General features: G+C 44.8%; 4 protein-coding genes across 11 annotated transcripts; 1 reads left to right on the plus strand and 3 right to left on the minus strand.

Moving 5' to 3' along the window:
* Positions 1 to 21,766: 21,766 nt before the first annotated feature.
* On the minus strand, positions 21,767 to 95,953 carry CENPC (centromere protein C). Of its 2 annotated transcripts, none has more exons than XM_045019615.1 (19): positions 95,714 to 95,953; positions 92,919 to 92,965; positions 91,317 to 91,381; positions 90,889 to 90,986; positions 84,720 to 84,810; positions 84,328 to 84,610; positions 83,707 to 83,895; positions 77,621 to 78,030; positions 75,876 to 76,755; positions 74,576 to 74,614; positions 72,317 to 72,399; positions 71,895 to 71,963; positions 69,446 to 69,550; positions 60,536 to 60,622; positions 56,261 to 56,353; positions 55,728 to 55,882; positions 55,016 to 55,106; positions 48,784 to 48,856; positions 21,767 to 22,031 (listed from the first exon to the last, which is right to left on the minus strand). In XM_045019615.1, exons 1-19 carry the CDS (start codon positions 95,726 to 95,728, stop codon positions 21,989 to 21,991), a joined length of 2,916 nt encoding a protein of 971 aa, XP_044875550.1. In that variant the 5' UTR covers positions 95,729 to 95,953; the 3' UTR covers positions 21,767 to 21,988. The 2 variants fall into 2 exon arrangements, with proteins under 2 accessions (XP_044875550.1, XP_044875549.1); XM_045019614.1 differs by having other exon boundaries at positions 75,876 to 76,758; positions 95,714 to 95,947.
* A 299-nt stretch (positions 95,954 to 96,252) lies between these two features.
* STAP1 (signal transducing adaptor family member 1) lies at positions 96,253 to 138,408 on the plus strand. Of its 7 annotated transcripts, none has more exons than XM_045019617.1 (12): positions 97,032 to 97,074; positions 100,391 to 100,478; positions 100,713 to 100,911; positions 109,845 to 109,916; positions 117,791 to 117,904; positions 119,433 to 119,489; positions 127,434 to 127,603; positions 130,754 to 130,882; positions 132,402 to 132,471; positions 134,883 to 135,003; positions 135,441 to 135,581; positions 137,742 to 138,408. In XM_045019617.1, the coding sequence occupies exons 3-12, from the start codon at positions 100,789 to 100,791 to the stop codon at positions 137,816 to 137,818; spliced, it is 1,074 nt and encodes a 357-aa protein (XP_044875552.1). In that variant the 5' UTR covers positions 97,032 to 97,074; positions 100,391 to 100,478; positions 100,713 to 100,788; the 3' UTR covers positions 137,819 to 138,408. The 7 variants fall into 7 exon arrangements, with proteins under 7 accessions (XP_044875556.1, XP_044875559.1, XP_044875552.1 ...); XM_045019620.1 differs by having other exon boundaries at positions 97,034 to 97,074; positions 134,883 to 134,982; XM_045019624.1 differs by lacking the exon at positions 100,713 to 100,911 and having other exon boundaries at positions 96,254 to 97,074.
* A 2,405-nt stretch (positions 138,409 to 140,813) lies between these two features.
* Positions 140,814 to 196,713, minus strand: UBA6 (ubiquitin like modifier activating enzyme 6). The gene is made up of 34 exons (XM_045018640.1): positions 196,578 to 196,713; positions 195,444 to 195,557; positions 191,238 to 191,300; positions 188,502 to 188,596; positions 187,382 to 187,410; positions 186,054 to 186,148; positions 185,364 to 185,475; positions 184,311 to 184,391; positions 183,130 to 183,252; positions 181,203 to 181,326; positions 179,284 to 179,387; positions 177,984 to 178,046; positions 176,721 to 176,797; positions 174,827 to 174,893; positions 173,327 to 173,470; positions 172,672 to 172,739; positions 172,187 to 172,265; positions 171,008 to 171,088; positions 170,398 to 170,475; positions 168,070 to 168,251; positions 166,545 to 166,650; positions 165,800 to 165,889; positions 165,590 to 165,670; positions 164,092 to 164,220; positions 162,199 to 162,250; positions 162,021 to 162,084; positions 160,767 to 160,836; positions 159,588 to 159,659; positions 158,474 to 158,591; positions 148,904 to 149,097; positions 146,482 to 146,609; positions 145,476 to 145,563; positions 145,059 to 145,153; positions 140,814 to 142,941 (listed from the first exon to the last, which is right to left on the minus strand). Exons 3-34 carry the CDS (start codon positions 191,276 to 191,278, stop codon positions 142,806 to 142,808), a joined length of 3,066 nt encoding a protein of 1,021 aa, XP_044874575.1. The 5' UTR covers positions 191,279 to 191,300; positions 195,444 to 195,557; positions 196,578 to 196,713; the 3' UTR covers positions 140,814 to 142,805.
* Positions 196,714 to 214,340: 17,627 nt separating this feature from the next.
* LOC123371583 (transmembrane protease serine 11C-like) lies at positions 214,341 to 238,227 on the minus strand. The gene is made up of 7 exons (XM_045019335.1): positions 238,114 to 238,227; positions 236,393 to 236,556; positions 224,012 to 224,050; positions 219,483 to 219,678; positions 218,244 to 218,503; positions 217,240 to 217,382; positions 214,341 to 214,502 (listed from the first exon to the last, which is right to left on the minus strand). Exons 1-7 carry the CDS (start codon positions 238,116 to 238,118, stop codon positions 214,341 to 214,343), a joined length of 969 nt encoding a protein of 322 aa, XP_044875270.1. The 5' UTR covers positions 238,119 to 238,227.
* Between the last annotated feature and the right edge of the window lie 50,131 nt (positions 238,228 to 288,358).

The following is a 288,358-nucleotide window of genomic DNA, read 5'->3' on the forward strand; positions in this document are numbered from 1 at the left end:
ATCCCTTACGCATACAATAGAAGGAAACCCTGGTAAGATCCATATGTTTCCAACCTGAACATTTTCTAAATCCAAGACATTAAAAATGTCCAGACTAACTGGTACTTAAACGTAGATGAGCCATCCCATAATAAGAATGTAACCATGTCAGGGATGGTCTTCTAGGTGACACAGCAGGTCCCTGGCAGAGCTGGGACTAGAACCGGGCCTGATTTCCATTTCTAGTCTAGTGAGATCGTGCACGCAGGCAGTCGGCACTAGGAAAAACTGGAACGTACATTATATACTTCCAAAAAGCTGTCTTGGGGAAAACATCTAACTCAACTAGTCTCAAACACTGAAAATAGCCCACTCCCTTCCCCTCTGTCTAACTCACCATCCCAATTTAATATTTCTGATGTGGCGACCAATATCAGAAGAAGGATGCGCTTGTTGTTAAGGCACTAGGCTAGGACTCAGGAGACCTGACACGTCAGCCCCTCCTCTGCCTCAGGCTGTCTGAGCCCTGGTCTACACTAGGACTTTAATTCGAATTTATCAGCGTTAATTCGAACTAACCGCTCAACCGTCCACACCAGGAAGCCATTTAATTCGAACTAGAGGGCTCTTTAGTTCGAATTTGGTACTCCACCCCGGCAGGTGGAGTAACGCTAAATTCGCACTTGCTAGCTCGAATTAGGCTTGGTGTGGATGCTAATCGAACTTAGCAGCTCCGGGAGCTATCCCACAGTTCACCACTCTGTTGACGCTCTGGACAGCATTCCGAGCTTGGATTCTCTGGCCAGCCACACAGGAAATGACCCGCGAAAATTTGAATTCATTTTCCTGTCTGGGCGGTTTGAATCTGACGTTCTGGTTGCACATCGGGGCGAGCTCCGCAGCACCTGCAACGATGCAGAGCTCTCCAGCAGAGGAGTCCGGGCAATCCCAGAATAGAAAGAGGTCCCCAGCATGGACTGACCGGGAAGTCCAGGATCTGATCGCTGTGTGGGGCGAGGAGTCTGTGCTCTCGGAGCTGCGCTCCAACAAGCGGAACGCGAAGACCTTCGAGAAGGTCTCTAAAGCCATGAAAGACAAAGGATACAGCCGGGATGCGATGCAGTGCCGCGTGAAAGTGAAGGACCTAAGACAAGGGTATCAAAAAGTCAGAGCGGCAAACGGACGCTCCGGAGCCCAGCCCCAGACATGCCGCTTCTACGAGGCACTGCATGCCATTCTAGGTGGGTCTGCCACCAGTGCCCCACCAGTGACGGTGGACTCCGAGGACGGAATAGTGTACCGGGACAGTTCCCCCTCCCTGTTCGCCGATGGGGAAGATGAGGAAGGGTCTGTTGAGGACGGCGCAGGCGACATCGAACCCACTCCCGCTTTCCCTGACAGCCAGGATCTCTTCATCACCCTCACAGAGATCCCCTACCAACCGTCCCCGCCCGTTAACCCGGACTCGGAATCAGGGGAAGGATCAGGCGGTAAGTGCTACAAACAGGGATACATTTATTTTTTTAAGAAACAGGGATATATATAAAAAATAGAAATACTATATAACAATTTTTAAATATGAAACTAGACAAACAGCAGGTCTACACAAACAGCAATGGAGCAATAGTCCTCTGGGGATAGTTCAAAAAAGCTCTCAGAGAGCAGCTGGAAAAGCCTCAGCAAGAGGTTTCTTGGGAGAGGTGCTTTATTGGGTGCTCCGTTGAAGCACACTCTTCCGCGCCAGGCCATCCTCAGGTACAGGGGGACCATCGCCTCGACGAGCATGGCAGCGTATGGTCCTGGTCTGTGCAGGGCTTCTGTTAGCATCCGCTCTCTCTGTGTGCGCCTGACACGCCTCAGGGTGATGTCGTTGTGGAAGTGCTGCATCTAATTAGTGGAATTAGTGTACTGTTACTATTGTGCATGGTAGACTTTTACTTTGCATAAGAATGACCCTCGCTTAACAGAGTTTTACTTTGCATAAGAATGACCCTCGCTTAACAGCCACGTGTTGCAGGCCACAGAGGAAACGCATACAGGGGTCTTTCCCGTTCACTGGCGGGAGGTGCCGCATAACGCTCATCTTTTCTGCTTTGCACATTGCCTCCAGCAGGAGAGCACAGCTAAGCAGTAACTGATAAGCACTCTGTACTGTAAGGCTTACCAGGACTTTGTGCAAGAGGGATGCAGCTGTCTCTCCTCGCTTGTGCGCTATCCAGTGCAATCGCGCCGCCAATGAGAGCGTATTCCGAAATCTCGGACTAGTTCCGAGATCTCCTGAGACTTGGTTCCCTGTTTGGTCTTCTTAACTGAAACTGACTAGACTGTGTTTACTGTTGGAAAACATGTATTTGTTCAAGGAAATCACCTACTTTTTCGCATCACACAGCTTCGGGTCCTTCCCGGACTGCCCCGCCATCCCTCTCGCAGAGGCTGGCTCAGATTAGACGCCGAAAGAAAAAGACAAGGGACGACATGTTCCAGGAACTGATGGCCAGCTCCAGAGCGGAGGCGGCAGAGCAGAGACAGTCGAGGGAGAGCCTGTGTCAGCAGCATCGCACACACATGGAACGGGAGGATAGGTGGCGGCAGGAAGACCAGCAGGCGACTCAAACGCTGCTTGGTCTAATGAGGGAGCAAACGGACACGCTCCGGCGCCTTGTAGATGTTCTGCAAGACCGCAGTCAGGAGGAGAGAGCCCCCCTGCAGTGCATCTGCAACCGCCCTCCAACGCCAAGAAGTCCTGTCCCCCCCTCACCCAAAGTGACAAGACGGAGGGGCGGTAGGGGCCGTGAGAACTGTCCCTGCACCGCAGCACACCGATAATGTTCGAGACAACTCTCGCGCTGTAAATTTGTACAAGCTCTTTCCTTAAAGCATCAACCAGTCCCAACTCCAAGTTTAAACCCCCCACTGTGTACTACATTATTAAAAGCGGTTTTGTGTTACTGACTGTTTCCGTCATGTTTCTGGTGTCAGAAGACTTTCTGTTGTTCTGTAGGGGGGGGGGGTTGTAATTTCACTGCATAGCCCACAGTGCCATGCTACAGACTTGGCTGCAGGGTCAACTGCAGGGCACACACAGACTGCAGTCACTAGGCACCAGGGACAGTCTGTGTGGTGTATGCTGCCCCGGGTCTTTCCTTGATGTGTATGCTTGTGCAGGGTCCTGGTGCCTGACATCCCAGAATGTAAAGGCAGGCTTCCCTTCACATGCACTTGGACCGTAGTCACGATCCTCCCCGGTGCCCTGAGCCCCAAAAGAGACCTCATCCAGGGGCAGATACTCACCCTTCCCCCACACCCCTCACCCCTTCCAACGCCCAAACCCACAGCCGTCATGTTAACCCCTATCCAAAGACGGCACCCCTCGCCCCTTCCTGCAAACCCACCCATCAGTGCACACCTTAACCAGCACAGAGTGCTTCCATGTTTCAACGAAGAAAGAGAAATGCAAAGTCAACGAAAGATTTATTATTAATTACTAAAACATGTCCTTAGTTTTAAAACGTCCTTCGGAACTGGGGGAAACTTGGTTTATGATCAGGCTCTCTTAAAATCAAGTGGACAGTCACAGGTTACCCTGCTCTGCGAGGAAACTCGCTTTCAAAGCCTCCCTGATGCATATCGCTTCCCGCTGGGATATTCTCTCAGCACGGGTGTCTGGCTGATCGTAAACAGCAGCCAGGCGATTTGCCTCAACCTCCCAAGCGGCCAAAAAGGTCTCGCCCTTGCTCTCACAGAGATTGTGGAGCACACAGCAAGCAGCAATCACTACGGGGATATTCTTTTCGCTGATGTCCGAGCGAGTCAGTAAGGTCCGCCATCTCCCCTTGAGACGTCCGAAAGCACACTCCACCACCATTCTGCACTTGCTCAGCCGGTAGTTGAAGAGTTCCTTGTCTCTGTCCAAGGCGCCTGTATAGGGCTTCATGAGCCAGGGCATTAGCGGGTAGGCCGGGTCCCCGAGGATCACTGTAGGCATCTGCACATCCCCAACCGTTATTTTGTGGTCCGGGAAGAAAGTGCCTGCCTGGAGGCGTCTAAACAGACCAGAGTTCCTGAACACACGCGCGTCATGAACCTTGCCCGCCCACCCGACGTTGATGTTGGTAAAACGTCCCCTATGGTCCACCACAGCTTGCAGCACCATTGAAAAGTAGCCCTTTCGGTTAATGTACTCGCTGGCCTGGTGGGCTGGTGCCAGGATAGGGATGTGAGTCCCATCTATAGCCCCACCGCAGTTTGGGAATCCATCGCGGCGAAGCCATCTATGATGACCTGGACATTTCCGAGAGTCACTACCTTTGAGAACAGTTGCTCAACGATTGCGTGGGCTACTTGAATGACAGCAATCCCCACGGTAGATTTGCCCACGCCAAAGTGGTTCGCTACTGACCGGTAGCTGTCTGGCGTGGCAAGTTTCCAGAGGGCTATGGCCACTCGCTTCTGCACACTCAGGGCTGCTCGCATCCTTGTGTCCTGGCGCTTCAGGGCAGGGGACAGCAAGTCACACAGTTCAAGGAAAGTGCCCTTACGCATCCTGAAGTTTCGCAGCCACTCTGTGTCATCCCAGACCTGCAGCACTATGCGGTCCCACCAGTCTGTGCTTGTTTCCCGGCCCAGAATCGCCGTTCCACACCATGAACGTGACCCATTGCCACCATGATCTCCACTGCCCGGCGTACCCTGCTTTCTGAGAGGTCTGCGCCACTCTCCTCACCGCGCTGCCGGAGCCTCCTCGCCCGGTTTCTCTCAGCATCTGACTGTGGAAGAGGTGGACGATAACGTGCGAGGAGTTGACAACGGCCATAAGTGCAGCGATGATCGCAGCGGGCTCCATGCTCGCAGTGCTGTGGCGTCCGCGCTGTAACCGACCAGACAAGGGCGCGAACAGATTTCCCGCCGGCGCTTTCAAGGAAGACAGGGAGGGCGGGATTGACGGTTCAATGACGACACATTTTTTCCCCCAGCATGCATTGGGGGGAAATCCCACAATTCCAATGGGCAGCGGGGAGTGCGGGAACTGTGGGATAGCTTCCCACAGTGCACCGCTTCCAAAGTCGAAGCTGGCCCCGTGAATGTGGACTCAGAAGTTCGAATTTGTGTATTTAGTATGGATACACAAATTCGACTTCATAAGGTCGAATCCACAAATTCGACTTAAGTAGATTCGAAATAGTCCTGTAGTGTAGACAAGCCCTGAGAGACCTTGGGCAAGTCACTTGACCTCCCTGTTCCTCACATCCCCATCTGCACAACAAGGGTCATATAGTTATTTTGCAATAGTGCCCTATTGTGCCAGGCACTGTATAAACACACAACGAAAAGACAACAATACTTTACTGCCCCTACCCATTTAGAGTGAAAGCACTTCAGGGAGGGAGTATTTCTCACCATGTTCGTACAGTACCTTGCACCATGATGTCCTGATCTCAGCTGGGGCCTCTACATGCAGCTAGAACACAAACAATAATAAAAATGGGAAAGAATAAGGAGAGTCTCAGAACTAGCAGAATTTGCACTTTACTATCTATATATATAGAGAGAGAGGGAGAGAGTTAAATAGACCAACCTAAGTTAAAGAAATGGAAAAAACAAAATTACAATATCAATCCTCTGCCTATGCAAAGGGGTACTCAGGTATTTTCTCAAACAAAACAAAATATTTTATTTACTTTTTGCATTATTTTCCTTTTTTATTTTTCTTTTATTTCATTTTCTACATTAAGATTAAAGATTCATTATTTCTAAAAACACTCCGTTAAGATTCCCTCTCCTGCCTCTCTATTTTCTTCAGTCTCGGTCATCAGATACCTGCATCCGCACTTAAAGGGCTCGATAAATGTAACATTATTATATTACATACATATCAGCCATTGATAGTGTTATATAAGTGCTTGAGAGCAGTTATGGTTTCACATACACAGAGCCAGATTCTGCTATCAGTATACTCCAAATTTACACTGGTGTAAATGTGATCGTTATTTTCTTCTATTTACAAAAAAACATTCAAATTTCGCTGCAGTTAGAGACAGCGAAGGAAAGATTTCCAGGGAGCATTTGCCGCATCCCCCAGTTGGTCAATGTTCAGTCCAGCAATTTACATATTCTTGCCTTAAAGATTCAGAGCATCACACCGTGCCGGTTGTTGAGGTGATGACATCATTTCCAGGTGGCACTCCTGAGAATGGTTTAATAGGGAGCCCAGCACATTTCTGAGTCACTTCTAACCTAATCGTTGCCGTGTATTTGAGGGAGACAGGAGACTTTCCAAGCTCTTGGTAAGGCCAGTTTCGTTGTATTTAGTGTATATAGTTAGTTAAAATAGTTAGTTAAGTTAGTTTATTAAGTAGATTAAGGGGAATTAGGGGGGTTTAACCCCTCTTTTCCCGACCGGTGCGGGCTTATGCCCAAGGCACCTGTGCGGCTTGCCAGCGGCACATGTCGATTGGGGACCCTCACGACTCCTGCCTGCGCTGCTTAGGAGAGGCCCATCGCGCAGATAAGTGCCCAATTTGCAAATCGTTTAAACGAAGAAAGAGCGGGACATTAGATTGAAGCAGCTCTTAATGGAGTCAGCACTTACCCCTGCGGTGCCGACACCATCAGCCCCACAGTCCTCTTCGGCGCGGAGCGCCCCAGCGGTTCCCGACCGGTCCGGTACCGAGACTCTTAAAAAGAAGCAGCCGGCACCGATGCCTCGGCACCGTTCCCTCTCGCCATCGGGGAAACGCAGGCCGCAGCAGAAGTCTACCAAGACACCTGCATCGGGACCGCTCGTCCAGCCGCCGGCATCGGCTCCCTCGGCACCGGCTACGACAGCGCATAGACCATGCGCAGTACCGTCGACTCTGGCACCGACAGGGCCGTTGAGTCCGGTACCTCCGTGCTCCCCGGTGCAAACCGTGGTCGAGCTGCCTCTCCCGTCGACGCCCGAGACTTTCTCGACGGCGAGAGAGCTCATAGAGCTCACAGAGGCACCGAGCCTCCGGCCCCCCGCACAACCAGTGCGGGCTGTGCAGTCAGTGGGCAAACCGGCCATCATGAGGCCGCCTTCCCCTGACAGACGGGATAGAAGGCGTTCCAGGTCACGCTCCCGATCCCGGAGACGGTCGCCTTCACGCCAATCTAGATCCCGGCACTGGTCACCATCCCGGTACCGTTCTCCTTCTCGGCGCCGGTCGCAGTCCCGGTACTGCTCCACATCGCGGTACTGGTCGCACTCCTGGAGACGATCCCGGTCCCGGTCACCCGACCGTCGGTACCGAAGGAGGTCCGGATCCCGGTACCGTTCCCGGCACCGCGACTCGCGAAGCCGCTCCCACCGACATGGTCGAGATCGCGGTCGACCTCCCGGCACCGGCACGGTCGATGGTCCCGCTCTCGCTCCCGGCACCGTGACGACCGGCAACCGATCCCCGGCACCATCCAGGGACAGACCGGCGGCATCGACGGCACAGTCCCTGAGCGCCTCTGCCCCCGCATGGCCTTCTCGCCAACCCTCGGTCGCCTCTCAGGCGGACAGCGGTGGAGATCTCCGGGCCGACCCACAAGGGCAAGACCACGGACCGCAGCAGTGGGGCTTTTGGGCCCCCTGGGCCTACCACGAGGCTCAAGGGCTCCCCTTCCCTCAGCGACCCAGGGGCTCCGAATACAGGGTGCCGGAAGCCACGGTCAGCAGGCCTCCTCCATCACCACCGGTTGAGGCTCCACCGCCACCTGTAGCGGCAGAGCATCCCGTAACTGTGGTGGCTTCCCACCCCCTGGAAGAACCACCTCCAGAGGCCATGGTCCAGGGCCTGTCCTCGTCTTCGTCGCCGGATGAGGCGGTGGCAGGGGCATCTACATCGGACCCCCCACCGATTGACTTGCGGGCTCACCAGGACCTCCTTTGCCGGGAGGCACAGGCTATTGACCTCCCCGTTGAAGAGGTCGCTGAGGATGACGACCCAGTGACCAGGGTGCTTGGAGCTGAGGCCCCGCTACGGGTGGCCCTATCCTTTATTCGGACCATCCAGAAAAATGCCACTACCATCTGGCAGTCGCCGGCGTCCATCCCTCCCACCGCTCGAGGGGTGGAACGCAAGTACTCGGTTCCTCCCAGCGGGTACGAGTACCTTTACACGCACCCAACTCCGGACTCCCTCGTAGTGCAGTCCGTGAATGACCGGGAGAGACAGGGGCAACCCGCTCCAGCGCCAAAATCCAAGGACGCACGGAGAATGGATCTGTTGGGCCGGAAGGTCTATTTGGCCGGTGGTCTCCAGCTCCGGATTGCCAATCAGCTGGCTCTCCTTGGTTGCTACACCTATGACACTTTGGTGTCCCTTTCCAAATTTACGGAGCTGATCCCAACAGCCTCCCGACAGGAATTCTCAGCCCTCCTTGAGGAGGGCAAGAAAGCCTCCCGGTCCTCCCTCCAGGCCGCTCTGGACTCGGCAGACTCAGGAGCCAGAACTCTGGCCTCGGGAGTGACCATGAGACGAATCTCCTGGTTGCAGTCCTCCACCTTGCCGCCAGAGGTCCAGTACACCCTGCAAGACCTCCCTTTTGACACTAAGGGTCTCTTTTCCGAGAAAACAGACTCGAGGATTCAGACCCTCAAAGATGGTAGAATCGCCATCCACACCCTGGGTATGCACACACCGGCTACTCAGCGGAGGTCGTTCCGGCAGCAGCCGTACCGGCCATTTAATCAGGCCAGGGCACGGCCTGATAATGGGCGCAGAGGCCGCCTAAACCGCCGTAGACCATCCGTCTACAGATAGGGAACTGAGGCACAGAGTGACTAAGTGACTTGCCCAGGCTCCCACAAAAAGCCTGTGGCACCGCAGGGAATTGAACCCTGGTTTCCTAAGTGCCAGGCAACCATCCTTCCTTTCCGGATAGGCCTCTGTGAATGGGGATGGTAATGCCTGCACACTGAGCCCTATAAAGGGTCATTAAGTACTAACTATTAATATTGAACAACAATCAAGATTTACACACACAATCCCACCTTTTCACCACCCAAACCATTTTCAGCTCAAGAAATCCAGACAGCTTGGCCGCTCCATGATGTTGCTCAGCAGCAGCAATGATGCAGGATGAGTCATCCCCAGAGAAGCTTGCCCAGCACCGAGCTGAAGGCAGCATGATCACGTCTCTTTCCTAAGCCCTAAATTCCCACACCATTTTGCCAAAAGACTAAAATCTGGCCGACAACGGAGAACCCGTGGATTGTCCTCACACCTGGAAACCAACCCCCCTTTCTTCATAACAATGGACCATTGTGCATATCGAGATGCACGACTGTGAACAGAGAATGTGAAGCAAGGAAAATTACACCCAAACCACTGCTGCTTTGCTTACATTACGCTTATAACATTCTCCTGAATGTATGGAGATTATTCTAAGATGGCATTTATACCTAGTTATTACAAACAATGGGGATTTGGGAGGAAACCATGCATCGCCCCCTGAGCAACTGGAGAAGAGATTCTTTAGTTCATCAGAACTTGTTGCCCTAGGAAATCCTGAATGGGAGCATTGGCAATTGAATTGCACTTCATTGAAGTGTGAGGCATTTCCAAAGGAATAAAGAAACTCTTTCACTACCAAGGTGGAAATTGAACGTGTAAGCAACAGGTCTAGGAGGAAAGAAAGGACTTTTCTGCAGAAAGACCTCATTAGTTCCCTTACATCTTACTGTCCTCTAGTGGTGATTTAGCAGATGGAAAATATACTTCTATATACACAAAAAGAACAGGAGTACTTGTGGCACCTTAGAGACTAACACGGCTGCTATTCTGAATTCTACATACACAGTATATGCATGAGTGTACGCACACAAGGAATATGGGTCCAATATTCTGTATTAGACACGTGAGGAGTTTATCCACTACTGCCAATGGACAAGCCACGCTTGTAGGCAAGGTGGGGACTTGCCACTTATAGTGAAGAGGAGATTTTTGCCCTTCCTGGTAATAGAAGAAACAGCACCATCTCTCTGTCTGTACCCTTGACATTGAGACGCACTCATGAGGAGCGGAAACAGTATAAAAAGCCAACACGTTCTTCCAAAAAACAAAACTGCAATCTCGTCTGGGAAGGAGTTTGCAGCTGACATTCAGAGCCGCCTTTCATAGAATCATAGAATATCAGGGTTGGAAGGGACCTCAGGAAGTCATCTAGTCCTAAAATGCTCTTTTCTATCCACGTATCCCTTTGTTCCCATATACGTTTTCTTACTAACTGCTCTCCACAGAGGGGAGAGAGAAACTTTCCCTGTAAGGCGACCCCCTGGGTTTGATTATATTTGTATTGCTGACTGCATAGCCACTGGAGCTGTGTGCTCTAAATGCTAATGCCTTCACTGCTTGGGTCCCAGCAGCTTAGCTACTCACACGGCGAGTTAGCGTGTGGCAATGGCAAGCGAGTGTGAATCTACAGCACATTAGTATGCCGTGCATCAGCTTGACATGTGGACCCTGCTCCTGTGCATTAAAGGTTCTGCAGTGTACTTTGACGTACTCCGGTTTCGAACAGCAGTACGTCAAAACGCACTATAGAACTTTTGGCGCCCAGTATCAGGGTCAACACAGCGAGTTAGTGTGTGGCGACCTAGTGCACTGTAGATTCATGCTGGTTTTCTGTGCACTAATTGCTGTGTTGACAAGCCCTGAAAGGACACCAAAATCAAGACATTAGTGTCTATCTGGTATCAACGCTCACCTAGTATCTAGAATTGGCAAACAGATGGGATAGAGATATATTTTTAAAACACTACACTCAGGGGCTGATGCGCGCGTCAGGCCAGCTTTACACAGTGTAGCATCGCTGACTTCAATGCAATTACTCCTGTTTGTACTGGTGGAGGTGAGTAAAGAATCAGGTCCAACTGATTAACTATTGGAAATAAGGGAGAACAAAACAGCACCTTAACAGTAACTAAGGAAGTGACCCCCAGAAAGAGAACCACGAAGTCAACCTGAGGAAGTCAGTCCAAGGCTTACAGGGGGTTTGAGAGATGTCAGGTTAAAATGAAATGAGCAGACCACGCATGGCTTTTTGGATAGAAAAGCTCTCTCTCAAATGGAATTGGTTCAAGTAAAGACCCTATCCATCAGAACTCAGCCAGCCTCTGACACGTTGTCAGAAGATATAGCAGGAACTACATGATATTGCCAGCTGTCCTAAAACAACGTTTGGTTTCATTGCCTCCTGTAAATCCTGGTGTACCAGAGTTAAAGCACGTTGTCTCTAGCCCTGCTGAGGTTTTTGCTTTGCTTAGCACCCCTAAGGTGGGCAAAGTAATCCTCACTTATAGCCCCAAATGGTGGAAGATGGGACATGTGCTCTGCAGATTCTGGCTTTGTTCTGTGCAACTGAAGTGCGAGACCCTTCCCCAGGCCACAGAAAGAGCTGGAAGGAAGGACGTCATACCCTATGCCATCCGTAGAAACATCTCACGGGGTGGACTCATACACCTGGTAACCAGAACAAGAAGGAAATGGCAGATGGTACGTTGTTCACATGAACACCGAGAGAAAAATAGCATTGCAAAGCATCACAAAATGGCAATACACATTGTGGAACCAGCAAGCTATTTCCTGACTATTACTTTGTTCTGTTGCATCTCTTTTCCACCCTTTGTGTGTTGTTGATTTAGCCCTGGGTGCAGGGACCTGTCAATACAAGCTTGTGAAGAGCCCAGTGCACCAATGAGAGCTGAAGAATAATAGTTGCCAACATGATGCACAGCTACTAATTAATTACACATCAGGTTAATGGACTTGCCTGGCAGGCACGGAGACCTAGGGGGTTAGGCTTAGGCCTGGGTGCCAGGTGACTTGGTGTCAAGTCCTGGATCTGACTTATTTGCTGTGATCTTGGTCAAATCACTTACCTTCCCTCTCTGCGCCATGGGGATTTCAGCACTCGCATACTTATTTCACAGGGATGCTGTTAGGATTCATTAGGAATATTTGTAGCCAGATTTTCTGAAGCACTAAGCAGTTCCCATTGTTTTCAAACATATTCCCTGCCAGATGGTTGTGTTCGCAACTGGTGGGTGCAGGGCACTTTCCAAAATCTGTTAGATGCCCAAATGGGAGCAGAGCTGTTTTGAAAACCTGGCCCCCAAACTCTCTGTTTATTTATTAGTTTCTGCCCCTTGCCTCGGTCCTGAGCCTGGAGATTTTCAGGCCATAGAAGGTAAGGAATGGAAAGGATAATATGGAGCAATGTTTGGCACAAACCATCCCCTCTGGTGAGAGAAGCCGATTTAAAAGGAAAATGAGAAAGTTCCTTGAGCGGCAATTAAGCATTTTGAACTGTATTGAGGGGAGGGAACAACAGCAAAAGGAATAAACAATAAGGCCAATCAATCTCCACCCACATTACCCAGCAAGAAAGACAATCGTTTCCTGGTACCTCTCACAATTCTTCCCAGCCACCCTGAGGCCTCAAGTCAGGACACCAGAGTTTCTGCTAAATGGGTGCACAGCTAGCAATTTTAGGCATTCCCTGTGAAAATCTCCAGCCCTGGATGGTTCCATAACCAAAAACGCAGCTGCTGTGACAGTAACAGAAATATTTACCACACAAGACTGGGCACAAAGGTAAAGTCTGCCTGAGATGGACCAGACACACCACAGGTATCGGGCGCTGTCTGTGGCAATGGAGAAAGTACTGAGGCACCGGGGTGCGGGGAAGATTTACATACCCTGCAGCACCAAACATTCAACAGGGCGCGAGGAGATGCTTGTTCACCCCAATGGACATGGCTTTAAAGAGGGTTTCATGAGCTTAACACCAGGGGTGCCTCACAAGTGGGAATCCCTACAGGACCTTGTAAAGATTCAGACTGATCACCAAATCAAGTCAATGGCCGCAGCAAGCAGAGTCCCACCTCCTAGGGCTCATCTCCTGAGGTAACAAACTAGCTACTAACCTAAACTACACTTGCAATGAGCTCCTGAACGCAGCGATCTGGCAGTGGGTGTCCCAGCCTGGTGTCTTCCTCATTGCTGGTGGGACAGGCTAGGACACAACTCAGCTTACAGAATGCTCCAGCTGCAAGTAACCACTCTCACACCAGGGCTCTCTTGAGTTCCTCATGGAAATCAGCTCCTCAGTTTTAAGCCATCCAAGGGCAGACAGCTGGGAGCAGCAGCCCTGCTCTCTTCCTTTTTCCTGGAGAGAGACTGCTGGGCTGTGGGGTCTATTGCTCTTCTTTGCCCTCCCAGGTGAGGAAAGTGTTGGAGCAATGATCTGCTCAAAGGCCAGCCGAGGGACCCAGGAGCCCTGCGGGCGCTCATGCTCTCTGGGTCTTACTGGTGTTTGTTCTCCATCCTCTTTTTGTGGGGAGTCTCTGAAACCTGCAGTTAACAGCCCTGAGTCTCTGCATTATAAATACCAGGCTGTCTGTCCCTCACAACTTGATTTCCTTAGGCTCTGTATTGGTCCAAGACCACCTTCTACTGGAATAATGTTAAATGTGCTGAGAAGAGGCTAAAAGACACTTATTTTCATGTCATAAGTTTGCCAATAGTCAACCACGGGAGCTCCTGACCCGTTGTTACAAAGTGCTTGCCATACCGCCACCTGCAGATCTTATGCACTAAGTTATAGTATGTTTGTTTCTCTCATACAGGGCAAGCAAGAAAGACAGCAAGGAGGAGCAGAATCTGAGATCACTACACTGAGCAGGGACAACTCTCCTGCAAGACCAGTATAAATGCAATGCTCCTCAGACAATATTATAAGCTGTCTCCCTGGTCACGCTGTCAAACCAGAGCTGGGCTCTGTTTGGGCCCCTGTAAGGATGTTAGCTGTCAGAGGACGATCGCTCTTGGGTACAAGGCGAAGTCTGGCCCATACGCCCTGCCTGCCAGTTTTGGCACGGCTCTACTGTCCCATTGTCAGCTGCAGCTTGTTAGGTTATCAAAGAGGAAGACTAGCGGGGAGAGAGTGCCCCTCAAATACAGGTGTGTGTGTGTATTCCAGCACATGCTTCATTACCAACAGCACAGGCAGTTGAAAGGCCTGGAGTCAGAATGGAGGATAAGGGAAAGTCTGACACAATACCAAAGGAGAAAGCCATCAAACTGTAATTGTGTCCACCTAGTCCTATCACTCTGCCTACACACAATAAAAAAACTCCCCCATCCTCTCAATTCCTCACATTATCAAGCCTGTGGTCTTGGTGTCCTGTGCATTCCAGCTAGGTGTGTCACACACAGACAGGGTACAAAAGCCAATTCAGAATAGTTAGCCAAGGAATATCTTTCACATGATACCCAATAATTATTTCATTAAAACTGCTTATTATCCATGAAACACGAATCTTGTTTTTGCGAGAGCTGAGTCCCAAGAGAAAGCAATCAGACCATAGCGCTCCAATGTACTTCAATCCAGTAAAAACGATATAGTGGCCTACGGGAGTGGGCAGATCTGATTTAAAACCAGATTAGACAACAGCCCTGGAAAAAACATACTGTACTGGCCAATCCCGAACTGCAAGGTGCATGGTTAAATGTGATCTCAAGTAATAAATCTCTTCCTTCTCTATCGGACAACAGAGCAGTCCCGAAGTCTTGCCTAGTGTGCTAAAAGGAGTGAAGTGTTTATCACACTGCAGCGTGCCTCAGAGAAGTGCAGTTTCTCCAACAAACATGTTCTGATGGCTCCTCTAGGGATGGCCAATGGCTATTATAGCCCTGTACTATAATTAAGTCTCCTGTGTGCACATGTACAAAGCAAGGTAAAGCGTTGGTCATAGTCTTGTTTAAACTAAGGCCCTTTTACTCTACTCTGCCAGTGTAAAGGGGCATTTGTGTGAATCAGAATCAGGCCCATTGTCTTTTCTGTGTAATATTACTCAAGAAAATATGCAATGCTTTTAACAAGGGGAAGAATTTCTCTCACTCTGCTAAACACTGCTAAATCTGAAACCAATTCAGCCTTCTACCCTTTTGAGCCCTGTGAAGAGCATTCCTTTGGGCTCCTTACCACTTCTCAATCCCTGCTCGGTCTAGTGGTTTCCGACCTTTCCATGGGTGACAAGAAAAACATGAAGCAACAGGATTGTGATCACTTGAACAACGCTGGAACCAGATACTGGAGGAAGGGCCAAGATGGGCTCCCTGCTTCCTAAATGAAGCAGCCATACCCTGTACTTTAGTTCAATGCATTGATTTGCCCCAAGTAATAGAGAATCTGTTTTCTCTTTTAAGAGTTGCTATCCATGGAAGAGATTTTCAAAAGTGCCTAAGGGATTCAGAAGCACAAGTCCCATTGACTTTCAATGGCCTAAGCCCATAAATACCACTGAAAGAGCCTTACGCTCTTTGGAAAATCTTCTCCTAAAATGTACAGAAATGTAGAAAACCCTTGTCTATTGTACTTAGAAAAACGTTTAGATATTTGTGTTTGCAGTTCCTTAGTGCGAGCACAGTCATGACGAGGATAGACAGAAGGCAGGCATTCCTGCTGCTTGGCTCCTTTGGATCTGCCATCAGAGAAGAATGGTCAGGACAACGCCTCATTCTGTCAGCAATTAAGTGCATAGTCCGCACCAGTTCTGAGATCTCTAGTCAGCTACCAAGGAAAGGGCACTGGGCTATATCCATGCCACTGCTCAACTAGTAGTTCCTTTTCAGCCGAAAAAGAAGAAAAACCTAATTGCTTTCTGCACTGCAACAGGACTAAGAATATCACATTGCAATGAACAGCAAAGCCCATTAATAAACATGCAATGCTGGGGGGAAATTCCACTGAACCTCCTCCAGCTCATTAAATCCATAGTTGTTTGATGGGCATTAAACAAAAGTGGGAGGCCGAGTGCAGTGCTGGTGTGGCTGGCAAACAAACAGACAGACCTCACAGCATCCACCAAGGAAAAGAAAAGCAATTACATATGACATTTAAAAAATAGATCATTAAAATATTTCATGAATAATTGGTTCGGAATAAAACAAAGGGAACACAGCATTCACTTCTTCACAGAATGGAACTAAGAGGAACATTTTTATCAGTGAGGGTAATTAAACACTGGAACAGATTACCAAGAGATGGGACAGGTTCTTCATCATTTGGAGTCTTTAAATCAAAAATAGATGGTCTTGCTCAAAAACATGCTCTAGTTCAACCACAAGTTATGAGCCCCACACAGGAATCACTGACTGAAAATCCATAGCCTACATTATGCAGGAAGTCAGATTAGATCAAGTGTTCACCACCAGGGGGTTGGGACCAAACAGGTGTCAAGGGAGGCAAGCACTCTGCCCTTCCCATACTGCTAAGTTGGAGGTGGTACCATAATACAGTGTCCATAGTGGGACAGCCAAAGGTTGAAAACCCCTCTACTAGATAATCATAAGCTTTAAAAAAGGAAATAGTTACTAACCTTTCCATAACTGTTGTTCTTCGAGTTGTGTTGTACATGTCCATTCCATTGTAGGTGTGCGCGCTCCAGTGCACCGTTGTCGGAGAGTTTTTCCCTTAGGGGTACCCGTCAGGGCATCACAAGCACATTCGGCTGCCTCACACACCATGCAAAGGCATAAAGGGGAGAGCTGCTCCTGACCCCCTCAGTTCCTTCCTACCAGCAAGACCCCGATAGATAGGGGAAGGAAGGGGGTCATGGAATGGGCATGCACAACACACCTCGAAGAACAACCATTACGGAAAGGTTAATAACAGTTTCTTCTTCAAGTGATTGCACACGTCCGTTCCACTGTGACTCTCAAACAGTCCCAGCCGGAGCAGGGGCTCGGAATCTATTTGAACAGGGACGACAAGTCCATCAGTCCAAATTTAGCATTGTCTCTAGCTTATTAGGAGATAGAGTAGTGAAAAGTAAACGTATGACACGATGACAAGGTCGCCACTTTGCAAACATTTAATATGGGAACATGACCCAGACAGGACACAGAGGCTGCTTGGGACCTAGTCAAATGACCCCATGCTCCATCCAGAGACTTCACATTAGCCAACTGGTAACATAGCTGAATACAACTGGATATCTAAGACAAACTCCTTTAAGTGGATACAGAACAGCCCTTCATTCTGTCTGCAAATGCAATGAACAATTGAGTCAAAGATCTGAAAGGTTTAATACGGTCTAAATAAAAGCTAAAGTTCTTCTAATATATTACGTATGCAGCCTCTCCTCACCTTTATGAGCATGAGGCCTTGGGAAGAAGGTCAGCAAGATTGTTCGATTAATATGAAAACTGGAAAACACCTTGGTAAGAAACTTTGGGTGACGACGAAGGTAAACTTGGTCTGTGTAGAAAACGGTGTATGGAGGATTTGATACTAATGACCTCAATTTCCTCACTCTCCTGGCCAATATACTGGCCACCACAAATGCCACTTTCATAGAAAGGTGCACCAGAGAGCAAGTCACTAGAGGCTCAAAGGAGGGGGGGAGAGAGGAGAGAATGGCGGCGGGGGAGCGGGACCCACCAACATCATCAGGACTAGATTCAGGCTCCATGGGGGAATAGGATTCTGCACCTGTGGAAATAGTCTGTCCAGGCCTCTTGGAACAGCAAGGCCAGAGAAGCCCTGTTAACTGATGCTGCAGCACTCAGGACCTGGGCCAAGGAGGACAGTTTTGATGGATGTAGGAGTGCAGATTCCAGACGCAGATATTTAAGCCTGGCTGCCCTGTCCTCCTTCGAATGGGGCTTAAAGCCCTTACAGAAGCTGCATCTGTCATTTACCTGAGCCTGCCCCAAGAACTTGAGGCAGCTGGGATGCAGGTCACTAATAGGCATTGCCTTAACACAAGAGTGGCAGGGCTTGAAGCCTGGAGAGCACGGCGTATCTCCAGTACCAAGACTGGATGCACAATTTTTTTTTAAAAAAAACTAAGCTGTACTAACTAAACTACTCTAACTACACAGAATCTTTTACAGCACTAGAAGAGAATTGCAGAAGCAAGAATGGGAGCTCCAACCACCATCCCAGGAGACAGAAAGAAACTAAGAGAGCTCAGGAGCAGCTTGACTCTTTATGCCTGCACATGGTGTACAAGGCAGCAGAGGGTGCTTGTGCCACCCAACAGGCAGGGGCGGCTCCAGGCCCCAGCACGCCAAGCGCGTGCTTGGGGCGGCATGCCGCGGGGGGGCGCTCTGCCGGTCGCCAGGAGGATGGCAAGCGGCTCCGGTGGACCTCCCGCAGGCGTCCCTGCGGAGGGTCCGCTGGTCCCGCGGCTCCGGTGGAGCATCCGCAGGCACGCCTGCGGGAGGTCCACCGGAGCCGCGGGACCAACGGACCCTCTGCAGGCATGTCTGCGGGAGGTCCACCAGAGCCGCGGGACCGGCAACTGGCACAGCGCCCCCCGCGGCGTGCCGCCGTGCTTGGGGCAGCGAAATGGCTAGAGCCGCCCCTGCCAACAGGTACTGCTAAGGGAAAAACTCTCCAACAACTGGCATTGGAGCACAAACACCTACAGTGGAATGGATATGTGCAATCACTCAAAGAAGAATCTATGCATCTAGATCCCAGATAGCTTTTAGTAAACCTGATTAACTCTGCTCTCTAATTAGAAACCACTACACCAAGGAACTATCGTGCAGATTTGAAAGGGACAAATTGAGCAGTTAAGTTCCATGTTAGCAGAACATTGCAAGCGCCTTGATTTTGCTGAGTGATCAGTGCTATTTTAGTTAGTTTGTTGCTTTTAATAAAATGCTATTTAGGAAAGTTGGATCTGCTTGTATGCCCACTGTATTATGACAAGAATATCTGCTTCCAGTAACTAAGCACACACAGCACTGATGTAGAATGATCATAAAATGTGAGAACATACGTCTTTGCAAAGGTTAATCCTCAATAGTATCTAAAAGGGAGGGAGGGGAGATGAAACCAAATGCAGAAAGATGCTAGACAGGGGAAGAGTCAGACCAAGGTTATAATATTCTGTTAAGGCAGCTGATCCATATCTGAGATGGATGTCTGAAAAAACGTGAGAAGTACAGGAGATCAGCATGCACAATACTGGATCACAAGATCAATTTTGTTGGACTGGAGTCGTACTGTGAGATTTATGACTGGATCTAATCAGCATAGGAAATGCATGTTCAGATTTTTCAGATCATAGTAGAGAGCAGAGATCTGCATATGAGATCTTGTAGTCCATCCTCCTACAGTGCAGGACTGTTCCCTGGAGTATATTTCCCAGTGCTTTGAACAAGCCTTGATAATTAGACACTAGGATAATGGACAAAATTTTCAAACATGCCTATATGACATTCCATTTTCAGATATGATTTAGGGGTCGTCTTCAGGGCAGTGTCAGTTTGAGCTATAAGTAAAATTTTGCCCTTAACCTGACTCCTGTTCACACACAAAAGTCTCTAGCTCAAGTTAAGTGATGCTTTAAGCTCAAGCTAGCTATCTCATCCAAGGGGATTCAGCAGGGATTGGATGGAGCTCCAATGCTGCGGAAGCTTGAGCTAGTAATGCAGTGTGGATGTTATAATAATTCACCAGCTGCTAATCCAATCACTGTGTCGTTCCACTGTTGTTTTGCAGTGTAGTTACTGACTCCCCTATCACTTGAGCTTGGTTAGATCCAGTGGAGTAACTTGAGTGCACTAACTGAACTGCTGCGGTGAATTGCAATATGATTTAGGGAGACAAGGTGGGTGAGGTAACATCTTTTGGTTTCCCTGACCTGAAAAAGATCTCTGTGTAAGCATGAAAGTTTGTCTCTCTCACCAACAGAAACTGATCCAATAAAAGATATTACCTCCCCTACCTTGTCTCTCTAATATCCTGGGATTAACAGGGCTACAACAACATTGCATTCAAGGAGACTTAGGCTAATTTTGGAACTGGGAATTAAACGCTTTTGAAAATGCTACCCTATGGGAGTAAGTTAACCCCTTAGTGAACAGACTGATTTATTGTGATTTGATTTAGTCAGCTTTGAAAACACCATCACCTATCCTTATTTTACTTTCCATAATTCCTTGGTTTTTAATTCTATTTTGATCAAAAAACATCGGAATTCTTGATTCTGTACGTTGGATAAGCAACCCAAAATTCAACGAATTCATCAGAACACAGTACTTGTAACTGGTCTATTAAAATTACTTCAGCTCATGGGTGCTGTATATTTTCACACGAGGAAATCACTCCAGCTCTTTCTCCAATTTTCTATAAGGTGTATACTTACTTTAAGCAAGGAGCCAATTCTCCACCTGTGAGAGAGATCCATAGCACAAAGCTAGGCTTTAAGAAATAAAGCACATCCTCAAGTAGGCGTGATTCTTCACCACTGGCAATTACTTCAGTGGGCATGAGATCAGGATCTAACAGCACTGGAACAGCCTTAGCCAGAATTATGAATTGAGATTCTAGCTGGCAGGGTGCCAACACAGATTTTCCTGCGCAGTGTGAATGGGGGTGATCTGGGTACTAAACTAGTTAGAAAACCTTGCCAAAGGCCACAAGCTTCTCTACATCAGTTTTATATAGTGGTGTGTAGCAGAGATCACCCTGTTCAGGGAAACTTTCCTCTCTTTTCCCCCCATTCCAAAAGCTCTAAGGTTTCTCTCTCTCTCCCCCCCATCCCCACGGTACATCTACACTGCAATCCTGGGCTGTGACTGCAGCTCGCACAGACATGGATTAAGTTAGAGCAAGTACCAAAGCAGTGAAGCTGCGGCAGTACCGGCTTCAGCACAGGCTGTACAAGCCCACGCAGAATCCTATGTCATTATTTCAGTGACTAGTATGCCCTGAATGCTGCTGTGGTACCTGAGCTCGCGCAATAAAAGCTAACTCAGGTATAGCCACACGAGCTGCAATCACATTCCTGACTGCAGTGTACAGACCCCTAGTTTGTCAGTGCTGTTCTAGACTCCCAGCTCAAATCACCTGACAACACTGCCTCAGCCAAGAGCACCCTCTTCTTATAAACTCAGAACTGTAAGGATGTTTTGTTTAAAAAACACAGCAGTATTCACAGTTTACCTGAATCCAATTCCGATTTTAAATGGCTCTGGGGAGACCTACTTTTATGACCTATAGTAAAGAGTTCTGAGAAGCTGAGCTTCTTGCTGTGGTATTAATAATAGATCTATGCAGATTGATATTCCTAGGAGATAAAAGGAAAGGAAAAATATTAAAAACTGATGCTTCTGGCAAATGAAAAACTAATGGACCATATTTTCCTGAGGGGATGGGAGGTGCTTTCATTTTATTTCACTCTGATAACTGTCGGAGACCTGCCATAGTGGGTAATGCTCAGAGATCACTGTCTCCAGCTAACAGAGAATGTCTTGAAAACAAAAGGATGCTGAAGGAGATGCAAGTGACCTGTCAGATATTTCAAGATGAGAGTAGCTAATGCATGGGATTATGCAGCAGGCTCTAACTAAATTTGTAACCCAGCTCAGCAATGGGAAGAATCCTATAAAGCTCACCTTTCTGTGTGGGACTCTGGGCTGCTTGTAAAACACACACGACCACCTGGATTTCAATGGCAATTCAGCTCAAAACTAAAATCACAACAATTACAGGTAGGATTTTCGAAAGCTCTCTCACTGAAGTCAACAATCAAACTCCCTTTGGCTTCAACGGGAGCAGATAGACCAGCGATGAGCACTTTTGATGAAACCCCTGAAAAGTTTCACCGTTGTTGCTCATATTTTAATGAATGTTACAAGTGAGACACTGCCTGTTGTCATACAAACATCTGTATTTTTCTGAAGAAACCCCATAAAGTGCCAGAAAACACATTCTTAAACGTGCTATAAGAGTGAAGAATTTAAGGCTCTGATTTACACTATTTACTCTTTATTGATACAAAACCAGAAATGACTTGTGTGACCACAAATGGTTACCTAAATTTACAACTTACAGCTGACAAAGAGATCTGTTTCAATGTCCATGAAACAATATATTCCCAGACCTGAAGAGAATTCCAGCTGAAAAGTAACTATGGACTTCTTTAGAATCCCCCAATATCCAACGTAAGATGATCTCCAATTTACTGGACAGGCTATGGTGAAGAGGACTCATTTAATGAATGTTCTATAATTGGCCTGAAATACAAAAAAGGATGGAAGTTAGTTTATTCAAACTAGCAGATAAATCTTACAGCAAAAATTTACTGCTCACCCACTTGACCCATACCATGACCTAAAAACAGCCAGTGGACAGTAAGGCAAATTTTATTCATAACAGCAAGGAAATATATTGTCCAGATCAGGGGTCAGCAACCTTTCAGAAGTGGTGTGCCGAGTCTAAATTTATTCACTCTAATTTAAGGTTTCACGTGCCAGTAATATATTTGAACGTTTTTAGAAGGTCTCTTTCTATAAGTCTATATTATATAACTAAACTATTGTTGTATGTAAAGTAAATAAGGTTTTTAAAATGTTTAAGAAGCTTCATTTAAAATTAAAATGCAGAGCCCCCTGGACTGGTGGCCAGGACCCAGGTAGTGAGAGTGCCACTGAATATCAGCTCGTGTGCCATCTTCGGCACGCGTGCCATAGGTTGCCTACCCCGAATCCAGATACAACAGTGATTTTCACAAAAAGCAACAACCCCATTTACACTAAAAAAGCAGATTAGCCTCTACCAGATTAGTGAAATCTGTTAAACCTATTCGATTTGACAGCTCCAAGATTTTATGGTTCCCTCAACCACTATGTCAGTTGTCAGTATAAAATCACTCCTTGCTATGACATTGCATTTTATCTATAAATGTTGTTCATTTTATGCTTTATTTTGTTGATTATTGTGACTATATATTTTGTTTAGTCACAACAAAAATTATTTGAAGTGCAGAAATTACTGTTAGAACTTTTAGTACACATTTTAATGCACACAGTATTCACTCTAGATGTACCATGTTATGTGGGAGTTGCAATGGGGTGCTGAATTTTCAAACTGCTCTAAAATCCACATATATAATCAGACTGAAAACTGCTATACTAGTTCTAGGCCTGGGGTAGAGTTTGTGGAGCAAGTTTGGAGGCATTTAATCAAAGCGTTCCTAAGATAAAATGACTTAAACATTTTAATTTTCTGCTAGAGCTTTTTCGCATAGAGATCAGGGGAGGGATTTACAGGCATTAGCCACAAAACATTTAATTGAACTTCCCCTGCTGAGATCTTGAGTCCAGGACCAAGAACCAGCACCAAAACATAACAACCTAAAATGTATTAGATTTTCTTTTTAGTTCTGCAAAGTTGCACTGGGTTTCTATGGGATAGTATGAGCTCTGTTCACCACCATGGTTTCATATGCCTACTGTAGCGGGAGGCAACATACATTTAGCTTGCTTTGCAAACGGGAGTTGCAGAGTCACTTCTAAAGCAGCTGGGATTAGAATCCAGGACTCTAATATGAAAGACCCAAGACACTTCAAAAAAATTATGGCTGAATGTGCCAGAGCTGAATTACCCTATAGCAATAGTCAGAGGATGTGAGTCTGTGTATTAAAGAATTCAGGATGTTCAAGAAATTAAATATGGCCCATGTCCCTGTGGCTGAAACAATGGAGTGAGTGTGGGGACAGAGGATTCTGTTCAGTGGTCTACTCCAGACTTTGTTTGTGATGTCAGGAAGTCACCTGAACCAGAATATTTAAGAGGTGGTGGAAATCTCCCTCTGAGGTCTGTATGGAAAACACCACTCCGCACCCCATGAGAGGCAGGAAAGACAGTCTTGTGTTTAACACACTGGACTGGGACTCAGGACTTGTCAATTCAGTTCCTGGCTTAGCTTTAGTCAATTCACAGTCTCAGTGCCTCAGTTTCCAAACCAGAAGGCTATTTTGGCTCTTCAGGGGACTGACCATTTTGGCTCATTTGGTACAAGGAGCCTTCCAAAGCTGTACAGAGCTTCTACATTGGGAATCACCCCCTACTCTAAGGCCTGGTCTACACTAAGGGGGGGGTGTCAAACTAGGGTACGCAAGTTCAGCTACGCAAATAGCGTAGCTGAACTCGAAGTACCCTAGTTCGACTGACTTACCCGTCCAGACGCGGCGGGGTGGAACTCCACGGTTCCAAGGTCGACTCCACCACCGCCATTCACAGTGGTGGAGTTCCAGAGTCAACCGGAGCGCGAGGGGAGTTCGAACTATCGCGTCTTGATTAGACGCGATAGTTCGAACTCCGAGAAGTCGAACTCACCGCGTCGACCCGGACAGTGAGTATAGACCTACCTTAAGTGAGGAGCACTCTTTAGAGGTCCTGGAGGGCACCAGGAAGACATAGGAGGGCACCAAGCCAGTGCTGTGCTTGGTGTAACATTTTTAGATTAGCAGTGGTTACTAGGATCTGTCTTTTGATGAAATGGTGGCAAGCTCTTTGCAAGCTCTCCTCAGCATGGGCGCCGTTTAAAGCTGATTCTGCAACTTCTCTAAAATCCATAGAGGTCTGGCTAACTGTCCCCTCTTCCTCCCCTTCAGTACTGCATTTCATTTCCAATTCCCCTTCCCACAAATTCCTCCCTCCAGGCACAGCCTCCTCACATGCCCTCCTGAAGTTCACTGTTACTAGCAGGAACAGACCTACTAATTGCGACAGGTGGAGAAGAGACTCAGGACTTCCATTTCCTTTAGGAACAGGGAAGGGGGGAGCCATACCGCCCTGTCCCTCTATCAGGAAACCCCTGAGGTATGCAGCTGCACAGTTCCCAATGAGAAGGGATTCCAGGGCTCCTCTCTTCTGCCACTACTGGGGAAAGGAGAGTGCAGACGACCCATCCCCAGCTCAACTGGGATGTGAAGTAGGCACGGCACAGCTCCTCTCTCTCCCAGTGTTGTATCCAGCTTGTAACTGAACTCCTTGCAGCTTCTCCACCACTAGCTTCCTTTCTCCTATTGGTCACTCAATCCCACCGGGTGGGCATGGAGAGGCCAGGAGAAGAGGAGGTGGTGACAGATGAAGAGAACTAGGGAAGCACCTTCTCCTCAGCAGTCATGCCCTCCCTCACTATCTCTGCTTTCTGGAGGGGCAGAGGGAGGAACAGAGGGAGGATGTAAATTCGCTTGCTAAAATGCTTGTTGACATGGAGTTACAATTGCAGGGACAAAACAGGGCACTGTGCTCTTCCAGAATGTCAGAGTTTGGGTCCCAGAACCCAAACAACCTAGAAAAGCTGCAAGGAAATGCAGACTTAAGGTGACACAACACAATCACATAACTTAACTCATAGGAATACAAAGAGAAATTGGGAAATTGGGAAGGTCACAGGCTGGCTAACCTAGTGAGGAGGGCTTTAAACTAGGTTCACCGGGGGAAGGAGACCAAAGCCCCGAGGTAAGTGGAGAAGTGGGATATCGGGAGAAAGCACAAGTAGGTGAGTGCAAGAGGGGAGGGCTCCTGCCCCATACTGGGACAGCAGGACGATCAGGGAGTTATCTTACATGTCTATACACAAATGCAAGAAGCCTGGGGAACAAGCAGGGAGAACTAGAAGTCCTGGCACAGTCAAGGAATTATGATGTAATTGGAATAACAGAGACTTGGTGGGATAACTCACATGATTGGAGTACTGTCATGGATGGATATAAACTGTTCAGGAAGGATAGGCAGGGCAGAAAAGGAGGGGGAGTTGCGTTGTATGTAAGGGAGCAGTATGACTGCTCAGAGCTCCAGTATGAAACTGCAGAAAAACCTGAGAGTCTCTGGATTAAATTTAGAACTATGAACAACAAGGGTAATGTCGTGGTGGGAGTCTGCTACAGACCACCAGACCAGAGGGATGAGGTGGACGAGGCTTTCTTCCAGCAACTAACAGAAGTTGCTAGATCACAGGCCCTGGTTCTCATGGGTGACTTTAATCACCTCGATATCTGTTGGGAGAGCAATACAGCAGTGCACAGACAATCCAGGAAGTTTCTGGAAAGTGTAGGGGACAATTTCCTGGTGCAAGTGCTGGAGGAACCAACTAGGGGAAAAGCTCTTCTTGACCTGCTGCTCACAAACAGGGAAGAAATAGTAGAGGAAGCAATAGTGGATGGGAACCTGGGAGGCAGTGACCATGAGATGGTCGAGTTCAGGATCCTGACACAAGGAAGAAAGGAGAGCAGTAGAACAGAGACCCTGGACTTCAGAAAAGCAGACTTCGACTCCCTCAGGGAACTGATGGGCAAGGTCCCCTGGGAGAATAAAATGATGGGGAAAGGAGTCGAGGAAAGCTGGCTGTATTTTAAAGAATCCTTATTGAGGTTGCAGGAACAAACCATCCCGATGTGTAGGAAGAAAAGTAAATATGGCAGGCGACCAGCTTGGCTTAACAGTGAAATCCTTGCTCGTCTTAAACACAAAAAAACAGCTTACAAGAAGTGGAAGATTGGACAAATAACCAGGGAGGAGTATAAAAGTATTGTTCAGGCATGCAGGAGTGAAATTAGGAAGGCCAAATCACACTTGGAGTTGCAGCTAGCCGGAGATGTTAGGAGTAACAAGAAGGGTTTCTTCAGGTATGTTAGCAACAAGAAGAAAGTCAAGGAAAGTGTGGGCCCCTTGCTGAATGAGGGAGGGAACCTAGTGACAGAAGATGTGGAGAAAGCTAGTGTACTCAATGCTTTTTTTGCCTCTGTCTTCACAGACAAGGTCAGCTCCCAGACAGCTGCACTCTGCAGCACGGTATGGGGAGGAGGTGATCAGCTCTCTGTGGAGAAAGAAGTAGTTCAGGACTATTTAGAAAAGCTGGACGAGCACAAGTCCATGGGGCCAGATGCGCTGCATCCGAGGGTGCTAAAGGAGTTGGCCGATGAGATTGCAGAGCCATTGGCCATTATCTTTGAAAAATCATGGCGATCGGGGGAGGTCCCGGATGATTTAGTTGGGTTTGGTCCTGTTTTGAGCAGGGGGTTGGACTAGATGACCTCCTGAGGTCCCTTCCAACCCTGAGATTCTATGATTCTATGATACTTTACTGTCCCTGCACACAACCCCAAACCAAGACAATTATTCATAGTCCAATTGATTCTCAAAGTGCTCTGTGCATCAACAATCTGAGAAGTATTTGCTGCTTATTGGCAGAGACAACACAAATGGGCAAAAGATGCTAAAGGAAACATAAGATGCTGTGACCTTCTTAAGGACACCTCAGGGCAGGGACCACAGGGGTCAGAGCTAAGGTTGTGTGAGAACTGTCACCTTGGCACTGCATTTCTTGATTTTTCTAAGGTTTGTGTTCTGATTTTATAATGTTAACACTGTTGGTAAGGCATAGGTAGAGACCATATCTTTGCATTCTCTTGTTTTCTAACTTTTGGCACATGATGTTCTGGAAAGGCATAATTTATTCAAATTCTGCATATGAATATTTATAATAAACAAACTGCATATTCACTTGATTATATTACTTAGAAAAATACTCTAAAAATATATTATATCTAGATATGTCAGAATGACAGTCTTTGGAGAGGGTTTTTTTTTTACCCCAAAAATGCCTATATATGATTTAGGAGCTGGCCTGTGCCCAAATCCCACAAATTTCTGCACAAGCTTAACTTTGCACAAGTGAAGAAGTTTAATGCCATCAATGGAACTATTTATGTATGTAATACTAAGCATATATTTACGTGTCTGTAGGACGAGGGCCCCTAGTTTGTTGTTGTAAAACAGAATATAACAAATTACAAATTAGACTAAGCAAATCCAAGAGATTTAAAATCAAGTTTGGCACTTTGTCGTACACTTACTTAAAATACAGAAAGGTAATGACATTGAGTCAGTAATTCTGATCCCCCCCAAGTGGATAAATTACAAAACCAGAATTGGATTGTTTTGAGGAAAACTGAGATGCAAACTGCAAATTGCTATAGTACAAATTTAATTGTATTTTTTTCTTCATTTTCTGTCAGGTTCAGAAAGCAAAACAGGTTCTTCATTTTGTATCTGGAGAGTGTGGTTAGTCTGGCCATTCAATGACCAAGTCATTTTACTGAAGCAGAAGACTAAATTAATGAGAGTAAAATGACATCTAGCCTAGACTGTGATTGGATGAGACTGATCCACCTACACTTTTCATTTGGTTTATTTGGTTTAACCAGGACGCATCAGACTAGATCACAATGGTCCATTCCTGGCCTTGGAATCTATGAGCTCTAAGGAGATCCTGAGCCAAAAAAACAAAAACAAAATAGGAACAAATAGTAAAACATAAAAGTAAATATTAAACATGATCAAAACTTTTAACCCTTAAAATATACTGAGCCTCATTCATAAGTTAAAATATTTGTTCAGCTATGACAGATAGGTATTAACTTATTCCTACAACAGCCACTGCGCCTTAGCTATGAATTTTCATAAAAGTGTACAACAAATTCTAGTTACTCAAAAAGCAAGTGTTTGCATTTACCAATATTAGTCAAAGCAGCTACACTAATAATGAGGGTACATTTGCTGGGCGCAGCATGACCTCTGCAATTATCACTTAATTGTACTTTATGGGCCAATACCGGGAGCCTCAGACTTTCTTCTCAAGGTTTGTCCTTCCTTCAGCACTTTTTACCTGCCAGGCTATATAATTAGTCCTATTTCATAAGCTTAATTGTAAATTTGTTTTGATTAATTAGCCCCAGAGCTCACTTGGCACTTACTGAGACATAAGGGAGGGTTCTTGGTTTATTCAATATACAGACTACTGCACCCTAGGGGAGTCTCCCCATCAGCAATAAAATTTCACAAATTGTGTTTGAAAAACTTTTCTATATTTAATTAACTTTAATTTCTTTAAATTGCCCATTTTGTGCTATAATGAAGGTGAGGTTAGCAAAAAGGAAGGATACAATGTATCAAGTTCAGGTATCGCATTCTGTTGCTTTTATGGAATAATCACCAGTTGAACACTGCCTTTTGGGTTGTTGATGAAAAAACTCAGTGCTCCTACATGAGTAATATAAGAAACCCAGGATAGGGATTTAAGTTACCATGGTGGCTATGTTCTGTTGAAAATGGCAAAGGAAATATTGCACTTGCACAATCAAACTGTGTTCTGCTCTTCCATTTCAATAGACAAAGTTCCATTCAATGGCATATTTGACTTTGAAGCATCTAAAGAAACTGCTTTTCTGCAATCTTACCATAAAACCTTCTACCACGTTACTTAACTCTCGATGGGGTGACCAGATGTCCCGATTTTATACGGACAGTCCGGATTTTGGGGTCTTTTTCTAATATAGGCTTCCATTACCCCCCACCCCGGTCCCGATTTTTCACACCTGCTGTCTGGTCATCCTAACTCTTGACAATGTTTGTACTTTAACAAAAAAAACACCACACCCTATTTGTGACCTTGGCCCATTCAACTGCTTCTTTTCTATCACTCCCTTTGATTTTAAGCATGTTGGTTTAGGTAGGTTCATATACTGATAGCTGATAATCCCTAAACTCTCTTCATACAATTGCAGTATTGAACAGGAGCTTTCATGTTTACTACAGTTAGAACAAGAAACCACCAACTTCTGAATTCCCAAACTTTCTTTATTCAGACACCACCTTCTTAAAAAAACTGTTGTGAAGTCAACAGAACATTCAGAGGACATACAACCAATGGTATATGTGCCATAAAAATACTTTTATAACTTGTCTCCTATTAGGCAGAAAGAACTGTGATGTTATCACCTCCATTTTAATTTTTTACAGTTAAAGTTTTCATTTCATTTGAAATTAAAACCTAATGTTTCTAGTATCAAAAGCTCTCAGATGTGTCATATTTCTGTAAATATTTCAGAGTAACATGTTCAAAATAAAAATAAAATTGGGCATGGTTATAGTAGAAGACTGTATTAAGACTATCAGAAAATACTGCGTAAATCTAAAGAAAAGTGACCAAGAATTAAGCCAAAGAGTTAAGTCAGATGTTAAGATGCCTTTCCGTGTTTTAAAGTATTTTAGAATTCCATTTAAATCATTCTAATGTTCCTTCATCTGACTCCTTCCAACTTGCAGAATCTGTATAGACCCAACATTGCACAAGGTCATGAGAGTAACATGGAGTCTTACAGGAGATGTATCTTTTAAATAAAAACCTACTCAGAAGAAAATCTTCAACTTTATAGTAGAAATTTTGTTGTGGAGTATTTGGCCATATAAATGAGGCTCAGGCAGATCAGAGAGCATTTCAGTTGGCTGCTCTCAGACCTAACAAAGGACCACCACACCAGATGAAGGGCACACACACAAGAGATTTTACTCAGTGTACTTTTACAATCAACCAACAAAGTGTCTTTGACAACAGGCAAGTGTCTGGTTCAATGGATCAGGAACGAACAAGGATCAATCTCTGTTGCCACACTAGTCCATAAACTGGGCCGTACTTTACTTCAGGGAGTAACAGAGACTTTCGATCCTTGATCTCTCTGCTAAGCCTACCAGAAGTATGGTAACTATGATATGCATGTGCCCAGGAAAAAGTAAAGTGATATCACTATTTTATCTCATACCTCAAAAAGTACAACTAACAGAAAAACATTGATCTTGTTCAATACTAACCTGGCTCAGATCTGAACAAGTAACTTACTAGATAAAATGCTCTGTATTCTATTATCTAACTAATCATCCAACCTCACTTTTATATAGCATTATACAATAGGTATCATTATGGTCTATCAAGTAAATAAAATGACAGGTTGTGCTATTTCCCTGGATAAAGTTATTGTATCATGTAAATGATGTGCATTATACAAACCTCCTAAAATAGCCAAATACAGATGCTGAACTAAAAAATAACTGTGCTTAGAGTTCCACCTAGTGGAGTATATCGGAAACATTTCTAGTAATAGACTAGACAAGATTTATAAATGTAGGACTACATTTTTAAAAAAGAGTTTGATTTTCACAATAACACCTCTACCTCGATATAATGCTGTCCTTGGGAGCCAAAAAATCTCACCGCGTTATCAGTGAAACCGCATTATATTGAACTTGCTCTGATCCACCAGAATGCGCAGCCCCGTCCTCCCGGAGCACTGCTTTACCGCATTATATCCAAATTCGTGTTATATCAGGTGGCATTATATCAGGGTAGCGGTGTACCAGTATGTTTTTCTCTTCTGCCTTTTCTTCTCCCCGAGCGAAAATTTTCAATAGACTCTATGTCCTTAGAGCCAGTTTTATGTGCATTGCACTTCCTGTTTTAGGAAATCAGACTCCCTTTTCATGGCATACAGCGGGACCAAGGAAAAGCCTACTGCTCTACTATCATCAGTTGGTTTAATAATGTATTCTATTATTTATCTCAGAATGAAGTCTGTCCAAAGAAGATTAAATTAAGTCTGTGGGCAGAACAAGAACGTACAAATATCCACTGAAGAGGCAAGGCACCTATTAGGAGATCTCTGCACACCTTCTCCAAACTCTACACACTAGCCATAGCAGCTTTGGCTGGGGCTGCATTTGAATATAATAGCTAGCACCAGGATCATAAGCAGGCACTGCTATTTAAACAAATAAAAACCAGAGCTTCTAAGACCTAACTTAGCTCAGATTTTTTTTCTTTACAAGCTTAAATGCCTTTGTTGCTTATATTATCTCAAGAACATTTGGGCTTTCTTGTTAAGGAAGCTACCAGAAAGAAGCTACCAACTTCTCCACTCCAAACCCCCTCTTTCAAAGGAATGATATTGTTGGAACATCCAAGCACTTTTGCAGATAGCTGCTAACTAAATTCAAAGCTAACGAACCAAATACAAGGTACTGCGAAGCCAATTCATCTTCACTATTTTCATGTGTGCCAGAAGTTTAGCATAACAATCACTACCAAGACTTTCTACGAAGGGATTCACAGGTAGTGGATCATCAAACAGCTTTCAACTCCTATTCAGCTTTTTCTACTTCCTCCTTTTCCTGTGCAATGGCAGAGGTAATTCAGAGAAGGGGGCCTATTCGAATAGTTGTGGTTTATCCTCATCTTAGGCCATAATGAAATTTGACTAGCCTGGGAGGCTAACGTTATCCACACCATCTGCTGTCTAGACACTTGGCTTCAGGAGTACACTGTAAGTTCATGATTTTCCCAGAGGTCCTCATTACTATCCAGGAATTCATGGAGCATAGCAGAGGTAAACGTTAACAATTCTAATGCAGCTGGCAGTTGCCATACTAACAAGGTAAAAGGTGCAAAGTAAAATAAAATACCCACATATTCAGAACTAACCATACATTCATTCCGTAGTTTTCATATTGTCAGGGAAAAGTGACCCCCCGCCCCCAAGGCCTTAGGCCTACTTGGCTAAGCTGTAAAATTCTAGAGTAACAGCTAAGCTTGTTTTTCTGTATAAAGGGCATGTGGGGGCAGAAAGATGTGGTTGGGGCCCCAAAAAGAGGAACTGAAACTGGGAAAACGGGGAACCCAGGGATAGAACAGAAGGCCCCAGAACATGCCAAATTGCAACAGAAGCCCTTGCATAGAATCATAGAATCATAGAATCTCAGGGTTGGAAGGGACCTCAGGAGGTCATCTAGTCCAACCCCCTGCTCAAAGCAGGACCAAACCCAACTAAATCATCCCAGCCAGGACTTTGTCAAGCCTGACCTTAAAAACCTCTAAGGAAGGAGATTCCACCCCCTCCCTAGGTAACCCATTCCAGTTCTTCACCACCCTACTAGTGAAAAAGTTTTTCCTAATATCCAACCTAAACCTCCCCCTCTGCAACTTGAGACCATTACTCCTTGTTCTGTCATCTTCTACCACTGAGAACAGTCTAGATCCATCCTCTTTGGAACCCCCTTTCAGGTAGTTGAAAGCAGCTATCAAATCCCCCCTCATTCTTCTCTTCTGCAGACTAAACAATCCCAGTTCCCTCAGACTCTCCTCATAAGTCATGTGCTCCAGCCCCCTAATCATTTTGGTTGCCCTCCGCTGGACTCTCTCCAATTTATCCACATCCTTCTTGTAGTGTGGGGCCCAAAACTGGACACAGTACTCCAAATGAGGCCTCACCAGTGCTGAGTAGAGGGGAATGATCACATCCCTTGATCTGCTGGAAATGCCCCTACTTATACAACCCAAAATGCCATTAGCCTTCTTGGCAACAAGGGCACACTGTTGACTCATATTCAGCTTTTCGTCCACCGTAACCCCTAGGTCCTTTTCTGCAGAACTGCTGCCCAGCCATTCGGTCCCTAGTCTGTAGCAGTGCATGGGATTCTTCCGTCCTAAGTGCAGGACTCTGCACTTGTCCTTGTTGAACCTCATCATATTTCTTTTGGCCCAATCCTCTAATTTGTCATAACCAGACCGCAAGAACAGGGTGTTAGAACAGTCAAACCACCAACTTGACAATAACAGGAAAAACCCTAAATGGAAAAAGCAATTGATCAGCTTGCTTATGATTAGCATTGTATCCCAAATAAGGTAATTATAGTGTGTAACGAGCGTGCTACGTTTTGCGGTTTTAACCTTTATAAGCTTGGTAAAATTTGTTGAGAGCAGAGCAGCTTGCTCTTGCATGGGGCCATGCTGTCTCTCCCTGCATATATGCCTGTATGAAATAAAGGAGCCTCAGGCTGTCTGAACTAAAATCAATCGTGTGGTCAATTTTCCACAACAATATATATCTAAATGCATAGGATGAACTGGGGACACTGACAACCAGTCCAGCAGTTCAACTATCTTTGGTTTATTTAAGATGACAGCACATTCTCTGAAGGGTACGCAGCAAGGCTACACATTTAAATAGAGATTTTGAGAACCTTGCTTGGTATCAGGTTAATAAATATTCTACATTCTACGAAGTATTTTATTTGAAGATCTCAAAACACTTTTCAGATATTAAACTTCACAATTCTCCTGTGAGGTAGTTAAGTATTTTACCCATTGTATAAGTGAGAAAGCTGATATGCTGGCAGTGGGTGGGAAGGGGGAGGAGAAGAGTGATTTGCCCAAGGTTTCACAGCAAGAAAATGGTAGAGGCAGGAATAAAAACCTGGAGCCCTGATTCCCAGTTCTCTTCTCAAGACACTAAAAAATATCCCCCTGTATACTTGGGAAATAGTTCTGGTGCTGAAAACATGGAAGTCTCTCCTCAAGAAATTGCTGACATTTTATACTGCCCTTGTCAAACAGGGTGATGTGCCTATGGAAAAGATCAGATATCCAGAGTGTGAAACAAGGACTTCCACAATCCTTTGGAAGCCAACTGTATTAGTAAAAACGTATATTCAAAAAAATATATAGCACATTCGGACACAAGACTTAATATTGCACAGGAAGTGATATGCTCTACTTATGGCTCAAAGAAAATATTCCAGCTACTTGAATGGCAAGAAGTATGGTCAAAGAACTAGTGAAATCATTATTTTTGATTGAAAATCATGGGACCATTAAACACGCTCCAACATCTGACCCAAGACAGAGTTCCAAACCTATGGAACTCATTACCAGATAAGAATGACTGCTAACCTCGCAGCATTCAGAAGCAAATGCAAAAATCCACCTTTCTATTCAAGCTTTCATGCAATATTATCTTTAATCATACCACCATTCTACGATAAAAGCCAAGCCTGCCCTCCTATCAACAGGAAAGGAAGAGACATGTCATTTGTAGTCTTTGGAGATGCTCCAACTACGCTGATCAGCATTAGCATAGGGGAGGAGAGATTTATTTTACTTTAAAAACAGACTGACTTTTGTGGTTAAACTGTGTTTTTTAGTACGGCTGCTGAACTATTCTAATTTATGAACGGGTAGCTGTACTTTAAATGCAGGCTGTTCCCTTACCATGCCTTCTGCTTTGTCAAAGTGAGTCTCTGTGCCAGTCCCAAACCAGGCACATCTCTTCCTTCCTAAGCATCTGTCTTTGCTTTCAACCCCGCTCTTTCCCTGGGTTCAGCTCTAGCCCCTCAGGGGCTCTGCTCAGTCTCTCTGTCTGCCCATTCTTCACCCCTTGCCTCAGCCTGCCCTATTTCTCCTTCCCAGGGCCTCTTCCTACGCTCCCTCAGACTTTCTGGCTGCTCTCCTACTCCTTTATAGAGCACTGACTCCCATGGATGTTCTCCCTGGAATTCCTCCCTGCTGTCTCTCCCACAGGCTGGTCTCAGTCCCCACCCCAAGCAGGCCTGGTTTAGTCACATGACCCACCTGTGACCTGACTTCACTCTTTTCTGCCACACAGGGAGGCAAGTCAAGTGTGGCACAGGTGCAGCTGAACCCCAACACTCAAAGGGCCAGCTCGCCCTGTGACACCAATGCAGCTGTGTCTGTCCCAGTCAGCAGACAGCCTGAAATGCTAGCTCTGAGAAGCGTGAACTACTCCTACCATCTCAACCACACCACCACTGAAACAACTTACAAGGTCAATACTTAACCGTTTCACTACTGATTGAGGCCCGCAAAAAAGGGGAAGGATGATCGCTTCATGACTATATGAACAGTCTACTGCAAATGGCATCCCTATTAAGGGAGCAAGTCTTGAGAGTCCATGAAGTCCAGCAGAGGCATCTCATTACAGCACCACAGGTGGGAACAACTCCGAAGAATATGACGTCCTTTTCCAGTTTAATTCTTGGATGCCATGGATCTAAAAAAGGATGCCTCTAGAAGTAAACTGTAAAGCACAGCCGATCCTTAAAGTCACTAGAACCTCTCAGTCAAACCTGAACGCTGCTGCTTCTACAGAAATCACTCAGGGACAGCATTACAACACCTTTCATAAGAAAGAAATGTTTTTAAACAAATGTATAGCTTGGGTAAATGATGAATAAGATGCAATAGGTATGTTAACTTTCTACTACAAGTTTCTGAAACCTGTAAACTCCAAGGATTAGGTTAATTAAGTGTAAATGAAGTTAATGGAAAACATATGCTTAATATTAGAACACTTCAGAGATGTGAAGGCTGAAGAGAAGGAAGGTAGAGCATGCCCTTTGCTTGTCTCATCAACAGGGTTGAAAGCTAGGACCTTTAGATCCACAACGTGAACTTCTTATCAGTTGAGCTAATGGAGTAGCTGGTAACAATAGTAGGCTGTTACTGTCTCTGTGGACCAACCACAAGAGGGAGACAGTGACTTATCCAACTAGTTGCTATATAGTGGAGCAGGGGTCGGCAGCCTTTCAGAAGTGTGTGCCGAGTCTTCATTTATTCACTCTAATTTAAGGTTTCGCGCGCCGGTAATACATTTTAACGTTTTTAGAAGGTATCTTTCTATAAGTCTATAATATATAACTAAACTATTGTTGTATGTAAAGTAAATAAGGTTTTAAAAATGTTTAAGAAGCTTCATTTAAAATTAAATTAAAATGCAGAGCCCCCTGGACCAGTGGCCAGGACCCGGGCAGTGTGAGTGCCACTGAAAATCAGTTTGTGTGCCACCTTTGGCACGTGTGCCATAGGCTGCCTACCCCTGTAGTAGAGGAAAGGTGGGAATCCAAACGCCTGAGTTCTATTTCTGGCTCAGAAAGGGAGTGTGTTTTAGTGATTAGAAACACAGATTTGTCACATTCATTCTGAAAATCAGCATGGCAAAGTGGAAGGGTAGGGTTTGTCACATTAGAGAGCTGCTACCTATTCCTAGCTCTGTCAGTTGTGTGAAAGTAGAATGAATTATAGTGTAAAAATAAGAATGGATTAAAGAAATGTATGTACCTTTAAGCAGAAATAAGAAATGTTGAAATACAGGTGCCAGGAAAAGAAACATTAGGCATAAACAAGGGTGCTAATGGCAAAACATTAACTGAAGATCGGGAATAGTAAGGAAATAAGCTATGCATGTCTAGCCCAGGTAAATTTACCAGACTCTGCTTCCTTTGTTATCTTGTTAAGTGCTCACCCTTTTATCTGTATAAATGAGATAGTTTGTGTCTTGCATGGTGCTCACATTATCTGGGTGCTATTAGCAGAGCGCTGTGCTAATAAAACAGAGTGGTCTGACAAACAGAGTCCTGAGTCTAACTTTGACAATTTGGAGGTCCCACCGAGATGGCAACCGTCTTCACTGGGGCTGTGTGATTCCTGACCATTTCTGTAGGACGACCGTGGCAGCCGGCACCTGGGCATTTGGCCCGAGCAGTCCTCCACCAGAACAGAAAGGCACACGACCACAGTGAAGTCTACGCCATCGAACCTGTTGGTTCCCACTCTGTTCTGGTAGGGATCCCGGGATCCGACATCAGGAATCTGGTCAGGTAATTATTTCTGTGTTTTGTCCGGACTGAGGACTGTCCTGTCTCTTTGTCTATCCGTTCTCCTGTGGAGTGTTTGAGTCTGGGTGCCATCTCCGTCCGGGGATTGGCCGACCAAGGGGTTCCTGTCCCCACGGTCTGAGTGAGTGGAATCTGCACAATCGCAGCCACACCGCACTTTGGGTAAAACCCTTGGTGTGAAAGCAAGGGCGATTGAGGCAGTAGCCTGTGGGCTCCTTTTGTGTGTTGCACCGGGCATCGCTCTGACAAACCCGAATTTCCTTCTTGTGCAATTGGTGTGTGAAGTCCTCCTGTATGGGTAACCAGACGTCTAAGTCGGGAGAGTTCCCTAAATGAATGCCGGCTCATTTATGTATTTTAGGATGGGTCCGGACTCTTGTAAAAAGGGTCTGGACTCCTGTAAATTTCTGGAAAAATGGCCTAGGCTAACTCAGGGGGATCCCAAAACTCAGTGGCCACTGTTAAAATCTTGGAACAAAGACCGAGTGGACGTCTTAAAAGACAAACTCGGCCAACCTAAAACTAAATTGGCTAAAGGAGAGGTTAATTGTTTCATGCAGTGGTGGGAAGAGGCAAATCGTAGGTGGACAAAATCAAAACTCGCCTCTCTCAAGTATTCAAATAATTTAAAAGCTTTATTAAAAGCCTCCTCTCCCACCACCAAACCGAGCGCTCCCCTTTACCCCGTTCTCCAAACCCCGGATCGATCCAACCCCCTTAATACTCCCATCTCATTGTAAAAAGGACAAAAGTTCCCCTTTGTTGTCTGTCTCAGAAACTGATTCTTAATTCAGCAAAGGGGGGGAGGGGGGTCCTCAACTAGTCCCCACCCTTCCTGGTCCCTTTCCTTGAACATTTCTTTCAAAATTGTGAAGTGACCACAATATCACTCACAAACGGTTCATTGGAAAAAAGCAGGATCGGGCCCAGAAAAGCAGGCAAGCAACAGATAAAGAAACTGAAAAACAGGTTGGAAGCCCTAAGGGCATAGTGTCAGGAGTAAGAAAAGCAGTAAGTCCAGGCATGAAACCCTGGAACAATACTTAAAATGGTGAAATCTGAGGTGATAAAGGTGTCATTTTGGGAGATAAACAAGTGATTTAAGAAAAAAAGAGTAAAAAGTTAACGCTACAGGCTGGAAAGAATTACGCAGTTAAACTTTGTGAAAATGTTAAAAAGGACCATGTTAAAGAGAGAGAATTCTTGGTTTCTTTGCAGCCAGTCTGAAGGGAAAATGGGCCCTTTTCCAGAAGAAAGCTTGTAAATAATCCAAATATATATACAGCTATGTAAAAACAAAGCAGTGTAAAGGAAAGTTAAGGAAAAGAAAATGTGTATGTATCTATTTGTCTGTGAAAATATGTAAAGTTCTAAGAATCTAAACCAGCACATCTGGTTTGTAAAACTCCTGTTTTGTAGGTGTAAGATAAATTGGTTTTGTTTTTGTTTTTAATGCCACTAAAAATTCATTTGACTCGTTAATTCAAAGTTGCAAAACTGACAGACCTTTTTGCAAGACACAGGTAATTAGTGTTGTTTGGCTTTGGGATTTAGCATTTAACCCTTAAGGGGTAACTTTATTTAAAAACATTTTAAATTTTGTAAAGAATCAAGACCAAGTCATGGCTGCAATAGGGCAGTCAAAATCAGGATAAAAGGGAGAGATTCTAGAGTCTTTTTGTTTGGTTGGTTTTTTTTTGGTAACAATAGCAGATAAAAGCTGTAGTAAAAGAATAAAAAATTAACAGTGACCCTCTGAGGCAACAGCAGAGGTAAGGTGCACAAAACAAAAAGAAGCAATGTTAAAAACACTGAGCCTTAAAATGGCTCTGTGTAATTGATAAGGGTACATGAAAACTCTGTAAGAACAAAAGAAACAGTTACACCTTATGTAAAAATTAATATGGCTAATGTTTAAAAAAAAATTGAAGTATAAAAGGAATGTGCATTTTCCCTAGGACATGTGCAGTGTACATTGTAGAAAGGGATAAAAGAAATGCAAATGAAACGTGCTATTGGAATTAAAATCCTATTAGGGCTCCAAAAAGAGCAGCAATAGACTGTTTTTTCTTTTTCAGATCTCTGTGTGTTTTGTAAGCAGAAGTTAAAAGTGGAAAAAAATCAAAACTCTGGTGGAAGTTAATTGTGTCCCTTTTAAAACAGAGTCTCTGAGCTCTGCTGATGGCTTTGAATCCAAACCTGTGTTGATGCAGACATCAGAAGAGTCCAGACATCTTAATCAAGTCCTCCCAGGTTTCTGCAATAAATTCTTCTATTTAAGCTAGTGAGTATTAGCAAGGAACTAGTATTCTTATACTTTTATTTCTGTATTTGCAATTCTGTGTTTTGCTATAGAATTTCTTTAATTCTGTACTGTTATTGCTTTTACTGAGAAAGAAAGGAGGGGGAATTCTCTCCAGAGATTGATAAGTTTAGACCCTGTATTTTTGCATCTTGGGTTACAGAGACAAGTTACTTTCTTTGTATTCTTTAATAAATCTTTTCTGTTAAGAACTTGGTTGATCTTTCCTTGGGTGGATTCTCAGGGAAAGGGGAAGAGGGAGGTATCCCTCTGTAGTTGGATCCCGGTATCTCTCTTAGGAAAAGGGAGGGGGGAGGAAGCAGGGGGGAATGGTTTATTTCTCCTAGGTGTAAGAACTCCATGGATTTGGGGCTCTTGGGATCCCCAAGGATTTTGGGGAAGGACTGTGTCCCAATACACGTACCTTATTGGGTGGTGGCAGCTTTTACCAGATCTAAACTAGGATTTTAGTTTAGGGGAGCCAAGGCAAGTCCCCATTTTGGAACCCAACAGCTCCAAGTGGGGGGTGAGACCTATGACAACCTATTACAAAAACAAATGAAAGTAAAAAAACATACTGCAATAGCTATAAAATGTACTGAAATGCAGATATTTAGAACATAAAATGTTTTGGGTAATATCAAAAAATATTAAGGTTTTGATGCATCTGTAAAAGCAAAGGAAAAATCATTGTTTGATACCTATCAATATAAATAAATGCAGTATGTCTCCAATACGGTGAGACAAAATTTGTTAAGTAAAGAAACTGTTGTTAAAATCGCACACCAACAGGCTCTGGAAGCAAAGATATGGAAGGTTAGCCCATTCCCCAGATTGCACCGGGGATCTTTCTGGCTGTCCTGGACCTCAAGCCAGTGGGCTGGGGAGAAAGGGAAACTATTGGACATCAGAGGCTGTACCAAGTGGACTCCTCAAAAGTGGGTATGCTTATCCATGCCTGTTGCTCCAAAGCCCTGCAGTAAAAACATCTCACTAGAATCCTGTATGTAAAATAAAATTAATAATAAGACCACAGTACTGTATAATGGGCTCTGTGTATGTGTTAATTCTTGGAAAAAAGTGTTTAAAAAGTGTTAGTAACCCACCAGAAGACAAATGTAAATGTAATATAAGTACTGTGTTTAGCAATAATCACATTTACTATTTGCCACAACAACAACAACAACAACAAAGTCTCAGCTTACTGTAAGCCCTGATTTAGTTAAGTTCTCTATCAATCTTGGCATTGAATGGCAGTTACCAATCATCTGTTAAAAGGTAAAAAGGTAACATAGTTCCTAAAAAAAAACAAAAAAACACCAATGTGAAAAATGGGACCATTCATATTATACACGCAAATGGGGACATGTTAAAAATTGCCACTGCAGAAAAACATAACAGTTTACCATTGGTATAACATTTTCTGAATGGTCTCCCACAACTACTGGCATACTAATGTTACTACCCCTAATTGTTTTTGGTTTTAAATTGTATGTGTTTAATTAAAATGTTTAAAATGTGCTGGTGGATAAAACAAATGTATGCAAAGCTAAAGCCACAGGCCCAAATCACCTGCCAGTACTTTCTATTACGTGGACTAAATAAGAAGTAACACTGGCGATTAATAATCTTAGTGTCAAAAGGGGGATATGTAGGAGCAGGATTTTATAATGTCCCATAAGAATTAAAGTATAATTTGATTTCATTCTGCTAGCCACCCTTTTTAAATAGCAGAAAGGAATGACCCTCTGGGACTATAAGATTCTGTTTTCCCATATGCATTACAAATTGGGCCCTCTCTAACTCTTTGTTTTAAGATTTAGTTAGTAAGAGTCAGTATTCTCTATTGTGTCTATGTTAAGTAAATTAGAGAAACATTGAAGGCCTGGGTCTCAATGTAAATTGTCTTGGTTATTAATTGTAAAACGTAGCAAGGTTTAATTTGCAATGCCTTTTTGCTCGATATAAAATACTACAGTTTGTATTCTCAATCTGTTTGTGTAAATGAGAAATGCATGCATCAGGAAAAGATAAGGTGTAAAGGCCATTGTTATAGCCAGAGTCAAGGAAGAAGTAGTAAAGAGACTTAAAGAACATCAAAGAATCATCAGGCACTGCTTACTAGCCAGATGGCTGTTAAACTGCCTGGCATCGCAGAGTGGATACATGCTTTGCAGTGTAAGAATGCACCACCCCCAGCGAACCAATCATCACCTCAGGACCACGCAGAGTCAATTTTGACTCCAGAAGAAGACGTAGAGGAACAGCCTGCAATACTTTACAATCTACGTTCTCCTAAGGGTTGCCAGAAGCAGACAACAACCTAAAGTAAGGCCCAAGAAGAAGCAGTAGCGAGCCTAGCGCCTGCTGCCTGGTGGACGTAAAACCGTGACTGCGGTTTCCTCAGTTAAGGTTGTCAAAACCAAAAGGGCCCTGCCTCCAACATGCGCCTCTGGTGGCGCCTGTTCCTCGGCTGCTGGTGTCTTAAGGTCTGGGGAGTCCACAATGACAATTATTTTATCCAGCAGCAAGTGTGGATAGCTCAGACCCTTATTATTTCTAAATGCTGGGTCTGCAGCCACATCCCAGCCCACTCTCAAACTGGTGTTCCTGTCCTGGCTATCCCACTCAATTCCCCAGACCTCACTGGAGGACCTTGTCCGTTTAACACAATATGGAACAGTAATGACACCTGGGAAGAGGCTATTGGCAGTTCCTTTATCCCACTTGGGGGAGTAATACACCAGGCTCCTGAGGTTACAAGCAGTAGTTAAAATAATGGCAAATAAAACTGGAAAAAGTTTAAGAGCCCTGGCCAAAGAAACAGGGGCGATCCAACAGGTGGCCCTCCAAAACCGTCAGGCATTGGACATAGTACTGGCGGCCAAAGGAGGGACCCGTGCACTCATTGGAAAACAATGTTGTGTGTTTATACCTGACGATACCAATGAGGTAATAGATCGCTCTAGCCACTTAGAACAAATCTCAGATCTTCCTCATGAAGAGCCAAGTTCTTTCTGGAAGTGGCTAAGTAACCTGTTCAATTTCTCTGGCATAGAAAACTGGTTGTTTCAGGGAGCCCTGACTATCCTGTTTGGAATCCTAATAATTTTTGTATGTTTTCAGTTAGTCTCTTGTTGTATCCAAAATCGTGTAAGGCATGCCACCCAGGTGACTGCTCCAAAACAGAGTGCTAATATGATGACTTTGAATATCGCTGATGAACAAAGAGATAAAGAACGGTTAATATGTGGAACCCAGTAAAATGTTGGTCATGGCGAAAGCTTGACCAAAAGGAGGGATTGTGAAAGTAGAATGAATTATAGTGTAAAAATAAGAATGGATTAAAGAAATGTTGTATGTACCTTTAAGCAGAAATAAGAAATATTGAAATACAGGTGCCAGGAAAAGAAACATTAGGCATAAACAAGGGTGCTAATGGCAAAACATTAACAGAAGATCGGGAATAGTTAGTAAGGAAATAAGATATGCAATGCTAGCCCAGGTAAACTTATCAGATTCTGCTTCCTTTGTTATCTTGTTAAGTGCTCGCCCTTTTATCTGTATAAATGAGATAGTTTGTGTCTTGCATGGTGCTCACATTATCTGGGTGTTATTAGCAGAGCGCTGTGCTAATAAAACAGAGTGGTCTGACAAACTGTGAGTCCTGAGTCTAACTTTGACAGTTGTGTCCTGGTGCAACTTTTCAGTTATCCCATCCGCACAATGGAGAAAATGTTATTGACTGCCTCCTAAAGAAAGTGCACAAAATCTTACTCCATAAGGGCTGTGAAAAACATGGGATTCCCTTACCAGTTAGTGGAACAGCTGAAATTACAACTCATGTTCTCAGCACAGAACACTTCCCCTAGGCCAAAGCATATTCTGCAGCTGCTCTACTGCCTGTTTACTCTGTGGAGGCAGGCAGGGACTTCAGTGAGGCCTTGGAGCAAGCTCAGTGCAATTAAAATGTTCAGAGTTTCAGCTACAAGCCACTAACAAGTTCTACTGAGCATAGGCAAATGGTGGTTTTCAGAGGCTTATAATTTGGACAAATCTGGATGGACTCTCACAAAGACAGAAAAAGGTATTTCTCTGAATCATCCCCCCGGCAAATTCAAACTCCTGCTCCAAAAGCAGGTGCTGAAACCCTTCACTTCATTCTCAGAAATGGATAAAATATTTTCAGAAAGAATTCAATCTGAAGCAAAAAACACACACGGAAAATTTCAGCTCAAATGGTTAAACTGGCAAAGTTACAAAAGTGATTGAAAGTCTATTAACGAAAAGTGTTAGGCAACTAGAAAAAAAAGCAGTTATATCTATTGCAACTGTTGTTCTCCAAGACGTGGGTGCAGACATGAATTCTCTCAGATGTGTGCATGCCCACCAGGCCAGAGCCAGAGCACTTTATGTAGCATTATCTATTGGGGCAGCATATGCACCCAGGACCTCCTCATGACCCCTCCTGAGGCTATGTAAAGACAGCACTGCAACAAACCCCTCAATTCCTCCACACCGGAATACATGACTGAAGACTCCAATGCAAAGGGAACGGAGGGTGGATCATTTAATACATGCCTGCACCCACATCTCTGATAACAAAAGTTATAATATAGCTAAGTGACTTTTTTCTTTTTCGAGTGGTTACAGATGTGTATTCCACTCAGATGACTCACAAGCAGTACCATCAGAAGGAGGGGCTTGGAGTCTACTTGAATAGCAACTGCTCATCCAAAGAGCGAATTGGACCTTGAAGCAGAGGTGATGGCATAGTGCTCAGTAAAGTTATGCACAGTGGACCAAGCAGCAGCCCTACATATATCCAATATGGGAACATCCCTAAGACATGTGACCAAAAGTTCTGACTATTCTCTTGGACAAACTCAGTTGGATGCCCAAAACTGCAGCCATCCTCCTTAGGAGGTCCTGGTAAGACAAAGTCTTTCAGAACCAAGAAAAATGAATATGGGATTGTGGGCTCATCCAGTGAGGAGGATGACAATGGAGGAGGTGCAAGTGGACCCTCCTGGAGCAAGTCCTGTTCCTGTAGTAATGGGTTGCTTTGCTGTATCAAAGACTCAGTGAAGGTAATATCAATGTGTGCCCCCAAAACAGGTGGCTCAAGGAACAGAATGGTCTGCTGACCCTCCCTAGAGTGTGCCGATGATCAGGACCTTGGAGAGCTGGGAGCTTCCCTAGGGTTTCAAGGGGGCCAGTAAGGAAATGAGTAGGACATAGGAAGCCAGTATGTACCAGGCCATGACTCTCTGTGCCTGCTGTAGAATCGGTCTCAGTACCAATGCTCTTCCTCTGATGGTGGTTTAGAAGACTTCTGCAACTGACACCTAGGAGGGGATGGAGAAGTAGAGGATGACTCCAAAGCCTGCTGCAAAAGGAAATGGACAGGCCAAACCTGAAGGGGTCACTAAGTGTCCTGCTCTGTCTGTAACCCATGGAAAAAACAGCATCAGTACCAGAGTCAGTACAGTAGTCAGTACCATGAGTACCGCATGAGATCGAGGATGCATTGAGAGGCAGAACCAAGAAGGGCTTTGGCCCCAGTGCCAAGATATAGGACACCATTGTTACACTGTTCAGAGAACAGCCTGATACTGAAACTGTAGAGCCAAGATGGAGGCTGATGTTGACGCCAAAGAAAAAGCCAGTACAACAGGGCTTTCTTCAGCAGGCTTCCTAGCCAGTACTGACAACTGTGCCAGTAAGTCTACACTGCAAGGCAGCCTATCTGGACAGACCAGGAACTGCAGGGTCCATCTCCACAGCAGAAAACTCAGGAACCAGAAGAGACTCTGGGACAGAAAGGCACGGTAAGCCAGTTGCTGCCCGATAAGCCTGTGGCATCACTGGTACTGACAATGCCAGGACTAAAATCGAAATCATTGGTACCGGACTCAATAGCTGTTCCACAGATGGTACCCGAGTTGATGGCACAGTATTAATGTATTCTGGCCTCGTTACCGTGGAGCAGATGGACACTCCTGATCTATCCTGGGTGCTCAGAGAGTCTCGGTGATGGTCCACACTCATTTTAAAAGAGGAGAAAGTCTCTGAGCTGGAATGTCCCCAGTCAGTCTTATCAGTTCTCTTACCTAGAAGCCTAGAGGAAGGAGAACAATCTATTCTTCTCCAAGGGGAAGAGTCGAAGTCTAGAGGTCTATACGAGACCACTACCACCCTTGAGGCAGTGTGAGGGGCCGGATGATCTGTCAAAGGCCCTGGTGTTTAAGCAGACTTCCTGGCTTTTCCATGAAGTGCTGTTTGTGATGCAGTTCTCCATGAATTTGCATTCTCTTGAATGACCAGCAGATACTGCACATTTCTGTTGTGTCCTTCATTGACAGGGTTCCCTCCCCACTCTGAACTCTGGGGTACAGATGTGGGGACCCGCATGAAAGACCCCCTAAGCTTATATTCCACCAGCTTAGGTTAATAACTTCCCCAAGGCACAAATTCCTTTCCTTGTCCTTGGACGGTATTGCTGCCACCACCAAGTGATTTAAACAAAAATTCAGGGAGGGGCCACTTGGAGCCTTATCCCCCCAAACCCCTTCACCTCATTTCCTGGGGAGGCTTGAGAATAATATTCTAACCAATAGGTTAACAAAGGGAGCACAGACCAAACCCTTTGATTTTCAGTGTCCTAAAAACCAATCAGGTTCTTAAAAGAAGAGTTTTATTATAAAGAAAAAGTAAAAGAATCACATCTGCAAAATCAGGATGGAAGGTAACTTTACAGGGTAATAAAAAGATTTAAAACACAGAGGACTCCCCTCTGGACTCAACTTCACAGTTACAAAAAACAGGAATAAAACTCTCTCTTAGCACAGGGAAAATTCACAAGCTAAAACAAAAGATAATCTGACATTTCCTTGCTTTACTTACAATGTTTGTAATCTTAGATGCTCATTTCAGGTATGTTTTTAGGAGATGTTTTTTCCTGCCTGGTCCCTCTCTCTGTTCAGAGAGGGCACAAACAAAGAGAGCGTAAACAAAACCTCCTCCCCCTCCGCCTACACATTTGAAAGTATCTTCTTTCCCCATTGGTCCTTCTGGTCAGGTGCCAATTAGGTTACTTGAACTGATTAACCCCTTACAGGTAAGGCAATTCAGTACAGCTACTCAGAAGGGAATTTATGCTACCCTTAGCTGTATGTTTACCCACTCATCAAGACACAGCAAGCACTGTGCGATCAGTGTGTGGGGATCACCCCACACTACTGACAGTGCTTAAACCTGGTGAGGGCGTATCACCAGATTTCTACACTAACTGCTTAAAATGAATACAAACTAAGTAGTGGGTAACTAAACTACTACTAACAATCTCCAAAAACAACACAGAGAAAACTCACTGTGATGCAGTAACTATGAGGTAAACTGCACAGGGATCTCCGACTCAGGCTGTGGGTATTAAGAAGGAACTGGGGGCACAAGGGCAGTGCCACCCTTTTATATAGCCTCAGGATGGGGCCTGAGGCAGCACAGGGCACATACACCAACCCAACAGGTACTATTACACAAAGTTCTCCAGCTATGACACACTAAGCATGTGCACACCTGAGTCCAATATACTCCTGTAAACACTCGAAGAACTATCGGCATTAACACTAGCTCTGCCTGTAATATTTCTGAGTTAAAAATATATTTTGAGTGCGATAATTGGCTTAATTGCAATGAAAATGCTTTCCTATTGTCTTTGGTTGGTCATTTTAACAATGCACTAAAACATTTTATGAAGATAATTAAACTGCTTATTGATAGTGAAACAGTCCTAACGCTAAATAGATCAAATTCATAGAGAAATGCTCTAAATATGTACCTAGACAATTAAAATGTCTTATTTAAACCATGGCAAGCTGATAAGTATACAAAGCAGGAATGTGCCTAGCAATTCAATGACTCCCTTTGATCCCATTTACGTATCTGGTTTGTCAAAAAAAACAACTGTCTCTAATATTGATAAACAAATTTGAGATCTTAGATCTTAGCATTTTCCTGGTTTAGAATGTTAACCCCAACCCATTAAATAAAATTAGATAAAATTCTTGGCTTGAAAGTCAACAAGTCTGGTGAAGCCTCCTGGCCATGGAAACCTGAGGAGAATACTACTCTTTCTCTGACTGTTTCAACTTTCAATGTTAGGTGGCATTGCAGACAAGGGATTCTAACAGGCCCTCAAATATTATAAACCTTTTGGATGGTCAACTTAAACATTCATATTTTCATCTGTAAAAGAATAATGTAAAAGCTGTATTTTATTTTCAGTTATGACCATCTAAAACTTGACAAATGAAACTATATTTGTTAGGCATTAAACAATAAATTGATAAGGACATGAAGATTCAGCATGCAGCGTGATCAGACTTCTAAATGATTAAAATGAAAATCTGTATTCCAATGTATACAAAAGACAACTTGGAAATGGTCCAGCATTCAATCTGATTGTTATTGAATTGGGGGAATGGGTTACCAATGAGGTGAAGGTTCATTAATTTCAATGAGAGGTAATTTGTCAAGCAACATAGGATGTGTCAAGAGAGATTACCTAGATCTCATCTTCCTTTTTCAAAAAAAGATGAAAGCACTGAACTGCCAGGAGAAAATATAGTTGTTACAAAGAGACATTCAGAGATAGCCAGAGCTGCCAACTTTTATCTCTGCTGAAGTCTCGTCCCCTGAGATACATTACAGTGCAGTGACATCAAAGCTGGACAGACAATTGTGATTGCTATTATCAATGACACAAGGATAAAAAGAGGCCTGAGGTATCTGCAGTGACAAGCAAAATAGAAAATCTACCATAAAAAAATACTGTCCAAAACTTACCCAAATACCAACTTTCCATTGGTAGTTTCTCAAAGTGAGGCATTTTGCATTTGAAAAGGGCATGTGAAAATCTCAAAACTGTCTGCAACCTCTACTAACAGCCACCATATAGGACTTGAGGAGAGGGCACAGGACAAGGTGGTATAAGCTTTCAACCATACACTATAGTTCATTTATTAAAATATGATTTTTAAAAAATTAATACCTTTACCTGTGTTACACAATCAAGTCTTTATACTGTATACACACAGGAGATCAGAGTTAATTGGTACAAGGGACCCTTTAAGTGTCTTAATTTTCTTAATTCCATAGGAGCTCAGGTATCCTATTTTTGGTAGTGGAAAAACTGCTTTGTATATGCACAGCTATAACATTTTAAAATGCAATTTTTTAAGAAACAGAATGTTCAGATGGATATAAAAGGCCCTTTTATATTCAAGAGTAATTGGAAAATAGAAAACCACACTGCATACAAACTTTAAATGTATTTTAGGTGAAACCATTATGTACAAAGTTATTTTCCCCACCTTTCTCCTTTCAGCTGTGTGAAAAGAAGAATACTTTCCTCATTCAGGAGATTGCGTATGTTGTATCCATTTCCTAAGAGTAAAAGAATAAAAAGTCATCAGAAAGTTTTATAGCATTATGACCAAGTTGCTGCAGCATCACTTAACTTTGAACACTTTTCCTATAGGCATTTTGAACTCTTTGGCAGTTAGGGTAGGTCAGCAACTTAAACAGCATTTCATCCATAATTCCGAAGAACAATAATAGGCAAGCCACCAAAGTCTGAATGTGAATTTAAAATTTATTAATAGTTGGGAGGAAAGAAACTGCATCTAGGATTGTTTACTTTGATATAGAGTTAGACTAACCTTAAGAAGATGTGTATTGAGGAGTGTCTTGAAGGGAATGCATAAGATTGGGCCATTAACCCTCAACAGCTATAAGAAAACTTTAATAAAAGCTGTGATTTTCATACCAAGAAAAAAAAAATCAAGGCTATCCCCTCAAGGGGTTCAAACCTGTAATTAATTTGTATGCTCACAGCACCACAAACTTAGAACCATTTAAAAAGATGGCGAGTGAACACATACTTCTTATAGAGTAAGGCTTTTGATGGGAGTTACACAGAGATCTACAGCCCCATCCACCTTCAATGCCTTTCCACTTATATTCAGAATACCAGGAGATGGACCCTAAGGATGGAAGTTAAGTAAGGATCTGTAGGGGCCATACACAGAGATCTTACCAGTCATGGGTAAGTGGCCAATTTTTTCCCTTCAGAAATTGTTGCTGCAGATCCTTATTCTTGATACATTAAGAAGTAACAACCTCCTTAAGGATGGGGGGCTTGGGAGATTTGCTGATGCCTTTCTCTGTGTGATTTGTGAGTGGTTCAGGGAGCATTCATGCTATCTAGCTGGGCGTAGGGCATCACATGCTGTTGTACTGAGTGATGACAGCACCTGGAGGGGTTTGCTGCTGATCACTAGCAAAGCATTGTGAGAAACAGCGCAGGCTGGAGAATTAAGGGGACACAGTGAAAGCCCACTTCCAGGTTGTACCCCAGGGATCCCATTGCAATATTATGTAAGTTTCACAAAAGCTGCCTTCAACCTAGTGAAATTCACTGTCTACTTCAGAATCATCACTAATTAAAGTCATAAGCTTTAATACCGTCTGATCCATTTACAGCAAACTTTAATATGGAATAGATTCCATTTTAACTTTATCTTGGAAGGAAAAAACTGGGTATTTAACAAGAAGTTTGCCCCTCTTAACATCCAACTTGTGTAACCTAGCCTGGACAGGTAAATTATGTGATTTCAGAAACCAAGCCAGAGGTGTCAAACTGATTCAAGTGGAATTTTATGACAATTTTAAACAGAACATTGGTGTGCAGATGCAAGACCAACTTAATGTGATAAATAATCAGCCGAAGTTGGTAACTTGCTGTCTTCCTTGCAGATGTTATAGCTAGGAACAGTATTCTGGTGCAGATAAATGGAATACTTCAAGGGCTCAGGGTGTAACTATCACTCTACTCCTGGGAGACTCCAGACAGGCATTTGCCAGGCTGCACCACTACAGTAGGGCTGTGGCTGAATGTGAAAAGAGGTTAGATTGTAAATAATGTGTGTTGTGTGATGCCCAAACGTCCAATGGATCAGCGCAGCTTCAGCCTGAAACGTATCAGGGAGAAGACGCCCATAAGGGGGTGGCTAAGTAGGCTTTACCTTTTATGCCCGAAATGAGGGGGAGCAGTGCCTGCTGCTTTTCTTCTTTAAAGGAGGCTTTGAAAGTCAACTCTGGGTACCTGAAGAGCCAGCATTCACTAGATCCAGATTTGCTCAGTTGCTGGCTAACACTCACAACAGTAGTAATTGTTGGTTTTAGCTCCATCTAGTGATCTTACAACCAGATGGGGATTCTGAGACCAGAGTAAAAGACTCAGCCACACCAAAAATACCTGAAGCTCTTAGCATCTGTTACAATGCACTGACATCTGGTATCTTCAGGTGGGTCCAATCAGTTCCAAGTGTCTCAAATCTGGCAGTAATGCCCCTTGCGCTACCTATAATTTTGCCTCTGGCGTGGTTGTGGATCTCACTGCTATTTTTGGCTCCAGAATCTGTTCTTGAGAAGCAGCCTCCATTGCTGAACTCTCTACAGCAGGGGTGGGCAAACTTTTTGGGGCAAGGGCCACATCTGGGTGAGGAAATTGTATGCAGGGCCAGGGCAGGGCGGGTGGAGTGTGGGATGTGGAGGAAGGGGCTCAGGACAAGGGATTGGGGCAGAGAAGGGGTGCAGAGTGTAAGAGGGGGCTCAGGGAAGGGGGTTGGGGTACAGGAGGGGTACGGAGTGCAGGATGGGGCTCAGGGCAGGGAGTTGGGGTGCACGGGGTGCAGGGTGCAGCAGGGAGCTCAGGGCAGGTGGTTGGAATGCACAGGAGTGCAGAAAGGGGCTCAGGACAGGGAGTTGGGTGCAGGAGGGGTGCGAGGTGCAGGCAGAGGGCTTAGGGCAGGAAGTTGGGGGGCGGGAGGCAGGAGGGGTTTGAGCTCCAGCCCGGTGCCGCTTACCTAAAGTGGCTCCGGGGTGGCAGTGGCGCACACCAGGGCCAGGGCAGGCTCCCTGCATGCCTGCCCTGTCCCCACGCCACTCCAGGAAGTGCTGCGGCCCCTGGGGGGGGGAAGGGCAGAGGGCTCTGCGTGCGCACATGGAGCCCTTTGCCTCCCGGCCCGGGGGCTGCTTCTGAGAGCAGCACCAGGCCCGCAGCACCACCAGGGGTAATCCCATGGGCCGGATCCAAAGCCCTGAAGGGCCGGATCCGGCCCGCGGGCCATAGTTTGCCCATCCCTGCTCTACAGTAAGTGGTAGGTGTTCCCAAAGCTCCAGATAGCCTGTGCGGACCTCTTGTATTTCAATTTTGGGTCTGAGGCCACGCATCAGAGAAGTGCCAAGGATGTAAGGGAACTGAATCCTCAAGGCAGATAAAATAGATGTTCATACAATCCCCAAAGTCTTCCACCAAGACTTCTCCCTTGCAGTGAAAGAGGTTCTTAATGTGGGCTTCTGGCAACAACTTGATCCTTTTTTTTGCCTCCAATCCTAATATTCTGAACTATTTATTTCCACCACAGACTGGGATTAATTCATTACTACTGAGATGAACTTTGCATGTCACCCATCTAAATGAGGGACTTAAATTTTCGGTCCTTTACTGTGAAGAGGTTTAAGAAGAACCTGTTCTAGGTTAATACAGTTTGCAAACCTGCTTCATCACAGGATTTCAACTTGGGGCTAATGAGTAAGATAGCAACTAGAGAAACGACAATCTCCTGAACCTGCATTAAATTGGAACCAAATCCAGAACAAGAGATGAACCGATTAAAAGATTTCCCAAAAGCTGTGTATAATGGAATTGATCACACAACAGTAAAATAATAAATCTCTTCCCCCAAAAGGGACTGGGGAAAAAAATCCAACATTTACTTTTTTAGATTGCCTGGAAAAAGTTCAGACTGCTCCTGTATCTGATTAACTGAACAGGTCATAACTAATGAAACAATTATCCCTCCCTCAAATTATTACAGCAAACCAAAGAGGAAAATAATAGAAAAGACCATTTTTTACATGCTGCTAATTGGGTTTCTTTCAGTCCCATAATACGCAACTCAGACCATATTATAACTAAGGCTGTGAATCTGTCACGGAGGTCGCAGAAGTCACCGATTCCGTGACTTTCCATAACATGTTTGACTTCCACAGCTGCAACAGCCAGTGTGGCTGGCCCCAGGGGCAGACTGAGAGCTGTCTCCAGGAGCCTCAGAACAGTGGGTGGACAGAGGCAGTCAACCCCAACAATCTGAGCAGGGGCCTGCCGTCAGCTCCGGGGATCCCCCAGAGCAGCAGTGCCCTAGGAGCAGCTCAGGTTTAGTCATGGGTATTTATAGTAAAAGTCAGACAGGTCAAGGCAGTGAATTTTTGTTTATTGCTTGTGACCTGCCCATGACTTTTACTAAAAATATCTGTGACTAAATCTTAGCCTTAATTATAATCTCCTACCAGCAGATGAAAGCAGGAAACAACTTTTGTGATGTCAGACCCCTAACGAAGGAAGATTTACCAGCTTAACGCATTCCTTTAAAAAACTTCCTTTAGAAAACTGGAGCAGTAACAATAATAAAAGCAATTGTGACAATATAAAGAAAACTCTATTTTCACCCCCAAAATTGTGAGGCATTGTATAAAAAAGTCCCAAAAGGTATGATTAGAAACTAACAAACAAGACAATGTTCTAATCCCCTCCAACATTACAGCAAACCAATAGGAATATCCTAGCTGGAATATTATGAAATTTGTGAGAAAAGTTAGTCAGTAAAAACTGTTTTTTCCTAGTGCCTCTAATATCCAACACTTAAAATGCTTTCTTCAGCTTTGGCTACTCGTTCTTTATAGCTCAGTCACAACTACTGTCCTGTATCAAGTTTATTCACAAAGTTTCTTTACTTTTGAAGTGGGAGATCTTTTTTACTCTTTTTCTCAATATTATGATTTTTTATCTCAGTTTGAGAACTCTCGCAGAACTGATTTTCAGCTCAACTCCTCTGTCAGTGTTTTGTCTTTCCTACCATATTTCAAGATCCAAGAGCAACCAAATCCTTTTCTACCTCTACAGGCACAGGAGACTGGATTCTTTGGCAATTTTAGTACTCTTGATCCAGTCACCTGCTGAAAGTGGCTACATCCAAATGCTAGAACTAAAAGTCTTCTGCAGATGAACAGAGCCTGCTTCATGGTTCTGAGCTCCAAGACATTTAGTATGTTTAACTCAATGACCTTGCCAACACATTAGGACTTTTCAGACCTATAATTCCTAAAGGGGGCAAACTCTTTTGATGGGAATACTGGTGGAAGCTCCAAGTTTAGACAAAGCTCATATTTAAACATGGTGGTAAAAATAATTGTGTCTGTCTGAACCACGGAAAGAATAGTCAAAGTGGAGTTGGCTTTGGTAGTTTTACCATATTTTTCGCACAGAACGTATAAGCCCTTGACAGTCAGATGTCTGTAGTTATTGGGTGGATAGACAGCTGCATGAGAAATTAGCATCCATGGTACCTATCGCCAATAGAGGGCCAGTAGTAAGATTAAATGGTGAATTCACCAGGGGCTTTAGATGCTTGCGTTTAGTAAAAATGTACCTAATAGTATTTGTAGTGACAGGTGTTCTGGCAGGTGCAATCTAGACTAAATCCTGCAGGGTTTCAGTACATACCTTTAAAGATGCATTGTCCACAGCAATAGAGAGTACAAGAGCCATCCTAACCATGTCATCTCCAGCCCCTGAAAAGTCTTTGACCCTTTGCTTGGGACTACTAATCTAAAGACAGGAAATCCTGCTAAAAAAAGGAGCTGCAAACTAATTACACTGAAAGCCAAATAACTTAGTCCTTGCCTACAGTGGAAAGCCACACCGCTTTAATTATACCCGTATAATCCACCTAGTGGGGATGCAGTTATGTCAGCATAAATGGTATAGCCATTCCTATACAGGAAGGGGAATAACTATACAGGTTTAAATCACCTTTATGCTGGTATAACTGCATCCACAATAAGGCTTCAATATGGTATAGCTTTCAGTAAAATATATATCATAACCCTAACCAACCATAAAGTTATAACAGTAAAACTCAACTGAAGACCAATCCCATAATAAGCAAGCTGGTTTAGCTGACCAGAAAAGATCAAAGAACTGAACAGTGTCTGGCAGTCTAGTAACTTTCACAGGTTGGAGATGACCTCACTATTTCCTTTTTCCTGCCTTCTGCTGGTAGCAAGATATAATAGCCATGATTTGGGCTAACATAGTGGGGATTTCCTCAAACCTTTTTCTGAAAACGTTAACACTTCAGGTAGTACTGCTACACTTTGTACTAGCTCTTCTTGCGTGACTGAAGACAAGGTCATAGCTTTTGGCTTCATGGTGCACTTGAAGCCTGAAGATAACCAACATAAACACACACTGTTTTGTGTTACTGCTTACACACAAGGGACCATTAACTTCTCTCTGCCTTTGGGACTCATTCACCTCTTAATGAGGTTCTTATCCCCAGATTCAGCAAAGGTTGCCCAATTATTCCCTATCTTTCTCCTAGCCCCGCTCCCCCACCTCCCCTTCAGCTTAGTTTCTACCACTTATACTCTCCCTTCAGCTGGTCCTTTTGCAACAAATTGTTTTTAAAATGTACTTACCTTCTGGGACATAGAAAAAATCTCCTGTAGTCAGATAGTAGGATGTCTTATGAAGGGTAACAATAATCTTGCCACAGATAACATGGAAAGCCTTCAGAAATTAAATCAAAAGCAAATATTCTATCATTAGTGAGATCGTAGTACTATCAAAGAAAAAAATCCTTTAGGCTGAAACTTTATCCTCTCATAGATACTAACTTTTTTGTACAAATAGAAATTAACACCCCCCCCAAAAACCAATAAGCCCCCAACTCCTCATCACTCCCCCCACCCCACTGCAAATTATGGTTGTGAAATCAAGCATTTAATAAAGACAGGTATTTGAAATGTAACATTTTCTCCTATTGTAAGACTTTTACATTGCTGCCTACATGTTATGGTATTTATTAACAATATACGGATATTTATCATATACCGAAGAACATAGGAAGGTTAACGTGTGCCAGGTGGCTGAGTTACTTTTGTAGAGCAAAATTTAACTTAGTGACTTTCCCTTATTTTTCAGTGTTTGATTCTACAATTTAAAGGTTTCATTATCGTGTTTTCTACATGTATTCCTTTTTAAGAAAACGTAATAAAAGTTACAAATACAGCATTAACGTCAAGTAGTAAAATACTTCTAACAATACTCAACAGGTCTTTAAAGTATCAAAGCCTTTCAGCACATGGTATTTTGCTATACAAGAATATATAAGGAAACAGATGTACTCACTATATTATCTGTGAAAACAAATTGGTGCCCCTTTTCTTTAAGCGGTTTCAAGATCAATTTACCAGCAGCAAAAACAGATGTATTCAGGTTTTTATATATTTTCACTGACTCATCATTAAAGAAACAAGAATGACTATTTCCAGTGTTGACACACTCTACAGAAAAACAAAATTGACAGAAGCTGAGCAATAATATCCATGTGTATATTAAATATTTTTGTCATTAGCACAGCACATCATCCAATTTCTTAATCATATTAAGTACTCAGCATAGTACTTTGTTGTAAGATTCCAGGTTCAGCAGACTGAAAAATTCTAGAGTAGTGTGCTATCTCCCTACCTTTTCCCCCTTCTCTGGCTCCCCTGACTTTCTGCATGAGGAAGGAAGTGGGATATCTCAGCACCTCAAGAGTTTAGGTGAGCGGAGGAAGCCCTGATCAGCATACTTCCCTGTATGACCCCAAAGGAGGACCAAATTCTGCAATCTTGTCACAGAATTCTTCAGAACCTGGTCATGTCATTTCAGCAACTTACCTAGCAAAACCTCTTCATTAATTGTTGGATCCCATACAGCAGTTGGCTTAGAAGTATCTGCTAGGGAGACATTCAAATGTTCAACATGACTCCCTGAAAAATAAAAGTGTAAAAAAACTAATCACTGTACATTTTTAAACCAACCTGAGATGATGTTATGCCACTATCATTTCTCAAATATTTTAGAATTCAAATGCATAGTGAAGGATTTAAATAATTCCTCAGATTTTAAATATTCAAATAGGTTGGAAGACTACTCCCTTAATAAATAGGAATTACTTGCAATACAAAATTTTTGAAGCTATAATTTATCAGTGGGGTCACTCTCTTATGCAAGACAGGCAGGGACTTCCTAGAACAATGGCAACTGCTCCTGTCACAACAGTAACAACAATACATCTCCAAGACCATCTACCTTCTAAAGTTCATTTGCTGCTTTAAAGACACTGGAGTTCCTGAAGCTATTTAAAATTTTAAACATTTTATGAAGTCCCAAAAAAGCCTTTCCCCCACCTATTCTGATGGAGGTGACTGAGTGAGTGGGAATACTCAAAGATGAAACCTTCAAAGAAAAATTATTACAAGTGAAGGTTTTCCTTCTCTTTACAAGATTATAGGATCTTCACTTGGAGATTAAAATTTCAAGGGATATTTCTAAAATAAAAGGTAAATCTTCCAGCCAAATGTCAGGAAGTCAGTGTAACTTCTTGCAAAGTACAGAAAATTAAGACTCCTCTAAGGTAAAAGCTTCAGGAGGAGCGCAGGTAACCAATCCAAAGTAAGATATCCCAACTCTCACACAACCTCTAAGGGGCAGGGCAGTTTGGGCACCCTATAACTGGGGAGTAATTCCTACAAGCAGTCAGAACCTGGATTTCTTTCTTGATGTCAAATGCAACCTATATTGCTTCATAAATACATGGAGACTACCACGTGGCAGCTTCGCAGATCTCCTACCCAAGGACAAATCTAAGGCTGGAAACAAAGCCACTCTGCCTCAGATAGATAAGTTTTGACATAACCCTCTCCAAACTGCAGGCCTCTGTATGCTGTAGCAGTGACAGATGCAGTCAGACAGACATTTCAACCTAGTTCTCTTGATTTCAGTACAACTTAGGGATTCATGTTAGAAAATTTACTCAGCTTTTTCATTTAAGGGATTTAGTCTGCATTAGCTAAAAACCCAGTGATGTTTTCACAGAGTTCATGAAAGAGTGCCTCTGAGGAGGACTGGCTTATTAAACTGGAAAATTACTATCCCCTTTAGAGGGAAATTCAAAGATGTCTGAAGTACCAGCTAGTCTTATGAAATATAGTATAAAGTATGTATAGTATAAAGGTTTGGTCACTAGAACCTAAAGTTATTTTGCTACCAGCTGAAGTCAGAAATGACTTACCAGGTAGGAAACGTGACCCCAAAAGTAACGCTTATCATAATCAGGAACACATTACTATCCCATGACAAAGGGCTCTTTACTGGGGGGTTCAAATGCATGTCTTAAGTGAACCTGAAAAATGACTGCAGAAACTCATCTTTCAGTGATTTCATGATAGGTCAAACCTGCTGCCAAAAGGACATTTAGCCCCAAATTAAGGCTGTAAATTAATCGCAGTTAACTTGTGAGTTAACTGCGATTAATTTACAGCCTTAATTAACTCAAAAAAAATTAATCACGATAAAAAAATTTAATCACGATTAATCACAGTTTTAATCACACTGTTAAACAATAGAATACCAATTGAAATGTATTAAGTATTTTGGATGTTTTTCTACATTTTCATATATATTGAATGATGTGTTGTAATTTAAATCAAAGTGTATACTATTTTTTATTACAAATATTTGCACTGTAAAAATAATAAACAAAAGATAGTATTTTTCAATTTACCTCATACAAGTACTGCCATCTCTGTCGTGAAAGTGCAACTTACAAATGTAGATTTTTTATTTGTGTTACATAACTGCACTCAAAAGCAAAACAGTGTAAAACTTCAGAGCCTACAAGTCCACTCAGTCCTATTTGTTCAGCCAACTGCCGAGACAAACATGTTTGTTTACATTTACAGGAGATACTGCTGCCCTCTTCTTATTTACAATGTCATCAGAAAGTGAGAACAGGTATGTGCATGGCACTTTTATAGCTCGCATTGCAAGCTATTTATGTGCCAGATATGCTAAACATTCGTATGCCCCTTCATGCTTCAGACACCATTCCAGAGGACATGCTTCCATGATGATGACGCTCATTAAAAAAATAATGCATTACATTTGTGATTAAACTCCTTGGGGGAGAATTGTATGTCCCCTGCTCTGTTTTACCCGCATTCTGCCATATATTTCATGTTACCGCAGTCTCGGATGATGACCCAGAACATGTTGTTCATTTTAAGAACACTTTCACAGCAGATTTCACAAAACGCAAAGGAGGAACCAATGTGAGATTTCTAAAAATAGCTGCAGCACTGAACCAAAGGTTTAAGAATCTGAAGTGCCTTCCAAAATCTGAGAGGGCCGAGGTGTGGAGCATGCTTTCAGAAGTCTTAAAAGAGCAACACTCCGATGCAGAAACTACAGAACCTGAACCACCAAAAATAAAATCAACCTTCTGCTGGTGGCATCTGACTCAGAAATGAAAATGAACATGCGTCGGTCCGCACTGCTTTGGATCGTTATTGAGCAGAATCCGTCATCAGCATGGACGCATGTCCCCTGGAATGGTGGTTGAAACATGAAGGGACATATGAATCTTTAGCGCTTCTGGCACGTAAATATCTTGCCACGCCAGCTACAACGGTGACATGAGAACGTCTGTTCTCACTTTCAGGAGGCACGGTTAACAAGAAGCGGGCAGCATTATCTCCTGCAAATTGTAACCAAACTTGTTTGTCTGAGCAACTGGCTGAACAAGAAGTAGGACTGAGTGGACTTGAAGGCTCTAAAATTTCAGACTGTTTTATTTTTGAATGCAGGTTTTTTTTGTACATAATTCTACATTTGTAAGTTCAACTTTCATGATAAAGAGAGTGCACTACAGTACTTGTATTAGGTGAATTGAAAAATACAATTTCTTGTTTTTTTACAGTGCAAATACTTGCAATCAAAAATAAATATAAAGTGAGCATTGTACACTTTGTATTCTGTGTTATAATTGAAATCAATATATTTGAAAATGTAGAAAACATCCAAAAATATTTAAATAAATGGTATTCTATTATTAACAGTGCGATTAATCGCAATTAATTTTTTTAATCGCTTGACAGCCCTAATCCAAATTCACAAGTAAAAGCCTTTAGAGTTTTTGTTTTGTGCATTTTAAAATAATTAAAGCAGATTTAGTGGGAGGCCTATCTGCCCTACACCACAAACCTTTTCCAAGTTAAAATTATATTTTTTTCTGATAGACTCCATTCTAGAAAGTAGGAAGTCTCAATACCTCTGCTCAGAAATAGCAGGCTTCTGGAATTATACCCATTACCAGATAACAGATTGACAAGGAGACGGCTTCTTTACTGGGATGGAATATGGTGCTCTGGTTCTAAGTGATCATCTGCGGACCAACTCAATCATGAGATCAGTCACCATCTGTAGTACGGACAAGAACTCTACTTGTCTCATCAACACAACCAGCTAACGTTTTTAAAACAACTGTCCTTGTCCACATTGAGGATAAAATCATACAACACTAAATTAGTTAAAACATGTTAGTTAATATGTCTAAAACAATGTGTTTTCCCAATATACATAAGACCTTTGTGCATTGCCTTTTGGTATGATATTGGTGATGCTTGAGTTCATGAAATGTTTGGTAGTTACAGAAGCTTACCTACACATAATAGGAGTACAAGCATTAATTTATATTATCTAACCAATAGGCTGATCAATGACAGAACTGCAGTTCACCTTCTTTACTAATTGCACTGAATTTATCACCAACCTCCGATTCCCACAAGTAGCTCCTCCTTTCTCACTACATGAAGTTCTTCTTCATCTAGGGTTAGCCATGACCAATGTTTTAAAGCCCAATGTCCTTGTCCACACTAACATGTTAGTTTTAATTCATATTAATATCAGAAGACAGGTTACTGGGCTAGATGGACCTTTGGTCTGACCCAGTAGGGCCGTTCTTTATGTTCTTAACATTAAACTTCTTACAAAATTTCCCCCCAAAGGAGTACTGAGGGGTGTGAAGAGCTAGCACTGTGCATAATCTGAACCACTGCTCCATACTGCTATTGAAATAAAAAAAACAAAATAAGTTTCAAGGAAGTTTATACTTGTTTTTGGCGTATGTTTTCTCTTTACTCTAGCCTTCCTGCATGGATCCTTTTCAGGAGACACTATTCCACCTACCACAAACCCTCCTGAAACAGAAGAAAAGTGACAAACATTATTGCACAGTAGGCATTTTAAAAATTATTTTTATGAAGAAGTTTTTTTTTGTTTTTTTTTAAACAGTGCAGTTCAGAATTTGCTCTGTTTGGACACATTGCTTTTTTGGTTAACTTTTTTTTTTTTTAAATTATCATCTTTGTGAAGCAACCCAGACACATTTGGGAATACAATCCAAAAACTCAGATTCTCTCTCAAGGCTAGATCCACAGATCCCCAGGGAACTAGCCCCCACCTTCCCCAGGGATACTGCTGGGAACTAGCCCCCACCTTCCAGAGACCCACTGAGTTTTGCTCTGCCTCCTGTAACTCTTGCAGGGCAGTGGAACTTAGTACCTGCTGTGAGAGAATCAAAAAACCTGAAGAGGCAGTCTCCTGCCTGGGATTTCCACAGTGCCCACCCACCCAGCCCCTAGCCTGCCCAGATAACAGGCTCAGGGCGTGGTGAAGAAAGGTCCAAACAGGAGCCCAATGCTGCATTCCTCCTGCTCTGTATCCCGGCCACATGGAGCAGGAGGAGATGTTTCAGTCCCATGTGCACTCCAGCTTCTTCACCTGCTGGGTTGGAGAGGCTTTGCTTTGGCCGCCTTACTCTGACCCAGGAGCCAGTTCCCCAGGCACACCCCATCAGTGGGGAGTCTGACAGCCAGACTGCAAATGTATTGAAAAATGGCAAGAAAATGATGACAGCCCTTCAGCTACGAAAGGGGGTTTCATCAAAGGGCAGCAGCCCAGGGAAACCATAAGCAGGACCAGTGGAATCTGCCACAGACAGAGCCAGGAGCAGATTGGTTCAGACATGCACCCCATCACAGCGCAGGTTTCATCATCTCCCATCACTTCCATCATCGGACAATTTGGTCTCCTTCCTGCAACCCCAGGGAAAGTCAGGAATTCTGCATGGAGGAGAGGAGAAAGGAATCCTCCTCCCCCCCCACCACCACCCCAAAAAAAACAAACACACACCCTCTTTGGCGAGGGAACGCTTAGATTTGGCACGAAACATGCCTGCCATCTTGTGAGCCTCAATCAGCAGCTCCACTGTCCCATTACAGACCTTTTATCCACTCTTAAAGGGGCAAACATAAAGCGATGCCTGTTAGTGGAACAGGTTCACAGGTTCATCTGACTCAGGTTCCGAATCTCAGCTCCCCAAAGGAGTAAAATTTTTAAAAGGATTCAAGAAATTACCTCAGACACTGAGGGTACGTCTAGGATTAGTTGGACTCAAGTCAGCTGACCTGTGTCAGAGAATCTTGGGCTTGAGCATCTACATTGTATTTTAATCCTAGGCTGAGGATTTTCTAACCTGCACTTGAAGCTAGGGCTCCGGCGTCCACACTGCAGTGCACAGACCCGAGTCAAAGTAAACATCCCGAAATGCTTAGTGCCTCCACCCCATGTCAACACTCTAGCCCTAAGAATGTGGTGCATTGTGGGAAAAGTCTACTGCCTACCCTGTTTCCTACCTGTGGCAGTGTTATTAGTGGGACTGGGGGCTGGTCTACACTAAGGGGGAAAATCGATATAAGATACGCAACTTCAGCTACGTGAATAACGTAGCTGAAGTCGAAGTATCTTATATCGATCACTTACCCGTCCTCACGGCACGGGATCGATGTCTGGGGCTCTCCATGTCGACTCCGCCACCGCCGTTCGCGGTGGTGGAGTTCCGGAATCGATAGGAGCGCGTTCGGGGATCGATATATCGCGTCTAGATGAGACGCGATATATCGATCCCTGAAAAATCGATCGCTACCCGCCGATACGGCGGGTAGTGAAGACGTAGCCTCAGGTGCCCATAAGAAACACCTGGGTACATAAACTTCATGAGCAGCTCCTTTTGTGGCTGTCTCAGTAGAATGACTGCAGTTTAAGAAGGCCTTATACTGAAGTACCATCTAACCTGACAACTGGGCTCTCCATCTCTAGGCTGGGTCATGTTGGCAGGAAAATGCCCATGTGCAGCTGTTCTGAAGATAATTGGGATATCAGTCTCCAGGGCTATCAAACTATTAAAATTAAACTTTGTGATTCTTAATTTTTAAAATGGGATGTTCAGTGAAGTGGTTTTGGTTGGTTGATTTATTTTTGCCTGTTTTGAAGTTTGACATAACATGTAGGTTTCAGGGGGAAAACACACACACGCATCCCAACCTGACTGCTGCCGGCTGCAGTTCATAAGGAGAATCAAATACAAAATGCAGACCTTGAAGTTCATAGTAGTGCAATCTGCTATCTTGTGTCAATCAAACTGAAAGAAACCTATTTTCATGTTCCAATTCATCAAACGCACAGATTTCTGCAATTCACTCAAGGGACCTATCACTTTCAATACAAAGCACTGCCTTTCAGATGGTCATCCGTGCCTTGAGTGTTCACGAAAGTCCTTGTTGTTCTGTGGCTTTTCTCAGATAGAAAGGTATATAAGTATACTATTTCCCTGGACGACATTCTCCTCAGAGCCCATCCAAGGAGGGGTCCACTCAAGCAACTGAGTCAACAATAAAAAAAATCCTTTCCAAAAGAAGAGTCATATCTTGGAGTGTCGATGAAGACAGAGGTACACAAAATCTTTCAGTCAGTTAAAAGAGGAGCAAGATCAGATCAGCAATTACCCTCCTGAGGATGTCAGTAGGCACCCTCCTGAAACTTCTAGGGATGACTGTATCCTGCATAGGGATAGTGCTTTAGGTAAAAAATGCATGAGGACTCTATAGAATTTTCTGCTGTCCCTTCCCTGAAATGTTCTGATTTTCCCATCTCAAAAAGTAAACATTCCATCACTTGCGCTGAAATTCCTGCATTGGTGGATGAGTCCAGAAATAGTCCAGGGAGGGTTGGTCACGGCAGAGCCAGAGAGGTCTGTCATAACAAGAGACACACCAGTCTCGAAGGATGTGGCAAGTCCTCCAAGTCAGTGGCTCAAAAAGACACTGTCCTTGAAACAAAAAAAACAAATTTTCTACAGCTGAGAGCATTAAGTATGCTCTTTGACAACTGGTCCCAGTGTTGCCAAACTGTCATATTCTGGTAACAACACAACAAAGAGGGGAGTATGAAGTCAACAGATTTACAAGAGGAAGTTGAATCATTAATTCAGTGGGCGGAAACCCATCTACTGTCTAACAGGGCCTTGCGTATCAAGGGCACCACCAATATGAAGGTCAGCTGTGTGAACAGAAAGAAAATTGATCAGGCAGAGTTGTCTTCACTACAAGTCCTTCAAATTGATCATCAAAAATTTCGGTGTTCTGAAGAGAATCTTTTTGCATTCAAGGCAAACTGGAAGGTTCACAATACTTTACAAGAAAAGGAAAGACAGGAGCTCTAGGCATTAATTAGGTAAAAGCTACAAATTTTAAAGTTTTTAATTTAACTTTTGCCTAATTAATGTTACTGCAGCATTCTGAGAATTCCCTGTACTTAATGTAAGGAACACCATAAATATTGTGTTAATGTTAATTTTCTTGCAATTAGTAATTGTAAAGATTGCTTTAATTTATCTATCTAACAAAATTACTGGACAAAGATGTAATATTTAGATGTTAACAACCATTTTTCTAATTCTAGCTTAAAATATACTTCATTCTGATTAATGCACATGCATAAAAAAAGGCTAAAAGCTGGTAAAAAAAAGCATGAAAGAGGGCAAAATAACACATATCCAATGCATAAAAGAAATCTGGCCAACACCAATGGTGAAAGAAACTTTCTTTTGACGTGAGTTTGCAACTTCATACAAAAAGGTCAGTGCAATTTTGGCCAGAATGGTCAAAGGTATTTTATCATACACTGCTAAAAATAAGGTAATATTTTATACCTTTTTATATCAGGAACCTCACCTTCAGCTCTGAGCATCACATCACAGAAAGATAAACAAACTGAAGGTATTTGGATAAAAAAATCTCTAATAAATTCTTGGAATGTACAAAGGACAACTTTTTTCAGAAGGTAAAGGAGATAATCAGGGAGAAGTCATTTTAGAGTTGATTCTAACAGGGATTAATTGGTTGTAAATCTGATGATAGAAAGCAACATGGATGAAAGCAATCATGAAACGATAAACAAATTTCATGATTCTAAGGAAAGGAAGGAGAGAGAGCAGCAAAATAAAGACAATGGACTTTGTAAAAGTCTGCTTTTCTGATCTCAGAACTGGTAGGCAGGGTCCCATGGGAAGAAAATTTTAGAGAAAAAGTTGTTCAGGATTGCTTGCAGTTTCTCAAAGAGACAATATTAAAGCTCCAACAGCAAGCTATTCTGATGTGAAGGAAATATTAGAAGAATAGCAAGAGGCTAATATGCAGCTGCATCAGGAGCTCTTTAATGACCTGAAAAATCAAAAAGGAAACCTACAAAAAGTGGAAACATGGACAAATTGCTAAGGATGTATACAAAAGAATAGCACAAGCATGCAGGGATAAAATCAGAAAGGCTAAAGCACAAAACAAGTTACACCTAACAAGAGACACAAAAGGCAGTATTAAGAGGTTCTATCAATACATTGGGTGCAAGAGAAAGATGAAGGAAAGCGTACGTCCACTACTTAGCAGGAAAGGAGAGCTAATGATGGATGACACCAAGAAGGCTGAACTGTTTAGTGCTGATTTTGCTTCAGTATTCACTTAAAAGTTTGTGACCAGATGTTTAATACAATTAATATTATCTAGGGGTAAAGAAGATAAGTTAAAATAGGAAAAAGATGGGTGAAAGAATATTTAGGTAAGTTAGATGTATTCAAGTCAGCAGGGCCTGATGAAATTCACCCTAGGATACTTAAGGAACTGGCTTACGAAATCTTGGAACATTTAACAATTAACTTTGACAACTCATGGAGAATGGTGAGGTCCCAGAGGACTGGAGAAGGGAAAACATGGTACCTATCTTTAAAAAGAGAAACCTGGGGAATTATAGACCAGTCAGCCTAACTTTGATACCTGGAAAAATACTGGAAAAAATTATAAATCAATTTGTAAGCACCTAAAGGATAATAGGGTAGTAAGTAATATACAACATGAATTTATCAAGAACAAATTATGACAAACCAACCTAGTTTCCTTCTTGGATACTGTTACTGGCCAACCAGATGGGGGAGAAGCAACAGACTTGATATATCTTGATTTTAGTAAGGCTTTACCTCTCAGGGGTCCATATCCAGGGTCTCTTGAGACTGAAGGGTGCCTACTGAAGAAAGGCTTTTGACATAGTCTCATAAGCAAACTAGGGAAATGTGGTCAGATGAATTACTATAAGGTGGTGCACAACTGATTGAAAGACCATAGTCAAAGAGTAGCTATCAATGGTTCACTGTCAAACTGGGAGGATGTATCTAGTAGGGGTCGCACACAGGACTGTCTTGGGTCTGGTACTAACCATTTTTATGAATTACTCTAAGGTGCCCCTTCTTTTTGGATAATAAAGTGGAGACTATGCTTATAAAATTTGCAGATGCCATCAAGCTAGGAGGGGTTGCAAGTACTTCGGAGGCCAACATTGGAATTCAAAATGATCTTGACAAACTGGAGAAATGATCTGAAATAAATAGGATGAAATTCAACAAAGACATGTACCAAATATTACACTTCAGAGGGGGAAAAAAATCAAATGTACAACTACAAAATGGGGAATAAGGCACTGCTGAAAAGGCTCTGGGAGTTATAGTGGATCACAAACTGAATATAAGCCAATATTGTGATACAACTGTAAAAAAACAAAACAAATATCTTTCTGGGGTATTTTAACCAGAGTGTCATATGGAAGACACTGGAGGTAACGGTCTCACTCTACTCAGCACTGGTAAGACCTCTGCTGGAGTATTGTGTCCAGTTCTGGGCACCCTAAGAAAGATATTGACAAACTTGACAGACTCCAGGGCAAGTAATACAAATTATAAAAGTTTTAGAAAGCCTGACCTATGAGGAAACATTAAAAAATTGGGTACATTTAGTCTTGAGAACAGAAGATTGCGGGTGAGACCTTGACAACAATCTTCAAATCCGTTATGGGCTTTTATAAAGGGGAGAGTGATCAATTGTTCTCCAAGTCCACTGAAGGTAGGACAAGAAGTAATCAGCTTAATCAATAGCAAGGGAGATGTAGGTTAGCTATTTAGAAAGGTTTTCCCAATATAAGCATCATTAAGTACTCCAACAGGCTTCCAAGAGAGGTTATGGAATTCCCATCACTGGAGGTTTTAAGAACAGGTTAGACAAACACGTATCAGGGACTGTTCTGGTAGGTTCTGCCTCAGCCAGGGGAAGCTGAACTAGATGACCTCTCAAGGTCCCTTACAGTCCTACATTTCTATGATTCTAAAAGCAAGAAAAATAATCCAAGAGCATGGAAGACTGATCTATCCAGAAAGACTAAAACCTAAGATATGTAGGCCAGACATTCAGAACAGTTTGGGCTGATTTTCAAAACTGCTTTGCACTCTTACAGGACACCTAAAGCAAAGTAGCCAGACTTTAAAAAAAAAAAACCCTCAGGATCAAGCAGCTCCCATGGAGAGCAAATGCAGCTGAGTTCTTTCAAAAATCTGGCCACACCTCTAGGTATGTAATACGTAAGTAAGACAAGTCAACTATTTAAAAAAACAAGGATGGAGAAAATTTAATGTAATCACAGACAGTGTGATTAAACTAAGGAAAAATGTAGGCTGATGTGCAATGCAAAAGTCCTTGATAGTGAGATGTATTCCATTACTTGCGAGATTTTAAATTAGACTGGATGAATTAGAACAAGAGACACAGAAAAATAATTCTGCATTGGAAGAAGGATCAGAGTCAGCCTAACAGGTCTTTTCCTTCTCTTACCTTCATGATTCTATATTGTAGGAGAATACAGATTTAGAGAAATCACTTTATTCTCCCCTTTAGGAATACAACATTAACATACAGAAGTACAGAATGGGCAGCTTTGCTTTCTGAGGGTATGTAGCAAACTTATGACATTAATTCTAGTTATTAATGTTTTAAGGAGAAGAATATGTCCCATAAGAACATAAGAAAGGCCGTACCGGGTCAGACCAAAGGTCCATCTAGCCCAGTATCTGTCTACCGACAGTGGCCAATGCCAGGTGCCCCTGAGGGAGTGAACCTAACAGGCAATGATCAAGTGATCTCTCTCCTGCCATCCATCTCCATCCTCTGACGAACAGAGGCTAGGGACACCATTCTTACCCATCCTGGCTAATAGCCATTTATGGACTTAGCCACCATGAATTTATCCAGTCCCCTTTTAAACATTGTTATAGTCCTAGCCTTCACAACCTCCTCAGGTAAGGAGTTCCACAAGCTGACTGTGCGCTGCATGAAGAAGAACTTCCTTTTATTTGTTTTAAACCTGCTGCCTATTAATTTCATTTGGTGACCCCTAGTTCTTGTATTATGGGAATAAGTAAATAACTTTTCCTTATCCACTTTCTCAACATCACTCATGATTTTATATACCTCTATCATGTCCCCCCTTAGTCTTCTCTTTTCCAAACTGAAGAGTCCTAGCCTCTTTAATCTTTCCTCATATGGGACCCTCTCTAAACCCCTAATCATTTTAGTTGCTCTTTTCTGAACCTTTTCTAGTGCTAGAATATCTTTTTTGAGGTGAGGAGACCACATCTGTACACAGTATTCGAGATGTGGGCGTACCATGGATTTATATAAGGGCAATAATATATTCTCAGTCTTATTCTCTATCCCCTTTTTAATGATTCCTAACATCCTGTTTGCTTTTTTGACCGCCTCTGCACACTGCGTGGACATCTTTAGAGAACTATCCACGATAACTCCAAGATCTTTTTCATGACTCGTTGTAGCTAAATTAGCCCCCATCATGTTGTATGTATAGTTGGGGTTATTTTTTCCAATGTGCATTACTTTACATTTATCCACATTAAAATTCATTTGCCATTTTGTTGCCCAATCACTTAGTTTTGTGAGATCTTTTTGAAGTTCTTCACAATCTGCTTTGGTCTTAACTATCTTGAGTAGTTTAGTATCATCTGCAAACTTTGCCACCTCACTGTTTACCCCTTTCTCCAGATCATTTATGAATAAATTGAATAGGATTGGTCCTAGGACTGACCCTTGGGGAACACCACTAGTTACCCCTCTCCATTCTGAGAATTTACCATTAATTCCTACCCTTTGTTCCCTGTCCTTTAACCAGTTCTCAATCCATGAAAGGACCTTTCCTTTTATCCCATGACAGCTTAATTTACGTAAGAGCCTTTGGTGAGGGACCTTGTCAAAGGCTTTCTGGAAATCTAAGTACACTATGTCCACCGGATCCCCCTTGTCCACATGTTTGTTGACCCCTTCAAAGAACTCTAATAGATTAGTAAGACACGATTTCCCTTTACAGAAACCATGTTGACTATTGCTCAAGAGTTTATGTTTTTCTATGTGTCTGACAATTTTATTCTTTACTATTGTTTCAACTAATTTGCCCGGTACCGACGTTAGACTTACCGGTCTGTAATTGCCAGGATCACCCCTAGAGCCCTTTTTAAATATTGGCGTTACATTAGCTAACTTCCAGTCATTGGGTACCGAAGCCGATTTAAAGGACAGGTTACAAACCTTAGTTAATAGTTCCGCAACTTCACATTTGAGTTCTTTCAGAACTCTTGGGTGAATGCCATCTGGTCCCGGTGACTTGTTAATGTTGAGTTTATCAATTAATTCCAAAACCTCCTCTAGTGACACTTCAATCTGTGACAGTTCCCGATATATACTCTGATAATGCACTGAATTAAAATTAAAGACAAGCAGAAATATATATAGAAACAATACCTGAAGGTCTCATCATATAGTTCACACGCTCCCCTCGCCAATACTCCAAAGGCTTTAGTCGTATTCTTTTTGTCCGACGAACATTGGGTGTTTGGGATGGCATTACTAAAACAGATTTAAAGAAAAAAATAATTCATATTGGATAAAATAAACCCAGAAGTTATCAGTAGAAGTCCAACACACTCTAAATATTTCCTCTGAATCATTACCCCTGTTGAAGACAGACTCTAAAGTAAGCTGTCACTCCCCACAGCATAAGATATTTTACAAATTTTGTAGGGATTTGTTTTCTATTGTGCATATTTCAATCTGGTGACTGTAGCATAGGCTGAAATTTCACTAGCGTGAGAGACTGTTGCTTTACAAAATATGCACTCATTTGCAAAATTATTGCATATTGTTTAGCTTTCAACCAGGCCTTTAAAAACAAAAAAAATACAGCCAATTTTCTGGATAATATGCAAAATGCAGGTCTACTGGCAAGCATACCAGGACCGGCAACATTTGAATAGTGTTCAACAACTGTTTTCACCATCAGAAGCTCAGAGATTACAACATTAATTAACATGGAACTATTTATTAGTCAAGTTTTTATCATAATAGTGTTTAACAGAATACTGATATTAAACCAATAGCACTATTTATTAGGCTAATACAGAATATTCATCATATCCTTAACACTTCGGCTATAACACATTGCTTTTATGACTGCGCAAGAAAACAAGCGTTGCCAATCATATTTCACATGCACATGTACCACATAGATATTTCACCCTATCTGTCCAATATTTCCCCATACTGGTTTTCTATTACATTTCATTCAATTTATCTCAGCAACCTTCTGAGGCATATCACAAAATGGGTTCAAATAGTAAGAGTAGTGAAGAGGCTATAATACACTAGAAGCAAGAGGAAGACCAAAGAGAGTAGGTCCATTATTCAATGAGGAAGGAAAGACAACAGAAAATGCAGCAATAGCCGAAGTGTTAAATGCCTTTTTGTTTCACTTTTAACCAAAAAGGTAGTGATGATCAGATGACTAACATAGTGAACATCAGTGTAAATGGGTAGGACCTGAGGCTAAAATAGGGAAAGAATAAGTTAAGACTGACTTAGACAAGTTAGTGTCTTCAAGTCAGCAGGGCCTGACCAAAAAAAAAAAAACACTATCCTAGAATACTTAAGGAACTGGCTGAAGAGATCTTTGAGCCATGAGCGATTATCTTTGAAAACTCAGACAGGAGAGATCCTACAGAACTGGAAAAGGGCAAATATAGTACCTGTCTATAAAAAGGGGAATAAGGGAATTATAGACCAGTCAACTTAATCCTGGTACCCAGAAAGATAATGGAACAAATAAGTGAAGTTGTAAGCATCTAGAAGAAAATAAGCTGATAAGTAACAGTCAACATGGACTACTATAAACCTTGGACTATACAACAGGGAGTCAGAGCTCTCGCTACATCCGAAAGCACGTCATGGAGTAGGAACATAAGGCATTGGTTAAATGAAAAGAATAAATGGCCAAGGCTTAATTTAAAGACAAGAGGGTAAGAGCTTTAAAATATACAGAGAAGTTAGGGTATGTCTTCACTACCTGTCAGATCGGCGGGCAGCGATCGATCCAGCGGGGGTCGATTTATTGCGTCTAGTCTAGATGCGATAAATCGACCCCCAAGCGCTCTCCCGTTGACTCCTGTACTCCAGCTTGGTGAGAGGAGCAGGCAGAGTCTACTTCAGCTACATTATTCATGTAGCTGAAGTTGCATAACTTAGATAGACACACACACACACACCCCCCATGTAGACCAGGCCTTGGAGTTAGACAACACAATTTATAATATTTATAACAGAAAGTGGCAAATGTTAAATACCAAAATCCACATGTCTAAAATAATTTTTAAGACATACAAGACCAGAGTTTTAAACAATGAAATAAAAATGAAAGGGGTAAAACAAGATAAAATAGTGATAACTAAACATTAACATTAGCATGGTGAGGCTAAAAAGAAAATTGTTGAATATAACCAAAAAAGAGAAAGTTCAAAATTTAGACTATATATTTTTATATTTAAGGCCAGAGTTTAAATTTATTTTAAAAATTAGACATGGGTTAATTATGTTTTTAAAAGATGGAACTAACAAGTCTTGCCTATCACCATCATGACCACTTCTGCTTGTTTGTTGCATTCCATTCTCCCACCCTTGACATGTTTTTCATCTTGATGGTAGGCTCTTTGGGATTACACCTTTCTGTGTTTGCATAATGGGACCATAATCTGATTGGGATTACCATACAATCATAATATAAAAGAGAAAATGAACAGCATGCTACTTATTTTTCCCCACAAGAGTTTTGTGGGTCTTTATTGCACATAATTTATTGCAAAATTGAAAGCCTAATTGTATTTCATGCATTTACATAAAGGAACTTAAAAAATAACCTTACCTAGTTTATGCTTTAGTTGTGTGTTTGACAAAAATTCACTTGCATCACCATCCAAGGCTATAGATTTATCTGAAAAATGCAATATAAATCACCAAATAGGGATTATCATGATCACATGCTATTTTTTTTCCACCAGACTCTGGCCTCATTATATTTACATATAATTCAAAACCAAAAATATTTCAAAAATTTAGGTAAAACCCATTTTCTGAAGAAAAAAGCATTATATACATAAATTAGCGCATTCATGGATGATCCCACAACTAAAGAACAGACCTTCAGCCTCTCGGTTCCTCCAAAACCTTTCATGATATTGCATGCAATTTTAAATTGAGTAGTTTTTTAAATACTTTAAATTAAATTTCCAATATTCTCATGTATATAAAAAAGGAACTCAAAGAAAATGCCACCTTTAAACTTACCTGAAGATGAATCCTCCCACTCACATGCAATAGGCTCGTCATTTTTTGAAGTAAATTTTACATAACGTTTCAGTACAGGCCCACTTTAAAAAAAAAATAGCATTGGTGTGAAAATGTTAATTATGAAAAATAAAAACATTACAAAACGAATAGTATCAAATTTCAAAGTTTTTTTTCATAATGCATTAACAATTTGTCCTTCTAAAGATGTCAAGTATTTGTCAATGTAATAAAAAACCATAAATGAGGGAAGAGGAAAAGAGGCTGTGGAAATGGATGTAGACATTCCATTGTACATTTGCAGCCTAGTGTGGGGAAATGGGAACAAAACCACATCTGGTATTTAAAAATTAAATTGATGAAAATATTTGTAGAATTGGAGTGGAAGAAAATCTGTACTTAAGGGGCTTGGAAGATAGAGGACATGGTATCTATAGATGCTCCAGCACATTGTAAGTAATGCAATGAACTTGGCAGACTGTTTTGCCCAAACAACAGAAATGCTTGACTGACAGACAGCTGGGACAGATTAGAAGCCCAGAGCAGCCATAAAGAGAAAGTTTTGCACTTGCCCACAGAAGACTCCTGACCTAGAAGCAATAGTCTCCACACAACCCTTTCTAGCGAAACAGCTGCAAAGGCCATTGAAACCACAGACACTACTCTGGAGTCTTACTACAGATCCTTGATTTAGGGGAAGGAATTGAAGGGCAGTTGGGTCCATGCTCCCTCAAATATGGGTACAAAACTAGGCAGTGTGTGCACACCGCCCAACAGACATGCTAGCTACTAGCAGAATGTCTGGGCCTGTGTGCCAGGGAATACATCATTCAAGCGTGTGGATCCACGTAGACAATTATTGAGGAACCAGTTTACTCTAGTAAACATCAGTTCTATACTTTATATGGCCCTTTTTATTGGTAGATCTCAAAGCACATTACAAACGTGTGTAAGTATTGTCCCCATTTTATTGCAAGGAAATGGAGGTACAAAGGTTAAGTGCTGTGTTTAAGGTCAGCAGCAGCTGGGAAAGGGAGGGACAGCCAAGCTTCCAGGACCTCTCATTGCCCCCATTTATACCAGAAACAGGGAGACCCATCCAGGTCCCACCGTCACATGGCTGCCAGCAGACGGGAGTTGAATCTGGACATTCCCCAGCTCTTCTGAAAGCCTTAAAGCAGTCAGCTTCTCCCGATGTCAGAGCTGCATTTCTTCAAATCAGCACTTCATTCTTTGACTCCTTCACTTCCTGCAGACAGACTTTTGGTGGCATTTACTCCATCTCTCTCACCACCCTTCCTCCTCTCCTCCTCCTGACAGACACCAAGAACCTTTCCCCACTCCCTTCTCTTCTCCATGCCAACACTCTTTGCTCCTCATCATTGTGCCTCACCATCTTTCCCTTCCTTCCTTCCCCATAATGTTCCATAGGTATCTATAAGTGCTTTAAAAATGTTTTTAAAGGAGTAGGGAGGGGACAGAAAATACAGAAAATCATTTGGAACTTGGACTATGTTAAGCCCAGTCCTGAAACTTGATCCTCAGTGGCCCTATAGCCTGCCTGCATAGAGTCCCAATGAAGTCAGAGGAGTTCTCCACAGATCAGACTGCAATAACAGGGCTTCAGGGAGCAGTTTTATCATTTTTACACTCGTCCTCCCTTCCTATTGCTGGTTACACTAACTCCAGGCAGTTAGGACCCAACAGTCTGTGTTAAATTATGACCAAAATACTCTACAGCAAGCTGAACATAAAATTTGCAACTCCACCCACTGAACTCTGAGATACTGGTGTGGCAAACCAGAAATTCTGCAGCAGCTTCATTTAAATTAAAATATTGAGTTTCATTGAATTAAGATATGAAAATTAATAATACAATCAACAGATGAGCTCCTGTATTATTTATTTTGATATTAAATTCCCTGACTGAGGATATATGCATATATACAATACCTAGCATAATCCCAATCTCAGTTGGGACTCCTATTACTATTAATAATATACTTCTACATCAATAGTAATGCTACTGATACTGCAGATAATACTATTAGTATTATTGGTACTACTGTTAACAGCTATTTACCAAGCAAGATTTAAAAATGCCAATCTGATTTGTGATCAAGGCAACGAGTCAGGAAAAAAAGCAAAACCCTGGTGATGGCTCATTTATCCTACTGAGAAGGCTTTGCAGCGCTGCTATGGTCTCTTAGTGCAGAGAAATATTAAGATGACAGTTCTACACACAACAGAGGAAATTACCTGCTATGATTCTTGTTTTTCTCAGGTGCAGGAGAGACTCTAGAAGAGATGCAATTGTTAGTAATCTTACTGAAAGTAATTCTTTATAGTAAAGAGGGGCATATGGAAGGAATTTTAGAAAATATTGATACAAAATAAGAGTACAGAAGTTAGGTTGGCTGAATCAGAACCAGGCTTCATCAGCATAATGACCAATCATAAATCTAATACTAACTTCACTGCAAGTAAATATTGTGCAAAAGTAAATATGACATCTCCTACTACATTTGTTAAAAGTAACTGATCAAAGTAACAGATTCCTTTTTTTAAATAAGTAATATCAGGAAGTCATAAAATTGCTTTTTCAAGCCCAACGCTAAGGTGAATAGTTTGGTCACTTCTCTTGATGTTTGTCACTCATATTTTGGACATTATTCTTGGTACTTAGGATTAAGGTGAGTGCTAATTTTTAGACCGTAATAATGACTTATTAATGGAATTTACTTTTCATGGTATCTTCTATTTACTATATAAATTCACTCACCTTGAAAAATATCAAACTAACCAATCTGATTTGTTTTTGAACAGTTTCTGCACTGTTTAATTTGTGTCTATGTATTTCTAACATTTCCCTCCCCCATTATCTGGATGTCAGACTCGTAGAATGCTGCAATGTCTGGCTTAACTATATTATTCAACATAAAACCCTATGCATAAGCAGTTTCCAAAGAACTATTTCTATCACTCTTGGTTGTGAAGAATTTGGTATTTTATAGGTCTAGACATTTATATGATAAGAAGAACTGTTACATTAGACAGAATAAAACATTTAGATATCAAGAAGGACGACAAACTCTCTTGGATCAGGGCATAAGTCAAACACTAACTAATAGGGTTAGGAGGAAACACCCCCTTATGAACAGGTTGTTCCATATTTGTCCACTATAGGGTTTCTTGCACCTTCCTCTAAAGCATTTAGCACTGGGCACTGAAAGACAGGATACTGGATTAGATAGGCCCACTGGCCCTATTTGGTATAAGAATTCCTAGATTCCTATGTTTTGTAAAAGTATTTTACCCCACCCCCCAAAAAAGTGAGGTCCCAACTCAAGCTGATTGCATCCTTTAAAATGCAACTGATTACTTTTTTAAATTAACAGCCATGAATATAAATTCAAGTCTGAGTTTCCTCTTAAGGCTCTTCAGAAATTTTACTGAATTATTCTATACCTTAATAATGCCTCGATCTTGGCAGAAGATGTTTTATGAACAATTAAGTTGCACTGCATATTCATTTAAAAAAGTATACAAAACCACTTACTGTGATCGGTGGACATTACTCTGTTTTTTATATTTTGTTTTCACAGATGCATTTGACTTCTTGTGTTTTTGTTCTGCCACGTCCTGGCCAGAAGAACCCTTGTGATGTGTTGTATTCCCAGGTTCAGCATTTTCAGGATTTGAACAATCAATCATATTTGTTCTTTGATTAATCTGACTAGCTGTCTTCTGTAGAGATTTAGCTGATGCTCTTTTCCCCTCATCAGAGTCTTCTGTATTGTCTATGAAAATCTGTGAAGGTTTTTTAGATTTTGCAAGAGTTTTGATATGTACAATACCAGATGATTCCAGTGAATGTATGAGGTTTTTAGGTTTGGGGGATTTATGGGACTTCTGTAATGAAGAAGTCAGTGATCCCTGTTGCAATGAAGGTGCAAACACTTCGTTTGACTTTAAAAAATCTCTTTCATCCACCTCTTCTATGGGCTCACTTTCAGAACTCTCCTCTGAGATTTGTACCCTGGATTTTCTACTACTGGATTTAAGGGCAGATTTTCTAACTTTATTTCTTCGGTTTTCTACCAGTTTTTTAGATGATGCAACTTTTGAAAGTTTCTGCTTAGCAATTTGTTTCTTGTGGGAGAGAGCAGTTTTTAAAATGGACTGGGAATGTTTTGGAAAATTGTGATCCTCTTTTGAAGACACAACCTTCTCTTGAGGCTGCTCAGTCATACTACAAGATGCAAACAAATCTTCATTAGGTATTTCTGTTGGTTTAGGTTGTTCTGTATCAGAAATATCTGTGTCTGATTTGGAAACTGAAAAAGTGAATTTTTTGGGCTGAGTCTGTTTCAGGGCTGTGGAATTTTTCTTGTTTGGGGTTCTTGTGGATCTTTGTCCAGGTGTGTGTTTTTTACTCTCTTCTGCCAACATACAAAAATGAACACGTTAATTTCCTTTTTTAATGCCACAGGAACAACTTATATATAAAGATTAATAACTGAAATATCATGAACATAAATTTTCCTCTGGTGGGTGATTTTCACTTACAGTTCTCAAAGCAGCACTATCTACTGAATACTCTATGTACAGTGGTAAATATTCAGTGTACCACATTCCATTCATCTACTGGGTCCTAAACCCTAATCTAGAAAGATCTGCAGCAACTTTTGCTCTCCCACAGCTGCTTCCAAGTCAACTTTCTACTCTTCCTCTTAAACAGCTCTCCCCCATTATTCCTCAAATGCTGATTCCCTGCAGACACACCACATATCTCTAGCTCCTTCCCACAAAATTGGGAGCGGAACACAGATGTTACCACCTTCCTTGGTTCTCATGACAACAGGGAAGCAGTGGGCAAGGGGGAAATGAGTCGCCGTTGCCTCCCTTACTGCCATATATACACATACACACACACCATACTTCCTCAGTTGATCCTTCCATCTCATTCCAAGTGCTGAATAATCCTAGACAGTTTCAGGAATAAGGGGACCTAGGAATATTTTCCTATGTTCCCCATTCCCTGGAATCAATCAAAACATCCCCAAGGAAATCAGCTCCCAGTAGAAGTACCACCATTCTAAACCAAAGGAAAAAGTCTTCGGTTGTTGACAGATTCAATTAAGAACAGGCAAATCAAGGGCAGAAGGATCTCCCATTAATAAGGAATGTGAAAGACTAATTGTTTTCATTCATCACAACAATTCAATTTTCAACATTTGCCTTTGCAAGTATAAAAATCCAAAGAGTCTTTACATCTTAATCTTTTTTCTAAATATGACTTACCCATGTGAGGACTGCTTTGCCTTACAGATTTAAGAGCATCTTTCTTTTTGTCAGATAAACCTAGATTTGTATTCGAAGCATTTTGTAACTCAGCTTGTATCACTTCAGCAACGTCACATGTTTTCATTTTCGACTGTTCCATACGAGTCAGTTTAACAGGTACTTCATTCTGTGCCTTTCTATCCTTGCGTTTCTTGCTTTCTCGTACAACTGCCTTTTTCCTTTCGGAAGGCTGAGATTTTGGCACAGGCTTTGATAAGGCCTGTTTCTCTATTTTTTTGTTCTTTTTGGGAATTGAAAACCAGGATGTAAAAGAAAAACCGTCCGATTCATCAATTAAAAACTCACAGTCATTTTCCATTCCTAAATCTTTTACAGGAGAAGGTGGTGGTGGTATTGAGGCTGAATACCTAAGGATAAAAATAAAAAAAAAGGGTTCTCTCATGTAATTTGGTTTAGCAAATATAGAAAACAGTTTCATTTATTTTTAAGACAAAGTATTAAAGGAAAGATAAATGCCTAGAATGCTTTGGGTTATTTACCAACTATATAATATCTGAGGGGGTGGAGGGTGGGAAGAATCACCAGAAATTTGAGCATTGTCCTTCTATGGACAATATAACAATCCATACAGCAAAATAATTTTAAATTTAACTTGTTCTTCCCGGAACATTCTTCCATACTTTAGACTTGTATGTACAAGATTTTAACCACCAGTAAACATTTTCAGAAATTGTTTTATGCCAACTGGGACTAATCCGCTTCTGTTTTTCACTCCAACTGAAAGGAAGAGGATTTCATTCAATTTGAGCTTTCATCTCTGAGCAGTATTCAAATGCTTCCGTTTAAAAACCCTCAGAGTTTAATCCTGAAAATCTAACAGTGACTTTACCACACCTGAGCATGTTACAAAGTACTGCTCAAATAACTGCAGCATTCATGAGTCAACAGTGTGCAAAAAAAGCAAACATGATTCTGGGATGCATTAACAGGTGTGTTGTGAGCAAGACACGAGACGTCATTCTTCCGCTCTACTCTGCGCTGGTTAGGCCTCAACTGGAGTACTGTGTCCAGTTCCGGGCACCGCATTTCAAGAAAGATGTGGAGAAATTGGAGAGGGTCCAGAGAAGAACAACAAGAATGATTAAAGGTCTTGAGAACATGACCTATGAAGGAAGGCTGAAAGAATTGGGTTTGTTTAGTTTGGAAAAGAGAAGACTGAGAGGGGACATGATAGCAGTTTTCAGGTATCTCAAAGGATGTCACGAGGAGGAGGGAGAAAACTTGTTCACCTTAGCCTCTAAGGATAGAACAAGAAGCAATGGGCTTAAACTGCAGCAAGGGGGGTTTAGGTTAGACATTAGGAAAAAGTTCCTAACTGTCAGGGTGGTTAAACCCTGGAATAAACTGCCTAAGGAGTTTGTGGAATTTCCATCTCTGGGGATATTTAAGAGTAGGTTAGATAAATATCTATCCAGGATGGTCTAGACAGTATTTGGTCCTGCCATGAGGGCAGGAGACTGGACTCTATGACCCTCGAGGTCCCTTCCAGTCCTAGAATCTATTAATCATTCCATCCTGTTTTTTCCCTGCCACTTGACCAAATGGGGACACAGCCCCCTTTTTTTTTTTTCCTATCTGTGGCCACATGTTTGTACTTCATCATTAACTCAGACACTTTGGAGAGCCATAACACTGCTCCCATCTGATCCTCATCCCAGCTAACTTCCTCTCCCATTAAGTTAAACTCCCTAGAAAGCAATATTCTACCTCAGGCTAAGAACCATACAGCCAACTTCCAGAGAGCATAGCTTCACCATAGCTCTTAAAAATCACTCCCACACAGCCTTGCCCCAGCATAAATCCACCTCCATCCCACTCAGACACTACTGTTTTTGTATTGAATCCACAAAAAACTAGGAGTTATACACTACTTTGGCATATACAAGCAAGAACAATAAATGTCAAACCACAAAGGTACAAAATTGGTTAGGTTGGCTGGTTAGTTCTAATGCTATCACCTGGAGAGCGCAGAGGCCATTGAATGTGGTATGCACCTCTATGATATCCTACCCTGAGCCAAATCTGGCACATTACAATGTAAAATGCCAATGAGGGACAGATGTCTGTTGACACCCACCAGCCATCATGTTCTAGATTTTCCCAGGGGTCCTTTTCCTCCCAGCTTTCATTGGGACAAAGTTGAAGATTATTCTCTCAGGGAAGTTGGTAGGCATTCAGAGCAGATAACGATACTACCGTAAAGAGCACTGGGCAACCATCTGAGTGAGTGGAACCTGTTTAGTTAGAAAATAAATCTCTTCATTTGACTTGAATTCGTACGCTTTAATGTTTTCGATCGTTCGGAGATGCTTCATCTGAACCGTGTCCAACTTCTTTCCAATCTTGACAGGGAAAGACCATATTTCAGTAAGACAAGTCAGAATACTGACCACCAGCTTTGCCTCTCTACTTAAACAATTATTCAGTTTGCAAAAGACATTCTTGATAAGGTGCCTCATTACTGGCAACACTTCTGCAGTGCAGGTTTCAAGTTTTCTTGATATCACTCATTTTAACACTAGAGCTGAGGTAGGTGAAATCACAGATGATCTCAACTGGATGCTGGAGCCCGCAGTGCATATGAAATTGCTGACTGCTAGAATTTTGGTTTTACTGCCAACTAATTTTCAGGCTGACATTTGCCACTGAGCTTTCCAGAGCTTTAAGTGCCTCAACTAGCTTGTCCGTTGATAAGATGACTCGTGCTATGTTGTTGACAAAATCAATGTCAGTGAGGTTCTTGTCATCAAGGCATATGCCTAAAATGCATTTACTTAGTTTCTGGTCAAGCACAGAGCCTATAACGGCACTGGAGAGTTCTGGGCAGCAATGTATCCTTGTCAAATGCCTGACCTAATTCAAAAGAAGGTGGCTTTTTTCCCCATTTCAAAGAACGTAGCTTGAGGAGTCATCGTCTAGAAGATGGAACATTCTACAGAGCTTTTAAGGAAGGCCTGCAAGTTTTCAAGTTCAGCCAAAGCAATACTTTGTCAACAGAGTCCAAGGTGGCCTTAATATCCACAAACGCAATGTGAATGAGGCATATCTTCTCAATAAGCTGGTACAGCATGAAGATTTGCTCCGTCATGAAACTGCCAGGACTAAAGCCAATTTGCTATAGTCTTCTCTTGCTCCTTAAAATATAAGCAGCTCAGGCCAACAAAACAGAAACAAAAATTTACCCCTGGACAGACAGAAGAGTAATGCCACAGTAATCTCATTTGCTGCCTTTACATTTCCAAAGCAGAAAAATAATGCCTTTTTGCCAGTCAGATGGGACAGACCGTTCTCCAAATGATATTAACAGTGTATGCAGCCAGGACATTTTTAACAATTCTGCAGGAATTCCAGCTTTCTGCCACCTTATTTTCCCTTAACCTTCTTTACATCTCCTTGGATTTCATTAATAGTGAATTTTCTAGGATCAAATTGTGCAAAATGGGTCAACTCAGCAGCAGCCTTCATGTCATTTTAATAGGCAGCAGATTTAAAAAAAAAACAAAAGGAAGTATTTCTTCACATAATGTGCAGTCAAGTTGTGGAACTCCTTGCCAGAGGATGTTGGAAAGGCCAAAACTATAACACGGTTCAAAAAAGAACTAGGTAAATTCATGGAGGATAGGTCCATCAATGGCTATTAGCAAGGATGTCACAAATGCAAAACCATGCTCTGAAGTGTCCCTAGCCTCTGTTTGCCAGAAGCTGAGAATGGGTGACAGGCGATGGATCACTAGATGATCACCTGTTCTGTTCATTCCCTCTGAAGCACTTGGCATTGGCTACTGTCAGAAGACAGGACACTGGGCTGGATGGACCATTGGTCTGACCCAGTCTGACCATCCTTATGCTCTTCTGTCAGGGTCTAAAGAAACTGTGGGTGCATTTAAGCAGTGGGCTGAAATGTCGCGCACTCTGCTTCTGTACTGATTAGCTGACAAGAACTGGAGTTGACCTCACTGAGTGATTGATCCTTTTTGTCAGCGAGGTCACTCAAGCATTTAAACACAAAGACAATGTTGCTCCTGGCAGAAGTTATCTCCAGTGCGATGGCTTTGGCTTTCCTAAAAGTTTTGCCGTCAGCATGTATTGCTGCCCCCGCCCACCTTCTTTCTTTTAAGGAAACAAACACCACTTAGCTTACAGTACATAACCCTATCACCTCTCAAATGACCCGTGTGACACTGGTCAATGATGGTTAAAGTATTAACAGACCTAGGGTTTGCTGGCTCTTTTTCTGAGACCAATGACAGTCATAGTGGCATCAATTCAGCATCAGTATTCTCTGCCAGAGTCTCAAATCAGTTCAAGATTTCAACTGCACAGCAGTTTCAAATGCTACCGATTTTTATGTTAGATAACTCAAATTTTGATAACCCAAGAATCATAGATGGAAATAAATATACAAAACAAACAATTACTAAAAGGTAATGTCAGATTTAAGACTTAGATTCATAGCTTTGGAGGCCAAAAAGGACAACTTTGATCTAGTCTGGGAGCTCATGTTCAGCTGATTATCTACCACTACCCCCAAATCTTTTCCAGAATCACTGATGAATGATGAACAGAGTCCCACATCCCATAAGTATGGCCTACATACGTTCTTTGTTCCTAAATGTATATATTTACATTTAGTCACATCAAAACACATCTTGTTTGCTTGCACCCTGCTGACCAACAGATCCAGATCGCTCTCTCTCAATGACCTGTCCTCTTCATTATTTACCACTCCCCCAAACTGTGTCATCTCAAACTTTATCAGTGATGATGTTATGTTTTCTCCAGGTCATTAATAAAGATGTAAAACATAGGACTAAAAATGGAAACACACCTGTTCAATGATTCCCCATTTACAAATACATTTTGAGACCCTATCAGTTAGATAGCTTTTAATACATGTAATGGGTGCCATGTTAATTTTATATCATCCTAGTTTTTTAATCAAAGTGCCATGTGGTACCAAATCAAATACTTCACTGAAGTCTAAGTATATTACATCGACACTATTACCTTTATCAACCAAACTTGTAATCTCATGAAAAAAAGATAGTTTGATGAGATCTATTTTCCATAAGCACATGTTGATTGGAATTAATTACATTACTCTCCTTTTATTCTTTATTAATCGAATCCTATATCAGCTGCTCCATTATCTTTCCCTGGATCTGTTGGTAAGCAGGGTGCAAGCAAACAAGAGGTGTTTTGATGTGACTAAATGTAAATATAATGGGATCAATGGCAGACTAACATATCTATCCATCATCCTATTTGCCCTTTTTTAAATATTGGCAAAGCAATATCTTTCTTCCAGTGTTCCAAAAATTATTGAAAATCAGAATTAATGGTCCAGGAATTCCCTCAGTCAACTTTTAGAACTCTTGGATCAAAGTTATCTGGACCTGCTGATTTAAAAATGTGACTAACTTTAGTATCTGCTGTGTAACACCCTTCTGAGATACTAATGGAATGGAAAGTGGACTACATCAACTGTTTTTTCCCCAAATACAGCACAAAAATATTTATTGAACACTTCTGCCTTTTTTGCATTACTGTTAATAATTCTACCATTTCCATCTAGTGATGGACCAATACCCTTGTTAGGACTCTCTGTTCCCAATATACTTAAGAACTCCTTATTGTCTCCAACTCCGCTGGCCACAGATTTCTCCTTTGTGCTCATTTGCTTCCCTTATCAATTTTATACCATTACTACCTTCTGATTTATATTCACTACTATCAACTTCCCCTTCCTTTCATTTGTTATACATCACTTTTTTTACAGCTGTCTTCACTTCCCCTCTAAACGTTGTCCATTTTTTAACCACTGGCCTTTTTCCTCAATTGTGGCTTTTGGAGCACCTTAAAAACACTTTATTGACTGCCATTATTTCCAATTATTTTTTGATTACTTTTAGTAATCAGATGGACTTGCTCTAATACATCATTCAGTATTGGGTAAATTTTTTGCTACAGTACTTCAGATTGTGTTAATTACTTGCTAACAATTACGTTTTACTTCAATGCACCTTTTTTCAACAGTTCCTGTTGTCACAGCCACTAAGAATGGTGAAGAAAGCGACTTCTTTTTCTGTTCAGAAGGTATAGTAATACATTTTGCTCTTTCCACTGGAACTATCTGCTCTTCTGTCCTTGCCTGAAGACCTTCTGTCTGTCTCTTCATCACTGCTGGAGTTGCTTTTTCATCAAGACTTAATCTAAATGTAAAAAAATAGGATTTAGATCTGATACTGTTAATCTCTAAACATACTTTAAGTTTCTTCCTAGATCCTCCTCCAGTTTACATGATGTTTCTTAAAAAAGTTATGAAAATATATCATTAAGCTAAGAGTAAATTTCTGTCATGCAACTTAAAATATAGTTTTGCAGGTGACTATTTTAGCAGCTCTATATTTCTATTTCTGTGACACTGCGATGTAGTCTAACATTAACTACTTCTACCATGTCTGATAACTTGAAGTGGGCTTGCAAAAAAAATTTGGAAGGAACCAGGGCTATCCAATACGCAAACAAAAGTCTCATTTTAATCATTACCACCTGATTTAAATTTAACTGTGAGCACTGAAAACCGCTATACAGTAGAATTTTCAAACATTTCTTCTGTAGATTTAGCAAGTGAAGCAACTTACAAGTGTACAGATGTTTCTGCTTCCTCAACAAGAAGAACAGGTGATCCAATGACCTCATAATTATCCTCATCAGTATCAAAGATGCCAGGAGGGCTTTGGCTTGATCTTTCAACAGCTTTTAATATACTATTTGCTTTTTTGTTAGAACCAACAGGATCATCGGCATCAAAAAGATCATCTTCACTTGAGTTTGTATCTTCTTTTAACACACACCGCTCTTTTTTGTCAGAACTAACTATGTTGCCAAGTGCTACAGATTTCTGATGTGCTTCAGTTGACTGTCCTGTTATACATATTAAACAGCATTAGTGTTTTCACCTTAAAAAACAGTGTAAAAATCCCAAGAAATATTTACCCCAAAAATTTAACAATTCAATGATAATAGCACCAACCTGAACAGCTGATTGATTTTATTGGTGATGCAACTACAGAGGATGTAGACTTAAATGTCTTCTTCACAGAGTTAAATAAACCTGAATTTGACTGTGTGACAGTGAACAGCAGGAGAGGTAGAAAAGAAAAAAGTTTGTTATGATATAGCAACAGTAAAAATATTAACAAATATAAATCCTTACATTACATGCCTATTTTCTGATCATAATCTTATTTAAAATCATTTAAAAGCAGATTCTCATCACAATTTAATATTTACATTTCCAGTCAGTAACCGTCAGTAAAGTGATAAAACATTCAAGTAATTAAACCACTTCAAGCCTCTCACCACAATTCAATTCTTAGTCCTATAAGATGCTGAGCAAGTTATTTAGCCTCTGCATCAATGTAGGTTGATGTAAGTAATTGATTTAAATCACTTTTAAAAAAAAAGAAAAAATCTCATGAATCACACTGAGGCTTGTAAAAACTAATTTGAAAATCTGTGCTCTTGAAACTTTAATGCATAATAAACTAAATTATAAATGCTGAGGAAGAGGAGTGTTAATACCACTGCTGATGGAGTATCATTTGATTTTTACAAAACTGCATAACCAAAACAAAATACTGAAAATTAAGGCCCTGTCATAAACATACAGCTAAGGGTAGCATAAAATCCCTACTTAACTGTAAAGAGTTAAGAAGCTCACATAACCTGGTTGGCACCTGACCAGAAGGACCAATGGGGAAAGAAGGTATTTTCAAATGGGGTGGGGGCGACTTTGTTTTGTGCTCTGTGGGTGATCTCTCCTTTTGGCTGCTTGAAAAGCAGGGAGGGTATTTTTGTTCTTGTTTTTTTTTTAGCTGAGAACACCTAGAGTTCATGCTTCTGGGTCTCCCTCTGGGCCTCTACAGCTCTCTTGTGGGCAGCCTCTTCCCTGGCTTTTTCTGCCTCCACCTCGGCTTCTTTCTGCCTCCGTCTCCAAGTGCCTTAATGCCATCTGTCTATCATGATCTTTTTGTCTCTCTTCAGCTTTGAATCTGGCTAATTCTGATTTCTTTTGGACTTCATTGTCCGTCATCCTAGCCTTCCTGTGCTTAACCTAGCCTAACCCAAGAGCTAGAGGAGGGGGGAAAAAAAACCAAAACACACTTGCGAATTCCCCTGCAGGAAGTTAACTACCCTACCCTCAGGCAGAGAAAGAAACTCGCTGTTATGGAGTTGAAAATAATTCTTCAATAATAATTCAATAATTCTCACTGGAGTTGAAAAGACAGAACCCTTCAGCAGCTGGCTCCACTTCTCCAAAAATCCACAAATGGGAGCAACTAAGTCCGCTGTATGATGAATTCAGTGATATTGCTGAATACTTCATCACCTTTGAAAGGCTATGCACCCTCCATGCACTTCCTGACTACCACAAGATGACCACATTAGTAGCAAAACTGACTGGAAGAGCTCTGGACATATTTGATAAGATGCCTATTGATGATGCTTCTGACTATGGTAAATTTAAGGATTTGGTTTTAAAACAATTTCAAATTACCCCTGAAATGTACAGAGTAAAATTCAGAGCCCTTAAGTAAGGGGTTGGACTAAGGAATCATAGAATATCAGGGTTGGAAGGGACCTCAGGAGGTCATCTAATCCAACCCCCCACTCAAAGCAGGACCAATCCCCAGACAATTTTTCCCCCCAGATCCCTAAATGGACCCCTCAACGATTGAACTCACAACCCTGGGTTTAGCAGGCCAATGCTCAAACCACTGTAACCCGCCCAGACAACTATCCCATGCCACGCACAGATGAGCTATTGGAGAAACTGGGATGTGCCCAGTTCATCTCTACCTTAGACTTAACCAAGGGCTACTGGCAAGTATCGCTAGATGAACCCGCCAAGGAAAGGTCAGCCTTCATCACCCATTCAGGGCTGTATGAATTTAATGTGCCCCCTTTCGGGCTACGAAATGCACCCACCACCTTCCAGAAATGTGTAGGTGGTCTCCTAGCAGGATTGGGAGAATATGCAGTCGTCTATCTTGATGATGTGGCCATTTTTTCTGATTCATGGGCAGAACACCTGGAACATCTGCAAAAGGTCTTTGAGCGCATAAGGGAGGCAGGACTAACTGTTAAGGCCAAAAAGTGTCAAATAGGCCTAAACAGAGTGACTTACCTTGGACACCAGGTGGGTCAAGAAACTATTAACCCCCTACAGGCCAAGGTGGATGCTATCCAAAAGTGGCCTGTCCCAGTGTCAAAGAAACAGGGCCAATCCTTCTTAGGCTTGGCCGGATATTACAGGCGATTTGTACCACACTACAGCCAAATCGCCACCCCCTTGACAGACCTAACCAAAAAGAAAAAGCCAAATGCAGTTCAGTGGACTGAAGAGTGTCAGAAGGCCTTTAACCAGCAACACTCATGTCTGACCCCGGGCTAAGAGTCCCAGACTTTGACAAACCTTTCCTAGTAACCACAGATGCGTCCGAGCATGGAGTGGGAGCAGTTTTAATGCAGGAAGGACCAGATCAAGAATTCCATCCTGTCGTGTTTCTCAGCAAAAAACTGTCTGAGAGGGAAAGCCACTGGTCAATCAGCAAAAAGAAATGTTATCCCATTGTGTATGCTTTGGAAAAGCTACAGCCGTATGTTTGGGGACGGCGTTTCCACCTGCAAATCAACCATGCTGCGCTGAAGTGGCTTCCTACCGTCAAGGACAATAACAAAAAACTTCTTCCGTGGAGTTTAGCTCTCCAAGATTTTGATTTTGAAATACAACACATTTCAGGAGCTTCTAACAAAGTACCTGATGCATTCTCCTGTGAAAGTTTCCCAGAATCAACTGGTTAAAATCGTGCTTGAAATGTGGAAAATATTGTTGGGTTTTATATAAGCAATAGTATATATAGAGGTGCATGTGTCTTATTAATTCTGTTTTCTCCTAGAGCTCCAGGAAGAAATCACAGCCAGTGTGGAACAGGCTCTCCAGCACCGTCTGTGATTTGGGAGGGCATGTCATAAACATACAGCTAAGGGTAGCATAAAATCCCTCCTTACCTGTAAAGGGTTAAGAAGCTCAGATAACCTGGTTGGCACCTGACCAGAAGGATCAATGGGGAAAGAAGATACTTTCAAATCTGGAGGGTGGGGGAAGGAGAAAGGCTTTGTTTTCTGCCCACAGAGGGTGTTCTCTTGGGAGACAAAGGGAGAGACCAAGCAAATCCAGTTGCTACTAAAATGATACATCAAATATTACAGAAATAGCAAGAAATGGATTAGAGTATCTTTTGTTTTAGCTTGTGAATTTTCCCTGTGCTAAGAGGGAGGTTTATCCCTGTTTTTGTAACTTTAAAGTTTTGCCTAGAGGGGAAATCCTCTGTGTTTGGAATCTTTTTGCTACCCTGTAAAGTTATTTTCCATCCTGATTTTACAGAGGTGATTCTTTTATCTTTTTTTAAATAAACTTCTTTTAAGAACCTGATTGTTTTTTCACTGTCCTAAAGACCCAGAGAGTTGATCTATGCTTACTTTGTAACCAATTGGTTAGGATATTATTCTCAAGCCTCCCCAGGAAAGTGGGCATAGAGGCTTGAGGAGATATTTTGGAGGGAGGTAGGGCTCCAAGCGGCCCTCCCTGAATGTTTGTTTAAATCACTTAGTGGTGGCAGCGATACTAAGGGCAAGGAAGGAATCTATGCCTTGGGGAAGTATTTAGCTGGTAGAAATAAGCTTAGTGGGTCTTACATGAGAGTCCCCACATCTGTACCCTTGAGTTTAGAGTTGGGAGGGAACCCTGACAGGCCCTAACACTGCAAATTCTTAAGCAGGTTTGTAACTTTACTTGAATCGTGTCATTAACTTCAATGGGACTAGTCAGGTGTGCAAAATTAGGCAATGTGCATAAATGATTGCAAAATCAGAATTTTTTTTTATTAAAAAATATCTTAGTGACATATCTTTGTTGATTTAAAACAAAATTGCTTCACAATGAAAATACAATACATTAAATAAATTTCAATACATTAACAAAGTTATTGTGAACTTTTTTTACACACAGGCCAAATTTTTAAAACATTTCAGTCTAAAGTTAAGCTCCTACGGCTCAGATTTAGGCACATAAAGGGGGGATTTTCAAAAGCACCTGAGTACCTTAAAAGCAAAAGTCCCACTGACTTCAAAATATAAATCATGATGGACTATTACTGCCTGGTCAAAGCATTTCAGTTTTATTGATTTGTGGAAGTTAAATGTAATCAGAAGATGGTACTGGTTGCAAATATAGCAGGGGCTATTTGCTTATTAACTTTTTGCTTGAGTTTGTATTATTCTCACAGTCAAAATATTAAGTGAAGCTCTGAACTTGTCTTTTTCAGCATAGATAAGCATGTTAAGCCTGAAATTTCTTAGTACCAAAAAAACTATATAAAATTTGAAACTCCACTAATAAGCAAGAAGCTAATTAAAGTGTAACAGCTACTTGAGTAATTTAGTAAGACTATAAAAAAGGGAAGTGCTAACATATAAATGTCTTAAATTTGAAAAAATGTAATTAAAGATCGTGATTTAAATAAAAGTTTATTATTGATTTTTTTTAAAGTCATGATTTTTATCAACCCCGGAGTAAAATAAGGAATACTTTCTTACTCAGTGGTGTTGTGAGGATAAATTGATTAATATCTGTAAAGCAACTGGATAGGATGTTGACAGGGGCCATATAAACATCTAAGTAGACCGCACATATACAGAAGCACTTGTTCTGATTAATATAGGTCCCCTACAATGAGCTGTCTTAGTTGAAATCTTGAAATATGCAGAATAGTGGTAACAAACTATGGGCATGTCTACACTGCAATTAAAAAAAAAACTCAGGACACTGAGCCTGAGAGTCAGGTCAATTGATTTAGGCTTGCAATGCTCAGGCTGCAGGGCTAAAATTTGCAGTGTAGACATTCAGGCTCAGGCTAGAGCCCAGGCTCAGAGACCCACCCTCCTCGCAGGGTTTCAGAGGCTAGACTCGAACCTGAACATCTAGACTGCAATTTTTTGGCCTGCAGACCAAGCTCCATGAGCCCAAGTCACCTGATGCAAGCCGGCTGCGGGTCTTTTATTGCAGTATAGGTGTACCCCAAGAGATTGTAGCTTGACCCCTTTGGTAGCAGAGAGTACTCAGACAGGTGCAATCATAGGGCAAAGACTTTGTTTCGATGAAGCCAGCTAGAAAGTGAACTACTCAACCTCTTACAAACAACCGAAGATTATGAGCTAACAAGCTCCTTTTAGACAAGTGTCATCCGTCAACGCCTCAATTATACTACTTCCATTTGATTGCTGGGAAGAAGAACACAAAGAAAGATCTAACAAACACAACTGAATTCTTTTCCACTAGGGCGCAAGCTAGCTCTGCCAACCAGCAGCAGGTGGGCAAGGAATCATTCGTTGCTTTTTGCAGTAGTGGAAGTTTTAATTGTAAAAGGTTTAGTGGGACCAACAGATGAAGCTGGGAGGATGACAAGAGGAGCCGAAGTTCAAAGGAAGTTTGAACCTGAGAGACTACCAGGGAAAGTTATCAGGAATGAAAGCTGGGTAAACTATTATGAGAAAAAGGATGGGGCAGAGAGACAGACAACCTTTGTTAGAGAATATGCTCAAATTGTTTTACCATGACAACTGAGGAAAATAATGTTATCAACCATTACAGTAGAGCAGCGGTCCTCAAACTGTGGATCGGGACCCCCTTTGAATGGGGTCGCCAGGGCTGGCTTAGATTTGCTGGGGCCCAGGCTTGAATCCCGAGCCCCACTGCCCAGGGGCAAAGCCAAAGCCTGAGGGTTCAGGTTGCAGGCACCATGTCTGGGGCTGAAGCCCTTGAAGTACAGCTTTGGTCCCCCTGCCCAGAGCAGTGGGGCTCAGGCTTTGGCCCCCACACCCAGGGCAGTAAGTCTTGGGCAGGCTCACGCTTCGGTCCCCCCTCCTGTGGTCATGTAGTAATTTTTGTTGTCAGAAGGGGATCACGGTGCGATGAAGTTTGAGAACCTGCAGCAGAGGGCTAAATTATGCCACATATATAAAGAAAATGTACAGACTGTATACGTCAAGAGGTACATGTATAAAACTCTGTCCAATGGGAACAAAAGGGAAACTGTTCCCCACACCAAACAGTTACACAGCTATATTAACAAACTGACCTCTTTGCTGAGTAATAAATCCTCCTTTTGCTTTAAAATGACAGGGGTTGAGCAATGTGATATGCTTGGAGAATTTATTGTAGAATCACTAACACAATCTAAAAAGAAAAAAGTAAATGTAACAAGATAAATGGAATAGTACATAGCTTGCATGTTTTCAAAAATATGATTTACTCAAAAATAATGAGAAAATATACAGTCAACAGGGAAAGATAATGTTTATGTAAAAGGTTATAGTACAGTGTCCATGTATTTTTAGAAAGATCATTGCATTTTTTTTGCATTATGCTATAGACATGCTACATGAAAAATTAAACCGCTTATACAACTACTCCTTTTCCACGAGGTGAAATTAAGGAGAGTGTTACGATTTGCTCATAAAAAGATAAATCAAAGATACTAATTACAGACAAAAGTTTGAAGCTTACTTTCAAAACAATCTCGTATAATTTTCAGTACATTTTGGCCTGGCTGTACATTAATCTGTTGTTTTCTAGAGGGAAGAAGGAAAAAATACATTGAAAGAATCATTTGCAGTAAAAAGTTACCTACTTTAAATTTGCACAGAACCTGTTTATCTCAGCATATGCAGCAGCATGCACTATGCTTAACCTTACATAATGGTTGACAGTGTAATCACTGTTTACATTAGTTCATAACTTCCTGTAAACTTTTCATTTACCATGCTTAGTTTTCTTCATGGAGTATTTTGGGGTTGTTGTTTTTTTAATTCAAGGGAAAACAACCAATGTTGTGTGTGAGGGGAGTGAAGGAATGTCGTCTTCCCATAGAACAAAATTTACAACTTTTTTCCTAAACTGCCGTACAGGCAAAACAGTTTGAAAATGAAAGGTGAAATCTTGCTTGAGAGCAGCCCCCATTGGGTATCACTGACTAGTGGATAGGAAGAAATTGTTTTTTGATATGAGTAAGTTACAAGGTTATAAAAATCAGATATTAGGCAAGTACAGTAGATTTTTTCACTAAGCCAATAAAGTGTGCACCTAAAAATGGACTCCCAGCATATGCATGTGTGACTTAGATGCATAGTAAAAATAACAAAATGTATTACTGCAAATTGGCAAGGACAACTGCAAATAGGGAAATGGCTCCTACAGAAACTAAGGTATGAAGGGGCTGAATAAGGCCCCCAGTGAAACTTGCAATGAAGGAATAGATTGAGGAACAACTCCTACAGACTGTTAAAATGCACAAAGGCCAATGAAGCATACTTGAAAATTCTGTAAAGTGCTTTATCCAGCTGGTGGGAGTGCACAACTGTAACCCCATCCGCACTGGAAGCTAGGATAGATGGGGAATGGAAACAGAAATTTCCCCCCATCAAGTAACAATCAGTGAAAGCACAGCAGGTTGGTCCCTGAAGTGAGCACTGAGCTTCCTGCTCCAGAACTGCCAGCATCCACCCCCTTCTAGTAGCTCTTTGACAAATAGCTTGGTAGGAGAGGCCTGCAAGTCCTCCATCCTCACCACCAAGATCTCTATCCAACCTGTGGTGGCTGAAATCAATGCTCTGAAAAGATCCTGGGACCTGAGGAGGGAGTATCAACAGGCCCTACCTTCACTCACCCTCTTACCCAGAGGCAAATCAAAGGGTTTTGGATGGGGTAACGTAGTAGCTCAAAAGCAAAAAGCAAGATTAAGGTTGTTTACACAACCTAAACACTGACATTAACTGACTTCTGAGTGACCAACCATGCACTCGCTTTTCAATGTCCATCTTCAAATATTCTATTTAACTGAGAGGATTGCTCAACTGTCCATGACATCCAAGAGAAAAAAAAATGAGATGCTTTCAGTATCCCTTCTTCAGTATTTAACATCTTAACTTCCACATAGCCACATCACAAAAATAAAAGCAAAACACTAGGCAAATCTGATAACCAATTTAAAGGGATATAGCTGATAGACTGCAATTATGATATTATCCTACTGATATAAACCAACATAACTTTCACAAGTGGTCAGTATCTAAGAATTAAAAATTTAAAATGCAAACACAAATTAATTACCCTCCTCCGTTGCAGAATCTTGCTCTGTAGTCATTTTTCAAATGATTCTGTTAAAAAAACAAAAGTCAATTTCTTATTATCAAACATGATACTATTTGGAAAAGAAATGGAAATTAATTTAACTAATTCTTGTTCCCTGAGTATATCAGTCCAGAGGATTCCCAGGCTTTGGTTGTGTGCTGGTGTGAAACAGGTAGGAATTCCCTTAGCTGATGCTTTCTGGCCCTCTACAGTACTGGTAGCTGTGCCCACACATGTATACCAATAGCCAGTAACACCACTTACCTCTAAAATAGGGGTGTAAAGCACCAGACAGCATGATTTAATTACATGGCACACATGACATTCAGGTTCTACAGAATCTAAGCTTCCACTTTAAAACTTTCTAGTCATCATGACTGCATAGATAATTTTTCTAAATGAACAACGAATGTAACTGATGCAGTCATGTCTCCCCGAGTCTGCAGACTGCCTGAAACAATGACTCAAATGGGTGAACTCCCATGTCTTCTATCAATCTGATTAGTGTCAACATTAAGGTGATGCTCCAAAGTGTCATTTAAATAGTTTAATTCAGAAGGTCCAGAAAGTGTGGGACACATCCCTCTAGGGGGGCATGAAAGAACATTCGGAGGGGCGCAGCGAGCCGGCCCCAGCTCCTGACCCCGCACCCAGTCCTGCTCCCAGCAGCATGTTTAAAGGGGAGCTTATTTTCTCACTGATGATTAATGCAACAATAAAGCACTGAACAAATACAGTATTCTTCTCTCCAGCTATAGAAATCTCCTGCAACTATCAGTGAATTCTACTGTGTATTGTGTAGAGGGCATAGTTCTGAATGTATACCATAAACAAACAGAACTCGGCCCTCCTCTTCAGCCCCCCTCCCTCACCTCCACTTGCCTACTCGTCCCCCGCGGGCCGCACAATGAGCCCACCTACTCACCCCCCATGGGCCGCACAGTGAGTCCACACGGGCCGCATGTTGTGCAGGCCTGACTTAGACTGACCTACAGAAGTCACCTTTAAAAATGAACTGCAACAGATTTTTTTTTAAGTTGAGCCCATTTTTTGCTTCTTCATGAATCATTTGCTTAAAAAAGGACTAAAAATTTATTTAGGAAAAAAAAAAGGTTTGCGTATGTTTTCTTTATTTAGCCTGTGAAATATTAGGAATGTCAATCCTAACCTTCCCTGAAATTGCTGGAGAACTCGTTGGTAATCTCAAATGTGTATGAAACCCTGTCACACCTTAACTAAAGAATTGGGAATTCTGGAACTTCAGCAAAGACTTTTTCTCATTATTGTTTTTGAACAATTTTTTTTAAGTCACCATTTAAAACCTATTACATTTAAACTGTTGAGGTTTCAGTCTTTTGTGATGTCATAATCCCACTGGGTCTTCTACATAGTTCCAGACCTGAATTTCTAATATTTAAAATAAGTACATCATAAAGAAGCATCATAAAGAACACAGACTTCTTTTGCCCCTTTGCAGGTCACTGTTAACAAGTCAATATTTGCCATTATATGCCAATTACCATAGTTATTTCCTATTATAACTACATAGAGAAACTTCTCTAATAACCCCAAAGCACAGTAACTGCTGGGAACTGTTGAGTTTAATGAGGATCCTGCTGCAGCAGGGAGTACTAAAAAACAGATTATCAAGTATATTAAGATTTCTGGATGATAAGCACTTTCTAAACATCCCCTTGTGTGAGACAAAGAGCCCCAACACAGGAGACCGAGGGCTTGTCTACACAACCATGCAGGGTCGATCTAAGATAGGTAACTTCATCTAAGTGAACAGCAGAGTTGAAGTTGACATACTTAGATCTGTTTACCACAATGTCTTCACAGCGGTAAGTTGACAGCTGACACTCTCCCATCGACTCTGCTTGCACTTCTCATTCTGATGGAGTACCGGAGTCCACGGGAGAGTGCTCAGCGGTCGATTTATCGCATAGAGACCCCCGCTGGATCGATAGCTGCCTGTTGATCCAGCGGGTAGTGTAGACAAGCCCTAAGAAGCCAGGAAAATCTACCTGGCTTGCAACACAGGGCAGCATCAGCCCACTTGCAACAGGAAAGAGACTGCAGGGAAGATGTGCTGGCCTGTGCCACAGGTAGAGTGGACAGCCCACACCACCTTAACACCCACATGTTATTGGCTCCACCCACTGCCGTATGCTTAGGCAGGCAGCTCCATAGGGCATGGGGGGCGAGCTTTGTATCTGTACAATGCCTAGCACAATGGGGCCCTGGCCTATGGGCACTACTGTAATACACCTAAATATCGGCCCTGGGGAGGGGGCACCTGGGCGCTACCGTAACACACCTAAGAAATAACTACCCCCGGAGGGGGCTCCTGGGTGCTACCATAAAATACCTAATAATTACCCCCAGTGGGGCTGCTGGTCATTACCGTGACACACCGAATAAATAATTATCCCCAGTGGGGTTCTTGGGTGCTACCGTAACACACCTAATAAACAATTACCCCCTCGTGGGGCTCCTGGTCGCTACCGTGACACACCTAATAAATAACTACCCCCCAGGGGGAGCCTCTGGGCTACCGTAACACACCTAATAAATAACTATATGCAGGTAGGATCCCCACACATTCACCCTCCCCAACCCCGCCCAGCATCCTGCCCTGGAAACCACCCCCCGCCCAGGATCCTCGGCTCAGCCCCAAGGCGGGAGCGGGGGCACAAGCAGTAACCAGGCTCGGGCCGAGGCACCCCCAGACCCTCCCCCCGCGGACCCTGCCCCTCCCCCCGCTCTCTCACCAGCGGCTCCGCCATGTCGGCGTCAGCGCTGCCCCAGGCCTACGCCGCTGCTGGTCCAGATCGCGCCCGTGCGCGCCCGCGCGCGCCGCCCGTCTCCGCTCCGGCTATTTGAAAACTCGGGTCTCCTCCGCTGCGCACGCGCTCCTGCTGAGGGAGGGGATAGGGAACGCTCATTGGTTAACGGGGGCGTGCGTCATAGAGAGCCGTCCCCTCCTCACCGCTTGCTGGTGGGTGTTGCGCCTGCGCACGAGCCTCTGTTTCCCACAGAGTGGGCGGCCCTAGGCGGGAGGGGTGGGAGTAGAGACAGGGAGCGACTTCGCACACCCGCCTCCCGGCCCCGCCCTCCGCGCGCACCCGCCTCCCCCCGGCACACCTGCCTCTACCTCAGATTCCCGCGCGCTCGTCCTCACGTATCCCCGCCGCCCTCCGCGCGCGCCCCCGGCACACCTGCCTCTACCTCAGATTCCCGCGCGCACGTCCTCACGTATCCCCGCCGCCCTCCGCGCGCGCCCCCGCCCCCAGGCACACCTGCCTCTATCTCAGATTCCCGCGCGCACGTCCTCACGTATCCGCGCCGCCCTCCGCGCGCGCCCCCGCCCCCAGGCACACCTGCTCGTACCCCCGCTCTCCGCGCGGCCCCGTGCATCGCTCCCCACGACAGTCACATCCCCGCCGCCCTCCGCCCTGGAGGCCCCCATTCTGCCCGGGCTGCGCGCTCCTGCCTCGCCCCCTTGTACACGCAGCCCTGCCGTCTGGGCACACCTCCCCCCGGCCTGCCTTCTTGCACACCCAGCCTCCCTCACACTCGGCGCGTTTGCGCACTCAGGCTTGGTTTCATTGCGTGCCCGCTCCACACGCCTCTGCTCTTCCCCACCCACCCACCCATTGTCCCACATCTCGCTGCCTCACAGACACCAGCCCCCCCCTCTTCCCCGCCCACAGCCCTCACACCTTTCAAACTATGCCCACCCTTTCCAACGTGCCACTCCCTTGCCTGCGCTCACCCACCCGTTTTACTCACACTTGGCCGCTTTCGCACACACTGCTACCCCACGCCGTGCCCTTGTGCAGTCATATGCCATCCCTTCGCAAGCTCCTAGGCCTACGCCCCACTCACCCTCTTGGTGCCTCACCCATGCTAAGCTAGTCTGGCGTGAACTCGCAGCCCCTCTGAGCCGTGTGGTAAATAGTAAACTACCGCAGCAGAGCCAAGGCTAGAATCCCATGGCCAATGCCTGACCCCCTCAGTCAGTGGTTTACGGACCGGTTGTAGAATCTGTGGGTGGCTGCGTCGGCCCCCTGGAGAAATGTGGTTAATAGACTGTGGTTTTCATCTGGAGAACCCAAAGCAGTTCACGAAGGTGGGTAGAGTTGGTATGGCAACACCCATTTTTTCATCTCTGTATATATCACTCTTCCTTCTGTATTTTCCACTGCATGCATCTGATGAAGTGGGTTTTATCCTATGAAAGCTTATATCCAAATAAATGTGTTAGTCTCTAAGGTGCCACAAGTACTCCGCGTTCTTCTCTAAAGATACAATACTTGCTGTGCAAGATTCTCACTCCTGCGTATTGGCTGCCTAACATGGGACAGGTGCTATTCTAGCTTTGAGGCCCATGTTTTTATTATTTGTTTTGTTAAGTGCTGTGAAATGTGTGTCTCATTTTCTGGGTGCCCAGCTCTGGAGACAAGGGCCTGACTTTTTAGGAGCACTGAGCACCCATCACTCAAATTGAGATTCAGAGAAGCTGCTGGTGCTTAGCTTTGCTAAAATCTAGGCTGTTGGTGCTAGAAGCGAGCACCTAAAAACTGAAGAATCAGAGGCCATTTTTGAAAATTTGGCCCATAGAAATTGGAGGGACAGGGAAGATCTGTCATTTGACCATTGTGGTCCCTTTTTGGCAACAAGCTGCATAGTCTGCTTATGGCAGAAGCCACATGCTCCAGCTGTTCATCCATTCCAGCTGTGTGCTGCTGAGTACATCCTCTTTTCTAGTGTACCTATTCTGCATTGCCCTACGGCCATTTTACTCCACTCCAGTGGAGCAAAGGTACCATGAAGACAGCAGAGCTTTTTACCAGGGAATATCACTAGCACAGATGTTTCTCGGATGGCACTATAATAAGAGTATGGTCAGGCCTGGCTTATTTTTAATTCACAGTCTAACAGTACATTACTATTTTGACCACAAACATCAACCAGACATCAGCCCTGTGACTCTGGCAGTCGCTACCATCTTTCTCCATTGGCATAACTGACACACAATCACATCAAGTATTCAGATAAAGGCAATTTCTCAAACATTTTACTTGTCCCAGAAAATTGCATCTTGCTTAAAAATGTGTGTTGTAATGGGATTTGCATAGGTAGATGTACATATAGACACACTAGACTCTGGAAAAAAATTAAAAGTAAAGACATTTTGAAGTCTTCTAATTTCAGCCTCAGAGATACTCTAACTTGTCTGAGGCTGGAGTAGCCCATTGGGGTCCTTCCGGCAGCCAAAAATAGCTGGATTTCAATGGCACTGTGGTGATAGCCCTGGCATTCCTTCTAAACTGGAGTTCAAAGGGAGCTGCAGAGAGCCATTATAGTGCCATCCGAGAAACATCTGTGCTAGTGATATTCCCTGGTAAAAAGCTCTGCTGTCTTCATGGTACCTTTGCTCCACTGGAGTGGAGTAAAATGGCCGTAGGGCAATGCAGAATAGGTTAGTATCTTAACAGAGGTTTTGAGGGGATCCTCTAGAGCCAGATGCCTCAAGTGAAAAATCTAAGTTTTATGAAAATATAAAACAATATTGCAGATGTGCCTGGAATTTATTTGGGGTTTATTTGGTTGCTGTTTTGTTTAGTTTTATAAAAACAAAGTCACAAGAAGTTTTTGGGAACAGGCTGTAGTTCTTTCATTGTGAAAATTACCTTCCCTAGTGGAAAAGGTATCATGGATGACATTTCATCATAAATGGCACATCTCAAAAGAAAGGGAAGCTTCAAATAGGTCTAAATGTCACCTCTTAAATGGTACAACGTATCCTACAGTTTGTGTTAAAAAAAAAAAAGATGAAAACTTCGAAAGGGAAACTGTCACACTGCTGTAGAGCTGGGAAGGCAACTCACTGAGAACAAACAGTCACTTTAAAATACAACCAAAAAAGTAATTTAAAAAAAGAGACATTATTTATTTAGGAATAGTTAAGAGGTTTACAAATCCTTGTTATTTAAATATCAGTGACAAAACAAGATTTCCACAGCAAGCTTCTGTTTAGAGAAACATCACACATTGATATACTTTAATATGGTAACACCCTGTTACAGAGATGTGGTGATTAAAGAGTCAGAATCTTTACACTATATGTGACATGCTATTTCCGGTGATTTTATTAAAAAGAAGCATTCTTAAGAGTTAATAAACAAAGGAACTGTTTCTCCAGCACCCTACACTTTATACAGTCATTCACATCCTTGCAATGTGAGTATAATGCTACCATTCTGATTTACTAGCATTTGACATCCGTTTTCCATTCATGATGTACAGACAAACACCCACATAAGCTGCAGCACAGTGATCAGCTAGGTCTAGTATTATTTAGATAGTAATGCTTTAGACCTCAAGGGTTTACCTCTGAGTGGAAATATAAAATCTTATGGGGTCAAAACCTTCACTAAATCATTCTGTAATATGTCAATGTAGTAAGACTGCATCAGTTATTACATGTTGATTTCTGTTTTGAACTGATGGTGAGTTTAGACTGTGCTGGCTTTCCAAGGCTGGGAGTATAGTAACTGCCCCTCTTCAGCTACTGAATGTCCCAAAAATGGTGTATATCTTGCCCCATTGCTGAATTGTCCTAGTAAAGTCAAGTTCTGCCATTTTACTACAAAAATATGCCAAAAGTAGCACAATTGGAAAAAAAATTGCCATCTAATAAATTCTTACAAAAAGTTAATAATATGGACTTTTCCAAGAAGTCATTACTTGCAGAGTAAAAATAGATGTTTTACTTTCACATAGTTCTGAGAAGTACGAGATTTTGTGTTATTCTTGCCTAGCAATTTCACAGTCTACAAGTTGCCTTGCAAGCAGATCACATATATTAAAGCCCTATTGGATCTGCGTGAAAGTTGCAGGGAAGCAGAAAAGGAGCCTTGAAAGTAACCCACAAGAATAAGAGGAAGAAATGTGTTCCCTTTTTATAGAGCACGCTTTCAAATACGTTTTGCTTGTTTGTTACCTATAGAAATCTCCCAGTGTCTTGCTGTCCCTGTTCTTTCTTGAGGATTTCTGGAAGGGACACAGACCTGAAGATAAATCCTGGCCCTGTTGAAGTCAACAAGAGTTTTGCCATTGACTTCAATAGGGCCAGAATTTCACCTTGGGAAAGGGAGCTCTCCCACACCCTGTCTGAACTTTTGGGGAAGATGGATTTTTCACAAAGAAAGTTTTTCCCCCAAGTGTTTGTCAGAAATCTGAGTTACACATGCATCAACAACAAAAACAGCAGTTTTCACTAAAAATACCTTCTTCTCTCAATCACTCTTAGGTCAGAATTCCACCAGATCTCCAGCAAAAGGAATTGTCAGACATTCTTAATGTAAAAAGCCAAGTGGAATTTTAAAAAGCCAAAACAAACATTTCAGAAGCAAACAGGCACAATCTCTCTTTCTTTGCAGATTACCTGTAAAGATTTCAGAGTCTGTGAATTGTGAGAGGGAGGTTTCTCTGACAGATCCCCAACTAAATCCAGTAATGATAATCCTGGTAAGAAATGGAATAATTATCATTTGTGATTGTGAACCTTGGTCTGCAGGATGGAAACATACAAATAGCGTGCTAGGAAAGTTCCCTTTAATCCATTTAATCTTGTTCCTCTTCATATTATACAGTGAGCAAGGGGTCTGTGTGGTGTGTTGTTTATTTAAAAATAACTACTGAGACTTCCTCTTTGTACCGTCACCTTATTTTCTCAAACCGGGGTGAGCTTTCCTTTGCCAGAGGCTGAAGATAAGCAGACAAGAATACACAGAGGAAAAGAATACAGCCAGAATTCAGCAGATAGGGAGGGAGCAGGATGGCTGAGCCTGTGAAAATCCCTGAACCAGCCCCACGACGAATCTTCCAGGAGAGACAGAGGATTACTGCTCTGCCCCTGTACTTTGAAGGGTTTCTATCTATCAGACGTGCACAGCACCAGGTAAGGTGCACAATCCGAGCAGCTACATTCAATTATTAACTTTTTCTGAGAAATGTGTTGTAACTCATTACAGGTGTTGAGACCTGTTCCTTAGGGCTGGTCTGCAGCACCCCAACTTGCACTGAAATAATTAAATCTGTTTTAATTCACACCTTTAGTTATTTTAGTGAAAGTCCTATGCACCCTTTATTTCAGAATAAAAGTGTCCCATTACAATTTAGTTTAAGTCATTTTTTTTACCAATTTAAGCAAAATCAAAATCAGAAACTCTTATTCTGAAGTAAGTATCCACACACAGATTTGCACTGAAATAACTAAAGGTATGAATTAAAACAGATTTAGTTATTTCAGTCAAGATTGTGTGTAAACAAAGTCTGAGTATCTCTTGGCACTTTCTTCTGTTGCATCAGAGAGTAATAGTTCCCATACTTGAAACTACTTTTTTTTGCTTTCAGATTCTTATTTATATATATTCAACTAAATAGACTCTTTAACAAAATAATATAAATATTACATGTACATAATAGTCTTCATATTTATAGACATGCATTTCCTTTTCTGTAGACAATATTATAACAAGCAAAGATAGAGAAAGATGTTGATTTCTGAAGCTGTAGTTTATTTTGGGTTTTCCAATGGACTCTTACTCCATTTCAGTTTTATTCTATAAATGTATATAATCAAAACAACTGCATTACACACCATAATATTCAGCACCCCATCATTTTTTTTTTATAATCTACAGGAAAGTTGATTGGGACTGATTTCAGAGCTGCGATAATGATGAGACACGTAGATTACATTTTAAGCCACAAGAGCAAAGTTTGATTTGTTTATATTGTTCTGAAATATCCCATACTAGTCTTAAACCTAAAATTGTCAGTCATCTAGCATTTAAAATGAGCATAGCGTTGACTTATAATAATTAAAAATATATAATGCTGAAATCATTTAACTTTTATTTATGGACTACTTTGGAAACACAGTACAGTGGAATTTTTATCAGGCAGGATAATAATTTACACCCTGATCTTGTATGCATGTGTGAACATTATTAGTTAAGTATTTACAGATCAGGTCCTTGAACATGCTGATTGCTTTTTAGTATACATTTCTTTATTTTAGCTCTCGATAGTGATCATTATAATTAAGATTGCAAAACAGTTTCCATTATGATCCTTTCCCCTACCCAGTCATGGCTATACAAGATTTAATATTTTCTGTGCTTGATCACTGCTCAAATATGATTTTTTCAAAAATAAGTTTGAAGGTAAACTTGTATTTCCCCATTATTATTTTTAGTAGAGTTGGCGTGGGGGAATAAACTTTATCTCACAAAGAGAAAAGTAACCTACTACCTTTTGTTGTTAAACTACAATCTAGCAAGAGGAAGTTCAGAAGAGTGATATTTTTGAACATCACTATTAATGATGTATCCCAGCATGGAAGATTGGTTGAAATTTCATTATGCTGCATGACAATACAAAAATAAACAGCAGATATTTTTCAAGTTCCGCAGTGTGTGGAATCTTTTAAAAGCCACTCTCTCTCCAGAGTCACTAACTCGCATACTGGCAGTTCACTGCACAACACTGAGATCATATATGTAACTGATAATTTTTCAGCACTGCAATATGATTTTCTTGGGCATCAGAAAAGGCCATGGAAACTTGTAGTGAGACTATTCATATCAGGAAGGGGAGTGGTCTGTTACAGAACTGCATTTCCTTACGAAATTTTAATAATGAGAGGGGTTGCTATCAAGGTTAGGTCAAAAGTGTCCAGGAGCAGGGGTATAACAATAGATATTACCAAAAGTTTGGCTTTTGCAGACATTTACACTCCATCTGTATTCCTCTTCCCCTCTTTATGGTCTTAACGGAGACCTCAGCCCTGCCAAGAGATCCATGTAGGTGGACCCTTATGCCCATGCGGATTCCTTTTCGGGAGCAGGGCTTTCGACCATGCATTCTCTAGGGCATGGAGTCTGCCTGTATCTGTATTTTAAAGCACCATGCACATTTATGATGCCATATAAATTAATAATAATGATTGGGTATGCTAAGATAGTCAAAAGATTTGAAGGCAGCTTCAGTACGTAGATGGGATGGAATAAAGATACTTCTGCCCATCTCTCCCCTCCATAATTGTTTTGCCTGCCACCAGAAAAGATCAGTTTCCCTAGAATGTTTTTTCAGCAGGGGTTTAAAACTCTAGCAGGTCTCCCCAAGCTCGCCTAGGGGTGTGCGTTGTTGATAAACATAGTGAGGATTGCTGGTGGTATGTGAAACTTAATATGTGTGGCAGTGAAAGGGATAAAATAAAAAATAAACTGAGCCATTGACAAAATGTGTACTGAGGTGATTACAGATGGTCCTAGACCAATGCAAAAACCCCCATTGCTACACCAAGAGATCAGTGTTACATTTAAGGGGCAATACCTCCGAAACCGTCATGGCTAGAAATATTCTAAATGGTGTCAGCTGTTGCAGTCCAAGGGACATGGCATTGCTCAGCTCCTCTGAAAATCAGGTCACTTACTTAGGCCTAAATGGGAGTTTAGGAGCCTAACTTTTAGACTTTCATTTTTGAAAATCTTGGCGTTTCAGGACCAATACATGACTGAGCTCTCATCTTGGACCAGCGATTAGAAAAATAAAAACTTCAATCTGAGATATGACTATCATTAACATTGTTATGCTTGTATACAGAGCATACTATAAAATAATTTAATAGAACGTTTATGTGAGACCTTTCATCCTTTAATAGCCTCCAAAACGTCACGTACTGAAAGATAGCCAGCTGTAAGGAGAGAAGATGATGACTCACTGGCACACAGTATGCAATGTAACAGACTGAGGAGGGGAAAATATTGGCTAGGAAGACCAGGACAATACACCTCTCTTCCAGACTTCCACATGCAATCTTTTATGATCAAGCAGAGCACCAGGAACTCTGTGTTTGAGGTATCAGTTCAAATGTGTATCTGCTATTAATAAAAAGTAGAGCCGGAACCAAGCTGTGAAGTTTGCAGTTGGATCTGGAGTCAAATTTCCCTAAAGACAGGATGTGGCTTGGATCTGTGGTTCTTGGTCAGGCCCTGTTTATAATAAACAAATTAGATACTGCACATTCATTACTTGCCTTTCAAAGTCTATTTGAATGTGATAAATAGAACCACATGAGCAGACCTCTGTGCCCGTGTGGATTCTGTAGGGCTCTGCACAACCAAAAAGTCAACTTGCACAGTTCTTTTTGCAGAATCGGGTCCTTAAAGGCAATTGTAGATTGCCACGGACTCGCAGGGGCGAAAGAAAATGCAGGCCTGTTATTTACCAGGCTGCACGTGGCAACAGACTATATTGGTAAGGGATGCAAGGAGAGTATGGGTCACGATGCAAACTGCAGACACACACACACACTAAAATTAATCAATTTAAAGTTTTACTGGGGATAATTACAAGGGGTAAGGGAGGAGCGTATGATTAGCTAATAGAGTTAATGAAACTTAAAACACGCAATGACTAAAATATCTACTAACAATATTTATAAACAAAGATGCAGCATTTAGTAATAACTGATACTTACAAATACAAACCAACGCATAACGACCGGCAAACGTAGAAGCTCTGTTTGAAGCACGTGAGCTGAGAGAGAGGCTTCGAGGTGATCAGGCTCGGTTACGGGTGTACACAGGATACACAGGATTCGTTTTTCTTTCTCCTCTCCCTGCCTGCACATGGCAGGCAGGCCTAAAGTACCAACTATGACATCATAGAAGTGTCATAGGGGATGGGGCCCAAAACCTGTTTGTGTTTGTTTCTGATTGGCACAAGCAAAGTTTACACCAAGTAGGGGAGCAGGTGCCTTAAAGTCTGGCTTCGCCCCCAAAAGGTGAGGAAATGCATATTGTTTTAGAATGGGTTCAACACTGAATGACAAAAGAAGAGGCCAGGGCAATACCGGTATGGGCAAGTTTTATAGGATGCAGACAGGAATTCATCTCAACAGCAATCTTGCCTGTCTCTCCCTGCTCTCCTTTCTTTCAGCTCCAAATAAATGCCAGTGTTGATGTCACTGGCAGAGCCATGAAAATCAGTTAGAGAAACAAGGATCCCCCATCTGCGCTACAGTTTATATGCATGTCTAAGGAATGACTTCTGTTGACCTTGGAATGCTAGCTGGCATGGACAGAACATATCTTTAAAAAGTAGCTTTGGCAAAATTATTTTTTTTAAAAATACCTATTTAAAAAATGATGCACCGGCCATCGGAATTATTTAAATTAAAGTTTGTTCAAGAAAAGTTTCATAATATGGAGGAAACGGCAGTGTAGATGGAGCCAGAGAGCACACAGGAGTTACATACTACTAAGGATGGACGTGGTTGAAAGACAAAAATAGCACAGTGATTCACATGCATAGGAATAGGTAGCACAGTAAACCGAAACACCAAGAAACCACAAGTAAACTACTAATCTTGCTATTCAAATAGTTAGCAGCAATCAGACTTATTCTAAAACATTTCTTCATTTTATCTAGCATGATGGAAATAGCCATGTTTAGTAGCTTTTTCCCACCAGTAGTTTTAATATTAATAAATGTGCATTTATATAATGCCTCTGCTCTTAATCCCCAAGCATTTTACAAATAGGAATCACTTCACCCACCTCTGAAATGCAATAACGCCATGAGTAGAACATGGCCATTATCACTCGGGCCACAGCATTATCACACAACAAATCGGAAAAGGGAAAACTAACGTTACATGCAATTGAAATGGCAGTTCTGGACAGCCAGTTACAGAGCAGGTGCTATGCTGAGAAGGCAGCACGAGTTCTCAATTTTATTAATTTTAGTTGGAATAAAGGTGACCAAGTCTGTGCACCTTATTTATAGGCAGTGATGAGGTTGTTTACCCGTGACCCAAAGACATTCCTGAATGCATAGAACTTGCAGAGTGACTGGTTTTGCTCATTCTTATTAGGGTGAAATTCATGCCTGTGCAGAGGGTCTGTATAAAGACTATGCACTACTTAAGCCTTCAGAACAGGGGGTTATGAGAGATTAAAGTGGTGCATAGCCCTTGTGTCAGCTCGCTCTGTGTGTGTGTGGAGGGGGGGGATTCACCGACTTCAGTGGAGCTACAGTGGCATGTGGAGAATCAGACCCCTCTTCTTTTACATGTTATCCAAAGTGGGGAGCCTGACAACTATAGCTGTATGAGAGGATCAAGTCTCCCGAGTACTCATTTTCAAAAGAAAATATTCTTCTCGTAAAATATTGTCAGTTTTCTTGGTCCAAATTGTAACTTTGCCACAAGGTCATTGTATGAGGCAGCACCAGGTTGGGCTGCCTCTTGTGCTTTGAGAAGCAGATAAAGATTCGCAGTCTACGTGTGCTTTGCAACAGGGCTGGAGAGAAACATGTATCAGCTCCATGCTTGGTGCAGTGTACATCCCTCAGTTTATCAGTTCAGAGGTTACAAGAATTCTGAGGGGAGAAGCACACTAATCCACAAGTGGTTCTGGAGAACTCCTGAAAAGAATTATTATGAGACTGAAGTTTATGGGGGAGAGGTTTGGCCGGGGGGGGGAGGGGGGGGGGCGGAGAATATCCTGCATGCCTTAGTTTGTCAGACCTAGCAGACTTGCAGTTTTTACCCTTGTGTGAGAAACTCACTTTTTTGCCAAAAAAGTACATCCATTTTACAGTTTTACTATCTTCATTCACTAGTCCATAATTAAGGCCCTTCTTCTTTCTCTTTTTAAACCAAATTTTACCAAAAACATCCCCAGGTTTTACAAAAGGTTTTACTGATTTTCACCTGAATTTTGGTTATTTTTAAAAAAATCCAATCCATGATATTAGACTAATTTATTATTAACCTAAACACATCCACCTAAGTGTATATGTGAGGTTGTCTGTTAAAGTAAGGCAAGGTATTGGAAGAGACACATGCCTGCATGGGCATATGTATACATACTGTTAACGTAGAGTTCATTAAATACATCACTGCCTGAAACTGCTTTTACATTAAATACTCTTCCTTTTCTCTTTGTTGCTTTTTTCTGTCCTCAATATTAACCACCTTTGTATTTACCCAGAAAACTATTAAGTTAATTTTATGCACTGATTTTCACTTGTTTTTTAATTTTTGTAATGAACACCAATAAATACTTTTATTTAAACAAATAAAATCCCAAAATGAAAGGCTTTGCCCATAATATATGCTTCTCATGCATCCTCAGACAAGAGAGCAGAGTATTTAATTACAAGTGTCTTACAACCTTTCCCATCACTAACTAGCATGTTCATTACAGGGAAGATTTATAATGATAAGGCTATGGCTGGTTGCAGATCGATAGTCTTTCGTCATTGAAAGGGGAAGTAGGGGACTAAAGAGTCACTGGGAGTGTAACAATCTAGCTTTAGGTTAGAGGGAGATATTGGTGAACAAACAAACCAGTACAGTTAATATTAATCTTTGTGGGACTAGATTGTTCAGGGGAACAATGACAGGATGTGGAGGCTTTCACCTCTCAATTTGTTTGCCTTCCACTAGTTTCCATTTGGCCCAGGTTAGCAGAGACATTATCTGATGACTGTTTCACAGCCTGTATACCAAATCTCCTGCTGAAATCAATGATAGAATCCTAGAAATGTAGATCAAGTCCAGCCTCTTGTGCTGTGGCAGGACCAAGTAAACCTAGATCGTCCCTGACAGGTGTTTATCCAACCTGTTCTTAAAAACCTCTAATGATGGGGGTTCCACATGATTGCTTCTGGGCGATAAGCACTTTTGGGGGGGAAAAATCAGACCCCACTTAGTTAGGTACCTTGCGTGACACCCTGACATCCCAGTATTCACCACTGTCATGTAATTGGGATGCGTTTTGTACAAAGTGTGTCTTGTGAGGTATTCTAAAAGCCTTGATCTGCTAGACATTAATATCTCATTGGATACTATCGTTGTATGTGAAGTTATGAAGTTTGGCTATGTATGTGTTACTGAAAGGTGTAGTGAGGTTGAAAACACTCACAAGCAGCCTGCCAGGTACGACAGTAAACAGGCCAAACAATGTTAATGGCTCATTGAGGAAATGCCCACAAGCACAAGGATTACTCCAGGAACTGTGTACAACAGAAATGTCTCAGAGGTAGCACTACACGGTGGGAACTGTTTGACCCAGGTCACGGCAAAAGAGCTTTCCAGCGAGAGAGAAGAAGGTATAAAAGGGAGACAATGACATCATGGGGGGTCCTCACTCTCCCTACAACAACACACCTGTAAACACCTGAGGGGCAAGGACTGAACTGTGGGAAGTGATGGTCCCAGGCTAAAGGGATCTTTAGCCTGTGTATGAAAACCTGAGAAAGCCAAAGCAGCTTGTGCCTTCAGAATCTGCCAGCTTGTTTATCATTCAGGGTAAGAATTTGCTAATTTATATCCTACCTATCTAGTGTGTTAAGCTCAGTTTGCTATTTTTGTTTATTTACTAAGGTAATCTGCTTTGAGCTGTTGGCTATCCTTTATAATCACTTAAAATACACCTCTTGTACTTAATGAACTTGTTTTTGTTTTAAATCCAGTTTGTGTAATTCATAGCGTTGGACGCGGGGGCAAAAAGCTGTGCATCTTTCACTGCACATTGAGGGAGAAGGCAGATTTCAGTTAGCTTATGCTGTACAGTTCTCTGTGCAAGACAGTACAATTTTGGGTTTACTCTCAAGAGGGGGAGTGCCCTTGAGTGCTGAGCAGTTCCTTGGCTGAAAGCTTTCCCATGCAGTACTGATTTCAGTGTCTGTGTCTTTCTGCAGCTAGATGTGTCCCTACTTGTGTGTGTGCTAGAGGAGGCTTAAGGGCCTGGCTTAGCAGGACAGGGTAAGGTAGCCCAGGCTGGTGGAACAGGTGGACTATCTTAGGTGGCACTGCATCAGAGTGGGGGGTAACCCATCACACCTAGAAATGGACTTAGTAGCCTGCCTAACTCCCCCCCCCCTTTTTTTTTTAATCTTGGCCCTTTCATGTCTTCAGTAGGTCTTCAGTAGGTGTCTAGACAGATATTCACTACCTAAAGCAGTAATCATACACTCCCGGTCAACAGAGGAATATGTAAGGAGTCCAGGTTTTTAGTAGAAATCATGGAATAACTACAGAGGTCTATAAAGAAAGTGTACCTGTGATGAACAATAAGTGACTGATTTTGTGCCGATCCCTAACTACTTTAAATAATTAAAACAAACTGACTTGATGACAGGGGTGAGAGGAAAGTCTGCATTTTGTCTAGTTTGCTGTTTGACCCAAATCCTGTTTCCCACCCTAGTTCACAGTCGTTATAGTCTGAATTAATACAATTCCAGCTCTCCTTTTTGTCTGTTTTCAGTACGGAGTCTGCTTTGTATGCAATTTAGGGAGAGCAACGTAAAAAATAAAAGCTATTAAACAGTTCTCTCCCCCAGGCTGGAGCTCACATTTTAAATGAGGGGCAAACATGTCAAAAATATATCAACTACTTGGTCATCAGTATTGAGAAATTGTCCGTGCTATTGATTATCCACACTGATACCAATACTTGGTCAGTTACCATAACCAAGATATTGAATGTGGATCACTACAATGCTGCTCTAGTTTTAAACTTGAATAACTCCAGTGAAGCCAATAGAGTTACACTGGCATAAACTAGAGTAACACAATAATGAATCAGCCCCGAAGTCTATATATCGGAACTCCTGACCTGGAATGAAATAATTTTACAAATTGTTTCATTTACTGGAAGTTATAAGCAGAAGGTCTTTGACCTTTACCAAATTACAAAGCACTGAAATAAACCCACCTGGGTTATGGTAATTTTCTTATCCATATTTCATTCACTTTTCTTTGGGGGCTAAAAAGATTTTCCAGGTAAAGTGACACTTGCTCTTTTCCAACAGGATTTTGAACAGTACTGGACAGAACTCAGAGGAACTACACTTTTCTTTTATAGTGATAAGAAAACCCCAACCGTGAGTAGTACAACATCCTTGTGTGTATGTATATATGATTGTTTGTAGTAGTCATTTTCACCAAGTGAGTAGATACTCATTTACTGCAAGTGCCTCTCCCATCCCTGTTCTCACATCTTTGAAACCATGGAACATGTATCAAGCACTATAACAGAAAGCCTGTTACAAAATAATAAAAATAATGTGTCTGCTCCTAACAAAAGGAAGATTCTTAGTCATTCAGGCTATTCTGTGTATTCACTTTTGAGATGAGAATTAATTGAAATCACCCCATTTACTATACAGGGTCATTCAAGAACATGTTGCACATGGCACTTATGAGAGCAGGGGGGTTGTCCAGTCCTTGACTAAGACTTTCCCTCCATCATGTTTACCTCAGAAGCAGCTGCTGTATGTGTGTATACATTTTTTTAACTGTTTGGAGATCAGTCAGGGTGAAAGGTGCAGTATAGTTATAATATGCACATCCTCTGCATCTTGCATATCGATACTTAAACCAGTCTGTCCAATAAACTGCTCCAACACAGAGCTTCTGCCTTTCTAGCCAAAAATCTGCACCTCAGAAATGAGGGCCAATATAAAGCAAAAGTTCTTTCATATCCAACGTGGACATAGTCTGTCTTGTTTGAACTATGGTTGAAACTCTGCTCGCAACAACCACATGTTGTTTATGTATAGCTTCTCAGAGCAGCGTGGGCAGGGATTTTTTTCTGAGACCCATTTTATAGATTAGGGATCCAGTTCTTTTCGAGTGATTGTTCACATCCATTACACATTAGGTGTGCGCGCGCCACGTGCACGGACGTCGGAAACTTTTTCCCTTAGGCCTGGTCCACACTGGGGGGCAGTGTCGAGGTAAGATACGCAACTTCAGCTACGGGAATACCGTAGCTGAAGTCGAAGTATCTTATCCCGACTTACCTCCCGTCCTCACCGCTCAGGATCGATGTCCACGGCTCCCCCGTCGACTCCGCTACCGCCACTCGCTCCGGTGGAGTTCCGGAGTCGACGGGAGCGCATTCAGGGATCGATGTATCGCGTCTAGATGAGACGTGATATATCGATCCCCGCTAAATTGATCACAACCCGCCGATTCAGCGGGTAGTCTGGACGTACCCTTAGAGGCTCCTGTCGGGAGAGCAGGGGAGCCCCGCCAGAGTGGCGCCTCATGCTGGTGCATATTTACCCCTGCCAACCCGACCTCCCTTCAGTTCCTTCTTACTGTCTCTGACAGCATCTTGCAAGTGTCCCTTAGCATAGTTATCAGCAGTTAACAGTTATCAGTAGTTAGCACTTCTTAACTATAGATAGTTAAGATTTCTTTGTTTAGGTGTTGGAAGTTGTCTCCAGCACCAGCTCTGGGCTGTGGGGCATGCCGCAGGCCCAAGGCTTTAAGACTTGTGCCACATGCCACAAGCCTATGCCGATTAGTGACCCCCATGACTCGTGTCTCCGTTGCCTGGGGGAATCACATCAGATTGAACGCTGCAAGATCTGTAAGGCTTTTAAGCCAAGGACTAAGGGTATGTCCACAGTACTCGTCGGATCGGCGGGTAGCGCTCCATCTATCAGGGATGGATTTATCATGTCTCGTCTAGACACAATAAATCGATCCCTGAACGCTCTGCCATCGACTCCAGAACTCCACCAGAGCAAGAGACGGAAGCGGAGTCAATGGGGGAGCCGTGGCCGTCGATCCCGCGCCTTGAGGACGGGAGGTAAGTCAATCTAAGATACGTCGACTTCAGCTACGCTATTCTCGTAGCTGAAATTGAGTATCTTAGATTGATCCCCTCTCCTCCCCCCCAGTGTAGACCAGGCCTAAGAAAGAAAGAAACTTTCACCTCAAGCAGCTACTCAAGGAGGCTGCGCTGCAACCTTGGCACCAGCATCCTCAGTGTGGAGTTCCCCGGCATCAGTTCATGATCCGGCACCGGTGGGGCACCACAAGCATGCTGCACCGAGGCAACAAGAAAAACCCCGGCACCGTTTGCCCTCACCGGCACAGTCAAAGGGCCAGCCTACAAGCCGAGGGCGCTCCCCGAATAGGAAGCTGGCACCACCCAAGCAAACAAACACTCAAAAGGGAAGCGCTGCCCCAGGACATGCTCCGGCGGCTCCGGCGCCAAAGAGCCTGTTGAGCCCCGGGCTAATCACCTTGAGTGCGGAGGAAGGGCTGGAGGAGCTTCGAGAACAGCCATCCACACCAGACACGTTTGAGATAGCAAAGGACCTCATCCAGTTGTCGGCAGCAAGCCCCCTCCCTGCCAAAGAGAAGCCTCCAGCACCGTCCTAGAGTGCCATCAAGAGGCAAGCCGGCAATGGTGCGCCAATCGAGGTCACCATCCCGGCACTGCTCCTGGCGTCGGGCCCGGTCAAGCTCGGCCTCTGCAGATTCCCAGTTGCCCCTGACCCACCGGGACTCGAGGGGACCTTTTGGACACCATGGTCCTATCACCAACAGCAGGGGCCCTCCCCCAGATCCTCAAGATCCGGCTATTCGGTGCAGCGGTCTTGGTTGCCGCACAGGCACCCCTCCACGCCCAAGGAGGCCATGGTATCCAGGCCACCAGATGCTTCTCTGGAACACAGGATTGCGGAAGCGGCACCGAGCCCGGTGCCATCCCGGAGGCAGTCTGTTAGGCAGGACCCGGAGGAGCCCCCAGCATGCAAGGAAGGACACGAAGGGCGGGAAGACAAGATGCAGAAGGACCTCACCTCTTCGTCATCCCCAGATGAAGCCGTGGCAGGCACTGCGGTGTCGGGGCCTCCTCCGATTGACCACAGAGCGCACCAGGAGCTGCTCTGCAGGGTAGCCCAGAACTTGGGCCTACAGGTGGAGGAAGCAGCAGAGCAGGAGGATCCTATGGTGGACATCTTAAGCCCCAAGGGCCCCTCCAGAATTGCACTCCTGCTCATAAAGACAATCCAGTCCAACTACAAGACGGTCTGGCAAACCCCGGCCTCTAGCGCGCCAAGAACAAAAGGTGTAGAGCAGAAGTACTTTGCCCCTTCCAAAGGATACGACTTCCCCTTTTGTCACCCAGCCCCCTGTTTGCTGGTCATCTCAGTGGTCAATGAACGAGAACGACATGGTCAGCAAGCCCCAGCTCCTAAGGCCAAGGAGGCTAAACGTCTAGACCTATTTGGCAGGAAGGTCTATTCTTCTGGGGCCTCCAGTTGAGGATCGCGAACCAGCAGGCGATCCTGAACAGACAATTTTAATTCCTGGTTGGCAGTTTCCAAATTTAAAGACTCCTTGCCCCAGGGCTCTCAGCCTCAGTTTGCGGCCCTCGTGGGTAAAGGAACGACGGTAGCCACAACCTCTCTGCAGGCCTCTCTCAACTCGGCGGATGCAGCAGCCAGAATAATCGCCTCTGGAGTGGTGATGAGGCACTCGGTGTGGCTGAAGGCTTCAGGCCTTCCACCAGAGGTCCAGAATACCCTACAGGACCTCCCTTTCGAAGGGTCTGATCTCTTTTCGGACCAAACGGATGCCAGGCTGCATAGCCTCAAAGACTCCCGGGCAACCCTCAAGTCGTTGGGAATGCAGACCCCGGTGATGCAGAGGAAACCTTTCAGGCCCCAGCTGCCTCAGCAAAGACAATACCATCCCCGCCCTAGGCAGGAGCCGTATCATAGGAGAGGCAGAGACAACAGGTGGAGGCGGAACAACACGCCTAGCCAAGGTCAGGGCCAGGGCAAGCCGCAACCCGGCAACAAGCAAGAGTTTTGAAGGTGCACTCGAAGACAACATACCAAGCCAGTTACTGGATCTTCCCCTATGTTTCCTGAACCACTTGTCCCGCTTCTACCATGTGTGGTCCCGTATAAGAACGGACCGTTGGGTCTTACACATGGTACAAGTGGGATACATGCTTCAGTTCTCCTCCTTCCCTCCCTCTTCGGGGACCCCTCTCACGAACAACTCCTTAAGTAGGAGGTACAGATGCTCCTTGAGGTGGGGGCAGTGGAAGACATCCCTCGGGATCTAAGGGGGAAAGGGGTTTACTCCCATTATTTTCTTATTCCCAAAGCAAAGGGGGGTCTTTGACCCATTTTAGACCTGCATGGACTCAACAAATTATTAGTCAATGTCCGCTTCCGCATGGTCTTCCTAGGCACTATTATTCCGTCCCTGGATCCGGGAGATTGGTACACTGCCCTCAACATGAAAGATATGTATTTTCATGTCGCTATTCATCCCACTCACCAGCGGTTCCTGCAGTTGACTATAAACCAGCACCATTACCAGTTTATGGTCCTACTTTTTCGCCTGGCGGCAGCCCCCCACATGTTCACAAAATGCATGTCAGTAGTGGCAGCCTTTCTACGAAAAAGGAGAATTCGAGTATACCCGTACCTAGATGACTGTCTCCTCCTGGGTCAGTCTGAGAAGGAAGTCTGTTCCCATGTGGCAGTGGGACTGGACGTATTCCGCAGGCTAGGCCTGCTAGTCAACATGCCTGCAGCCCAAGTCCTCCTTGATACCTACGCAAAGGCTGGAATTCATTGGGGCAGTCCTGGATTTTGTACAGGCATGAGCGAGCCTCCCAGAATCCAGATTTCTGGTCATCCAGCATGCCATAGACTCAGTCCTGAGGTTCCCCACAACCACGGCCAGATGCTGCCTGCAGATCTTAGGACGCATGGTGGCGTGCACCCACATAGTCAAACACGCTTGACTACAGCTCAGGACTTTGCAATTGTGGCTAACCCGGTGTATCGCCTGGGCAGAGACCCCTTAGACCTTGTAGTGACAATCCCTGCCCAGGTGTTGGACTCCCTGCGCTGGTGGCTCAACCTGCAGGTAGTTTGTGAAGGGATCCCCTTCGCCGCACCGCAATCCACGTTGACGCTGGTAACATACGTATCAGACCTCAGCTGGGGAGCGCACTTGGGGGACCTTTGGACGCAAGGCTTGTGGTTCAAGGATGAAATATTGCTCCACATCAATGTGAAGGAGCTCAGGGTGGTTCGCCTAGCCTGCCAAACCTTTCATGCTGCTTTAGCAGGTCACAGCTTGACAGTTCTGACAGACAACACTACCGCCATGTTCTACATAAACAAGCAGGGCAGAGCCCGATCCTCTCCCCTCTGCCGAGAGGCCCTTCTCCTGTGGGACTTTTGTATAGCCCACTGAGTACACCTCATAGCGTCATACCTTCCGGGGGAGCGGAACAAGCTGGTGGACCGCCTCAGCAGGTTGTACCGCATGCATGAATGGTCGATGAGACCGGATGTCTTGCAATCGATCTTCCAGAAGTGGGGATTTCCCCAAATGGACCTCTTTGCCACCAGGGACAACAGTCAATGCCTGCAGTTTTGCTCTTTCCAAAACCACAGTCTGGGCTCGGTCGCAGATGCCTTCGTGATCCCTTGGAGCGGGAGCCTGAAGTATGCCTTTCCACCGCTCCCACTCATCCACAGAGTTCTCCTCAAAGTTCGCAGAGACAAGGCGGTAATGATTCTCATTGCCCCAGCTTGGCCCCGCCAACACTGGTTTACGACCTTGCTGGAGCTGTCAGTAGCCGACCTGATTGCCCTGCCCCTGCACCAAGATTTCATCACGCAGGCCCGCGGGCGCCTGCTCCACCCGAACCTGCGGTCTGTGCATCTCATGGCCTAGAAACTCTGTGGTTGAACACGATGGAGAGCCAGTGCTCTCTTCAGGTGCGACAAATTCTCCTCGGCAATAGGAAACCTTCCACTAGGGTGGCATACCTCGCTAAGTGGAAGAGGTTCTCCTGCTGGTGTGAACCAAAGCATATACAGCCACTTCAGGTCTCCGTTCCAGTTATCCTGGAATACCTGCTGCACCTTAAACATCAAGGTCTCGCCCCCCTCCTCAATTAGAGTACATCTGGCTGCCATTTCGGCGTTCCACCCGGGGGAGTTGGGGCATTCTGTGTTTTCAAACCCCATGGTAGCCCGGTTTCTCAAGGGGCTGGAGAGGGTGTTTCCCTACTCACACCCTCCAGTCCCTCCCTGGAACCTTAACCTGGTCCTGACCAAGCTCATGGGACCCACTTTCGAGCCCGAGAATATAGTATTCTATAGTATTGCAACTTTTTTGTATGGAAGGGGCCCCTGAAATTGCTTTGTCCCAGGCCCCCTGAATCCTCTGGGTGGCCCTGTCAATGAATGGAGCTATAAGTGCTGTTCATTTCAAATCAGAAAGTGACTGAGCAAGACGCTCACACCAGCAATTCCCAGGTAGTTACCCTAAAGAATTAACAAGCTTTTACTGTACATTTCCACAGAACTCAAGCAACATCCCCAAAATGTTCCCCATCACAGGATGTACATACTGAGATGGACTTGTGATAGACAGAAAGAAAGATGTTTTCTCCTTTATTTTTTTCTCTAGCAGATCCATGCATAGTCACAGACATTCCTGTGCCTCCCATAAGTCAACCATAATGAGAACTTCTAGAGGGAACATTTAGTGAAGTACTGTAACTCCTGTTTTTAGTCTACAGGGCTCGAAGCTAGAAAGTTGTGTGGGTGTTTTTTGTAAGAGGTGTCACCTTAAAGCTGCATTTCCCAGCTTTCTAACATTTGTTATTTGCTTTTCATTGTAGCTCTAATGTTCTTGCCAGTGGCATGCTTGGGGGAACCTTAGGGGAGAGAGAAGAGTTTTACCACTTCATCTCAGTATATAGTAGCCACAGTGAAGTGGTTTCAGAGCAGTCAGATATCCACAACAGACACCCCCTGGAGAAGGGAGAACACAGATGAGGGGAGCTCAAACTAAACTTTATGAGCCTATCAACAGCATGTGCCATCCATATGCACCCCTTGCTGCCAGGTCCAGCAGCGGAAGTGCACCCTTTCTCGATTTCCCTGAGTGGCTTTAGCATGTCAAACGCATTCCCATTATCAAAGGTCTGATTTACTATCGGGAAGTTCACAGAAGTGCATGACTGAACTACACCCAAGCTTCTCATCCAGGAAACAGACTACTTCTGAGTTTATCAATCCCACATCCAAGCCCTTTGCTAACTCTCAACCTTGATTTTTTCCCTGGAGCCAGGGCTTTCCTGCTAACTGCAACCCTTCTCCTGACGGCACATGGCTGTAGGAAGCCCAGCCTGTGAGGAGCTATTTCCTTTCCCTGGGAACCCCTCGTCTTAGGAATAGTCTCCCTAACTGACATCTGGTTGCCTTTTATCAGAGGCAGGTGCTCATTAGCCACCAACCAGCCACCAAAGGAGTTAACTGCTTATAGGTGAGCTGAGCTGGGCTCATTCTCCTTAAAGATGCCTGTCATGGGTACAGTGAATGGTACACCCCACGACAGGCCCTATACTGCCAATAAGTAACATTTATTCATATTGTGTGTTTATTGGCATGATAGGGTCCATATATTTTACCCTACCCTCTCTGCTGAGTGGGCTCTTCCTAGGGTTTCTCCATGCAGGACAACCTCTGTCCCACCATTTAGTTACCTGTTGCTCCAAAGAGACTAAACTTTTTATGCTCCTCTATTGCAGCTAATGAGACCCACCTTATTTGGCTGCCTGGGTGAATCAATAAAATAGCTACCTATCTCCACATGGGACACATCAGTGTAACCCAGGGCTGAATCTAGCACAATTTGTAATCAGTCTGGGAATGTTGTTGAATTCTGGGGTCCGTGCTGCATACCCACGCTGAAGAGTGGTGAGAAGTTTGCCCAAAATGTATATTGTAGCTGAAAATAGCTTCTAAAAGAAGTAATAAAGGACTTCGTTTTGCCATGTATGTTAATGGCACCAATCTGAAATTTAAGAAAACCCTGGTGTTTTCTTGTTTCAGTTAGTGTCTGCTGGGAACAGCTGACTTGTTTAGATGTGCTCTAATGCATGCCCCATCTTTCTTTCCTTTCTCAGTATTTAGAGAAACTAGAGCTGACGAATTTGACATCAGTAGTGAACGTTTATCCAGATGAAAAGTGCGGTGCACAGTTTATCCTGATGCTGAGAAATGAGAAAGTGGAGCTGAAGGTGAGTGAACCCAGTGAAGCTGCAAAGGCATGATGTACGCACATTGGCCATGTTGATCCAAGCTGCTCCTGATCCCCATAACATAGCAGAAAGCAATGGCAGGGCTGTTATTTTTCAAAGGTTGGGGCATGATACCCACTGCCTTTTGGGGGTGGGGAGGGGCATTTTGGAAACACTCTAGTTTGTTTAAATAACAAATGCACGCAGAATGGAACCTTCTGCCTCTGGGAAAGAACACTGCCACTCCTGGCCTGGGGAGGGGTCTCCAGGGCTTCAGCTTCTGGGACCATGGCACTCCCCTCTTTCCAGCCCTGGGAGACATTTGCAGGGCTTCCTTTGCACACACAGTCACTGTTGCTCCCTGCTGAAGCGAGGGGGCTTCTCCTGCCCCCGGCTCCTCCTGGCCAGTGTTAGGGCTCAACTTCCACCTGTCTCTACCTTCCCTTCCATGTTATCTCCTTCACTTATTGTATTCATTCCATAGCACCCCAAGCACGAGTGGTACCCCATTGTGCTGGGCACTGTAAATACACTTAGTCAGAGAGACCCTCCCTGCCCTGAAGAGCTTACAGTCTAGCTAGACAAGACGTGAGGTGAAACAGAGGCACAGAGCTAGAAGTGACTTGCTCAAGGTCACACAGCAAGTCGGTGGCAGGGCCAGTTAGGGAACCCAGGTCTGCCTCTGGTGCAGTGCTCACTTCCACTTCCCTTCTCTCTCACATACAGTAAGGGTGAGGGGGAAGGGAGGAGGAGAGAAGGATGGGAAAGGGGATAAGAAAGCAAGAAGGAGTGGTGAAGATGAATGTGGGGCATGGAGTACACGAGGGGGAATAGTACTCTTCCCCCCCCCAAAAAAAATAGTTACATGGGGATCTTCATCCCCTACTGTGCCCCTCCCCATACACACTGAGAGGCAGAAGTGTAGTGATGAGGTATTGGTGCCTTTGCCTCTCTGTAGAGTGCCTGTTCTCACCCTTCACCCCTGCTAAGTACTGGGCAAAGGGAATCCGTTTTCCAAAGCCTACCACCCCCTCCACATTATGTGAGAAGGAGTTTGACGGGGGTCATACAGAGGAATTGTACCTGTCTTCAGTCTCAAGGTAGGTAGTCACTATGGCATCCTGTGCATTGAATCAGAAGGGGAGCTGCCAGAGGAGGTCAGAGTTAGGTGACGATATGTCCTGTTTTGGCCTGGACAGTCCCTTTAAGCCCTGTCTAGGTGGGGAGGCAGGGCTTGGGCGGGGGACAGGCAGGGCTCAGGCCAGCCCTGCATGGTGTCCTGTTTTCCCTTTGGGAAATATGGTCCCCTTAGTCAGAGTACAGACTGAACACTCAGCACAAAAAGGCGGTAGATAAGAGGTGACAGTGAGGAAACCTGACAAGTTCCAGCTGGTTTCCTTAGGAGAGTTGTGCTCAAGTCAACTTACAAATGCAGACTCAGGGGATTGTGAGAGGGGGACACACAGGAGAGACCAGGGAATACTTGGTTTTGGAGTCACTCTTAGGTTTCTACTTTTTATTCTCTCAGGTCGAGGACTATGACAGTGGGGAGGAATGGAAAGGCTTTATCCTCACAGTCACACAGGTAGGGAAGCTCTTTAGTGCTGGTTTGCGGGGGAGGGATAGCTCAGTGGTTTGAGCATTGGCCTGCTAAACCTAGGGTTGTGAGTTGAATCCTTGAGGGGGGCCATTTAGGGAACTGGAGTAAAAATCTGTCTGGGGATTGGTCCTGCTTTGAGCAGGGGGTCGGACTAGATGACCTCCTTAGATCCCTTCCAACCCAAATAGTCTATGATTCTATGGTTCTCAGCAGATGGTAAATTGTATCATCAATTGCTTGATCACATGTTGGTTTGTATGAAATATACTCAAGACCAAATAACCAATATCAGCCTAGTTTACTGTGGAAAAGTCAGTAGTATAGTGCAGGGGAAAAACAGCTCAATACAATACCAGTTTTCAGGAAGCCATCTCATGTCATACTAAGTTCACCCTGCACAGGAGGTGTGCTTCCAAAGTAACACCCCAAGGCTATCCTACCTGTTCACCAGTAAAAAGGTACCCCATGCCTCAGCTAAGGCTAGATTTAGCCAGTCATCTTTCCACCTTGTTTTTAATGGTACCAGGTGTACCTCTTATCTCTTTGTTCTGAAGAAATGCATTACCACTACCAAGGTCACAAAGGCACCTCCTAGACTTGTACCATGGTATAACACCCATCTGCTTAAACCAAAGCCTGCTTCAGCTAACGCAAGATGTTATAGGATACTGAACATAAGTGAACAGGATTATAGAATTCAGGCCAAGTAATCGCTACAGATGTGTGTGATTTTGTATATCACACACAAAGTTACATTGATAGTGTGCTTAATATTAATATGATAGTGATTAATTATATCAATATGAATTATTCAATCAACATATTAACATGCATTAAGTACACAATTAGAACATTGCATATATATTGCAAAAAATATTAATACACCTCTACCCTGATATAACATTGTCCTCGGGAGCCAAAAAATCTTACCGCGTTATAGGTGAAACTGGGTTATATCGAACGATTTGATCCCCTGGAGTGCACAACCTTGCCTTCCTGGAGCACTGTTTTACCGCGTTATATCCAAATTCGTGTTATATCGGGTCGGGTTATATCAGGGTAGAGGTGTATATGAATTTCATATGAAATTATAATAAGAATCACACATTTCTAGCAATTACTTGGCCTGAATTCTATAATCCTGTTCACTTATGTTAAGTATCCTACAACACCTTGCATTGGCTGTAGGCGGTTTTGGTTTATTTAGATATTAGCCCAGCATACATTGGTCTCAGAGTTCTCTATGCCAAAATTGCATCACAGCTGCTTCTTTCCTGGAGATCAGTAAAAGTTCATCCATTTAACAGAAGTTCCTTTCTTCAAAAGTTATTCAGCTACTCACAGCTGTGTGCCAAAAGATTACTCATCCATAAGGGCCACAGTTGGTCAAATGCCCTGTATGTGACAGACTGGCTCCTACTTGTGCAGAGTCCTGCCATCCGTGTACTTCTCACTAGTCACATGATTCAAACTGAGCCAGCGTAACTGGTTATGTCATACCCAGGGGCTTTCTTAACAGCAAAAACCTCAGGCTGTACTAGTGCTGAAGGCTCAGTCTCCCTTCCTTAGATACCCCCATGCTGTTGTACTGGGTCAGAGAGAGATCCCAGGCCTCAGGCCATACGCTTGCCTTGGGAATGCACCCAACGGCTGTGTAACTGGGAGCCTGCTGTGAGGTAAAGCTAGGCTCCCTAAGGCTCTGATCCTGCCAACACTTTAGGCACAAGCTTAACTTTTAACACATCCATAGCCCTCTAAGTAGTTTCACTCACCGCACCACCCCTAGCGTCAGGGCATGGCATTGCAGGGGTCTTTGCATCTAGCACTCCCTAGGTACTTCTTGGGCCCTACAATGGCCTGTTTCTGTCCACAGCTTTGCCCACCAGCTATATTACATCTAATTCAGACCCCCTTCCAGGGTAAGGAAAGTCCTACAGGAGTTAGGCTCCTCTTCAGCCCACCCTCCAGGCTCACTTCCTAGCCTCTTCTAGGTTACCTTTAAGTCACTCTCTGGCTTTGGAACAGAGCCCAGACTCTTGTCCTGAAGTCTCTTCAAGCCCTTCTTCAGGAGACTGTCACTGTCACTGTCTGTAGTTCCTACTGCAAAGTGAGCCTTCTCAGCCCTAGTATGAGGCTGGGTGCTGTCACCTGACTCTCTCACTAAGATGCAGCTAATTATGGCACAGATGGGCTGATTGAACAGACCTGGCTGGTCCCAGGCCTGGGGGTCCTTACAGGGGAGGACCACCCTGTTTCAAACTACCATAACATTAAGCATGTGCCTTTGTGTTTGCAGTTTGTGGACTCGAGTTTGTTTTTTACAATTTTGAGCAGTTGCAGTGTTACTAGATTTTAAAAAAATTCAATAGTTCAGTATTGCACAAAAGGGGATTTACCCCTGTTGTCAAACTGCGGTTTCTCCCCAGCGTCCAGGACAACCCATGTATTATCTTGTGCTGTTCTCTTCGGAGTTTAAAATTGAAACAGCCGCAATACCTGTCTCTTGTAAAAAGAACCTACGGAAAGACTGCTGTCCGCAAAGGGTGCTTTTCTTTGGCTTAATTTGAAGTTTCTTCACCCTGTGACAAAGTCTGGGCTGTTCCATTTAGTTTTATTTAATTGTCATTATTAAATATAACAACTTCTGCTTCACTTACTGTTTTTCTGTGGACAAGATGCTTCTTTGCAAATAATCTCCCATTGTGCTCAGACCAAATCACTGGAGTGTGATTCTGCTTTGGTCAGAACCCAAGCCTTATCACATGCTGTTGGGTTGGTAGAAAAGACTTGAAATAAGCTGTTTGAAATGTCTTAACTACAACAGCCTGACCTATACAGCCTTCTCCCTTTCTTTCTTCCAACCCAGTGGTTTTCAACCTGTGGTCCACAGACCCCTGGGGGGCCTCAGACTATGTCTAATATTTCGAAAGGGGTGTGTACATCCATTCAACATTTTTTTTATGGGTGCGCAAATGAAAAAAGGTTGATAACCATTTTGTTCTAGCCAACTTACCAGGGATTGTTCTTCACAGCCCCAGGCTCAGACTTAAGCCACATCTAAACACAAAATTTACACCAGTTTAACTAAAATAAGTTTTAAAATCAATTCAGTTAAATTGGTGCAAACTCCTATGTGGACATACTTCTGTCTGTTCACAATTGGCATATATCAGTTTTGCTTAAACGACCAAATTGGTGGATAATGATTGGTTATTGATATAAGCCAGTTATAAACTGATTTGAGTATCTCCGCGTGGAAGTTTGCATTGCCTTAATTAAATTGATTTAAAACCTGATTTTAGTTAAACGTGCCAATTTCATATGTAGACCAGCCATTAAGGGTTCATTGACACTGCAATAAAATATCCAGAACATGGCCGTGGCTGGCCCAGGCCAGCTGACTTGAGCTGACGGGGCTAAAAAAAGACGGTTACTTACCTTTGTAACTGTTGTTCTTTGAGATGTGTTGCTCATATCCATTCCAATTAGATGTGCGCGCGCCGCGTGCACATTCATCGGAAGATTTTTAACCTAGCAACACTCGGTGGGTCGGCTGGGTCGCCCCCTAGAGTGGCGCCGCCATGGCGCCGGATATATACCCCTGCCAACCCAACGGCCCTTCAGTTCCTTCTTGCCGGCTACTCCGACAGAGAGGAAGGAGGGCAGGTTTGGAATGGATATGAGCAACACATCTCGAAGAACAACAGTTACGAAGGTGAGTAACCGTCTTTTCTTCTTAGAGTGCTTGCTCATATCGATTCCAATTAGGTGATTCCCAAGCCTTACCTAGGCGGTGGGGTCGGAGTGAGATGTTGCAGAATGCAAAACAGCTGAGCCAAATGCTGCATCATCTCTAGACTGTTGAACCAATACGTAATGTGAGGCAAAGGTGTGGACCGAGGACCAGGTAGCTGCCTGACATATCTCCTGGATGGGTACATGAGCCAGGAAGGCGGCAGATGAAGCCTGAGCCCTGGTGGAATGTGCAGTAAGGTGGCTTATCGGAACATGAGCCAAGTCATAGCAGGTGCGGATGCACGATGTCACCCAAGATGAAATCCTCTGGGAGACAGGTAGGCCCTTCATTCGGTCTGCCATTTCGGTCTGCCGAAAAGTTGGGGTGTTTTATGAAAGGGCTTTGTTCGATCGATATAAAATGCGAGCGCCCTACGGACATCTAGGGAGTGCAGTTGCTGCTCCCGGCGTGATGAGTGTGGCTTCGGGAAGAAGACCAGAAGGAAGATATCCTGGTTGATATGAAAGGCCGATACCACTTTAGGTAGGAAGGCTGGATGTGATCACAGCTGTACCTTGTCCTTGTGAAACACGGTATACGGTGGGTCCACCGTGAGAGCCCGGAGCTCAGAAACTCGTCTCGCCGATGTAATGGCTACGAGGAAAGCTGTATTCCAGGACAGGTACAGCAGCGAGCAGGTCACTAGCGGCTCGAAGGGGGCAGTCATAAGTTTGGTTAGAACTAGGTTGAGGTCCCAAGTTGGGGTGGGGCGGCGTACTTGGGGGTATAAACGCTCCAAGCCCTTGAGGAACCTAGAAACCATAGGGTGAGAGAATATGAAGCGTCCACTTTCCCCTGGGTGGAAGGTAGAGATGGCCGCCAAGTGTACCCTCAATGATGATACCACTAGGCCCTGCTGTTTGAGGGACTAGAGGTAGTCCAAGATGGTAGGGACCGATACCTCGGTGGGAATAACATCATGTTGGTCGCACCAGCAGGAGAAACGCTTCCTCTTAGCCAGATATGTTAACCTAGTGGAAGGTTTCCTACTACCCAGGAGCACTTGTTGCACCGGACTGGCTTAACCACACAGCAACCATGCTGTGAGGTGAAGAGACTGCGGGTCTGGGTGATGAAGTCTGCCGTGGTCCTGAGTTATAAGGTCCAGGTAAAGAGGTACGGGGTTTGGGTTGGCTATCGACAGGTCGAGCAACATGGTGTACCAGTGCTGCCTCGGCCACTCTGGAACGATCATGATCAGGTGGACTCTGTCCCTGCGGAGCTTGAGCAGGACCCTGTGAACCAGCGGGAATGGTGGAAAGGCGTAAAGCAGATGGGGCGTCCATGGCAGCAGAAATGCATCTGAGATCGAGCCCGGGGAGAGACCTTGGAATGAGCAGAACGTCTGGCATTTCCTGTTCTCGCGGGAGGCGAAGAGGTCTATGCGGGGAAAGCCCCACTTCCGGAAAACAGAATGGAAAACATCCGGACGAATCGACCACTCGTGAGACAGGAAGGATCTGCTGAGGTGATCTGCCAGAGTGTTCCGAACCCCCGGAAGGAAAGACGCCACCAGGTCTATCAAGTGGGCTATGCAGAAGTCCCAGAGCTGGATAGCTTCCTGACAAAGGGGGGAGGAACGCGATCCCCACTGTTTGTTTATGTAAAACATGGCCGTTGTGTTGTCCATGAACACTGAGACACAACGGCCTTGTAAATGCTCTTGAAACACCTGGCACGTGAGGCGGACTGCTCTCAGCTCCCGCACATTGATGTGCAAGCCCAGCTCCCGAGCTGACCAAAGGCCTTGAGTGCGGAGATGCCTGAGGTGGGCACCCTAGCCTAGAGATGATGCATCTGTTGTCGGGGTCATTGAAGGCTGAGGCGGATGGAATGGCATCCCTGCACATACCAAGGAGGGTGTTAACCACCAGTCTAGGGAGCCTAGGATGCTCGGGGGGATCGTGACGATTGTGTCCAGACTGTCTCTGCCCAGGTGGTATACTGAGGATAGCCAAGTTTGAAGGGGACGGAGCCGCAGTCCGGAGTGTTTGGTCACGAACGTGCATGCCGCCATGTGACCTAGTAGGCCGAGACACGTGCGAGCGGAAGTTGTCGGGAAATTTTGCAGGCCTTGTATAATTGATACCATTGCCTGAAACCGAGGCTGTGGTAAGCAGGCCCTGGCAAGATTGGAGTCCAGGATGGCCCCAGTGAATTCTATTCTCTGTGTGGGAACCAGAGTGGATTTCTCTGTATTGATCATCAGGCCTAAACGCTTGAATAGGTCCTTGACGATGCCCACATGATGGGTGACTTGGGTCTCGGAGGTCCCTCGAATGAGCCAATCGTCGAGATACAGAAAGACATGTATCCGACGGCGACGGAGGGAAGCAGCGACTACAGCCATGCACTTTGTGAACACTCTTGGGTCTGTAGAGAGGCCAAAGGGAAGGACCGTAAACTGGAAATGTTGACGGTTGGCCACAAACCGGAGGTACCATCTGTGTGGAGGGTAAATGGCAATGTGAAAATATGCATCCTTCATATCGAGGGCGGCATACCAGTCTCCAGGATCCAAGGACGGGATGATGGTCCCCAGGGATACCATGTGGAACTTCAACTTTATCATGAACTTGTTGAGTCCTCGCAGGTCTAAGATAGGTCTGAGACCTCCCTTCGCCTTGGAGATTAGGAAATAGCGGGAATAGATACACAAGAATTAGCGAAAGAACTATGAGTAGCTAGGGAAGTGGAGATCAGCTAAGCTGCGCTCCACTGTTCCAACGACCGACACGGGCGGTAAGAAGGAACTGAAGGGCCGTTGGGTCGGCAGGGGTATATATCCGGCGCCATGGCAGTGCCACTCTAGGGGGCGACCCAGCCGACCCACCGAGTGTTGCTAGGATAAAAATCTTCCGACGAACGTGCACGCAGCGCGCGCACACCTAATTGGAATCGATATGAGCAAGCACTCAAAGAAGAATATCCATATAGACGTTTGGGCTGGAGTCCAGGCTCAGAAACCCCATGAGGGGGGAGGGTCTCAGAGCCCAGGCTCCAGCCCAAGCCTGAATGTCTACACTGCAGTTTTTAGCCTCACAGCCCCAGGCCTGTGGCCATGAGTCAATTGACCTGGGCTCCAAAGCTCAGTGCTGTGGGTTTTTTATTGCAGTGTAGACACACTCCATATGACTAATTTTCAGAAGTGCTAAATATCCACAATTCCCATTGAAATCAATGACGCTATGGGTGCTCAGCATCTCAGAAAGTCAGGCCACAGCTGCATTTGGTTGTTAAGGCTCCCCGCCCTCCCTTGGTTCTTGTCACGCAGACAGAAAGCAGAAGACCAGAGTCCAAAGCACAGGCAATGCGATGTTTAGTGGAGTGAACAAGCAAGCACATCCCAGCTCTTCACACCAGTGGAGCTCTCCTGTTTTCCCCCCTTCTCTTTTTTAGTAGGCTTAATTATACCTGTAGTGCTCACCCCTGGTACCACCCCTTACGATTTATGGTCATATTCCATTTTGGAGGGTCTTGAGTCTGGGGGATTTGGTACCACCTCTTTTGTACCCTATGGGAGGGGTAGGGAGTGAGATTGTGTTTCAGCCAGGATCACCATTTCTTTGGCTTTTATGTTTCTTATACCTTCCCCCCAACTCCCTCACCCCTCCTGCCTGGTTGCTTGACCTTGGCTTGGGAGAGGAGTTGGGCAGCCTTCAAGTGTACGTTTGTATATTAAACTCCCACCATACCCAGCAATGTTTTAACTCTGTTCCTTATCTTTTCTCATTGTGCTATAAACCCCAGCTGGCTGTGGGCAGATGCAACACACAGTGTCTTTGGTCACAGGTTAGTAAGGATATAAGAATATCAGAAGTCAAACGGACAAACAAAACCCAAAATTCTATCTCAGGCTAATAAACAGGCCTAGATACTATATTTCCATCACCAACACTGCACAGAACATCTAGCTCCACGTGCTTATTCAAAGGTAGGATTGGACACAAAGCAATTCCACTTACCAGCCAGTGCTCATCTACTAAATCCAGCAATTAAAAAAAGATTTCTGCTTTGTAGTTGTCTTTTATTAGAGTGTGGTGGTGGTGTTTGGGTCTACCACGGTTAACACCCACCAACGTTATTCTCCCCATTCCATTTCTTTTGCAACTTTATTTTTTGTTAATTTCCAGTTGTCAGTTCCAGTGTGTATATCACTGCTACCTGGACAACTTATTAAGCTGCATGACGTGCTAGAGAAAGAAAAGAAAAGGAGGACTGCCATGGAAGAGTCACCCAGTGCATCTTTGAGCACAGAGGAGACAAACAATGGAGATGTTAACATATTGAGCACTATGCCAGAGTAAGTTCAGACTGAACTATGTCACTACAAGTCTGATCAGAATTTTCTCTTTTCTTTCAGAGCATTTTAATTTTCCTATATATCAGTGTACAGGGGTCTGTACTGGGCCCAGACCTATTCAACATATTCATAAATGATCTGGAATAAGGGGTAAACAGTGAGGTGGCAGATTTTTCAGATGATACAAAACTACTCAAGATAGTTAAGTCCCAGGCAGACTGCGAAGAGCTACTAAAGGATCTCTCAAAAACTGGGCGACTGGGCAACAAAATAGCTAATGAAATTCAATGTTGTTAAATGCAAAGTAATGCACATTGGAAAACACAATCCCAACTATATATATAAAATGATGGGGTCTAAATTAGCTGTTACCACTCAAGAAAGAGATCTTGGAGTCATTGTGGATAGTTCTCTCAATGTGCAGTGGCAGTCAAAAAAGCGAACAGAATGTTGAGAATCATTAAGAAAGGGATAGATAATAAGACAGAAAATATCATATTGCCTCTATATAAATCCATGGTACACCCACATCTTGAATACTGCGTACAGATGGGGTCGCCCCATCTCAAAAAAGATATATTGGAATTGGAAAAGTTTAGAAAAGGGCAACAAAATTTATTAGGGGCATGGAACAGCTGCCATTTGAGGAGAGATTAATAAGACTGGGACTTTTCAGCTTAGAAAAGAGACGACTAAAGGGGGGATATGATAGAGGTCTATAAAATCATGACTGATGTGGAGAAACTAAATAAGGAAGTGTTATTTACTCCTTCTCATAACACAAGAACTAGGGGTCACCAAATGAAATTACCAGTAATAAGCAGTAGGTTTAAAACAAACAAAAGGAAGTATTTCTTCACACAACACACAGTCAACCTGTGGAACTCCTTGCCAGAGCATGTTGTGAAGGCCAAGACTATAACAGGGATCAAAAAAGAACTAGATAAGTTCATGGAGGATCGGTCCATTAACTATTAGCCAGGATGGGCAGGGATGGTGTCCCTAGCGTCCGTTTGCCAGAAGCTGGGAATGGGTGACAGGGGATGGATCACTTGATGATTCCCTGTTCTGTTCATTCCCTCTGGGCATCTGGCATTGGCCACTATCAGAAAACACGATACGGGGCTAGATGGACCTTTGGTCTGACCCAGTATGGCTGTTCTTACAAACAAAACCATTTATTTATATCAATCATTATTAAGACTACATTTTAGTCACAGGTATTTTTAATAAAAGTCATGGACAGGTCACTGGCAGTAAACAAAAATTCATAGTCTGTAACCAGTCCTTGACTTGTACTATATACCCCTGACTAAATCTTGGGTGCCCTGGGGCAGGGAGTGGCCCAGGAGCGCTGTGGGTACTCTGGGGGAAGTGGCCCAGGACCCCTGCTGGTGCTGGGGGCAGCCCGGGACCCCCGCTGGTGCTGGGGGCAAGGGGAGGGCTGGCAGGCTTCCTACCCAGCTCTGCGCAGCTCCCAGAAGTGGCAGGCATGTCCCTGCAGCCCCTAGGCAGAGGTGCAGCCAAGGGGTCTCTGCATGCTGCCCCCGCTCCGGAGCTCCCGTTGGCCAGAAACCATGGCCAATGGGAGCTGCGGGAGCGTTGCCAGCAGGTGGAGGCAGCGCACAGAGCCGCTTAGCCATGCCTTCGCCTAGGAGCTGAGGGAGGGACATGTTGCCACTTCCGGGGAGCCCCCCCCACCCCCTCCTACGCCTCTACTCCCTGCCTCAGCCCTGAGCCCCCTCCCATTCCCAAACTCCTGCTGCTGCTGCGTGGGAGGGGCGCGGTGGCCCAAGGCTGCCCCAGCAGCAGTTAGCAGCCCCCAGGCCAGCCACACCAGCAGCTGCAGAAGTCATGGAGGTCCCAGAGTCCCAGAAGCCGTGACTTCTGTGACTTCTATGACAGACTTGCAGCCTTAATCATTATTCATTCAGGGGCTTACGTTTGACTTTGTCATGAGTAGCATGGAATGTTATGTATTTGTCCTTCCATTGAACACTGTACTACACTTGTCCCTTTTGGTTTATTGAGCCAGTGCTTGCAAATACCTATTGCATAAAAAGAAGAGGGTGCCAGAAGTCTGCGAGCAACTGTTGCTAGCTTGTTTCCTTGTAGCATATGTTTATATGTATGTATATGTGTATTTGATGGGTGCATTCTTGGTTTCAGGAACTAGCACGTCATTATCTTCAAAAAAATCCCTGATAAACAATAGGAGCCATGATAGATTGCAGGTTCTTCCACAATGATGGGCCAAAGGATCCGAATTCTGAACACATCAAAATTCAGGCAGGGCTGTTTGGATCTGAGATTTTGTTTTAGCCCATTGTAGAGATAGGGATCATTTGCAAAGTTTAGCTCTGGATTCAGCTGTGGGTTTCAGTGTACAGAGTTTGGGTTCTTTGGATATGGGGGTTTGGTTAAGGCTCATCTCTGTAATTCAGTAATCACTTAGATTACTCTTCAACACTACAGAATATTGGCGCTTCAGCCCCGTCACTCCTGATACTTCCAGTTACTGTAGCAGCATTTCAGAAAGGACACTGCGCTCATCTTGTGTCTCTCCACTCGCCAGAGATTTTTGTCCTTTCTGTTTCAATGTGTCTTGTTTTGAGAAAGTACAAATGGACCATATGCTGCTTTCCTGGAAGATTTTCAACCATGTCTTAGACTGTCACATATGTTTGTCTTTCTAGGAAAATTATACTGTACTAGGTAATATATTTGCTGGTAATAGATATTCAAAGTATTCCACCTAAGATGAGCAAAATGGGTCAGTTTACGTTACTCGCTTTACTTTGGGTATTAAGCCTTGTTGGTTACACAGCCTGCCATCTGAGCTGTGCCCCATGACTAACACGGCTACCACTCTGAAACACTGAAAGGGATGAATCATGGCTATCTGGAGTTCTGGCGATTGGCTAACATGGTGGCATCACTCTATAGAATGTCCCTTTCAGGTGTGAGACTTCTTGGAGCGACAAAGGCAAATGGCAGCCCCGGATACTTAAGGTACAGGATACGCTACAAATAGGCTGATGAGGCAGATCTAGTCCTCATGCAGACTCATGCTACTTGCCCATAGAATGATCGGCTTCTGCTAGTGGAACTCAGTGTGTTCATGCTGCTTCTCTCCTCCCTTCTTTGCAGGTGTTTCTATGCAGTGTCACGACAGAAAGCGATTGAGATGTTAGAGAAGAATCCTTCTTGGGGTAACTTGATCCTGCGGCCTGGTAGTGACAGTAAGAACTACTCAGTCACTATCAGACAGGTGATAGAGTAGGTTCAATCCACAAGATATTATCTAACTGCTAATTGACATGTACTGTATTATGATGCCTAATTTAGAATTCCCAGGGATCGCTTGTGAAATCTGTCCTGTATTGTGAGACTAATTGGGAGAAGGTAAATCAGGCATTGAGCATGGGCTCAAGGGACAGTGTGATTGGCTTACGGAAAAAGAGAGGATTGATACATCGACAAATGAGATACAAATCAGCCAAAGCGTGCTGGCCTGATGAGGCAGAGGGCATGAGCCTGGTCCTTGAAATGTCTCCTACGTCATGGAATCTTAGACTTTCAAACCCTAGAGTAAGCACCAAAAAACATGTGTACACTCCGGAGCCATATCTAACACTAGAATGATCAGAGTTAAGGCTAATAAAATTGAACTCAGCATCAAACCACACAAAACTTGTTACATTTCAGTGTTTGGAGAGCTTCAAAACCAGAGGCAGCTGAGACCCAAAACAAAGTTCTGGGGCTGTAGGTAACAAACACACTTGGGCTCTCCTCTTCCTGGCCTCACTCACCTCAGGGACTAACCTTTTCTGCCTCCTTCCCTAGGGGGACCAGACTTTCAGCCAGGACCCCAACGCAGACAGAAGTCCCCGGGAGGGTTTGGATTGGTGACATGGGCACTGGAGACTGGGGGGAAGGGCAAATGGCCGTTGCTAACCATTTTTAAATGGGGGTGGGTGGGAACCATGTGCCTCCGCGTTTGAGAACCTGAACTTGGCACAATAGAGACAGGGGACCCAACCCCTCCCCCCCACTTTGTCCCCTGTCTGAAGCTGAGTGACAATGACACAGCCCTTCCCCATTGGCATGACGGAGGGGCTGGTAGGCCAAATTCAAGTGAGGGGTGTTGTGACCTGGTGCATGGGGTTACACCGTCACTCAAATTTGGCCTGTTTGGGTGCTCCCCCCCACCCCATACACACGCATACTTTAGCAGTCCTTGTGGTGCCAGTGGACACAGAGGGTTTTGGCAGCTGGGCGCACAGAAGGGTCGCCTCTGCCCCGGTCTAGGGAATTGCTGTGCTGTTTTGAAACACAATGTAGAACATTTCTATAACTGTCTGAGTCTGAAATCTAAAGTCACTAAAGTTTCTGGCATTCTTTCTCTGAGATTTTCACCTAGAACCAGAAAACAATTCCCAGAGACCCCACACCCCTAGGCCCTGCTGCTGTTTCCAGCGTCCTCGAGCAAAACCTGGGAAGACAAAACTGGCTATTCCTGGTATTTCTAAAGTAAAACAAAGACCTAAAAATACCTTTCCAGCTTCTTGATGCATCACAAAGCAGCAAAAAGGCAAACAAACCAATTTTTTCCCCTTACTGGTCACCTTTAAAGGAACTGTTCCAAAAAGAGATTAATAACATTAGTGTATTGAAACTTTCCATCAAATGAACATAAATAAAAGACAGGAAACCTGCAGCCATCCCCATTCATTTTCATTTACACTGTATTTTATGAACAGCAGTGTATTAATACTGTATTTTCTTTTTGTTTCAGTGGTCCATGCATAAAGCACTACCGAGTGATGAACATGGGCAAAGGTTACACAATTGAACTGGCAAGACCAGTAAGTGGGTGTTTCCTTGCTGGAGATATAAAACCATGTATTGGGTCTATGGTAGAAAGTTGGAAAGAGTATGGAAAAGTAGAACAAAAAAAAGCAGGGATTTGTCTGGTTCATGGAGTCTAAGGCCAGCAGGGACAACTGTGACCATCTAGGCTGATCTGTGTAGCACAGGCCAAAGAACTTCCCCAAAATAATTCCTAGAGCAGAACTTTTAAAAAAACATTCCATCTTAATTTAAAAATGGTCAGTGATGGAGAATCCACCACGACCCTTGGTAAATTTTTCCAGTGGTTAATTACTGAGTTAAAAATTGATGCCTTATTTCCCCTCTGAATTTGTCTAGCTTTAACTTCCAGCCATTGGATCATGTTATACCATTGAGAAGTTTGTGACCAGCCCGGAAACTGAACTCGTATCTGAACTTGTCTACACGCAGAGTTGTACTAGTACCAGTTTAACTAAAAGTGTGAATTAAAATCAATTTAGATAAAACAGTGCAAAATCTGTGTGGACTCTCTTATTTTGCTTTTAGCCAGGCTTGTTTCAGTTAAATGAATTAAGAACAGGTTTAAGCTAAACTGAAATTACCCTGGTTTATACAGAAATAAGTGTCCATACATTTTTTTTTACCAGTTTAACTTGATGTATTGAAATTCACACCTTAAATTAAATCGGTGCAACTTTCTCGAGGTGGCTCACACTTTTCTTCTATCTAGTTTTGAAATGCCTGGTCTTCCATCACAATTTAGAAATTGAAACTTGAGAAATCAGACTGCTCGCACAAAACTACCATGGCACTACAGGATGAGTTTTAAGGTTTCATTTGGATTTGCAGGTTGGTTAGATCTCTGTGCCCATACTGGCCCTTGCCAGCTTCCTTGTGGAACTGCTCAAAGTAGGAAATTGTAACCTCTGTGGCCCTTGACTGAGTTCTCAAGGATGTCACCACACCACACCCTCCAACTCAGTCTCCTGAAATCTACAAGAAGTTTCCTTTTCTCTGAGGCATCTGCCACTGAATAGCCCCCAATTAACTGGAATTGGATGTGGGCACTGTTAGCTCAAATAAAAATGTTATTGACCTAGTACAGAAAGGAGAGAGGAAACGGACTAAACTAGAGATGGTTAAACAAACTGGTACTAGTTCAATGGGTTGCTATAAGTGCCCAGAAGCAGAGCCCAACCGTTACGTACAGAAATTGCTTTCAAAAGCTGAACTAAAACAAAAGACCAAATGAGAGGCAATGTTGCCTAGTGGAGAGGGCACTGGACTAGGACTCAGGAGACCTGGGCTGTATTCCTGGCTCTGCCAGAGGCCTGCTAGATCACTTTCTGCCTCAGTTTCCTCATCTGTAAAATGGAGATACTGAGCGTGATCTCCTATGTAAAGCACTTCGAGATCAACTGATAAAAAGGCTCCGTGAAACACTAATGAAAATTATTTTGAACACCAGACAAATAGTAAAGTCATGGAGCCTCACAGACTGGCAATGGTAGAGGTTGCAGCAGCTTCCAGGGATCACAGACAAGGGTGTCATAGGTGTGCAAACCTAGAGGGACTTGGCCCTTAGAGGGGGGAAATCTGGAAAGGGAGCACATGTTGTACTTTGCATTGGACCCCCGAAAACGTCAGGCCAGCTCTCCACTCCCCTGTTGTCCTGGAAGCATCTCTCAAGTATTAGCATCTCCTCCTGCTAGTCAAACATCTGCCTTTGATGATGATCCTAAAATGAAGCTGTGCCATGATGGGGGTGGTGGAATATCCTGTGGAGCCATTTTATTAAAGCATTTCAGCTCATTTTCTCCCTCTCCCACAACAAGATGAAAATCCAAGGCGAAGCCCAGGAGTTCTCACTCAACCTAAATTCCCACTGTCGGATCTGATAGCCTGTCTAGAAAAGCTTTGAGCTGAAGAGGGGCAGAACCTCAAGAGACAAGTGTTTTTCTAGTGGTTTGTGTCTCGTCTCAGCCTATGCTTTACTTCGGGGACAAGGTTGGAACCGACGCTGCGTTGTACTAGCACTGTGCTTTGTTCGCTTTGCCTGGCTGGAGCTGCACTTTGAGGAGGGAGAGAAAGATGGCAGGAGGGGTTTCTGGGAAGCGAGCCCATGCAGCCTTGTTCAAGGCCCAAGCCTGTGGTGCATCCCCCTCAGTGCCATGCATAAGCCCCCTCCTACAATGTGCCTAACATGCAATGCTGATTTTCAGCAAGTATTTTGCCCTTGTATTTGGGTGCTCCGGGAAGCTCCTGTTTTCACTGCACTTATGGTAGGTGGCCCTTGAAACACAGTGCACTGGGGGTGAATCCAGTTTCAGCCACTTGACAATATCTTTAGGTCCGTGCCTGCTAGCACATTTCTGACGGAAAACGTAGCTCACAGTAACTTTTCACATCCCTGTTTGTTACCTAGGTTATACGCCCGAGCCTTCATGATGTCATTGGTTACTTTGTGAATCAAACCCAAGGCAGCTTGAAGCCATTTGTCACACACACGTATGACAACAAATTGGGTATGCGGCTTGTTTCTACATGTAAGCACAGTTTCTGAATTCCAGCTCTTAAACTGTGTTACTGCAAGGTGGCTATACTGGCAGTAACTAGTTTGCAAGCGTGTGGGCATAAAACATGGATTGACTATTTTGAACAAAAACATCTCACGTTACAAACACAGGAGGAGTGAATTCTATCAAATAAATGGATCACTCTAATTACAAAATAACTGAAATAAGCCACCTATTAATTCAGCAGAGCTGGGAGGGTCCCAGATCTCGGGCTCCAGCCTGAGCCCAGAAGTCTACACAGCAATGAAACAGGGCCACAGCCCAAGCCAACTGGCACCAGCTAGTCGCCAGTTTTTCTTTGCTGTGTAGACATACCCCTTATTCTTAATAAATGGGGCTAGGTTCTTCAGGAAAGAGACTGCTCCCACACACAGGGGAACATTAAATCTTCCGTCCGTTTTCTGCAGCTGAACTTTCTTTAGAGCATGCCCCAAGAGAGATGCACCCGGCGATTGTCTCTCAGCCCAGAGCCAAGCCTCCCCGGAGCCGTATGCCTGAGAAAGAAACAGCACCGCTTCAGCAGTATCCTGTAGCCAGATACGTGCATGGTGAGGACAGGACAGCTTTGTGGGCCTTCTATTTCTTTGAAAGTTAGGTTTGAAAATGGGAAAGTGAGTTTTTTGGGGAGGGAAGTGTCACATGCCGTGGGGGATACAGCAGCATTCAGCGCATCTCTCCTGATCTATCAGCCTGCACACCCTACTTCCAAAAGCAGCATCGCTTCTCCTCGACAAGGACTTCTCAGGGTGTGGGGAGATGCAAGCAGATATTGTCAGTAAACAGAGGGAGGGATTAGAGATGGAACACAGAGGTTTTTGCCTCCAGCTTATTGGTTCAACCCAGATGATGACTGCAGCGACTGACCCATTCAGCACCCTATGTTAAATTAATTGGTGTGGTCTATTTCTGTGGAGCACGAGCCCCAGTCGATGCTGACATTTGTTGGCAGTCTCAGCCATGAGGCCAAGGACTGCATGGACTATGTACACTGTCCTGCCCCACTGTCCCTACACACGATCACATGAAAGTGGCACATGGAAACTGTGCTGCTGCCAGCTGGGCTAGGAAACTTGTCTTCAGCCCTGCCAATCACAGCTGCTATGCCTGAGCTGCACCTGTGCAAAGCCCTGGTTTAGGCAAGGCCATAATTTGCACTGCCACAAATGGCAGCTTTGAGTGGCTTTGCCTGGCTGGGCCCAGGCTCGGAGAGAAGGTAGATATGGTCCAATAAAAGATATTCCCTCACCACCACCAGTCTCTTTACATAGTCATATTTTTCAGTCTTGCTGCTTTTTCTTACAGGTCTCTAACATCTAGCCATTCATCAGTCTGTCTGCCCGAAACTCTCATCCAAGCCCTTCATTCACCTCTCTGACTTGCAGCCTTGCTCTCTAAGTTCCATTCAGAATGCTGCTAAATCTCTCTTGGATTGTGCTCTGACCACGTCAACCCCCTCGGAGTCCCTCAGCTAGCTCCCTCCTTCACTGCCTCATAAGAACATAAGCTTCTTGTCTTTATCTTTCTTACCTAGTCCCACTCTCCCTAGCTGCTCTAGTAACCAATCACAATGTCAGCCCCTGGCCTTTGCTCCTTCCTTTTCTCCCCCATATTGCCCCTTGTACATGGGCAAAACTCTGAAAATCTGAACAGTTCCTAACTGTACGTCCTCTTTAAAACCTCATGTTTGCCATGATGCCTCCAAAAACTGCCATTCTGATCATGGCCAGGCAGGTGACAAGCTGTGACTCCTCCACTTCCCCAATTCTCTTCCTCTAACCTATTAAAAAACCCACCTTGAATTAACAAACCTCTGCCACTTAACCAGATTTGCTTCCATGTTGTATCGTCATCCTCTTTATGGCATTAGATTGACGTTCTTCAGGGCCTGGAGCTCTGTTTCTACAGCACCTGGTACATTAGGGCACCTGGTACATCACAACTGGGGCCTTTAGGTGCTTCAGTGTGAATATTCGCTACAAGCCACCTCCGTTAGCCACTTACCTTGCTTATGCTGAAGGACACTGACTTCAAATTTGCCCCCGAACTTAGATTTTGTAAGAACAAAAACTTTATTAAAACCTAGAGCCCAGGGAAATGCTTCCATGTATTGAAGTAATCCAATTGATTCCTCTGCAAAGGGAGGAATCCAGACCTGTGCAGTGCTGAGAAAATGACTCTCAAGGACTTTCAGAGAAATTGAAAAAAAAATGGTGAAAAGCAACAGAGTTTTAAAAACTGCTGCAATAATCGAAGGTGCTCTTACCGACCTAGGAAAAACACTTCCAGTAGATAATGTGAAAGGGCCTCTGATCATGGTGGACAGAGTAGACAAAGTGAGTTCTGCTACTGCTGGCTAGGGCAGCCCTTGAGTTGGAAGTGTACTTCTCCCACCAGTACAATTTAACAGCTGGAATATTTAAATCATCTCCTGCCAGCTTCTCCTATTGTCTTGAGGAGTCAGGGCTAGCCCAACACAGAAGGAATGGAGTGTTTATGGCAAATTAGTATGGAAAATGAAACAAGTGTGTACGTACGTGCACAGTGCCTATCCCAATGGAGGTTGTAGATGCTACCTACAATATAAATAAGGCAAATAAGCAGAGTGAGAGTTGAGAGTGCAAGCTCTGCTGGGAAGCTGCTGAAGTTGGAATGGCTGTGCCATGACACTTTCGCTCTCTAGTGTTAAAGTGTTTTTCCCATTCTTTCAGAAACTCGTGGCAAAGAGATGAAAGAAAGAGTGAAGAGACAAGCAGCTGACAGACAACGTGCAAATCAACCCCTTTGAAGTGGAAAATGTAGGAAGGATGGACGTTTTCTTAGGGGAAAAAAAGTCACGTTCTAGCCCCAGAAATCCCTGTGGGCTAAATTTAGTAGTACAGTCTCACCTTGTATCAACAAATCTCAGAAGCTGGTGGAATAAATTACGGCACATTAAACTGGATATCTGTTTCCTAAGGCTTCCAGTTGGTACAAAACAAAGTCCATCTCCATGGCTCTAAGCACATTTATCTCAGCAGCCTTATGAGACTTTCTGGGACACAGTAGAATGATCCCACCCCCAGTCTGACAACCTCTGTGCTGTTGAGGATGAAAGTCTCGGGGAAGGAGAACATCCTACTGGAGCAGAGGGAAATGATCCCATAGTTGGGACCTCCATTCCAAATGATGTTGTGGTATCCTCACGCACTGAGGTTACTTCTCGAGGGGAGGGAACTCCAGTTATTAGGAAGAGGCAGGTAATAGTTATGGGGGATTCAATCATTCAACACAGATAGCTGGGTTTGCAATGATTGGGAGAACCGCATGGTGACGTGCCTGCCTGGTGTGAAAGTTGCGGATCTCTCAAGACATCGAGATAAGACTTATGTGTAGTGCTGGGGAGGAGCCAGTGTTTGTGGTACATGTAGGTACCAATGACATAGGGAAGGATAGGAGAGAGGCCCTGGAGGCCAAATTTAGGCAGCTAGGTAAGTCACTGGGGGGGGGGGGGGAGGGGGCGGTTTGTCACCAAATGAAATAGGCAGATTTAAAACAAAAGGAAGTTTTTTTTCCCACACAATGCACAGTCAACCTGTGGAACTCCTTGCCAGAAAATGTTGTGAAGGCCAAGACTATAATAGGGTTCAAAAAAGAACTAGATAAATTGATGGAGGATAGGTCCATCAATGGCTATTAGCCAGGATGGGCAGGGATGGAGTCCCTAGCCTGTTTGCCAGAAGCTGGGAATGGATCACTTGATGATTACCTGTTCCGTTCATTCCCTCTGGGGCACCTGGCATTGGCCACTGTCGGAAGACAGGATACTGGGCTAGATGGACCTTTGGTCTGACCCAGAATGGCCGATCTTATGTTCCTCAAAAACAGGAAGGGGGGGGAGAACCCATTTCAGCCCTAGCTCTTAATCAGTGCACCTTCCCTCCCCATACCCTGCCAAAAGAAATGATCATCAGAGAGCCCCATAAAGTCTAGGCTTGGGCTACTGTGGCCCAATAAAGAGGAAAATTAATTCTGAAGTTCAGAGGCCCTCCCAAAGGATTTGCTTCCACTAACATTGCAACCCCACTTGTATTAATTGAGTAGGTAAAGCTTGAGCAGTAAATAGCAACTGCAGCAGCACTGTATCGGGGGAGAAAAGCAGTCCCTCACCTAGGAAGCTTCCAGTCCATTTAGAGCTTTATAGATGAGAACTAAACACCATAAGCTCCACTCGGAAACCAATGGGTAATCAGTGAAGTTTCCCCACTTAAGTTGAAGTTGGTACACTTTGCACCAGCTTCGAGTTCCAAATCGACTGAAGGGATAATGTGCTGTAGAGCAAAATCTTGAGGTGACCGACCATGCTTCTGTAGACACTGCCTAACTGCAAGAAATGGTAACAACTGCCTAGCCAGACGTAGCTCAGAGGCCACTGCTGCTATGTGAGCAACTAATTGCAGCTGAGTAGCAGCCCTAGACTGCGAACTGAGTAAAAAGAGGCGGATGGATGCCCTCAATATGGCAGAAATAATCATCTCTCGTAGGAGCTTTTCTCACCACCTCTTCAGTCTTATTCAAATGGAGAAATAAGGGAGAGCACACTGCTTTTCACACTGTACATTGTTGTATCCTTTTTGCTGAACAGTGATTTTTCCCGAAGTATTAGAGAGCAACTTCATGTTTATAAAATAGCATTTCAGATTATTTCAGTACATACAGAGGAGGACCATTCTGCTGAAGTAATCTGTCTGAGCAGCATCACTTAGCAGAAGATTGCAATACTCAAAATTGCCATTTGAACATTGCTGTGAACTGAAATAATTGGGAATTTTTATTCTCCTTCACTACATGTGTGTCTTGTACTTTCCATGTGCAAATTGTGGTTTTGCTAAAGGGATTAGCAGTAGCATAGTTCATGTTGTCATTAGGGCTCATGTTTAACGTATCATTGGTATGAATCAGTGCTCGCCTGGCAGCTATTATGTCACTGTAGCCATCTCCATTTAAAAATATGTTCATTCGCTTTGTCAGTAGTTCAGGTTATTTTTAATGTGAAAAAAGATGAAGAGCAATTCTTACTGGCAGGTGGGGCAACATCTCTCTCTGTCATATTAAGTTCTCTTTACATTTGTTAATAAAAACCTACTCATGTCAACCTCTGTTCAGCCAAATCCAGAGAAATACATATCAAATGGAGAATGCGCAATGACCTAGTATATATACATCGCTACCTCGATATACCGCCACCTGATATAACACGAATTTGGATATAACGTGGCTGCGCACTCCGGTGGATCAAAGCAAGTTCAATATAACGCAGTTTCACCTATAACGCAGTAAGATTTTTTTGGCTCCCGAGGGCAGTGTTATATCGAGGTAGAGGTGTACTACTCAAAATACATTGGTTCAGCTAGGCAGAAATCATCCACAGAACAGACATCCAAAGGGCACCCACTGTTTGAGAGACGTGGAGATGTATCAGTGTTTTGCTAATTTTGGCTCCCAATTCCTGCCACCTGTATATTTAGAGTTCACAAAAGTGCACGAGTGTTTTCAAGTGCCAACACTGCATGTAACTACATACGGTCAGGAAGTGAGAAGCTGTTAACAAAGGCCACTCCACTCAGTATGTTACATTTGAATATTGACTTTTAACCCTGAAGAGACCATCAGATATAAGTCAGGAAAGCACCCAGGCTAACAGACTTTTATAGACTCCTTATTTTCAAAGGTGTTCTGTGTGCTATTAACATCCAGCTAACGTACCAGACTCCGCTTTCATGTTGAGTAAATAAACAAAGAAGTTTGAGTAACTAATTACATTTTATTGTTTCCCAGCTCCTGACTTTTAGAGTTCACAGTGCTTTACGTTTGCCCCAAATATTTAAATAAAAAATAAAGCCCATATCACAGATATCATTTGGGATTTACACTCCCTGCTATTGCCGGGGGGAACGCACATTTCAGTCAGTACTCAGAAGCAGATATTTACTCTCAAATAGTCTTCCCTGTCTGCCTTTTGCCCTATGTCAATTATTATGCACTTTGCCATCTCTAAGAATGCCATCTCTTTGCCTGTTTTACAGAATGTTTGTTGTTGTTTTTTTAAAGAGAAGTTGTTAAAAAAAAAAGTTAAATAAACCAGCTGGGTTTCAAACCAAATCTGTTAAAACTATAAAATATCTATAAACTATGTTGAGAGTAAAAAAATATATACACCTTATAAAAGAGGTACTACATTTAAGACTTATTCCCAAATATTGGAATAATTTTAATGGATTCCAGCTTGTAAATTCAATACATATCTGGTGTCCAAATGCCCAACCATCTGGATATTTTGTTCTTGAATAAACAAATTGAGAGGAAAGGGGAGATGAGAACAAGCACAATTATCCAATATTTTAGGCTCCAAAAGATCCCTAAAGGTTAATAAACTGAATCATATATTGACATCACTGATTTTATAGTGGTGAACAAGTTTTGCATCATATGCAGGAGATACAGTAAATGCAAACTATTTCCAAAGCAAAAATAATAATAATGTTCAGGGCGATGTTAGTAGATGCGATTTTTGTTCCCACCTCACTTGCTTTAGTTTTTCCATAATCAGGGAAACAACTCACAGAAGCTCACCTGTCCGGTGCACAGATGCTGAAGAATTCTGCCACTGATGCTGTCGTACTGCACCAGCATTTTCTACTAACTGCCATAGCCAAAATGATTTCCTGATTGTTACTGAATTAAATGGATCTATCCAGACTTTAGATGCCTAAAATTACAGATTGAGGCCAATATAAACTCAATTTTCAGATTAACTCAGATTTGTGTTGTAGAGATAGATTATGCTATATAAAGCTTCCTTCTACAGTTATGGCATCAAGAGGCGATAAAAGGAACCAGATATTTGATATGAAATACACAGAATACCCTCTTGACCCTCCTCCTTCAAAAAGTAACAATTTGCTGCCATGCTCTTAATTTGGAGGCAGAACATTTTAGCCACAACTTCACCTATCTCTTCATCAAGCAGAAGAGCTTAATTGGGAGAATAAGGACACAACTCTCCAACAGAGTTCAGCTTTTGCCATACTTCACTGTTCCCAAATTGCGCTCCTGGGGCAGAACTCACTTGTCGCCACTCGGTTGACTTCAATGGAGCTCTGACAATTTACACACTCTGAGAATCCATCCCCTGCATTTCCACATCCAGACTGACCTAAAAGAACGGCTCCAACATACCATAATAGCAATGGCTCGGAAGAGAACACCAACAATGTAAATGAGGCAAATTCATTTGCTTTTTTAATGGAATTACACTTGGGATGAATTTGGCCTAGTGCTCAGATTATGTGGTTGGCACCTCAATTTTAGAAGAGTCATAAGAAATGGATTATAAAACATTAATGACCACCATGTTATAAAACAATTTCCACAATTTTTGCTCTCTCCCTCCATTTAACGTTTATCTGGCATATTGAAATAAGATGCTAAGTTTGCCATTTCCCCCCTCCCCCATAAATTAATATAAATCTCTTCTTTGTGGTACGCATTATACATGACATTCCATTTCAGCAAACCTCCAATCCTCTTTATGAACTGACAGATGTATGCAGAGAATAGGGACAGGTGAACAGTAAATCCAGTTTGACAGACCTCTTCAGTGCAATTCACTGACTTCAACTGTTCCTGTTTTAATTAAGGCTTCACCAAAGAAATATGTATTACTTGTTTTAAGCCGAAATCAGCACACTCCCTTCAAAGCAAATGGTCCTACAGCGACTTTAGTAGCACTACCATCAATTGTCTTCGTGGATGAAGTAGTATCTCACTGGTGGCCCTGGCAAGTCTTCATCTCCATCTGTTTCTGGAGCAAACGACACTGTGAGATCCACATATTTTTTATCAGCTGATGGTTTCACTAGCTTTTGCATCCTGCAAAGAGAAGAAGAAGAGTTTTGTAAGAGCAAGAAAAAAAGCAAAGAGCAGGCTGGGCTGAGCTATCCTGTGTTATGGGACGTTGTTTTATCTTCAGAGCTCTACCAGGAATGAAGTCCAACGCATGAGAAGTTTGGTTAAAGACACTGAAACTTCTCTTTATGTGATGTACCAAAATTGCTCTCTCTTGGTTGTGGAAGGTCACATTTCAGTTAGTGTATTTCTGCTTTTGCTCTCAGAGCAGTCAACCTCTGAGCTATTATGTTGCTTGTGATAAAAAGCAAAGAAAAGTTTTTGTGCGGGGCTGGAGACTGGAGGAAAACAATTTTTTCCCCCATCATCCACCAATAGGCCAGATAGATCCATGCAATAGCTGTTGCCCTGATCACATGGGCAGCAGTCACGGCCACAGCCCTTTGTACATCCCATGTGTGGGTCTGACCAATGGATTTGTACTGTGTATGAACAAATCCAATGGTCACACTTCCAGAACCTCCCCTGTCCACCAACAGTGGCTCTTTCCATGGCTCTCCTGGAGCTCTGCATGCAGGAAGTTATGGGGTCCCCTTGCAATGGGACTGTTCTGCTGCAGTCTATTGCCAGGGATTTTGGAGTTGGGTAGTGGTGGTGGTAAAGAGCCAGGCTTGAGCCCTTGCTGAGTATCAGCTGCAATGCTAGTAGACTTAGTGCCGTAGACAGCACTAAAACATGCCCCCATATGTGGCTTTATTATCGAAGTACCACCCTGGAAGAGTGGCCTCACTGCACAGCATCTTATTCTTAACAGAAAGTTTATAGTAAAATTCTGAACTGCAAGAGCCAATTAACAGTGTGTTTAGATTACAAATTTACCAGTTATCCACAAATATTTTGACTTTCGATTGAGTTAACACAACATATCCGTGCCCTGCAGTCAGATTCTGTGAGCTTTGCCGTCTTCATTTGGAATGTAGTTGAAGTTTGCTCTCTTTGAAATTATTTGCTACATTACAAGAACCACTGAAAGTGTAAGTCTCGTCTCACCTGAACAATAAGGGTCTTACCCTTCCACAGGAGGTGGACAGCAAATTCAATGGAGCTACCCAGCCATCCTTAAAAGCAAGTTTCATAAGACAGAATGACAAACTCATGCAGCAGATCAAAACGCCTAATTGGCACATTTGAGCCATTTGGTGGTTGCAATTATTTTTAAAGGAAGAATAAAAACGTGCAGCACCTTGGAAATAAATACAAATTAGGATTTATACAGTAATTCAAAATGCACTAGTCACCAGTGCAGCTAAACACTAAATATCAAGAGACCAAAGAAAATTTTGTAGGGTGAATAAAATATAATCAAACTTATGGAGGACTCCATTTTCACTGTGGAAATGCCTGCTGGTAGCCAGCTATAAACTGCGGCTTTGTGCCCCCAGCACTCAGGAAATGAACACTACTGACTGTAACCGGAGGTCCTTCAAGATGTGTGGACCCTACCTGTACTCCACACGTGGGTACGCATGCACGCCATGTGCCCAAGTCCAGAGATTTCCCAGAGCAGAATCCACTGACACACACATGCGCAGTAGCTTCCCTTGTGCTCCTGACCAAAGGTATAAGAGGCAGTGCGGGTCAATGCCCCTTCAGTTCCTCCTCTTAGCACAATCCAACAGGATCCGAAGCAGAGGGGAAGAAGGGCAGGTAGTCGAATACAGATAGGGACCACCCATCTCAAAGAACCTCCAGTTACATTAAGTAATCTCCATTTCTTTGTTGAGTGCTGGTCCCTATGTGTATTCCACATACGGGTGACTGGCAAGCCGTGTTCAGAGTGGAGAAGGGTGTAGGGAAGCTGTCAGCAGAGATGCTTGTAGTACTGCCATCCCTACAGTTGCATCCGCAGTTGTGGCTTGAGTTACAGCCTAGTGTATGGTGAATGGGTGGACATAACTCCAAGTTGCCGCTCAGGAATCCCTTGAGGGAATGGAGCTATCAAGAGCTTTCATGTATTTATGCTGTGCCTATCACCATGGTATCTAGGTGCCAGCCACATTAAATAAGTAAAAGGAATCATTAATGTACCAGGTCACATCCCTGGATCCACAGTTCGTTTTTACTACTCTATGAATACTTACGTCAGCTTTAATCTTTTGATGTGACCAGGCATCACAGGAACATACAGCATTTTGACGCCCTGTACAACCATTGTTGGCTCTATTCCGTATTTCTCCTACAATTCAGGAATGCAAACATTTTAGCAGACTGCGCCATACAGACAGACAATTAGTTCCAAATGATAGAACCACTTCTAAAAATCTGAAAATTAGAAAATTTTTCATGCATTAAATATAAAATTGACCAATGGTTTATTGAAATTGATTTGATTAAATCTTTGTATATATTCAATTACAGCTCTGATCGGGGCCACACAAAATGCACCTATTCCTAAAAATTATTTTGGCATTAATAGGAGCTTGACACAAGCCAGAAAAAAAAATGAAGCCACTTTCCCCACATCCTCTACTAAACCATTACAGTAAGTGAAGTCTTACTCTGACAGCATTTATGAAGTCCAGCAGAGTGAAATCTTCTTTCCCATAAATAGTCCACCTGTCCCAGATTGTAAACGAGATTCCATTTCTATTTGAAAAAGAACAGAGTGCTAAACATTCCTTTGATCTGCACTCTGGAACTGTGGATTCAAAGTCTTTTTTTCAGAAACCGATATTGTCATTATCAGTAGCTCTGCTATAACCTACTGTTTAACTTTCCTCCTCTCTCTGCCCCTATTTCCCCTCCCTCCCTTTGTCTGTCTTGTCTTTTTAGACTAAGTTCTTTGAGATCATCCCTCAGAATCCATGTACACATTACCTAGAGCAAGGAAGTCCTGAACCCAGATTAGGCCTCTAAATACGACTGTAAAACAAATAAGGTGAAGAAAGATACTGGCAAACTTGTGTTTTTATACTGCAGAGATATGTATATTTGCAACCAAAGACTCTGCAGACTGAACAATGTTTGACTAATACATTTACTAATTGAAATAGTTACAAAGGCACTAAGTAGGGGCCAGACTTCAGAATTGTTCAGTAATCAGCAACTCCCACTGACAACAATGCTGAGCACTTTGGAAAATCTGCTCTCCAGTTTGTATAGGTCAGAATGTTTATGTTGGCTTTCCAACCCCTGGCACTGTACGTTTGAGAACAGCCTCACCAGATCTAAGACTATTGGTAATGCTTAGTGTAGTGACAGGAATTGGGCACGACCCCTCCAAGTGCTCACTGTGTTCTGTGGTTTAGAAACCCGCTAGAGCTGTAGCAGGTAGTGAGGCCTGGTACGTCTGTACAAAATTAACATGGTTGCTTGGAACCCAACCGTGGTTTCTTCATATTCTTGTTGTGTGAAGACCAAAAGACAACACGTAGCCAGGCTGTCTGGGTTCCCTCCAACCCCCATACATACTAACTGTGTCTCTCCAGACCTGATGTAACATTACACCCCTCTCAATTCTCAAATGTACGTTCCTAGACAACACACCATCATTGTACTCCTTACCTTATTTCTGTTTTTCTTACTTCAGCAGCTTCTGTGAACACTATTATTGGAATGGCTAGATTTAAAAAACAATTCTTATATGCTTCAAATGGATGTTCGCCCACAACTTTGATCAGTTCCAGGGCAACCTAGGGTAAACACAAAGACAGAGCTACTTAATACTCTACAAATTACAGGATATCTTGGGATAAACCTGGTAAATAAAATCTGGTGTAACCAGCAGCATGCTGATACAGCAGGCTAAGACTGGTATGCGGAAGACATCTGGTATGGCCTTCCATTAACATTAATAGGAACAACAGAAATCACTGTCAGAGAAAGGGGACAGTGTCAGCATGGCAGGGCATGATTAAGGTTAATGCTAACCTTCCAGTGCGCCCAATTTCAAACACCTCCCTCATAGCGCTAATTCTATGTCCAGGCACATGTGTTCTTACAGTAGGGTAGTATTTTCTGGAAAGCCCGAGACAAACCAGACAAGGAACTTGGGAGAGACGGGTTCAGAAAAAATAAGGTGGTGATCTCAGATCTTAAACATTTTAAATATTTTGGTTAGTAATAACCCAACATCTTGGCCTAGTAACTCCAAGTACGTTTTATGCTGCTGGTTTTGGCAAGGACTAAGAGCTTGGACTGTTTTTTGGGAGAGAGGAAGAGAGGCTGGGTTATTGGTACTGCAAAGAGTTCGGAACTCCAATACAGCACAGTTTGCAGCACCTCTGATATGGAGAGCAGCAGGCTTCGGGGCGGTCTGGGGAAGGGGTGGAGTCTATCCCTGCAGAAGTTGCAACTTCCTCAGTCACTGCATAGCATGAAAGTTAGTCCCATCACTGAAACTGTGTCATCATTTCTGGAAAACGAGGAAATTCCCAGCCAAAAATGGAGCTGGTACAAATAGCTAAACCTTGAGAGCACTCACATTACTGTTGATTGTCCAGTTTAAGATTGATGTTTTCTGCAAAAATGCCAATAGCATCTTCAGGTTTTTTCCCCTTCGTTGGAAAGGGGGAAATTTATTGCTTTATATTCAAAATTAATGATTTTTTAAGACCTGGACATTTGTTTTTATTCTGCTACAAATGAAGTTCTATTATCATAACCCAGATATGCAGCAATCATGAACATGGGCTGGCTCACACCGTCCTCTGGAAAGGTTCCCTCTGGTGGAAGAAGTTAAGAGATTGTATACTTTGAAGGCTGAAACACTTCCCCCGCCCCGCACCAGCATTACTGCTCCTGTTGGTGCCATGCCAACACTGGCTGTCCAACAGCAGTGCGAAGGACCCGAGGTGAGGGAATATGACTCTTCCACCTGTATTACTATGTAGTAGTTGGTGCACAGAGCAGGGGATGGTGCTGCAGAGAATGCCTACCCCTCTGTGTGGAAGTGACAGTGTCCTACTTTTCCTGTGGAAATGTAGAGATCCATACACAGATCAGCAAGACACAGTCCAGGCATTTATTCTCCTGGACTATAAACAATTTCTTTGCTATTCCACTGCTATTCCGTTTGCGTAGATATAGAACTCATCCCGTGCTGGTAACTGCATAAGTGAATTATCAGAAAAATTGTCATCTGTGGAACTTGAGGTTTTGAACTGAGCTAAGACCACACAAACTGAAGTGAGAAAAAGGAAGGGGCATGGATTAATTTTCAAGTAATTGAAAAGACTCTCACATTACACAAGATTAAACTCAGTGGCAACTGCTTCTCTCCTTGACAGCACATGGCCTGTATTGATCACAATGGAGTCAACATTTCTCAAATATAAAGTGAGGAATGTAAGTGAAAATAAAGGATTGCAAACTGACATTTTACCTCAAGTCTGGTCGCTGACACCTTCTTGCTAAGACATGACACACACACACTGGTGTTAACACTAATACCGGTTTATCTATTTTAATACTAGTTAATCAAATCTTTTGTAAATGCAGTAGTTACCCTTAATGTTTTCACATTAAGGTGTCCTTCTAATTGCCAAACTAGCATTAAAAGCATGATAGAAATTGGTTTATAAACTATGCTACTGGATTCTCATACTGCTAACATCAAATACTGTATCACATTTAAAATGGTGAGTTTTCACACACACATTCTATACCACAGAAAACACTGCTTCTTGCCTTTCAAAAAGTTTTCTACTTGTTTGAAGACAAGTATATTATACTGGTATTTAATACCCCCCTTCCCAGTCTTTCCACAATGCCATAAAGCCTACGCTGCAGGATCACAGAAGCAAGAGGCCACTGTCAAGTTATACCTAGATTAGGATCACTTCTACCAAAAGTCTTGCTGCAGAGATGTAGTAGCATTAACCAGCACTCAAACAATGAAGAGCAGGCAGAAAAGAGGGTCTTTGCTTCTCACAGATCAAAGGTGGTTTTGCAAAATAGAGACTCCTCAATATGTAAACTCACTCACCAAGCCAGACACTGCAGCAGTAGCCGTTGCAATAGCAGGAATAATCTTTCCAGCGATGCGCTTTGTTTTGAGCCGATCTGCTGGTTCAATGTTGTACATCTTGGCTCGCAGATTAGATGCTGCTGTTATGAAGTCTATATGCCCGTTAGCGTCGTCATCTTTTTCAAAGGAGAGCATCTTCATTTGCAAGTCATCTGTTCACAAAACAAATATTAAATGTTCACCAATAAGATGAATGAATTATAAAATAAATTACTGCTGTTCTGGGTCTATTTTATTAATACGGTTTCAATTATGTGCTTTATAAAGATTAGGGAGTATTAGGTCCTGGTGCAGGGGTATCTGTGCTACAAAGAGAAGCAGCTGCTATATTTGATGACTGAGTTTGTTCCATTTGGGTGTTTTTTTCTTTTGGTTGTTTTTTTGTTTAATAGTAATGGAGACACCAAGCACTTTTCCTTTGCAGTGTCAGGACCCAGTGTTGGCCTGTTTTGTGGGGGTTTTCTGTACGGATCCCCTCTGTGTAAGTGTTAGCAGTGTGTAATCATTTCACTAAGACTAGAGTTACATCTAATTATTACTTTTTTAAGCATCAAAATGTTCATGTGTCTGAAGTACCTGACCAGGCCCCCTTTTACTATCAGAGCAATTACAAATCAAGTTCCCCTCTAGAAAGCAATTCACCCTTTTTCCATACCAGGACCACTTCCAATCTGGCTGAGATCTAGCCAGGAACCCGCCCCCCGCCACACACACACGCATAACAACAGGGAAAGGGCAGGGTGGTCACAATGCTCTGGCACCCAGGCTGAGAAAAGACAGTTACTCACCATTGTAACTGTTGTTCTTCGAGATGTGTTGCTCCTATCCATTCCATGTAGGTGTGCGCGCCGTGTGTGCACGGCTCTTCGGAACATTTTTACCCTAGCAACACCGGCGGGGCGCCCCCTGCAGAGGCGCCACTATAGCGCTAGATATATACCCCAGCCGGCCCATCCGCTCCTCAGTTCCTTCTTGCCGGCTACTCCGACAGTGGAGAAGGAGGGCGGGTCTGGAATGGATAGGAGCAACACATCTCGAAGAACAACAGTTACAACGGTGAGTAACCGTCTTTTCTTCTTTGAGTGATTGCTCCTATGCATTTCAGTTAGGTGATTCCCAAGCCTTACCTAGGCGGTGGGGTCGGAGTGAGACGTGGCAGAGTGTAAGACTGCTGAGCCGAAGGCTGCATCGTCTCTGGATTGCTGCACCAACGCGTAGTGGGAAGCGAAGGTGTGGACAGAAGACCAGGTGGCCGCTCTACAGATGTCCTGGATGGGGACATGGGCCAGGAAGGTGGCAGACGAGGCTTGAGCTCTCGTAGAGTGAGTGGTGAGACGGTTAGCTGGTACACAAGCAAGCTCGTAGCATGTTCGGATACATGCAGTGACCCAGGAGGAAATCCTCTGAGAGGAGACCGGCTTGCCTTTCATACGCTCCACAACTGCTACGAATAGTTGGGGCCAGTGATGAGCTGCCAAAATCTTAACAACAGGTTCCCTATAAAAAGTTCTGATTTAAGGGATGTGCGACAGCATGTATTTTTTGTACCAATAGGGTTACCATACATCCATATTTTCCCAGGAGGTGATTAAGAACCGAAAAGCCTGACATGTCCAGGAAAATACAGATGTATTTTAACCCTACCTAAAGTTCTTTTTTAAAAAGATGGGGCTGAACTAGAAATGAGCTCCGTTTCACATGTGTGGGTGGTGATCAGGGACAGTCTCAATTTTTGGGTCTTTTTCTTATATAGGCTCCTATTACCCCTCACCCCCGTCCCGATTTTTCACACTTGCTGTCTGGTCACTCTAGGGTGTGCACATGTGTGGGTCCCAGCTGCTCCCTGCCCCCCCCCTCATTAAAGCAGGTGTGCAGGGTTACTGCCCTGGGAACTGCAGGGCACCAGTGGATGTGGGGCTGGCTGCAGATAGGGGCGTGGGGCAGGGCTAGCTGGAGGCAGGGAGTGACACGGGCTGGCTGTGGGCAGGTGATGCAGATGGGCGGGCTGCGGGTGGCTGTGGGCAGGGGGTGGCTGCGGGCAGCTGTGGGCAGAGGCTGGCTGCAGGCAGGGGGTGGCTGTGGCAGGGGCTGCAGGCAGAGGCTGGCTGCGGGCAGAGGGTGGCTGCGGGCAGGGGCTGGCTGCGGGCAGGGGCTGGCTGCGGGCAGAGGGCGGCTGTGGGCAGGGGCTGCAGGCAGAGGCTGGCTGCGGGCAGAGGGTGGCTGTGGCAAGGGCTGGCTGTGGGCAGAGGGCGGCTGTGGGCAGAGGGCGGCTGCGGGCAGAGGGCGGCTGCAGGTGGCTGTGGGCAGGGGGCGGCTATGGGGCGGGGGCGGCGCTGGGCAGGGGGCGGGGCAGGGGGTGGGGCAGGGGGGCGGCTGTGGGCAGGGGGGCGGCTGTGGGCAGGGGGGCGGCTGGGGCCAGGCGGGTGGCTGAGGGGCTGGCTGTGGGCAGGGGCTGGCTGCGGGCAGGGGCTGGCTGTGGGCAGGGGCTGGCTGCGGGCAGGGGGGCGGCTATGGGCAGGGGGTGGCTATGGGCAGGGGGCGGCTATGGGCAGGGGGCGGGGCAGGGGGCGGGGCAGGGGGGCGGCTGCGGGCAGGGGGGCGGCTGTGGGCAGGGGGGCGGCTGCGGGTGGCTGTGGGCAGGGGCTGGCTGTGGGCAGGGGCTGGGGCAGGGGGCGGCTGTGGGCAGGGGCTGGCTGGGGGCAGGGGTGGGGCAGGGGACGGCTGTGGGCAGGGGGTGGGGCAGGGGACGGCTGTGGGAAGGGGCTGGCTGGGGCGGGCTGGGGGAAGGGGGTGGCTGGGGGCAGGGGTGGGGCAGGGGACGGCTGTGGGCAGGGGCTGGCTGGGGGCAGGCAGGGGGCAGGGGGTGGGGCAGGGGCTGGCTGTGGGCAGGCAGGGGGTGGGGCAGGGGCTGGCTGTGGGCAGGCAGGGGGTGGGGCAGGGGATGGCTGGGGGCAGTGGGTGGGGCAGGGGGCTGGGGGCAGGGGCTGTGGGCAGGGGCTGGGGGCAGGGGCTGGCTGCGGGCAGGGGGTGGCTGGGGGCAGAGGCAGGGGGTGGCTGGGGGCAGAGGCAGGGGGTGGCAGGGGACAGGGGCTGGCTGGGGGTGGCTGGGGGCAGGGGCTGGCTGTGGCAGGGGCTGGCTGGGGGTGGCTGTAGCAGGGGGCTGGCTGGGGGCAGGGAAGGCGGGGGAGGGGCGCAGACACTCACACGGGGGGGGGGGGGGGGCTGGGAGCAGCAGGACGCAGCCGGGGACTCACCAGGCAGCAGCAGGAGCCCCAGGGCCAGAGGTCCAAAGAGCAGGAGCAGCAACAGGGCCAGGAGGCAGCTCACATGGCTCCCGCAGCACAGCGCAGCGCCCCCCGGCGGCCGGGAGGAGGAATTACAGGCTTCCCAGGCAGAGCCCATCAAAGCTTCCCTCGCAGGGAAGCTAGTTAACAAGCGGTTCTAAAACCGCTTCTAAATTTAACAACGGGTTCGCGCGAACCGGTGCGAACCGGCTCCAGCTCACCCCTGGTTGGGGCGAACGCCGGAAGGGTTTTGTTCGGTCTATGTAGAAAGCAAGGGCCCTGCGAACGTCCAGGGTGTGAAGCTGTTGTTCCCGACTCGAGGCGTGAGGCTTCGGGAAAAAAACAGGAAGAAAAATGTCCTGGTTTAAATGGAAGGCCGACACCACCTTAGGGAGGAAGGCCGGGTGTGGCCGAAGCTGAACCTTGTCTGCATGAAAGATGGTGTACAGTGGACCAGCCGTCAGGGCATGAAGCTCGGAAACTCACCTTGCTGAGGTTATGGCGACGAGGAAAGCTGTTTTCCACGACAGATGGAGCAGGGAACACATGGCCAAGGGCTCAAAGGGGGCTCTCATGAGCCTGGTCAAAACCAGATTCAGATCCCAGGACGGAGTAGGATGCCGTACTGGCGGGAACAAGCGATCTAGGACTTTGAGGAAGCGGGAAACCGTTGGATCGGAGAAGATGGACCGGTGACCGACGGGCGGCCGAAAGGCGGATATGGCCGCTAGGTGCACTTTCAACGATGAGATCACAAGACCTTGCTCCTTAAGTGACCAGAGGTAGTCCAGGATCGTTGGTATAGGGACGACGAACGGATTCAGGTCTCTCTGATCGCACCAGATTGCGAATCGCTTCCATTTCGCGAGGTAAGTCGAGCGAGTGGAGGGCTTCCTGCTCTCTAGCAGGACTCGCTGGACCGCCACCGAACAGGCACGCTCCGCGTGGGTCAACCACTCAGGCACCAGGCTGTAAGATGGAGGGACTGCAGGTCCGGGTGGCGGAGCCTGCCGAAGTCCTGCGTTATCAGATCCGGCCACAACGGGAGGGGAATGGGATCCCGAACGGAGAGCTCGAGCAGCAGAGTGTACCAGTGCTGCCTCGGCCAGGCCGGAGCGACGAGTATGAGGTGGGCCCTGTCCCTCCGAAGCTTGAGAAGCACCCGATGTACGAGCGGGAACGGAGGGAAGGCATATAGGAGGTGACCCGTCCAAGAGCAGAGGAATGCGTCCGACAGGGAGCCCGGGGCGCAACCCTGGTAAGAACAGAACTGGTGGCACTTCCTGTTCTCTCTGGAGGCAAACAGGTCTATCTGGGGAAACCCCCACCTGCGGAAAATTGTGTACACCACATCTGGACGCAGCGACCACTTGTGTGAAAGGAACGACCTGCTGAGACGGTCGGCCAACGTGTTCTGCACTCCTGGAAGATAGGACGCAACCAGGTGAATCGAGTGGGTTATGCAGAAGTCCCACAGGAGCATCGCTTCCGTGCAAAGTAGGGAGGATCGGGCCCCACCCTGCTTGTTGACATAAAACATCGCCGTAGTGTTGTCCGTCAACACCGCGACACAACGCCCTTGGAGATGGGAGCGGAAGGCTTGACACGCGAGGCGAATCGCCCGCAGTTCCCTGACATTGATATGTAAGGAGAGCTCTCGGGGCGACCAGCGACCTTGGGTGTGCAGGTCGGCTAGGTGTGCCCCCCACCCTAGCTCTGAAGCATCCGTGGTCAGGGTGACGGATGGTTGAGGAGGGCGGAATGGGACTCCGGCACACACCACTTCTGGGTCCAGGCACCAGGTGAGCGAAGCGAGGATCGGCTTCGTGGGCGTGACTACCATATCCATGGAGTGGCGGTGGGGCCGGTACACTGACGCAAGCCAAGTTTGAAACGGGCGAAGGTGCAACCTCGCGTACGGAGTGACGAACGTGCACGAAGCCATGTGGCCCAGGAGGCGGAGGCAGGAACGCACCGTTGTTGTTGGGAAGGATTGTAGGCCCCGAACTAGGGAGACCAGAGACTGATGCCGAGGTTGGGGCAGGCAGGCCCTGGCCAAATTGGAATCCAGGACCGCTCCGATGAACTCCACCCTTTGCGATGGAGTCAACGTTGACTTCTCGGCATTTATCATAAGTCCTAGGCGCTGAAACAGGACTAGGATCGTAGTCATGTGACTCACTACCAGTTGGCGGGATGGTCCACGGACCAGCCAATCGTCGAGATACGGGTAGACGTGTATCCGACGATGGCGGAGGGCGGGGGCAACCACTGTCATACACTTGGTGAAGACCCTCGGCGCTGTGGAGAGGCCGAAGGGTAGCACTGCAAACTGGTAGTGCGTGCTGTTGACAACGAAACGCAGGTAGCGTTGATGAGGAGGGTAAATCGCGACATGGAAATATGCGTCCTTCATGTCGAGGGCGGCAAACCAGTCTCCCGGATCCAGGGAGGGGATGATAGTCCCCAGGGTCACCATGCGAAACTTGAGCTTGACCAGGTACCTGTTGAGCTCTCGGAGGTCGAGTATGTGTCGTAGACCTCCCTTCGCCTTGGGGATTAGGAAATATCGGGAATAAAATCCCCTGCCTCGCATATCGCTCGGCACCTCCTCTATGGCACCCAAGCTCAGCAGAGACTCGACCTCTTGTAGGAGGACTTGCTCGTGAGAGGGGTCCCTGAAGAGGGACGGGGTGGGTGGGTGGGAGGGCGGGGGCGAAACAAACTGAAGATGGTAACCGGACTCTACCGTGCGTAGCACCCAGTTGTCCGTTGTAATCTGGGACCACGCCGGGAGGAAGTGGGAAAGACGGTTGAAAAATAACGGGGAAGGATCCGGTGAAGAGACTGATGGGCCGTCCTCGGACGTCCCATCAAAATGCCTGTTTCGGCCCTTGAGGGGCTTTAGAGGGCGCCTGGGACTGGGTACGCCGATTGCCCGATGGTCTACGGCGGTTCAGTCTGCCTCTGCGTCCATTATCAGGCCGCGACCTGGACTGATTAAATGGCCGATACGGCTGCTGCCTGAAGGACCTCCGCTGGGTAGCAGGCGTGTGCATGCCCAGGGTGCGGATGGCAATACGGCCATCCTTAAGGGTCTGGATTCTGGAGTCTGTCTTCTCCGAGAATAGGCCCTTGGTATCGAAGGGCAGGTCCTGCAAGGTATACTGGACTTCTGGCGGCAAGGTAGACGATTGCAGCCAGGAGATCCTCCTCACGGTCACTCCTGATGCCAAAGTCCTGGCTCCGGAATCTGCAGAGTCCAGTGAGGCCTGGATGGAGGACCTGGAGGCTTTCTTGCCCTCTTCTAGCAGGGCAGAGAACTCCTGCCTGGAGGATGTGGGAATCAACTCCGTAAACTTAGAGAGGGCCACGAAGTTGTCGTAGGCATAGCGGCTAAGGAGAGCCAACTGATTGGATATCCGTAGTTGAAGGCCGCCAGCCAAATAGACCTTCCGGCCCAATAGATACATCCTGCGCGCGTCCTTGGACTTTGGCGCTGGCGCGGGCTGCCCATTTCTCTCCCGGTCATTCACTGACTGCACAACGAGGGAGTCTGGGGCCGGGTGCGTATACAGGTACTCGTACCCGGTCGGGGGCACTGAGTACTTTCGCTCCACGCCTCGAGCAGTGGGAGGGATGGACGCAGGTGATTGCCAGATTGTAGTGGCATTTTTCTGAATAGTGCGAATGAAGGGCAGGGCCACTCGCATCGGGGCCTCAGCTCCAATCACATTAGTAACCGGATCCTCGTCCTCAGTGACCTCTGCGACCGGGAGGTTAATGGCTTGTGCCACCCGACGGAGGAGGTCCTGATGGGCACGCAAGTCAATCGGTGGGGGATCCGATGATGAGGACCCCGCCACCGCCTCGTGCGGCGAGGAAGACGAGGAATGGCCCTGACCCATGGCTTGTAGCTGAGGCTCGTCCATGGGGTGCGAAGCCTCCGCCTCTACGGGATGTTCCGCCGGTACAGGTGGCGGTGGAACCTCAACCGGAGGTGATGGAGGGGGCCTGCTGACAGTGGCTTCCGGCACCCTGTGGTCGGAGGGCCTGGGTCACTGGAGGGAGGGGGCGCCTTGAGCCTCGTGAAAGGCCCAGGGGGTCCAGAAGCCCCATTGCTGTGGACCGTGGTCCTGTCCTTGGGGGTCTGCCCGGTGATCTCCACCGCTGCCCTCGTGCGAGGCGACCGACGGTTGGCGGGAAGGCCACGGGGGGGGCAGAGGCGCTCAGGGACTGCACCGTCGATGCTGCTAGTCTGTCCGTGGACGATGCTGGGGACCGGTGCCGATCGTCGCGGTACCGAGAGCGAGAGCGGGACCGTCGACCGCGTGAGTACCGGGAGGTCGACCGCGATCTCGACCGTCGTCGATGGGAGCGGCTCCGAGAGCGGTACCGGGATCTGGACCTTCTTCGGTGCCGACGGTCCGGAGATTGGGATCGCCTCCGGGAGTGCGACCGGTACCGCGATGAGGAGCGGTACCGGGACTGCGACCGGCGCCGAGACGGAGAGCAGTACCGGGATGGTGACCGGTGCCGGGACCTGGATCGGCGTGAAGGTGACCGTCTCCGAGATCGGGAGCGGGACCTGGATCGCCTTCTATCCCGTCTGTCAGGGGAAGGAGGCCGTATCATGGCCGGCTTGCCCACTGACTGCACAGCCCGCACCGGCGGTGCCGGGGGCTCGGTGCCTCTGTTAGCTCTATGAGCTCCCTCGCCGTCGAGAACGTCTCGGGCGTGGACGGGAGAGGCAGCTCGACCACGGTTTGCATCAGGGAGCACGGAGGTACTGGACTCAACAGCCCTGTCGGCGCCGGAGTCGATGGTACCGCGCACGGCCCGTGCGCTGTCGAGGTCGGTACCGAGGGGGCCGACACTGGCTGCTGGACAAGCGGTCTCGATGCAGCAGTCTTCCCAGACTTTGGCTGCGGCTTCCGTTTCCCCGATGGTGAGAGGGAATGGTGCCGGGGCTTCGGTGCCGGTTGCTTCTTAAGAGTCTCGGTACCGGACCGGTCGGGGACCGCTGGAGCGCTTCGTGCCGAGGACGACGGCGGAGCTGATGGTGTCGGCACCGCAGGGGTAAGCGCCAATTCCATTAGGAGCTGCCTTAATCTAATGTCCCGCTCCTTTTTCGTTCTAGGCTTGAACAATCTGCAAATAGGGCACTTATCTGGTCGATGGGCCTCACTAAGACAACGCAGGCAGGAGTCGTGAGGGTCCCCAATCGGCATGTGCCGCTGGCAAGCCGCACAGGGCTTAAACCCCGGTGTCTTGGGCATACGCCCGCACCGGACGGGAAAAGAGGGGCTAAGCCCCCCTAATTCCCGTCAATCTACCTAATAACTTACTTAACTAACTATTTTAACAACTATATACACTAACTACAAAACTAGAACCAAGGTGAGCTAGGGATGTGGAGGACAAACGAGCACTCCACTGTTCCAACGGCCGTCACAGGTGGGAAGAAGGAACTGAGGAGCGGACGGGCCGGCTGGGGTATATATCTAGCGCTACAGTGGCGCCATTCCAGGGGGCGCCCAGCCGGCTCGCCGGTGTTGCTAGGGTAAAAATCTTCCGAAGAGCCGTGCACGCACGGCGCGCACACCTAACTGGAATGCATAGGAGCAATCATTCGAAGAAGAACCTGTACTTCAAGAGATACAACAGTCAGAATGGCAAAGCCACAAGGACTTAGATGTTTATTTCTTAGGGAACCCTTCAAAGCCATTCTGTGTTTTTTATATTTTTGAACAACCAGTTATGGTAGTGGTCCCCAACCTTTTCTGGGTGGCGGGCGCCAGATGATGAGCCACCAAGGACCATGGCCGGCAGACAAGCATCCGCCGAAATGCTGCCGAGAAGCGGCAACGTCAAGAGGCGTCGCCGAAATGCCGCCGAAAATCAGCAGCATTTCGGTGGCAACTCATCTTGATGATGCCGCTTTTCGGTGGCATTTCAGAGGATGCTTGTCCGCCGCCAGTACACGGGGCGCACATAGATGCCACGGCGGGCCCCCACGGGCACCACGTTGGGGACCACTGAGTTATGGATAGTTCTCTCTTAAAAGAAAGTTTTGGTTCTTTAGGTGATACACAACAAGAAAGCTTTACAAGCCCTCACCAAAGTGAAAAGCTGGTGAGATACTGAACTATTTTTCCAAAGACCTGAGCTGTACACAGTTGGCACTACGGTAGCAGCTACAACTCAACAAATAGTGGAGTATTTTACAAAGGAAGTTACTCACTTTTCAGAGCTTCATTGGATAATATGGCTTTTTCCAGCTGGAAAATAGCATTCCTCTCATCCTCACTGCTTACTGGAATATGGTCTGGTTTCCTTGCAGTTTCATCTGTCTGCACAACCTATGAATATATACAGCATGAACATGTAGCATGGTATTACCCTTAGCCCAAGAGCCAGGTTTGCCCAAACTGATTACATGTGGCATTTGCCTTGCATTATCACCACATCTAACCAAAAAGCTGATGACGTCTAGGAAAACTGAAGAAATCCACATCCCTGAGCGGCATCCTTAAGCCAACCTAACCCCCATGTAAGCAGCACCAAGTCAACAGAAGAATTCTTCTGTCGACCTAGCTACTGCCTGTCAGGGAGGTGTTATTACCTGTGCGGACAGAACCCCTCCCATTGGTTTAGGCAGTGTCTACACTGAAGTGCTACAACGGCAGAGCTGCAGCTGTGCCGCTGCTGGATTTCAAAGGCAGAGAAGCCCTGACGTGTATCTTTCTGCCAAACTATCAAGATCACCAACAACCTAACAGCACTACACATGAACAGGATGTATAGTCTCAACAATTCAAAACTCCATTCTCCACAAAGAAAATTACAAAAGACAGTTTGCTACCAAGTATTTTAAGTGGTTGCAGCCTGATCTGACCCACTGAAATCTTTTTGGTTAATAAAGCTCTAAAACATTAGCTTTACGTGGAGACAAATAATCCCATTCTCTTGCCTAGTATTAAAATAATGTAACCCAGAGCATTTACTGTAACAGTAATTAAAAGTTAACTAAAAAACTTTGAAGTGGAGGTATAAAAAAAGCCTGGAGGCTTAAGGTCATGGACTGCACTCATATGATTCAATTTAAAAAAACAAAAATAATTTTGAAGAGTCCAGATCATTGCCAGCTTCATTTGGGCTTGATTTAGATGGGATATTTAAATACAAAATCTTGACTATACAACATGGGGTAACAAAGCAGAACCTATGCTACACAAACCATATTCTCATCAGGAGTTCCTCCATATAACAGGGAGGGGAGAATTACCAACTGACAAAAGCAACATCACAAGAAAGGTGTTTGCTTAACTTAGAGCTTATTAAAATATTAAACCTACTTTATTTGAAGGTCTGAACTCTTGTATATTTACTCCCGAAATTATCTTCAAAATAGTTTCTTCTGACAAATCCTGGTTTTTTAAATAAAGATAACTGCAGCTTACTTTATAAGAAATAGACAAAACCTTATTATATCTACTACACTTTTTTAAAAAAGCAAAGTTAAAAAATATTTGTAATGTATAGTTCATTTACAGCAGAATTACAGTTTTATGGGCCAGGTACCGCGCACTTGCTTAACATTGAAGAATCATCATAAACTATCAGGCTGGGGGACACAAAGGCATTTCACACTGAACAGTTCTATGAGGTCTAAGTTTGTAAAAGTGGCATTTATCTACATTATAAAACGCAATCACAGTATTACACACAACTAGGCACTTATACAAGTTACAACAGACATATGTTAACGCTACTATGTTTACATCCACTTCTCTATGATGTTTATATATTCTTGCAGCTAGAGATGTGTATTAACAAGTCAAATGCACAATAGTGAAAAATAACCCAGCATTTCCTTTATTTAAAATTCCTGTTCTTCCTTCGTCTAAGTGCTACTGAGAAGGGTGGGAAAGCCTGAGACAACATACTATGTTGCATCTTGACTGTAGTTCATCTGCTAAAGAAGATTGCAAAGAACAAAAAGTGGCCAAAGTGGCTACATGAGAGACTGAGGGTAAAAATCTGAACTGTAAATAAAGATCATGGGGGCAAGGCAGAAAAACACACACTTATGGCTTATAGGGAAAAAGGACATAGGAAGAAAAATGAGTTAATGCTGGCCAAAAAGGTTAAGGGGAGCAAGACAGGCCTTTACAAATATTGTCAAGGTAAGGTCATAGCAGGGAGGAAACAGGAAGGCAAATGAAATAAATCCTGATTGAACGCAGCTGAGATACTGGTTTAGTTTGTCTTCTTGTTTAAGGATGGAATTAAAGAAAAGTTTGGACAATTAAAAAGTAGAGCAGCTTCTTAAAGATTAATATGGATAAGGAGCAGCATGGTGGCACTGGACCATCATGCTAAAGACAAAAACACTTGAGAGATCAGTTGTAATTCTAAAATTATTTTGTTTCTCAACAATTTATCACTGAAGACCGAACAGAAACAGTAGCATCTCAATGTGTACCGAGTATCAAGTGCATCTAACCTCTGCTCTAATTATAATTATTACCTACCTTTTCTGTGACAGGGACACAGTATACTCTTGCAAAGAGTTTTGCACCACTCACTATGAAACTGTAGTGTCTATTGAAAAAAAGAGAAGGCAGTTGTTTTTGTACCAAAATCTAAATTCAGATTTTAAAATAATATTTGTGTTTCAGCAGCACCCTGTAGTTCAAATGAGGATTGGGGCGCCAGTGGGTCAGGCTCTGAAAAAAACACAAGAAGCTAAGGTTCCTGCCCTTAAGTACTTATCATCTAAAAATGAAGGAGGATGTGTTACCAAAGTACTAACAGCAGCATATCATGGGATGCTTCTACACATCAGGGAACTACTGCCCAAGAATAATTTTCCTTACATTACAGGATCATTAAGAAAGTAGATGAAACACACGAGAAAAGAAGGATTTTGGCTAATCACAGCTGAGTACAATCAAAAACTATCTTGTCAAAATGTTAAAATCCTCACTGAGGGCTGGTCTTTACTACTGGGGTAAGTTGACCTAAGTTACACTACTTCAGCTACATGAATAACTGCACTGCGTCGATGGGAGACGCTCTCCGGTCGACTTACTTTAATCTTCTCAGGGAGCTGAAGAACCTGAGTCAACCAGAGAGTGCTCTGCCATCGATTTAGTGGGTCTTCAGTAGACCCGCTAAATCGACACCTGCTGCATTGATTGCAGCAGCGTAGTGAAGACAAGTCCTGACACTGCACAACTTCAAGATAGGCCAGTGTGATTTACATTTAGTCTTCCCCTTATTCTTGTCAGCGTCACACCAGAGAATTCAATGAAATGCTTGTTACAGGAACTGCAGCATACTTTTCACACGCTCAAAAGAATTCAGTCTTATAATAACTACATCCAATGCATTGGCATATATTCCCATTTGATCCCACTTTTTAAGAGGCTGAGTTCACAAACTAGGTGAGTGTTTCCCCAAGAGTGGGGAGCAGTTTCTCAAAGGAGAAGTCGCTATTTCATCTGAAAAAACTCAAGACTTTGACATGCTTCTTTTGCATTAAAACGTTGAGTTTAGTTATCTGCAACACCGAAGTCTAGTCTTGGTTACACTAAGGTTGCTATTAAGGGGAAGGTGCAGGCGGCAGTGTATCCAATGCAGACCTCACTTCAGTTTGTGTGGTCTTAGCTCAGTTCAAAACCAAGTTCTACAGACGACAATTTTTCTGCTGCACAAGCCTATTACATAATATCCCTCCCTTCCTCCATGTATATACAAAATATCAATAGAGGTACAATACTTACAAAGGATCATTGAATTCAAACTTTATTGGAGAAGGTGGCCTCTTTGGTGACTGCCAAAACAAACCTGGTAGTTGGAAGAATTTAAAGTGAAATTCTAAGTAGTTAATAACATAGTAAAGCAATGATTTACTATATAAAGTCACATCAAAGGGAGGTATAAGTGGCTATTTATACTTACTTCCATCTTTTAACCGTGTATCAAGGGGAAAAGAATGAAGTAGTTGAAGAGCCTGGAGGAGAAATGTCAGAGTACTATTAATACTCCATCATACACAAATCAGCACTTCAAAATATGAATGAAACAGAAGAGATGTCATTGTGGTGCTGTAAAGTCTTGATCCAGCGTTGTCACATTTCCCTCTGATAGAGGGAAAGTTTTCTAATCAGTTATGAAAATAAAAGAAATTTATGTGCATGTAGGGCAGGGGTGGGCAAACTTTTTGGCCCAACGGCCACATCTGGATGTGTGGAAACTGCATGTAGGGTCGGGGCAGGGGGTTGGGGTGCAGGAGGGAGTGCAGGGTGTGGAGGGGTGCGGTGTGCAGGAAGGGGTTCAGGGCAAGGGGTTGGGGCAGAGGAGGGGTGTGGGGTGCATGAGGGGGCTCAGGGAAGGGGTTGGGGTGCAGGAAGAGGCTCAGAGCAGGGAGGGGTGCGGAATGCGGGAAGGGGCTCAGGGCAGGGGATTGGCGTGCAGGTGCAAGGTACAGCAAGGGGCTCAGGGCAGGGAGTTGGGGTGCGGCTCCGGCCCAGCGCCACTTACCTGGAGAGGCTCCGGGGTGGCAGCGATGCACACCGAGGCTAGGGCAGGCTCCCAGCCTGCGTGCCCACCCTGGCCCAGGCCCTGTGCTGCCCCGGGAAATGACTGGCACCACGTCCTTGCGGCCCCTGGAGGAAGGGGGGCAGAGGGCTCTGCGTGTTGCCCTTGCCTGTGGGTACCTCCCCTGAAGGTCCCATTGGCTGGGAACGGGGAACCGCGGCCAACTGGAGCTTCGAGAGAGGTACCAACAGGCAAGGGTAGCGCGCGGAGTCCTCTGCTCTGCCCTCCCTCCCCTATGGGCCGCAGAGAAGTGGTGCCGACCACTTCTGGGAGGGGGTGGCAATCCCGCGGGCCGGATCCAAAGCCCTGAGGGGCCGGAGCTGGCCCGCGGGCCGTGGTTTGCCCACCCCTGATGTAGAGAGCTCCTTCCCAATTGTTCAGAACCACAGGGTTGAAGTAATGAAAGTATTCATGCCTATCAGAAGATACGGGTGCCAACTGAATAGAGCACTCTCCAGTCTTCATCCAAAAATGTTGTGTAACATGTGAAGTATACACTAGCAACCCAGGAACTGTGCATGCAATTAGTACTTTTTCTGCAACACGGTCACTCATTTGTGTACACATAATTTAAGCACATTACTTATCACACTTTCAAAACTACATCCACACAATCGGCATATTTTAATCATCCTGTTTGCTGTATATTTGAGCAAACTGAGTAAGTACACCAATACAAGAAGTAAGGTGACAGCAATCTTAGTGCCATATTAAGAGTCTACTGGAACAAAAGAGAGACAGGGTAGGTGAGGTAGTATCTTCTATTGGACCCATTTCTATTGGTGAGAGAAACAAGCTTTTGAGCTTACACGAGCTCTTCAAAGTCAATTCACTGACAGCATAAGCCATATTTTATTATCTTTAATAGAAGGGCAACCTTGTGGGGCAGCAGGACTACGGTATTTATTCAGTGCCAAAAAATACAGTAAGTCCCACCTGAAGTTTAAGTCTAATACACTACGATAACGTGAGGATTTATAAAATTAAGTTAAAAACATCTAATAATCTATGGAAGGCTATACCCAATGTGAAACCTTCTGAAGAGATGAGCTGGGTTTTGCGGTTTTTTAATTGTAGCATTTGTGGCAAAGATTCACTGCCTGATAATTCTGGAGGAAAGAGACAGGAAACAGAGCTGAAAAACTTTTTGCAATTAATTTTGGTATTTTATCCATGAGATAAATAAAAAATTCTTTTGTAAGCCTCAATTAATCAAAAGCCATTTCTCAACATTAACAGGTTTTATATACAAACCTTATGTTTAAAATACTTCTCAAATTTTATTCTTGCAAGTTCCACACACTGAGACCAATTTCGGGGTCTTCTACTGAGTGATTTGATAGCTTGAAAACAGCCTTCTAAACTCTCTCCTGACTTTATTCTCTGAACAGAAAGGGGGAATAGGAAAACAGTATTAGACTGGACAAGCTCTGTTACAACCATTTAATAAAATAAGAGAGTAAATTAAACTTTGTTACCTTACTAAGAAAAGGGAAAGTGGAAGTCTAATTTATGAAATATTCTTTATTCTAGGCTTCACTATTTCACTTCATGCCACCCTTTTTGCAGCTTCTGCTTTGCAATTTCTCCAAACACTATTGCCTAACATAGCAGTTCTGAAGTTACCTGCTTGTTAGATGTTTATTCCATTTTGTTTCTATCGGCCTCAATCCTGGTTACCATGGGGTAATCAATGCTCAGTATAGAGAATGTGTGCGCAAATCCTCTTACTGGAAGTTGCATATTAATTTACCATGCAGAAAAATGAAATTATTTACATGGAAGCAAATTAGTTCCTTCAGATTAGTTGTTGCACCAGTTCTCAGGAAGATGCCCAATATTTTCTTAATATCAGAGGGCAGTATAACAACTCATTGCTCCCACCCATGTGTACAGGTACATATCAGCTAGAGAAGCTTTCTACACACAACTGACTCAGCTTTGGGCTACTAACTCAGACAGTGGCAATTCAGGAAGTGGTAGAGGTGTTCCTGATATGGCTATTGTGGATATTTATAACTAATCTTATTTTGCACCCAATCTGATCAATGATTATTAAGGCTACATTTTAGTCACAAGTATTTTTTTGTAAAAGTCATGGACAGATCACAGGCAGTAAACAAAAAACAAATTTATGTCCATGGCTTTTACTAAAAATACCCGTGACTAAAATGTAGCCTTAATAATCATTGATCACATTGGGTGCAAAATAAGAAGCAGCAACATCCCCCTTGCTCAGCTCCTAGGCAGAGGCATGGCCAGGCAGCTCTGCGCACTGCCTCCACCTGTACGCACCACCCCCGCAGCTCCCATTGGCTGTGGTTCCCAGTCAGCGGGAGCTACGAAGCCAGGGCTCTGGGCAGAGGAAGTACACAGAGCTGCCTGGCCATGTCTCTGCCTAGCAGCTGAGCAAGGGGGATGTCGCTGCTTCTGGAGAGCCCCCCCAGGTAAGCGCTGCCCACAGCCCGCTTCACCCCATCCCGTGCCCCAACCCCATACACCCAAACTCTCCTGCTGCGGGGGGAGGGGGGGAGGGAGAGGGGTGTGCACATGCCATGGCGCACCGGCTGCTGCAGAAGTCACGGAAAGTCATGGAATCTGTGACTTCCGTTACAAACCTACAGCCTTAATGATTATCATCACGTCACAGATTCTGTATTAGGAATGAAAACAGAACTGAACTTGAATCTTGATCTTAAAATAACAGCCATTACTTTAAGCCCCTTATTTTAATCACAACATTTATTCCTACCTGCAAGACCTCTTCTGCGGATGGGTAGGTTTGCCAAAATTTGTTAAACAATGAAGGCTTGTGAGAAAACGCACTTTCAAACTAAAAAACAAAAGCAGAACTATGGTGTTGGGCAGGTCACTATTCTTTAAGTTGATTCCCGCCCCCCGCCACACACACACACTTCTAAATCAGAACAAATGTGTGTACCTTGCCAGGCAGTACACGTACCTTATCCCTTGCCCACTGTATTGTGTGCTCAATGGCAGCTGGGAAAGATTTTAAAGTGCAAAAGGGTATTTCTTCTTCTGGTGGATCTCGCTAAATTAAAAAAAAAAAAAAAAGAGCAGTGTATACTGACAGGCATGTTAAAGTATATTACTATCGGTACATTGTAAATGACTGTATTATCTGTAGGTTGAACTTCAACTGACAAACACAAAGGCTGTTGGGGGTTGTTTATAAAAGCATTACAATTAGATTGCCAGAACAAAGCTAAATTGCCACAGTGGCATTTGAAGTGTCTTTACAGGCAAGAGGGATATTATAAGTAGAACTGTTTTCACTGCAACTGAAAAACAAAACTGAAAAGGCAAGAGGGTAGGAGCTCCAAAAGCAAAACTGAACCATGATACTGCATTTACGTAAGGGCATCACTTCCCCACTTTCAAATAAGAGCAGGTGCCAATATTTTAAGGTTATTTCAGAATTACTTTTAATTTCTGATCCCACTGTAACTGCTGGTTAAATAGAGGAAACAAAACCCTTAAAACATATTAGTTTTGGTTTTCCTCTGCGAACATCTTTAGAAAAATAATTTTTGCCACATTTTAAAATCTGACTTTCCAACAACAGGTGGTCACTCAAACGGGTCACTTGCATTTAAAATACACAAGAGGTAGAAAAAGTATAAGAAAAAAGGTGCTTGTAAGATCAGCCACACATGGTAAGTTACTGTTATGAAAAGAACACTTACGTGGCTGTTATAGGACTCTGTCAGATGAGGCACAATAGTTTCTGTGTGTCCTTTAGTTCCCATTGTTCCAGAGTCTAAGAGAGGACGCAGGTTTGCTACACAACGACTAAAGTGGAAATACAACATAAAAGATATCAGGGGAAAAAATCATTCAGGATCTCACTGACCTCTCTGGAGTATCTGAAAACAAGCCAAATGTCCTTAAAAAAAAAATCTTCATGGATACTCTTTTTTTGCTTCTGAATGTTTCGTAAGTGAAGGATTGTTTCGTTATAATTCAAAAACTTGGTTTGCTGTCAAACCTGATGTTTTAGCCCTTGACAGTGTTTGCCCTGACTACATTCCAGACCTCTCCTTTGAGCATTCTCTGGCTGGGATTCTGTGCTTGCAAACCATCTACTGGTTGAGTTTTCCTTCATAGTGTCCTGGAGTTGGCAGGTCTCATTTTTCCTATAGCGGACCATTCATGATAGAACTCATGTGTCTCTACACTCTTCAAAAGCACCTCCATGGTTTTTCCCCATAAAGGGAAATTCTCTCCCAAATTACACTTCCCTTTAAAGTTGCAACCCTCAAATGCTTTGTATTTTAAGTTTTTATATTGTATTTATTATCCCAACACTAAATACTTTGAACAGTGAGTTACATAATCTCGCTAATAACACGTAGCAAGTTCAACATGGAAGTCACTGAGCCACAACAAAGGGGAAACCTCATGATGCAGCATTTAAAAATAATCACTTCTCAGACCAGAATCAATCGCATTTTTCAAGATGAACTGCAAAGGATATTGAAAATTTACATCAGTTTCTAATATCTGTGCTCAATGTTTCCATTATCCAGGCCAGGAGAGGCATTCAGTGTGCAACTAGAAATGGACCTCCCTTCCCTCCATTTTCAGGAACGCCAAGGTCATGCATTATCCAGCGATGTCACAGGTAGCCCAAATAGATTTTAAGGATATAGGAAAGACTTTAAAAAAAGACTGACAGATTGGCTCCTGAACTTGTCTTGGGCCTTGTCTCACTGAGGATTTCAATCACTAATGCCATTATGAACTGATTTGCACTGAAGTAGCTTATTCCTGCTTAAAACTAGGGGAAGCCACACTAGAACAAATCAGTTTACTGAGGCCTTGCTTGTCTACACTGTTTCCATTAGTGCAGCTACACTAATGGATGGCCAAAGATGCAATTCTCAGCACCTCAGAGGTATTCCCCACCACCTCTTCCTTTACAGTTCTTGGCTGCTATTTCATGCCAGAGAAAACATTCTGAGACCATCCCTATTACATGCTGTCACCACTGTTTATATCAGCTGAGATGGATTTTACACACACACACTTTTTTTTTTTTTTTAAAGGCAATCCAGTTTGTCTGGATTCCTCTCAAGGTCTGAAAGACAAGATTGAGGATACTACTGTCAAGTCACATTTAACCCCCCCCCCCCACTAGAATTGGAGGAAAAAAGATTAGGGGGAAAAAAACCAGAGGAGCAGATCTGACGCCCATCTCACCACACGTACCTGTCTATATATCGTCTTGCCTCCACATTGTCTAGAGCTGTAACAATGATGTCTTGCTTGGTGTAGAATTCATCATTGTAAATGTTCTCAGTGGCTGGACACACTTTATTAAGATACGGCTCTATCTTTAACTGAGGATTGATGTTCAGGGTTGCTGCTGCTGCAGTATAGCTTTTAGGTTTCTAATCAAATGAAAAATGTGTTTATTTTATGTTTATTCATTCTAAAACCAAGAGTCAAGGTGGCTAGATTTAGGTCACGAAAGTTCCTCCAGGATTGCACATTAAACAACCATTCAGCGTATAAAATGTATAAATCTGAACCCCACCGCTGAAAATGAGGAAATAAAAAGTTAGACAGGAAACCAAGTAATGGTTACTCAAGAGATGTGCTCTTCACCTTTAATCATCCTATTCATCCAAAACAGGCTGTGAAAGATCTGCTCTGAGGGCCTGGCCAAACCCAGTCCAGACAAGATGCAATACTGGTGGTTCGGGGAAGTTGGAGAGAAAGCATCTACAGCAGGGGTGGGCAAACTATGGCCCAGGGGCCACATCCAGCCCTCCAGACGTTTTAATCCGGCCCTCGAGCTCCAGCCAGGGAGCGGGGTCGGGGGCTTGCCCCATTCCGCGTGGCTCCTGAAAGCAGCGGCATGTCCCCACTCCAGCTCCTACATGTAGGGGCAGCCAGGGGGTTCCACACCCTTCCCCTGTCCCAAGCACCGCCCCTGCAGCTCCCATTGGCCAGGAACTGCAGCCAATGGGAGCTGCAGGGGTGGCACCTGTGGACGGGGCAGCGCGCAGAGCTGCCTGGCCGCGCATTCGTGTAGGAGCCGGAGGCGGGACATGCCACTGCTACTGGGAGCTGCTTGAGGTAAGCGCCGCCCGAACCTGCACCCCTGACCCCCTCCCACGCCCCAACCCCCTGCCCCAGACCAGCCCTGATCCCCTTCCCACCCTCTGAACCTCTCGGTCCTAGCCCAGAGCACCCTGTACTCCCAACCCCTCATCCCCAGCACACCCCAGCCAGAGCCCTCACCCCCTCCCACACCCAAGCCCCCAATTTCGTGAACATTCATGGCCCGCCATTTAATTTCTATACCCAGATGTGGCCCTCGGGTCAAAAAGTTTGCCCACCCCTGATCTATAGAATAGGGTAGAGATGGTGTCTGCCCCTATTACTGCAGTAGACTTTCTGCTTGTGAATCCCCGATTGCCCCTAGTTTAGCATCTGTGGCTAAAAGTGTATTTCAGTTGCATACAGGCAGGAAAATGTGACCAGTCCTTACCCAAAGTAGACCTCAAACAATAACCAATAGCATTGTGATTTCAAAACTGAATTATTGAAATGTCACCTACATGAGGCTGACTTCAAAGGTCACAGTAAAATGCCATTATCCACATAACTGACAGCATTAAGGGGGGGGGGAGGGGGAGAGAGAAGAGAGAACATGTTATTCCAATTTTCCAGACTTGCACCTGGAAATAAGTGCAATTCAATGCTGACATTGGTTAGTAAAGCTCTCTATATAGGTTGGGTTCTAGCCATGCAAGACACCATCTCTCCCCCAATTTGCTGCCATTTCTGTCTTTGCTAGCAACAGCTACATCTGAATAACTGAAGGCAGAGCACTGAGGGGAAGGTCTTTGGGCTATGGAATTGGCTTCTCCCATTGGTCTGCCAAAGCTTGAGACTACTGCAGGTTACAATGCAAAGTCAACTGTCTTTCTCCTTTTAGTAGCTTTCAAAGAATGAACTATTGCTTTGTGTAGCCAATGATTAATTACATGCATTTTTCAAAATATTTAATTACTTAACAGAATAGTTAAGACAGCGTATATTTATATGCAAGGGTGCACACAGGCAAGCAAGTTGATTTGACTATTATGAACTGCAAATTAAAACATCTAGTATCATAACTCCAGGGTCTCCATACCAATATTTCAGAAAGTCATGGCGCAAGTTTTTAAAGCAGACTATCATTTTATCATTAATTCTGTTCATAATTCTCATCACTCTCAGTGGCTTGAAAAGGTCTTGGTTCTGATTCTTCACTCTCAGCTATGTAAAGGAAGAATAACTTCACTGAAGTCAATGGAGTGACACTGGTGTATATGAGTGGAGAAATAGGCCCTTTGAGTCCATTAAACTGGTGTTAACATAAATAATAAATTTAGATGTATGAATAAGTCTAAATATTAGATTTAGTATTGTTAAAGTCCATTCCTCTCCCCCCCGGTTTCTCAAAGACTCCTTTCTTTGCACACAAATATTTATATGCTTAAGCTAAGGTCTCACAGTGGGTAATGATGCAAAAAGAAAGTCTACCTGTATATGATGGGGTCGAAAAAGAAACTGCCTGTTCAAGTTGGATTTCTCTATCAAGTCTGGATCTGTAATTGTGACCTATAGCAAGAAGGAAAAAGAAATTAGAAATTAGGCGTGCTGTTCAGCACTGCTCTTTTTGTAAAATCTAGTTTCCAGTGTCAAAATAAGATTGACAGATGGTAACATGAGCATAAAGACTGTTACAACAATCTATTTTAACATCTTAGATTTTAAAACAAACTATTTCCCAAGAGTGCTGCTCATGAGTTCTACTTCCAAATCACACATGAACATCCCAATTTACACACAACTCTCTTCCTTCTACCCAAGAACTCAATCCAAAACAAGACTAGCTCCTTAATAAGACTGGAGGAATACAATTTTGATTTTAAATATGTATCTGTAAGAGGGTATTTAAACTGGTTTTCATTATAAACAATCCTCTTTAAAAGAGGAAAAAAAAATGAAACAAGCACACATCTCTGTATACCATCATCGCTTTCCCCGCTTAGTCTCCAATACATCCAAAGCATGCCATATTTACAATAAACCCTGTCTTATGTTATTGTTTAGACACATAATGACAAGCCAACGTGTGCATAAAACTTACCATGCCTTTGTCTCGGCCACTACCAACACCAAGTAGTGCAAAATTTTTTAACATTTCACAGCCTATTGCTCCACACCCAACCTAAAGAAAATACAATTATAGTGGTCAACGCCATCATTTTATTTCTATCGCTTAAAAAAATAGGAGGGGACTTCATAACATAAGATTAGCTGAAAAAGTATATAAATTACAGTAAATATTGAGGTGAAATTCAAAATTCAGATGTTTAGCTACAAAAGTCCTGAATAATCTAGGCCCCAGTTATCAGAGACACCATACGACCTGCCACAACAATTTCACACAGAAGGAATGCTCCAACCATTTAAATGAAGGGTGAAACCATCAAGAACTAGGAGGAGAATGTTCTTTTTGGCAAGCCACCAACTCACTGCCAAATATACAACTAAACCCTAACCTAGCCACTCTCTGAGTGAGATCCAAGACATTGTTCTATCAGGCTTTTCACTAACTTGCCTGACATTTTTTATACTAGCTTCTAGCTACTTCCATGGATTCTCTGAGGAAAATTAGGTTGGCTGCTTTGATGGACTGCAAAGCAGGAAAGATTATGTTCTGAGCAGTTTTATGAAAAGTAGCCCAGAAACCAAAGCAGTGGACATCTTATAAATACTACCATTAAAGTTTACCCAGTTAGGCTGGTTAGATGACCTTTCTGGACAACTACAAATAGATTTTCTCCAAATCACTCTTCACTTCTTGCTACAAGATTTTCTCCAAAGATTTAAAACACCTCGTATTAATAAGACTTGTTTTCCATATACAGACACAGTTCCTTTATATTCAGGACATTATGAAGCACCACAGCAGGAACCAAACTGTCATTCTAAATGTTATAATTTTGCAATGCATTCTTTGTATATTTTTTTCCTTTACTCATTAAGACCCTGATCTTCAAGGAAGTCCACATGAGCAGTGTCTCATTGTACACAGCTCCTTGCAGGTTCAAGGCATCATTTACACAATTCAGTAATTTACAATGGATCTCTTAGATATTAATGTATCTTACTGAGAATCTACTTTTACTTTTGAATGGTTATCTGGCCAGTTATTCATGTAACCACTGCAGCTCTGGCTAATTTGAGGACAGTTATAATTACTTGCACCATAATATACAACAGTTCACATAACACATAACTTAATATCATAAGCCAAACTTACCAGGAAAACATTCAACTTGTGCAGCTTTTGGCACAGAGACTCTCCAATGCAAACTCTCAAGGCATCATATTTATCTCCCCTGTGCAGACACATTCAGATAAAGAGGGAAAACAGTAAGGCAAGAGTGATACTAACCTACATATGATAAATAGCATATATTGTGCTTCAATATTAGCTAAGAAAACGAGGTGAAAACTTCCCCACAACTCATACAGTCTCAGGACTCATTACTCTTAGTCCTGCCATGAGTGCAGGGGACTGGACTAGATGACCTCTCGAGGTCCCTTCCAGTTCTATGCTTCTGTGATTTTAAAAATAAGATATGCCCACCTAGGGAACATTTCCTCTAACTGATTAAAAAAAATGCGCAGTCAAAGTATGTACTGAAAGTATGTACTAGGTTAAAATCTTAAAAATTGGATTGCATGCCCACAAATGATTCAGTACATAAAACATTTAGAATATTTAGAATATTTCAGCTTTACCTTGGGAGGAATTCTTCACAACTGGTCTTGTCTAGAGATACAGCAATATCCAATGCATCAATATACAGCTAAGGGGGAAAAAATAATTTGATCACATGAAAATACTTCAGATTAATGTGTAAATTTATTTGATTTAGAAGAAGACAATTAGGAATGCACACTTTCTGTGTACAATACGTAGCCATGAAAATTAGGAAAATTAAATATGGAAGACAAAGGCTAAATCTCTACTGTCAATATACGATTAAATAGCATCATTAACTTGGGAGTTATTTTTCCTAGCTACTAAAAGTTTATAATGAACTTGAAAATAAACGTTTATGCCAGAGAAAAAGCTGGTACGTTCATAGCATTCAGATGTCTCTTTTGATCTATGACAGTTACATCACTTATCCAGTCCTTCTGAAAGTAATTCCCAATGAGTCTCGGACAGTTTTTAACCAAACTGCATTCTAGAGGCCAGTCCCAGCATCCCTGGCAGCACCATTCTTATCTACAGTAGTTCAAGTTAGCATACATCATACATTATACCTTCACACAGACAATGCCAACAGTAAGTGTCTATGCTTGCCTTCAATTTCAGCATGTGGAAACAACCTCCATACCCACTGCCATGTATTAATAAAGCTAAACAAGAGGAAAAAAAAAACCTTACCCACTGCTGCAAAGGAGAAAATTTTCCCGTTACTGCTTTCAAGACTTCTTGGCTAGCAACACCACCTACTGCTGCAGCAAGGGGAGCTAGAAATCCCTGAGCAGTCCTAGAGAGCCATTTCACTATGTCTTCATTCACCTGAGGCTGAAAGATAATCCACAATAAAAAGGATTTTATGAATTTCTCCCAGAAATGAAAACTATTCTGTGCTTGTGAGACAGTGCTATCAATCAGGCAATGACATGTACTTTTTATCCAGAAAACAGGAACGACAGAGTCAACCCTGACCAAAAGGTACCAGCACTTCTAGAAGTGACAGTATTTCAAGTCTCCATACCCATTCAACCTCTGGCTTTTATCATCATCCAACTCTTCTGACAATGGAGCCAACAGATGTGGTTTTCCTATGGGGGAAGAGACACTGAAGTGGCTGAAGCCCTACAATCCTGAGAGAAGGCCTGCCACTCTCAGGCATGACAACGTCAAGAAGGGACATGACATGCTAGAAGTTTTTTTTTAGCTGTTATGTTCAAAGGCTAAGACATCTGCACTGCTTGGGGCTAAATGTGGTTTTGAGAAGTCTAGTGTAAGTGTCTGGATAGAACAATGAGGTAACTTTTCCATGGGACTGAAAAGTAGAAAGTGCACAGAATTTGAAAAGTGGCTTGTCAGTTTTGGATTTATTTGCTCAATGTCTGTCTGCTCCTTTGCTTTCCTTTTATTTTCTGCTCCAAGTCACAGCTGTAATGGATAGATGGTCTACTGAACCTTGGGCTAAGATACTTTTCAGACCCAACAGCCCCTCCTAAATGGTCCTGGTTCTGAGCCCTTGCCTGCTCATGAATACAGGGGAGCAAAAACGGATGCAACTAAGGTGTGGAGTAGCAGTTCTGTGGTAAGTGTCCCTAGTGGGCCTACAGGAAAACCAAGTGGGGATTCCAGGGCCAAGGGGAACAGCCACTGTGAGGCCAGTTCATCTAATAGCCACCCAGACTTCCAAAAGGAAACCCATCTTGGATTTAACCATGTTTTAATCAGCACTAGCTCCCTCTCGCTACACTTCCTAAACCACTACCCTCAAACAGGGGATGGTCCAAACACACAGACAAAAGCAAACGGTGGACAGGATGGAAGAAAGGAGGTTTCCAGAGAGCATCCTACATAGCCCAGAACCGCACAAGACTCAAGATCCAGGGGCAATGGAGCCTGGTTCCCATCTTAGACTCCAGGGAATGGCCAGCCTGTATGAGGCCAAACCCGCCCTAAGGAAAGGATGCACTGTTCTCTTTTCCTGCAGCAGGGGTTGTAGGTTCTTCTTTTTAAAATCCATAAAAGAGTACCAACAAAAGCTGGGTCAAGGGCCAGAAACTAAAGCAAGGCAGATATACATGTATTTAAAATTATCTATAATAAAAGCTCTTAAGAATATTAATCACATTCATACTATAACCACCTACATAACGCTGTAGAGTAATTGCAACTTAGCTAAGAGCTACTCACTTTGCTTTCCAGTGTTTCACTTATGGATACTGCTATTTTCAACATCTCCTCAGCATCCTGAAGGCATCTAAATCCCAGGACAAAAACAGCAATGAAAGCTTAATAGTAAAGATTTTTTTCCATGAATACGGACATAGAAGAACAATTCCCTATGCAAAAAGCCAGGAAGCAAACTCAAGAAATATGTCTAGTTTTTGATTGTAAAAGTGCTGAAAATACATCTTAAAATCTGTTTTAAAACTGTAATATTTAGTTAAAAAATAGGTGTCTTTACTGGATATGTCTACACAAAAGGTTTTAATGTTGGTATTTTAGCTCTGACAATATAAGCTTAGAACAACACCTGAAGTCGGACTCCTAAAGCAGGGGTGGTCAAACCTTTTGGCCTGAGGGCCACATCTGGGTATGGAAATTGTATGGCAGGCCATGAATGCTCATGAAATTGGGGGTTGGGGTGCAGGAGGGGGTGAAGACTCCAGCTGGAGGCGTGGGCTCTGGGGTGAGGCCAGAAATGAGGAGTTCAGGGTGCAGGAGGGGGCTCTGGGCTGGGCAGGGGCTTGGAATGCAGGAGGGGATGAGGACTCCAGCTGGAGGCGTGGGCTCTGGGGTGAGGCCAGGGATGAGGGGTTTGGAGTGTAGGAGGGGGCTCTGGGCTGAAGCTGGGGGTTGGGATGTGGGGGCGGGGGATGAGTGGTTTGAGTGCAGGAGGGTGCTCCAGGCTCAGACCGAGGGGTTCAGAGAGCAGGAGGGGCTTATGGCTGGGGGTTGGGGCATAGGAGGAGGTCAGGGATGCAGGCTACAGGTGGCGCTTATCTCAAGCAGCTTGCGGAAGCAGCGGCATGTCCCCCCTCCGGTTCCTACGTGGAGGCGCAGCCAGGCGGCTCTGTGCACTGTCTTGTCCGCAGGTGCTGCCCCTGCAGCGCCCAGAAGCAGTGGCATATCCCCTCTCCGGCTCCTACGCAGAGGCGTGGCCAGGAGGCTCTGCACACTGCCCCATCTGCCCCCACAGCTCGCGGAAGCAGCGGCATGTCCCCCCTCTGGCTCCTACGCAGAGGTGCGGTGCCAGCCAGGCAGTTCTGCACGCTGCCCCGTCCGCAGGCACCGCCCCCGCACCTCCCATGGGCCGCAGTTTCCAGCCAATGGGAGCTGCAGAGCCGGCACTTGGGGCAGGGGCAGCATGCGGCGACCCCTGGCTGCCCCTACATGTAGGAGACGGAGGGGAGACATGCCACTGCTTCTGGGAGCTGCACAGAGCCTCAGCATGCATGGAGTGGGACAAGCGCCCGACCCCAATCCCCACCTGGAGCACCGAAGCAGGGAAAGCCCCTGACCCTGCTCCCTGGCAGGAGCTCAAGGGGCAGATTAAAACACGGCCCGCAGTTTGCCCACCCCTCTCCTAAAGGCTACTTATGTTTGTATATGTACAGAGACTTAATTATATTCATTTATTGGTGGTAAAAGGTGAGAGTAAAATTCTCTCTTTATCCATGCAAGAGCTATGGGATCACATACTGCAGTGGCAGTGCAAGCTTCTGCACACTGCTCCATCAATGGGAAACCACCATGACATACAGGGATGGCCACTGAAAAAAAAGTAGTTAGATATCTGGCCTCTCCTGGTGAGACTGACAATGAGGTGCCAGAAAGCGGGGTGGTTTTTGAGTGTGTCATGGACTAAGACCAAACTCATTAATGGCTGTTCAGTGGCATATCCATAGATTGTTACTTTCTATCATTACTAAACTGGTCTTGATTTGAACTCATAATCTAGAGATGAAAAACTCCAGGTACCTCACCAGTAACACAATCTATCACATTACCCTGCAATAGTCTGATATTGGAAATGAAACAAGTTAAGCATCAGAAGATAAACACAGTATTCAAATGACATTACCCAATGTTCGGCATGCGACCAAAGTTTTCCTGGAACTGGTTCAATGCAAGCATGGCAGTGTGAATTTGCAAAGGTGCCTGTTAAGGAAGAGGAGATGTCTGATTTACACAGAACTAATCCATGGCTAACTCAGGGCTCATCTATATAGTGCAGCAATGCACACCAGAGGGATATAAGTTGTAGAATGCTCTGAAGTGTTGCACTCTAACTGCCCTAGATAGACCCTGCTGATGCGCTCTAAGATGTACCTAGTGCACGTTGATATAGTCCCGTTTGAAAGAGTACTATGTTAACATGCACTAGAAACCTTTCAAAGCACATCAGCAAGGTTCACCCAAAACATTTAAAGCACAACACTTTAAAGCACTCTAGAATTTACACCTCTCTGGCGCACGCTGCGTACACAAACCCTCAGAGGACACTGCCAAATACTTTTTTATAGTTAAGATTAAACTTCTCCCCCCACCCCCCATTTTGGTCCTTTTTCTAGATGGCAAACATTTTTCCACAGTGTTCTGAAAGTTTTGTTAGCTATCTTCTTGCTGGAGAACAGGTGAAGGTCAAAGTTAACACTACAGCTCTAACAAAAAGAGTTTGAATGCAAGGCTTTCCAGTACCTAACAAAGCAAATGATAGTTACATTCTCCAATACAACAGCCAAACACTAGTTGTCAGGAAAGGAAAGCCCCAGAAGAAAAGAAATAAAAAATGAAGTGTGGGATGGAATCACCAGCGCAAACGTTTTGATTAAACATTTACATGGGATTAAAGTTGTGTGAGTCGGGGGTCCATAGTAGGTTACTGAATCAGTGGTAGGAAGACGACAGCACTAGATTCAACTATTAGTGGGGCAGTTTTTAACATTCAATATCTTGGTTAGGTAGAAATTAAAGATTTTCACAGGGAGCTCTCAGATTTCAATCAGCAGAAATCATTGGTTAGTAGCCCTAGCCAATCACAAAATAGTATACCTTACAGTTAGATATTTATATGAAAAATGAGAATTCTTAACAAGTTATTGAATTTGGCTCTTACATTTTCCCACAAAATCCCGAACAGGACTTCTGGGTCAAGATCTTTTACAACAATAGGACAAAAGATACATTTTACGTTACCATTTCACACTGAGACCCCCCTTCGCCTTCCTACTCCATACTTTCCAGTACACTCACATTCAACCAATACAAAATTAGACAGATATGCAATTTCATATTGCAAAATTATGGGAAATTTAGTCTTAAAAAAAATCCACATGCTAATTACCTCAGGTTTGCTGAAATCTGCAAGAAGGTAAGTTGGGTTTTTTAACTGCTTCTCCAGCCGTTCCTAGAAGAAAACAAGATCTCCTGAACAGAATGTATTACACCTACTTACTTACATATCCTGTTCTATTGTGGGGCAATGAATGGGACAACAAAATAGTAAGCAAACAATGGTAACTGATCTCTAACCCCACACATGAAGCACTGAAATCTACACATACCTTCTTTTCGGTGTTCTCATCTCTATTACTCTTCATTTCACTAATGCTACAGAAGTTAATGTATTTCTACTTTTGCTCAAAGAGTTTCTACAAATAACATTTGCAGCTACGTTAGATATCCAATTGTCTATACCTATTCCAGCAATACTTCTGCCTGTCAGTTACTGGTGAGTCTACACCAGCGGCCAGTTCTATGATGGTTTTGTAAGTGCACAAGGAGAGACTAGATAAATGCACTTGCATATCACTGAGTGGTGGCTTACAGGATGGACCTCCCACCACATGAAATGCTATTTCTGGTTGTCCATTAGGAGCTCTTGGAATCCTCTGGGAACAAACAAACACTTTAAAGTAAGGGAAAGTCCAAAATTTGTACTTGGGTCTCCAGGGGTGATAAGCCAGTGCACTGTTCTATTGCACCATCTAGCTACCACTTCACACTTGATAGGAGCAGAAACAATAAAATCAGAGAACAGTTGAGCAGTTAAGATTATATGCAAAGAATCTGGTGTAGAACCCAGACTAAACAAATAATTTAAAGGAAAAGTGTGTGTATGTCCAGGGGGAGGGGGGAGGAGGGAGTGGCAAGGCAGTGCAGTGGGGAGAGGGCACTAACCTTTCACTTCTAGAAAGGTGGGGTAGTAATTTGGGCTTGCCACAACACAAGTGACCACATGCAGAGTTAACAGCGGCAATGCTATACATATTCACATTCGTCTTGTTCTCTCAGTATGCCGCTGAGAGCACTACATATTCTCCAACATCCCAGCCAAGAGCTATTCTTACAACATTCCCTTGGGCTAGGGTTAGAAGGAGGCTTCTCAAACATTCAGATTTACTGGACTGATGAACAACAAATTTAAGTTGAAATTTTCAGGATTCTCTGCAGTTGAATAATGAAATTACTATTTTTCTGAGCGTATGGGGGGGTACCACGTTAGCCAAAAAGTTACCTGTCCTTTCATCCTATTTATACCTTCTACATATACCTTTATCTGCAACCACTCAATTCTCATTCCACTTTTTTAAAAACACACTTCCATTTAGAAGAAAAACATGCTGCATCAAGAGAACACTTACAAAGCAAAATATTTTGGGTGTCTTTACTTGGACAGCTATGCCTCCATGTAAGTAAGGCTCCATATCTGAAGTATCACCAATGCTGAAAGAATAAGGTGACACCACTGAAACGATAAAAGGTTAACCATTATTTTGGTGACAATGTCACGTAATAAGCAGCTGAGGTACATACAGTTATTCCATTTCTCAGGGATATACATTATTTCTGCTAATATTCTACTCGCTCATTGCTTCTTTTCAGGTTGTAATTGCTATAGTTCAACCCTATGACACAACCATGATGGTCAGTGTAGTCTACCCATTTTTCAACATTTCATGTCTTTTCCCAGGTATGGGCCTAAAGCATTAGTTTAAAATAATTTGTTATATAGACACACACAAACACACACCCCCTTTTAAAGTGTAAGGAACTTTTGTTATCAGTTTAGCTGTAAAGGAACAGGAAATATGAAGTATTGGTTTCCCCTGGGACTGGACAATTAGAGCAACACAATTTAGCCCAATCAATACTCACTTAATTTTGTACTATCAACCAAGCTCAGCACCATAGCAGAACAACATGGAAATAGAGGCAGGAACTTTTGCAAAGCAGCTGGAGCACTTAACGGCAAAAAACAGGCCTTTTTCAAAAATTCATTCATCAAAACACCATTAGTTATGGAAGAATACTGTTAGGGAATAAGCATCCGTAAGGCTATGATTTTGGCACAGAAATTTTTAGTAAATTTCATGGCAGAGGTGGGGAGGGAAATCAGTACGTCACAGGAAAGTCAGCAAATAATGTAGTTTTTGCTACATCAACACACACAAGGTGAAAGGTAAAGCTGGGGGGCGGGAAGGAAGAGGGATTTGGATAGCAAACCTACCCACCCTGCATTCACTGCAGGGCTGGGCCTGGCTCCCTGCTAGGGGCATTGAGACTTGGCACATGGGGTCACAGCACCACTCGGGTTTGGCCTGTCTACCCCTCCATCTCCATGGGGCTGATGAGCCAAACCTGAGTGGTGCTGTGACCCCATACATCAGGTAGCAGTGCCACTCAGTTTAGGGGCCTAATTAAATGTAGTTTTACATTCATTTCCAAGAGTTCAAGGACTGAATTCAAATGCACGATTTCCATGACATCCATGCCAAAATTGTAGCCCTAAGCATCAGCCAACTGGAAAACAAAGGCAGGAAGGCAGGAAGAGGGACTTGGGGAGAAATCAGGGAAGTTAGGAGGAAAGAACAGAAGCGTTCAGTTCAGAAAAGCTCAAAACAAGACAGACATTTCATCACTAACATTACTGGACTCTGTGCTATAGATTTACAGTTCCTACCTCCAACACAGCTAGGATAAGATGTTACCCAAGAAATTTTGCACTACAAAACCTACATGATGGTATTAACATAGCCAGATGTCACCACAAAAAATTAAGTACTATCATTTGGAGGTCCCTGATAAAGAACACAGAACTGACTTGAAATAATTTGGCACAATTGTGCAGTAAATTTCCCCTTCAGAATTTAAATTTTACCTCAAAATTTACTTTAATAAGTTTACAGTACAATTAAATTTGAGAGACTGGCTGAGATTTAGATGGGATATGAGTTCCATGTTCCTAGGATACTATCAATGACTGAATGCTAAAAATATCAGGTGTCCAAACACTGTAGATGGTCCCAATCCCAGTGGTTCTGACCTCTTCATACTCATTTTATAAAAAAATCCTTTCACATCATCTCAGCATGTTCTAATCTAGCAGACCACCAAGCAGAGCTCCACAAACAGGAGATCCTTTAATTCAGTATTGATCTACACCAGTGTATCTACATTCTTCCTGCTGCAAGCATACTGGCATTGTAGTGAGGGAAAATGCACATATCTACCAACAAAAGTGTTCCTTTTGCACAAGTAAAACAATAGATACAAGGCCTACCCGTTATTTGTTGCATCGATCCATTTAAACAAGACATTCCATTAACTTCCCGAAAGGTTAAGCACTGTCCTGTTTCCAGCTTGTGAGGATGATTTTCAAGGCAAGTGACAATCCCAGGGTTTGACTGAAAATGGAATCGACTGCAAAGTTAGTAAGGAACGGTCCTAAAAGTGTAACCTCAGAAGCAACTAAACACGTAGAAGAGGTAGGAGCAGGGCTCTGTTACCTTACTGCTAATATCTTTGTTACTGAAGACAAACTGGCTACAGAGTGCGAGCCATGTCTTAAAGCAGTTCGTGGAAGACACCTGTTACACATTCCTTCCTTTCCCTAAAAGAAGTCTTTATTCCAGAATTCTGTATCCAAAACTGATCTTACTACCACTTATCTGAATTCATCAAAATACTATTCCCTAACAGATGCTGGAAAAAATTCTTGAGATCCCTGGAGAGAAGTACAGTACTTCAGAAACTTGAGTTCAATAAACCCAGGGAACCAATACATCATTTAAAAAAAATCCCTGGGCTTTGCCCCTCTCCATACCACACTCCTAATTCATTTCTTCAGTTCTGCACTCCTGAAACCAGAAAGACTCCTTGAAGAAGTTGGTCTCCTCACCCGTGACATATTTAACATTCAGATGTAAGGATAATTACCTGTTCTACTTCGTAAGTAACAATTCCTGTCCAAGAAGGCATTAATCTGATAGATAATGTAAGGAGAATTATGGATCTATTCCACCCTCACTAGATGACAGAGACCGCTGGCCAGGTCAAACAGAATGTTTTTATTTAAATGTATGTAGTTTTCCCTTGGCCAAACTCATTTTATTCCTCCTCCTGTACATATCCCCAGGAAATCTTATGTTATTTAGAGGGGTGCATCTGCAAGATAGGGACTAGTATTAACATATCTATTACACCAATATGAACCTCTGTTGTACTATATAACACCATTGTTCACTGTACTTTAAGCTTGTTGTAAAAACAAAACTTGGAAAATAGAACTCCAGCCAGATCAAGTCCCTAACCGGAGTTTGAGAAGTAAAAACAAACAAAAAAAGAAATGAACCCCAAAATTTTTAAACAAACAAAACAAAAGGAAAACAATTGTGGCATTAACATGACACTGCCAAGCCATCATCCTGCTTATATGTTATATTCTTTTCCCTTTGTCTGCTGGGCTATTGAGACCGTACGTTTTCTTAGGCTGAGACTGTCTTCTATTGTACGTTTATACAGTGCCTAGGAGCAAAATGAGGCCCCTCTGGATTCTAGGTGATACCACAATACTGACACCTAACAACCAACTAGGGAGTCATAAATTCTGTAGGCTGAGCTCTTTGCACACACCGGGTGCTTCTTGCATCCCTGTGCCCCCCCTCTCCTCCGAACAAGCTCCCTGCATGCTACCTTCCCATGTCCCTCTACTTCAGGGTTTGCCTGCAATCCCTGCCCACCCTCTCCTCTATGCCAAGGGCTCTGTGCACCCCTCCTTCCTCCCACCCCGATACTAGGATCCTCCCATTCCTTACCCCCACCCCTTTTATTTCTTTTCTTTCTGTCTGGGAGAAAAGTCATGCAGTCATGCATTTCAAACTGTATTGGTACGATGAGCAAAGCTGACAAGGGAGGTATCATTGTTAGTGGCTGCCATCAACCCGTTCTGTGATCTATACACAATTACAGAGGTAGTTGAAACTGCTCAGGCTGCTAACCACATGCCAGGGGCTCCATGTACCCCTTACTCTCCCTTTCAGTTTTCATCAAATTAGGATTCTGTCCACTGATGCCTAAACCATTCCCTGAAATTCTAGAACTGATCAGATGCAGCATCCAAAATTTACCATGTTACAGACAGACGACATCAAGTTAAGTGTAGATCTTAAAACAAATCAAATCATGGCAGTATGATTACTAGCTCTTACTTGTGTTATGTTTGAAATGAAGATTTCTTTTGGTTCCTCTCCTGTAGTATCCAGCACTTCAAATTCATCACCAAAGTCACAAAACAAATGTGACCATATTCCATACACATCTGCACTGATAAACTATAAAAGAAGGGAAAACTATGAACATTCTTAATGGTGCACAAAACAGAAGTGTTCTTGTCACTTAAGGATACTATCCAATGATGTTAATTTAGGTGCAAATTCCCTGTGTACTGTATAGAATCCAGCAAACACTGTGCCAAAAGACAGAATTTAGCTCTACATCAATCTTTCTAAATGAACACATACCGCTGGAACCAGAGATGGCATCAGCACACAACAAAACTAATGAAAAAAGATGATGTTTTCCATCTCTTGTATTTCGTCTCAGCTCATTCATTCTGGATCAGATTCACCATAGAATCATAGAATCTCAGGGTTGGAAGGGACCTCAGGAGGTCATCTAGTCCAACCCCCTGCTCAAAGCAGGACCAACCCCAACTAAATCATCCCAGCCAGGGCTTTGTCAAGCCTGACCTTAAAAACCTCTAAGGAAGGAGATTCCACCACCTCCCTAGGTAACCCATTCCAGTGCTTCACCACCCTCCTAGTGAAAAAGTTTTTCCTAATATCCAACCTAAACCTCCTCCACTGCAACTTGAGACCATTACTCCTTGTTCTGTCATCTGGTACCAGTGAGAACAGTCTAGATCCATCTATTTCACTTTAAACACTTGTACTCCTTTTCTAGCAGCTCTCGCCATCGAGCTGTGGAGTGTACCCAGAAAGAGATAATACAGCTACAAGTTCTTCTACCTCCCACTTGAGCATCTATCCAAAAATCCAGGAGCAGGGCAAGGAACGGTACCATTAAAAGTAACATCTCCAGGGCACCCAGAGTATGCCAGCAAAAGGGGATTGTGGAAGGCAATGTGCTGTGACCAGGGCTTTGGCGCTGTGCTCCGGCTCCGCTCCAGCTCCAGGCAAAAACCCGCAGCTCCAGTGCTCCGGAGCTGCTCTGCGCTTCAGCTCTGGGCTCTGCTTCAAAGCCCTGGCTGTGAAGGTAGCATTCCCCTCTTCACACTTCTGAGTAAAGAGGAGGATGAAGGAAGAATCCTCCATACATGGATCAACACAGGATGATCTGGACCAATAAGCTCACCACAGTTTAGCATTACCTTAATAGGGGGGTGTTGAGCATGGCAAAAATCATTAATCTTCTTCTGCAGTGATAGCCTCGTTTCAGTCAATATGACACACTGTTGACAAAAAGGTACAAGAAATAATGTCTAGGTGTTGTTTAAAGCCAGTAAGAAAAAGAGATGCACCTTTCCTTTTAGAGTGCAGGTGTAAGAAAGCCTCTATTGTGCAGATTTAACCATCACAATTTGAACAGATGTGCTTCTGTTCTATTAACACAGTCTTACAAAAGTGTCTGCAGACAAATAGTGACAGCAAAGATGAGAATTCACTCCTCCTGCACAGTCAAATAACCCCTCCTGCAAGTAGTGAGGTTCAAAGCCTAACTCAGGCTATTTAAATGCTTGTATTAGTCACAAGGAATATCTGTGTTAAAGGAAAAAAAGACAAATTCAAGTAAACCATGTTAATCCAATATTTAAGGTTAAAGGGATAAAATTAGGAAATGCAAACAATATTGGCTTAATTTTTATTTTATTTTATTTAAAGAAAATGTGCACTGTCTCATATGTTCTAATGCAAATGACTCACCAACACTTGAAGTGTGTACAAATGTCCAAGCTGCAAACTCACACCAACATGTTTTTAAAAATTTAGGATTTTGTTGCCACTACATCATTAATCTGATCACATTGCATATATGTAGCATTTTCCATTCCTGTGTTTTTCAGGATAAATATGAACCTCAGTTATATCACAGCTTGTTATAAAGTGTACAATACAGACAGGTCAGCTCTAGAGTAGAAACTGTAATCTTTGCCATTCTCTGTCTTTGAATTTAAATTGTGAAACAATCTGACATTTAACTATGCACTGACAGCTTTAATTTCAATGTCAGGAACATGTTCTTTCAGTCTTGCAAAATTATTGTTAAAATTTTTACCAGCCCAGGCACAATACCTATTCATCTTCTTTTTAACATGATGAAAAAACTAGTTTGAGGGTTTTGTTTCACTTCAGACAAAAAGAAGAAACTACTTACTCTGGTCAGGTAGAATGTTGCACAGCTACTTTAAATAAATACTACATACCTGATACTTTTTTAGAAAGGAGACGTCTGTGGTTTCATCAAGTGGTGCAGTCGATGATAAAACATGGACGTATGGGTTGAGCTCTGCGATGTGAGGAAGTGTGGCCTCAGCTCTGAAACAACAGCATTCTGGTTTTCAATGGCATCCTCCAATCAATTCCCAGAACGTTTATTTCTTTACAGTCTTCTTTTACGATAAACACTTACTGCAAATGACTACTCACGCGTCCTCACATTTAAAATAATTTACCACATGTGCTGTGATAACTCTGGCTCCATCAACCAGATAGTAAGATTTAGAGTCTGACTGCTAACACTTTTTAATATTTGCTTTGGAAGAGTGAAAGACTACAAATAAGGTGTTTATTGGCTTTCTTCAGCCAACCTTGGAAAGATGGAAAAGAAATGCATTTCTGTTCTTTCATTATCTACAAGGAAACAATCACTGTTTACATGCTGCTAGCTATGGGAAGTCAAGATGCGCAGAGCAAACAGGACTCAATCCCACTTCAGAATGCTCTCCCTTTATACCTGGGCACTGTGCTCAAAGGCAATGACTCCAATAGAACAAGATGTAATGCACACTAAACATACAACATAAAATATATGTCATAGGCAGTGAAAAACGAACATTCTTGTTACACACAAGTGACAGTAGATAGCTCAAAAACATCTAAATAACTGTACTGACCTGTTCCTTAGATTTATAACATCATCTTCACAGATGAAGAAGTTGGTCCCCAAATCCCATGTCTTGCACTGCTTGGTATCATGAACTGTAAGAGCCTTCAAAGACGTTCAGGAGGGGAGTGTTAAAACCGACAAATCATGGAACATCAATTGAAAGAAATTCACATAGTCACGATATACTCCTGCCTAGGTATCATGTTCAATACGGAGATTCTGAAGAACTAATACTACAGTAAAACTAAGTGAGCTAAATAGAAGTGCTAGATGTACTGCTTTAATTAAAAACATTAGACTCCACACCGTTTCCTACTGCCCTTGAACAAATAATTCAATCAGAGAATATGTCTACATTTCAATGTTTTGCTCAGTATATAACATGGCAACAACGACACTTGTTTAAGGTATGAAACTTGATTATTCATAGCCACTAACTGTAATTGGTAAAAAATACGTAAAAGCTGTCACTGCAATATTTTTTCACCAAAAATGGAAGATTCCCTCCCACCCTCAGAAATGATCTACGGTGCTGCTAGCCGCGACTAGAAGCCACTGGACTCAGCAGAGCCCAGTTGCGCACAGAAGACACTTCCGGGGGGAGGGAAAGGGAGCTGGAGAGTTCCTGGCGGCTGCAGTTTCCAGCATGCTCTGAGAGAAGGAGAGGGTGGTGCGCAGGAAACTCCCTGCAAGCCTGGGACCCAACATCAGGCTGTTTCTCCCTCTTGATCCTGGGGGAGGGGGGGGAGGGGGAAGGACAGGTGTCTGGGCAAGGGGAGGCCCCACAGCTGGGCTCTGGCAGGGGAGGGGATGTGAGTGTCTGGTCCCCTGGCCAGACTCTGGGGGAGGAAGGGGGCAGAGAAACAGGAACTGGGTTGTCAAAGAGGTTTCTTGAACTCTGTACTTCTGGGGTAATTTTTGTGTGTGTCCGTACTGTTACAAACATACTTGACAGGCAGTTTGAAATAAATTACCAACATAATTGAAATTGGCGTGATTATGTAATGTTATTTTGACAAATAAAATTTGCAGAATTTTAAAATAGTGTGTGCAGAATTTTTAATTTTCTGGCACAGAATGCCCCCAAGAGTATGTATTTCAGAATTCTTTTTCAAAAGGGCCCTTCTTTGAGACTACGACTAAGGAGACAGTCAGAATGTACTTCTGGAACAAGTATAGCCTGTCTTATCAGCACTGTGTGATAAAACTATAGATTCCTCAATCATTTGATCTCTGAACAAGAACATTCCCAGTCACTGCAAAAATGAAAATGTTACTTAACTAAAAGGAAATTTATACCAATTCCTTTTACAACAACAAAAAAAATTTACATACCTTTATTCCAGCTAGAACTATGTTCTTAGCTGAAAGAAAAAAAAACATTTACAGGATTGAACGTAAAGCTCTTAGTCAGCAGTTCTCAAACTGTGGGTCACGACCCAATTTTAATGGGGTTGCCAGGGCCAGCATTAGACTTGCTGGGACGCAGGGCTGAAGCTGAAGCCTGAGCTCTCCCCTCACCCGGGGTGGTAGGGCTCAGGCTCTGGTCCCCTCTCCCTCCATACCTCACCCCCGGGGTCATGTAGTAATTTTGTTATCAGAAGGGGGTTGTGGTGCAACGAAGTTTGAAAACCCCTGCTCTGAGTGATTGAAAAGTTACCTGCCAGTAGTGAAATCACTCATTCCTTCTATTTACATAACAATTTAACAGCTTGCAGCAGTCACATATTTTGCTGAATAACTTTTAAAAAAAAAAAGTCAATTCAGCTCCTTAGTGGAAATCCAGAGAACGCAAGAGGAGCTTTTTATCCCTCACTTGTGAGCTGCATTTATTTTCTGGCAACCCTCTATCCAACAAGCATCATTACAGGAACTCTAATCGAAGAAAGGGCTATCATTACCATTTCAAGAGACCATGCACCCAATTCTGGGATCAGATAAAACTCCCAATAAAGTCAGTAGAAGGGACCACATGCCGGATAAAAGTTGACAGGGCACAGGAGCACTCCGCTGACATGCCCCTTCCCATCCAAAGCAGAGGTACCAGGTCAGAGGTCCCCTATGCCAGGGGAATTCTCAGATGACCAGTTAGGGCCAAATTCTAACAACTTTGCCCCACTCAGAGTGAGAATATGGCCTGTAGTTTCAGATTATTTAATTGTACAAATTCACAGATTAAGGCCAGAAGGGACCATTATGATCTAGTCTGACCTACCGCATAACACAGGCCAAAGAATGTCACTCAATTTCTGCAACAATTTAACAGCATAAATAGCCTTACAAATGTATTTCAAAATGCTTTACATCATCTAGCTACAAAAATATTTCTATATTACATATTGTGGTTCTGCTCTATGTTCTCATAAGTTGTACATTTATTCACTCAATGCACACTAAATTTAATTTTTTTAAACATACCTTTAATAATGTATATATAAATGCTACCTAAACTTACCAATCTCCACACCAAGCCCACCCACACCACTCAGGAACACATTGGACTGGGCCATCTTCTGCATTGCTGTGTCTCCAAGAACATATCTCTGCCGACTACAAGCAAGAAACAAAACAACACACAAATAGAACTCCCTCCAAAATAAGTACACACTATTTCAAGAATTTGCAGGTATTTTCACTCGCAAATTACCAGCCCTGCAAATTCAGCCTGGGTTCTGATAGCCAAGCCAGCTTCTTTCCATCTCTCACACTGCCACCAGCGATAAAAGCTCTGCAGACCAAATTATGCCATCAGTAAAACAGATACAACCCCATTAGTCATTCGAAGATTTGCACATATGTAACTAAGGACAATCTAAAAACAGTGGGACTGCAGAGTAGTTTAAGGACACACAAGATTCTGCAAGCCAAAGAATTAGTAATGATGCATGAATTGAAAAAAGTTCTCCTGAGTTTCAGAGGCCAAGGCAAGTGTGTGGGGTGGGAGTTAGAAAACATTTTTAGTTGCAAACTCAGCATAATTGATATGGAAATCTGAGCAATAAAAAAAAAAATTCATGCTGTTCTACCCTAAAATCTGACATTGTGGGGTCTGTATTCATTGTAATGTAGTTCAAGACTTCTCTCTTCAGGATACATCAGGGCATACTTGGAACTACATCTCTCGCAGGCACAAGCATGCTCAGAACCGGGAATTTTCCTGACCAAATCCCAGTTCAAAGTAGCTCACTTACATCCAACTGCTGAACTTTTAGTGATCTTCAGCTCTCTAACGTTTCCAACCATCTGGTTTCAACTCAGTATATCCAATTATTTAAACCATTCTGAATTTCATTTACTGTATCAAGAGCAGTGACTTATTTTGTAAATGATTAAACGAGAGAGAAATTAGGTTTGTTTGATATGCTTCCATGAATATCAGTACTACAGCAATTGGTCTACCCAAAGATTTGTCGGGTACTTTTTTGGGGGGCAGGGTGAAGAGGAGGGAGAAGTCCTGGGGCACAGAGGATGAGCAGGAGAGCACAAGAAAGGCAAATATGTAAGTGTATACAATGTGCAAAAATACCATACCACTAAAATGTAAGGGAATTCAGTATGTTTAGAGTATCACATCTGGTGCATGAAACATCATTAACTGAGAACGTGTATCTTTCCAACACAGACACTTCTCTCCCTACTTCACCATCTTCAGGGCTATGGTGTTCCAATATAGACAGGTCCTGTTATTGTCATAATGTAGGAGTCATTATGGGGAGGGATAGCTCAGTGGTTTGAGCATTGGCCTGCTAAACCCAGGGTTGAGAGTTCAATCCTTGAGGGGGCCACTTAGGGATCTGGGGCAAAATCAGTACTTGGTCCTGCTAGTGAAGGCAGGGGGCTGGACTCAATGACCCTTTGGGGTCCCTTCCAGTTCTATGAGATACGTATATCTCAATATATTATTTATTACTACTTATGGGTTACAAATTGCAAATGGAAGTCAGAGTTCAATTCTGCCATTTGATGACAAAATTTGACTTTTAGCACTTCCATCAAATATTGCGAAAGACAATAATAAAATGTATAATAACAAGATATTAAAATCTACCAACTGTTTAGTTAAAACACATTTGTCATGCACAAACATGAAGTAGAAGGATTTTAATTTTATAGTATATGTGATGGAGCTGAATCCACCCTTCTAACATATCAAATTCAAACATGTTGCTTTGTCTCCCTCTGTAATAGAATTATAGTAGTCTCATCCCAAGGAAGAAAGAAATGGAACAGCTGAGGTTTTTTGGGGACAGCAAAATTCAATGAGCCCATTAGCAAACCATCTTATTAAGATGTCTCAGGAAGCTTTGGATGAAAGGATCACAAGGATTTAGGGTGCACTGAACGCCCAGCCTGTTCCAAGGGAGCACATTTCTACTGGAAGAATGATGAAAAAACTCCATGAGCTGAAGCAGCCAGCGTGGGCAGGGAGTTTCAAGTTTATCACACCCTGAACTAGTCAGCGGTTCCCAAGCAGGGTTCAGCACAGTGATTGACTGGGTAAGTTAGAAAAGAGAAGTGTAGTACAGACAGGGTTGGAGGGGGAAGAAATAAAGAGACAGAAATTATGTTTTGGAAGACACAGAATGGAATGTGGAAAAGGCCAGAAGAAAGATAAGGAATGGAGGGAGAGAGAAGGAGAAGAGGAAATAAATAGAAAACAACTGGAGAAAAGATACACAATAGTCTATTTTAGGAAAGAAATAGTGAATGTGGATTCACATCAGGAAGGAAGAGAAAATATAAAAAACATAAGGGGTGTAATTATGTATGGCTGACCATACAGTAATTTGACAAATAATATTAAATAATTTTCACTAGTATTGTTCAGATAATTTGGCATTTACTCTGCAATATCTGACCAGTTCTTTAGCTGGACAAAATGGTACCAGTAAAATTAATTAAGTATACAAAAAATAATCTGCCATTCAGCTAGCCCAATAGCAAGTTACAAGTTTTGAAAGACTGTATTAAATAGAAAGTGGAGTCACAATGTTTCTTGTGTGTACTGTATTTTGAAATGTTTTATTCCTTTAAACTGTAGTGGACACAGCAGCAGGGCTATTTTCACTCTGGCTAATAGGCAGCAAATACATTTTTCAAATCCGGGTATTAATGCTACAGCAAAGTGTATCTACTTGCAGTAATATCAAAGATATACCTTACAGCGATATATCAGGTATGACATTCTTACCTGTATAAAGCATCATCGATCTCCATAGAGTCTGTTGCCATGATGGAATATAATTTGTTTGTGCTGGGGGGGAAAAAAAGGATGACAAAATGAACAGAGCATGCTTACAAATGAAGCAACTTTATAAATACCTACTATTGTTTTCTTAGTCACATCAGAAACAAATTAGGTATAGATGAAATACAAAAAACAATACTGATTTAAAGGGCAAACAAGATAATAATGGTTCCTTCCAGCTTTTAAAAAAAATAATCTATGAACGGATGCAGTGTTATATACCCAAAAGTTGAAACACACAAGAGTTAAGAAACCAAAAGTTAAGGATCTCAGTGCTGTTTTAAGTCTGTCCTCTTATATGAGACAAAATCCCTACTTTAAGTGCAAAACTCAACCCTAACTATGGAGCTGAAACTGACATCTTCATAATGCAGAATTACATGTTAACTTACTTAGTGCAACATGTCCAAGTTATGCCAGATGAGAGACATAACTTTGAATTTCCTGGCTTCGAGCATGTAAAATTTCACTATATATTAATAGCTTTACATTTTTATTTTTATTAAAATAGGTTTAATGGATTTGAAGAATAAGAAAGAATAATTGGAAGGAATTATCTGAACCACTCATTTACATTGCTGGGAAACAGATACTGTACCACTTAATGAAGGCCAATACACAGCAGAAGTAAAAAAAAAACAAAACCCAAAATATTAGGCTGTGTAAAGAATGGAATAGGAAATACTGAAAATTGAATGCCTTTACATAAATTCAAGTTTATGACAGGGATTTATTTTTTAAATATCACATTTAACCACAAGGTAAAGGCCAAGAACTTGGTAGGATTCAAAAAGGATTAGACATTTTTATGAATATAAACATGTAGTTACATTAGATAGAACAAAAATACATTGGATTCAGGGCATAAATTCACCACTAAGAGATGAATTTAAGAAGAAACTTCCCCTCTGGGCAGATTATTCCATAACTGTCCAGTTTGGGAATCAGGGCATGTTCCTATGAAAGACCTGGTGGTGGTTCCTAGAAGAGACAGGATACTTAACTAGATAGACCACTGGTATGATCCAAAATGGCAATTCCTATAGTTGTCGTTAGATGACACATTCAATTCAAATTTCCTAAGCTCTGGGAGTGATTAAAGTGTACTGCACTTAAGAGTGCAAGATGTGAATATCGTGATACGGGGTCCAACAGAAAGGCTACAAGCCCTGTCTAGCAACACATTGAAGGTAGAGGCCCAGAAGGTCTGAACAGTTTTCCCGATGAGAATTCAAATGCTGCAGAAATAGCTTCATTTTAAAGAAATGCCTTTCACAGTTGTTAGGTTCAAAGGTTAAATTTTTACTTGTTTCAAAGGTTAAATTTTTACTTGTTCGACTCATCAAATGCACCCTAACATGACATCTAACAAAAGTAAATCAAACAAAACCATATACTCTGTCTTATACCTCCTGTTAAAAAAGAAAAAGATTGTTCAAAACACAAACCAACTACTCCAAACCCCCCAAGCAAACAGCTGAGAATACATGAGCATCACACTATACTTTAAAGGTAAACAGAACTTTTATTTTCTCCATCACCACATTTATTTGCAACATCCAGACATTTCTTGATTCATGCTTTTTATTTTTCTAATATACTTTAATGCTATTTTATCTGGCATTTAGTTCAGTGGTCAGTAACATTTAAGATGTATACCTCACCTCTGATACTGTAAAGTAGATATCATCTAAGAATAAAGCAAATAAGAAGATTCTAGGCCAAGCCTTTTTTTATATTTGTTTTTCAAAAAATTGTTAGACTTTTCAAATGAAAAAACGTTTCTCCTCTCACCCCAGCAAAATAAAATCCAGTATCCCAGAAAATAATAGCCTGATCAATTCAAACTTTCCAAAACAATGTCTCCCATAGCCAGCTACAACTCATGTCACATTTCAGGCAGAATGAATTTTTACTGAAAGTTAAGAAATTGCAGAGGTAAAAAATATGCTTATAGTGGAAAATGAGCTACAACACTTTAACAACACTTTACCAATTAAAGTGTTTCCACAGTTTATGTACACTGTGCTCCACAGTTTATGTATACAGGGACCGTTTTCACGCAACCTTATACGTGAGCCAGCAGGTATCAACCCTTAAGGACAAGATGTCATATATATCCATATTGTCCTCCTTTACAGAAAGCCCAGCTGCTTGTACTGTAGTGGTATGCTGCTGCTAGTGGCTGACTCACCTCCCTGTCACTCACCATTCAACTGAGAAGGTACTACCACCTGTAAATTCCCAGTCTTGTGTGAATAGTAAGCTTGAATTAGACATGAGAACCTTCTCCTCATATATCCAGGCTTGGAAGGATTCGATTTTTATCAGTAAATGGAGGTGAACATCAATTTAACCATATACACACACAAACCAGCCAAAAAATATTTCCACCTATAGTAATCAAAGTTTACAGATAGGCAAAGTAAGAAAATGCCGCTTGAGAACTTACTAGAGTTCGATTTAAGGATATTTACTTCATATATTTTGACACGTGATGCTGACAATGTGTTTTAACAGTTATAAAGCTTTAATTTTTTGAATCTCAACATCTATTGCTAAAGTAAGTATAGTCTGACTCCCCATGATTTTCTGCAACTACAAACATTTAAATCAATAAAGCTTAAAAAAAAACAATTTTGCACAACTGTGAAAGTTTAAATTGATAATCGAAAAAATGCTTAAAAATAAACACTGATATTTTCCATCAAAATTATAAAAAGATAAAAATCATATTCTGCCATTGTTCCTTCACTGTACATATAAATTCCAGATTTCCCTCCAGTGTCTTTTGTACAGCCAGGCAAAAACACTGCTGCCAGTAAACCCATTATATTTAGCAGAAGATACATCTCTTATTCAATAAGAAACCTTAAGGATACTGTTGTTCTTAAACTGGCTTTCAAGCAAACCGAGAAATATTTTCCTGTAACTAAATCCTGTCTTCATTTGAATGTCTTTCAAAGGACAAATAAGTTTACGGGACAGTTGGACCAAGATTACTTTCTGCAAGCCTCCCAAAGATGTGCATATTTGGTGTTTTGTTGTTTGGCTGGTAGTGAAGACATACCCTGAGTGACTTGCCCAAGGCCAATCATGAATTGAAGCGGAACAGAAACTGGACCCAGGTCTCCCCAGAACCAATCTGGTGATAATCAAAAGACTATCCTTCCTCCCTGTTGATAGAGGACTTCAGGGCTATCAGACTATTTCTCCAGCATAAATTCATATTTAAAAGAGGAGGATGTGACAGAAATAACATACTGTCTTCAGAACATCCATAATGCTCAACAAACTTGTGGCTAATTATTAAGCAGTACTGATGCTTTGCTGAGAGAAGTTCAGCTCTGACTTTTGCAATCCTGAAAGTTGGCAGAGTGACACCTCTAGAGGCTAGGGTCATCTAATCCATAGAGTATTTATTATTTATACAGAACTATAAATGCACATGGCACTTGTCACAAATGCTCTGCCTCTGGTATGTTTCCCGCTCACACTGCACCAATGGGCTTTTTCTACACTGGGAATATCTCCCTCAGTTATTACAGCACAAGAGAACTCCACCAGCGCTAACAGTAGAAGCAATAACACATACTGACTTCTAGGTTTATCACCATCATACCATCTAGACTAGACATACTAGAGGTATAGCTGGTCGGTCGGTCGGCTGGCCTGCCTGACTGATAAAAACACCTGCAGCTAGTCTACACTAGTGCCCCCACCATTGCTAGCATCAGTGCTACGCACCAGCAATGACACCATTTCACAAAATCTACAGCCAAGACACAGCCCATTTGCCTTAACCCATTCTAGATCACATCCAGGGCAGGATGGTAATTCAGTCTCTATGTCTAATATCTGATCATTTTGTTGAGACCACCAAGGGTGCCAGTCAGCTCCAGTTACATGATTTTTGCTGTCCTACACAACTGAAATGTGTGCCCCATTAAGCTCACAATCTCACACCCCAACAGCACCCTATTTGCTTAATGTTTAAAAGACTTCTGCAAGTATCCACTCTAACTTCAAGGCAGAGACAATTATGCTGTTATCTGCTATATGAACATATGTGCTACAAATTAGATTGAAATCCTAATCATTTGGTAGGAAAAATATGTAAGATTTGTGGTATGAAACTGTGGCACTTACTCAAAAGGGAGAGCACACAAAAATTCTGGTATTTGGTTAGTTCGGATATTTTGGGAGGTCAGCAGGATCTGTTTCTGCCACTTCTGGTTGCTGGAAGAGTTCAGAAGGGCTTCACTGCAGCAAGAAATAGAAGGAGAGGAAGGATGAAGGGGAAAGTGGTTTGTATGAATACGAAACACCTCAGAGATGACCAATGACTGTAATGCACACACCTGTAAGGACAGTAAAACACTTGGTAAGATTTCTGCTACCACTGGCGGAGTGGGATTTAAGAGCACCAGTGCTGGGTTGGGGGGGAAGGGGAGGGAAATATAGGAATCGAAAAGGGAGAAAGGGCTAGAACAGTTGTGATATTTTATATGGAAAATAAATGATCCCACATGTCCAATATGGAAAAACTGAGACCTAAATAAGTGCTTCATACAATCATATCCCTCCCTATATCCCCCATACTCATATTCCTATAACCCCGACCATCCACCAGCACCCATTCATTCTTATACCTCTCAGCTCATACCTCCCCCCTCTACCCGCCAGAATCCACCCCCCACACCAACCCCAACACTCACCCCCCCAAGACTCCTCACACACTCCAGCCACAAGTCCCTCTGCCCGACACACCCCTTCTTACACCCTCCAGAACCTCCATCCCGCACCCCCACCCCACTCCTTGGTCACGGGGGGGGGGGGCAATGTCAGGCATGTCCCCCATGGGGCCACAACTGCACCTCTCAGAACATATCCACCCCCACCCCACCTACCCCCACTCGCCCACAACCTCCACACCACCCCCCAACCCCTCACTCCACACCCACCCTACCCCTACTACCGCCACCCCCACCCCATCTACCCCCACAACCCTCCCCCCACTCCACACCACCACGCCACCTCTCCCTACTACCCCCACGCCACACACGCACCCCATCTCCCTCCCCCCACTCCACACCTACCCCTACTACTCCCACCCCCCTGCACCGGGCCCTGCCCCACGCCACTTCCCCCAGCGCGGCGGGGGGACGATACGGATACAGCTGCGACCGGACCGAACCGGGCCTCGCCTCGCCCCCCGGCGCGGCGGCGCCCACTGCCCGCAGCTCCCCGCCAACGGGGCCCGCGGCCCGGCCCGGTTCTCACCGCGTGGCGGGTTTCAGCGGCTGCGAGGCCCGGGCGCCGCCAACAGCCCCGGGAGGTGAAGAAGCTGCAGCCGGGCCGGTGCCTGAGCCTGCGCTTCCCCGCCTGCGCGGCAGAGGGGCCGGGCTCCCGCCGCCGCCAATCCCCGCCGCCCCGGCCCGGCACCTCGCCCCGCCCCGGCCTGGCGCCCGGACCCTGTTCCCGGCGCTGCGCAGCCGATCCCAGCCCTGCACAACGACCCGGGCGCTGCCCCCTGCACCCGGTCCTGCCCCCAGCCCTGCACAATGACCCGGGCCCTGCCCCCAGCCCAGCCCAGAGCCCCGGGCGCTGCCCCCTGCACCCGGTCCTGCCCCCAGCCCTGCACAACGACCCGGGCCCTGCCCCCTGCCCAGCCCAGAGCCCCGGGCGCTGCCCCCTGCCCCGGGTCCTGCCCCCAGCCCTGCACAACGACCCGGGCCCTGCCCCCAGCCCAGCCCAGAGCCCCGGGCGCTGCCCCCTGCCCCGGGTCCTGCCCCCAGCCCTGCACAATGACCCGGGCCCTGCCCCCTGCCCAGCGCCCCGGGCGCTGCCCCCTGCCCCGGGTCCTGCCCCCAGCCCTGCACAACGACCCGGGCCCTGCCCCCAGCCCAGCCCAGAGCTCCGGGCGCTGCCCCGGGTCCTGCCCCCAGCCCTGCACAATGACCCGGGCCTGCCCCCTGCCCAGCCCAGAGCCCCGGGCGCTGCCCCGAGCCCAGCCCAGAGCCCCGGGCGCTGCCCCCTGCCCCGGGTCCTGCCCCCAGCCCTGCACACCGACCCGGGCCCTGCACCCAGCCCAGAGCCCCGGGCGCTGCCCCCTGCCCCGGGTCCTGCCCCGAGCCCAGCCCAGAGCCCCGGGCGCTGCCCCCTGCCCCGGGTCCTGCCCCCAGCCCTGCACAACGACCCGGGCCCTGCACCCAGCCCAGAGCCCCGGGCGCTGCCCCCTGCACCGGGTCCTGCCCCCAGCCCTGCACAACGACCCGGGCCCTGCCCCCAGCCCAGCCCCGGGCGCTGCCCCCTGCCCCGGGTCCTGCCCCCAGCCCTGCACAACGACCCGGGCGCTGCCCCCTGCCCAGCCCAGAGCCCCGGGCGCTGCCCCCAGCCCTGCACAACGACCCGGGCGCTGCCCCCAGCCCAGCCCAGAGCCCCGGGCGCTGCCCCCAGCCCTGCACAACGACCCGGGCCCTGCCCCAAGCCCAGCCCAGAGCACCGGGTCCTGCCCCCAGCCCTGCACAATGACCTGGGCGCTGCCCCCAGCCCAGCCCAGAGCCCCGGGCGCTGCCCCCAGCCCTGCACAATGACCCGGGCGCTGCCCCCAGCCCAGAGCCCCGGGCGCTGCCCCGAGCCCAGCCCAGAGCCCTGGGCGCTGCCCCCTGCACCGGGTCCTGCCCCCAGCCCTGCACAATGACCCGGGCCCTGCACCCAGCCTAGCCTAGAGCCCCGGGCCCTGTTCTCAAGGCTGCACAGCCCCTCCCAGCTCTGCACAGAGCCCCAGGCCCTGCATCCCGCCCCCAGCTTAGCCCTGGGCCCTGCCCCCTGCCCGGTAGAGAGCCCCAGGCCCTGCCCCGGGCCCTACACCCAGCTCTGCACAATGACTCGGGCCCTGCACCCAAACCCGTACAAAGCCCTGGGTGCTGCACCCAGCCCAGAGCCCCGGGCCCTGCCCCCAGCCCAGCACAATGACCCAGGCCCTGCCCCCAGCCCAGCACCGAACCCCGGGCGCTGCCCCCAGCCCAGCACCGAGCCCCGGCCCTGCACAGCCCCACTCCTACACAGAGCCTGCACAGAGCTCCCGGCCAGCCCAGCACACACACAGCTACCCAGGCCAGCCCTGTACAGCGCCCCACGTCTGTGCATCCCCTTCCCCTCGGCCCCTGTAGCCAGCCCCACTCCTACACAAAGCCCAATACAACCGGGCCCCCAGCCCCTACAGTCCATCATGCAGTAGGATCTCCCACCTCCTCCAGCCCCACACAGAACTCCAGTGGCAGAACCCCCCTACCTCATACAGCCAGCCGCACCCCAGAGAGGTGCCCCTCCATGTAAGCCCAGTCACAGAGCCCGTTACCCTACACAGCCAGCCCTACTCCACAGAGCCCCTGGCCGCCCACACAGAGCCATTCTCACCCCCAGATGCCCTTATCTCCCACCAGCCCCACCCTGGAGAACCCTTGCCTCTCCCATTCACTATTCAGCCATGCCTATCCTCCACACCCCCCACGTCCCACACCTATAGTCCCTCCTCAGGGAGACACCCCACTTAGGGTTGCCAGGCATCCGGTTTTTGACCCGAACATCCGGTTGGAAAGGGACCCTGGTGCCTCCACTCAGCACTGCTGACCAGGCCACTAAAAGTCCAGTTGGCTGCAGCAGCCACCTCCACACGGCTCCTGGAAGCAGCCGGCCTGTCCCTCTGGCTCCTAGCCACAGGGATGGCCAGGGGTAGGGTGACCAGATCGCAAGAGTAAAATATCGGGACACATGCTGGGGCGGGGGGGCGATGAGCAGCCACAGGCTCACAGCCGCCACCGAAGCCATGGGGGGGAGGGGCACACAGCTCTAGGAAGCTGCAAGGTGGGGGGGCGGGGAGGGCATGGCCCTGGCTGCAGGCCCTGACAGAAGCAGCGGGTTGGGGTCCCACAGCTCCAGCTCCATCCCCCACCGTGGGTCGGGGGCATACGGCTACGGCCCCCGCTGCAAGGTGGGGACTCAGGGTTGGGGCACGGGAGGGGGAGGTTCAAGGTGCTGACTGTGGGAGGGAGTTTGGGTGCGGGAGGGGATTCCAGGCACGCTTACCTCAGGCGGCTCCCTGGAAGCAGCAACATCTTCTGGGTCCTAGGCGGAGGTGCAGCTAGGCGGCTCTGCGTGCTGCCTTGCCTGCAGGTGCTGCCCCCACAGCTCCTATTGGCCGTGGTTCCTGGCCAATGGGAGCTGCGGAGCCAGTGCTCATGGCAGGGGAAGCACACAGAACCTCCCCGGCTGTCCCTGCACCTCAGACCCAGAGGGAGATGTCGCCACTTCCAGGGACCTGCACAAAGCCAGCCGGGTAAGGAGCCTGCCAGCCCCACACCAACTGGAGGCCTGGCAACCCTACAATATTGGGAGAAATGGCATCCCAATTGTACATCGGTCAGGATGCAGGACAGAAAGTTAAATATCGGGACAGTCCTGATTTTATCAGGACGTCTGGTCACTCTAGCCTGGGGGCTTCGAGTGCTGCCCCCACAGCTCCCATCACCCAGGAACCAGGGCCAATGGGAGCTGCGGGGGTGCTGCCTGCAGATGGGGGCAGCGTGCAGAGCCACCTGGCCACCCCTGCACCTAGGAGCCAGAGGGACATGTCGGCCACTTCCGGGAGCCACCTGAGATAAGGGCCACCCAGCACCCCAACCCCCTGCCCCAGCCTGGTGAAAATGAGCGAGCGAGTGAGAATGGAGGAGAGCGAGCGATGGAGGGAGAGGGGATGGAGTCAGAAAGGGAGGGGCCTCAGAGAAGGGGCGGGGCAGGGGCAAGGCCTCGAACGGGGAAAGAGTGTTCAGTTTTCTGCAATAAGAAAGTTGGCAACCCTAACCCCTATCCCTATGCTCCATCATAGCCCTGTGTATGAACTCCAGCCTCCACATTCCCCAGGGACCACCCACCTCCCTACTACCTCACAGGGCCACACTTGGCCCTGCTTCTCCCCTATACATCATCCTCACCTCCCCATTTCATCACCTCTCGTCAGCCTTTCCCTAGAGCAGTGGCTCTCAGTGTTTCTAGATTACAGTGCCCCTTTCAGGAGTTTGATTTGTCTTGTCTACCCCCAAGTTTCACCTCACTTAAAAACCCCTTGCTTACAAAATCAAACATAAAAATACAAAAGTGTCACAGCACACTGTTATTGATAAATTGCTGAGTTTCTCATTTTTACCATAAAATTATAAAATAATTGGAGTATAAATATCTTACTTACTTTTCAGTGTATAATATATAGAGCAGTATAAACAAAACTTTGTATGAAATTTTAGTTTGTACTGACTTTGCTAGTGCTTATTATGTAGCCTGTTGTAAAACTAGGCAAATATTTAGATGAGTTGATGTATCCCTGGAAGACCTCTTGAGTACCCCTGGGGTACACCTACTCCTGGTTGAGAATCACTGCCCTAGAGAACCAGCCACACCTCCCCTGACCTGCTACACAGCCACCTGAATCCCACAGCTTCTCAGATACACCCCAACTGCTACTCTTTCCATAACAATACACAGCCACCGTCTCCTCAGAACTATCCTTACCCTTCCTGCCCCACAGAAACGCCCTGTCCAACACTCTCATCTCTCCTATCCCTCATAGACACCCATGTGTTACCCTCCACAGAGACTCCTTCACCCAACCCTGCAGCCCCCACCATTACACATTTCACTTCCTCCCCAGAGAGATACCCTACCTTCCAGTCTCCATAGAGCCCCTAGGTACGTTCACCTATCTTCATCCTCTGTAGCGATAGGTCTGTGCTGTAGACCTGGCCTAGATAGCATAAAGTGATAGCAATATTATTGTTCTGATGTATAGTGGTTTTTAAATTTCTCACACAGCTAAGCTGGGATTGCCCGATAAACACATGATGCATTTCAGTTTGTCTTCACCTACATCAGGGCTATTTTTCAAAAATTTCCCTTTGTTGCTAACAGCAGTTCACCTCCATTGCTGTTAACAACTTTGGGAGCACTAATGTAGACAGGCTGTTGCTATTATTTTAGGCTCTGGTTCAGCAGAGTACCTAAGCACCTTTGTGGGTAATTACCTTGTTGAGTTGGAGCTTTAATCATCTTGTTGGATTGGACCTCCTCAGGGTATTAGCAGCCATCAGCCACCCCAACAATGTAGAGAACAAAAAAGTATTAGTGAGCTGAGAGGCTTGCTGATTCACACCTTCTCTCATGTTATGGAGTTTGAGTTCCCTTTGAAGTTACTGGTTATAGGAATTGCTTTGCCATATCAGACATGTGGTCACTATAGTCTGTTGTTTTGTGTCTAACGGTGACCAGATGCTTTAGTGGAAGTTGCAAAATGCCACATAGCAAATAATTTAGAAATAATTGCCATAGGAGAAGTTCTTTCTAAACCCCATCAATTAGTGGTTGGAGTATGCCCTGAAGCATGACAGCTTATTTGCAGTGAGTTAAAGTATTATTAAGTTGTCTACTGATTGAAATAGTTCTTCCTTTTGTGACCTATTTCCAAGGTAAGAAATACACCCTGCTACAGTTGGGTATTGTAAATGCAAGGGTCCTGTTCTGCCCTGTTTGGCCCTTTGTGTGGCCTGGCATAATTTGGTAAAGTGAGTATGAAAGGCCATTGAATAATCCTACTTTATACTTCATTTGCACAGATGTAAATGATTGCGCAAGGTGTAAGGCACTGGAGAATCAGGCCCAAAATGCCAATGTAGATGAAGAGGCTGAATCTGAGAAGTATATTCACCCTTGATGGAGCCACGTAACCCCCATGAACTAGTTTTGCACATATATATCTGAGGAATATATTGCATAAAAGTGTGAAGTTACATACTAGCTGTAAGCCTTTAAAGAGACTTATGACCGAAATGCAAGGCTGGAATTTAGAGTATGTATCAGCAGGAATAATAAGTACTTTTAAAGATAGAATAATTTAGAGTCTAAGATCCTCGTCCTGGAATGAGGCCCATGCCTAGACCCATTGCATGATCGCCCGGCTCTTCCTGTGGTAGGGTGTCTGTCCGATATCTCTGCTGAGCGAGGCCGAGCTGCGCCATCAGCCCCCCCAAGGGTCTGAAAACCCAGACAGCTGTGAGGCTCACTAAGGCCAAACATGGTCATGAGAGCGAGCAGGGGGCATGCTGCGGTTCCCAACACATATGATAGCCCAACCCTGGTGTGCATTGTGAGTGATACCAATGACTGCAACTGCTCTACTCACAATGGGTACAGTTAAGCACATGAATAGCTCTGTGGGATCGGAGTCAGAGTTCCTTTCACCAAATCCTTTAATTCTCAGGGAAAATGAATGGGAATATGAAAGGACGTTTCATGTGACCACTAGAGGACACCAAAATTCTAAATTGTATAACTGGTTGGTGAGAGCAAGCGAGAGAGCAATGCAGCTGTTCAGGATGAAGTTCAGAAATGAAAGGTACACGTAAGAATTATATTTGTTTGCTTGCTTCAAATAGTATATATTAAAAAATGGAAAATACAAGGATAAAATATTTTGTTCTTTGATTGGAACTAGTGTGCTCCTCCTCACTGTGAATATATATATAATGAAAGAGACATGGTCGTTCTCCTGAACATGTTAAAATCTAAGTCCTGGTCTACACACAAAGTTGTACCAGTTTAACTGAAGGTGTGATTTCATACTGGTTTAATTAGATGGCTGCAACTTTGTGTGTGGGCACTCAGATCAGGTTAAACTTGGCTTGTAGTGGTTTAGCTTGCATTTATAATTTTACAGACAACAGCTACATTGGTATAACCAGTTCTAAACTGATATAAGGAAGTGCCCACACACAAGTTGCACTGGTTTAAAATGATGCAAATTGCATCAGTGCAGTTTGTGTGTGCAATTTGTGCTAACTGCAACAGGCATACCAAAGATGAATGACTCAGACACACAAAGCACTGGGTGACAAAGTGAGGGAACCCTCACCCAGAGAGGCAGGATTTTAAAGTTATAATATGAGCACTTGTGCAGGTGGAGTTCACAAAAGTGTCAGTGGAGGTGTCACACCCCAAGACCCCCTCCCTCAGGGAGTCCCCATGGGAAGGCAGATCAGCATTGTATATTGCTAACGCTGTTGCAAGCATCGCAAAGCATTTTGGGGAAAGTCAAAGGTGTATGAGTGGGGAGTGGAAGTTTCCTTTGCAGGTACGAGAGGCCGAGGGGAGAAGAATAAGAGAGCAAAGAACAAGTTAACTCAACATTTCAGCTAGCTCAGTCAGAAGATAAGATGCTGGCCCCAGCTGCCCAAGGACACTGCTCACAGCTGAGACTTGGCTGACAGCCGAGAAAGACGGGGGCTTGAGGCTTTCTCGAGCAGCCGTGAGAAAGAAAAATCCAACTGCACAGACCTGTGAGACAGCAAGGCCAGCAAAGACTAAAACAAAGTCCAGGGCTGCGGAAATTGAAAACACAGACGAGACGACTTGCGTCCCTGGAACTGGGGTATTTTAGGAATAGTGAAGAGACCACAGAAAACTGGTTTGGACTGGCACAAAGAGCCCTAAGAGCAGAGGTGCACCCCCAAAGGAACCCAGGACTTAAAACCCTCCTGAGAGCCAGAGCAACTCGGACATCAACAGTGGACCTCGGATGGCCTGGGCCCAGGACAGAACTCCCGTCCACCCTTTCCCCCCTCTTCTTCTGACGTTACACCCAGGCCTGGCCAGTCTTGGGTAGTGCATGTGTGAGTATGAAAGTGGGTTAGGGCTTGGGGCGCTAACGCTTTCTTTCTTCCCCCGAGTGATGTGGGAGCGTTCCCAGCACTCTCTGCTGTTATATTATTTTATTAATAAAGCTTTAAAATATAAACCCTTGGTGTGTTTTATCATCTCCTCCCCAACTGATCCTGTGGCCTCAGCCTGATCACCTGACGCCTCAGGCTGATCGGTAACTGAAATCTGTCACAGAGGAGGTTTTTAAAGGAAGAGTCTGGGATTCTTCCCACTCCTCAGGGAGGGTTCAGGCCTATGGTGAAGCAAGCATGGGAGGAGAGTGCAAAGGGAGTGCTTTAGGCACGAGGTGATGGCTAAGCCCTGGTCTACACTGCGCGGGGGGGGAGGGTCGATCTAAGTTACGCAAGTTCAGCTATGTGAATAGTGTAGCTGAAGTCAATATACTTAGTTCTACTCATTGCAGTGTATTCACTGCGGTGAGTTGACGGCTGACGCTCCCCCGTCGACTCCGCCTGCGCCTCTCGGCCTGGTGGAGTACAGGAGTCGACGGGAGAGCGCTCAGGGGTTGATCTATCGCATCTAGACTAGATGTGATAAATTGACGCCCACTGGATCGATCGCTGCCTGCCAATCCAGCGGGTAGTATAGACATACTCCAAGTGGAAGGGGAATATAAGAACATGGGAGAATAATATAACAGCAACACTGAGCTGGCACGTAGAGACAATTACATGAATAGTTACCAAGTAGCAGATCATTAATATCAGCATTTTTTGTCTTTAATTTCTTCCTTTGATTACTTAGAAAGGGATCTGTGTCTAATCCTTGTCAGATTATATTACACTAACCTTTGTCATTTGTTAGAATTTACTAATCAAGTGTGGCCTGAAATATAAACATCACACATTATACTGCTTCATTTGTATCATTTTTATTTTACATCCCATTTGCACATGTATTTCATATAGCTCTCTGATACTGATCTAGTAAAACCCTGAACATACCGGTATCTGACTTTCCTCCCATTACTTTATATACCACTGGCCTGTCCTGGATGGCATGCCAGAAAGGATTGGCGTGGCGGGGTGGGGCTGGGGTGGGGTGGAGCATGTTATGTTTTTGGTGATGAAACCTGTAGCAGCTATAGACACAAAAATCCTTGTACATAAGTGCTAATATTTCACAGGCTAGCACTAGCTTTAATTTAAAAACACAACAAAACAGAGCACTTGGTTTCATGAAAGTAAATAAAAACATCTGCTGGAAAGTCAATCAAGCAACTGCTGAGGTAACATAACAGAACTTTAAGGTACTGTACAGTCTTGTTTACAGCACATTAGGGGTTGAGCAAATCTGCTTTGTGATAGCTGAAGGCTGGTTTATAAGAATACTGCACTTCTGCTGATGCTCCGCAAATATCCTTTACACCACCATGGGTAAAATTCTGTGTTTAAGCAGCTCCCTTTCAAGTTGGCTGGAGGATTCTGGACTTGATTCCAGAGAGGACAACACGAAGTTTGGCAGCTTAGACAAACCACTTGGAACTGTAAAACTGGAAAATCTCTTGTGAAATTTATGAAACTTCCTACAGCAGAGTACAACGAGGACAAGCTTTTTCCAAGCCCAGAAGCAAGACATGTCAAACCTGAACTTGTTCAAGCCTTAAAAATATTCTAAGTTCAGACAGGAGCTCAGGTTAAGTCTCAGTTTATGTAGTTCTTCCATCTCTCCCACAAATCCACCTCTTAGTTTTTGAGTTGAGTTATGGACTATGTGGCTAAGTCTTTGCAGAAATCTCTGTTGGACAACCATAATGCAAGTCAAACCGTTCTGAGATCAGTGAGAGAAAATAAAGGCTCTAGTTTTGCCACAAAAAGTTGGAAAACTAGACTAAATCAGATTAATGTGAAATATTGGAAACAGGAAAACTTGGGCTTGGTTACTATTAAACCAAAAATGGACAATAACCAAGAGAGAATTTTTAAAATATATTTAATCACACTTGACATATAATAATTTTACCATGTTTAAATCTCTGACATAGCTCAATTTTAACAATACTATAAGGGGTCTTGTTTACTGTCCTTCACTTATACAAGGTTCTCTTTGTTCTGTTCTAGTGCAGCTAATAAACTTTGCTTTCATAAATAAAACACTGGCATGCAGTAAAGACAAAACTAGGCCAGACAGTTCACTAGTATGTGAAGAACAATGCTTCTGTCTGGCTTGCAAGTCCCTGAGTAAGGTGGAGAGTCATGCTCCCCTTGGTGCTTTGGTTTCTCACAGGGAAAATCTGAAGTAAATGCTTCAGTAAAAGTAAAAGTAAAAGTCCCACTTCCAAAGTGAGTGTATATATATATATATATAGGGCTGTTGATTAATTGCAGTTAACTCACACAACTCAAAAAAATTAATCACGATTAATTACACTGTTAAACAACAGAATACACATTGAAATTTATTAAATATTTTTGATGTTTTTCTACATTTTCAAATATCTATTTCAATTACAACACAGACTACAAAGTGTACAGTGCTCACTTTATATTATTTTTATTACAAATATTTGCACTGTAAAAATGATAAAAGAAATAGTATGTTTCAATTCACCTCATACAAGTACTGTAGTGCAATCTCTTTATCATGAAAGTGCAACTTACAAATGTATTTTTGTTACATAACTGCACTCAAAACCAAAACAATGTAAAACTTTAGAGCCTACAAGTCCGCTCAGTCCTACTTCTTGTTCAGCCAATCACTAAGAGAAACAAGTCTGTTTACATTTATGGGAAATAATGTTGCCTACTTCTTAATTACAATGTCACCTGAAACTGAGAACAGGTGTGCACATGGCACTGTTGTAACCAGCGTCGCAAGATATTTACGTACCAGATGCACTAAAGATTCATATGCCTCTTCATACTTCGGCCATCATTCCAGAGGACATGCTTCCATGCTGATGGGCGTTAGAAAAATAATGTATTAATTAAATTTGTGACTGAACTCCTTGGGGGAGAATTGTATGTCCCCTGCTGTTTTACCCACATTCTGCCATATATTTCATGTTATAGCTTTCTCGGATGACGACCTAGCATGTGTTGTTCATTTTAAGAACAATTTCAGTGCAACTTTGACAAAATGCAAAGAAGATACCAATGAGAAATTTCTAAAGATAGCTACAGCACTCAACCCAAAGTTTAAGAAGCTGAAGTACCTTCCAAAATCTGAGAGGGATGAGGTGTGGAGCATGCTTTCAGAAGTCTTAAAAGAGCAACACTCTGATGCAGAAACTACAGAACCCAAACAACCAAAAAAGAAAATCAGCCTTCTGCTGGTGGCATCTGACTCAGATGATGAAAATGAACATGCGTCAGTCTGCTCTACTTTGGATCATTATTGAACAGAACCCGTCATCAATATGGATGCATGTTCCCTGGAATGGTGGTTGAAGCATCAAGGGACATATGAATCTTTAGTGCATCTAGCATGTAAATATATTGCGACACCAGCTACAACAGTGTCATGCAAATGCCTGTTCTCAGTTTCAGGTGGTACTGCAAACAAGAAGCAGGCAACATACAGGCCAGTCAGTCTCACCTCAGTCCCTGGAAAAATCATGGAACAGGTCCTAAAGGAATCAATCCTGAACCACTTAAAGGAGGGGAAAGTGATCAGGAACAGTCAGCATGGATTCACCAAGGGCAAGTCATGCCTGACTAACCTAATTGCCTTCTATGATGAGATAACCGGCTCTGTGGATGAGGGGAAAGCAGTGGATGTGCTATTTCTGGACTTTAGCAAAGCTTTTGATACAGTGTCCCACAGTATTCTTGCCAGCAAGTTAAAGAAGTCTGGGCTGGATGAATGGACGGTATCCTAGCCAGGATAGAAAACTGGCTAGATGGTCGGGCTCAACGGGTAGTGATCAATGGTTCCATGTCTAGTTGGCAGCCGGTATCAAGTGGAGTGGCCCAAGGGTCGGTGCTGGGGCCGGTTTTATTCAATATCTTCATTAACGATCTGGAGGATGGTGTGGACTGCACCCTTAGCAAGTTTGCAGATGACACTAAATTGGGAGGAATGGTTGATACGCTGGAGGGTAGGGATAGGATACAGAGGGACCTAGACAAATTAGAGGATTGGGCCAAAAGAAATATGATGAGGTTCAACAAGGACAAGTGCAGAGTCCTGCACTTAGGACGGAAGAATCCCATGCACTGCTACAGACTAGGGACCGAATGGCTGGGCAGCAGTTCTGCAGAAAAGGACCTAGGGGTTACGGTGGATGAAAAGCTGAATATGAGTCAACAGTGTGCCCTTGTTGCCAAGAAGGCTAATGGCATTTTGGGTTGTATAAGTAGGGGCATTCCAGCAGATCAAGGGATGTGATCATTCCCCTCTACTCAGCACTGGTGAGGCCTCATTTGGAGTACTGTGTCCAGTTTTGGGCCCCACACTACAAGAAGGATGTGGATAAATAGGAGAGAGTCCAGCGGAGGGCAACAAAAATGATTAGGGGGCTGGAGCACATGACTTATGAGGAGAGGCTGAGGGAACTAGGATTGTTTAGTCTACAGAAGAGAAGAATGAGGGGGGATTTGATAGCTGCTTTCAACTACCTGAAAGGGGGTTCCAAAGAGGATGGATCTAGACTGTTCTCAGTGGTAGAAGATGACAGAACAAGGAGTAATGGTCTCAAGTTGCAGAGGTTTAGGTTGAACATTAGGAAAAACTTTTTCACTAGTAGGGTGGTGAAGAACTGGAATGGGTTACCTAGGGAGGTGGTGGAATCTCCTTCCTTAGAGGTTTTTAAGGTCAGGCTTGACAAAGCCCTGGCTGGGATGATTTAGTTGGGTTTGGTCCTGCTTTGAGCAGGGGGTTGGACTAGATGACCTCCTGAGGTCCCTTCCAACCCTGAGATTCTATGATTCTATGATTATTTTCTGCAAATGTAAACAAACTTGTTTGTCTGAGCAATTGGCTGAAGAAGTAGTAGGACTGAGTGGACTTGTAGGCTCTAAAGTTTTTACATCATTTTATTTTTGAATGCGGGTTTCTTTTTGTACATAATTCTACATTTGTAAGTTCAACTTTCATGATAAAGTACTTGTAACAGGTGAATTGAAAAATACTATTTCTTTTGTTTTTTTACAGTGCAAATATTTGCAATAAAAATATAAAGCAAGCGCTGTACACTTTGTATTCTGTGTTGTAATTTAAAACAATATATTTGAAAATGAAGAAATATCCAAAAATATTTAAATAAATGGTATTCTATTATTGTTTAATCGCACAATTAATCTTTTTAATCATGCGATTAATTGCGATTAATTTTTTTAATCGCTTGACAGCCCTAATATGTATAGATATAAATAAAGATACACACACATCACTTTCAGTATATGTTTCGGACCAGTCGGTTATGGGTTATATAAGATGAGCTTGGCCACCCATTTTGTAGGCAAAAAAATATTTTTTTTTCCAGGTACAAGTCAGAGCTCTTGCCCTTTTAGCCACCTTCTTCTCACCTGCACTCCAGTAGTTACAGGGACAAGTACCCTGATTTGCACCTGCTGTTCAATTACAAGCCCAGAAAAATGGGTGACAAGTTTCCAGGCACAAAAAGGACAAGGGAGGCTGCCCTTTGGAAAATGTGCCTCATGATTTTTTAGCCACCTTATTTTATTGTATAACCTGATGTTCCCTCTGGAGATAAGAAATTGCTTCCCTCCCTTGTTCCCTATCAATAATGTGATCAGGGCACACTGACTGAGAACACTGTTCATAGAGATCCTGATCAAAATCCCATTGGATCTCTTCCTTGAGTACTGGATTTGGCCCAGAATGACATCTTAGCTGAAAAGGAGCAGCAACAGAAAAGTGCACGATTAGCAACCTTTGTCAGTAAGTGAAGGTAATAGATTTGCTGGATTTGACCCAACCCTGAATATCCCAAGATATCTTTTGTAGTTTACTGTCAGAGAAAGAACAATAATTTAAAATGACATGGCAAATCAGAATAGAAATGCCACCATTTAAAAAGTAGAGATTCGCCTAAGACACTGCACCCATTTTGTTCAGACCAAAGTACGGCAGCTCAAGATAGAGGAAAACCTTCTCACCATTAATTATGAAAAATATCTGAAAATAAGCCAAGATTTTCAAAAAATGGCAGCCTAGAGTCCATATTTAAACACCCAAATGAGTGGTTTGACCTATCATAAAGTGCTGAGCACCCTGCAACTCCCATCAGCGTCAGTCATCAAGGGCCACTGTGATGCTTGGGTGAGAAGATGTGGGCAGAAAAGGAAGCAGGGAACTCTAAAGAGCTCTTCAGCAGTAGGAGATTTCCAGCTTCTCTCAATCCTCATGCCGATCCTCTGTATTTTACACCACCAGTTGCTTCTCCTGGCCAATCAGACACTGGAGGAGGCGCAACCAGCCTTACTTTGGTGCCTCGCACTGATGCGGCAGTGGTGGGTCCCAGGGGGATTTGGAGGTGGGAGGGCGAGCATTATGCACCTGGGATCCTTTACTACCAGTAAAGTACTTGTGGCGCCTTAGAGACTAACAAATTTATTTCAGCATAAGCTTTCATCATGACATTTTTTAAAACGTGTATTATCATTTGGGTGGGTGGTAAAGTTCTCGTGCTGGAGCAGAGGGGTCATCCCCAGGGAATTTCCTTTTGAATGTCCCCTCTGGCCTATTCTTGATGTTTAAAATTACCCTTTAGTTATAGCTTTCTGAGTCAGGATAATGGTCATCCTTGGCAGGGATAAATCCACCAGTGCAGTAGGAAGCAAACCACCCAGGTCTTCCTTTTCAGTGAGCCGGATGCTCAGAAATGTCTATGCTATCTTTACTTAAAGCTCTAATTTATGGTGAGCATTTCTTCCCCTTTCACAAACATCTAGATGAGAGCCTGAACAAAAAGGGTGGAGGTCTTTTCTGCGATCCGATTTTACTTCCTGTTCTTTAAAAAAAATAAACTGCATTGCTATTGCACAATAAGCACCAAAATAGGATATATCGTGTCTGAGGCAATTCAAGTACATTGTGCAGACTGAGAGAAGTCAGCCTAGAGGTACATTAATGGAGCAGAAGCATCCAACTGTAATAAAGATTTTAAAAAAATTAAAGATAATCTGTTCTTCACTGAGTCCATTGAGTTGCTATTAAAAATATACTTCATACCCGCATGACAGATTTTTCCCCCCAGGAGCCTACTTTTGGAGTCACTGAAATCCTCCTTCATCTTAGCTTAGCTCTGCCCTTAGTCCTGATTCTTGTGACTTCCCTAGACTCTGACTACCCCTTCGGACCTCTGACTGTGGGCTCTGAGGACAGTTAGATTCTCTTGTGAGCTCCAAAACTCCGTCTGAAGTTTCTTCACAGCAGCCATGACCCCTCATCGTAGCCCCTGGCTTCCTCAAGAGAGCTGAAGGTGGCGTCACATCTAAGTTATGTACTCACTGGCACAGCGCTACTTACTGTTGCAGGAGAAGGCAGTGCTACCTGCCTTTGGTTCCAAGAGAGTTCTGAGGTCAGCACTGATGTTGCCGTTTAAGATTAAGTGCAGTGGCCTAGCGCCAGGACCCTGCACTGCCATGCTATATACCAGTGGTCTCAAACATGCGGCCTGAGGGCCACGTGCGGCCCACGAGGTTATTTTCTGTGGCCCGCAAGCGCCTCGCGGCCCCCGTCCTCCCCCAGCGTTTACCTAAAGCAGCTCCGGCCCGACGCGCACCGGGGCGGGGCAGGGCAGGCTCCCTGCCTGCCTGCCCCCGCGCCGCTCCGGGAAGCGGCCAGAACCTGGGGAAGGAGAGGCACAGGGGTGTGTGTTGATGTTGCTTCAGGCACCGCCCCCAGCAGCTCCCAATGGCCGTGGTTCCCGGGTCCCGGTCAATGGGAGATGCTGGGAACGGTGCCTGAAGCAACAGCAACACCCCCCGTCCCGTGCCCCTGCTCCCCCATGTTCCGGCTGCTTCCCGGACCGGCACAGGGGCAAGGCAGGCAGGGAGTCTGCCCTGCCCCCGGTGCGTGCTGGGACAGAGCCCACCCCCCGAACTCCTCCTGCACCCCAACCCCCTGCCCTGAGCCCCTTGCCACACTCCGCACCTCACCTGCACCCCACCCCCCTGCCCTGAGCCCCTTGCCACACTCCGCACCTCACCTGCACCCCACCCCCGTGCCCTGAGCCCCTGCTGTACCCCCCCTGCACCCCGATCCCCTGCCCTGACCCCCTGCCGCACCCCTCACCTCTCCTGCACCCCACACCCCAACCCACTGGCCTGAGCCCCCACTGCACCCCTCCTGCACCCCGATCCCCTGCCCTGACCCCCTGCCGCACCCCTCACCTCTCCTGCACCCCACACCCCAACCCACTGGCCTGAGTCCCCACTGCACCCCTCCTGCACCCCGATCCCCTGCCCTGCCCCCCTGCCGCACCCCTCACCTCTCCTGCACCCCACACCCCAACCCACTGGCCTGAGTCCCCACTGCACCCCTCCTGCACCCTGATCCCCTGCCCTGACCCCCTGCCGCACCCCTCACCTCTCCTGCACCCCAAACCCCAACCCACTGGCCTGAGCCCCCACTGCACCCCTCCTGCACCCCGATCCCCTTCCGCACCCCTCACCTCTCCTGCACCCCACACCCCAACCCACTGGCCTGAGTCCCCACTGCACCCCTCCTGCACCCCGATCCCCTGCCCTGACCCCCTGCCGCACCCCTCACCTCTCCTGCACCCCACACCCCAACCCACTGGCCTGAGTCCCCACTGCACCCCTCCTGCACCCTGATCCCCTGCCCTGAGCCCCCAGCCGCACCCCTCACCTCTCCTGCACCCCACACCCCAACCCACTGGCCTGAGTCCCCACTGCACCCCTCCTGCACCCCGATCCCCTGCCCTGACCCCCTGCCGCACCCCTCACCTCTCCTGCACCCCACACCCCAACCCACTGGCCTGAGTCCCCACTGCACCCCTCCTGCACCCTGATCCCCTGCCCTGACCCCCTGTCACACTCTGCACCTCTCCTGCACCCCAACCCCCTGCCCTGAGCCCCCTGCCGCACCCCTCCTGCACCCCGATCCCCTGCCCTGAGCCCCCTGCCGCACCCCTCCTGCACTCCACCCCCCTGCCCTGAGCCCCTTGCCACACTCCGCACCTCACCTGCACCCCACCCTCTGCCCTGAGCCCCTGCTGTACCCCTCCTGCACCCCGATCCCCTGCCCTGAACCCCTGCCGCACCCCTCACCTCTCCTGCACCCCACACCCCAACCCACTGGCCTGAGTCCCCACTGCACCCCTCCTGCACCCTGATCCCCTGCCCTGAGCCCCCTGCCACACTCTGCACCTCTCCTGCACCCCAACCCCCTGTCCTGAGCCCCCTGCCGCACCCCTCCTGCACCCCGATCCCCTGCCCTGACCCCCTGCTGCACCCCTCACCTCTCCTGCACCCCAAACCCCAACCCACTGGCCTGAGCCCCCACTGCACCCCTCCTGCACCCTGATCCCCTGCCCTGACCCCCTGCCACACCCCACACCCCTCCTGCACCCCCTGGGGGCAGAGAAGGGCGGAGTTGGAGTGGGGATTTCGGGGAAGGGGTTGGAATGGGGGCAGGGAAGAGGCAGGGCAGGGGCGGGGCCTCATGGAAGGGGTGAAGTGGGGGCAGAGCCGAGGGCAGCAAGTGGGAGGTGTCAGTAATGCTGCCCTCGGGCCAATGTACTAGCCCTCATGTGGCCCTCATGGTCATTTGAGTTTGAGACCCCGGCTATATACTCTGGTTTATTTCTAGTCCTCATTCCATGTTCTGGAGCAGTGGGGGAGACCATGCTATCAGCAACTGGAGGGAAATGCCCTGAGTCTTAATTGCAACCAGTGTCCTGTAATTGGCGGACTGTGCTGACAGGCTCTGAAAGGAGGAGCTGTCCAGGCTTGCCAGGCTACAATAAAAGTGGCTAAGACTTTAGGCCTCAGTGGAAGAGGAGGAGAGTACCAAGGCTGGGGGAATCATCGGACCTTGGGGCAGGTAATTCTCCTGGGAGAAGTACATACACTTTTTAACTAGTAAAATAAATAAATCAGTAGCTTTTTTCATTGTGATGGAATGTTTTCCTCTCCTCTAATAGGCCAGAGTGATTCGGAGCTTGGAGAGGAGGCAGGTGATCTCACACCTTCAGTGTGAATTCAAAGGGGTTATGGCATCTCCAGCAGCGAAGCTAGTGCTTGCTTTGGACAGGAATTGACGCAGGGATATATGGATTAAATGACACCTTGTACATTGGCCTCCATGCAGCCTGTGTAGCTTAGTCCAGTGGTGACTTCTGCTGCATTACAGGCCAGTTTTTGAGGCGATCCAGTCCCGATAGTAAGTCACTCGTGTATAGACTCCCGGCTTATTTGGTTTAGCACATTCATCTCCCCAGCTCACTACTCCCACGAGGTACCACATTCCTCTAGAATCCGGACTAACCAGTGGGCCACCAGAGTCACCCTACAAGAGGAGGAAAAAAGAGAAAAAAGAAATTTAGTGAACCAGAAAGGAAAATAGAGCTATTTTCACAGGCAATAGGGTCTGGAAAGGGACAACTTCCTTTGGTGGAAGATGGGAAGAGAGCATTATTTAAAGGAACACCACCAACCTGGAACTTAGTCACTTTCCAAAAACTAAGGGTACATCTATCCCACAAATGAAGGTGTGATTGCAGCACAGGTAGCCATACCCACGTGAGTTTTAATCTAGCTAGCACGGGTAACAACAGCAGTGAAGACGTGGCGACACCAACTTCAGCGTGGGCCAGCAACCAGAGATGGTATCCAGAGCCCCTGGTGGGCTTGTACTGAGATGGCTAGCCTGCGCCGAAGCCCGTGCCACCACGTCTTCACTACTACTGTTATCCACATTAGCTAGATTAACGCTACCATGGGCATGTCTACCCATGCTACAGTCACACCTTCATTTGCAGTGCAGATGTGCCCTAAGCACTGGTTCTCAACCAGAGGTACGCATATCCCGGGGGGTACTCAGAGGTCTTCCGGGATTACATCAACTCACTAAATATTTGCCTAGTTTTACAGCAGGCTACATAAAAAGCGCTAGCAAAATCAGTACAAACTAAAATTTCATACAGTCAAGGACTTGTTTAACCTGCACTATACAAGATACACTGAAATGTAAGTACAATATTTATATTCCATTTGATTTATTTTATAATTCTATGGTAAAAATGAGAAAGTCAGCAATTTGTCAGTAACAGTGCGCTGTGACACTTTTGTATTTTTATGCCTGATTTTGTAAGCAAGTAGTTTTTAAGTGGGGTAAAACTTGGGAGTACATTAGACAAATCAGACTCTTGAAAGGGGTACAGTAGTCTGGAAAGGTTGAGAGCCACTGCCCTACATGATAAGCTGTGGTTCTTTGCCAGCCATGGAGTCCCCCTGCCAGTTTCTGTGGTTTTACAATCCCATTTCCCAATTATAATTTTTAAAGTTTCTCTCTGAACAGGGGAATCTGACTAAGGGCTTGATCTCAAGCCCACTGAAATCAGAGGGAGTCTTTCAGGGGAAACAGTGCAACAGCTGTACACAAAGTGCTGTCAAAGGCGCACAGCAAACGGAACAAGAACAATATTTTTCCCGCAATCCTTTTCCTTCTAAATAATCTTAGGTGTTACTTGTAACTGTAGTAGGTTAAAACTAAGTTTTCAGTCAGAACTGTGGTTTTTAAGTTGATGACATTTCTTTAAATGTTAAACACATTAGCCTCTCTCAGATTTTAAATTCAGACACTGTGAAAATAGCATCACACATAAATCAGATTGGTCTGGGAAGCTTACGGGATTTCAGGCAAATTAGTTCTGGTATAACAGTGAATATATTCCCTTCCCCTCCCCAACTTTACTGAAAGATATAAATGACAGCCCTTCAGCCCTTTTCTATGTGGAGTCGAATGGGAACACAGGAACTAGGTTATCTGGACTGAAGATATTTAGGCCCCAATCCTGCAAAGACTTTTGCATATAATAATTTCATGCACATTGAATTGAATGGGAATACTCACATGCATAAAGTTAAGCATACGCAGAACTCTTTGCAGGATTGGGGCAATAGTGCGGAGCTGTTAAGTCTTTAGACTCAACATTTAGATGAACTTTTCAGAACCTCAATAGAAATTTTAAAAATATTGCCATGGAGACAGTTTTTATTTGGATATATTCCTGGCAGTCTTTGCAGATCAAACATTGCAGCATCCCATGTACATCTTGTTGTTTTATAACAATTATTGTTTCAACCAGTTTTCCTGGTCCTGAAGCTGTCTCACTGCTCAGTAATGCCAAAGATCAGCCCTAGCACCTTTTAAAAAAGATAGGCACATTTGCTGCTCTCCAGACCAGAAATTGATTTTAATGAGTGACTGCACATTTTAATGAGCGATTGCTCAGACACTTCATTCCTAAACTCCTTCAGAATTCTTGAATGGTTACTGTCTGGTCCTGGCTGCCTGTTGCTGTTGAATTTTTTAATGTTTGACACTTCAGTCTCAGATGATGCCTGGAAAAAAGCAGGTCAGGTACCACTCAGCATCAAAGCTAGCAGAGAGATAGTACAAAGCAATTTATTCCTTTGCCACTCTAGCAATGTAAAAGGGCCTTAAAATAGCATAACTATAATTAATCTTTACTATGCTGTCATGACTAGCTCCAGCATAACAATTTACTCTCACATTAAGGCCCCTTTATAGAGCAGAGCCCATAATGTAAATGAGAATCAGGCCCACTTGCTAGCAGAAAACAGATCACTTGACAACAAGAAGTCAGTAGCTGCAGGGCGGGGATGGAGGAAGGCTGAGGCAGCAACACAGGGAAGCCAGGAGATGACAGTACTTGTGGGAGCTGATGGGGAGTGAGTGACAAACTGTGCAGGCCATGATGGGAGATAAAGATCGGGCACAAGCCAACTTTGAATTACAGGGCTCCAGTTCCATCTTGCCCTTTTGAATTTTACAAGTACTATCCTAGTTCTGTTAATATGAGTTTTATGTGCTAAACTGCATGTAATAAATGTTTTATTTTACAAACCTCTTAGCCAGAGTCTTGGTTGAATCAGAACCCATATAAACAAAGAGTCCAGGGAAGGAGCATACACAGTATTAGTTAAGATTTGGGGATCACTATATTTAATCATTTAAAGTCATTTTCCCTACTAGTTCCAAGTATTGAGCTTAGACCTACCTGACAGGCATCTATTCCTCCTTCCAAGTATCCAGCACACAACATCCCAGGCGTGATGAGCCCATCGTACACTTCTCTCCTATTGCAAGTGTTTGAGTCTATGAGTTTCACTGTTGCTTCCTGGAGAACATTAGGACTCGGGCCTGAAGGGAAAAAATGACTCTACAAATATAAATCCTTTGCACGAGCTAAGATGTGGAAGGAGCATTTAGCATCTGTTCATGGGTGAGAGGGCTGGCCTGGGTTAAGAAGAAATGGAGCTGCTCCAGCTTGTACCACTTTTCATAGATCGAAGTACTATACGGGAGGAGTTCTACATACATTATAACCAACATTACTTTGTAGGAAGGGCTTGAAGCGTTCCAGAGTAAAGAGCTGTGAGTCACTGATTAAGATGGCCCACGCTCATATGAGGACATAGGCGTGGTATCACTGAGGTGGGAGAGGAGGCCTACCACAGTCTATTTACTCCTAAGTACAGCACCATACAATGGAGCAGAGGCTAATGCTTTCAGCAGGTGACACGGAGCCAAGATGGCTAGTTCTATGGCTAGTTGTGTTCTGACTGCGTGAACTTGAGTAAGCCACCTATCTCCAGCTCAGTTTGCACCTCTGCTCCACAGGTTATAATACATATCTCACAAAGGTTTTAGGAAACCCCAGTCAAGATCAGCACCTTGTTGTCATAGTCACTGTACAAACACATTGCTAGACAGTGCCTGCCACAAAGAGCTTGCAATCTAAACTGTATGGACAGAAACAGAATGTCAGACTCCTCCCTAGTTTCTGTTTCAGTGCCTGGCAGCTTTGTCTTTTTCCAATCCAACATTAGAAAGCAAGAAAATGCGGAATGTGTTTCTTATAGTTACACAAATCTATTATTTTTTTGCAAGGATTAAACAAGATGTGGCCACACAGCTGCTCTCACTTAAACAGTTAGTTGGACTCATCATTAATGTAAAACGTCCGATGTTATTATTTTTTTTGCAGATGGAGGCACTCACCATCGTCGCTCAGTGCTCCCCAGCCTGTGATGATAGCGTCAGAATTATATGGGAAAATCTGAGATGGATCTGGCAGACAGACGCGATGTACAACATTCGTAAAATCAACTCCTTTCGAGAGTTTCACGACAGCTATATCATAGTTGTGTGCTGGATAACGGTACTTTTCATGGACAATAATAGCTTTGACAAAGCGTTTCATTCTTGAAGGTCTTAAAAGAGTTCCAAAGGTAACAGTCCATATACGTGGGTTATTTGCTCTGGAAAAGATGAAAGAACTTTGTAGATATATTTAAGCCATGGAGATAAAGGTCTCTAGACTTGGTCCAGTGTATGTAGCTCAAAACCTCACCCATACTTCCTTACAAAATCCTTGGAAGATCTTGGTGGAATGGGGAATTGTCAGGGCCGGATCTAGGATTTTTGCCGCCCCAAGCGGCGGGAGAAAAAAAAAAGCTGCAATTAGCAGCACTTCGGCGGCAGCTCTAACCCGCCGCTTCCGCGTTCGGCAGTAATACGGTGGCGAGTCCTTCTGTCCGGGAGGGACTGAGGGACTTGCCGCCGAAGAGCCGGATGTGCTGCCCCTTTCTGTTGGCCGCCCCAAGCACCTGCTTGCTGCACTAGTGCCTGGAGCTGGCCCTGGGAATTGTGCCTACACCATCCCATCTGCATTACTCACTGGCCAAATCATAAATGTGTCCAGGTAGCTTCCCAATACACAAAGCAAATACAGTTCACTACAGCAGGTAACCAGAGGTGTTTCCCTTGCTGTTTGCTGACCCTTAATCTATTCCAGTTTTTATACTGCCACACCCTTTAGAAGCAATCAGTCTTCACTATCTTCTTGGCTATCCAAAAAAGGAGTGATGGGACCATCAAATTCTAACCTCTGCTCCAGGGAACAACTCACACCACTGCCCATAGAAGGAAAGGGGTCAGGTGACCTAATGGCTCAAAAAACATGTCTATTTGGGCCAAGCTGTGATAGCACAAAGTCATTCCTCTTGCTCTACCTGACCTTAGGCAGAGCAGCTTCCTTTGGAGCATCTTTCAGAGCCTTTTCCTCAGGAACTATTTTCTCAAGCTTCAAAAAGAATGGTCAAGCTCTCTGCCTGAAACGCTGCAACTTTACTACGGCCCTTCCGGGGCTTAGCAATGGTTCTGAATGGAGCACCATTTGATGTGCAGGTCAGTACGTACCACATCTTACTGCAGCCTCTTTCAGAGCTGGGAACTTACTTTCTAAAGCAGTGAGCTGCAGACAGAAGCCACGTGTTGCTGATCAGCGTTGCACCGCAACGGTGGATGTTGTTCTGCCGTAAACTCGCTTGCCACGGCCAATCCCCAAGCTCTGCAGAAGCCAAGCCTCCGACTACTCTTTCTGATGTTGATGATGATTTTGATTTTGCTGATCTATTCTGTCGTAACCCGCAGACTGTCAAAATGGGGAGAGAGAACATAAGTCATTTCTCAATGTACTAATTGTGCCTACTGATGCCTCTAGGCTCATGTACAAAATGTACCGTAAGATAACATGCAATTAGACCCTGTAATGACATAATGTCAAACTCAAAACACTCCCTGATATGGAGGCTGTCCACACCCACCCTTTCAAGTAAAAGTCTGCGAGAACAGATGAAACTTGTGGAGAGCCATGAAGTTCAACAGCTCAATTGCATGACTAAGAGAAGTGAATTCTAGAGTCAAGAGCTTTTCACCCTGCACCCCGCTTCCAGGGATTGTCCATTTGAATGTCGCAGCCAGGGCCAGCTTCAGGCACCAGCTCAGCAAGCAGGTGCTAGGGGCAGCCAACGGAGAGTGGCAGCACATCCGGCTCTTCAGCGGCGGGTCCCTCAGTCCCTCTCGGAGCAAAGGACCTGCTGCCGAATTGCTGCCAAAGACTGAAGCGGCGGCGGTAGAGCTGCTGCAGATCGCAATCGCGGATTTTTTTTTTTTTTGCGTGCTGCTTGGGGCAGCAAAAACCCTGGAGCCGGCCCTGGTCACAGCTGGTCTCAGTTCCTGGGATAAAGCACCTCTGTAAGACAGGTGGGACCCACACCATGTAGTATTTTACAGAAAAAGCAGCACCCTGAATTTCAGCCAGACATGACTTGGAAGACAGTGCAACATATGGAGCGTGTATGCAATGCTCTCTCAGTGAAACACTGCTATAGAAGCTGGCAGCTGCGATTTGCACCAGCTGAAGTTTCCAAATGGTCCTTGAGTGTAGCCCCAAGTTGCACTAATCCAAGCCAGAAGTGACAAAGGCATGGATAACCATAGCGAGGTGTGCATCTGACAGGAAAGGTGACAAGCTCTTTGCCGAAGGGAAGACAAAGACAAGATTCTTGGCTTCTGCTACTACCTGGAAATCCAGGAGTAGCTGACGATCTGTCAGGCGTAAGGCCCTGAGCTGCACCTGCTCAGTACTCCTGACACCCTAATGAGCCAGCTAGGCTGCCTGGTGAACTGCCCTGCCTGACTGGCTGAGACAGCCAGAAGACCGGTTCTTAACCCTAGCAGCAGCAGTAGCTTGCTAGCTGCTTAACACACATGTCCACAGACTCTCTGCCTCCCTGCGCTCATCTCTCCAAGCCCTGGTCCTGCTCTGCTCTTCAACAGCTCCAGCCCAGATCCTGACCAGCCTTGTGCCCATCCTGTCCCAGCCTTGCTCCTGCCTTCCCTGACTCCTGGTAATCTGGTTCCGATCCTCGGCTCCGACTCCTGACTCCAACTCTACCTCAACTTTTGGCTCTGTCATTTGGACTCTGACTTCAGTTCCAATCCCCAGCTCTGACTCCGACCCTGTCTCGACCCCAGACTCTGGAATTCGGCCTCCAACCGCTAGGCCTGACTCCTGCTCTGACTGCTAGGCCTGACTGCCTATGACCTGGTCTCCTGACAGTTTGAGCAGCCCAAATTCTAAAACAGGGGAACTAGGCTGACAAGGGGTCCAGAGCAGTAGCTAGTACAGAACCCTCCTGGCCAATCTTTCCCTGCTCCCATTTCTGCTGTGTCCGCAGTTGTTCCCCACTGACCAATGCAGAGTGGGGCTCATTATTAGCTGGCTGACTGGAGAAGCTCTGGCCTGGGCATTCCCACTCCTAGAGAAAGCAAGCCCACTCCTGGGCCAGCTTGAAGACTTCATTCATGCCATCGCCACGATCTTCGAGCGTAGAGCCAAGACCACCCTTCGGGCATCACAGCAGCGACCTCAGCACGTTGCTAAGTATGCCCCAGAGTTCCACTGCTTGGTAGCAGAGGCTGAATGGAACGAGGCTGCGCGGTATTATCATTTCTGCTTCAGTCTAAATGATGACATCAAAGATGAGCTCACATGAGTGGACTCCCCACCCATTCTGGATGTCCTGATTAACTCAGCATAAAGATTGACAACTGCCTGATGGAACGCAGCCAAGAAAGAAGTTCAGCTTCCCAGCTCCTGCCAGTCCTCCTGTCTCCAGCCCATCAAGCTTCAGTGCTTTTCCTACAGCCCAAACCCATGCAGCTCAACAGAGAAAATGAAGCATTGAGCATTGGGACTATGCCTGTACTGTGGAAGACCAGGGCACTTCACATCGGGCTGCCCTGCTAAGGTCCACTCTGCACCCTGGTCAGGGAATGCCAAGCCCTCAGGAGGGAGTCTGGGTGGGGGTGGCACTCTCTGCCTCTTATTGGTACCCAGCATCCATACCTGTCTGCTGATAGGTTGACAATAACCAGGTGTGTACTGACACATCTGCAACTCCCTCTGCAAGCCCGCACCCCTCCATCTCCAATGTCCACCTGGAGGCACTGGTGGATTCTGATGCCTCTGGTAACTTCATGGATCAGGACTTTGTATGAGTACATCAGATCCCCACCCAACACAAGGACACTCTAGACTTGGTAGAATCTATTGATGGCTCACTCATTTCATCAGGCCCAGTTACCCCCCAGACCACACCCCTGCAGGTGGTGACTCTTCAGGGTCACCAAGAAACCCTTCAGTTTGGACTTATCTGAGCACCACATTTTCCAGTTGTTCTCAGCATGCCCTGGACACTTCTTATGATCCATGCATTCATTGGCAGGCGGGGACAATACTGTTTGGCGCCCCACATTGCCAACAATTCTGTCCCTGGAATCCAAATATGGGGACCATAGTCTGGGAGCCTTCCTCGAGATTCCAAGTCTGAACAGGTTAATCCCCAGGGAGTCTTGTTATCCACTGCAGTCCAGTCCGCTGTCTCCATGTTACCACTTAAATATAAGGATTTTGCTGATATTTTCGAGAAACAGAATGCAGATGCTCTGTCACTCCATTGCAGCTATACTGTCCCATCAACTTTCAGCCCACTCCAGTCCCCTTTGTCTGCATCTGCTTCCTTTCGGAGCCAGAACTTCAGGCTCTCCATGACTACCTCCAGGAATATCTACAAATGTGATTTATCCATCCTTCCATGTCTCCAGCTGGGGCTCCAATTTTCTTTGTGAAGAAAAAAGATGGATCAATAAGGCCTTGTGTTGACTATCAGGTTTTAAACAGAGTCACAATTTGAAATCAATGTCCTCTCCCTCTCATTAATGTGCTTTTACAAAAGACTCCGCTCTGCAAAGGTTTTTACTAAGCTGGACCTTCATGGGGCCTATAACTTTGTCCCAAATAGAGAGGGAGATGAGCGGAAGACCTCCTTCCATACGTGGTACAGACACTGAATGCCTGGTCATGCCATTCGGCCTGTGCAATGCTCCAGAAACATTTCAGTACTTCGTAAAGAATATCTTCAGAGATGTGTCCGACTGCCATGTTGTCATTTATCTGGACGACATACTCATCTTTTCTGACAATCAGGCTTCTCATGATCAGCACGTCCATGGCATCCTAGACTTTGCCAATGCCATCTATATGCAAAGCCCAACAAATGCAAGTTTGACCAGGATACAATAGAATTCTTTGGTTACATTATCTCCTCTGAGGGAATAACCAGGGACCCATGCAAGGTGACCGTCACCTCTGACTGTGCTGCACCAAAGGACACCAGTGGGGTCCAGTGGTTCCTAGGCTGTGCTAACTTCTACCGGTGATTCATTGAGGGATTTTCCAGCCTAGTTGCTCCTCTGACCACCCCTCTGTGAAAAGGAGTCCAGTTCACCCGGTCCTTGGAAACCCACGTAGTACAGAGAGGAAAATGGTGTTTCTACTGGAAGTGGCCAGGTTTCTTGTCCAAGTGCTCACAGCCCATAAAAACCTGGAATAGCTTCAAGCAACCAGATACTTCAACCAACAACAGATCCACTGGTCCCTCTTCTTCATCCAGTTTGACTTCATAGTTGCCTATTGCCCAAGAGTCAGAAATGGGAAGGCTGACGCTCTGTCCCATAAGGCTGAGTACCTGGAACAGGTGAGAAGACTCCCTCTGTGATTCTAAAGGCATCCAGCTTCATCAATGGCACAGCAGACAACAGTGTAATGGAGTCAGATCAGATCAGATCCGCCAGACTCTGGAGAATGTTGACACCTCATTCAGGCAAGCTCCCCGCAGGGTGGGAGGCTCAGGCAAGCCCCGGGTGGTGTCCCGTTTCCCCTTTGGGAAGTATGGTCATCCTAGTAAAACCAGAAGGAATTGGGAAGATGCATCCCCCATGAATGTGCAAGGCTCTGTGTAAAGTGTAAGGTCAACTTCATTCAAGAGAAAAAGAGGAAGCTTTCTAAAGGGCCAGAAAAATGATCCGTCTATTTATTAAAACAGTCAGGGAATTGCCAAGCATGCCGTGCTTTCACTTACAGTCCCTGAAGAGGGTTTCAGCTCTCTCGGGCCTCATATCTGAAATAAACAAACAAACAGTGAGTTCAGCACAGCCAGGGGTTTTTAACCTATGAATGCAGCTCAGATTAGGCCCAGCCCATAGTAAAGGGTGGGGTGGAGCTGAACTGCTACAGAGGAATCACTTGGAGGTGGAAAATTTTCTGCTGTGCACCCATTATTATATCCCCTGATGCGGTACAGCTTGGTCTCTCTCTAAGCAGCCAGCCATCTCCTAGGGACCAGAGCACAGGGTCTGAAATTCTGCCTGGGCACTGCAGAAGGCTCCGTATGCTCTCCCCCACCACACTCTGCAGCAGCATAAGGGTCAGACACAATCTGGCCCTGAGACTGTGAGCTCTTCAGGGCAGGTACCACGGCGCAGCTCCCCAGTGGGTGTAGTTTGTCAGCATTGGCTCTGACTTCAGTGGAGCTAAGACAACCTGCACCACCTGAGGATCTGCTCCCACAGCTTCTTATTTGGACTGGGAGGTGCCTGGTACACTTTTGGAGGCTGAAATAAATAAATAAAATTAATGCTAATAATTTGGTGTGTCACGGTGGGGCATTGACGGCACTGTTGAAATATCCTCCTACCCCAATTCATTACACCATATCTATAGTGTGATTCAGCACTCACTGAAGTCTGTGTAAAGGTTGTCAGTGATCTTAATGGGCACAGGGTCAGGCACACAAACATCAATATTGTCCCCTGGCTACAACACCCACTTTCTAACCAGAGCCCCGTTCCTGGTTACTAGCAGGCGAGTGGAAAAACTCACCTGTTCAATAACATTTTGAAGTTCTCCAGTGACTCTTGAACAGCAACCAACGCCTACGTATCACCCAATACTTATCTTCATCCACGTGCCTCTCCTCTGCCTTCTCTACCGTCACCTCGGTATCACCCAATACCTATCCTCATCTACGTGCCTCTCCTCTGCCTTCTCTACCTTCACCTACATATCACCCGATACCTATCCTCATCCACGTGCCTCTCCTCTGTCTTCTCTACTGTCACCTGGGTATCACTCGATGCCTATCCCTATCCACGTCCCGCTCCTCTTCCTTCTCTACCGTCAGCTGGGTATCACTCGATACCTATCCACATCCACGTCCCGCTCCTCTGCCTTCTGTACCTTCACCTACATATCACCCGATACCTAGCCTCATCCACGTCCCTCTCCTCTACCTTCTGTACCTTCACCTACATATCACCCGATACTTATCCTCATCCACGTCCCGCTCCTCTGCCTTCTCTTTACCTTACTATATCTGGGTCCTGATCAAAAACCAACAGCAATCAGTGGGGATCTTTCTACTGAATTCAATGGGCTTTGGATCACACTGCTTGTCTGTTGTGTTAATATCAGTGGCATTCTGGTTGTGGGCTTGACACTCCTTTCTATCTGTTCAGTGAATTCAGTTTGTTTGCAGTCAGCAATTACTGCACCTGGGCTAATTAATTTCCTTATATTAAGTAAAAAAAAAAAGGTATGTTATGATACAAAAACCAAAACCGTCCTGTCCACACACACGTCTTAAGATTCCCTGAGCATTAGCAGAAGGAAGGACAATGTTAAAGGTATAGACTGCTGTCATTATGCAGCTGCTGTGTTACTTTGTAGGGATGGGGAAATTATTTATGACTGACTTTAAACCATGATTCACTGTTCTTCATTATAATGGAAGATTATTGGCATAATAAATGTAGATGAATTTTGATCAGTGATCAAGTGGCCAGTTGTGGGCTCCAATCACAGTATAAGTGCTCACTCCTGTACACACTCCACTCTGAAGGATAAATCCCTAACTAAGCTCAGAAGGGTTTAATTTTACTGTTATGGATTTTGAGGGATAATGTTGATGTTTATTTCCACAATATAGTCATTCAAAATTTACTGATTTAAAGCACTGACGGCCAGATTTTCAGAAGTGCTCAGTCCCCAGCTGCTCCCACTGAAAACGTTTGATGGGTTACCCAATGAGAAGAATGGGAGTATTCAATTCTTACTGATTTCTAGACAGATGCAATGAACAGCAAAAAAGTGGACCTCTTCTCTACAAATGAAAGATATAAGACGTTTTCAGCATTCCCTCTTTGTTAATTTCAAATAGTGAAAGCAGCAAAGAGTCCTGTGGCACCTTATAGACTAACAGACGTTTTGCAGCATGAGCTTTCGTGGGTGAATACCCACTTCTTCAGATGTCTTGCATCTGAAGAAGTGGGTATTCACCCACGAAAGCTCATGCTGCAAAACGTCTGTTAGTCTATAAGGTGCCACAGGACTCTTTGCTGCTTCTACAGAACCAGACTAACACGGCTACCCCTCTGATTCAAATAGTGACAAATTTCAAATAGTGACTTCTTTTTCTTTTTGCCACTCTTGGGATGGAGGGACATCTAACTATTAAAAGCTTAAGTACAAAGCCTGCAATTAATTACCATCACTTACATTAGGTTACAAAACCAATGAGGGAGACAAAAGGATCAGCCAGTTTGTTCCAACCAGTGCCAGAAGCAATTCAGCTGGTATGTTTTCACTGATCTGTGTCTCTCATCTGTACTGCTAAGCAGCTGTCTCTCTCTCTCTCTCTACTTCCCCTTCTAGCACCTGATAGTTGCCTAGGTTATTTATGTCGGAAGTGGCACATACCTTATACTGGGCCAAATTCAGCTGTGACTTATACTGTTGCCTTCAGTGGGGTTGCATGGATGTAACTGAAAGGAGAATTTGGCCACTTACGTTTTGCCTTCCAGGGAAGGTATAAAGGTCTATAAGGAACCTAATGTATGTTCTCTCTGTCTGTACAGCTTCATTTTTAGCATGTTTTACAAGTATTCCATATAATCTAAGTCTGTGCAGATCATGCAAAGTCACATTCACCCTCCACTGAGGGCAGCAAAGTACACGAACATATGCCCTAAGGTAGGAGTAATACTTTTTTGCAGGGGGCAGCCAGGGATCTGCCAGCGGCACAGTGGCCCGGCCCATGCTCCCTACACTGAGGGCTGGGAGTGAAGTGGCATAAGAAACACTGTAGGAGCTCATCTCTACCAAAGGTCCCTTTAGGACTGGTAAAGGGACTCCTCATGTGACCAGATCAGCTGGCATCAGGACTGCTTTGAGCCACTGGAGTGAAACAAAGCAGGCTCTGCACTGCAGGGAATTGGGGCTTAGGGCAAAATTTTTAAACTTGGGTATATAAAGTTAGGTGACAAAGGCCAAGACTTTCAAAACTAGGGGCCTAAAATTAGAGCGTCTGTGAGGATTCAGGAGCCTTAAAAACATGGCATAATTTTCACAAGTGATGAGCATGAGCAGCACCCATAAAAAAAAAAAATCAATGGGAGCTGCTGGGCACTCGGCACTTACTGGTGTGCTTCCACATGGATTTAGATGTCTTGGCTTTATGAATAAATTGAAAAGTTTGGCCTTAGTTTTTTCCCCTTCTTTGTGTTTTTTTTTAATGTATTTTGGGTGAAGTTAGGGCCCTAAAAGGAACTGGATGGATAGCCTCACAAAGTGAATCCACAGCATCAACAGCATGCCTCAGCCCTGCCTCTAAGGGCTGCTTATTTATTCCATAATCTCGTTGGTCAGGCTAGCAATTAGTGCCAACTGTGATGTTCTTCTTGGGCCAAGGCCAAACCGCCATCTCCTAATATCTCCGAATCGACATGGCTACAACACCACTGTGTACAGTAACTCCTCACTTAAAGTCGTCCCAGTTAATGTTGAAGCAGCAAAGAATCCTGTGGCACCTTATAGACTAACAGACGTTTTGCAGCATGAGCTTTCGTGGGTGAATACCCACTTCTTCAGATGCAAGACAGTTAATGTTGTTTCATTGTTACATTGCTGATCAATTAGGGAACATGCTCGTTTAAAGTTGCACAATGCTCCCTTATAAGGTTGTTTGGCAGCCACCTGTTTTGTCCACTGCTTGCAGAAAGAGCAGCCTGGTGGAGGGAGCTGGTGGGGGCTTCGAACCAGGGTGGACCAGTAGCCCCCCTCTCAGCTCCCCACTCCCCTAAGTTCCCTGTGCAGCAGCCACCCAGCAGGCTATTAATCACCGGCAGTTCAGCTGTCCCTCCCCACACTGCCATGTGCTGCTCCTTGGAGCCTTCTGCTTGCTGTGCGGGGGAAGAGGAGTGCTAACATCAGGGTGTCCCTCTCCCCCCTGCTCCTGCCCCCTGCTTACCCCATCTCCATAGAGTGGGGTGGGCGGGGGGAACATGACAGGGCTCAGGACGGAGGGGGCTTGCTGGCAGTAGCTGCTATCTCAACTTGCTGATCTACTCAAAAAGGCAATGTACTTAGAGTGGTATCAGCATACTTAAAGGGGCAATGCGCATCTCTCGCTCTCACACACACAGGGTGTGTGTCTCTGTCTGCCATGCTGTCTCCCCTCCCTCCATTTGTGCTGCCTTGTAGAGTGTGAGGCTACATTAACAACAATGTGTTGTTGAGTGCTCAGCCGAGTGCTAGTTCACCATTTAGCAGTAAGGCATTCCCTGGGAAATATCCCACCCTCTGATTCCTCCACCTCAACCAAGCGTCACAATCATCATTGCTGTGTATAGTATTAAATTGTTTGTTTAAAACTTATACTGTGTGTGTGCGCGTGTGTGTGTGTATAGAGAGAGAGAGAGAGACTTTTGTCTGGTGAAAAAAATTTCCCTGGAACCTAACACCCTCCTCCCCCCTCATTTACATTAATTCCTATGGGGAAATTGGATTTGCATAACATCATTTCGCTTAAAGTCGCATTTTTCAGGAACATAATTACAACGTTAAGTGAGGAGTTACTGTAGTTATAAGCAACCTATTGACCTGATAGATTCTATAACAATGGATTAACCATGTATTGAAATAGCTAATAATCATTAAACCACCCATAATAAGTAGTTTATAATTGCATCTGTTCCAGACTGAGATGTTTTTGGAACAAGTTGATAAATTAAATAGTGATAAGTCTTTGCTGCTTCTACAGGACTAGATGGTATTCATCCAAAAGTTCTGAAGGAACTCAAATTCTGTACCAGATGACTGGAGGATAGCTAATGTGACATCAATTTAAAAAAAGCCAACAACTCCAGAAGCAATCCTGGCAATTACAGGCCAGTAAGCCTAACTTCAGTACCAGGCAAATTGGCTGAAATATAGTAAAGAACAGAATTATCAGACATATAGATTAACATGATTTGCAGGAGAAGAGTCAACTTGGCTTTTGTAAAGGGAAATCATGCCTCACCAATCTATTAGAATTCTCTGAGGGGGTCAACAAGCATGTGGACAAGAGCAATCCAGGGAATATAATGTACTTGGACTTTCAGAAAGCCTTTGACATGTGATTTTTCAGAATGGGGATGTATGTTCCACTTTTCTCCTCCAGGATGTGGTCACTTGTATCCAAGTGGAAATACGCAGGCTGCCAAATACACTATTTGAGACACAACCCAATGAAGCAATCCGCAAAAATCCAGGTCAGATACTCATCTGCATGGCAATGAAGGAGGCTCCAATCAGGACGAGTGAGAACATCTATCTCCTAGATGCTGGTCTCTGTGCTTGTAAAGCATCTAGCAAGTTTTGGATGGTAGATAAATAAATAAAAATAATAGATGTTTCTTCTTATATGAAATCAATTTGTGACTCATGTTGTTCATGGTCAAAACCTCTGACTCTGGGACAGATGAGAATATGTTCTTCTTACTTTGGTGTGGTGGCGCCAACGATCTTGCAGCTAGTTTCTTTTTTCCCAGACAGAAGCAAATAGCCAACTTTGCACTTGGCAAGGCCTGCAAGCTGGCAGAGAGCGGGAAATGGGTTGGCAATTGCCTTCCTTTTTGGTCCCCTTGCTGGAGCGGGGAGGGGATCAGGCTGTGAATTGCTTCCCCCTTCTAATCCTGCTGATGGAGAAAGGATGGGAGGAAGGGAAAGAAATTAGGCCATGTATGCCTTCTCTTCTGGTACCATTTCTGTAAAGGAAGAAGAAATTGGGCCATGATTCACATCCCTTTCCACACCAAGTGTCAGTAGAAGAATGAATCTATTATCTCCGGTGTTTCTAAGGCACCTATCACTGCTATACCTCAGCACCAGAGTTAGGCCACAAGTTGCATCTTCCCTTCCTGCTGCCTTACTTGTTATCTGGTGAAAATGGGACTTAGGTTGCTTTCTCTTCTGGGAGAACTTGTATTATGAGCTACCGAGGCCTACCTGAGGTCCACAAAAGAATACGGGCTTGACTGGCTTCCAGCTGCATCTGTAGAAAAAGGCATAGTACCGAGAAGAGACAGGAAGCTTTGGAATATTTCCCAGGACCTCGCAGAAGCGGATGAGAGATTCCAGACATCTCTGTATTTTCTACCGTGTCTGGTGTATGGTCTACCATTATCTTTCTGCTGCAGAAATATTAAATACAATTACAAATTATTAAGTATAACTGTAGTATCTTCAGTATATTATCCAGCAAAACTAATGTATTTCTGCAGATTTCTCTGTCCATGAAAGCTTATGCTCAAATAAATTTGTTAGTCTCTAAAGTGCCACAAGTACTCCTGTTCTTTTTCCTTTCCAGTGTGTAACGAGGAGACAAAATGTAGACACTTGGTGTATTCGTCCCTTTTTTCAGCTCTGCAAAATTCCTATTTCCCGACTTGCTTGGTACAAGGTGGTTTTTGTTTTAAATGGACTAGTAAAATATCATCAGTCTTCCCAACATATCTGTCTCCATCACTCTGGTATGGGTGGGCAAACAAAATGTTGTGCATGAACTGGTGAATTTTCACACCAGCTTTGCAAAGCTGCCCTTGATCACGGCTGCCAGATAACAGATGGTGCACCAGACTCCTAGGTAGTTTGTTCCAGCTGCTCCCCAGCATCACTACTTTTGAACCAAGAACAAGTTGAGACATGGTGTTGAACAACAAGTTGATTAGATACTAGGAGGAAGGTTTACTCATTCTCCCTATCGGAACCTCCTAGTGTGCCATGCAAATGAGTACCTGACCTAGATTTTCAATAAGGGTTCAACCAGTTAGTGATGCTTTTTTATATATTATGGCACAAACCCACAGGCTTTTGATAAATGACATACAGTGAAAAGGTCTATGCTGGCTTTAAGAGGCCATTAAGAATATGCTTAGGAATACCCTTCTGTTTTGTAAGGACCACAAGAAACAAGATGGAATGAGGCAGAAGTTGGTAAGCATACCTCAGAACCTGGACAAAAGCTTGGTGCCCTCAGAATTTATTTGTCCTTTTTGTTCTAAAGGTTGATGCTGGATAGGGCACTTTGTGTTACGTGTTGTTCCGAATAGAGTTAGTGCAAACCAGAGATCCTCTTCGGCACTCCTAGATACCCCAGAGTTCAGTGGAAGGATTTCACTTCTGCCTGTTGCAAGGATAATGCCAAAACATGGCATTCTGGATCTCGGTGCATACGTTCCAGATCACCCAGGTCCCTACAAGGCACAGGGACACTCAGGTCTGGAGGGCTTGGATAAGTCCATCAGTAACTCTAAAGTAATACTATAAATGTGACCATTGTCAGGATTGTTAGAAGTAGAACTGCTTAAAATTGATTTACTTGCCAAGGCGTGGATCCCAAATGGAATCTCTTATAATTCTTTCCCAGAAAGAGCAGGGTATTGTTTTATGTTTACACTGTCTTTGTATGGAGTATTAGAACTATGCTGTCAAGCTCAGTGGTTTGAGCAGTGGCCTGCTAAACTCAGGGTTGTGAGTTCAAGCCTTGAGGGGGCCATGGAGGGATCTGGGGCAAAAAACTGTCTGGGGATTGGTCCTGCTCTGAGCAGGGGGTTGGACTAGGTGACCTCCTGAGGTCCCTTCCAACCCTGATATTCTATGATTACCGTTTTACACTCAGATCAGGGTAGACAAGAAAAAGCAACTCAAAGATTATCCGCAGTACTTCTCAGTCCTATACGTAATCAGATAACTTTATAAAACCTATTCTGAGAAGTCATCTTACTATAATTGAGTATTTAATGAACAATCTGATTCCATTTAACTAGTGAGTTACTGTAAGCAATTATAGCCTCGATGCATCTGTCAGTTAGAAAAACAAAGCTTTTGCATCATTTTATCTAATTCCCATCATTTACTAGGTTCTGATTACATTCAGCTGATCAGGCAACTAGTGTGTTTTCCCCTCTGCTGTTCCTGAAGTGTGAGAACTCCCTATCAAAATTCACAGAGCCAGCACCCTGCGCTCGTCTAAAATCCCTCCTTAGAACCTACCTCTGCCTTAAACAGGGCTGGCCTTACCATGAGGCGAACAGAGGCGGCAGCCTCAGGCGACAGACTGTGTGTGTGTGGGGCGGGGGGTGCCATTAGGACCCAGAGTGTAGAAAATTGTGTCTGCTGCTGGTGCATATGTATTCTCTCTGTTCTAGATGCACAGGGATGGTGGAGTGCTATGCTGGAGGAAGGAGGGCACAAGAGACATAACAGGGAGGCGGGAGAAAAGGTGAGAGGGAATAACAAAAAGCAGAAGGATCTGCAGGGAGAGAGAGAGGGGAGAAGTCTCTTATGTACCTTTCGAGCACCCTCAAGAGCCTGGACTGATTAACACCAGCTTCTCAGGGAGCTTCCTGTTTCCTGCTGCTTCCCTGAACCCACTTGAGGAGAACCAGCAGTCAACTGAAGTAGTAGGAGCCAGTTAGGGCCTTGAGACGCTGATATCTTCCCTCACTCAGGCTCTGCTACCAGTCTGCTTATCTGTCCCCTTCAATTGAGTGTTGAGAGCCACTGTAGCTGGCACAGAACAGCAGTCATGAGTGAAAGAAGAAAATGCCCCTCTAGGGCAGCATTCAGAAAAAGAAAGCAAGCAAAGGAAGCTTTTCTATCTAAGCAGGAAGGAGCTCTCCTGAGATACATAGACACAAATGTTCACGGTGAGCCTTCCGGCCCCAGTGAGGATGTGAGTGGTGAGGAGATGCCTGATCTTTGAGTTAGTCAGAGTGCAGGTGACCTGGCAGCTACGGCAGCATCCATATCTCCATCTCAAATGGATGTAACCATGCACATTCCTGAAGAAAAGTGTAGATCAGAGAAGAGTGTGGTGGAGGTGCAAGAAACAGCTGCTGCTGAGTTTAGTTTCTTAAGTCTAGATGATCCAGGACTGTGGACCCACTTGAGCAGTAGTCTGAGGGACTTCCTTGTACTGCCTGGGCCATGCAGTTCTCATTCATTGGACTTGGTGGTCAGTGATGCAGCATCAGCTTCTAGTGAGGCTGCTGAACTTTTTAATGTAATTCAAAGCATCTATGTATTTTTCTCTGCATCAACTCATCGATGGCAAATTTTGAAGCAACATCTGGGAACATCCTCTCTGACACTGAAACCACTGAGTGCCACATGATGGGAAAGTCGAGTGGAGGTGATAAAGCCTATCAAACACCAAATTGGGAAGATAGATGATGCCATAGTTGCCATTATGGAGGATAATGTTATGACAGGAACTGTTCATGGGAGAACAGTGGCAGAGGGAAATGGAATCACCAGAAACATACATAACTTCAAATGTCTGTGTGGCTTAGTGTTGTGGCATGACATACTGTTTGAAATACATGTTGTAAGCAACAGACTCCAAGGTGTTGACCTTGATATGTCTGGAGCAATGGAACAACTGGACAAAGTAAAGTCACACCTACTGTCTTACCAGTCAGATGAGGGATTTCAAAATGTTCTGAAGAGTGCACAGAAGTTGGCAGAGGAACTTCACACTGAAGCTATTTTCCCACCCATTCAAGAATACAAGAGTCACCGAAGAAGAAGACATTTTGATTACGAGGCACGGGATAATCCCATAAGAGACCCCAAACAACAATTCAAAGTTGAATTCTTTAACCAGGTGCTAGATTGTGCAATACAGTCAGTTGAAGGACGTTTCATGCAGCTCAAGGAACACAGCAGTATATTTGGGATGTTGTATGATATTCCAAAACTCCTCATTATACCTGAAGAAGACCTACACCAGCAATGCAGGGCACTAGAGACAGTGCTGGCACATGATGACATGTGTGATATTGATGTGAGTGATTTAAGTGATGAACTGAAAACCCTTTCAAGATACATTTCAGTAGTATCAACTCCAAAGGCTTTTCTGGAATAGATGTGCACAAATAAGATGACCACCCTCTTTCCAAATGCTTTTGTTGCTCTGTGCATACTTCTAACACTTCCTGTAACAGTTGCCAGTGGAGAACACAGCTTCTCCAAGCTGAAGTTAATAAAAACACATCTGTGCGCCACAATGACACAGGAGAAGCTGGTCAGCCTTGCAACCATCTCAATAGAGCATGAGCTGGCTCAGACTGTGGACCTTCAGCAGGAAGCAGTTCAAATCTTTGCAACCAAGGAGGCACGGAAAGCCCCACTTTGATTATTCAAACAGATAAAAATGCCAGTGTTTACTATGCAGACAAGAAAAGTTACATCTGCTGTTCAGGCACTTGAAAGTTAAGTGTTACATAACATTTTTGAACAAGGCATTTTAAGCAGCAAAACATCTGTTAGTCTATAAGGTGCCACAGGATTCTTTGCGGTTTTTACAGAACCAGACTAACATGGCTACCTCTCTGATACAAGGCATTTTAAGTTGTTAGTTCTCCTTTATTGGGGTAGGTAGCAGAGCAGCACCATGAGAGGAGGAGAACAGGAAGAATGCAGAATGCAAAACTTTCAAAGTTTTGGCTCAAGCAAGGGGACATGGGGGCATCATTTGAGCTCCACGCCTCAGGTGCCAAAATGTTGTCAGCTGCCCCTGGCCTTAAACCTGCAAATGACTCCTCCCTGCCGTCAGTTAGGCTGGCAGCCTCCCGCAACTGCAGAGACCATTGTGACTTTTAATTTATGCAAATCTCTCTCTCTCTCCTGTTACCTTGTCCTCCCTCATCCCCTTCCACCACCATCTGTCTCATTGTTCACCTGCTGCATATGGTTGAAATCCTAGATGGTGAGTTTTCTGGGTCAGGGACTTTGGGTGGGTTTTTTTATATACGTTCTAGCACAATGTAGCCGTGATCACTGAATGGGATCTGTAGGCATTGCTGGAATATGAACAATAAATAATAATACAAAGCAGAGCTTTTGCTACAAAGCTCATTGCCTGGGGGTGATCTGTCTGATTTTTAACCAGTGGACTCTTCCATTTCTCCACATCACAGGTTACAAATGGAGTGTTCCTGAGGAAACACTTGGCATGAGCCAGCTCACATTTGGGTCTTACTCCATTCCTGCAAGGCAGTCCATACAAGAGCTGAGAGAAGGAAGGAGAGGCAGCTTGCAGTCATCTGTGACTGGGAGAAGCCCTGGATCTGGCAACCATGGAGTCAGATCAAATACTCCTGCAGTCAGCACTGATCTTGAAATTTCAACATATCTGTCTAGCCTGCACTTATCTGCATCAGATAATCTAAATACACTGTTACGGAAAACCAGGGTAATGCAACGCCCAGGTGTGTATTATATCATCTCGTGGGTGGAGCAAGAGGAAAGCCTGCAATCCTGGAAGGTGCAGGTATTTACTTCTTTCTGTCCAGCTATTTACCTTGGGATAGTTTAAGACAACCCCCGCCTCCAAAGGAAGAGAGAATAAGTGAAGCTCTCCTGATTCATATGCAAAACAAAGGCGGTAAGTCTGCATGAAAGTTCCCTAACTGGGCAGCTGCACACAGAGGGAGCGAGATGAGGTAGGGAATTGATCCTAAAAGTGACAGTTTGTAACATTTACCGTACCAAAATTATACTGCTGAAACTTTTAAAATAAATGGAAACATTCACTGTGTTTGATGGGGGAAATGATGGTAAACTCACACCAAAAAACCCCCAAAAAACCAGAAAGGAGGTCAGGAAGGATGTTTTAGAGCCTGACACGTCCACAGTGACACAGCTGGAATGTGTTTTCAGATGCTCCCACGGTGTCAAGTTTGTAAGGTTAAGGGAAGAAGCAAAGAGCCCTGGAAGCCAAGGAGCTCACTTATTTGTGTTGCTGCCTGCTGCAGTTCAGCAGTATCGACTAGGGCTGTCCATTCCCACAGCTACCAGCATTGCCCAAGGGGTGAAATTCATCCTCCTTGTGCAGAAAAGGCCAGCGCAAAGCATATGGCCCACTGAAGGCCCCCTTAAGCACTGCTAAGAAGGCTTAAGGGCACACAGGCTTTATGCTAGCCCCAGGCACAGGGATGACTTTCACCCAGAGTTCCACTGAGAACAGATATACAAAGGAAACAACTCACATTTACAATGCAAAATAATGTGCATTATACAAAGAGAGGCAAAGCACAAAGAACAAACCAAGAGCAAAACAGAGCCATGAGACACTTACCTGAGATGGTAGAAGATGCAAGATCTATTCGCACAGGCCCAGAATATTTACTCAGTTTCTTCTGTAGGACACTATCGATTTTTCCCAGAAATGCTGCTTTGTTATCAGTGGCAGAGAAAAGGAACGTGAGCACAACCTGTGCCACCACTCCACCAAGGTCGGGGCTGCAAACCAACAAGAGAGAGGTAAGTGACTTATCTGCTTCGCTCTTCCTACACTTCCTGGTTTTTCATTCGATCCTACGGTGATTTCAGATTAATTTAAGGGATTATCTGGATTGCCATAGGCTGTGTAAAGAGAGAGGGAAGTGTTGAAAAATCTGAGCAGATGCCAGGACATTGTGACTGAGCAGATTTATGCAAGAAAGCTACACCCGAGGAGAAGCGACACTTCTATGAATGGTTTCAGAGTAGCAGCCGTGTTAGTCTGTATCCACAAAAAGAACAGGAGTCCTTGCGGCACTTTAGAGACTAACACATTTATTTGAGCATAAGCTTTCGTGGGCTACAGTCCACTTCATCGGATGCATAGAATGGAACATATAAGAAGATATAAATATATATACAGAGCTGGTATGGCATCTTCTCTGTATGTATATTTATACTCTTCTTATATGTTCCATTCTATGCATCCGATGAAGTGGGTTTTAGCCCACGAAAGCTTATGCTCAAATAAATTTGTTAGTCTCTAAGGTGCCACAAGTACTCCTGTTCTTCCTATGAATGGGCAGCCAGGCCAACATTCTTAATCCTGGGTGCCTAGAGATGGGTCACTCATTCTGTACTGGGCACCCAAATAACCTGGTCACCTGCAGCTCCGCTTGATTTCAATGGGTGGAGGCTCCGCAATTCTGAAAACATCAGACAATTAGTGTAGGTGCCAGCAGCCTAGATATGGTATTAGGGGCCTAATTTTAGGCACCCAGATTTGAAAGTTTGGGCCCCAGTAAATAACAGATAAAGGAATCTACAGGCCTTAGCAAAGGGGAAACCTCGGGGGAAGGGGAGGAGCTGACTAAAACCATTCTGCCACTCCAGACTTGGATGGAGATAAAGCTGAATTCAGTCTGCATGGGAATCCTGGAGAGCTGTAGGACTGCAGAAACCACATAGTAATCACTGAAACTCTCCAAAATCAGGGGTCCACTTTAGTTACAACTGAAAAGCTCCCCCAACTCCCCCAAAGGGGCTTTTAACAACATAACAGTATCTTTAAGAAGAACGGGTGGATAACTGGTTCCACATACAGACACCCCTATAACTTGCAACGACTATTGCAGTGGTCTTTTGAAGACTGGGAAAAGGCAAGGGGAATGAGTTAATGCTAAAGAACTACAGGTTTAATCCAGCCAACATTTAGAGATGTAATGTAACTTTAACAACATCAGTGTGCTGCCAGACTAATGCTGTGGCTAGATTTTAGAATGAATAGGATAATTTTGAACTGATCTGTACATGATCTTTGTAAGTGTGGAAACTAGCTCACGGAGTGAGGTACTCAAAACTTAATTCCCCAGGGTATAAACTCATCACTTCAGAGGATTAGGAAGAAACTCCTCCACATATGAACAACGGTGAAGGCTAAATTCACACCAAAGGATCCCATTGAAAGTAGGAAAGTTATACAAGGACTGAATTTGTTCATTATCATTATTTATTTATCACTTTCTCGGCAGCATCAGTTACTCATCATTGCCAGATGCAGAGGATTGACCTACCTACCTCATAGGTCTAATCCAGTATGCTCTTTGTGTATATACTTTCCCATGAGTGCTGACCAAGTAAGAGACAGTGTGTAAAGAGAATATCTCCTTTCCACTCAGCCTCTTCTTCCTACCCAATTCATTAAGTGATGACACAACCCATAGCTGGTGACATCAGTTACTTCACATTGGATTCTGTGCATGAATTGTGATGTGATAAGCTTTGTGTTTTAGTACCACTGGGGACTCAGACTGCAAGGAGAAGCTGATTGGAAAAGAGAGAGCTTCTGATCATTCTGTGATATCTTGGCCATGACGGTGCCTACCGTAACTAGGCCTCCGAAGAGCTACTTTAATATAAATAAATAATTGACAGAAAAGAGAAATACGTTTAAAAAAAACAGATGCAAACAGCTTATGCAGAATTCACCAACTCAGCCTCATGATGACAATCCGCAGCAAGCAGAACCCTTCTCAAACCCAAACTGGGTTTTCTTGTTATCTGCTGGTGTTGGACAACAGAGAGACCTATTACCCCTCAAAAGGCACCAGGCATTTTACAGTCACACGGTCCCTGCCCCAATCCAGACCCCGTAGCTATAAATGTCCTCTCCAGCAGGCTGTTTTGTTTAGCATCAGCCTCAGGGTTATCATCATCATCAAGAGATTATCTTATCTTATCACACGTCACATTGCATTTTCCCTCTTCCTGCCTCACCCCCCACCCCCACTTCCTGTGCTGCACCGTACAGAAATGATGGTCAATTCTTGCAGGCACACCTCTCCAGTCACTGAGATAGGTACAATCAGCTCCTCCTCACGCCCCGGGAAATGTACATTAAAAAATCCAGAGCCAAAGACCTTGAGACAGAAGATGTGTCACCTGTCTTGGTAAGTCATTCACGTTGCTATGAATTATAATGCACCACAGAGAGGCATGTCACTTCCTGGCCAAATTACAAACGACTGCCCTGCCCCAAAGAACCTACAGGCTAAACAGCTAAACTAGTACTGGAGTTCAATGCGCTGATGCAGTCTCCTGGATCGAGGCCTGAGGCAGAATGGTAACAAAGACTGGAGATATAAGGAGGGATCCATCCGCAGCAATATGATCATGAAGTAGCTTTGGTTCATCTTGGGGTTTTAGTACATATGAGTGAGTGTAATATTGTTACTGTGCGGGCACCTAGACTTTATGGTGCACTTTAAGGAGAGAACTGAAAATGAAAAATAAAATTCTACATTCTAATGAAGGAATAAAGGCGTGACTCTCTTCCTTTCAGTTTCGGACAGCTCAGTGGTGTGCCTGCAGTATGAGCTAGTGCCTACTACAGACCCCAGCACAACAATGCACCTAGTTTTGGTGTGCAGAAGTTTCACCAATCTTCTCGGTCATCTACAGGCCACAACCAACCAATTCAAATGGTTAGTGGTTAGCAGTGTACGTTCCTGCCTTGTTTAACTGAAGATCAAAAGACCATCATGAACTGCGCTTTCAGGATCGACTTTCAGAGGTGTAAGTCGTTATCCCTCCAATTCCTCCAGCAACTCAGATCGTATGCTTGGAAACTCCAGGACATAGTGATGGTGGACTATCAGCTAGACAGACTGTTCTCCATACTGCCTAAGGCTACAGTCCTGCAGTGAGCTCTGTGTGGCCAGACCCCTGCACCAGCAAAGAGTCCCACTGGAGCCCTCAGCAGGCAACAGCAATCACTGTAGGATTTGTGGGCCCCACAACTGGCTATAGTCTGCACTGGAACAGGATGTTGGGGCAGGATGAACAATCCATTACATCTTCTCCTGGATTTCCTGGCTGTAATCTTACATACCTCAGTCTGACAACACGTGACCCGATATATTTTTTTCTTAAAATGGAACTCTGAAATGTCTGGTCTATCTGTTGAAAGAAAGGGAAAAAAAAACCGTTAAAAATACTCAGTGTAAACGGAGTGTGTGTGTTTACAAGGCATTCTGTTATAACAGTATCCAGCTACAGGGGTGCTGCCTCCTCATATAATAATTCACAATTTCATAAATTAAAAAACCAAAGCAGGCATTCCGATCATGTAATCTGCCTTCCCATAAAACACAGGCCACAGGACTTCCCAGAACCAATTCCTGATTGGACTAGAGCAGATCTTCTAGAAAAGCATCCAACCTTGATCTAAAAATTCCCAGTGATTGCAACAGCATCCCACTGCTCTCCCCTGGCTCTGAGGTACATGCAAGTCTCTCCTACATCAAACCCAGTGCTGCAATCCTCGCAAGCCTTGCCTCCTAAGAACAGTGTGCCATACAGAGTGCCTTTACAAGGACTGAACTGTGCTTACCTGACCCTTAACACGCAAGTGTGGCAAGGCAGCTTCTTCACTTCGCTGGGCTCAACGCTCCCCCTCGGGACAGGGGGCCTGGAATAAATCAGTCCCACTCCAGAGAGTTTTATTCCTTGCTCGGTTTTTATTTTCCAGTGTGTACCGGGGGGCCTCGGGGTAGGCCCAAGCTGTACTCTTCAGCCAAACAAAGAAACAAACTTGGGACACAACAAGGGAATATCTTTCCCTGCTCCTTTTCTGGGGTATCGTCCTATTACGCTGGCCTCTGGGTGCCAGTCCTTAGTTCCGCTGTTCCCTCTAAAGGGAGGAGAGCAGCCTTCCCTCACAGGAGAAGCCTCTTCTCCCTGCCGCAGCTTGTCCCTCACCTCTCCTCCTCTCTCACCACAAGACAGAGGTTTTCAAGGTAACAGGCAGCCCTTAGTTGGACTCCCGTGTCCCCAGCTGACCTGAGGTAACCCCGTCTCGGCTCTGAGGGAAAAAGGCCTTCAGCATTCTAGGGCTAATAGAACGGCAGCCTTCTAGTACACACACAAGTGACTGCCCTGAAAGAACAGCCTCTCCAGCTCCCACTGAAATCAGTGGCCAAAGTCCCATTGATTTCATTCAGATGCCCTTCCCACACACAGTGTCCCTGCCTTCCACACCAACCTACTACCCCTTCCTTTTTATTGTCAAACACTATTTACATCGGAGGTTTATTTACACTAATGGAAACAATCCCACAAAAGCTGATGTTTGCTGCTGTTTGTCACACATTGCGTCCTACGTTTGGGCCCTGGCAGGTTGAAAGGGGCAGTAGTGTAGGATCGGCCTGAGAGAGAGAGCAGGCATCTTACGATTGTGGCCTGATACACAGTTTGATCAGCATGAGTTCAGGATCGCTGCATTACTCAGAAGTGGCATCGCCAGCGGTTAGCTGTGCAGTGCTGTCGTAGCCGTGTTGGTCCCAGGATATCAGAGACACAAAGTGGGTGAGGTAACATTTTTTATTGAACCAACTTCGGTTGGCGAGAGAGACAAGCTTTCAAGCCACACCGAGCTCTTCTTCAGGTCTGGGAAAGGTATGCCCAGCATCACAGCAAAATGCAAGGTGGAACAGATTGTTTAGCATAAACAGTTAACACATATTTCAAGGGCCCATTTCAGTGAAGTGGCCTGTTACTGCCCCTCACATCATATGGGGGGAAAGGAAATGGGGGGATAGACAGCTTTCAGGGGGGTTATTAGTGGGTTATAGATGACTAATAGCAATGCATTGGCTTGATGCTGTCAAGTGTTGCTGGGGTAGGGAGCTAGGAATTTAATACCTCCACAAAATGTCAAATCATCTCTTCCTCTGCCAATGAGAAAAGAGAAAAACATCCCCTCCCTGCTGCCAGAGCCCTCAATCTCCTCCGGGCTGTCCAAATCCTAAATCATTCCCCACTCCTTCTGAGTACCCCCAATGCCACGAGTATCTCCTGTGTAGCTATCCAGACCTCCTGGTTCCCACCTAGACCCCTTCTACCATGAATTTATGCACCGTTGTTAGCGAAATCTGCCATCCGCTGTAAACTGAAAACCCAGGGTCAACACAGAATATATCAAATTGGATACAATAAATGGTGCAGGGAAAATTGCATGGATTGCATTACTTGCTTTCATATCAGATTCCATAAACCCTTCCATCCTCAGTCGGTCTGAGGTTGATGCAGAATTCAGCAGTGATGTGATGCACAGACGCTTGGGAGCCTTGCTGCAGAAGTTAGGTCCAGATCCTCAGCTGGTGTAAATCAATACAGCTCCACTGAAGACAAAGAAGCTGTGCTGATTCACGCCAGATGAAGATCGGGTTCAAAGACTTTACACACATCCCCACCCGCCTCAGTGTATATGTCTATAACTATAGAGAACTATAGATGTATAGATATTTTCTCTCAGCTTTTGTGCATCTGTTTGCCAGCCATCCACTCCCAGCTGGCAGAATCACTGCTAACTGTACTGAGAAAGCCGCATCAGCCTTTCAGAGAACTTCTACATGTCGATACAGCCAGATATGGAGCCTCATTATCCTTTGTTTTCTTGCCCCTGTTTCTGACAGCTTGAACAACTCATTTGACTTTGGGTAGTTTGGACTCATAACATGCTCAGCTCCACCCTCCACAAGTCCCACGCACACCCCATTCTGGAGCACTTTCTGAAAACACCAATCAGGAAATCCGTGTCTTGCCAATATAGACAGATTCCATGACAGGGGATGAATCATTGTTTTGCAGCTTACAGAAGAGTCAAACTAGCCCGAATATGAGTCAACCATCAGAAAAAAGTCTTTGTTTTCAAACTAAAAGAGGTCAGGTGATCCAGCCAGACATAACAAGGATGTCCCAGTTCCTTTCCCGGTTATGATAGATACTGAACATTTCAAACCTAAGCAATCAGTGTAAGCAAGTAAGCCCAGTACTGGATTTCAGTCTCTTTGTTTGTATAATTCCACACTTGAATGTGAAAGGGCATTTTCCCCTCATACTGAGTGTTATCACAAATTTTCCTCCTTTGAGAATTACATCAAGACGTCAGTACTAGTTCTTCTTTCTAATAACTCTGTTAATTCCTCATGAAACACTCCAGAGATGTTAAAGAACATTCCTAAGGAAGCAGGATCTACCAAAGGATGTGGCAAAAGGCTAGAAACTTTGGGGTGTTTGCCAAAACCCACTGAACTATGTGGGTGAGATTTTCAAAAGCACCCAAATGACTCAGGAGCACAAGTCCTGTTGACTTCCAAACATTGGCTCCTATATCTCCAACCAGTGCCAGATGTATTTCTTCCACATTCGGGTTCGGAAAGTGCTCTTCTTTTATACCCTATTGGTTCTGTGGCAAAGTCCCGTCTCAGTCTCCCCAGCCTCTGCTGTTTTTAGCTCTGGTGAGACCGGCTTGGGTAATGCAGTCCCCCTTAGGACTCAGGGGAAGTCTGTTCCCTGTCTTCCCACCAGTCTTAGTTAAAGTATTTTTACCCTGCCTTGTGGGAGAGCGTCCTGCCGCTCCTCCTGGGGAGGCTTGCTGCTTCAACACTCCTGGCAGCCAGGCTCCTTCTCTCTCTGCTTCCCCCCCCTTCTTTCCTCCCAGGAAGGGGTTTAAAAAAGGTCTCAGGCAGCTCCAAGTTGGAATCAGCTGATCCTAATTATCCTCAGGTAGCTCCCCTCAGCTGATTCTAATTTGCTACCTTGGTAACCCTTTCTCAGCTGAACCTGATTGACCTGTAGTTGCCTCTCAGTTGATAAGGAGGAGGGCCTTTTAACCCTCTGGGACTGACTCCTCCCCCCCTCTTGCAACTGTCTGTCCTGAGTTTATCACAGTTCCTTTGGATCTAGAGCTTGTTTTGAGACTTTTTTCCTACTATCACTATAAGATGTAACTAGTCATTTGGTTCAATTGCTTTCTTTATAGCTTTTAAATGGAAAATAATACTAAAATATTAATAATTACCAATAACAAATGTTATTAATTACACATTATAGCATCCATTTCCCTGTGTACTATACAGGAGAATATACCCATGTAACATAATTTAATAAAAACAAGTTTAAGAGGGTGATATTTTACAAACACATACAAACAAATGGATCCAATTTATAAGGGGGAGAGAAAGGGATCAGAAGAGAAGGGAATAAAGGCTTCCATAGTGAGAAGGGTGTGTGTTGATGTTGTGCAGTCACCATGGGCTATGGACGGGGCAGAGATCTACAGTGTAGCTGGGCATCATCGTCATACTGATGACAATCTACCCTCTGTTTAGAAATGATTTCCCCAATGGTGTGTCTGTACTGTAGCTGGGATCATGCTTCCCAACTGCTGGGTAGACATACCCCAAGAGGTTTCATGTCTACGGAAACCTGTTCTTCAGAGACATCACATTTTAAATACCTTATTGCTGACACATGGTTGGCCAACCCCATTGATTGGCTTCCATCTCAGAGAGAAGCTCCAGACATCTCAGCAATGCCTCTTATTTGCAAAGGCATCATACCATGGCTGATGGATCAAAACCTGCTGAGAGGTCTCAGCGTGGAACTGCTCAAGAGCTGTAGCCAGAAGCAGATCATGTGAAGTCTGACAAGAGAGGTCTCCACTCCAAAGCAACGTCTTAAGCCAGGGTTGAGTTGATGGCCTTCTCAATCTCATTCTCTTTGAGAAGATGGAGGCTGGCCGGTAATGAGAAAGCATTTTGGAATCAGCTGATCGATCCCTGAGCGAAGAGGGACCTCTGCATGCTTTCTGGAAGCAGACACACTAACTTTACTAATTGAGACACTGGCAATGCCAGCCAGTAATGACTCCACAGCAACATCATTTGCCTTAAGCAAACAAAATGGAGGGAAAGAGGGTGATGGCAACAATTTGTGGGCTTCAGGCAGCCCAGAAATAGAGAACATTCTCAGCAGAACTCAAATAAACACAACTAGTGTAGGATGGTCCATCAGGAATCTGCATCTCTCCTAACTGAAAGGGCAGGAAAGAGTATTCCTCACTCAGTCTATGCACAAAGGAGATCACAAGCACATCAGAAATCAAACGGAAGGGACTCCCAAAGAAACGAGGCAGGCAGGCATAATCCGATTGTGCACTGCCGTAAAGAGTTCATCTGGATGGTTCCTTGATGTGTCAGCGGTTGAGGACAAATAACTAATCAAGTATGTTAGTTCCTGAAGAGGGAATTTTACTTCAGGATTTAAACAACCACAGTGTTTATTCCTAATGCAACCAATTTGACAGATGCTTTGTTGCATTATAGCTTCATGACAGCAGTAGTAATAGTGGCAGCCACAGTTAAGGTCACCTAAGTGTTTCCATTCCTACTCCCTGTTTTCAGTTGTTCATAACTAACTTTCTAAAACTTTCACCCTGCAGCCAATGAATGTTTTCACAAATTCTGAAAGAAATGGGTCAGTCGCTTTGGAGAACAAGGAGAGGGGTATTTTTTGTTTTAACTGCACTTTCCCCATGATAACAACATTTTGCGTTTTGTTTTTTGAACAGCCGAAGCTCCAGAGCGAGGTGGAGGTGAGAAGCTGAAGCTTGGAGGGAAATAGCCCTCTGGAGAAGAGTGGTTTTCAGTATCCCTGGGAGGATTCATTTTGATGTGGTCTAGTTATGAGGGCTTGAAAAATCATAATTCACAAATACACAATGATTTGTTTTGATTCTTTTCCTTCCCCTTCCCCCCCCAATTGATTGCATGTTTTAAACAACTGCCTCTTGGAATATCAACTATGGAGCTTAAGGCTTTTATGAGGGCCAAATTCTGATCTCAGTTATACCAGTGTAAATCCAGAGTCATTCCACTGATTTAATTTTCTTTAAGTCAGTGGAATGACTCTGGATTTACAGCTGTGTAACCAAGATAAGATTCCATTTCAATCATACACTCCAGATCTGATATCCCAATTTATTGGTAATTGCTCTTCATGCCATTTAGCTTATTTTACCTTTTCTGTCTTCACTTATACCTGGGTTTCTTGTGCATCTTTTCTAGCCCTACGTTGGCAGGGGCTCCTGTGTCAAGTTCGTCTGTAACAGAGCCTCAAGTCAGTTCCAAAAAGCTTCTTCCTAGTCTTTCCTCTCCTCAGTACTGACTTGGGACCCTGATCCAGTGAACAGCCCAACGACTGCACTTGGGGCACCCATTAGACCTGTAGGCAAATGACCTGCTTTTGCCCTTTTTTGCAAAAAGATCCTTCCTGGTACCTTTTTTCCAGGCTTTCTTATATGCAGGAGAATGTTCATCACATCTGGCACCCTGATAAACCAAGGGGGAAATGAAAAAGCAGCTGGTATGGATGTCATCAGGAAAAGTACTTTCCATTAAAAAAAAATTGCGAAGAGCTGTAAACTCAGGCAAACACTGGGTGTCTATTTGCAGCTCTGGAGATATACACTGCTTTAGTTAAAGGAACACCGTCAACTCGAAATCATGTCAATAACAAAAATAATTAATAAGTAGTTTCAGATACCACACTGAATCTGCTAACTCTGGAACCTAAATCACATTTCCCTGAGTTTTGTGACTATTTTTCTCCCTCCTGTTGCTAAGTGAAAGACTTACATAAACACAGGTACCTGACTAAGGCCCTGATTCGGTACAGCATCTCATCTGAGAGAAGCACCTTAACACATGCTTAACTTTAAACATGTGTATGTTCCATTGACTTCAATGACACTTAAGCATGTACTTAACTTTAAGCACATATTGAAGTATTTTCCCAAATACTGAATGAACTTAAGACACAAATAAAGAAATGATGCCTTCTGTATGTTATTGTCTTTCTTAGGGTACGGTGTGCATCAAGTAAAACCACAACTTGGTTATTTCCTACAGCTTTATACTGAACGTTGAGTGCATTATAAACCTCCAACTCAGTAGCTAAATAAATCAGTCATCATCATGCCAACTTCCTCCATTGTTCAGCCACATTTCCTGGGTGGCTGAGCTGCAGGGAGGCATTTTGTTTTGCTGTTTGGGGTTATAATCCCAGTCTAATTCCATGCTTTGTGCAGGAGTCAGCAGAATACTCTTTTTGTCACATTTGAGTACCACATGTAGAGTAGCATTTTCACCTCTAGAGGGAGCCCTCATTGTGACAGACTAGATTGGTAGCCATGTTTTTGGAAAAACAAGAACTATTCAGCTAGCTAAAGTTAGGTCTCCTAAGCAGAGCTTGTCAAAAAATGGTATGTGTATTTCAGGAAAAAAAGCCCCTCCCCCAACAAAAATGTTTTGTTGTTGAAATTAGGTGCCAAGAAAAAAGTAGAACTTCTATTTGTTTAATGAAAAAATATAAACTAACACTTGTGATGTTTTTCCAATGGTAAAATGGAAAAGGGAGAAAGGGCAAAAGGTAAGAAAGGCTGGAGAAGAAGGGGGGAAAATCCTAAATTGAAAAAAATTAAGAACATTCAGAAAACTAGGAAGTTTTTAGTTTTTCATGATATGCACATATTTGTAAACCCCAAATCTTCAGCAAAACAAAACAAAAAAAGACCATCTTAGTAGAAAAAAAACCCCTTTAAATAGGGGGAGGGATAGCTCAGTGGTTTGAGCATTGGCCTGCTAAACCCAGGGTTGAGTTCAATCCTTGAGGGGGCCACTTAGGGATCTGGGGCAAAAATTGGTCCTGCTAGTGAAGGCAGGGGGCTGGACTTGATGACCTTTCAAGGTCCCTTCCAGTTTTAGGAGATTGGTATATCTCCACTTATTACCTTTTAACCATTTTGACTGGGTCTACTTCTAAGTCCTCATTTAGATATCTAAGTAATCTGTGCACCCAGCACCTGTCTAAATAAGGACATAGGAGCCTAATTTTAGGGAACTATATTTAAAAATATTGTCCCATGAAGTTTATGAAACTTGATAAAAATAGTATCAGAGGGGTAGCCGTGTTAGTCTGGACGAAGTGGGTATTCACCCACGAAAGCTCATGCTCCAATACGTCTGTTAGTCTATAAGGTGCCACAGGACTCTTTGCTGCTTTGATAAAATTAGGAACATCACATTGCTGGGGACTTGCTATTGCAAAACCCCCTGCCTAGGACTAGCCTTGATGGCCCTTTGAAAGCTTTGGCTAGCGCAGAATGTAGCTACAATACTTGCCTTCTGAGTGAGGCAGATGGAGGAAGCATATTTCCCCAGTGGATCATACTCTACCCTCACTGCAAATCCATTTCCAGGTAAAGTTCCAAATGTTGGCCACCAACTAGAATGGCTGAAATGACTTAAGCCCAAGTTTTAGAAAAGTGGGTCATATTCAGAGGAGAGTTTAGGTCGGGAGAGACTATGTCTAATTCACACCTTTCCCCAGCCCTTTCAACATGTAAATTTAACCAAGCCAGGCTTGCTGAGACTCACGCCCACTTCCCAATGTGTAATTTACTCCCTCTCACACCCTAGCTGGTTTTATGATTTGGCCAACTCAGTCTGGGTCTCACAGGTGTAACTCACCCACTACGGAGAGAGAAGTGAGAGCGGTAGCAGGACAAGCATTAGCAGGAGGGTACAAACAGGCATATGGTGAAGTAGGTCTCTGCTTTACTCCACACATCCTTAGACCTCCTTCTTCTGTAACTTATTCCAGTTCAGACTCCTTTGGACTCTCATATATCCTCCTCCCAATTCTAGAGAGCCAGGGTGGGTGAGGTCATATCTTTTACTGGACCAGCTTCTGTTGGTGAGAGAGACAAGCTTTTGAGCCACAGAGAGCTCTTCTTCAGCTCTGAGTGCTTTTTCCAGACCTGGAGGAGAGCTCTGTGTGGCTTGAAAGCTTCTCTCTCTCACCAACAGAAGTTGGTCCAATAAAATATATTACCTCATCTACCTTGTGTCTCTAATATCCTGGGACTGACAGGGCTACAACTACACTCTTCCCAATATGTAATTCCCACCACCCTGTACATCACCTCTGAGTTTAGCCCTCCCCCTTCTCCTCTTATCCACCACCACCACAATTACAGTCACTAGGTGTACTCCATCACCCTGTCCCAAAAGGAAAGCTCATGGAAGCTGGTGCTCCAGGAAGATCTCCATGGCCAGCTCCCACCTCTGGGATCTACTCCTGCGGGATGTATGCCTAAGCCAAAACCTGGGCACAATAAGGCCCAGATCCAGCAAAGCACATGCTTCAGTTTAAGCCTGCAAGTGGTTCCACTGACGTCAAAAGAACAACTCACATTCTTAAGCGCTTTGCTGGAACCAGGTCTTTAAAGTACCTTACAAGACACACCTGATTGTACTAGCTTTTCAGCTAGCTGTTGGCCCTGGAATTCAATGCAGTCAAGTTTTTTCCTGTCTTCTGTTCTTTAAAACCATGGGCCTAAAAAGCATGAGTTCCATAAAGCATGAGTTCCTTTTTGTTTGTTTGTCTGTTTTACTTAGTTCTCATTGTCATTCAGTTGAATTAGACTTTGCCAGAGTAAGGACTGTATAACAAAATTAACAACCACTCCACCATATGGCCCTATATTTGGGATTGTTAATGGCTCATAATCCATGCTATGTAAAGTGCACCCTGATACCAGAATGATGGGTGCCTTATAAATGGACCGAATAAATAGAACTAGTTGTTTAGTCATTGTATTAACTCAGGTGTAAAAATATAATTAGGCAGGCCAAAAAAGAATCTGAAGAGCAATTAGCCAAAGACTTAAAAACTAACAGCAACATTTTTTAAGTACATCAGAAGCAGGAAGCCAGCCAAACTGCCAGAGAGGCCACTTGATGATCGAGGTGCTAAAGCAGCACTCATTGAAGATAAGGTCATTATGGAGAAGCTGAATGAATTCTTTGCATCAATCTTCACACCTGAGCCATTCTTTTTAGGTGACAAATCTGAGGAACTGTCCCATATGGAGGAGGTTTGGGAACAAATTGATAAATTAAACAGTAATAAGACACCAGGACTAGGTGGCACCCAAAAGTATTGAAGTAACTCAAATATGAAATTGCAGGACTACTAAGTGTGGTATGTAACCTATCATTTAAATCAGCTACTGTAACAGATGACTGGAGGATAGCTAATGTGACACTAATTTTTTTAAAAGGCTCCAGAGGTGATTCTAGTAATTACAGGCTGATAAACCTGACTTCAGTACCGGGCAAACTGGTTAAATTATAGTATCAGATACATAGAGGAACAGGATTTGTTGCAGAAGAGTCAACATTGCTTTTGTAAAAGGAACTCAGGCCTCAGAGATCTATTAGAATTCTTTGAGAGGATCAACAAGCATGTGGACAAGGGTAATCCAGTGGATATAGTGTACTTGGACTTTCAGAAAGCCTTTGACAAGGTCTCTCACCAAAGGCTCTTAAACAAATAAGCAGTCATGGGATAAGAGGGAAAGGCCTCTCGTGGTTCGGTAACTGGTTAAAAGATAGGAAACAAAGGGTAGGAATAAATGGTCAGTTTTCAGAATGGAGAGAGGTAAATAGTGGTGTCCCCCAGGGATCTGTACTGGGACCAGTCCTATTCAACATATTCATAAACAGGGCCGGCTCTAGACCCCAGCGCGGCAAGCACGCGCGTGGGGCGGCATTTGCCGGCAGGGGCGGCAGGCTGGGTCGGTGGACCTGCCGCAGTCATGCCTGCGGGAGGTCCACCGGAGCCCCGGGACGACCGGACCTGCCGCAGGCATGACTGCGGAGGGGGCGCTCCTCCCGCGGCTCCAGTGGACCTCCCGTAGGCATGACTGCGGACGGTTCGCTGGTCTGCGGCTCGGTTGGACCTCCCGCAGGCGTGACTGCGGCAGCTCAAGCGGAGCCGCCGGACCAGCCAACCGTCCGCAGCTGCGGGAGGTCCAGCCCAGCCGCGCGACCAGCGGACCCTCCGCAGTCATGCCCGCGGGAGGTCCGCTGCTCCCAGGGCTCCGGGGCGTCTCCCACGCCTGACTGCTTGGGGCGGCCGAATATGTAGAGCCGCCCCTGTTCATAAATGATCTGGAAAAAGGGGTAAACAGTGAGGGGGCAAAATTTGCAGATGATGCAAAATTACTCAAGATAGTTAAGTCCCAGGCAGACTGCAAAGAGTTACAAAGAGATCTCACAAAACTGGGTGACTGGGGAACAAAATGGCAGATGAAATTCAGTGTTGATAAATGCAAAGTAATGCACATTGGAAAACATAATCTCAACTATTCATATACAATGGTGGGGTATAAATTAGCTGTTACTACTCAAGAAAGAGATTTTGGTGTCACTGTGGATAGTTCTCTGAAAACATCGGCTCAATGTGCAGCGGCAGTCAAAAAAGCTCACAGAATGCTGGGAATCATTAGGAAAAGGATAAATAATAAGACAAAAAATATCGTATTTCCTCTATATAAATCAATTTTGAATACTGCGTGCCGATGTGGTTGCCCCATCTCAAAAAAGATACATTGGAATTGGAAAAGGTACAGAAGAGGGCAACAAAAATGATTAGGGATCTCGAACAGCTTCCATATGAGGAGAGATTAATAAAACTAGGACTTTTTACCTTGGAAAAGAGACAACTAAAGGGGGACATGATAGAGGTCTATAAAATCATGATTAGTGTGGAGAAAGTAAATAAGGAAGTGTTATTTACTCCTTCTCACACAAGAACTAGGGGTCACCAAATGAAATTAATAGGCAGCAGGTTTAAAACAAATAAAAATAAGTATTTCTTCACACAACACACAGTCAATCTGTGGAAGGTTGTGGAGGCCAAGACTATAACAGGGTTCAAAAAAAGAACTAGATAAGTTCATGGAGGATGGCCAGGCTGGGCAGAGATGGTGTCCCTAGCCTCTGTTTACCAGAAGCTGGGAATGGGCAACAGGGGATGGATTATTTGATGATTACCTATTCTTTTCATTCCCTCTGGAGCACCTGGTATTGGCTATTGTCGGAAGACAGGATATTGGACTGGATGAACCATTGGTCTGACCCAGTATGGCCGTTCTTATGTTCTCAAGAATTCTTCCACAGACTCTGCCTCAAATAATTCTTTCACAAAAATGATGACACCACTCACAATTACCACGTCCCCACTAACAATCATAAGAAAAAAAATAATCTGACTGGATACCATAGAGTGGATGAAACCACACTCTTGATCTTTACATTGATTGCTTCAGGAAAAAAACTGGCCGTAAAATCCTTAAACATCACATCCACTACAATCTCTTCACCACCAAGAGGACAGCCATACAGTCCCTGAAATCTCACCACCAGATAGTGATCAAACCAGCAGACAAAGGGGGTGCCATCATAGTCCTCAAGTATTAACAAGACCAACCAACAATTCTCTGACACCAACTTCTACAGTATAAAGACCTCAAAGAAGACCCCACACCACAGTTTACCCAGAAATTTGAGGATATCATCAAATCTTTCCCCAAACAACTCCAGGAGAAACTCTACAACCTCACCCCCCATAAATGCACCCCAAGGACCTTCTATATACTTCACAAGATACATACACAAGAGAACCCAGGCAGAACCATCATATCTGGCCACAGCACTCTTACTAAAGGAATATCAGGACTCATAGGAACCATCCTCAAACCACTCACCACACAAGGGGCCAGTTTCCTCCAGGACACAACTGACTTCCTCCATAAATTCTGCAACATTAACAACCTCCCTCAGAACACCATCATTGCCATCATGGATGTCACTTTTCTATATACCAACATCCTTCACAGTGACGGCATAGCTGCCTGGCTCTAATATTTACAAGACAATGGACAGCCCTCTGAGATCCACCCTGTGATGTTGCACGCTATATGATTTTATGAAAATTTGCTAATGAGTTTGAATATAATGTAACTGAAATATGCTTCATACAAAAGGTCTCTTGTAAGGTATCATTACAAAGCTTATAATCTACTGAGTATTTGTATAAATGTATCACTCTTGTACCTGAAACTAGAAATATGAAATATAACTCTGAGGGCCTATTGTAATTATGCAACGTGTGGGCCATTAATGGTGGCTTGGAATCTTGATGGCTTCCATCAACCAGGACAATTGACTGTAGATGGCTCTGTTTTACTTGTGAGTATTCCTGTATACGTGTGTGCCGGCAAGTGGGTAATGAAGTCTTATAGTGACATGTGATCCTGTCACCTGAACTGGAATCCATCTTTGACCTGGTGCTTTTCCATTGAGAAGGAGAGGGAGGGAACCTGGAGAGGGACAAAGGATTCCCGCCTTATGCAAAAGATATATAAGTGGGTGGAACAGAACAAAGTGGGGGAGCCATCATGAGAAATCCCCTAGCTACCACCTGAGCTGGAACAAGGGCTGTACCAGGGGAAAGGATTGTGCCCAGACTAGGCAGGCATCCAGTCTGTGAAAGAAACTTCTTAAAACATCCCTGAGGGTGAGATTTTATCTGTATTCAGTTTTATTACTGTATTAGGTTTAGATTTGCGTGTTTTATTTTATTTTACTTGGTAATTCACTTTGTTCTGTCTGCTACTACTTGGAACCACTTAAATCCTACTTTCTGTATTTAATAAAATCACTTTTTACTTATTAATTAACACAGAGTGTGTATTAATACCTGGGGGGGGCAAACAGCTGTGCATCTCTCTCTATCAGTGTTATAGAGAGCAAACAATTTATGAGTTTACCCTGTATAAGCTTTATACAGGGTAAAATGGATTTATTTGGGGTTTGGACCCCATTGGGAGTTGGGCATCTGAGTGCTAAAGACAAAAACACTTCTGTAAGCTGCTTTCAGTTAAGTCTGCAGCTTTGGGGCACATGGTCCAGACCCTGGGTCTGTGTTGGAGCAGACGGGAGTGTCTGGCTCAGCAGGACAGGGTGCTGGAGTCCCAGGCTGGCAGGGGAAAGCAGGGGCAGAAGAAGTCTTGGCACATCAGTTGGCAGTTCCCAAGGGGGTTTCTGTGATCCAACACGTCACACACCCCAGACACATTGCCAGATTCATCCATTTCATCTTCACTCACAATAATTTTACATTCAACAACAAGCCATGGGAACAGCCATGTCCAAGCCATGGGAACAGCCATGTGTACTAGGATGGCTTCCCAGTATGCCAACCTCTTCATGGACTGCCTTGAAGAAGAATGTCTGGACAAATGCACCACAAAACCAATGATATACTTTAGATAAACTGATGATATTTTCATCCTCGGCACGGATGACAAACTCCCTCATAGATTTCCACAACTTCAGGAACCACCACCCATCCATTAAACTCTCTATGGAGCACTCCCACACTAGCATCAACTTCCTGGACACCACAATCAGCTTCAACAATGGAACCCTACAGACAACTATACACAAGAAACCCATGGATCACCACACCTACCTTCACAGATCCAGTAATCACCCCAAACACACCAAGAAATCTGTTCTCTACAGCCAGGCACTCAGATACCACAGAACAGGACACACACCTTAACACACTCAAAACTGTCAGGAATTGGGGCCTGCAGCAGAGCTAGTCTCCAGGCAGCCTCGTCAGTACAGCTGGCCTGCAACAGCTGCCTGATAACCACACAACCTGATTGGCTTCCGAGGCCAGCAGGCTGGTTCTTAAGCCAGCAACAGAAGCAGCTTGTGTTCTCAACACTCATGCCCACCAGCATGCCTGCTCCTGTGCTACCTTATTCCTATCTGGTCTTACCTTGCACCCAGCCTTGCCTCTCTCCCATCCCTGCCTTGAACCCTTCCTAGCCTGCTACCCTGCTTGCTCAAGTTCCTGATCTCTGGTTTTGAACCTTGCCTCTGGCTCCTGACTATGGACTCTGGCTCGACCCCCGGCTCTTATATCCAGTTCCTGATTTCCGGTCTTGACCCTAGCTCTGGCAACTGACTACAGCTCTGGCTCCGGACTGCCGCCTGCTCTGGACACTAAGCTAGACCACCCTCATCCTGGTCGACTGGCAAAAACTGCCTTCACCAAATAAGGAAACTCCACCTGAGAAGTAAATCGATTCAAGGAACAGGCCACCCAAATACCCCAAGAGAATCTGCTAAATACAGAAATAACCCCCCTACCTCAGACTGCACACCCCTACTTGTCACCTCACACTAGACTCCATACAGGATATCATCAAACAGCTACAACCCATGCTCAGTGGGGACCCCATCCTGAATGAAATCTTTCCTGAATCTCCTCTTCTGGCTTTCAAACAACCTCTCAGCCTCTCCAAGCTCATTATCAGAAGCAAGCTCCACACAAACCAGGCCACATCAACTCAAAGCGGTACTAGACCCTGCCAGAAAAACAGATGCAAAACCTGCAGCCATATCTCCACTACTACAATGATCAACACCCTCCACAACACACCTTTCAAGATCCATGGGTCCTACACATGCCTATCACAATACACGGTGTACCTCATCCAATGCACTCAATGCCTCAATAACAACTATGTGGGTGAAACCAGACAATCACTACACTTTCGAATGAACTCACACAGGCAAATGATAAGAGACAAAAACACCCTATCACCCGTGGGTGAACACTTTTCACACAACCATCACTCTATATCTGACCTCTCAGTCCTCATCCTCAAAGGAAACCTGCACAACACTTTCAAAAGATGAGCCTGGGCACTTAAATTTATAATTCTGCTAGACACTAAAATCACGGACTGAACAGCGACACCAGATGTATGACTTATTACAACAATCTGTAACCCATTAACCAGCACCCCTTTTCCCCCCCCATATGACTGCAGAGGTGTCAATAGGCCACTCCACCTTGAATGATTCCTTAGATTAGAATATGTACCTATACCCAGTTCCAAGACAGCCACTTCAGTGTAGTTCATTTCAAAACTGACCATTTTCCCCACAATCCATTTTGTAATACTTTCCCATGGACAATAAAAGTTATTTGTATAGCATGCTCTACAATACCTTTCTTATAGCATTTCTAAATTTTAATAATAATTTTCCAGTGTTTTTAAGTGCCTTTACAATATTTGGTAGAGAAGTAACTGGATTTGATGCTCTGACAATGTAGTATCTGCAAACCCACATTATTTGTTCTCAAACATACTCAGGTATTATATTTCAAGAGTGATATTCACTGAAGTAAGCCTATCCTAAACTTCTATACTTAAGGAAGTGGTGGATTCTCCACCACTTGAAGTCTTTAATTCAAGCTTAGATGTCTTTGTAAAAAAGATGCTCTTGATCAACCTCAAGATATGGGCTAGGTTCAAGAGTAACTGGGTGAAATCCCATGGCCTGTGTTTTATAGGAGGTCAGAGTAGATGATCATCATAGTCTCTTCTGGCATTCATATATATGCATCTAGCACCTTCCATCTGAAAGGAAACCTAAAAGTTTTATACATGATGCATTGATCCATACACCCCTCTGCTGACATGCTGTCAGTGCTGGAATGGGAAGGGGGGGTTCAAATTATCGTGAAGGAAGACGAGGCAGACTTGCAAACCTGCAGAGACTGATATTTCTTGGGGAAATCCAGTTCCACACCCCCAGCTCTTGGGGCATATGTGTAGAGATCTGGCCCCTCCACACTTCTCCTTTGGCCGCACAGTTTGTTCTGGAGCCGCGCTGCCACTGGCACCTCCACAACCACTGCCCACCCAGCCAGGAGCTGGCTAAACACCACGCCCCAGTAGGAGAGTCATGGGAGACAAGGCTGGAGGAGGGGTTTAAATTTAATGCGGGGGTGGAGGGACAGGGGATGGAGGGACGGACCTGGCCAGGCCCGCGGCAGAGGAAGAGGAATCTGAAAGGGGGGATTTTCAAGCCATCTCAAAAGGAAAGCCCCGCCCCTGCAGCCCTCTCCCTACTTGGGGCCCTGCAGTGCCACCGCTGGAGGTGGAGGTCACCCAGATAAGCCACCACGTGAAGAACTGAGGGACCCCGACCACGGTGAGCCAAGGTAACCACTACAGATGCGCAGCCCTTCGGTGGCTGGACCAGGGCAGAGCTGAGGCTAGCGCTATGGCTGTGCACCCCTGCTGAGGTTATTATTGAGCGGGAAGGGAAGCTGGCCTCTGTGGGGGCCTGAGGGAAAACAGATGGATTTGGTGGGGGCAAAGGAAACCAAACTAAAATCTGACATGGGGAAAGGCAGGAACTGTGGGGTTTAGAGGGGTGGAGTGGGGATGCAGAAAAGCCAGCAGAGAAGAAATGGTATCTGAGGAGTCTAGGAGGAGATCAACTGGGTAGTAAGGGGGGCCCACTATAAAATAAGCTTGGGCAGGGCATCCAGAAACCATGAACCCTGTCCCTGCTCCTTGGCTCCCTAGATACCACATCCAGGAGGAGGAGATCTGGTTGAGTGTATTTTAGGGTGGGAAGGGAAGATACCTTATCCAGCTAGCCAGAATAGCACAACCTGAGCTGAGATTGGCTCAGGTCCCCAGGCTAAAATCTTGCTTTCTCAGAAAGTGCTGAGGGAACTCTAAGGTCCACTCAGGGTAAGCAAGCCAGGAAGCAGAAACCTTTCATCATCTACTTCCCCATTTCCTCCAGCTCCCAGCATCCCTCTGGGAATACGTATGCCAGACATTCGTGTCAATTGTTGGGTGCTGATTGGTGCACCAAGCTCATCAGCGCTCTGGCATGATTTCCGACCTTCCCGTCAGCCTTCGAGGAGATAAGGAAGTAGGAAACATTATTCATACTTGCTGTGTTGGTGCTCAGCACCAAAGCGGCACTGAGTACAAATGTGTACGCAGCTGCTCGCAGGGAAGGTATTGGAGTCACTCTCCCCTGTATTCTACCAGCTCTCTAAACGCAACTCGTCTCTGACCTGTTCTGAGTGTGGATGAAGGACGCCTATTCAGACAAGGATCAGAGCAGGGAGAAACTGCCAGGAGTTGCACAACAGGTGGTTTGAGCGTATCTAAGGCCTGGTCTACACTACGCGTTTAAACCGAATTTAGCAGCGTTAAACCGAATTAACCCTGCACCCGTCCACACAACGAGGCCCTTTATATCGATATAAAGGGCTCTTTAAACTGATTTCTGTACTCCTCCCCGATGAGAGGATTAGCACTGAAATCGGTATTGCCATGTCGGATTAGGGTTAGTGTGGCCGCAAATCGATGGTATTGGCCTCCGGGCGGTATCCCACAGTGCACCATTGTGACCGCTCTGGAAAGCAATCTGAACTCGGATGCACTGGCCAGGTAGACAGGAAAAGTCCCGTGAACTTTTGAATTTCATTTCCTGTTTGCCCAGCGTGGAGCTCTGATCAGCATGGGTGGCGATGCAGTCCCAAATCCAAAAAGAGCTCCAGCATGGACCATACGGGAGATACTGGATCTGATCGCTGTATGGGAAGACAAATCTGTTCTAGCAGAGCTCCGTTACAGAAGACGAAATGCCAAAGCATTTGAAAAAATCTCCAGGCTATGATAGACAGAGGCCACAGCACAGTGCTGTGTGACAAGCGTAACGGAAAGCCAAAGAATCAAATGGACGCTCATGGAGGGAGGGAGGGGGTACTGAGGACTCCAGCTATCCCACAGTCCCCGAAAAGCATTTGCATTCTTGGCTGAGCTCCCAGTGCCTGAAGGGTCAAAAACATTTTCCCGGGTGTTTCAGGGTGTATGTTGTCAATTTACACCCTCTCCCCCCGAAAGAAAAGGGGGAAAAAAACATTTCTCGCCTTTTTTCAATGTCACCCTATGTCTACTGCATGCTGCTGGTAGACGGGGTGCTGCAGCGCTGAACAGCAGCATCCCCTTCCCGGTGGCAGACGGTACAATGTGACTGCTATCCATCGTCATCATCAGCCCATGAGTGCTCCTGGCTGGCCTCGGTGAGGTCAGCCGGGGATGCCTGGGTAAAAATGGGAATGACTTCTGGTCATTCCCGGCAGATGGTACAGAACGGCTGGTAACTGTCTTCATCATAGCAACTGGAGGCTGAGCTCTATCAGCCCACCCCCTTCATGTCTAAAGAAAAGAGTCTGTACTGCCTGGACTATCATAGCAGCGGGAGGCTGGGCTTCTCTCCCCCACCACCCTTTAATGTCCTGCCTGGACTAACATAGCAGCTGGAGGCTTCCTCCCACTCATTTTATCTCACTAAAAAGTCAGTGTTTCTTATTCCTGTATTCTTTATTACTTCATCACACAAATGGGGGGACACTGCCACGGTAGCCCAGGAGGGTTGGGGGAGGAGGGAAGCAATGGGTGGAGGTTGCAGGGGCACCCCCTAGAATGGCATGCAGCTCATCATTTCTGTGGGATCTCTGGGGCTCTGACACGGAGCGGCTGTGCTCTCTGGTTCTCTAGTACACTTGCCCCATATTCTAGGCAGGACTGACTCTATTTTTAGACAAAACATAAAGAAGGGAATGACCCGGGGAGTCATTCCCATTTTTGTCCATGCGCCCCCGGCGGACCTCAGCGAGGCCAGCCAGGAGCACCCATGACAGCAGCAGACGGTACAGAACGACTGATAACCGTCATCTCATCGCCAATTTACAATGGCATGGCAGACGGTGCAATAGGGATGGTAACCATCTCTGCTACCTTGCAAAGGCAAATGAATACTGCTCTGTAGCACTGCAGTACCGCGTCTGTCAGCAGCATCCAGTACACATACGGTGACAGTGACAAAAGGCAAAACGGGCTCCATGGTTGCCATGCTATGGCGTCTGCCAGGGCAATCCAGGGAAAAAGGGCACGAAATGATTGTCTGCCGTTGCTTTCACGGAGGAAGGATTGAGTGACGACATTTACCCAGAATCACCCGCGACACTGTTTTGGCATTGGGATCTCAACCCAGAATTCCAATGGGCGGGGGAGACTGCGGGAACTATGGGATAGCTACGGGATAGCTACCCACAGTGCAACGCTCCGGAAATCGATGCTAGCCTCAGTACATGGACGCACACCGCCGAATTAATGTGCTTAGTGTGGCCGCGTGCACTCGACTTTATACAATCTGATTTACAAAACCGGTTTATGTAAAATCGGAATAATCCCATAGTGTAGACATACCCTAATTGTTAGGGATGATTCACCTTTGCTCACTGTGTTTATCATTAGGAAACGTGCTGCATTTATCTACAAAGCATCCCTGTGATTAATGGCAAAGTGGAGGCTTATGGCTGTTAAAACACCGAACCCAGGGGGATTCGAGTAAATCCAGATGAATTAGGAAGCAAGAACAATGACAACAAAGGGACAGGAAGCTGGGTTTTAACAAACGGGTGAAAACCTTTTGGATCAAAATGCTGAGAAAACTGCCAATTAATAAGAATGCTTTGAACTGTCTGGAGCGGATTGGGCTGAATTAGGAGGAATCTCATGAGTAGAGGAAATGTTTCTCCTAGAACTGCCCCAGAGTAGAGGAACTGCTCCAAATACCACAGACAGCCTTTCTTTCTCTCAGCTACGTCAGCTCGAGTTTTGCCATTGGTTTCATTAAGGGGCAGGATTCGATCCAGTAAGAGTCTATCATTATTCATTTATATACTGAGTTGTTTTCTAAATTGCCACAGGCAATTTTACGAAGGTAGTCTGAATACATTCCATTGATCCTTTTGGGATAGAACATCGGAGGTTAAAAGAAAAAGCAGGGAAGGAGATATGGTACCGTTTTTCTGTTGGGTGGGAGCCAGAAAGCAGAGTGGTGGATGTTTTACAACAGGTAACGTTTCTGGATACATGATAAAGGTCCAAGGGAGCTGGGGAACTCAAGCCGCCTGTGGCAGCTCATGCTTCTAGCTCTGGACATCCCTGGTTGAATCCCAAGCATGTTGGCCAAGTTGGCGGCTGTCAGAGAGAAGCAAACCCTGACACAGACCAGCCCTGGAGCTCAGGGGACAGGAGTCGGAGGTTTATGGCGTAACAGAGCATCATTCTGATTTTACGTTATATCACCCCCTACATGTTCAATGGTCAGTTTATAAAGGGAGGGCAGCAGAGAGAAATCCCAACATACCAGTCTCTCGATCCTTCCGCTCTGGTCTCTAAACTCTCCTGAGGATTGTCTGGCCAGGACATCACTGTACTGGACACTAGTGACTTTAAAGTTGCCATTGTAATAGAACAGCCTCTGATCTGAAAGGAAAGAAAAGGAATGGGGAATACTTGCATTACAGCCCATCAAGGGCTGGCTCAGACCACTCTGGGGTTTCCTGGGAAAACATTTGATGGCCCAAGAGTGGGCATGCCTCCACCTGCATTAATGCCATTCAGATGGCAGCGGTGCAAGAGCTGGCAGCGGTGGATAAAAGCTTCCTGTTGAACAGAACAGGGGTGGGGGTTGACCCTTCCATGTGGACCGAGCAGAGCTGTAACAATGCGGAGGCAGATCATCCGATTCCCCAGGAGGGTATCCCCATCAACCTCTCTGCCAACAAGCTGCAGTTCATATTCAACCCCACATGGCACTGGAGCATGGGCAAGAAATATCGAACGGGCCCACTGCCCTCCCGGGCTGACCCAAAACTGTGTGTGTTGCAGTGGTGCTTAGGAACCACACTCAACGATCAGGGTCCCATCGGGCCAGGCGCTGTACAGGAACATAGCAAAGAAGAGCTCACAGTCCGAACGAGACAGGCCGGGTGAGAGATGAAGGGAACAACAGAACGGATAGTTTCTCAGGAAGTTCTGGTTACTTAGCAAACCAGAGCCACACGGCAGTGATGTGCAGGCATCGCAGCAGAGGTGGGCTTAGAGGAAGGATCTGAAAAGAGTACAAGACAGTGGCCTTATGACCGAGAGACAATAGTGACAATGACACTTGCTACCCCATGTGGCAGGAGGCAGCATTGAGCAGAGATTGCTGAAGGGGGGAAGAAGTGGGAGATGTCGAAGTTGGTGGTAATTCCCCCCGAGATGAGTTTTAATTCTGCTGATGGAAACACTGGCTCCCAGTAACGTGCAAAGCACCTGAACCGGAGGGAGCTGCACCATACCACGTGCCCAAACAGTGAAATCAACACAATACTTACTATAGGCCAAAAAATACACCAGGAGGCCGAGGGTGATTGCTGCCGCCATCGCTATAGCCACGGCGATTAGAGCGCTCTTCCAGGGCTTGAAAAATCTCGGTTTGGTGGCCAACTGGTGAATTCTGAAAAGCAAAGAGGGAAAAACATCCCCTGTCTATTAGTAAATGTACCAATAATCCCAATCTGTCATTTCCCCCGCGACCTCCCCATCCCAAACAAAATGCTCCAGGGTACTGCTGCCACCCCAAATAGTCAAAAAGCCTGAGTCAGCCCTTAAAAATCACAAGATTGGCTTTACAGTCATGAGAGTTTAGGAAAAACAAGTGCTGGGCTCTTTCTATTTGCTTTCTGGTTATTGAACCTTTAGGGGTCGCCTGGGTCACATTTTCAAACTTCTCTTCATGGTCAAGAGTTCCAAAAACCTACTACCTCCTTTAAATGAAAGCCAAGAGGTTCACATAACTCCAGGAGCAGGATTTCTAATAAAGACACCAAATATCATGAGACTTGCAGTAAAATCACAAGAGTTGGCAGTGAGATAGGTCAAACATAATACCTCTCTTTAAAAAGGGGAACAAAGAGAATCCAAGGTATTATAGACCAATCAGCCTAAATTCAACACTGGAAAGATACTGAAACAAATTATTAAACAATCAGTTTGTAAGGACCTAGAGGATCATAGGTTATAAGGAATAGCCAGCATGGAATTGTCAAGAACAAATTATGCCAACCTAATTTCCTTCTTTGACAGGGTTACTGTCCTAGTGAATAGGAGGAAAGCAGTTGACACGATTGATCTTGATTTTAGTAAGGCTTTTGACACAGTCTCACATGGCATTCTCATAAGCAAACTAGTGAAATGTGGTCTAGATAAAATTATTAGAAGGTGGATGCAAACCTGGTTGAAAGATAGCACTCAAAGTATCAATGGTTTACTATCAAAATGAGAGGATATATCTACTGGGATCCCCTGGGGGTCAGTCCTGGGTCTGGTACTATTCAATATTTTTATTAATGACTTAGATAACTGAGTGAAGGATATAACTGGTAGCACTCCTGAAAAGGATCTGAGGGTTATAGTGGATCACAAATTGAATACGAATCAACAATGGGATGCAGTTGCAAAAAAGGCTAATATCACTCTGGGGTGTATTAACAGAAATGTTGTATGTAAGACATGGGAGCTTTGCGACCAGGGGCTGCTAACAGGGAGTTTCGCAAGGGAGTTTGGAAGGGGAGTGGGAAGGGGGCAAAGGCCCCTTGCTGTTTTTTGTTTTAAAACCTATAAACTAGTCTACAGTCAAAACTTCTTGCTTTAAACAACCCCTTCATTAACTAGGAGACCATGCAGGCAGAAGCCCAGCAGCAGGGCTATCCAGTTTATTGCGCTGAGCGCGGCATGTATGATTACCTGCCCTGTGGGCGGGTGGCGTATGTGTGCAAGCGGTGCAAGGAGCTCCTGGCCCTCAGAGTCCGCGTACGGGCTTTGGAGGCCAGGGTGGTGGAACTGGAGGAGCTAAGAGAGGCAGAGAGGTATGCTGATGAGGCTTTCCGGGACACTGTAGAATTGTCCCACCTCCGCTCAGACACTGCTGAGGAGGATGAAAGGCCCAGGGAAGCAGAGCAGTCTATGGGAGCAGAGGGAAACCTTCCCATAGTTGGGACCCTCCTTCCAGATGGTGCTGGGGTATCCTCTTGCACTGAGGTTACCTCTCCGGGGGAGAGAACTCCAGTTACTAGGAAAAGGCAGGTGTTAGTAATGGAAGATTTGATCATTAGAAACATAGATAGCTGGGTTTGTGATGATCAGGAGAACCGTATGGTGACTTGCCTGCCTGGTGCGAAGGTTGCGGATCTCTCGAGGCATCTAGACAGACTTATGTGTAGTGCTGGGGAGGAGCCGGTGGTCGTGGTACATGTAGGTACCAATGACATAGAGAAGGGTAGGAGAGATGTCCTGGAGGCCAAATTTAGGCTCCTGGGGAAGAGACTGAAATCCAGGACCTCTATGGTGGAATTCTCAGAAATGCTCCCAGTTCCACGCGCAGGGCCAGGTAGGCAGGCAGAGCTTCAGAGTTTCAATGTGTGGATGAGACGATGGTGTAGAGAGGAGAGGTTTAGATTCATTAGGAACTGGGGAAACTTTTGGGATGGGGGGAGCCTATACAGGAGAGATGGGCTTCACCTAAACCAAAGTGGAACCAGACTGCTGGCACTAAACATTAAAAAGGTTGTAGAGCAGTTTTTAAACTAGGAAATGAGGGAAAGCCGACTGCTGCAGAGGAGCATGTGGATCGGACAGAGACTTCTCTGAGAGGAAAGTCTATTGATAGAGATTCTCAAGGTTATAGTCAGGAACAGAGGATGGAAGAGGATAATATAAGGGCCAGATCAGATGAGAAACATTCACATAAAAAGGTATCTGACACATAAGACAAGGGCAGACAATTAAACAGGGACAAGTTTTTAAAGTGCTTGTATACAAATACTAGAAGTCTAAATAATAAGATGGGTGAACTTGAGTGCCTCGTGCTAAAGGAGGATATTGATATAATAGGCATTACAGAAACCTTTTGGACTGAGGACAATCAATGGGATACAATCATTCCAGGGTACAAAATATATTGGAAGGACAGAACAGGTCGTGCAGGGCAGAGAGTAGCACTATATGTGAAAGAGAATGTAGACTCAAATGAAGTAAAAATCTTAAGTGAATCCATATGTTCCATACAATCTCTATGGATAGAAATTTCAAGCTCTAATAAGAATATAACTTTAGGGATCTATTATCGACCACCTGACCAGGACAGTGATAGTGATGATGAAATGCTAAGGGAGATTAGAGAGGCTATCAAAATTAAGAACTCAATAATAGTGGGGGATTTCAATTATCCCCATATTGACTGGGAACACGTCACCTTGGGACGAAATGCAGAGACAAAATTTCTCAATACTTTAAATGACTGCTTCTTGGAGAAGCTGGTATGGGAACTTACAAGGGGAGAGGCAACTCTAGATTTAGTCCTGAGTGGAGCGCAGGAGCTGGTCCAAGAGGTAACTATAACAGGACCTCTTGGAAATAGTGACCATAATATAATGACATTTAACATCCCTGTCATGGGAAGAACATCTCAACAGCACAACACTGTGGCATTTAATTTAAAAAAGGGGAACTATGCAAAAATGAGGGGGGTTAGTTAAAGAGAAATTAAAAGGTACAGTGACTAAAGTGAAATCCCTGCAAGCTGCATGGGCACTTTTTAAAGACACCATAATAGAGGCCCAACTTCAATGTATACCCCAAATTAAGAAACGCAGTAAAAGAACTAAAAAAGTGCCACCGTGGCTTAACAACCATGTAAAAGAAGCAGTGAGAGATAAAAAGACTTCCTTTAAAAAGTGGAAGTCAAATCCTAGTGAGGTAAATAGAAAAGAGCATAAACACTGCCAAATTAAGTGTAAAAATGTAATAAGAAAAGCCAAAGAGGAGTTTGAAGAACGGCTAGCCAAAAACTCCAAAGGTGGTAATAAAATGTTTTTTAAGTACATCAGAATCAGGAAGCCTGCTACACAACCAGAGGGGCCCCTCGATGATAGAGATAGAAAAGGAGCGCTTAAAGACGATAAAGTCATTGCGGAGAAACTAAACGAATTCTTTGCTTCAGTCTTCACAGCTGAGGATGTTAGGGAGATTCCCAAACCTGAGCCGGTTTTTGTAGGTGACAAATCTGAGGAACTGTCACAGATTGAAGTGTCACTAGAGGAGGTTTTGGAATTAATTGATAAACTTAACATTAACAAGTCACCGGGACCAGATGGCATTCACCCAAGAGTTCTGAAAGAACTCAAATGTGAAGTTGCGGAACTATTAACTAGAGTTTGTAACCTGTCCATTAGCTATCTTCCAACGACTGGAAGATAGCTAATGTAACACCAATATTTAAAAAGGGCTCTAGAGGTGATCCCGGCAATTACAGACCAGTTAGTCTAACGTCGGTACTGGGCAAATTAGTCAAAACAATAGTAAAGAATAAAATTGTCAGACACATAGAAGAACATAAATTGTTGGGCAAAAGGCAACATGGTTTCTCTAAAGGGAAATTGTGTCTTACTAATCTATTAGAGTTCTTTGAAGGGGTCAACAAACATGTGGACAAGGGAGATCCACTAGACGTAGTGTACTTAGATTTCCAGAAAGCCTTTGACAAGGTCCCTCACCAAAGGCTCTTATGTAAATTAAGTTGTCATGGTATAAAAGGGAAGGTCCTTTCATGGATTGAGAACTGGCTAAAAGACAGGGAACAAAGGGTAGGAATTAATGGTAAATTCTCAGAATGGAGAAGGGTAACTAGTGGTGTTCCCCAAGGGTCAGTCCTAGGACCAATCCTATTCAACTTATTCATAAATGATCTGGAGAAAGGGGTAGACAGTGAGGTGGCAAAGTTTGCAGATGATACTGAACTGCTCAAGATAGTTAAGACCAAAGCAGACTGTGAAGAACTTCAAAAAGATCTCACAAAACTAAGTGATTGGGCAACAAAATGGCAAATGAAATTTAATGTAGATAAATGTAAAGTAATGCACATTGGAAAAAATAACCCCAACTATACATACAATATGATGGGGGCTAATTTAGCTACAACAAATCAGGAAAAAGATCTTGGAGTCAGCGTGGATAGTTCTCTGAAGATGTCCACGCAGTGTGCAGAGACGGTCAAAAAAGCAAACAGGATGTTAGGAATCATTAAAAAGGGGATAGAGAATAAGATGGAAAATATATTATTGCCTTTATATAAATTGATGGTACGTCCACATCTTGAATACTGCGTACAGATGTGGTTGCCTCATCTCAAAAAAATATACTGGCACTGGAAAAGGTTCAGAGAAGGGCAACTAAAATGATTAGGGGTTTGGAGAGGGTCCCATATGAGGACAGATTAAAGATGCTAGGACTTTTCAGCTTAGAAAAGAGGAGACTAAGGGGGGAAATGATAGAGGTATATAAAATCATGAGTGATGTGGAGAAAGTAGATAAGGAAAAGTTATTTACTTATTCCCATAATACAAGAACTAGGGGTCACCAAATGAAATTAATAGGCAGCAGGTTTAAAACAAATACAAGGAAGTTCTTCTTCACACAGCTCACAGTCAACTTTTGGAACTCCTTGCCTGAGGAAGTTGTGAAGGCTAGGACTATAACAGCATTGAAAAGAGAACTGGATACATTCATGGAGGTTAAGTCCATTAATGGCTATTAGCCAGGATGGGTAAGGAATGGTGTCCCTAGACTCTGTTTGTTTGTCAGAGGGTGGAGCTGGATGGCAGGAGAGAGATCACTTGATCATTGCCTGTTAAGTTCACTCCCTCTAGGACACCTGGCATTGGTCACTGTCGGTAGACAGGATACTGGGCTAGACGGACCTTTGGTCTGTCCCAGTATGGCCGTTCTTATGTTCTTGTCTACTTGACACTGGGGCCTCAGCTGGAATACTGTGCCCACTTCTGGGCACCACAATTTAGGAGAGATGTGGACAAATTGGAGAAAGTCCAGAAAAGAGTAACAAAATGATCAAAGATTTAGAAAACCTGACCTATGAGAAAAAGTTAAAAAAACTGAGCATGTTTAGTCTTGAGTAAAGAAGAGTGTGGGGAGACCTGATAGCCTTCAAATCTGTTAAGGCCATTATGAAGAGGACAGCGTATATTTGTTCTCGGTGTCCTCTGAAGTTGGGCCAAAAAGTAATGGGCTTGATCTTCAGCAAAGAAGACGTAGGTTAAATATTCGGAAATACTTTCTAACTATAAGGGTAGTTAAATTCCAGACAGGCTTCCAAGGGAAGTTGTGGAATCCCCATCATTGCAACGTTAAGAACAGGTTGGACAAACACCTGTCAGGGATGGTTTAGGTTGACTTGGTCCTGCCTCAACCTCTTGAAGATTCTTCCAGCCCTACATTTCTATGATTCTATAGTGGGGGGCCCCTCTTGGCCACATTTCTAGTTGTTAAAACAATCTGCATTAGGACAAGGGATGAAGTCACCTCTCACTGAAGAGCTCCTACTTACGTTTCCCCATAAGCAATGCAGAGTTCAAGATACTGCATCCTCTGAAGCTCTGGAGATACTAACCCTCACTCTGCAGCAGCCTACTTGATGGTCTGGGTGATATCTCGGGCATAAACTGGTCAGAAAATGGGTAAAAGTGGCAAAGGAACATAACTTTCACTAACTCCACAAGAATCAAATCATGGTCCCACTGAATCACAAGGCATTTTACTTGGATTTCAGTGGGATCAGGATCTGATCCCAGCTGTACAAAATGAGTGGAACCTGCACTGGCTTGGTGTTGCCTGGGGACCATGTTTAGCCCCTTTAATAAGCAGTTTCAGGTCTGATTAGAGTCAATGAGACGTGCAACCGCTGACACCAGGGCTGGCGCTGGCCTCAGGAGTGTTTTGAGAAGGGGTGGGGTAAGTTAAAATAGGGTGTGGAAGCACAAGGCACATTATATTCTACAGCCTCATGTCTCTGCCTTTCCTGCGATACACACACCCCTTCCGCCTCCATCAGCCTGCAATTTACACACATTTTGATCACCTACTGGATGCCAAATGAATTCAAGTTACAATACTTCACCACCTACACCCATTTCAGTGCAACGTGTGTAACTATCCCTGCTGTTTACATCACCATGGCGTTTGGACCAGTGTCTCCCATGGGGGCTATGGATGCATCCACTCACTCCAGGCTGCATTCGGAACACAGACCACAAAGGGATCGAACATGAACAAGACCAACTGGGGTCCTTGTCTGTTGCAGGCTTGCTCCCTGCACAGACTTTCCAAGTGCTTGCTGCCAGACTGGCTTTAAAATGTTCTAAAAAGATGCACCACTGAACAGGATAATGACAGATTAATGACAGGATAATGACTTCAGCATTCCAATTATAGTTGGGCCCAAAAGTCTGCAAAGCTCAGATTCACCTACAGAGCCCCAATCCAGAAGAAAAGAAAAAAAACCTTCAGTACATACTTAACTTTAACCACACAAGTCCCACTGGATTTTTGTGTGTGCTGTAGCATGTCTTTTAAACTCGCTGTTGGTTATGACAGCTCTTTGGCAACATGAAACCAAAATCTGTTACTTGCAATGCAATTGTCTCCAAATCGCAATATGCCCATCTAAAAATACATTACAGCACTCAAAGACTTCAGATTAAGTAGGTATTTAAGTGTCTTTTGCTGGATCAGGGACCTAGATTTGAACTTTCCAAAATTTAGGGGGAGATGGATTGAACTGGGACCTTGGCTCAATTATAGAGAAAGGCACCAGCTGCTAAATTTGAATAGGGATCCCAACTTCCCTAAAGTTGGCAATGTTTGGTTCAGACCCTGCTTTATAAAAAATACAAACAAACCCAGCTGCGCATGTAGAAACAAGAGCCAATGCTGATTCAACCGTCATTGAAATACTCCCATGCTGCTTTCGAATGAACAACAGCGTTATTAGCTGTTGTTCTCAGCACCACCAACACCCTGAAGGTTCTGATTTCTATTTCCTGCCCAGGTTTGTCGCAATGTATTTTCAGTAAGGAATAATGTGATTGCTGTATTAGTGAGATAAGGCAGGTGCTGCAGCTCCAATAGCTCATGGCTGTTCTTGTTCCAAAACTCGCTTGAATTCACACCTAATGAAAGCTCCTCTGAAGTCAGTGCAGTACAGTGAGCCTCAGCCAGGATGGGGTTCTGTGCAGGGCTCTTAGAAATTTCTTTCATGAGATGAGCCTTCTGAGAAGTCAAGCTAGTGTACTCCCTTGCTTCCCAGATCTACAACAATTGAATTCAGAGATTTGCCCTGTAGTTGCAGGATAAGCGATGCAATTCTTTTACATGATCTCCAAATGGCAAGCTTCCTTTCCAATCAGAAGGAGGCTACGTACATTACTCAGGCCTGGTCTATGCAGTTTTTGTACTGGCATAACTATTTTGGTTAGGGGTGTGATTTTTTTCCTTATAACAAAATTGTTACATTGTTACAACCTCTAGCGTGGACATAGTTTTATCAATATAAAAAGTTCCTTATACCTGTATTATATATTTCCCGTCTCTTAAAGGAATACGCGATATCAATATAAGCACCTTTATACCAGTGTAACTGCATTCACAATAGGAGGGTTGTACTGCTTTAAATATACCATAGGATACTATTAAAATATACTACAGCAGCTTGTGTATAGACAAGCCCCTGAGATACAGTGTCACACCTAGATGCAAAAAAACCCTTCAGTTCTCTGCTTAGAGAAATCACAAATGAAAAATGACCATGATGTTTTTCTATCCAGTTTCATGCTCTGAGAGGCAGCTCCATGGACCATCTCGTCCTCACTCTGCATTACGGTGACCAGACAGCAAGTGTGAAAATTGGGACGGGGGTGGGGGGTAATAGGTGCCTATATAAGAAAAAGCCCCAAATATCGAGACTGTCTCTATAAAATTGGGACATCTGGTCACCCTATTCTGCATTCCATCATCACTTACATGCACAAATTCACCACTGTGCCAGATCGCACTGGTGCTTTGTTTCCACATTAAAATGCACAGTAGCTGAATAGATGCATATCCTATTACAGATTAAAAGTTGCAAAGGGTGCTGCTAGAGTTAGGAAGAACACAGGTTGAACTAGTTCTTTTCCTTTGTATTGGTTTGCAAAGACAATGCCATATTTTGTACAATCTTAAAAAAAAGTTTCAGTGCATTTAAAGACTAAATCTCACCAACCCAGAACCAAGATTTTTTTGTTCTGTTTCAAGTTTCCAGGGAGAGATTATAACCATCAGTAAATTTAAAATATGTTAAACTTCATCAACAGTAAAATGTCTTATTAAATTAGACCCCCGAGCTTGCAATGCAATGGCATTGCAGGATCAGGACTTTATTCTTTTAACTCCATAATAAACTACTCCCTGGAGATAACAGTTTCATTGTCAATTTCAGTGGGACCACTTGTGAAGTACAGAGCTACTCAGGGAAAGGGTATCACAATCTGTCCCTGAGTAATTAGTCACACAGGCAAAAACACAGGATTCATGCCACAGAAGCTTTGCCCTTTAAAAAAAGGCACCTTAAGTTGTTCAGTTTGGGGGCAGGAGGGGCCAGCTAAGTTAGGGGAAATATAAGGGAACAGCCTCAGCCACCAGACATTTCTAAATGGAAGCCAAAGCTTCAAGGTCTAGCTAAGTCTAGCTAAGGATTTCCACTTGAATTTGCTTTTCCGGCCCATGATCCAACTCCCGCATCAAACCTGGCTCTCCGAGTCATCCTGCCCATGAGCCCCACCCACCCATCACACCCCAGGTTCCCCTTGCATTCAGCCCGTGAACCCCCCCAAACCATGACTCCCCTTTTATCCAGACCAGTGGCTCTCAACCTTTCCAGAATACCGGACCCCTTTCAGAAGTCTGATTTGTCTTGCGTACCCGCAAGTTTCACCTCACTGAAACATGACTTGCTTACAAAATCAGACATAAAAACACAAAAGTGTCACAGCACGCTAATACTGACAAATTGCTGACTCTCTCATTTTTAGCACATAAAATCAATTTAAATATAAATATTGTATTTACATTTCAGTGTATAGTAGATAGAGCAGTATAGAGTCATTGTGTGTATGAAATTGTAGTTTGTATTGACTTCGCTAGCGTGTTTTATGTTGTCCGTTGTAAAACTAGGCAAATATCTATGTGAGTTGATGTATCCCCTGGAAGACCTCTGTGTACCCCCAGGGATATGCGCACCCCTGGTGGAGAACCACTGAGCCAGGCCATTCCACCAGCTTGTGCTTTCAATATGTGACCTTCCAGTTAGTTTCCCCTCCTCCTGCTTTCCCTGCAGTGAATCCCTTCTCCTCTGGGGGTCTGTACATTTCAGAATGGTCCATCATGAGTAGGGTGACCGGATGTCCCAATTTTATAGGCACAGTCCTGATATTCCGGGCTTTGTCTGACATAGGTGCCTATTATCCCCCACTCCCCTCCCAATTTTTCACACTTGCTGTCTTGTCACCCTAATCATGAGCAGCATTCTGCCTAAGCATCCTCACAGGGAGAGATGGGGAGAAGTTAAGCCACTGGGTTTTGGAACGGGGAAGTGAGGAGATGACTGGGGGCCTCGCTCCAGGTCCTTCAGACACATCTTAATGTAAACAAAATCTCTCCACAAACAGCATCCCCCAAGTCCAGCTCAGAAGGATTAAACCCATCACCTACCTTTGAAGGTCCCATGGCACATCCCGGTAGGTCTGGTAGCCTCGTTGGGATCGACTGAAGTCTCGAAAGCACCGTGAATGCTGCTGGTACATACAGTCATCACACGGTTGGGTGTTGCAGGGAGAATAAGATGGTAAGCGAAGAGTCTTCATTGAGCTGCTTGTGGTGCAACACTCAGCAGCGTGTGGGTTTATTGCAAAACGCGGGAACTGGCACGCAAATAAAACCCCAAGCAGTTGTGAGCATGGAGACGCCAAGCTGCCGATCAGCACTCAGTTGTGCTTGACACTGCCGGGCTCACATGGCAGGGTGGCCACGCAGGCTAGGGGAGAAGACTTATTCTTCACCAGACAGGATTCATAACAGGAAGCTCTTCACATTTCCCTTCAGTATTACTCCCTTTTTGGCAAGCTGGTGTCATTGGGCGGTGACCTAAATGCTAGCACCCTCTAGTGCGAACTCCAGGTCAAATCCCCATTCTTGAGCCTGCATCATTGGCCCTCCTACAGCTCCCCTCCTACACGACGAGGAGAGAGAGCAAATAGATGAATACAAAAACAAATGGCTTCTGCCTGTCCAGCTCTCCCCAGCTGCTCACTCCTCCCAGACTCACTTGGCATCAGGGATCACAACTACCTGTGCATCTGGCTGGGTAATTATATGTTAGGCACCTTGTGATTAGCATAATCCCTGCCTTTGGGCCTGCGTAGCTCAGGGCTGCAGCCCTCACACGTGATGCGGGGCAACCTAGAAGGTGTACCAAAGAGTTCTGTCTTTCATTTAGAGGGAGTGTCCATCCCTCTCCCTTGCAAAGACAACCTTGAGCCCGATAAAAGCAGAAAGGAGCTGACTGCTGGGGTTGAAAGCTTGCCCCTGATATTTCCTAATGATCAGGTAATTCGCACTCCCTCAAGACAGACTTTTGGGGTCTTTGGAAATCATAGCGGTGGGGCCCTGTTTTTGGTTCAGTTCACAGCTGGGTGGGGGCGTTGCTACCCAGGGTTATGCTGATAGCATTAGGCCTGCTGTATGCTTCCCCCTGCCCCCAACCAGCTAACTGGCTGAGGTCAAGCCCATTCCTGTGTCAGCACCTAGTGTGATTTGTCCTCACATGTAGGGGCAGCGTGATCCAGTGGACTAAGGGTGAGATTTTCAAAAATGCTTATTTCCTAAGAGGAACTGTCAATAGGATTTGGGTGTCTCACTCCCACAGGTGTTTCTGAAACCCTCACCCCAAAGACAGGTTGGAAAGACAGTCTGACACTGACTGTCTCCACAGCCTTGGTCAAGTCACTTACTGTGATGGGGGATGCACCCCCCCACAGCCCTGATAGGGGTAACAAGGGCCTGAGAGGCCTCTTAGGTCACCTGGCATCACCTGAGAGGAGGAGGGTGAGGGTTAGCTGAGAACGAAGCCTGGCTGGGACACCACTGAAAACCAGGGAGCTGCAAGTAGAAGGGGGCTGAGAGGAAGGAGTCTGCAGGTGTTCCCTGGGAGTCCTCCAGGAACAAGAAGGAAGCGCTGGGGGAGAATCATAGAACAATAGAATTGGAAGGGACCGCAAGGGTCATCTAGTCTCCAGGGCCGTCCTTAGGCATACGCAGCATACACAGCTGCGTAGGGCACCTGAAAATTTGGGGCACCCCCAGTGGCGGATTAACAAATTTGGTGCCCCTAGGCCCTCAAAAAAATGCCCCCCCCCACGCCAGCTCACCTCTGCTCCCCCGCAAGCCTGGGAGGGAGGGGGGAGAAGGGGAGTTGAGGCGTGCTAGGGGGATGGCAGTGGTGGAGCAGAGGTGAGCTGGGGCAGGGAGCATTTCCCTGTCCTCCCCGCCCCAGTCACTCCCCGTGCCCGCCGGCCCCAGCTCACCTTTGCTCTGCCTCGTGCAGCAAGCCTGGGAGGGAGGTGGAAGGAGGGAAGTGTGGCGCGCCTGGGGGAGGAGGCGGGCCGGAGATTTGGGGAATGGGCATTGTTGGGGAGGGGTCACGAGCAAATTTGTTGCCCCTGCAAATTTGCCCCCCTAGGCTTAGGCCTTGTTGGCCTAGGCGATAATAGGCCGCAGGTCACCCCTGGGTCTTAGTGCCCAACCTCCCTACTCTTCCTATCCCTGTTCTGATCCTTCCTGCAGGCTCCCACAGCCAGGTGCTGCTGCCTGGTGAGTCTTCCTCCGGAGGGGATCTAGTAACTTAAACGTGAAAAAGCCTCCAGCCTGCCAGACCTATTAGCACAACATTGAAACTGTTAAAGAGCCATTCAAGTTGTAATGAAGCCATTTAACAGGATCTGCCACCCCCCAGGTATATACTGTCAGTTTCTGAATTTACTGACCAAACCAGTTGTGCATCACTGTAATATTTATTCAGAATATGTTAGTCTACAGGACCTTAGTTTAAAATTTGCTTTAAAAATATTTCATTAGTGTGTTGCTGAAGATTATAAAATCACATCGCTAAAAAATCCTTGCATAGATTTTTAGATGTATGATTGGAGTATTCATCTTTAGCCTTAAATGCTTGGAGCTTCAGACATATAGATTTTTAAATAAATCCTTCAAAAGACCACCCTTATCTAAAATACACAATTTAATTTTAATAACTATAGTAGAAAAAACTTGCTTCCAAAGTCTCCCTGTTCTTCCTGTCCATCCCTTTCTCCCTACACCTCCCTGTTGAAGAGAGCCCTTAAAGGGACAATACCCTTTCAGGCCAGATAAACGAGTTTCCCTTTCTTTACTTCTGACTATTTGATGAACTAGTTTTAAGAGAACCCTCTAGCAAAATCAATACCTTAATAAGATATAAAATCCTTTGTTATGCCTAAAATCTTTGGAAACATATTTTTTAAAGCTGGTGAAATTTCATAAAGATGTCTATTGTTATGGAGACCACACAAAGTAAATTAGTGTTCCCTTTTTCTAAAAGCAATGAACATTGTTATGAACACACTAAACCTCTATGACTGATTAATTTTAAATAACGTCTTTGTTTCAATGAGTTAAATACGTAGTAATCTGGAATGAGTACTTTATGAAGACTTAAGAGTATATTTAAAATATAAAATCAGTTTAGAAATACTAATTAAGAAAATGTAAAACAGAGAAGAGCTGCATCATGTATTCCATAATATTTAATGTTGTATTCAGCAGGACAGCTGACTTGCCCTTACTACAAAGTTTTTGCAAATAAATCTTTGATAAACTTCAGGACATATCAAAAAACCCATGACTGACATTTTTTATTCCCAAATGTAGTGCTTTTAATTAGGTACTGTACCTATTGGGTTTCCGGGAAGTGGGCGGGCGGAAGTGGGCCCACTGCTAAGGGATCCCCCCCAGCCTAAGGGGAGGATCTACAGGGCCTCAAAAACCCAACTGATAGCGGTCAGAGGGTCATAAGAAGGGAGCCTGATGGGGACACCGAGCAGAGAACCCCGGACAGCGTCCACTGCTCCTCAAAGGCATCAAGGGAGCCAGTGGATGCCGCCCAGAGGAACTCTGCCCAGATGCGTGAACGGACGGAGGATCAGAAACAAGCCCCACAGTCACAGGAGTCTCCATTGGCCAACCTCCTCTCCCTGGTTGTGTAGATGGCCATTTTAGCCAGGGCAAGGAGGAGGTTGACCAGGAGGTCCCGCGACTTTGTGGGGCCACGGATAGGGAGTGCATAAAGAAGGAGGTGAGGGGAAAAGTGCAGCCAGAAACGTAGTGAGGTGGTTACCCGCTCCTGCCCTTTGGGGCTTAAAACAGCCCAGGAGAGGGCTGGGGCTGGGGCAAGAAGGGCTCTAAAAGCTGGGCTGATTGGGGAAGCGGCCGCAGCTGGGCCACACCCTAATCTGGAAAAAGAACAGGAGTACTGGTGGCACCTTAGAGACTAACAGGTGCCACCAGTACTCCTGTTCTTTTTGCAGATACAGACTAACACGGCTGCTACTCTGAACCCTAATCAGGCCACACCTGGCCTGTAGAAAAAGGCCAGTGAAGCCAGGAGCAAACAGTCTTCCTCTGCCTGTAGAGGGAGAAGGGCCTGGCTGCAGGGAGCTGGAGACAGGGTACCTGAGGGAGCAGGGCTGGGGAAAGGCAGAGGAGCTGGGGAAGCTCCAGCCTGGAAAGCCCCAGGCTGTGGCCTAGCATAAGGCCAAGAGGTACTGGGGGTTGCAGAGGGCAGCCCAGGGGTAGGCCAAAGCAGCAGGTCCAAACCCTCCTTGCCAGTGATGAGTTGGCTGATACTGCAGTCTGCCCCAGTGAATGGGGGCTAGATGGAGACTGGCAGTAGCCAAAACTGAGGCAAAGTGGGGATAGTGGGTTGGGGGTTCCCCAGAGAGGGGAGACCCAGATTGGTGGGGTACTGCCAGGGGGCAGCACCCCAGTTAAAAGAGCACCGGGGTCCAGGGAGGGACACGGGGGCCAAGAGGACAGGCGGATCACTGGCCTGCAGAGGGCGCTCCAGAGCTGGAAGTGAGCTAATTCCCTGAGAGACCAGCAGGAGGCGTCCACAGGGACCTTCTGCATGTCCAGTCTTCACCTTCTGGCATGGAGTGGAAACATGCTCCATTTTCTTTAGAAAGAAATTGCAGAAGAGTGGTTTTTCAAATGTCATTTGCTTCATTTGGGTTCAGGGATTTGGCTAGAAGGGGGTGATCAGGGAGGGGGCGGGAAGAGAGGAGGGAGACAGTGGGGAGAGGGCGGGGCCTGGGCAGAGTGGGGCAGGGCCTGGGGCAGAGCAGGGGTGGAGTATGGACGGGGCTACAGGCAGAAGAGGTGAGCTGGGGAGCTGGCCTCCCCAAGCGGCAGCTTCACCCACCGCCCATGACAGCAGGTAAGAGAGGGTCGGCTCCTGCACACGCAGCGCGCGCTGCAGTCTCCTTAGGCAGGGGCCGTATTCACAGAGCCGACTGCGCCGGCACCGCACATTCTGCGTGACGGAGAGGGTACGGGGGTCTCTGCGGGGACCTGTGACTCTCCGCTGCTGTGAGGTGGGCCCAGCGGCTCGGTATCCTTCGCTGCCTTGTCCCTCCCCACCCCGGGCTGCAAGCCTGGGCTGCTTTCGGGCATAGGGGAACCAGTTTAAAAATACTGTGTAGGGCCCCATAAATCCTAAGGACGGCCCTGAGTCTAACCCGCTGCCAAGATGCAGGATTTGTTGGGTCTAAACCATCCGACACAGATGGCTGCCCAGCCTTCTTCTGAAACCTCCAGTGAAGGCGCTTCCATGACTTCCCTAGGCAGTTTGTTCCATTGTCTTCCTATTCTTACAGTTAAGACATTTTTGCTGAGATATAATCTAAATCTGCTACAGACACTATAGTTTGAACCTATTGCCTCTTGTCCTGCCCTTTGTGGCAGGAGAGAGCAACTTTTCTCCTTCTTTTTTATGGCAGCCTTTCAAGTATTTGAAGACTGCTGTCATGTCCGCCCCTTAATCTCCTCTTTTCCAAACTAAACATAACCAGTTCTGTCAGCCTTTGCTCATATGGCTGCATTCCATTCCTTTGATCATCTTTGCCGCTCGCCTCTGAATCCTTTCCAGTTTCTCCACATCTTTTCTATACATTGGTGACCAGAACTGGACACAGTACTCCAGCTGAGGCCTAACCAGCGCCGCGTGCAGTGGTCGTATCACCGCCCGTGACTTGCATGCTGTGCCTCTGTTAATACAACCCAAAATTGCATTTGCTTTTTTTGCAATAGCATGTTCATTTTCATCATTGTTGACTGTTTGATTGCTTGTTTGACCAGTTTGATTTGGGAGTGCTTTGTTCCAGCTGGGCCTGACTGTTATAAAAAGGCAGTCAGCTGCGAACCAGCTGAGCAGCGAACAGCAGAGAGGCAAACAGAAGGAGTTTGCCTGGGATCCCTCTGAGCAGAGGTATGCTAAGTGCTGCAGTAGGGGGACTGCGCTGGTGAGTATCTGAGTGTCTGTTGGGGGGGCAGTTTGACTGTGTGCTTGATTTTTTGATTGCTTGTTTGACCAGTTTGATTTGGGAGTGCTTTGTTCCAGCTGGGCCTGACTGTTATAAAAAGGCAGTCAGCTGCGAACCAGCTGAGCAGCGAACAGCAGCGAGGCAAACAGAAGGAGTTTGCCTGGGAGTTCGCCTGGAGAGAGCTCTTAGAAGGAAGAGACCATGGATGTTGAGCAATCCGCCGTTGTGACCTGCACAGGATGCGCCATGTTTGTCTTCCTTCCACAGGATAGAAGCGACTTTGTCTGTACAAAGTGCAAGCTGATCTCCATCTTGGAAGAGAAGATTCAAGGTCTGGAGAAACGAATATCAACCCTGCGTTCCATAAAAGAAAATGAGGATTTCCTGGATAGACGTCAGGATCAGCTTCAGCGGGCACAATGTTCTGAAGATTCAGAGCAAGCTACGCAGCGGGGACAGAAGGCCAGCGAGGATAATTGGTGGCATGTGACTTCCAGAAGGGGAAAGAGTACCAGAAACATCCATGTACCAGAAACACAGATACAGGTGAGCAACCATTTTCATGTTCTCTCCACAGGTACTAGTGCAGAGAGTGGAGTGGATGATACACCTGAGGGAACAGAGCAGAAGGAGACTCCACTGATTGGAAGGCATGAGATGCACCGTCCTAGGGATGGGGGTTCCACGATCACCACTCCCAAGAGGAGGAGGAGGAGGGTGGTGGTGGTCGGGGACTCTCTCCTCAGGGGGACTGAGTCATCTATCTGCCGCCCTGACCGGGAAAACCGAGAGGTGTGCTGCTTGCCAGGGGCTAGGATTCACGATGTGACGGAGAGACTGCCGAGACTCATCAAGCCCTCGGATCGCTACCCCTTCCTGCTTTTCCACGTGGGCACCAATGATACTGCCAAGAATGACCTTGAGCACATCACTGCAGACTACGTGGCTCTGGGAAGAAGGATAAAGGAGTTTGAGGCGCAAGTGGTGTTCTCGTCTATCCTCCCTGTGGCAGGAAAAGGCCAGGGTAGAGACCGTCGAATCGTGGAAATCAACGAATGGCTACGCAAATGGTGTCAGAGAGAAGGGTTTGGATTCTTTGACCATGGGATGGTCTTCCAAGAAGAAGGATTGCTAGGCAGAGACTGGCTCCACCTCACGAAGAGAGGGAAGAGCATCTTTGCAAGCAGGCTGGCTAACCTAGTGAGGAGGGCTTTAAACTAGGTTCACCGGGGGAAGGAGACCAAAGCCCCAAGGTAAGTGGGGAAGTGGGATACCGGGAGGAAGCGCAAGCAGGAGACTGCAAGAGGGGAGGACTCCTGTCTCAGACCGAGAAAGCGGGACAATCAGCGAGTTATCTTAAGTGCCTATACACAAATGCAAGAAGCCTGGGGAACAAGCAGGGAGAACTAGAAGTCCTGGCACAGTCAAGGAATTATGATGTAATTGGAATAACAGAGACTTGGTGGAATAACTCACATGATTGGAGTACTGTCATGGATGGATATAAACTGTTCAGGAAGGACAGGCAGGGCAGAAAAGGTGGGGGAGTTGCGTTGTATGTAAGAGAGCAGTATGACTGCTCAGAGCTCCAGTATGAAACTGCAGAAAAACCTGAGAGTCTCTGGATTAAATTTAGAAGTATGAACAACAAGGGTGATGTCGTGGTGGGAGTCTGCTACAGACCACCGGACCAAGGGGATGAGGTGGACGAGGCTTTCTTCCAGCAACTAACAGAAGTTGCTAGATCACAGGCCCTGGTTCTCATGGGTGACTTTAATCACCCCGATATCTGCTGGGAGAGCAATACAGCAGTGCACAGACAATCTAGGAAGTTTCTGGAAAGTGTAGGGGACAATTTCCTGGTGCAAGTGCTGGAGGAACCAACTAGGGGAAAAGCTCTTCTTGACCTGCTGCTCACAAACAGGGAAGAAATAGTAGAGGAAGCAATAGTGGATGGGAACCTGGGAGGCAGTGACCATGAGATGGTCGAGTTCAGGATCCTGACACAAGGAAGAAAGGAGAGCAGTAGAACAGAGACCCTGGACTTCAGAAAAGCAGACTTCGACTCCCTCAGGGAACTGATGGGCAAGGTCCCCTGGGAGAATAACATGACGGGGAAAGGAGTCGAGGAAAGCTGGCTGTATTTTAAAGAATCCTTATTGAGGTTGCAGGAACAAACCATCCCGATGTGTAGGAAGAAAAGTAAATATGGCAGGCGACCAGCTTGGCTTAACAGTGAAATCCTTGCTCGTCTTAAATACAAAAAAACAGCTTACAAGAAGTGGAAGATTGGACAAATAACCAGGGAGGAGTATAAAAGTATTGCTCAGGCATGCAGGAGTGAAATTAGGAAGGCCAAATCACGCTTGGAGTTGCAGCTAGCCGGAGATGTTAGGAGTAACAAGAAGGGTTTCTTCAGATATGTTAGCAACAAGAAGAAAGTCAAGGAAAGTGTGGGCCCCTTGCTGAAGGAGGGAGGGAACCTAGTGACAGAGGATGTGGAGAAAGCTAGTGTACTCAATGCTTTTTTTGCCTCTGTCTTCACAGACAAGGTCAGCTCCCAGACAGCTGCACTCTGCAGCACGGTATGGGGAGGAGGTGACCAGCTCTCTGTGGGGAAAGAAGTAGTTCAGGACTATTTAGAAAAGCTGGACGAGCACAAGTCCATGGGGCCGGATGCGCTGCATCCGAGGGTGCTAAAGGAGTTGGCCAATGAGATTGCAGAGCCATTGGCCATTATCTTTGAAAAATCATGGCGATCGGGGAAGGTCCCGGATGACTGGAAAAAGGCTAATGTAGTGCCCATCTTTAAAAAAGGGAAGAAGGAAGATCCAGGGAACTACAGGCCAGTCAGTCTCACCTCAGTCCCTGGAAAAACCATGGAACAGGTCCTCAAGGAATCAATTCTGAACCACTTAAAGGAGGGGAAAGTGATCAGGAACAGTCAGCATGGATTCACCAAGGGCAAGTCATGCCTGACTAACCTAATTGCCTTCTATGATGAGATAACCGGCTCTGTGGATGAGGGGAAAGCAGTGGATGTGCTATTTCTGGACTTTAGCAAAGCTTTTGATACAGTGTCCCACAGTATTCTTGCCAGCAAGTTAAAGAAGTATGGGCTGGATGAATGGACAGTAAGGTGGATAGAAAACTGGCTAGATGGTCGGGCTCAACGGGTAGTGATCAATGGTTCCATGTCTAGTTGGCAGCCGGTATCAAGTGGGGTGCCCCAAGGGTCGGTGCTGGGGCCGGTTTTATTCAATATCTTCATTAACGATCTAGAGGATGGTGTGGACTGCACCCTTAGCAAGTTTGCAGATGACACTAAACTGGGAGGAGTGGTTGATACACTGGAGGGTAGGGATAGGATACAGAGGGACCTAGACAAATTAGAGGATTGGGCCAAAAGAAATATGATGAGGTTCAACAAGGACAAGTGCAGAGTCCTGCACTTAGGACGGAAGAATCCCATGCACTGCTACAGACTAGGGACCGAATGGCTGGGCAGCAGTTCTGCAGAAAAGGACCTAGGGGTTACGGTGGACGAAAAGCTGAATATGAGTCAACAGTGTGCCCTTGTTGCCAAGAAGGCTAATGGCATTTTGGGTTGTATAAGTAGGGGCATTTCCAGCAGATTGAGGGATGTGATCATTCCCCTCTATTCAGCACTGGTGAGGGCTCATCTAGAGTACTGTGTCCAGTTTTGGGCCCCACACTACAAGAAGGATGTGGATAAATTGGAGAGAGTCCAGCAGAGGGCAACAAAAATGATTAGGGGGCTGGAACACATGACTTATGAGGAGAGGCTGAGGGAACTGGGATTGTTTAGCCTGCAGAAGAGAAGAATGAGGGGGGATTTGATAGCTGCTTTCAACTACCTGAAAGGGGGTTCCAAAGAGGATGGATCTAGACTGTTCTCAGTGGTAGAAGATGACAGAACAAGGAGTAATGGTCTCAAGCTGCAGAGGGGGAGGTTTAGGTTGGATATTAGGAAAAACTTTTTCACTAGTAGGGTGGTGAAGCACTGGAATGGGTTACCTAGGGAGGTGGTGGAATCTCCTTCCTTAGAGGTTTTTAAGGTCAGGCTTGACAAAGCCCTGGCTGGGATGATTTAGTTGGGTTTGGTCCTGCTTTGAGCAAGGGGTTGGACTAGATGACCTCCTGAGGTCCCTTCCAACCCTGAGATTCTATGATTCTATGATCATCTGCCAGATGCCAACCAACAGAAGGCTGAATTTGTTTCAGGAACTTTTCAATTTAGAAATTTCATTTTAGCATTTATTTTATTTTATCGATTTTCTTCATTTTTATGTAATTTTTTTATTTTATTATGTTATTGTTATGAGCTGGGTAAAACTTTGTTATGAGTTGGGTTAAAACCCCATTGAGATTTATAGGTGTGACCTCCCGCTTCAGTTAATGCAACTATAAACATAAGAACCACCTAAGACAAAAAATGGGTGTGAGCCCACCCAGGAGTTTTTGGGCTGAGTATTGTTTTGGGTGAAAGTGAGAGAAAACCAACAGATACTGAGGTCACAGATAAGAATAGAGAGGAAGAGGCAGAAATAAGAGGCAAGAAAAAGCCAAGAAGGAGCTGGTTGTGAGCAGTGTATGACCCTAGAGCAAACTAGCAAGAGCTTTTGGGTCTGATCTTGACGAAAGGCACTTGAGGGGTGGGTAAGCTAAGCAAATGCTCCTTTTTGTTCTTGGTCCCTTCTGCAGTCAGAATAGGGTGGCCGCTGACACATCCCCAGAATACCGGACATTGCAGTACTTCCAGAGCAGCATGGGTCCATCCCCACCAGTGACACCCCAAGGCGAGGTCATGCTGGCGGGGACAGAGCAATGCACTTTGCAAAACAGTGATCTGCATGATAATACCGAACAAAACCTTGTCTAGTACCAGCCAGGGACAACCTTTCCAAAAACAGGACTGTCTGGCTTATCACTGGATGAATGGCTTGCCTAGTTCAATGAAATAGGACATTGTATATTCCTTGTAAATAAACAAGATTGCATCAGAGAAATACCTGGCTACCACCAATGTCTACTCCATCTGGAACATCCACAGAACACAGCCCTGAACTTTGACTAGCCACTCGGGTCAAAAGCGGAAACATGATCAACTATTTATTATAAGTATTATTTCCATTATTTTATAATATGTGCTAACATCATGCCATAATATAATAGCTGAAATATTCTTTTATTATATATAATTTTAAGTAATTAAGGGCAGCTGCTACTTCGATAAGTTTTTCAATCCGTACTTCTTATCTAGATCAAAGAGTTTCCTGTTTGTGTTGTAATCAAAGGGCTGTGTCAGACTCTGTCGTATTAGTCACTCCTATTGACATGTCATGAAATAAGGTAAAAATAATACAAATACTCCGATGTGAAATAAAATTCTAAATGAAATTTAAATTTTTTCCGAAAACTGAAATTTTCCAGAAATTACATTTCATGGGGAACTTCAAAAATATTTGGTTTTGTTCCAAATCAGAGCTAAATGAAATTTCAAAATGAGGAGATTTCACACAAATTGGACATGCCAAGTTTGGAGCAGCCCTTACCCACCTTATCTGTTCCAAGTCGAAGGTCAAGATGTACAAAACCTAAGCAAAGGGGCTGGCTCCCCTTCTGCAGAAGAACACTGTGTGTCAAAGGGAATCTTTACAAAGTGGTGTGTACACACACACACACACACACACAGTGCCAGTCCCCAGCAGTCAAAAATCATGAATCTGGTCCCAAAAAACCATGATTATTTTATTTTTAAAATTCAGTAAAATTCTGGATTTTTAAAATGTATTACATTCAGGTCACACTTTAAAGCTTTTCTCTGAAAAGATGAGGGCTAGTGAAAGATGAGATTCTCACATCACAACACGATAACACCACCACATAATATCACGATCCCATCAGTGGGCGCTTTAAGAAAAACTCCAAATCTCTTGACCACAAGAAATGGCAACACTCCACAAGTGCACACTCACTTGGGCTATATGTACATTTAAAATGCTCCAGTGGCACAGCTGTAGAATTCTTCCATCAACATAGTGCTGTCTACACACACATTTAAGTCATCTTACCTGTCACTTAGGGGTGAGGATTTTTCACACCCACAAGTGATGTAGCTGGTTTGATCTAATTTTCTAGTGTAATCCAGCTCTTAACTTTAAATGTAAAAGGGGCTAATTAAACTAGGCGTGTCAAGGATCATCTTACTATGACTGTCTACACCTAGGCTATGTCTACACTACAGCACTTACAGTGGCGCAGCTGCACCAATGCAGCTGTACCACTGTAGCACTTCTGATCAAGATGCTCTAAACCAGGGGTAGGCAACCTATGGCACGCGTGCCGAAGGTGGCATGCGAGCTGATTTTCAGTGGCACTCACACTGCCTGGGTCCTGGCCACCAGTCCGGGGGGCTCTGCATTTTATTTTATTTTTAAATGAAGCTTCTTAAACATTTTTAAAACCTTATTTACTTTACATACAACAATAGTTTAGTTATATATTATAGACTTATAAAAAGAGACCTTCTAAAAATGTAAAAATGTATTACTGGCATGCAAAACCTTAAATTAGAGTGAATAAATGAAGACTCGGCACACCACTTCTGAAAGGTTGCCGACCCCTGCTCTAAACCGACTGGGGAGAGCTCTCCCATCAACTTAACTCCTGCCTCCATGAGAGGCAGTAGCTATATTAGTGGGAGAAACTCTGTCTACACCAGCACTGAGATTGGTATAATTCACGTTGCTTATGGATGTGGATTATTCACACCCCGAGCAAGATAAGTTATGAGTAATTTGTAGTGTAGACGTAGACTTGAAACGCTCCAGTGGCACAGCTGCAGCGCATCACATTTAGGGCTTGGCTACACTTGCAAGTTAGAGCGCATTAAAGCAGCCCAGGTGCCCTAACTCATGACCCATCCACACTGGCAAGGCACTTAGAGAACCTGGATTCTGCAGCTGGAGCGCACCTGGTAATCCACCTCCTCGAGAAGAATAACATGTGCAACACTTCGGCTGAAACACCCCAGCATCAGTGTGAATGAGGTGTTGCATTACTGCGCTCTGATTGGCCTCCAGAAATGTCCCATAATCCTCTTAAGTCAAGTGGCCATTCTTGTCATTGTTTTGAACTCAGCTGCAGGAATGCGGTTATGCCCTTTCAAAGCTCCGTTTCTGACAGCCGGCATGCTTATCTGCTCTGGGACAAAGCAAACCATTACTGTGGAATGCTGCTTGCAGTGAGTGTGTGTGAGAGAGAGATGGGGGGGGGTCTGCCGCTGTCTGAACTTACAAGGCAGCATGCTGACATGCTCTCAGCCCCCCAAAACCCATTCTCTCTCCCCCCACATACACACAACACACTCCCTGTCACACCCCACCCCCATTTGAAAAGCACATTGCAGCCACTTGCATGCTGGGATAGCTTCCACAATGCACTGCTCTCTGTGGCGTTGCAAAAGCTGCTAATGTGGCCACGCCAGTGCGCTTGAATCTGACAGTGTGGACACACTGCGGCACTTTCCCTACTGCGCTCTCCGAGGGCTTGTTTAACTCACAGTGCTCTACATCTGCAAGTGTAGCCATGCCCTTAATACAGCAATGGGAGCGGTTCTCAGATACTGTGGTGCTAAGTACCTAAAAGAGAGAGATTATTGCCAATCCATTTTACATGGAAGGTGCCCAAATCCTGTGATAAGCACTAGCACAAATCTCTTAGGCATTTCTGAAAATAGTATCTGTGTCTCTCTACCTCAGTGACTGAGGCACTTTTGCAAATTGTATCTTATATTCACACCTAATTACAGTTTACAATCAGAAAAACCTCTCCTAATGTACCCAAATCAATCCTGTGGCCTGGCGCTTTACGTGTGTATACCTTTAAATACCTAGATTGCATCAATGAAGACACTGAGCAAATAGAATAACAGAGAAAATTGTCCTTGACATTTGCATTTGGTGGAGCAAGACCTTTTTGCTGCCCCCTCCCATCATCACCCCCTCCCCCTGTATGTTAGTGCAAACCTGGCCAATTTCCAAACACTTCATCTTTCCAAGATGTGGAATAATCTCTCTAAACAGCAACCGCTCTTCAACCAGCACTATGGGGCAGCCACCATGGCCCCCCTATAATATTAACAAAGCCCAAAGTCCGAGGAATCTTTTAAGTGAGAATCTTTACCAGGAAATTCCCAGTCCAGGCACGGAAACAGATGGCCATAGCACACATCTCTGCACTGTGCACCAGTGCTCCCTGTCCTGAGCTACCAACTGGTCCAGCGAAACGGGCCACTCAGCACTTACTTCTGGGTGCCGGCTGGCGAGGAGATGGAGGAGCCCTTCTGTCCAACCTACACTCTGCTCTGACCTCTCAACCTGACGGGTGACATCTTCAGCATAGACGTAAAGCTTTGATGGGCTGGATTAGGATAACGAAGGTGTAACCCTTGTGTCCAGCGAGGTTCGCAGCAACAAGGGCTGGGTTCAGTATCTAGGGGGGTTTCTCCAGTCAGCTGTACCTTTAAACGATGCAGAGGGGCAGGTCAGATGGTATCTAGGGCTCTTTAGGCAGCGTCTATACCACCATGTACAAACACCTGGCCTCACCCAATCTCTTCTTCGCTGGGATTTGCCATCCCTTCCCCCTGCTTAGCAAATGAGCTTCAGTTTAGGGGGAGCCCCTCAATCAGGGCAGGCAAAGCACAGTTCTGCTGCCCATTACTCGTCCACTAAGGATAACAACATTTCATTACCCCTTGTCACACTGTCTGGAGTGGCTCACAACCATGAGTGCCTATGGTCAAACACAGGGCAGACGCCCCAAGCTGGCATAGGCGCCAACTTTCTCTGGTGCCGGTGGGTGCCCCTGCCCCTGGCCCTGCCCTGACTCCATCCCATCCCCGCTCCCGCTCCAATTCCAACCCCATCCCCAAAGTCCCGGCCCTAACTCTGCCCCCTCCCTGCCCCCATTGGACCCCTTCGCCAAATCCCCACCCCGGCTCCACCTCTTCCCCCAGTGCACCGCGTTCCCCCTCCCTCCCTGCCCCGCGAATCAGCTGTGTCGTGGCGCAAGCACTGGGAGGGAGGGAGGGAGAAGCAGGATGCAGCAGTGCGCTCACGGAGGAGGCAGAGGCGGAGGCGAGCTGGAGCAGGGGGGCGGGGCCACAGGGGCCACCCATTTTTTTCCATGAGTGCCCCACCCCAGAGCACCCATGGAGTCGGCACCTATGCAAGCTGGTGGTGTGATCTATAATTAGCTTTCACCAAGCCAGTAACAAACGTGAACTCCTGGATCACTAAACCAGTCCTACCATGGAGCCACAGACAGTCCCCTCAGACTTTCTACTTTATCTTGCCACCCAGACAAACTGGACTTCGTGATCAGTGGTCACTTGCACCAAAGATCACACCACATTCAGGTTGCTTCCAGTCCCAAGAGACCAGTCACTGACCCCAGATCAATTGGTACCCTAGTTCTTACACCAAAGACAACACCTGTGGCCAATCCTGCAATAAACCGTAAAGATTTATTAACTAGGAAAAAGAAATGAGTTATTTACCGATTAAAGCAAGCGAACATATACACACCCATGAGTTACCATCTGCATCCAAAGAGTGACAGAATTGTAGTGATTTGTCAGTTCAAAGGGACTTTCAGGGTGGACCCAGGAAACAGCCCCTGGGGATCTCTGGCTTCAGTTTAGAATCTCTGATCCTTCAGCGTTCCAAGCCAAAAAGATGGAAATTTTTCCTGTGACTGTTGTATGTCCTTCATTCAGCTTCCAAGCCCACAGGACAAGCTTCCTTGCATGTAATATTTCCCAGGTGCGGATAGGCCATTAACCATTTCTGTGTATTGCAATGATCCTTGATGGCCCATCTGATTGTGATAGTCCTTCTGGATGGGCGGGGATGAATCCTGTGCCTGAATTCATAAATTCAGGGCAAACATTTTCGAAGTTATAATGCAAAACTTACATATTTTCTTATAGCACAGAATACAGACACTGCAAGTGCAATTAATGCAGGCAGCAACTTACAAGCATTTCATAGAGGCTAAACACTGAACACATTCTTACAAGACTAATATCTATTGCGAACAAAACTAACATACAGGTGACCTGCTCTCCAGCAACGAGGGTGTCAGTTCTTAGCTAATGCCTGCAGCCTGGGAATGAGCTGACATCTGGCCTGCCAGCACCATATCCTGCTTTCAAACTCCAAAACAGCCAAAATCAATCACTTTGGCAAAGCAGCTCCATTTAGGGTGACCAGACGTCCCGAAG

This window comes from Mauremys mutica, chromosome 5, assembly GCF_020497125.1.
Source record: "Mauremys mutica isolate MM-2020 ecotype Southern chromosome 5, ASM2049712v1, whole genome shotgun sequence".
Taxonomy (NCBI): Eukaryota; Metazoa; Chordata; order Testudines; family Geoemydidae; genus Mauremys; species Mauremys mutica.

Excerpts from the sequence above, each read along its gene's own strand:
- UBA6 (XM_045018640.1), bottom strand. The coding sequence starts at position 191,278 with ATGGCAACAGACTCTATGGAGATCGATGATGCTTTATACAG. Across the intron at positions 170,476-171,007 it reads GTGGCCGAGACAAAGGCATG|GTCACAATTACAGATCCAGA; the intron begins GTAAGTTTTATG and ends TTCTTGCTATAG. Across the intron at positions 145,564-146,481 it reads GTAAGAAAAACAGAAATAAG|AAATGGAATCTCGTTTACAA; the intron begins GTAAGGAGTACA and ends TTTTTCAAATAG.
- LOC123371583 (XM_045019335.1), bottom strand. Across the intron at positions 219,679-224,011 it reads TGAAACCCTCTTCAGGGACT|TCTGCGGGTTACGACAGAAT; the intron begins GTAAGTGAAAGC and ends CCATTTTGACAG. Across the intron at positions 217,383-218,243 it reads GGGAGCACTGAGCGACGATG|GCCCGAGTCCTAATGTTCTC; the intron begins GTGAGTGCCTCC and ends TTTTCCCTTCAG.
- STAP1 (XM_045019617.1), top strand. The coding sequence starts at position 100,789 with ATGGCTGAGCCTGTGAAAATCCCTGAACCAGCCCCACGACGAATCTTC. Across the intron at positions 119,490-127,433 it reads TTATCCTCACAGTCACACAG|TTGTCAGTTCCAGTGTGTAT; the intron begins GTAGGGAAGCTC and ends GTTAATTTCCAG. Across the intron at positions 127,604-130,753 it reads ATATTGAGCACTATGCCAGA|GTGTTTCTATGCAGTGTCAC; the intron begins GTAAGTTCAGAC and ends CCTTCTTTGCAG.
- CENPC (XM_045019614.1), bottom strand. Across the intron at positions 91,382-92,918 it reads AGATTCTGCAACGGAGGAGG|AAAACAACAGATTAATGTAC; the intron begins GTAATTAATTTG and ends TCTTCCCTCTAG. Across the intron at positions 22,032-48,783 it reads ACACAGCTGAAAGGAGAAAG|GCCAATTATAGAACATTCAT; the intron begins GTGGGGAAAATA and ends TTTGTATTTCAG.